Source organism: Plectropomus leopardus, chromosome 3 (genome assembly GCF_026936395.1).
Source record: "Plectropomus leopardus strain MGB_pleo_1.0 chromosome 3, ASM2693639v1, whole genome shotgun sequence".
NCBI lineage: Eukaryota > Metazoa > Chordata > Actinopteri > Perciformes > Serranidae > Plectropomus > Plectropomus leopardus.
The window spans coordinates 34,708,783-34,969,525 of record NC_142178.1 but is presented as its reverse complement, the minus strand read 5'-3'; the positions used below and the strand labels follow the sequence as shown (position 1 = coordinate 34,969,525).

At 39.0% G+C, this 260,743-nt stretch overlaps 10 protein-coding genes and 2 long non-coding RNA genes across 20 annotated transcripts in view; 7 read left to right on the top strand and 5 right to left on the bottom strand.

The window, feature by feature from the left end:
• Positions 1–27,055: 27,055 nt before the first annotated feature.
• LOC121942192 (dnaJ homolog subfamily A member 3, mitochondrial-like) lies at positions 27,056–33,603 on the top strand. The gene is made up of 12 exons (XM_088074337.1): positions 27,056–27,307; positions 28,691–28,827; positions 29,053–29,136; positions 29,258–29,467; positions 29,670–29,822; positions 30,811–30,958; positions 31,115–31,179; positions 31,276–31,411; positions 31,911–32,019; positions 32,504–32,598; positions 32,706–32,829; positions 33,410–33,603. Exons 1-11 carry the CDS (start codon positions 27,103–27,105, stop codon positions 32,813–32,815), a joined length of 1,452 nt encoding a protein of 483 aa, XP_087930463.1. The 5' UTR covers positions 27,056–27,102; the 3' UTR covers positions 32,816–32,829; positions 33,410–33,603.
• A 4,913-nt stretch (positions 33,604–38,516) lies between these two features.
• LOC148190044 (uncharacterized) lies at positions 38,517–170,094 on the top strand. Its single transcript, XR_015775850.1, has 6 exons — positions 38,517–38,578; positions 40,809–40,948; positions 72,160–72,279; positions 135,691–135,804; positions 166,748–166,925; positions 169,961–170,094. It is a non-coding gene; the product is annotated as an uncharacterized LOC148190044 (long non-coding RNA).
• Positions 82,671–90,927, bottom strand: LOC148190045 (uncharacterized). The gene is made up of 3 exons (XR_015775847.1): positions 90,084–90,927; positions 87,066–87,139; positions 82,671–86,646 (listed from the first exon to the last, which is right to left on the bottom strand). It is a non-coding gene; the product is annotated as an uncharacterized LOC148190045 (long non-coding RNA).
• On the bottom strand, positions 108,445–146,578 carry LOC121942649 (vasorin-like). The gene is made up of 2 exons (XM_042485913.2): positions 146,345–146,578; positions 108,445–113,244 (listed from the first exon to the last, which is right to left on the bottom strand). Exon 2 carries the CDS (start codon positions 113,221–113,223, stop codon positions 111,094–111,096), a length of 2,130 nt encoding a protein of 709 aa, XP_042341847.2. The 5' UTR covers positions 113,224–113,244; positions 146,345–146,578; the 3' UTR covers positions 108,445–111,093.
• LOC121942652 (beta-1,3-galactosyltransferase 5-like) lies at positions 160,584–166,810 on the bottom strand. Its single transcript, XM_042485916.2, has 2 exons — positions 166,673–166,810; positions 160,584–163,093 (listed from the first exon to the last, which is right to left on the bottom strand). The coding sequence occupies exon 2, from the start codon at positions 163,081–163,083 to the stop codon at positions 162,091–162,093; it is 993 nt and encodes a 330-aa protein (XP_042341850.1). The 5' UTR covers positions 163,084–163,093; positions 166,673–166,810; the 3' UTR covers positions 160,584–162,090.
• LOC121942651 (beta-1,3-galactosyltransferase 2-like) lies at positions 169,073–176,457 on the bottom strand. Its single transcript, XM_042485915.2, has 2 exons — positions 176,294–176,457; positions 169,073–172,345 (listed from the first exon to the last, which is right to left on the bottom strand). Exons 1-2 carry the CDS (start codon positions 176,326–176,328, stop codon positions 171,214–171,216), a joined length of 1,167 nt encoding a protein of 388 aa, XP_042341849.2. The 5' UTR covers positions 176,329–176,457; the 3' UTR covers positions 169,073–171,213.
• Positions 176,458–180,452: 3,995 nt separating this feature from the next.
• Positions 180,453–217,039, bottom strand: LOC121942650 (zinc finger protein GLIS2-like). Of its 2 annotated transcripts, XM_088074288.1 has the most exons (8): positions 216,555–217,039; positions 206,559–206,712; positions 193,722–193,910; positions 191,954–192,147; positions 190,559–190,744; positions 189,053–189,186; positions 187,489–187,607; positions 180,453–184,169 (listed from the first exon to the last, which is right to left on the bottom strand). In XM_088074288.1, exons 3-8 carry the CDS (start codon positions 193,885–193,887, stop codon positions 183,496–183,498), a joined length of 1,473 nt encoding a protein of 490 aa, XP_087930414.1. In that variant the 5' UTR covers positions 193,888–193,910; positions 206,559–206,712; positions 216,555–217,039; the 3' UTR covers positions 180,453–183,495. The 2 variants fall into 2 exon arrangements, with proteins under 2 accessions (XP_087930414.1, XP_042341848.1); XM_042485914.2 differs by lacking the exon at positions 206,559–206,712.
• A 1,966-nt stretch (positions 217,040–219,005) lies between these two features.
• Positions 219,006–226,298, top strand: LOC121941595 (uncharacterized). Of its 2 annotated transcripts, XM_088074270.1 has the most exons (10): positions 219,006–219,677; positions 219,838–219,906; positions 220,774–221,085; positions 221,165–221,398; positions 222,243–222,347; positions 222,647–222,886; positions 223,632–223,973; positions 224,665–224,922; positions 225,015–225,108; positions 225,260–226,298. In XM_088074270.1, the coding sequence occupies exons 2-10, from the start codon at positions 219,852–219,854 to the stop codon at positions 225,294–225,296; spliced, it is 1,677 nt and encodes a 558-aa protein (XP_087930396.1). In that variant the 5' UTR covers positions 219,006–219,677; positions 219,838–219,851; the 3' UTR covers positions 225,297–226,298. The 2 variants fall into 2 exon arrangements, with proteins under 2 accessions (XP_087930396.1, XP_087930390.1); XM_088074264.1 differs by lacking the exon at positions 219,006–219,677 and having other exon boundaries at positions 219,789–219,906.
• Positions 226,299–226,776: 478 nt separating this feature from the next.
• Positions 226,777–231,803, top strand: LOC121941596 (uncharacterized). The gene is made up of 10 exons (XM_088074250.1): positions 226,777–226,876; positions 226,974–227,047; positions 227,154–227,450; positions 227,529–227,762; positions 228,339–228,443; positions 228,646–228,816; positions 229,489–229,830; positions 229,910–230,167; positions 230,254–230,344; positions 230,658–231,803. Exons 1-10 carry the CDS (start codon positions 226,800–226,802, stop codon positions 230,668–230,670), a joined length of 1,662 nt encoding a protein of 553 aa, XP_087930376.1. The 5' UTR covers positions 226,777–226,799; the 3' UTR covers positions 230,671–231,803.
• LOC121941469 (sialoadhesin-like) lies at positions 230,683–241,660 on the top strand. Of its 4 annotated transcripts, XM_042484261.2 has the most exons (11): positions 230,691–232,596; positions 232,938–233,005; positions 233,913–234,206; positions 234,286–234,519; positions 236,160–236,264; positions 236,355–236,570; positions 238,160–238,501; positions 239,244–239,498; positions 240,327–240,411; positions 240,545–240,602; positions 240,678–241,660. In XM_042484261.2, the coding sequence occupies exons 2-11, from the start codon at positions 232,954–232,956 to the stop codon at positions 240,777–240,779; spliced, it is 1,743 nt and encodes a 580-aa protein (XP_042340195.2). In that variant the 5' UTR covers positions 230,691–232,596; positions 232,938–232,953; the 3' UTR covers positions 240,780–241,660. The 4 variants fall into 4 exon arrangements, with proteins under 4 accessions (XP_087930363.1, XP_042340195.2, XP_042340197.2 ...); XM_042484263.2 differs by having other exon boundaries at positions 230,691–233,005; XM_088074229.1 differs by lacking the exons at positions 236,160–236,264; positions 236,355–236,570 and having other exon boundaries at positions 230,691–233,005.
• Positions 241,661–243,188: 1,528 nt separating this feature from the next.
• Positions 243,189–254,500, top strand: akap8l (A-kinase anchoring protein 8 like). 2 transcript variants are annotated; one of them, XM_042485347.2, is made up of 13 exons: positions 243,189–243,309; positions 245,315–245,353; positions 245,488–245,713; positions 247,927–248,530; positions 249,072–249,186; positions 249,744–249,793; positions 250,258–250,288; positions 250,406–250,511; positions 250,753–250,894; positions 251,697–251,802; positions 251,928–252,058; positions 252,338–252,433; positions 253,405–254,500. In XM_042485347.2, exons 1-13 carry the CDS (start codon positions 243,285–243,287, stop codon positions 253,840–253,842), a joined length of 2,109 nt encoding a protein of 702 aa, XP_042341281.2. In that variant the 5' UTR covers positions 243,189–243,284; the 3' UTR covers positions 253,843–254,500. The 2 variants fall into 2 exon arrangements, with proteins under 2 accessions (XP_042341281.2, XP_087930339.1); XM_088074213.1 differs by having other exon boundaries at positions 243,190–243,309; positions 245,620–245,713.
• A 1,922-nt stretch (positions 254,501–256,422) lies between these two features.
• LOC121942698 (bromodomain-containing protein 4-like) overlaps positions 256,423–260,743 on the top strand; it is a 24,181-nt gene continuing 19,860 nt past the window's right edge. For 2 of the 3 annotated variants that reach the window (XM_042485980.2, XM_042485979.2), the window contains exons 1-2: positions 256,423–256,559; positions 260,287–260,440. The gene's annotated coding sequence lies outside the window, so the exon portion shown is untranslated. Of the gene's footprint in view, positions 256,560–257,078; positions 257,153–260,286; positions 260,441–260,743 lie in introns of those variants that run through there. The other variant, XM_088074200.1, reaches the window with a different exon arrangement.

Sequence of the window (260,743 nt, the reverse complement as noted above, 5' to 3'; positions counted from 1 at the left end):
AGACTCCCGAATAGACATAGGGCTGCCTCTAGTCTCCTAAAGCGGCGGGGCAGTGGCGAAACCCACGTGACATTCATACGGGTAATGAATCCAAAGTGGGCTGTCTGGGTTAATGAGCGGTCTTTGGCTGTAAGTATGGCAGTGTCAGTCTGATGGTTGATTCACCCCTTTGGTCCTGACGGAAATATCTAAACAACTGGATAGATTGCCATGAAACTTGTCCATTCATGGTCCCCAGAAGATGAATCCTATTGACTTTAGTGATCCCTTATTTTTCTGTCAGCACTGCTCTGAGGTTGGCATTTGTGGTTTTTAGTGGCTTTTCCCCAACTATTGGAGGGATTGCCATATTGCTGAGTATGAATAGTGGTCACTGGCTTTCTGTGCTTGTGTGCTTTCAAAAAAGGTCAGCAGCATTTAGTTCTGCTGCTGTGGGCAGATCATCTGCAGCCCATGCTGAAAATGCCAGTTTGAGCAGCAATATTCATAATTGTGAACACATCTATGATAAAATAATATAAACTGAATGCTTTCAACCATAACCTCGAGTCATTTTCAGAAATTACCATTCAGGTGCCAGTAAATTCTGCAACATAAGCTACGGTTGTAACATGTTTAAACCAGATCCATCACTGCTTTGTTTCATTTTGCAACAGTGAAATAGTCTTTATGTAACAACTGCTCTTGTTTGAGGAAAGCAGCCAATTAGTAAACAGCACAAAAAAGAGAAAATTGTAGGGTTTGTTTTTCTGGTGGTGAAGATGTGATGTTTTTTTCTTCCCTCTTCCAAACCTGAAGCCACGGAGCCGAGCATTGTGCCCATGATGCCATTCCAACCCCTGCTGGCATCCCACAAACCTGCTGTTTGGACTGGTACACTGCGGTTCCACGCAGCTTGCAGCCGTCTCAATCAGCTCTTTATGCTTCAGACGCTAAACACTTACTAGGACATGCTTCAACAGCTGACTGCATTTACAACAAGCAGAGAACAAAACAAATGTTTGTTGGCTGTGTTGGTGAAAAAAGCCGACGAGGCAGACAGTCGGGTGACTTCATGCGAGGCTGAGGTTGCTTTGCGTAACTCACTATGCTGGCATTTTGCTCCCAGAGGAGCTGGTGTAAACCATGTGTAGGTATTGGCCAACACTGTAACCAGAGTGGGGAGTTGGTGTAAATACATAACATTTATAATTGAGTGGTTCTATTTGAGCTGCACAAAGAAGACACTGTGCATGAAGACTTAATAAAAAAAAGCTTTGGATGTTGGTTCCAGTCTGTGGAAACAGCAGCATTGAGACACACACTGCAGTTTTAACTTTTGTGCTCTAAGGATGCAGCTAAATATCAACGTGTAAACATATAAAAGAGAAAGTGTTGTGGATGTACGACATTTGTTTGTGTTCGAGGAAACAACGAAAAGAAGACACAGATGGGGATAAGACTGTAACGGGGTCTGAAAGGTGAGAGGGAGGAAATGAAAACAGACAGGATGGAGTATGGTGAGACTGCGTGTCTGTGTGTGTGTGTTTGTGACACCAATGACAGTGAAAGTGCATCTTTGTGTGTGATGCATTTGTGTGTGTGTGTGTGTGTGGAGAGAGAGAAACTCCAACCCTCTCTAAAGCTCACTTAAGCAGATTAACAACATGCTAGCTAAAATGCTGAACGCTCCGCAGGTCATGAACAACCTGATGGAAGCTGATGGAAGTCCGACTCGCCCCCTTCAGCTACAGATCTCAGATCAGATTACCAAACCTCAGTGTCCCTACAACCAACCACTGAGAAGCTAAATGTATATCTGATTCTGGTGAAGGTGTTATTTTTAAGTCCTGGTGATAAAGGTCGGTAACAGTCTGGTGGAAATTATAATAAAATTATAATTAGAAAACTAAAATATAATTTTCAGCTGTTGCCTTTTACATGTTTCCTACTATTTAATTCCTTCTTTTATTTAATAAGAACTGAAAAGGGACTTTTTTTTAAAATTTGGGTTTAGGTGAGGGACATGCAACTTGAAAAGGTAGTATTTATATTTATTTTGAAGAAATTTTCCTTACACAGTAGCAGATGGAGGCAGCGGTAAACCAGCAACTCCGCCATTCAATGGAGTAAAATGATTTTTTTCTCATTGAAGTTTGGTGTGTTTGATATAACGGCTTCAAATACCTGTCAGTAAGGCCTATGTTACGGCAAGGTAAAGCGGTGAAAATGTTCCAAATATGGCCAGCGACACTTTTTTAGGTGGTTTGCTCAGTGCTGTTTGATCATATGTACGTGATGCTGTGGTTTTCTACCCAGAAGTTATTATAATAAACATTTGCAGTGTGTTTCATTCTATATCACAGACCGTACAAGTCGATTCCCCAAGTGCTTTTACACTGGGACAAGGACAGCAGTCTAATTAAATGACCTAATCAAGCTTTAACTGTAGCTTGACTAAACTGCACGTGTGCACGTACTTACTCATGGCGCTGTTTTTAGGAGGCAACTCAAAATGCAGGGCGACCCTTTAACGTTGAGCAGTTTGGTAGCAGAACTTTGTTCTGGGAGGACTCGTCCTCATATTGGCAGTGGACAACACCAATGGCCAGCACCCAGTGAATCCAGAATGTTAAGGCCAGTGTTGGCTCTGTGTAACATCATTATCAACTCAACGTCTGTCTTCACTTCAGTGATGTCCAACTCAGTCTTGATTAAAAGTAAACAGTTTTTTAATTTATTTTTTTATCTCCTCTCCTCCCTGATCTCCTCATCTCCTTCCATGTGTCACACAGAGCTGCTTTATGAACGCTCATCTTACCAGATAAACATGTCCACCTCCCACCTTCAGGCCTGTTCCCACCACTGGATACAGCAGGGACGGAGAGCGCTGAGGTTTGGCATCACTGGATGAAGATTTTCTGCTGCGCGGTTGAGTCTGATGTTTTGGTGCTCGATCCTGTGTCAAGGTTAGATTCATTTCCAGTGAAAAGTGATAGTTAGGAATTAATGTCCAAAACTGAAAAGTTATTTTCAAATATTCATGTCTTGCTGGCCAGTGGTGAAAGAAGCTATCAGATTTTTTTTTTTACACAAAGTCCACATAAAGCAAAATCACATTATATGTGTTTGAAAACAGTAACTGAAGTCATGTGAAATAGCGATTACTCTTCTAATGATTTAAACTGTTAAGAAGAGCATATCACTTTGCAGCAGTTTGTTCTTTGTTCACAATTTTAAAACCTGATTTTACTCTGCAATTATTTTTAATGATTAAGGTGTGGCTGAGTGGTTAATAATGCATTTTTCTGTGGTGTGGCAAACTCATTACACATTAAATTACTGTTCTTTACTTGTACCTTGAGCTATAATAATACATTTTGATCTGTTATTTGATTAGATTTCATAATAATGATCCTAATGTGCAAAGTAACCTGATATCTATGTTTTGCAGTAAAAAGTAGATTTACCTCTGAAATGTAGTAGAAGTATAAATATTAAAATAAGTACAAGTACCTCAAAATTATACTCAAAGATTAAGTATGCAGGATTTTCCTAAAAACAATGTATAGAATCAATTAGAAGTAATATCTCACAATCATCACATATGACCCACTAAAACTGTGTGGCGGTGTTTTTTTCTGCAGAGACTCTTAAATTGCATTTTCTGATTTTCGTATTATTTTCTGTGTTTGGGACATTTATGGGCGTGCAGCTCCACATTCAGGTGAGAATGAGGCAGAGAAAAAGGCAGCGACTATAAGCAGCACATTTCCTGGAGGCACAGCACCAAAGAGGTGCAAAAATAGTGCGGCGAACGGAGAACGAAAGTGAATCTGGGATTCTTCTTTAATTTCACTTTAGCTGTCAAGCATGTTTACAAACAATAACCAGTAATTTTACATAGTATACCTTGAAGTACAGTTGAGTAAAGGTACTTACTTAATTACTACTTACTTTTCACTGCTGCAGCTGGTGCCCACATGTTCATAATGAAGCGCAGCTCTTTGTGAGTCACTTCAGTTATTCTGTTTTCTCGTCACCCTCCAGGTTTAATCTCTGCATGCGGCAGGTCTGACCGGTTGTTCTTTTTGTAATGGAGCATAACAAATTCATATTTACATGTTTGCTAAAGTCATTTCCTCTGCTTGTGTATCTCAAATCTTCCTGTTTTCCTCCTTTAGGGCCTTCAGGTAAACCAGCTGGCTCCTCTCACAGAACACACACAAAGGTCAGATGTGCACAAAGGTCCACATAAGCACACAGGATAAGGTCATATTTATAACACTTTATTAACACTTTATTTTAACACTTTATTTATATTTAGATTTGTATTTATAACATTAAAAATTAAGAGAGGAAACCACTTTTTTTTTACAGGCTGCAATAGGCGACAACACATCTTAAAGTTTAGAAGAGAGAGCAAAACCAAAAATGAGAAAAGGGAAAAAGAGAGTGATAAAGAGACAGTTATATCTTTCTGTTTACAAACTTTCTGATTTTTTGGCCTAAATTTGAAATTTTGATCTTAACCATGTGTTTAAATTTTATGAATTGGTTGCACCAACAGGACGTACGCCTGGTCTTGAGCTGAACTGACAGTAACCTGGCGCTTTAAGCCTTCGCCTCACTAAGATAAGGTGTAGTGGTTACTGGTGTCCAGTAACAGCTTGACACAATGGCGTGTCTCATATATAGACTCCGCAACCTGCAGGCATTTGGACATGAGAGAGTTATTAGGGACAGAAGCAATCTGTTGGACATTTATAACAATGAGGGGCTGATTGAGAGGTTTCGATTCTGTCAGAGAGATCTCTTTGAACTTATTGATGAGCTTGTTGTTCTGATAATGTTTTTCACTTATTTTAATTTTCAGAATAAGCCTAATTTTAACATTTGTTAACCTACCACAACCTGAATTTATGAAGCTATTTTCATGCAGGAATGTTGTTATTTTAACTGTAAAGGTAAATGAATTGTTTTTGAAGCCTCATGCTCACGTGTGATGCAGTATCATGTAGCCAGATGGGTTTAGTAAAAGTGTATTTATGCAGTGCAGAGGCAGACAGAGGCTGTCAGTTTAGAGCTCAACAATTACATAACAAGACCAGTTATCATGCGACAAATGCAACATTTAACAACCACTGCAGTAGATCCACTTTGTTAAAAAGTCGTACGAGCAAAAAGAAAAACGGACAATAGTGGAAGTGCTGAAGATCGCCTTTGGTTATCTGCTCTGTTGTTCTGGAGAGACTGGATTTCTCCATCTTTTACTTTTTTGTCTTCATCCTCCCTGTTATTGTGGCTCAAGTGGAAAGGCGGGCTGTCGGTCGCTGGTTTGTTTCCTGGCTCCATGTGTTGAACATGAACTGTGTAAAATAATGGATGTAGCTGCCGGGATGTCACTAATTTATTTGCAGACTTACGTCTAAGGCCGTGAGTTCATCAACACGGCTGTTTCCATCTTGTTTTTCTTTATTTTTGAAGCCAGAACTCACCATATTGAGGCTACATCGACATTATTCACATCAGTATAGCTGCGTTTCAGCCTGGCATCCTCACTAATCTGGCGTTTTAGCAGCCCTAAAACAGAGCAGTCTGGAAACGCTGCTTTCCTTGTTTTATTATGAAAACTCCACCGCTATAAGCGGTTATAAGCCATGAATTGTTCTTCTCTGATTGTTCACACCCAAGTCATGTGGCCATTTTCCAGAAGAAAACACGCTACATTAGCCTGTATGTATATATGAGCTTCGACTACCCGACGTTATTTAGACAAGGATAACAAATTACGGGCGCTGCTGACCTTGTTGTCTCTGCTCGCAGTTGTCTGTAAGGCAACCACCTGAGTTATGTCTCCTCTTTACATCGGCTCGCACATGCACAGTGTACCTGAATGGTCATGTGATATGCGTTTGAAGACATAGTAGCCCCAAAGCAGCCCCGCCCTTTTTTATGCACACCTTAAGCCTTACTCAACATGAACGGTTAAGTTGTATAAAAATTCACCTTGTACAGTTGTCATGAACCAGGCTGTAAACAAGTTTATTTCTGCTGTAAATTTGGACATTTTAACGTGGTGGTCTGTGGGGATTGACCAGCCTCAAGTAGAAAAACTGCAGTTTTGAAACTTAAGCGCTGGCTTTAGTTTTTAGGCCCCAGTTTGCTGCTTGGTTTGTGCATACATGAAGCTTTAACCAGCTACTGGCTGCTGCAGGTCTCCATCTGACTGCAGCCTCGGGGGAAACAGCTGCTTGATCGCTATCAAATGTTCCTTAAAACACCCTTCACCTTTTAACCACACGCCTCCTGCTCTGTTATTCACTGAGTGACTTCGGCACAGCTTTTTAAAGTCGTAAGCCTCATCCACACACAACCACATCAACAAAAAAGCCGCCCTGCTGTCAAGCACTCCAAATCACTTAACAAAATAAATCCCCTCCTCCTCCTGGCCCCCCTCATCGTCGTCTCCATCTCCTGCAGCTCCGCCATTGTCTTTGGTCGGGCCGAGCGAAAGGCCCGCTGCTGCTGCTGAGTGTTTGTGGACACACAAAGAGAAAAGCAGCAGCGTGGCTGAACAGGGAAATAAAAACAGAGGGAGAATGAGCTTGGGAGGGGTTAAGTGCTTTTTGATGAACTCACTGAGGGAGGGAGCTTGATTGTTAAAGGATAAAGGTGTGAGAGTGTGTACACTCACTATGCCTGTATCACACAGTCATATGAGACACTATGAAGTCATATAAAACATCTTCCACATACACAACAAGCCATCCAGAGCTGCAACTTCCCTTTAACCTATTTTGCAGGAGCTGTGCGCTGAGATTAAGCCTGATGTCACATGCAGCTGTAAGCAAAGTCTGTCTATTGTAGTTATTTTTATGTCCGTGTAGCATGTTCTCTCTTTAATCCCTCCGTCGTTGAGTTCTCATTTACCACAAAGCCATTAAGAGTCATTGTGATACCAGAGGAGAGCAACAGCATCTGCAGGAAAGATGATATTTATCTCCTTTAGGTTATTTATTTATTTCGTGGGTGGATGTTAGTGTTCATGTAAGACATGAACACTAATATCTCAATGTCTCTTGCATATGTAGTAAAGTTATGCATGTAGATTCCGCTGTTATATACAGTGGGAAGGCTATTTGAAGGCTCATAGTGCATAAAATGTCATAAAAATGACCTTTTATACACCTTTATATTACAGAAATTTTTTTTTTGTGGTAATCCCGCTTCCCTCTCAAATTACATAGATTAATACAATAAAAATGACTTAATGAGAAGTTTAAAAATAGAAAAAGACAACATTTTGCAAGTTTCTTGTTTGCCCGTCTATCATGACAGAAAAATGAACAGGAATTGAACCATTTTCTTCTTATTCAATAATTCAAAGAGAGGAATCATGAAACCAAACATGAAATTCATTTGCTGCTGTAACAAGAGGATTAGCCGCAGTGCGAATGCAGCAATGAGGTCAGTTTATGAACTCGGCGAGGCTCAGGAGATGATGATCTTGGGAATTATAGTGAGTGGGAGACATGAAGTTGACAGGAAGTTTAAAAAATGGAAGGCCAAAAAGATAAGTGGTATATAGCTGACACATTAGCTGGTGTTTAGTCGAAATTTCTAAACATGGAAAAAAGAGCAAACTTCTTGGGAGAAGGAACAATGTGATGGTGATGATAAAACTCCTGTGGTGGTTACGTGCTTTTCTTGTGAGGCCATTTAGGCAGAGTTATTTTATAATGACGGCAATTTTAAACACATGTTCATGGTTTCCAGAGGATGTCAACCATTTTGATGATGTTTGTGATCTGCAGTTTTTTTCTCCAGCTGCGGTAGGCCGCTTCACATTTGTGGTTCTTGAAATGTCTCAACAACTATTGGATTGATTCCCATGAAATTTGGTACAGACAAGGGATATCAGCAGTCAGCTGTCAAAAGGTTAACCACTGAGAACATTTCTGACCGGTTACACATGTTGGTCTATGGGTTAATTTTATAACTCTTTAGTTTACTGCACTGTGCACCACCAGGATCAGGTGGAAGCCAGTGTTAGCGAGCGGTGCTGCTTATTCTGCAATTACTGCTTGTAACGCCGCTCCACCCGACGACTGCAGCTGACGGCCAATTAACACGTACGTTCTGCGAGTGCCGGGGAGGATATCAGTCGCAGTAGCAAACGGCAGAAGGAGTCTGTATTTGTTACTCAAAGATGGAAACTTGAAGGCAGACATGATGAATTCAGTTAGCACATTAACAACGCAGCCCAGTGCTGAAAAAATAAAACATATTTACTGTGCACTAGCGAAAAATAACACCATCTATTGCAGTTTTTGCTAATGAGCTCTATGGCTAAAAAATAACAATCTTATCTTATGTAACAAGTTTGTTTCGATCTCGCTCCCTCTTGACTTTAAATGTTTGTTTACTTTCTTCACTTCCATTTGTCTTCTCGAGCTAAAGTGCCAATCAGAGTGATTTCAATTAATCATTCATTTCAACTATAGACTGCATATAAAAATGGACGACATAACAGCTCCCCAAAATGTAGCTTTTCGTTCTCGATCGCCCCCTGGTGTCTATCTGCAGTATAGCTCCTGAGTCCCGCCCCTCCATTAATTGAGTGGGCCAAACTAAAAGCTCAAACTAAATGCCAAATCAATTTTTTCCCAAAGATGTTTTCTGACACTGAAGGTAGTTCTCATCGCCCTGGTGTTTGTTCAAGTGTTTGTTTTTATGATAAGTTCGGTTTTAATGAGTTTTTCCACCCTGATTTCCAGCTGTGACAGTCATTCCATGCGCTCGCATTCAGTGGAGCTGCTCATGATTGGTCGTAGGGGTGTTTTGGCGGGAACTCCCCCACCACATATATCGCTACTGTGTGTTTTCAAATATTTTAGCATAGCAGGGGTTAGTGGGGTCCATATACAGTCCGTGATTTTGACGTACATCGCCAGCACCGATTCAACATGCTAAATGGTCTGAAAATAAAAGGGCCGACCACGCTCACTGACAACATTGACTGACGATCAACCATCGGCCTGGTGTAACTCTTTTTTTTTTCCTCTTCTGAATTGAGCTCCTTTGAATTATGGAGCTCTCTGAGTAGATACTAAACCCAGAGAGAGAAAGACATCAATAGGTTGAAAGAGGAAAAGGGGCTCATGGAGCGGTGGATACAGAGGCAGGGGTAGATGGGGGGCGCTGGGCTGATAGTAAATCTGGTTTCATCACTGAATGAACATGAAGAGCCCGGACACATGCTTCAGTGAATGAACCAGCAGCGAGAGCTTAAAACTATTCAGCAGTCTGACAGTTTGATGATTCACCAAACCACTAACAGGGGAGTTAATCATTTTATTTAACCGGGTCCGTCCCACTTAGATCAAGAATTTCATCTTCAAAGGAAGCCAAGACAAATTACAACGACACATCCGTATTTCAACACAGTGTAAGAAAAACAGTTTAAAGCGCCAGGAAAGGAAGTGCGAGATGTCCCGCAGCTACAGTAGCTTGCGTTTTTTTAACTGTGGAAAACATGCAACCAACATGAAGAAATAAATAACCATCACATGACTTAAGCTAGTAACTGTGCTTTATTCAAGTCTGCATAAAGGGGGTCCGACTTCAAAGAGGAAGCCACGCAGTGACCCGTCAGACTCTACAATGACTTCCCTCTTTATTACCCATAAACCATCCTTTTCATTTCTCTCAATGTAGAGCGCAGAGCACTTTTCTTACACTGAGAGACCCACGTGTTGCTCTCAGTGTCTGTGTGTTTGGAGCATTTCTGTTTCTATTCAACAGTTAGTGACAAAATGTGTCACTTTTATATCTTCGGAGATATTCACTCTGTTGACAAAACTTGTCTCAGAATAGAAAAATTGCTGTTTGGGAATGACTCTGGCTTTTTACAAGCAGGCTAACGTTGATCTCACGGGTGGTTATTTAGGGACTGACAGGCCCCAAAGGTCATTTCTTGTTTGTGCTTCTCCCAGTCTGCGTATTCAAAGCACAAGATATATTCTATATTATTGTGAGGAAATACCCCAAACAGTCCAAGACCAACAACAAACTGCAAGATTTGTTTGTATAGTAAAACCTGCACAAAGAGGTCCATTGTTGTCCAAAACATTTTTTTTTGCACGTATGGACGTGTTAGGACACCATAGTTTATTTTGAGTCAGTCCCACTTACAGTCCTGGAGATTTAAATCTTTCACAATGAGTCAAAAATATATACTTTCAGTGTTTTTTTAAGGCTCAGTACTTTCCTGAAACATCAGGATTTTTTGTAAAAAAAAAAATGCTTGTGTGGATTGAGATAGTTTTTGTTTTAAAGCGTATTCATGTGGATGTAGTCTACAAATTACCAACTGTTAGCATACCATCATGTTCAACTAAGATGGTGAACTTGGTAAATGCTATACCTGCTAAACATCAACATGTTAGAGTTATCTTTGTGAGCATGTTAGCATGCTGATGTTAGCAGTTCAGTCAAAGACCCTCAGCCCAGGGCCCAGTGATAGTTCACAGTATTGAAGCAAAAAAATCCCTTGCAGCCCAGTTGACCACCAAGACACATCGGTAAAAAAAAAGGAAAGAAGAAAAAAGGTTGACAAGACACCTAAAACTGCGAACAAGGTTGATTGTTAATCTTTCTATCACAAATTTTTGATCCATAGTAGTTTTTATTTTGTAAATCTCTCTTTGAGTAGAGAAAAAATGGTTTAAAAATATGTGACATTGTCTCAAAAATTGTCATAAAGTCTATGAGCCGAGCAGGAACTTGCGGATGGAGAGAAACACGACTGCGCATCTTCAGTGGGCCGCATGCCATCGAAGTAAACCAGGAAGCTAGAAACTTTTCTTTGGCGTTTGCACCAGGCGAGCAGTTCTCATTGCACTAAATAGGTACCATCTTCATGTCCGGTATCCAGATCTAATATTACATCCATGCTACAGCTTCACAGAGTCCTTAGTCCTGTTAAAAACTGAACACAGCTAGACGAGCAGAAAGAGAGAGGATGAGACAGAAAACGAGAGGCTCTAGCAAAGAGAGGAGACTGAATCCATCAATCAGCCGAACCAGAAAGAAAGACCCAGCTGCTCTCCTGCTCCCAAGGAGCTAGACAGTTAATAAGAGGGAGACAAAATGATATAAGGTGATTCACTTGTTTTTCCTTCTGCTTCCACATCAGGCCTCCGCTCCCGACCTTTGACTCACAACCTCTTGACCTCGGCTTTGTCCACCCGTCAGGTGCCAGCTTGCCTTCCAACAGGGATCGAGATTCCTTCAAGATGCTCTCACCCGAGGGGGTCAGTATTGTCTTTCCTGCACAAAGAGAGAAAAATCACCAATCACGCTCTCATGTCCGCACCTTGTGAGCAACACTGATATCACGCTGTTTTTTTTCTACTTGTGCATGGTTTTCATCATGACTCCATCCTTTCCTTTTCCTGTCAAATTTCACATTTCTCTCCTGGCATGATGAGGCGATGGACGGAGAATTTCAGACATGCCTCAGACAAAGACATCAAAACATTTGTCGGAAAATATGAAGTCTCTGTGCCTCCCTCTTTCCCTCCTCTTTGATTTGTAACATCTTGTGGGCATCTTGTCAGCCACTCCTCACCGAGATCAAAGTGCTACCTCGCTCATGCCGAGATATCATTCTTTCTGAATATTTTGCAGGTTCCACCACAAATCACATTTGCCCGCTGGCTTTGATATGGCTGTCCTCCCCAACAGGAATTCATATCATACATGCCTCCTCCTCCTCTCTCCTTCTGTTCTTCATCCCTCTCTCATCACGAGACATAATAACAGCATCAAAACCTCAATCCGGGGATTGAGTCGAATCATCCCTGACTTCAAAAACAAAAGATATCCATCTTGGCAACGGTGAATTTATTTCTTGTTTTCATATTGGCAAAGTCACAGTCTTCTTCTTTTTTGTCTTTTTTTTCTTTGTCCCCCTCCACCCCGCGTCTCTTTCTTTCTCCACCTTGCTCTCTCACCCAGCCCTGCCCTTTTCTTCCCTGCCGACCAGAGGAGCACAATATGTGGGATCAAACAGTGGGGAAGTGATGAGCAAAGTGTCTCCCTGTCTCTTAAGCCCAGGGAGGATTAAGGCCAGGAGACTTCTGAGGAACAGTCATAAAATGTGTTCATGCCTGCAGGGCGGAGAGACAGACAGATAGAGCGAGAGAGGGAGAGGAGGGCAGGAGACAGGGACGGTGGAGATAGTGGTCAAAAAAAAGAGAAAAAATAAGAAGATTTCATAAGTGTTAATAATTTATTTTTAGCAAATGTAAGAAATGATGTAGAGCAGCCACTCGATGGTTGAAGACTTTTAGAGTTTAGACCACAGTTACAAAATAGCAGAGCATCCAAAGCAAACATTTCTACCTGTGTTTTAGTCCAGCATCTACAGGAATTTGTCCAAATTGGACAATTGTGAACATCACAATTCACATCCAGCTCTAACGCAGGAAGTAGTGTTTCCTTTTTATGACATGGCAGAAAATTAGATGTTTTATAGGGTGTTAGTGGATGGATGTGTAGTTTTGCCCCATCACAGAACTGCACACACATTGTCAAAACATCACTCCCGTGCAGCCTGTGGTCACGTCTGGCTTTACGGAGCTTTTTCTACCTCCTGTCCCAGCTCAGAGGCGAGAGCACTCTGCCTCCCCCCTATCCGTGTTCGGACATTATATACAGAATGGCGAGACGGCAAAGCGGCGTGATATTCCTGCCTTAAACAGGCAGAGTAAATGTGGCTATTTCCCTCCAAACCCCTGCAAGTTATTAATTAAAGAGTCTTTTTAATTGAAAATACAATTGTTGTGATGAAGTTAGGCTAAGGCCCAAAAACGACTAAGGTTGGCGGGGAACAGCTCAGCCTGTTGTTCCCCCCTTCGTCTTCCTCTGTGCATGAAGGAGACACGTTGTCCTCACAGATGCAGAGGTAAAGAGGTAAACCATTAATTTTAATTCCAGCTGTGAGCAGAAGGGCAGCTGGTGTCACATCTATCATGATCAGCAAAGTAACAAACTGCAGCAGCCAGGTGATCTGACCAATCCCCGACTATGACCTCTGTGAGGAGAAGCACATGTGTAGAGCATACATTTACCTGATGTTACCATTTTGATGTTAGATACAAATGTTCAAATTTTAGCTCAGGAAATCAGCCTTTTTTTTTTTTTGCTTGTTGGTTAAAAAAAAAAGAGAGCTCATACAGCTTCACTTTATCTGAAATTTGACTTGTCTTAAGGTTTATATATTGAGGAATAAGAATTTGATGATTTGATGATTGTAATCTTCTACAGTCGTCCTCACCCCTCTGTGGTGTCGTCTTTCTCATGCTCGACGCTCATTCGGCTCATGATCCTTGTGTTTTATCCTTCTCTCAGAACGACTCTTTATCTTTTTATCTTCACAGTAATTCCTCTCTCATCTCCTCTCAGCCTTTTCCCCTTCAGACATCTGTTGCCATTTTAGGGGTGCCCTGACAATTTGAATTTATTAGGGCTATTCCTCTTCGTTCAGCACTTTACATTAGAGGAACATTTCTGCTTCATTCCTCCGGTAAGCTGATTTAGGCCACTGATAGTTCAACTGCATGTTTGCACGAAGCCATTGCACATGTTGGCTCCAACAGCCAAAAAACAACCATCATAAAAAAATGACTAATTTAGTGTACCCGAAAAATGGTATGACAATGAACGCAATCAATATTGAACAAATTCAAGATAATACTTATTAATGCTTCGTCTGTCTTGACGTAATTAAAAACAAACATGTAGACATTACAATCAATGCATCACATTTTGGTGTGCACCCGACAGAGCTCATGCGTCCTCTTTGCTTAAGTTGTGATGTTGAGAGCAGCGCCTGTATTGAGCCTTGGTGTATGACAGGTTGAGAACTGAGAGCGACAGCAGGTCAGCGACATATGATATATGTACACAGAAAGCTAGCTTGCTAAGTAATGTCAGCTAGTTTGTTAATAAAAACCTCCAATTAGAATATTGTTGGTACAGTTTCCTTTTTGTTACGTGCCTGTCGCCTAACTTTGTACCAGCCAGGCAGCAGCTCTTAGCAGTTTGAGCGATCTGTTTTCATCAATAATAATATACAATATCACCTCTTTTATTTTGGTCAAGGCTGCCACTTAAAACTCACGCAGTTTCAATGTTAAAAATTTGTTTTACCACTGGAAGTGAATGTTTCAGTTGCCCCTTTAACTGCACTGAACTTAAGTGAACAAGAGGCAAATATTTGCTAATGTTCATTTCAGTTGTGTTGCTGTACCCCTTATACTGTATATGATTAAAAGTAGGCTACTTTTCCTCTTCTGATAAAATAAAAGTATCTCGTTCCAGTATCAATCTGGATTAAATCACAGAAACTTCAGATAAGTATGAATAAGTATGAATAACAATTAAGTAAGACTTGTCAGTAAAAAGAAAGAAAGAAAGAAAAAGCAACACACTTAAAGGCATATAACCAGGTTAGTGAGCGGATTGATATAATGTATAATGCTGCATTGCCCCCCCCCCCCAAAAAAAAATCAATTATTGCATGTTTATTAACAACAAGAATTGTTCCCAAATTCTGCTCTGTTGCTCAGTTTTTAAAAACTGTAAATAGGGAGTCAGTAAGTCTTTCTCATTTTCACACTTGGTCAAACGGGAGGAATTATGGGTACGACTTCGTTTGAACCGTGTCATAAGAACAATTCAAACTGACAGGCGAAAGTGTTGTCACATCAACACACAATCAGCCGGCGTGTCAACCCCCTTTTCTCATGTCTTTAAATTTCCGCCGGGGAGCAGCGAGAAGACCTCAGTAAGAACAATACAAGTCAAGTGTGCAATTACATCTTCACCTGTTGACAAAACAGCTTAGAGAAAGTAACATCCTGCCAAGTCTTGTGTTCTCAGCCGTGTTCTCGCCCTCCCCTCGCCGCACATCTTTCATCCCTCTCTAACTCCCTCGCTAATGGAGCCTCGCTCGCTTCGGTATGAGACTTAAGTGAACTTGTCAAAGTCAGACACCTCTTCCCCAGAGATAAAAATGAGCTTTGGTGGTCCCTGCTGAGAGATGGAGAGACGAAAAGAAAGGAGAGAGCAGGCAAAGACAGAGACAACATGCATACCTTAACCCTGCATCTTGTTACAATCTGTCTCTTTGTTTTTCTGTGCTGTTTTTGCTCTGTACTTTGTCACGAGGCAAAACAAATCTGACACCCGAGTCACCTCTTCCTCTGTCGACTCTGAGGTGGTCACTGACCTGTAGCCAGAGGCTGCGCTCAGGTGGGCTGCTGCTGTGCACGGTTCAGCTGTCACCTGAGGGGAGGGGAGGTCAGACAGACGGGCTGGGCCCAGTCATGGTGATGAAGCACCGCAGAGCCCCGGGCTGCAGCGGGACCTTCGGTGTGAACATCCAGCAGGACTCTTTGTTAGAGAGCTGATGGGGCAGATAGAGACTTCCTGGAAATGGATGGTCAGAGGTATGCGAGTGGTCTCACATGCACAGGTTTACAAATTAGAGAGGGGGGGTAGCAGTTGACCCTCAGATAACAGGCCGCGGTGACTTGAGAGGAAGTGGGTCAAGAAAAACACTGGACCTACATCCAGCTTCCATGTCAGCAGCAGATTAAACTTCACAATACTTTCTGTAGTTTTTGTAAGACTGTGATTCTTATTCTCTGTGAGAATCATTCATATAGTCAGATAACCACAGAACAAGCATAAATAAGGACATGCAACCAATATCAAGTGAAAATTAGACATCAGAATAAAGATTTAGATTGTAAAGCTTTAAAATCTCCAACGGGGGTGAAAGCTCGGAGGCAGTTTGCAGTTAATTTATATAAAATGTGCATCGATTGGAGAAACAGCTCTGCCAAGATTAGTGCACACATATTTAAGGATATCAACATTTTTGGGTTGTGTGCTATAGTTTTAAGATTTAAATGAAGGTGAGAGATGGTTTGAAAGCTAAAAGTAGCACTTTACAGATAACACTATCAGGTTGTTTTTTCTTCTTGTCAGTTAGGACGTTTGTCAACTTTTTGATACAAAGCAGAGCAGTGACGAGTGCGAAATTTGATTCTCTCCAAAGAGATCGGTCAACCCATTTGTTAGAAAATATTTAGGTTTCTGCAAACCGTGTTAGTTAACATTGTGTTGTGCTGCATTGCATTACGTTACATTATGTTTTGCTATTATCTAGTTAATATGTCGGTAGGTTTAGACACAAAATACATTTGGTTATGGTTAGGAAAAGATTGTCTTTTTGCTTAAATATCTGATTTTGGGAGGACAACCCCTCCTGGAGGAGCAGTGATCGCAGCAGAAAACACAGCAATCACACAGTAAAAAACAGACATGATAAATTTGATAAAACGCTTTATAGCCCAAAATGATATTCAAATAGTAGCAGCGATATCAGCTGAGGCTAATATAAGGTTGATATTGTGTTGTCTGATGTGAGAAGGATGTTGGTATTATTTGCAATTTCTTGATTGTCCTTCTCTCTTCATGTAAATGCATCTGTCCAAATTGCACAGGAAAATCCAGTTTAGAATGTGTATTAATTTTAAACTGAGTACGACATTTCTGTTCTTCAAAAGTTTATCCTGATTTTCTGGATGCTATTTATAACATAGTTATAATTTCTGGTGACCACTTGTATTCTAAAGAAGGTATGGTGTTGCCAAAATATCAGCTAATGACATACAGTCTATGCAGTACAAGTGTCACTGCTACTCCTGCTTTGCTTGTTTTAATTAGTATTTCTATACAGCACATTCATATTAAAGTTACAGGGGAATGCATAGTGTGGGGGTTAAATTTACACATAGAAGTTTGAGTTGAGGAGGAGAAAGAGGAGCACCAGCCCTCTTTCTCCTCTCCTGAAAAAAAAAAGCGGTGCCAACATGATTTTTCTGACCATAGTGTTTTAAGAGTATTTGATGAAGTCCACAACCACCATTGGGAGTCCTTAAGAAAACAGCTTGAGAAAGCACATTAGTGTTCATTAGTGCAGGTACAGCATGTTCCCAGGATCAGGACGGAGCCGTCCAAATTGGCCGGGTTAAGTTTGGCCTGGGTAAGAGTCCTGGGAATGGCCCAGTCCACAGTCTCTGAGTGGGTGGCCTCTTCCAGATCTAAACATGGTTTCATGCGCCATGTATCCCCCCCTTTTTACGCATGAACATCCACTGACACACACGTACACAAAACATACGCTGTGCTCTGCTTATTGAGAGCTTTTATCAGTTAATATGAAAATGTTTCCCCTGTGGAAACCACCAATTGGCTAACCACAGAAATTCTCCTCAAACTGGAAGCTCAACTGGCAAACGCTTTGAACAATCTACCGCAAGACGTCACAGCACCGTTTAAAGGGCCTCAGGGCTCAGATTGAGCGAGGGATAAGGTTTGGTGGAGTGATAGAGGGATAAAAATGGAAACAAGGAAAGAGGAAGCTGGCTGGATTTTAGTAGAAAGATAGTAGAAGTAGAAAGGGGATTTCCCATAAAACCATCACAAAGGTTCTCATTCATTGTATTTTGCTTTTAATTAAAGATTTAGTGTGAAGGATTTAGGGGAATATATTAGCAAAATTAACCTAATATTCTAAATTTGTTTACTTTAGTGTATAATCACATGAAAACTATGTGTTAAGATATGTTTTCGTTACCTAAGAATGAGGCTTTTTTATCTCCACAGAGCGGTTCCTCGTCCACATATACTGCCATGCTGTACCCTAATCTTTCTGCAGTAGCCCAGAACGGATTAACCAAACACAGTTTGCATTTTTGCATCAGCCATCATAGTTAGCTGTCCCTCCACGACAAGCAGCATGTACAGACTCTGATTTTTCAGCATGAATCTGCTTTTTTCCAGGGCTTTAACCAGTTTAAATCACTGGATCCATTTGTTTTGGAGGGAAGGAGAACCCTGCCGAGAACGTTTAAGAACGTCTGGATCACAGGTTTTCTGAGAAAAAGGGTGAGTACACATTAACATGTTGCCAACAAACCACTGGTATATGACATGCAAATCAGATTTGGAGACACTGATTTGTAACGTTAAATTGCTTTATTCAGTGTTTTTACCGGTTTAAATCACCAGGTCTGTTTGTTTTGGGGAGGAAGTGATTTATCTATGAGTAATCCAGCTGCTAAAAACCTCCTGAATGATGAACACTGAAGGAATTCTAACCGGGAAAAGTTTCAGCTGGTTGAAATCTACATTCTTCACCATTAGATGCCCCCTGAATCTTATACACTGGACTTTTAAGTGAAAATAATCAAATAAGTTAAAAAAACTTCCTCTTCCAAAACTTCTTTACAAGAACACGTTCTAAGACGATGTTTTTATAAAAGTAAAAAGCCAACATTTCAAAGGACTTGCTTTCCAAGTTATGGCAACTAAAGTATGTTAAAGTGGCTTAAATAATTTGTTTAAATTAAAGATGTAGTGTATAGGATACAGTTGCACTGAAACTTCTGCCATGTGCCAGGTATATAAGACTATATACCTAAGGTGGCTGATGCAGAAATGCAAATGGCCCAATCAAGAGGCAGTGTTTAGTTTGTCCATTCTGGGCTACTGTAGATACAACATAATGGACTCTCTGGAAGACGACCTGCCCTTTACCTTACCTACCTTTAGATATAAATGGTTCATTCCAAGGTATCGAAAACACAACGATTCTTAGTTTCAGGTGAAATATTGCCTTATGAAAACATGAGAATTATGTTACATTTTTACAAATATATCCCCCTAAATCCTACACACTGGGACTTATATCAACAACTAGTCAACTACATCAGGTTCTGAGTTTTTTAGTGTCTTTCAGCTCATTGTTTGCAGCTTCTCTGTTTTACTGGCTCTGCCGCTCTCATCGGTGCCATTTATTCAGCTGCAGCTGTTTTCAGTGAAAAAGCAATACTGCCTCACTATATTGGTGGCAATAATTTGCTGTGGGCCAAAACCCCAAAGTCCTACCACTGGAGAGAGTCTTTCATTGAGGCGGCAGATAGCCATCAGTTACACACATACACACACACACACACACACACACACACACAGACTTGGGCTTGGGAAGAAGATAATTAGAGGTAACCACAAAGACATTTACGAGCAGCCCCATGGCAGCCGTCACCCAAACAGGACGGCTGCCACAGAACCACAGGGGCAGAGAAACCCTCTGTCTGTTGACTCTGCAGATTAGTGACTTAATATAACCACACAAAGACGGCCTTTCTCTGCGCTGCGCTCGGGGAATATGCTGAAGAAGGAGCAGACGAGAAGACGCAGTGGTTATATAATCTATTTTCTTTTAGTACTATTCTCAATGGACGAAGGAGCTCCACTGCAGTTTGTTAAACAATGGACGTACATGCTGTAGACAGGACAAGTTCAAAGCATGTGTGTATGAAAGTAACACTGATTTTTTCTGATAAAGAAAAAGATGCAGCACACAGTGAATTGGTGGTGCTTTTATCCCCGAGTTCATCACAAACAGCGTCCAGATAGTTAGGTGTTAAAACGGCTCGAGGTGGAGTGGAAAACTGCCAACCCAAAATAGGGCGGGACCTTTACACACTTTGCAGCCTCGAGACGAAAGTTTCATTTTGTGGTTGAAAGAACGGGTAGCAAAGTTTGATTTGTTTACTGAAAATAACAACAATTGCTCTGAGAATGCACACACAGAGACATGCAGACCGGTGCGAGCTCAAGTCCGTCAGCTTGTCACTCCACTCTTCTGTGGTACATCGTGCTTTAGTCACCAAACAGTTGGACACGCTTGCATATACTTAAACAGAATTTACAAGCATAATGGGAGCAGTTTTATGAAATACGTATTACCCTTCAGCAAAGTCAGTCACCAGAAGAAAATGTTGGCATTGTACGTGTCTGCAAACCACAAATATGTAACATTTTTACTTTAAATACATATCATATCAAAGTTTCTATACTGATGTATTAAAATGAGCTGACTTTGTGCTCGTGAGCTGGAGGGGATGCTGGATGGTGTGACATTTTAGCCGCATGGCTAAAAAGCTGCAGACCACTGTTCGAGACCAACAAACAACAAAACAGTTGTGTTTTAGTGAGTCATATCTGAGTTTTCAGCAGCTTTTTAGGCACCAAACATGGGTGTTTTTTCACTGTTTTTTCCTTCTGATAGTGTCATTAAAGCTGCTGTTTTTGACAGTAGCATTGCTGCTTTTCTTGTGAGTTTTTTAGCGAGACATTGCAGCATTTCCAGCAGGAATTGTGCCGCCAAAACCAGGATCTTTTCTTAACCATTTACCAAGTGGTTTTTTTTGTGCTTAAACTGTGTCCTGTACTGTAACATATTTGAGGTTTGCAGAAACATTAAATGCCAGCATTTTTTTGGGTGATTTGGTTGTACCCTTACAGTGGCATTTATTGACCAAGCAATACTTCAGCCCAGAGGAAAGGAAAATTCAAAATAAGATCCCTTTTTTGTCTCATAAATGAGCTCAATATAAAATCAGAGACTGGGACCATTTTTTTAATCTTCTTATATTCAGCTCCTGAGACACAGAACTATGTTGTCTCAGCCTGATCACAATTAAGGATCTTGAAATGCTCTTTTTTTCTCTCTCACTACACTGAACTTAATTTGTAAATAATGCACTCTTGAGATCCCAAAGAAAACTTGACTGGCTTATAAATTAGCTTGCACAATTGCAGAATTTTGTCTCTATGATCATATTGAAGTCTCAAAACTGTATGTTTGATGGGGGTCAGAATGTGCAGCAAAATATTCCTCAGGGATTATTTATTTTCAGATTTCCCCTTTTGTTACCCCTTATTAACTTTAACACTGTTAAAGGTTTGTCATTCCACACAGTCTGACACTATCATATATCATCTGTTCAACCTCTTATGAAGCGTCCTCATGTTGACACTGAGTAAAAGATTTTTTTTTTAATAAAAGCTAATTCATTCAAACAATTGTAAATATTTTTATTTATTTTATTTCCCTTAGCTATTTTAAAAATTAAAAAAAACAATTTATTTATGTATAGTCAGTTATAAAGCATTAGGTTAAATATTTTAATCCTGCATTTGTACCTATTAATTCTGTTTTAGGAGTACAGTGTACAGACTGGACACTCACTATCGCAAGGCTTTGGTAATGAAATCCCAAACTGACCCAACAGTCAATGTCCTGCAACCTCAAGGCTTGCGGTCTTGAGTGGAAAACATACTTTCACAAACCTTTGGCCAGGACACGGCCAACGGAGCCATCGTTTGCTGTTGTTCCAAAATTGGAGCAACTCCATCATTCATAGCAACCATACTGACGCAGGACAAAACATAAACCCAGAGCCATGCATTTAAGCTCCAATTTTTCACAGTGTGTTTGCTTTCTCATGCTTGGGTTCCTCACGTCCTGCAATCTGATGTTATGATTCAACACATTAGGTCATCATCACTGGTTGATTGGCATTTTTTGCTTGGCTTAGACAGCCAGATGAAAATGATGTGATTAAGGGAAAGACAACGAGCCGGAACAGGAGAGTGTAATCCAAGTTGTCCCGGAGGGACACTGGACTCATATTAGTGGACAAGTTATCTAATGAGGTAGGGGACCACCTACATGAGGTTAGGAGGATACAATATCTCATCCAACCATTAGATTTCAGATGTTTTTCTCGGAAGCTGGTGTAGGCAAAAACAGAGCTAAAGGTCCACTGTGCTGGATTTAGGGGATGTGTCAGCGCAAATTTAATAAAAGTTTAATAAAGTTTATTTTCTTTAGTGTATGATCACATGGAAATAAAAATTGTTTTGTTTTCATTACTTTAGACTGAGCAGCTTATATCTTCACTGGAAGCGGGTCCTCGTCTATCCAGATCGCCAGATTTCATTGGCATGTTTCTACAGTAGCTCTGAATGGACAAACCAAATACTGGTTTCAGAAAGTCCTTTCCCCTTTTTGCATTTTCTCATTGACCTTGTTTGCAACTCCTCTGCAACAAGAGCATTGGTAAACACTCTTTTTTTTAAACATGTTACTGCTTTATTCAGTGTTTTCACTGGTTTTAATCACCAGGTCCATTTATTTTGGAGAAGAAAGGATCTCTTCGGATAATTTGGCTCCTGCTAAAAACCTCCTGACAATAAACCTCCTGGACGTCCGGATCTTAAGAGAAAAAAGGTGAGCAGTTGCTGCACTTGCCACTGTCTGTGACATGCCAAACAGCATAAAGCAATTTAAAAAAACATTGATTTGTCAAATGAAACTGCTTTATTCAGTGTTTTTTCCAGTTTTAATCACCTGGTCCATTTATTTTGGAGAGGAAAAGACCTTGGCAGATAATTCAGCTCAGCTATGGAGGAAATACATGCTATTTTCACAAGGTGCACTGTCACAATCAATATCGCTGCAAATCACTGATGTATCCCAGGCTGTGTTTTTAATAACTTAAAAAAAAACCTACTCTCCCTGTAGTGTAGTGAAAATAATTAATTTTTCATTCATTCTTTTTTTTCATAAAGGGTTAAAATTCTGAAAATTAGGGAATATTTGATATTTATTATCAGGACTGATGGTGCTTAAAAAAAATAATTCAATGAAATTAGAAAATAATATTAACGTATAATATTTTTTAAAGCTTGATTTTGAAACACACACTTTGTGTTCAGAACGATACGAGCGTGTGTGATATCAAAGGGTTAAAACAATTCAAGACTGCTAACGTTCCCCTGCACCCCTCCTGTCTCCTGCTGGTTGTTTTGACTAAACAGGTGGGAATCATGAGATTGCCCTCCCCCCGTGGTCTCTCATCCTCTCCCTCATAGTCACTGACATTTTCACATCATGAATAACCATCACAGAGATGCAGACAGAGAGAACACATATTAACCTTTTCAGCATCATCAGTTCGCGCTCTCTGCTGATGTGGCTTGCGTGCGTCCAGATCATTACGACAAAAACGTTCTCACAGCCAGAGGAGACTGAACGTCTCACATTCATCTTTGACAAACACACAGCTGCTGATACGGCTGGAGGGCACAGAGTGCATCAACAACAAGAGAGGGCGAGCAGAAGTCAAACTGTGTCCGGCATGACGCTCCGCACTCCCCTCTGTTATGGAGATGATGGGGCTGTTATGGTTACAGATTGTGCCACTGAATCGCTGAATGGTCTCATAGTATCTCTCTGCGCTCCTGTGTGTGCATCTGCTCGAGCACTCTGGGTACTGAGAATGACCTCTGTTGAAAGCAGTGGTGCAGAAGGGGGCTGCAAACCATTTAAAGAATTTGTGCATGATATTTTACTGATTTTGAGATGTAATCAGAGCTTTCGTCCTTTAAAATAGTGATTATTATTTGTCACTTTCCAAATTTCAATGTCTACCTTTGTTATTTCGTTCAAGCTCAAGTCTCCATTTTATCCCCTCTTGATTTTGCTTCTGTGCACATCACCTTTTTGAAAAAATTCAGTGTAACATTCAGTCTTTTAGACCAAGCTCTGTTGCTCTTTCTCCACTGCATTTTCTATTTTCTCTAAACAGCTATAGGACTATTATTGCACATGCTGCATTATTTAAACCTACATTAGATGATTTTCTGGCCACATGGCGGCAGTGCAACAAGTTGTAGACACAGCATTGGCATATTATCACTTAATAAAGTTGATATGGCGAACATGTTAGCAAACAGTTACCTATTTACACATCCAGCAGACAGAGAACATGAGCAGATTTGGACTTGTTTTTCTGTTCTGCTGGCAAATATAAGACCAAAGTTCACTTTTGCTTTATCCCATTAAAACCTGAGCAAACTGGCTCGATTTCTTTCAGAAACAAGAACACAAAGAAAAAATAAGTAACAGGTGACAATAAAATAACCTGAAAATAAGTAAAGAATTATTTGAAAAATAAATAAATAAATGATAATAATAATAATAATAATAATAATAATAAAATAAAAACACAAGAAAAAGGCCCTTAAATTGCAAAAAAAAAAAAAAAAAAGAGAGAGAAAAAAAGTCTAATATTTTTTCTGGTAATTTTTCCACTATTTTTGATAATACTTTTAAGGTCTTTTTTTTGGTCACCCTGTATTTTTTTGCCTTTATTGGGACATTTTTTGCCAAGTTGTTCATTCAGTTTTCACCATGTTTTTAAAAGAAATAAAACAAATTTTCTCAGGTTTCCGAAATTGAAATGCTCGTAAAAGGTGTCTTTAAGATTTAGGGAGATTAATTGTCATCTCGTCGTAAGGACTGCAGATTGCTACCAGCTGAAACTTCTCCTGCTTCCAAAAAATTGCTCAGAATATTTTTACCAGGAGCCGAATTATTCCTCTCCAAAATAAAGAAAAAAGGACCAGGTGATTGAAAGCTCTTTATTTTAACTGCTGTCTTTAGAGTTTCATCCAGGATGATAAACAAACATCTTTGTCATAGATGTGTGGTTATACTGTGTGTTTACTTAAAGTTAATCCACGGCTGCCAGCCAATCAGAATCGATAATTCTCGGAGGACACTGTATAAATATAAATGTAATGCACTTTGCAGTTGGGATTAGCAATGTTGACATCAGATTTTGCAGATTTTGGCACGTGTGGCTTTTGCTGCAAAACATTTTCCTCACAAGTTTGTTTGAGTGTCACAGGAGCAATCTGGGTCAGTCGTGTTGTGTAGCTCCATGTGTGTGTTTTGGCCTGAGGTATGAGGCGGTCGTGCCGGTGTCTGACAGTGAGGCTGATATATGGAGCTCTATTACCATCACTCATAACCCCAACACACTAATTACAACCACAGGCAGCCAGCACTCCCAACCTCCCAACCAGCACTGCTGCTTTGAACCAGGCACTTGATGACAAAATGATAGCATTTTGTGTGTGTGTGTGTGTGTGTGTGTGTGTGTGTGTGTGTGTGTGTGTGTGTGTGTGTGTGTGTGTGTGTGTGTGTGTGTGTGTGTGTGTGTAGAGGTGGAGTGGTATAAGCAGTTGAGTGAAGATTGACACCGCTGCCCCACCTCCCACTGATCTGATGACTTGACCTTAAACCCTCCGACTTCATAGCCAGAGAGATTAAAAAGCAAAGAATGACCAGAGGATAAAAAGCTCAAAACATTTCACTCACATATGATCAAATACCCAAAGTGTGTGAACATAAACCCATCACTCAGCATATCTGGCCTTTCAACGTTCACACGCACACACGTCATCACATATCTGAGCATTAACCAGCCTGTGTTCATGTTAAGACGTCAGGATAATTTTTTGTGAGATAAGAATCGTTGGTCACAGTGATATTTACATCACTGAGTGGCAAATATCAGCGTCCTCTGGTAATACATTCCACACAGACACACACAGTTAGGATGCTGTTTTGCAGGATCGCCTTGGAGATGGCGGGGAATGAGAGAGAGATGGCGGGGAAGAAGGAGGGGAAGCTGCAAGGGAGCGCAAGCTTTTCTTTCATCAGGTCACACACACTGACATCCATTCAACATGTTCACCACTGAAAAAAACACTTGCATAACTCGAGACAAAGTCTTGATCTTCTTGTATTTCTTGTATTATATGTCTTTATACCGTCAAGAAATCAAACCTCATAACTCTGACACTCTGTAAGATCATACTCTATACTTACACATTTGAGCATGAACTTAAAGCCAGTGTGACTGAGGAAATTATTAATTTGTGGAAAGAAAAAGGCACATTCTGTCATTTTAAAAAGAAATGTTCAATAATGAGGCTCTGCAAAACATGACTGATGCAGGGGAACATTGTTCCTTCCCCACCACCCTCTCAGTGACCTTTGAACCTTAACCCTATAGGACACAAAGGTCAATGTCCCACCATAGTTGTCAGATGGTTAGATCAGAGACTGACGTCTGCTGTGTCTGAAAACCGTGGGATCTATAAGCATTCATCCAACAAGTGAGTTTCAGAACTTGATTTAGTGTAATAAACTGCACCTCATGTCATTTAGAGCTCTGTGGCGCCATCTAGTGTTTCTACAGTGCATCAGTAAGGAAGGTGATACCAAAAACACATACTGCATGTACAGAAGTCTGTTTTATAAGATATGGTTAAATTTCAATGTAATTCTTCTCAAAGCATATTTAATAAGGATGATGGTAATCTATGGTTACTTTACTGAGCAGAGCCACAGGTCCAGGGGTCAAAAGTATTAGGGGGCCACCCAGACCTCCGCCTGCAAAATGTCACTAAAATTAAGAAGTAACTTATCACCCAGAAACAGAATTTAAATGATGACACAGAAATGCAAGGAAACCGCAAGGGGACACAAAATGACAACAAAGAGACAAAATAGACAAAGAATGACATAATATGACCCCAGACAAATGAACTATAAACAGACACAAAATGACCCCAAAGAGACACAAAATAACTATAAATATCTAATATTTTAAACAATATTATATTAATAATTATTCATTTTTGTGTTTTTTTTCTAGCTTAAAACATAGTGGCATCATGACAAAAACCTGGCATTTAAAGGATTAAAATTCTTAAAATTAATGAATATTTGATGATTATAAATAGGACTGATGGCTGGTTACAAAAATCAACTCAGTGAAAGTAGAAAATAATATTAATGCATAATAATTTTTTTAAAGCTTGATTTTGATTAGCACATTTTGTGCACAGAGCAATACAAGTGTGTGTAATATTAAAGCGGGCCCCAAGGGGTTAGATGGATGTTTTGGGTTTTTACCCCCTGAACCCCATCCTGCTGATGAGTTAGAAAGGCATTTTTTCTTCAAAAAAAATCAGCAAAATTACACCACTTATCATTTTCAGAACTGTAAATTATGTTTGGAAGGTATGTTTTCTTTAAAACTCTGATAAAACACAAATAATACACTCATTTAAAGTTGAATATTCCTCTCCTAAACCAAAATAATAATAATAATAATAATAATAATAATAATAAAAAACATGACAATGACATGCCTCCCTTTTTGGATTACCCCCCTCATAAATAACGAACAGTCCCTAAGTACTCTAGTAACGTCTATCCGCACATGCGCAGACTGCCGCCGACCCTCTGACACCGGTAGTGACGCGAAAATGGCGTCCTCCGCTGCCCGGCTCACCACACGCTGGTTATCAGCATCCGTTACTTCTGCCCACCGCAGCGGCCGGTTTCTGACTCTCTCCGCCGGACATGCAGCCGTCTGTTCGGCCGCGGTGCCGCAGACACACCGGGGAGGGACGGCGGTCAGCTCGAGCGCCTGGACTCACGGAAATGTCGTGACATTGAGAGGACTGACAGGTGAGACAGCTAACTGTTAGCATAACATCACGACAGTGTCTCACTTCAGCAGCTGTCTGTCTCTGTCCATCATCATCATCATCATCATCATCATCATCATCAACAGTGTGTGTAAATGTGCAGAACCTCCTCGTACAAACGCTGTGATGTGCAGTATGAGAGAGTTCAGCCAGCTAAAGGCTAACATAGTCCTCTAAAGCTAGTTAGCATCGCTACAAGTATGATGTAACATAGAGACAGTGCGCACCATACTGCACCCGCATAATAATGGTACCAATACTACAGTGTAAAAATAATCATTTACAAATTAAAGATCTGCATTCAAAATCTTACTAAAGAAGAAAAAATATTGACAAAATGTTCTTAAAGTACCAACAGTAAAAGTAGTCATTTTGCATAATGGCCCGTTTGTTGATGCATTTGTGTACATGACTTGTACATAACTAGTGTTGCAGCTGGTAAAGCGGGGCTGATTTTAATTACTTCATATAGTACTGTACTGCTACCTGAATCCACAATAATACACGTGACTATATTATCTAACTCTGCAAATTAACAAGTAGCTAGAACTAATAACTTTATACTTCCTATATATATAAATAGATAGATAGGCTATGAAATGCTGTCAAATAAATAGCGATTTTATTGAGTACTTGATCATTAATTTTACTGATTAATTGATTAAAGAAAGTGCTCACATTCTGCAACCCTAATATAGATATATATGTATATACATATACACATGTTTACATCTACAAAGTAACAAGTAACTTCAAATAACAAAGAAATGATACTTGCCACATTCACGTTAATTTTAAGGCATTTTTCATGTAGGGCTGTTGTGTTAAGTGAAGTAGAACTCAGTTGTAATAAATTATTTGAAAAGCATTGTACTCATGCACAGCCAAAAAAAACATGTACGGCACGTGCTGGACTATAGGAAGTTCTGCACACTGCAGCTCCACAAGTGACTTGTGGATGTGTCAAGAAATTGCACATTTTTGTACATTTTTCATGATGTTGACATGTAAATTATTTGAGCAATTGATTAATTTTAGTGTGCTGTGATTCTTCACTGGGTATATAGCAATGTGCAACATTTCAGTGTAAAAGCATTGTTTGTGAGACATTTTAATTAACATGTAGTCCGCTGATAGGTGTACAGGCAGGAACTTTGAAGCAATTTTCTGTTTTTTTGCTGACATGTTATGATCGTTTCATTAATGATGTGTGCACCATGTTGATGTTTAACAGCTAGCTTTTAATGATTCTTTTACTTTGACTATGCATGAAAAACTCCTTGTTTTGAAGTACTGCATCAGCATCTAAACCTACAGTAGTAGTAGATTAAATTCTCCTTTTTCTGGATCCTTTTCTCTGCAGGCTTGAGATGTCCTCATGGCATCACCTGCCGCTCTTTTCACACCAGCAGCAGGTCGGCAAACAAGCAGGACTTCTATGAAGTCTTGGGTGTCTCTCGCACCGCGACACAGAAAGACATCAAGAAGGCGTACTACCAGGTCAGAGAAACACTTCGCTTTTGCAAACTGTTGTTGTACACTTTACTTCAGTTTCTTTATAGGGTCTTATTACAAACAGTAAAGAGAGTTGGTACAACATGGGATGTGAAAATATCTGCAGAGCTGCGATGCTTGATTGTCAGGAAATCTTTAGGAAGAGGTTTGAATCTGATGCTTTTTCATTCTCAGACCTAATTTTTCATATTTCTTTGTGTTTCTCGCCAGTTGGCAAAGAAATACCATCCAGACACCAACCCAGATGACCCAGAGGCCAAAGAGAAGTTTGCCAAGCTGGCTGAAGCCTATGAGGTACAAAAACCAAGCACATAAAAGTGTCAGATAATTTAATTCCATTTCCAGTGATGTAAAAATTCAGGAGAATTAGTCATTAATGACGAGCGGTATCAAATTCAGTTGTTTTTGTGCGAAGGTGCTGAGTGACGAGGTGAAGAGGAAGCAGTATGACACATACGGAGCGGCGGGCTTTGACCCGAGCCGTGCTGGGGCAGCAGGCCAGCAGTACTACAGGGCCGGGGGGAGCAATATAAACCCCGAGGAGCTCTTCAGGAAGATCTTTGGAGAGTTTACAGGAGGAATGGGCTTCGGAGACATTCACAACATGTTTGAACAAAGACCCGAGGTCAGGACTCCCATCATGTAGCATGAACATGTTTTGATACCTGACATTGTTCTACTTTTTTAAATTGCTATTTAAACCTTTTTGTCATTATTTAAGTTGAGAAATAGTTAAATATACATGCTTTAAATGTAACAGATAATCTATGTGTGAAAATCCTCGGTTTCATTGTAATGAAGTACATCAATTCTTTTTGTCTTTCCAGTTTGTGATGGAGCTTACGTTTTCAGAGGCAGCGAAGGGTGCGAATAAGGAGCTGACTGTGAACATTGACGACACCTGCCCGAGGTGTGACGGCAAAGGCAACGAGCCGGGCACCAAAGTGTCTCACTGTCAATATTGCAACGGCACCGGCATGGTGAGTTTCACGCTGAAAGCTGGTAGCAGGGTAGTTAACCAGACCCTTTCACTTCAGGTTCTAACATTTCTATCATTTGGTTTTAAGGATTTCACCACACAGCTTCACTGTGCTGTAATTCAGCCACTGACTCAGTACTTCTAACCACACACTCTAGTTTTAATATACGCAGCAGTCTGAGACGGCTTCATGCAGGCTCGCACCTCAGCTGTGTGTCACGATGGTAACCACGACCTCAAGTGTTTACGCTTTAAGTCTACTGTTTTTTTTTTTTTAACAATACAAGCGTAAAACACAAAATTGATGCTCAATAAAACGCTACTACTTTACTACATCAGTGCAGTTTACAGTGCTTCCTCTGAGACGCACGCGATGCCCTGGAGACTGACTGAAAGGCTGCAGGTTGTAGGGACGAGATTTGAAGAGGAGAGGGGAAAAGGAAGGTGTTTTATTTTGTGTGGTGTGTAAAATGTTTTGAATAATTAACAAAATATTCTAAATGAATAACAGTTTTGACATCGAGAGGTTTGGACTTTATTTTTACTCTGAAATTATATTTTATATTTATATTGAAATTTTATTTTTTTATTTATATTTTTTTATTTTAGTATTTAAAGAGAGAGAAGTTGAGAGAAGTTGTGCCAAACCAAATATCCAGTGAGCTCATTTAAAAAAGAATTAAAAAGGGAGCACATCTCAAGTCTTCAAGTCAAGGAGAAGAAAATACTCACATTTCAATTATTTTTTTTTGTTCACATCACTTTTTCCAAAAGCTTATGTGTTTTGGCACAAATTTATTAGAGCATTCGCAAATGCTTCGGACTTGAGATGTGCTACCTTTTCATTTTTTTTTGGAATGATATTTTTATTTTTACAGAGTGAACTACTGGAAAAAAGCTACCGTTAGCTGCCAGAACAGGTTCAGCTGTGAATAGCGGCCAACCCTCGCCACCATATATCATATCAGTGTGTGTGTCGCCCCCTGCAGGAGTCAGTGAACACAGGTCCTTTCATGATGCGTACCACCTGTCGACGCTGCGGCGGAAGGGGATCAATTATTAATACGATCTGCGCAGTGTGCCAAGGTTCAGGACAGACCAAGAAGAGGCAGACGGTCACTGTACCAGTACCTGCTGGTGGGTTTAGCACCACAAATGAACATATCAGTTATTTGTGTTAAATAGTGAATTTATGCAAACCTGGTTTCACTGCTGTTAACTTGCATTTGCAGAATGTTAAATGATTACAAACACATGTTGGCAAAACTTAAATCTTTTGTGATTTTCTCTAAGGAGTGGAAAACGGTCAGACTGTCCGTATGTCAGTAGGGACAAGAGAAATCCTCATTACATTCAGGGTGAGTATTATTTGTTTTTAAAGTGTTTATTAATTATTGATGTATGAAGCAATATATTGTAGTTTGATGTGTTACATGTGAATTGTCTGCGTGCAGGTGCAGAGAAGCCCGGTCTTCAGGCGCAACGGAGTGGACATCCACTCAGACGTGTTTATATCTGTAGCTCAGGCCATCCTGGGGGGCACAGCCACCGCACAGGGCCTCCATCAAACCATCAGCATATTGGTGAGGGAGAACGAAGGCTGCCTTTTGTCAGAGTTAAAATACTTTGAGACTGTTCTTCCTAACTTAGAATACATCTCAAACTAATATTTCTTTATTTTGAAGAGTCACAGTTTTATATATATAGCACATATATATAAAACTGTATATATATATAAATATATGTATATATATATATATATATATATATATATATATATATATATATATACACACACACACATATATATATATATATATATATATATATATATATATATATATATATATATATATATATATATATATATATATAAACATATATAAACATATATAAACATATATATATATGCTGAATTGGGACCAGATTCCTTTAAATTTACTTTCTGAGGTGTAAAGCAACAGAGCGAATTTAATCAATTACTGTACTTACCTGCAGTTTTGAAGTACTGGCACTTCTATTTATCATTTTACCAGATATTTCTGTTGTCCGTTCTCTGTCTCAAACTCATCTGTGTTTTCAGATTCCTCCAGCTGTCAGGCTGATCAGGTGATCCGGCTGCAGGGGAAAGGCATTCGGAGGATGAACAGCTACAGCTATGGAGATCACTACGTTCACATCAAGATCAGAGTGCCAAAGTAAGAGCTGCAGAGATGCATGTTTGCCAGACTGCTCAGTGAGCCTAGTCTAGTCTAGTTCCAATTTCAGTTATTGCAGTAACTAAATTACTATTTGTAATTTAAATCAAAACTTTTTTATTGTAAATTTAAAAAAAACATTTAATATTAATAAATTTAATATTTAAGGTTAAATTATTACAAAATGTATGACTTTATTGGTCATGTTATGGTGCATTTCTAAATTGTCTAGTGTTTTTTTCAAATATGTTTTCATCTTTTCCATCATTTTAATATATATATAATATATAAATATACATATTATATATATATATTTTTTTTTACAACTTTTGTATTTTTAGTGTTTTTCCCCCGTCCCTGTATGTAAAAACCAACGTGGTAATAAATCTGTTTGTTTCCTGTTGTCCTATGAGTGCCAAGTGGTAACAGTCACACATGATTCAGTCTGCATCATTAAATTGTGTTTTTGGTCTCTTTCCTGCAGAAAGTTGACTCGCAGGCAGCGCTCTCTGTTGCTGAGTTATGCCGAAGAGGAGACGGATGTTCAGGGGACAGTCAACGGTGTCGAGCCTTCTGCAGGTCAGAGTTCAGCTTCAATATTGAGTGAAAACATCACAATAGTCTAGTGATGAGACAGACAGGAGCAGATAGCTTTGTCAGCTGATTCAGTGTGTGTTTGTGTCCAGGAGGGGGCAGCAGCACCAAGTCCACCAGCAGCTCAGAGGAGGGACAGGACAAACAGCAGCAGAAGGAAGAGGGAGGCTTCTTCTCTAAGCTTAAGAAAATGTTTAGCTGACACTCAGGCTGCAGGTGGGAGCTTCAAACAGTCACACAACCTCCGACTTTGTCCTCTAACATTCAGCAGCATTGTACAAACGGTAGATCCAGTGTACCATCTCTGCAGGTACATCTCAAGTTCAATCAGTTTACTTATTAGCAAATTTTGCAAGTCATCGAGGGCTCTGAGGCTGCCTCTGATGACACCAAGGTTAGGCACTTGTAATCTTTGCAGTTTTATTGTGTATGAAGGGATTTATATTCTTCAATATTATTTAAATGTTTTCATTTTATTCTGTTGGAGAAAAAGACATTAAATTAGACTTTTTTCAGGCCAGAAACACACCTTGAAATAAAAGGACTTGGTGTATCTTCAACATCATTATATTCCTGACAATGAGGAAATGCTCTGAAACTGCCAAAAATGTCGGAAAAAAACAATATAACAGACTTGTTTATGGGATATATACATGTCTTAGAGTAGGTGGGGTTCACTTAGGGGAACTGGACTCTTGGTCTAAGTATTTTTGAAATGCCGTCTCTGGCCCTGACTCCCTTTGAGAATCAGCTCCACTTTTATGTCAAACTGAAACTTCCTGTCTTTCCTCTCCAGGTAGAAAACCACAGTAAACACGGTAAAGGAAGAGAGGAAACCCACCGACAGGCCTCCGTGCTGTCTCCTCCTGCTTTGGGGATTGAGCAGGGAGGAGGAAGAGAGAGGCGGAGTGGTATTTGTGTTGACACAGTCACACATTGTTTAAGCTGCGGTTGGCAAACAGGCCACGCAGACGCCAGGTCCACCCACACACCCACCGGCCCGTCACCGCAGACAGGTGCGGAGCCGAGAAACTCAAGAGCTCACTGGAAGAGAAACACGATGGCGACTACAGAGGACTATTGTGGCTCAAGTCTCATCCCTGCGTACTTTGAAGCTGTGCTGCTCAGTGAGTCACAAAGTGCTCTGCAGACAGAAATTCTCTGTCCAATAAAACCAACTAAGATGAAGAATTAAAGGTCAACCTAAATCATAACAACTTGCGTGTATCACCGACATTTTGACGACACTTTTCCGAGGTGCGGTTGAAATGTTTGCGAGTTTCCTTTGCAGTCGCCCTCTTGTCTAAATAGGACACTGCTATGACAGGCACCTAATTTTGAAGGGAAACTTCATCCCTAAAATGACCATTTGTGTATCAGTTACTCAGCTCATGCTGTATTGAATTTATGAAGAAAACTTTGTTTTTCCTGCATGCCTCCACAGTAAAAAAAGAAACAGAGAGAATTTGTGATGAAATGAAGTCATAAGCAAAGTCAAAGCTGAAGTCAAAACTTTATCAAAACATCTCTTAACAAGCTCTCAAAAAACTTGTGCATTATTATCCAAGTCTCATATATCCATATTTATGCTCAGTATTCCCCAAACTGAAAGCTCCTTCTGATCTGGAACTAATCAAAATGTTTAACTTTCATGCTCTCTTCACAGCCAGACTCCATTTATAAAAACAGTCATTTTTACTTCACTTAACACAGGAGCTGCTGATCTACTACTGCCTCAATCAGTTAGCGTGCTTGTGTTTTTGAGTGACTTTGGTGTTTGAAGGGTTAGTTCAGATTCACCAAAGTCTCACAACAGCACAAAGACACTAACTGATTGAGGTAGCGGCAGACCAGCAGCTCCTGAGTTCAATGTGGTTAAATGACTGATTTTGTCAGTGGAGTCTGGCTTTAAAGGGAACATAAATACATTTCACTTTGTGTTCAGTTCCTCTTCAGAAAGGGCTGTATGTTTGGGAAGTACTGAGCTTGAGACTGGATTAATGAGACTTAGATTATACTGCACAAGTTGTATGAGAGTCTGTAAATAGATTTTTTTCAAGAATCAAGAATTTCTCCATTTTTGGATTTTTTTTCGCTCTCTGGAGGAATGCACGAAAACAAATTTGTCTTCACAAATTCAGCGTAATGTGGGGTGAAAAGTTGATATACAAACGGTCATTTTTGGGGTGAAGTATTTCTTTAAAAGAATAAAGCAAAATATTTATTGCTTAAGTAACAAAGTTGCAAAGACAGTTTTATTTTGTCGTCAAACATGAGACTCATTGGATGTTAAAACCTCAAAAGTACACAAAACATCCAGTTCTGTGAAATGCATCGGGAGAATATCATAATACTGTGTGAAGTAACAAGAGGAAGTTGTAACTGGATGTACTCGTTATTATATGTGGTAACAAAATTGCACACTTTAATAAAATGCTAAAGCCATTTTTTTAAACTTTCCTTTTTCATTTATGAGTTTTTGAGGCTCTGTATTTACATTGATTCAAGATTCCCATGGTCATGGAAAACCTGGAAAAGTCATGGAATGTGACAGTCACATTTCTCAGACCTGGAAAAGTCATGGAATTATTAGAAATCATTGAACATTTTTGACAACTTTGACAACCTTCCGTGTAACGTAACATAACGGCAAATTTATTTTCTGAAGCATTGATGTAACCTCGTTCTAATACGCTTCGATGTGCGTCAACATTTTGTTTGTACTTTTCTCCCAGCTTTTCTGAACTCCTCATGTTTGCCAGCATGCCCCAATGTTGGAATCAACTTTTAACCCTTTGAAACCTGCGCAAATTGGCTCGTAAAACATGGAAAAAAAGGCAATTAGCACCTGAACAAGACACGACCTGAAAATTAGCAAGAAATTACAAAAAAAAAGAAAAATGTACAAGAAAATTACCTGAAATTAGCAAAAAAAAGTAAAGTAAAGTAAAAGAACAAAAACAGCAAATTACCTGAAAACAGTGATCAAATAAAAAATAAAATATGTTTTTCTGTAACCCTAATTTTAAATATATTAATTTAAAATATTGTTTCTTGATATTATTCCCTAGTTGTGTGATAATTCTCTAATTATTTGCTCTCTCTCTTTTTTAAAGCTGGTTTTCAGGTCATTTTCTCATCACCTTTCTCAATTTTTTTAAGCAATTTTCGGGACATTTAATGTCGGCTTCCTCATTGCCTTTTTTCCATGTTTTTTGACAGAAATTAAACCAATGTGCTCATGTTGCCAAGGTTTAAGTGCTTTTGAAAGATGTCTGATCCAGGTTCAAAAGGGTTAATCTGTCATGTGTAAAAAACTCCTGGAAAGTCTCTAGAATTTTTTTTCTCAATTATGGGTCCTTGAAAAGTCATGGAAAGGTTTTGAGATGTTCATGAAATTGTTTGTTGGGCCTGTTTTATGTTGTAACACTGAAAGTTGACAGTAGATGGTGATGTGAGGAACGTCATGATTTGGTTCAGCTCTGCTTTAAATCTTTACTCAGCTCTCACACACTCACCCTCCGGCCGTTTGGTGTGTTCAGCCACCCACTTCTTCACAGTGTGCAGCGCCTGAACAGAAGCTTTGTGAGGGTCATCGAGAAGCGTCGCTTCAGAGCGGGATTTTCCAACTGTGCTTGGACTCAACGTGGTCGTTCCCCTCAAACAGGACTTGCGGGGCCTCCCAGGGGGGAGTTATGAAGTCACAGTTATATGGAGAACAGGCCGGTGGCTGTTTTACAAACATCTCCACAGTATATTTCCTGTTCTCCTTCACATGTGGTTTCTAAGTGAAATGTAGATCACTGTGTTTCTAAATCGAGATCTGAAAACATGCAGTTGAATCATGGCTGTTTGATTATCTGCGAGAGCGTCTTAAAGCTTAAATACATAGTTTGGCTGGAAAATGTTTGCAGTTAACCCCTCTGAGACCTGGATCCGCATCACTTTTCTTGTGCTGCACCTTTTGCCTCCCGCAAGTATTTAAACCTTTGAACGCTGAACAAATTGGTTTGATTTCTTATAGAAACATTATTTAAAAAGGCAACGAGCAACTTGGCAAGAAACATCCCGTGCAAATTGCAAGAATTAAAGAGATTTAGGATTTTTAATTTTTTTAAAGCTAGGGGAAATTTTAAAGAGAGCTATATCATAACTGTGTGTGTAACATTATTTTACAAAATTACTTAATTTTGAAACACTTTTTTCTATTTTTCTATTTTTTTTGTTTTTTTTGTTGTTGGTTTGTATGTTTTTTTTTACTTAACTTTTTTAATCTTTGTTTTCTTTTCTTTTTTTCTTTTATTTTCTTTTATTTATTTATTTATTTTTACTAATTTCTTGTTAATTTAAGGATAATTTCTTCTTAAGTTACCCATTTTCTTTCTTCCCATGTTTCTGAAAGAAATCACTAAAAAAGGGTCAATAAATGTGTCAAAAACAATATCTTAATTCTCAAGTCAGGATTACATCACTCACTTCAGTAGCAAAATCTCAAATATGAAATACATAAGAAGTTCATTTAAGGCAGCCTGAGCTTCCTCCTGTCCTCTCTAGGATTTTGGGATGCTACAAATCACCACCGTTCCCTGTCATTACGATGTCATCGTAAGTGTAAATCACTCCTGCTCGCTCATTACAGAGTCCAATGAATGGGTTGCCATGTTCCATCTTACTCATCCTTAGAAATCCTCTGAGGGTGGAAAACCGCGTCGTCTTCGAAGGTTTCCCTTCAAAGTTAAATCCTCTCTGATTTGGAAGGAAATAAATAAGATTGGAGGATTTTATTTTTAGTGAGAAAAGAAAATTTGCCTATATAGTTTCCGTGCATTACGTGCTGTATTTCTACATAAAGCTTCTTTTCTTACCCTTAAAAGAAAGTTTGCATCATACAGAAGAAAGTCAAAAACCTTTTATTGAGCATATATAAACATAAAGTTCAACAAAATGTAATAAAGTGAAACACTTTGAAGTCTGCCTCGTGCAGAACAGATTGTGACAGAAAAAGCTTCACCTCAAAAACAAGATAAAGTGGACAGTGAGCCATGAAATGCGATTTATTTTTAACCCCAACAAAATCAAAGACATTTAATGGCCTAAATGGAGGCGTCAAGTTTTCATAACCAGAATTTTGTCAGGTTATGGATGACAGAATGACGTAAAAGACCTCACTCTCAGTTTTTAGGTTTATCTACGAGTTTTTCTGTGTCGGACCATTCCTCTTGGTGAATATCCCATGGCCAGCAACGGTTATTTAAACAGTAAACGATAATAAAAAATCATGTCATACTGCTACTATATTTCACATTGTGAATTCTCCATGTGCGATTGGCGTGAATATATATATATTTGCATCTTATTCATACTATTTACATTTTTCTTTTTGCATTATTTATCTTGTACATACCTTGATTTTATATCCCTCTGCTAGTGTAATAATGCAAAATTGTTGGACTAATAAAATCATATATCTTATTTGATCTTATCTTAGATTTTTTCAGGGCTAAAATCATCACCTGATGTATGTTTTTCTTGTAGTCTACACCAGGCAAAAATAAAATAAAGTAAAAATAAAATGAACTAAAATAAAACATAACAGTGGAGGCTGGTTTGGGTGAGGTTATGGGTAAAAAATATGTAAAAAAAAACCCCTCACAATAAACTGACCTGAGGAGCCTCTATCTCTCTGTTTTACATAGGAAGCCACACCAAATTTAATTCACACTTTTTAAAGACTACAAAAAATCTATGCAAAAACAATCTAATCATTATTCCAAATGTTCTAAGATAAAAAAAAAAATAAAAATAAATATTATCAGTTGTTTAGGGTACTTTAAAAAGATTATTCCCCTAAAAATGAAAAACCTCCCTCTGTACAACATGGTACAGTCCACAGTCCCTCCTACCATAAAGCCCATTGGATGCTCTCACTTCCTGCTTTGCAGTTTGAACCCACAATGACCAGCAGGTAATGCAAACAAACATTTCTAACTAAATGCAAACATTAGATTAATTTGGATTTAATGTGTTGTATATAATTGTATTATGATTGTGTGTGTGGTTTTTCCAACACGGTAAACGTTGACAGCACTGAAATATGAAGAAGTTCTGGTTATTAGCAGGTTTACATGCTGAACTCCATGAATTTACCCAGCTAGCTTAGCCTCAGGCTTTATAAAGGCCTCTAAAGTCTGATTTCATTGTGTATGCACATTGTAACACAGTTTTCTTTTTTTATAGTTTAACTGAATGCATGTTACATGAGGGTACAAATAACATTTGACCCAAAACCAAGATTGGCACCAAGATAAAACCAAATCCCTGAGAAGCTAACAGTTAGTTATTCAAGGCTTTTAACCGCTTGCTATTCAGATACAGAGCTTTACATTATGTTATAGGTTGTATGGGAACAGACAGAGGACAAAACTCTTTACACGATTATGAAGTGACAGATTTTGTCCCAGAAAGCCAGTCTTTACCAAAGTTGATAAAAGGTAATTAAATGTTGGACACAGCTACCAACTTAAAGACTTTATTTGAAGCTGTCTGGCCATAAAGGCAAAGAGCCCATATAGACTCTCAGCTATACAAACGGATAAAAAGCTTTTGTCTGCCAATCATGTGTGACTGACGGCTGGTTGCCGGGAGTAACTGGGAAAATTAAGTAAGGCATCATGGGGAGTTATAATAGACTTTAGCGTTATAGTCCAAACAGCCTCACAGGTTCTCACAGGGCGACACAAAAAGGTCAAAAGCTGAGTGTCGGGGCTAATTGGAGTTACAGGGTGCTCTTGTGTTAATGTTGCAGGCAGATGGATAATTATACTCTGAGGCCAACAGTGTCGTCTGTGTGGTCAAAAGGCAGTGATTGAAACTCTAAGAGCACATTGAAGGTGCCTGTTTGTGACAGGAAGCGCTGTTTGCATTGGACTGAATGAATATAAGTCTTGCAGCTGGTGACAGTGTGAGATTTAGTGCCCTTGAAGCCTGGAAGCAGCCCATCCTAAGCCTGGTTTACCAGGATTATTCACTGGTGCTGTTGGTCTGTCCACTGGGAACAGGGTTTTGTTTTATGTGGAGAGCGCAAAGCCTGGGATTTGTCCACGTTCCCACTGGCTTCGCTGGGTCTTGAGGAGGACACTTGAGGTTACAGATGGGGCCTTAAACTTCTCGTCCCTCATATGAAGAGAGGCGCAGGGGCTGAGACCAGGAGGGTGAATAATCCTTTGAATTGGCCAGAAACCAGAAACTCTACACACAGGAATCTTTATCTGGATGCACAGAACACATACACAAATCATCAGGGTTTTATCTTTCAGCGAGGCAAGTGCGGACTCGTTTCTCAGTGGTTTGGTTTAATCTGCAGTCTGCTATCTAATTGCACAGTTCATGTTCGAAGTTTGGGGTTTGACTTCTGCTGGAGCCACTTCATATTTACAAATCTGTGAACACATGGAACTGGATGTTGTGTTGGATCCTCTTTGCACATTGTATTAAAACGAGTTTTGGGTGATCAGATAGCAGCTGGATTGTGCTTGACCACCTTCACGCTTTATCTAATCTAATCTAATCTATGGATTGAACACCTGTTCAGTGCAAACTTTTCCGTTCAAATAAGGTTTCCAATAAGCTTTTATATTGTGGCTGAGCTGACAAATTTGTTTTCAATCACCAGTGAGGGGAACTCCTGATTCGGCCAGTGACCATGATGATTCAGTTTAGTTTGAGTCTGATGGGGGCGGCTGCAGAGGTGGTAACACAACTGCCAGAACAAATGTTGGCGTTTTAAGTTTCTGAAAACCACAGATATGGAACATTTGTGTGTAATTATGGGCTGTGTAGAGCGGGTCGTCCATTAATGGCTGGGTTTGTGTTTAACCCGAGGCTTCACTAAATCACTAAATTCAATATATAAATACAGTCCATTGATATTTAAAGCTTTGTTCAGTCATGTGCTGAGCATCTCCAGCTCCAGACATTTAATGCTTCATTGTCTTTTAAAAGTTATCCCCAAGTCTGTGTTTGTTGTTTTGTCTTAATTATCATAACACTTATTTTAGTCTTTTATAGCACCTTCATTTTTGTATGTTTTACATTTGTTTATCAATACAGTATGCTATATAATCTGGTTGTTATTTATGCGTCGGTGTGCTACGGTCTGTTCTATTCTCTGTTCTTATGATATTGTATCTTTACAGGCTGCAGAGCGGCATACTTGCTGCTGGCAGGCATCAGAATAATGCTTAAAGACTCTTTGGCAGGATGGATACTCGCTTCAGATCCTAATCTACCAAACCACTGTGGCCCACGTGTCCTCGCAGAGAACCTCATATTTAAGGTATGACCTCTCCTTTTTTATTTGTTGTACATGTCATTTCTCCTGATAAAAGCATCAGCTCCCAGGTTCTATAAAAGTCTGAGGATCTGGTTTATGAAACTAGTCATCTGAGCGCTTTGAGACTGCACAGCACAGAAAAAAAGGCAAGAGTGAGTAATCCAAATCAGATTAGCCGGTGATTCATGCTGCAATCACAGCTTCCAAACTCGCATTTTTTTTTGGACCAACGGTTATTGGCATCCGGGGACTGAAGGCCATAATCACAGGGGATAGATGTGCACCAAGCAGCAGGCCAATGGAGAGATATTTCACTCCTGATCCAGTAACCATCATTCAGCCGGAGTGTGTGTGTGTGTGTGTGTGTGTGTGTGTGTGTGTGTGTGTGTGTGTGTGTGTGTGTGTGTGTATATGTGTGTGTGTGTGTGTGTGTGTGTATGTTTAAGGCTAAAGGGTAACATTGGTTCCAGCCTGTTTCCCATTTCCTCTCAATCAGAAGAACCTCTGGTCCAATTTCACCCTCCCCTTCCTTCCACCCCCCCAATCCTCAACTAATTAGGGTTCCAGATCACTGCCACATGCATGTGGCCGACTGCAGTGTGTGTGTGTGTGTGTGTGTGTGTGTGTGTGTGTGCGTATTTATGTCCATCTCAAGGGGTCAAGGAGATGTTCCTCTCCTCACCAACTATTAAAAGGTTGACCCCAGATTTGGAGTCAGATTACTAGATTGCCAAATGTTTTCCATCTGGTCTTTCCCGATCAGTCTCGAGCTGACTGGCTGATGTTCTGGTTTGGCCCCAGCCCTCCAGCTCTCGCCCAAAACACAATGACATATAGCACACATACAGATGACCTCATGCCTGGTAATGTTTTTCAGACGTTTCCCTCAGATTTGTAACGCTGACTGAGAAGCCTGTTCGCTTTCAACCCAGCTACCAAATCTGCCCGCCTGCAAAAACATATATTTGAGGTTTTTGGTTTATAGTCCTGCTGTGAGAGGAGAAATATCTGGGTGGAATCACGGGTTTCCGTGGTTGGATAATTATTACATAAAACCTGCGGCCCTTTAAGCAGTTAGCCTCTGGGAGACCATCAGTTTAGCCAAAAACAAAATGTGCTGAAATGATTTGGAACTGGACAGAGGCAGCTGTGTATGCGTGTAAATTCATAAAATATATTTATTACATGGAGATTTATACCTGTCATTTATTCTAAATACAGAAAACTTCCATAGCTCTTTTCTGTTGTTTAAATTATTATACCAGTGTCAGGGCAACTTTTAGCTCTTTCACCACATATTCTGATTTCTGCACTTTACTTTTTTTGCTGACCATTTTCATTTTGAGGCTTTACAGTTTCTGACTTTTGGATTTATTCTTCATACTACTTTGGTTGTCCATTGGTTTTCATGTATTTTTATACAGTTTGAAATTATGTAGCAGTTTTGTGCGACTTGAAAGGTACAAGGCAGATTTATTAGTCATTTTTTAAACAAAGATGAAATAATTAAAGTAAAATGTGTCCTTAATCCTGCTACATCTTTGGAGTTTGAGGATGAGTTGATTAAAATCACCAGCTGCTATAAAAATTCCATCCGGTTGCTCAGGCATGTTGCTGCTGATGGCATCATAAAATTCCTGCAGTGCAATTTGCATTTGAATTTGCATTTGAGTCTTGTGTCCTGTCGGCTCCGTACAAGGTCCATCCATCAAGTGCAAAAGCTTGATCCAGGATGTTAGGTGTCAACCATGTCTCTGTGAAGATTGCACAGATCAGTCTCTGATCTCCCGTTGCTGAGTAAGCCTCAGTGGCATCTCATCCACTTTATTCTCCTGTGACCGGGCATTAGTCAGAAGAAGGCTTGGTAGAGGAACACTTCTCAGACCAAGTTGAGTCAGCCTTGCCCTGATGCCGGCTCTCCTCCCTCTCTTCGTTTGGGGCTTTCGGTTTTGTTTCTCCCCCCTGGTCTGACTGGCCGCTCAGTGTATGCTGTTGATGGGGATCCAACTTTTACCTGATGTTGATAAGTGCTTCTCTATCGTAGCAAAGTTGTGCTTTAGTAGAAAAATGTAGCAAAAAAGTAGCAAGGATTTGAGGAGCTACTGGCTGCTGCATCTACATGTGCTGCCATTGTGCTTAGTTGGGTAACACAGTTTAAAGGTTGTCTGTCACTGTTTGTAAACACACTTACCAGCAAAAGTAAAAGCAGAATCCCAGATTAAGCCTCCTTCGACGTTACGCCTTCCTTTATTAGTTTTTTTTTCTTTTTTTTGGCGCAGTGTTTCTTGGATGCTTGCTGTTTACAGTCTGCCAGCTGGCTGCTTCCTTTTCATGAAGCTCCGACCTTACCTGAGCACTGTGAGGGTACATCCCTATAATTATGCCAAACACCAAAAATAAGTAATTTTTCAATTTCTTACTTGTAACTTTTTTTTATTTTTTTATTTATTTTTTTTTTTACAAAAGAAGTAATAGAAAGTGATTTTAATATAACATAACTCAGGTCTTCTCTTGCATTTTGTTATTCATTACAGTTTTTTTTTTTTACACTGAATCATTCATACATTGCATGATTATTTATATATGCGTAGTGGATTAAATCAGTGGTGTACTCTGTTGTACAAATGGTGTTCTGAAGTTCGTGTAGCCATCTGTGTATTGTACTGCAGATGCATGCATGCTGTCATGTGAAGCATATGTGACTTTGTTAGTTACACACTTTTTCAAAGGCACACATGTACATTTCTACACCTCTGCGTGTGTCAGGATCTAAACATCGTCCGGTTTGCTGACGAGAGAGAAGCTGACCAGACTGCACTGCACACACACTAATCATTCAGTGAAGGAAAATCCCCCCTGCCGTCTCTCCCACCCTCTCGCTACCCCGGCCGGTCTCCTCTGGTGGGTTTTCTCGGCCTCACGGCAAACAAACCCCGCTATAAATCATACAGTGGTTAGCAGCATGGTCAGCAACGAGCACAGCATGGAGTATTATTATAAACTGCAGCCACTTATGGTAAATGTGGCAGCTGTTTCAAAATGGGACGGAAACAGAGTGTGTGCACGAGTGTGTGTGTTTGAAGAAGAAAGCCAGAGTGAAGCAGTACAGACATTAGTATTGTTCCATGTAGAGCAGCTACCAGATGAACCTCAAAGAAAATAGTTCAACGCTTTGACTCATTCCCTTTCTTCCTAAAAGTTACATGAGTAGATTGATACCTCCAAAGCTGACCAATAGGCATGTTATATCTTGTTTTTTTGGGGGGTTGTACAAAAAATAGAGCGTAAAAGTGACAAGTTGTGTTTTTACAGTGGTTAAGGTATAGAACTATTTTTTGTCTGGGAGGAATGACTTTCTGCTCTTCTTTACCCCTCTGTTTTTATAATTTAATTTTATAGATTACACAAACAAGATTTGATAATTAGTGATCTTTACAGGTGTTGCTTGGTAGATCTTTTTTCCCTTACCAAAGAGCCATGCTATCTTTTCCCCCTGTTTCCAGTGTTTATGCTAAGCTAAGCTAACCGTTTCCTGGCTGCATATAACTCTCAGCAAGAAAGCAAATAATAGTACTTTAAAATGTCCAATTTAAGGTGAGGTTTTCTTGTCAATTATTTGATGATGCATGCAACTCTGGTAAAAGATTGTTGAGTCTCATTTCCATGTCATCAAATATCGACACTTTGGGTGCACGGTTATGTCTGACTACAAACCCGTAGCATCAATATTTGACTTTCTCCAGAGTTGCATACAGCTTCTTAACTATATTTTTCATTTTTGGGGATATATCCTTTTTAAAATGAATGATTTCTGTAGCCTTCCGACTGTGTGTAATAACTTAAAACACTTATGATGAAGTGTTCAACTTCATGCTTATTCACAAAAATTCCAGCCAGTTAAAACTGAGGATTCCCCATGGTTTTAGTGTCATGTCTTTCAACTCTTATTTATGCTTTTTGAAACGCCATAAACTGTCATTATGACTCAGCAAGAAGATAATTTGTTTATTGCTTTGGCTTCATAAAAAATATCTTGATTCTAGCAGATAGATGCTGTAATCAGAGATTTCCCTAACTGAGCAGCGTAGACGTCCTTTGGCAGCTCTCTCTGCCAGAGAAAAGTAAAGACAGAGTGCAAACAAATGTAGCTGAGCGGGCGGGTGGGGTCTGTTTGATTTATCGTCGCTGCAAAGAGCCAGAACTGTTCTGTTGGGTCAGGAACGCAACCCAACCCCATCTGATTGTTCCCATGCTGCAGGTGTGGTTCTGGTCCAATCTTTTTTATTTTTTTAAACATTTATTTAACCTTTATTTAACCAGGACAGTGAATTAAGAACTAATTATTTGTAATCACAGTTTGGCCAGAGGCAATTGCGGAGTATGAGGGGAAAGAAAATAGACAAAAGGATAACAGTTGGCTGAAGCTGGAAGGATTTTGAGACTGCAAATATAATTTGCACAAAAGTAACGGCATCGACAAAGATAGAGCCAAAAGCAATAAAGCACATGCAGAGAGAAGTTAATGATCATTTAGCTGAAAGACAGATGCTCCTTTAAATGTTTTTGAAAGAATCTTTGATTGATAAGAGAGAATTTAAATCATCCGCTCTGAGTTTTTCTTTACGACTTATTTGAAAATAGTTGCATTTAGTGACATCAGTGAGCTGAAACAAAGAGTGACAGAGGGAGTTTTTAACTCTGTGGAACTTTGGCAGGATGCGACAATAAAACTTTTCACCATTTATTCTGGATTTTAGTGCTCTATTATGCAGATATTAATGATAAAAAAAAGCTTTGTCTCCAGCAGTTCTCATTAGGGGTGAGTTGAAAAAAATCAAACTGCATAAGAATTGTGTTTCTGAATCCATTCAGATATCAGATTTTGAACTGCCCTGTGATTCGTGGACAAACCATTGTTACTACTAAGGCTACAGCCACCCCAAGTTTAAGTCTTTACCTTTTGTTGTAATTCAGAAGTCTAAAGGCTGATTTGCAGTTGTGATTGGCACTTGCTGAGACTATGAAGTAACCTAGACAAGTGGCTTATACTGTGGTGAGCATTTAATACTTGCAATTACAAATCCAAAACACTAGTGGTGGTGGGTTTCCTCTGTTGCTGTGTTGTGTTTCAGTGAGATGAACTAAAGTTTGAATGATTGAACTTAACAGATAAAACACATATAAACTATAAACTCTGTTTATGCTGCTATACTTGTATATAATATATTAACTGGTGCAATGCAAACCTCCTGGATTTTGCACCCACCACATTGCACCATATTGCACAAATGTAAATATATATATATATCGTATATATGTATAAACATGATGCCTTTTAAAAAAAAATATTTCTATTAATTTAATTAATTCTATGTATATATATTTTTATTCTGTATTTTGTCTTTGTTCTTCTTATTTGCACTGTGGGCATGGAGAGAAACTTATTTTTGGTTCCTGTATGTCTAACAGATGAAGCAGAATTGGCAATAAAGCTGACTTAGACTTGACTTTGACATATAAAACATGTCTTAATAGTAAAAAAATAAAAGACATTAAATAAAAGTACAAAGTTTGGCTCCATTATAACTCACAAAGTTATGAGGCCCGAAACAAATGGAACATTCAGCAAAGGTAACATTACAAAGTTCATTATAATTCACAAAGTTCACCAACAAAACAGTTGTCTTACACTAAACATGTTCTCCCCACATGTGAAACAAAAGTGACCTTTTGCATTGCATGAATTATCCTAGTGGCTCGCGGAATTTCCCTTCTTAAATGATGCCAGAATCAGTCACACACGTGACTTAAAATCATATTTTGCGGGGGCTTTATTGTCTTCACAATTTATTGTTTGTTTTCTGTGAAATTAAAGTAGGCTAAATAAAAGCTTTGTTTCTACTGAAGGAAATGGTTTTTGCAGTTTACTAAAATAAATAGAAGGTCTGCGTCGCCAAGAAGTACAGTAAAATTTTAGTTGGGAGGTGCTCATCAGGTGTACAGCCTCATGAGGAAATATAAATGCAGCTTAAAACACAAGTGAATGGTTTGGCACAAAAGCTGCCGTAGTAAGACCCAGAAACTACAGCCTCTTTTCTATTGGCTGAGTTGAGAATTGCGGCAGGCCAGTTGCGTGTGACACGTTTGTTTGTCCTGTCAGTGGTTAAACTTGTATCTGTGTGTCATTTTAGAGTCTATTTTTGATGAAAAAGTTGGAGAAAAGTGGGATTTGATGTAGAGATTGCTGGTTGATTGATTAAACAGAGACTGCAGAAATGTTCTTGTCCAAGTCTTGATTTGGATTTATATATTAAATCTTAATGTGTTCTCAAAAACATCACTGCAGCGCTTGAAAGAAACAGGCTAAATAAAAGCTAAAATAGTCTCATGTTTTCAAGAAAAGCAGAGTTGTTTCTATCTATTTTGGTGACTCCATCATTCTGCTTTGGGCTTCCCTCCATTTTCTTGTGATAATTACTGGACTCAGAAAGAAGCGATGTGCCAGTCTAACCAACGCTTTGCGGCCTGGCATCCAGAACGGATGGGAATCTTCCTCACTTTGCCTTCGAATTGTCTTTAATTACAGGAACACGCGAGTGCAAAGAGTTCAGGCTCTATAATTACTTGGAATGGAAATAGAGTCACTTTGTGTTATTCTGAATAGATTATTTAAGACAAAGGTGTCAGAATGCCTGGTAAAAATACAGTCCTCTTACTTTCTCATTTTGGTAGCTGAACTCTGTCATTTGGCTGTTGGCTGTGTATAAATGTTGAAGTTGCTGAAAGGTCACGAGTTTAAATTGTCAACACAGTTTAGGGAAGTGTCCAGCTCGTGTACAGTGACCACGTTTGGACTGAGCTGTCCTCGAGGTCTCAGCCTCGGAAGTTTCTAAATGTGCTCTAAAAATATTTTTGCGCTGAACACTTGTTTTTCATTTTTCTGTTTCTTAAACAAAGAAGCTTACGCATAGATATATGTCTTGTTCAGGTTCAGGATCAGGTTCAGGTTGCTTTATTTGTACCTGTGGGTAAATTTGGTTTGCAGCATAAAGTGCAAAGCATCCATTTAACACAGTTTTCAGACACCACAGACAACATACAGGATAAAACATGACAAGATGATAAAAGATGAAATATAAAAAAGATAGAATAATTAAAGTACCCCAGTACTAATGTTAAATAAATGGCAATAAAAACACTAAACTACAAAACCAAACCTTTAATAAAAACTATCTAAAAACTGAATAAATAAATCATAAATACAGGCTCCAAAATGATCTTGTGCATTGTACAGTTTTATGCAGTCTTCCTTCAGCTTGTTCAGCAGTGTCATATACTGTATCTTACATATATCTTTTAATCTTGTAGCTGTATTTTCTCTTTATGTTGCCAAATCGTAGGTCAGGGGTCAAGATCACATGCAGAAAAACTGTGTCAGGAGTGCAGACTAAAACAGAGGCTTGTATCGGCTGAAGAATAGTTATCATTGATAACTGTACCATGCAGCTCTTTCCTGAATTTAAGTTATTTTTCTTCACCAGATTCACATTTTGGGTCATTTTGAATAAACACAGCCTCTCTGAGCGTGGGAACTATACTCACTCTGTGGGTCAGTGTGGCCTTTAACAACCTTGTAACCCTCAAAATGACCATCTTACCTCTGACTCATGTCCTGAGGAGTCGTACATCATTTTTTTATGTTGGGAAAAAAAACGAAGCTTAAGCACACATCAGTCACTTCAGGGGCGCCAGCAGTTTTATTATGAAATAAATATGTACGTGAACTTTTAAATAATATATCAACCAACTGCTGTATCAACAAACCTACGGTGGATGGTTGGGGTGCAGGATACAACATGGACATGACCTCACAACTATAGTGATAATTTATTATTTATCAAAGAAAATGATTTAAATTGTATGTTAACTTATTTTTAATGTGACTCTATTCACCTTTTTAATGGCATGTGAGTGGTGCTGTACAACATAACGGGTATTAAACCATCATTACAATCTTAAAGTTATAGCTTAAAGTGAAGACTTCCTAAAAAAATGAATATCAGACTAAACGGACTCCATATTGAGAATAGGGCCCTTGCCTTTGGCGCTACATTTTTTTCAGTCATCTAACTTCCGCATTTCTCTGCAAAAATGCCTCACTGTGCTGTGCACTGAATTACAGGTCAGCTGTAGCGTTAGTCAGAGTATGCATAAATGCATATAAACAGGAATAAAAAAAACATTTTTTTTTTAAAATGAAAATGGACTGACATACCTCTCTTTGCTGAGAAACAGAAACCTGATGCACTGCAAAATGCCAGAAAACTCTAAAACAAAGTGAATTTCTTGGTATGTTGGAGGCATAATGACTGAGTCTGCATCCTCCTCTGCCGTTCATGACCATAATGTTTAGACTGTGGTGCGACTACCACTCCGCTATGGCCTCCCCAGTCACTATGGCACAGAAAATACAAACACTCTGAGCACTTGTGGTTTCAGTGTTTACCATTCAGTGAGTATATGTGTGTATCTCTTCCTTAAGACCACTCTAAATGTCACTGGTGTAAATGGAGGGTGTGAGTGTTTCAAGCTTGCGGGCTTCTCTCTGACTCGATCAAAGTGTGTGTGCGTGTGTGTGTCTCTATAGGAGCGGTACAAGTTGAGGTTAAGAGGGTCCTGCTCCCTCTCTCCCGCCCTGTCAGTTTTACAGCAGACGCCTGCCTTAATCTCGGCCCTGCATAGCGCTCAGTTTTTGTTTGGGTGAAATATACACAGATGTTGACACCGCAGTGTAAACTGGACTGAAAGTCCACAGGGGGTCATGTCAAGGAGGTGAGACGTGCGAGACTGCAGCTGCTACACTTCAAGCTGACTGTCTTTCCTGGAGATATCGGACTTTACAGTTACACACATTCACACCTTGGAGCTACTGTGCGACAGTCGGTCACTGAGTTGAGTCCCTTGCTCAAGGACAATTTGATAGAGGCAGAAGTATTCAAACTGTCCTCTAAAACTGTTGCATTATTTCTTACAAAAGACGTTTATAGCATGGTACACAAATTCACAAGAGAGCAACATTCTTATGCTCACTCTGATGGCTTTTACAGCTGTGGAAAGTCAAGTTTAAGTACTAAAAACCCAAAGAGTAATGAGTGTGGTACTGATGATGTGGAAATAGGCAACCGAGTGCCTGCAGTCTGTTCCAAGTGGATAAAATAAGCAGTTGGTTAGAGAACACCTTTTTTAGGGGGGCTGCTGTTATAGAGCTGGCTTTAAACCGTGTTTCTGCACGACTGGAACAAAATGGTTTCGTCTGTCGTCTGCCCGAAACATTCATAAAATCTGATTGTTTATTGCATCATCATACACAATGTGGATTTGTTGGAGTCGCTGGCTTTATTGTTTACAGTGAAATGCCTTTAGGTGGTATAAATGTCAAGCAACAAGTTGCATTCTTTTTTCTTTTTTAACGTCTATTGTTTCGGTATAATTATCATGAGACCAGAGATGGAGAGAAGTAATATATCTAATGCCAATGCTCTCTTAAGTTTTCCTCCAAATTCAAAACATGTTTTTCATAAGTCATATTGCTTCCTGTCACATAAACAAAGTTTCTCCTTTGATGATGTTACCTCAAAAGTGTATAAAGATGTTGGAAGTGTTTTTTTTCTGCTTTATTATTCTCTGCCATGGGTGAGCCAGAAGGGGATCATGCATTTGGCTGCATATGTGCATGTTTGAGTGTGTGTATCTGTTTGTGCGCTGCTAATTTCACAAATAACACCGTGAGCGGCTCTGTCTGGTCACGTTCCTACCTGACGCCATATCATGCAGACGTGAACGGTGGCTATTGGCATTGGGATCTTATGTCAAAAGCACTTTAAGAGTGGCGGTATTTTTCCGATTTTGCAACAGGATGGCATTTCAGAATTGGGGCGTTTTGCTTGCCTAATTTTGAAGAATTGCAGATTTTGTTAGTTTTCCTTTATATTTGTGCTCCTACTCTGAGCACATAAGCAGACCATGTAGTTAAATGGTCTTTTTCGGTCAGTTTTTATTAGGGTTTTTTAATCACATTTTTATTTTGTTGTGCTGTAGCCTACAGACAAAGTTGATACACACCCAGAAATCTCAGATCTTTCATGATATTAAATTAGCTGCAGAGTGTTGGTCAAAAGCTGTCTGTTCTTTTAGGCCTTAACATAAGGACCATTTGTGTGTCTTTCTCTGTCTCTCTGGTCCTCCACTGGACGCCCACGGTCTGCTCTCTCCATCCCCTGGCTTTGGTCAGTCCTGTTGGGCCGTGAGGTTCCAGACGTGCAGCCGGTCTTGACCGGAAAAGGTGAACTCAGAGCAGCACTATTTCAGCAGGGGGAGGAAGAAGGCTCGCGTCTGTCGTGTGTGTGCTTGATATGAGCCTGTGTGTGCTTTTGTGTGTTTTGTCAACACATCAAATGGCCAGAAATGACCCTTTACATGCCCCCCGCATCACTGAAAACCTAATTAACTGCAGTATTGGTCCACATGTGTTTAAATTACACAACATCTAGCTGGAAGCACTGCTCAAAGCTGTGATGCAGTTTTGGCAGGAGTAACGGGGCCTGCGGTGGAGGACAGGGAGGTGGGAGGTGGGGGCCGGGGAATAAGCTCTGAAACCTGGCCCAACATTTCGACATTTCTTCACTGCCTCTGCTTTGGGGCTTGTTAAGTGAAACAGAGGAAGGTGGAGCGGGGGATACGAAACGAGAGGCAGGAGTGAGTGGGAGTGCATGAGTGAGTGGTTGAGTAACTGAGTGAGATGAGATGAGTGAGTGAGAGAGAGTGAGAGCAGGAAAGTGTTGCAGTGTTCGGAGAGAGCGGTGCTGATTACAACATCAGTCTCCATTTCCTTCACAGAGAAAACACTCAACCATCAGAACAAGAGTTCATGTCGCAGGCATGTGTGTTCGTATGCATACCTGCACACACAGCAACAGAATACTTTCATTTATTTATATTATATTATTTATACAAATAATCTGTTCCAAATGTGGTCAAATATTTTATTTCTGATCTATTACACACTTTTTTCTAAATATTTTATTCTTGCTGATTGAGAAGATAAAAATGCAGCTACGCACCATTACTTGTACACTTTTTTTTTTTTTTTAAATGTTATTGTATATTCAAAAACATACAAAGTAAAGACATACAATGTTTCGTAAAGGATGTAAACTCAATTCAACTACAAATACAAAATAATGGTCAACCTAGAGGAAGAAGGTTAATAAAATTAAACTTATAAATCAAACAGCAGGCACAAAATTAGAAAATGGAACAACTACATCGTGATCCAAATGTAAGGACCATCATTCTAGTATCATTTTTGACATGAAATGAAATGACATGTTGGTTTAAAAAGTCAAAAATGTAGTAGTCGATACCAATACCAGTGAAATTCCACAATATTTGATTGTCAATTTAATACGTTATAGAAGAGTAACAACAAAACAAACAAAAGAACAATACAAAAATGCATGCTACTTTAATAAAACATTTAAATTTAATTAAAATTTTTTCAGTGAATCTGATGATGATCTCCCGCAACACTAAGCACTAATCTCTGTGTGAGATTTTGTTGGTTAGAAAAAATATATTCATATATATCCTGCAATGAATCAACATATTTCTCCTCCATTGTTGTTGTTGTTCAGCACTTGTACTTCTAAGATGTGACAGTCGGTCTTCGTGTTAGGCTTTTTGAGCCGCCCCTCCTCTGCTGTGATTGAACGGCTGTGTAAAAAGTGACAGTGGCACACAGTTATCATGTTTTTTCAACTCTTAGTGACAAGGAGTAAACACCACCTGAGCAGCTCTCACGGTGGAATAGAAGCTGAGCGCCTCGTCACGCTGCTGGCGTTTAAGCATGTGCAAACACACTGCACTTGCATTGCAAAGACTCAACAAAATATGCTAAAAAAAACGCATTTCTTTTTGACGAGTCAGGGCGGAGCTGTTTCTGCAGCTGCACTTGTCACCATCTTCCATGTGTTGTTGATGTTCTTCCGTGCCGGTATGCATTTTTCTTCTTCCTTTGGCGTTTACTTATGGGCGTATATGCTTCGCCGATCAGTTTGTAAGAATTGTACAAGTTTTAGAGAAAAACGGTTATCATCATGTTTTAAGAATTTTGTCAAAAAAGTATCAGTTCTTATGACAACTCTACTTGACAAACCATCTGAGAAATGATGTATCTTACAGTAATGTCAGCTGTCACTCAAATGAGGCTCACAAATGCGCCAAGAATGAACAGAATAATGTCAGATGGACAACATCGTTTTGGATTCGACTTTTCTGTACATCTCTATAGACTCGGTCCTGTTACTCACCTTTTGAAACCCATATTTAAACTATGATCACCACATTGTTTGCACCTTTTTACACTTAAATAACTTGTCGAGATGCAAGAAAGAAAGCAAGAAAGAGAGAAACAGGGTGAGAGAGGAGAAAAATGTGTTGCATACTGGACACAGAGGGGGTTATTTTTCTCCTGTGTTGTAACAGCTGTGGTGCTGCAGAGACAAAGTCATCACCACATATTAATGCATCGCTGCACTGGGCCTTCATATGATTGAGGTGTTGATTATTCTGATTGCACATGAGGAGAGACACACACACACAGGAACACACACTTTAAGAGTTAATGTTTATTCGGTGCACATTCCACCAACTCCCAGCAGCGGATGATTTTGGCTCCGTAAATGGAGCGTGCAAAGGCTACATGTTAATTACTCGCCAAGATCCAAAGAGGGAACGTCAGAAAGACGCAAATTCAACTCCCTGAACTTCAGCTCAAACTCTGACCCTGATAAAGGCTGATGAGACTCTCTGTCCTCAGGGCTGAACAACATTTACACTCGGTTCGGTCCCAGCTGGCACTGTTGCCAAGTTCTGCCTTGAATCAACATGGAGAAAGATTTGCTGCTGCAATCAAGAGACCCGATTGTGAGATCTGGTTGGACTCTCGTCTCCCCGAAGTCATAAGATATTTGGATATGAAGTACCTTTCCACTTTTGGAAAGCAACAGAAGATTTGGCCCATTCTGTCCATTTTTCTCTCCATTTTTTTCAACTGTACTTAACGCTGAATGGTGTATTTAGCAGCTCCAAATCTCCTGCTGCTTCATGCATCATTGTGCTTCCAAAACCCGGTTCATCTTCTATAATGAGAAACATTTGTGTGTTATGGAGATTGTAAAAATAGCCTTGTTTTTACACTTTTACCTCTTAACTTTTGATAAATGCAAGGCTTCGAACACAAGCACCCATAATTCTGCTGTGACAGCACCAGGAGATGGATTGGTGTGAACTCAGGACTTTGTAAGATTGATGTTGAACAAGTCTCGACCAAACTGTTTCTCTTTTTAGTTCTTTTAAAAAATCATCTGTTTTCAATGTGGCCATACTGATATCTGCAGAAATGGCTTCCACAGAGATAACTCGGCAGTGCTTGTTGCCATAGTGACCAAGCTGAACCGATTTACAGCTCACCTTGTCCTCCTGTTTGACAAAAAAAGAGGAAGGACAGACGCTCATCTCACAGCTGTAAACACCAAGACACAACAGTTCTCACGGATTTTAACAAGAGCCCAGCTCACTGAAAAGTTTACGACACCTCCGTCTTCTGCTTACCAAGCCATCGTTTTGTTTGCTTAGTCCACATAATCCAGGTTTCATTTGATGCCAGACCACACGCAGGTGGGATTCCTAATGGTGCAGTAACAGTGTCTATCTCAGGTGTCTTTATTTGCTGATGATGTTTTATGATTTGCGTCAGGGGGGTTTGCAGGTGTTTGGTCTGTGGTGTGTGAAGTGTTAACATGGCTGGATAGGCACAGATGTTTGGATGATGGTCCTTTAACAGGTGGGATTGTCTGAAAGAGGAACTAGAAAAAAAACCTCCTGTCTTCACCTCAGTTTGAAGGGAAATGAGTCAAACATGTTCAGAGCTGTGAGCGATCTTTGTGTTTTCGCTCTGGCTGTTGTCGGGTTTAGAAATGCACTTTTAACTCGACCCTCTGCACATACAGCATGTCCCATTGTAACATTGTGGTTCAAATTATGATGATGAAACATAGGCTAACTGTTTATGAAATGCCAGTCTTTTTTCTCTCTTTGCTAAAATCATAAATACAATCGTAAAGAAAATATCAAGTTCTGAAAAATTCGATCATTTGGGCTTCTTCACTATCTAAATTCTGTTTATTAATGAAACATTCAGGGAACAGCCTGGTTGTGGAGAGCTTGAAAAATCCCTTTGTTTTTAACCGGGCATCTCTCATAAGTGGCAACTAATTCGAAGGCCGGTTTTAATGTTTCCTGGAATATACAAAGACTTGACCCTGATCTCGCTCTGAACTCCTGCTGAACCAAAAATCCTCGGGGAATCTCCTTGAGCATACTGGACCAGAAGCTGAATGTATTACAGTTATGGCATGCTTTGTTTATTGTGATGGTGTTTGGGTTTAATGATGAATATTACGTAGATTTTTTCAGGATTTAGAGAACGTGATGTGGCTTAAAATGTGAGTGCATCGGAACATTTTGGAGAAGAGAGGACATTTATGCAAGAGCTGTAACGAAAACAAGTGTGTGTGTGTGTGTGTGTGTGTGTGTGTGTGTGTGTGTGTAAGACCTCCTGTCGGCCCATCCATTTCACTTTAAAACACTAACTCTGACCAGATGTGACCGTTGCCCTTCACTGCTGTTCGTCTCATTCTTTCTCTCTCTTTGCCCATCTTTCTTCCCTTCTTTGGTAAACCGTCTTTGACTTTCACTCTTTCATCACCTTTTCTTGCATGTTAACCTTACCTGCCATGTTCAATCACTCTCACATGGCTCATGACAGTCTTACTCAGAAGCACGGAGAATATAACGTACAGAAGAACAGTCACGCACACAAAAATGTTGTATTTCATGGTTCAGTAATGGGTAATGAGAGGAGTGTGTCAGTGACCCAGCTGAAAATTCCTGGCATCAGATTTTGATTACAGTCCGGTGTGTGTGTGTGTGTGTGTGTGTGTGTGTGTATGTGGTGTCGGTGTGTTTACACTGGGCGTTCACGTGGTAACAGACCCGTTACTACGACTAATCCAGCTCATTTCCTCTCCACAAAGACTCATCATCTGTCATCTGACGGGCGTGGGCATATTGTGTGTGTCTACTTTCAACATGTGGTCTGTGTGAGTGTGTGAGTGTTTATAGGGTACGTCCATATCCATAAGCATACAGTCTGTATGTGTCCATGTTGTGACAATTGCGTGCTGGCAGATTGGCAAAAGCAAAGGTTTTAGTAATTGAGAAAGGAAATTTGTCTTTTGGTTTTATTTTGAAATGGATTATGAATATATGACCTGGTTCTTGGTTAATAAGCAAATTAAGCCTTTTTAAACAAAGTTTTTGACAAGCTCTGATAAAAGCAGAGTCTTATGTTGAAGTTTCAAACTGGAAAAAGCTAGTGACTTCTCTGGAAATGTTTATGGTCAAATTTTTATGCCTCCACACTGCCAACAGTCGTGGCCAGATGCAGTATGTTTTCGGTTTGCCCGTCCTTCCATTTCTTGTTAACACGATAACTCAAGAATGCTTTGATTAAAGTTCTTCAAATTTGGCAAAACATCTACTGAGACTCTACAATGAACTTATTAGATTTGGTGGTCATTGGCCAAAGGTCAAGGTCACTGTGACCTTGTCTGTCTTATTCTTTTAAATGTGACATCTCTAAAACCCTGTGAGGGAGTTTCTTCTAATTTGGCACAAATGTCCACTTATTGGACTCAGCAATGAACATATTAGATTTTGGTGGTCAAAGGTTTAAGGTCATTGCAACCTTGTGTCCATCTTATTCTACTTGAGAGAGTTTCCTCAAATTTGGCACAAAAATCCACTTGGACTCCAGAAGGAATTGATAGGATTTGGTGGTCAAAAAGTAACTCCTCGAAAAAACATGTTTTTTGGCCATAACTCAAGCATTCAAATGCTAATTATGGCAAAATTTAACACTTATGTCCAAAAGGATAAAATGATGACAATTTTTATCCAAAAGATCAAAGGTCAAATTCACTGTGACATCGTAATGTTCTGCAAAAAAACACTTCTTTGGCCTTTACTTAACGTCATAACTCAGAAACAGAAGGGGAGAAATTTGATCAGATACTAAATTGGTGACTTATCTTGGCATCTACCTTGAAACTGTGCTGATTGTAGAGATCTTCTGTGCTGCCGGGGGGAAGACGCTGTGAAGTATCAGTGTTTTCACAGACATGCATATAAAACTAATTGTAACTTGACGGGTGCGCAGAGGCATTCAACAGAGAGGCAGTAATTCTATCTCCTTGACTGTCCACCAAAATAAGTTTATGAATAAACCATGACGTAATTTACATCTCTTAAATCGAGCTGTAGTAGTTGTTCCAACTCAGAAGTTACAAGAAGAGTTTAACTACATGTCAACATGTGGAGAAGTTTGGTAATTGGTCGGCCTCCAGCTGTTGACCTCAATAGATTCTCTGTGTTTTCCAGATTAAAACAAATGACGGCCAGTCTTACTCAGTCTGCTGGTGTGTGTGTGTGTGTGTGCACTACCTGCTGTATCTGTATTCTCTGGTAGGTCCTTGATTGGAGGGGGTTGGCCAACTGAACGCCCAGTGCTTTTTGGGATATACAGTATATACGATAAGCCTCTGTGATCAGTGTGGATTTTCCCCTTACCTGCACTGGGAACTCCCTTTATGGTTTGCTTTTGGTTTCTGTTTCCACAGACTTGGATCTCATTTATTTCTACCATATGTGCACATTACGATTCGAGATTCAAAGGTTTTATTTGTTACATGCTCAAATTATGTATGGTACATGACTGCCCTAAAAAGGTTTGTGTGCAATAAAATGTTTTAATATCAAATGGTATGAAAATAATGATAAGAAAGATGCTTGTTGCTAGGCAGTGCATTTATTTTTAAGTATTAACATCAACGCTTGTTGTTATAGTTAAAACACATGATGTGGCTTGCTAAAAACAACCGTCCTTATTTTCAGTTGCAGGCCCCATTTTGGCCTTCAGTATTGCTTAAAATCTAATATATGTAGAAAGTTATTGTCTTATTCAACACATTCTCATCAAAACTTGTTGCATGTTACTGTATTGTCAGTGGACTTCTGCATCCACATATGCTATATATGCGATAATGCTTACCATGATGTCAAAAAATGCATATGGTGGGATGACGCCGATGTGTTTTTGTTTAGACAACACGTGGCAACCAATGCAGGGACGTCAACAAATGCATATGCTGGCATGGATGATTAGGATAAGTGGAGAGTTTTGCTTGTCTGACTTTGTAGACTTGCATATTTTGTCGATTTAGTCATTTACTTGATATTTGTGCTTTTAAAAGTAAGTTAGTGAGGAGGCTGAACAATTAATGGTTTCTTTAATGCAACATTGACTTTTGGTTTCACATGGGACACAAACCTCAGTCTCGTGGGTCAAAGTCCTATGTTTGTTTGTCTCGGCAAGAAGCCTCTTGACTGTCGACACTTTATCAGAAGTTTCCCATGTTGCTCACTACAGGAAATTAATGGAGCTCCAGTGACTTCTCGATCATCTTGTTTTAAGTGTTACTCTGGGAGATGTCTATTTTAGGGATAACAGGAGTAGGAATTTTAAGATAAATAAGTTGTTCTGTTGCCCAGTGGTCAGCAGTCTCTGCACTTCGCAGCTCCCAGCAGTCAAATTTAACACATGAACTGCACACAGAGCGACAGTGCTGGGAAAGTTTGTGCTTTCTCAGCAAAAAAAAAACTTCTCCATGATGAATTAAGGTTAAATGCATCAAGCCCATATGGCTCAGCTAGTGGTTTTACCGAAACAATGTCAGCAGATTGCTGAGTCACGAAATGCACATTATGCGAGCAGTGCTGTTTACATCCCCTGTGGAGGTCAGTGGTCCCATTTACAAAGATTTGAAAGACCTCTAATGACTTTAATGCACTTTAATTCCCATTTGGATCTTGTTGAGGTCATGTTTGGTGGTTTCAAACATCAGACCACCCTTTTTCTAACTTCAGTTTTTAATTAGTTTCATTCTTTTTGGGGGCTGTTTTCCTTTTTGTATTTCTGTCACTCTCCCTTCTTTTCTTTGTTTTTGTACAATTTTCTCTCTTGTTTTTCTCATGCTTGTTGGGAAATATGAGATTTGGCAAAAATATCTTTGATTATGAAAGAGCTTTAAATGAAAAAAAAACATTTTTGTGTGTCTATTGATCTCCCTTCTTTTGTGGGTATGTTTCCTCCCATTTTTTTCTCTTGTTTTTCTCATGCTTGTTGGGAACTATAAGATTTGGCAAAAAAATATCTTATGAAAGAGCTTTAAATGAACAAATTGTAGCACATAATGAATGGTGACATTCAGGGTAGAGAATGAGCCTCTGTGGCAATGACACTACAGATTTACACAGCAGCACATTAACACTTACATTAACACAGCTGTGTTACAATCAGGGATGGAAAGACCACTGGAATATTTAAAAGTACAGTTAGTCTAAATAAATGTGATTGAGTCACTAAATATTCATATGTGCTTGTTGTGTCTTTCAAATTATCCTGGTGGCATGTGTTTTTTCATCTGTAGTACTTTCATGTTTGCCACTGTGTGTTTTTTGGTACTATCACACGGATTCTTCAAGCCATAAATGTGAAAATCTGCATACAGGGACTTAAATTTCCTGTATTTTTCTGCCTTCATGTTTTATAAAGATATGTCAGGTTTTCTCACTCTGTAACATTTTGAGCTTGTTTCCTTGGAGACGATAATGCCAGGTCATTACTTACAATACTCTTCAGTCCTCATTATCAGTTATAATCATGGATGGATTATTTGCCTTTATTTGCAAAATGCCAACGCTGTATCCAGTTGTCTTTAGACATTTCTAATACACGTAGGCCTACATAATTACATTATTAGCGAGTAGTTGTTTTTACCTGTAAACACCTGTGTCACACTGCAGAAGCAGTGATGAGCCCTTTTTTATGAAGATGCTTCACATTAACCTGAACATCCGCCTCACACAGTCACTGATGTCAGTGACAGCACTGCTGTGATTCAGCAGTATGAGCACCGGTGGTCTACTTGGGGGCTCAGTGCCAACTGTTGAAAGACAACACCGGTGAGAAAGCAACTCTCGTAGGGCCGCTGTATCAGCATGGACCACCCGCCTCCCCAGACCGCCTGCTCTCATACGAACAGGTATTTTTAGCAGCTTAGGAAGAAATACAGCGTGGATTTTACCTCAGCTCACTTGATTGCTCAATCTTGTTCCCTGGCCTGATCCCTCTCTCCTTACACACACACACACACACACACACACACACACACACACACACACACACATACACACACATACACAGACGTACACACACTTTTATCCTCTCTTGAAACATCTGTAGGAACATTTGTTACAGATATGTACCACATATTTAAGGAACAACAAGCTTAAGTGTGTTGATTGAAGCCAAATTTGTCCTTGTGTCATAGGAGATATACCGTTAATTTTCTTATAGGTTTACAAATCACTGCTGTTTAATCTTAATCTGAGAAACAGATTACAGTTCGTGATGGCCCTTTACATCTACACACCAGTCAAACTGTGACTGATTAAGACGTAATTCTTTTTTTCCGTTTGCAATAAAGATGACCATGTTTTTCTTGCTTCCATGGATCTACAGGCCAGTGATGATATGAGCCTTTCCTTTACTGTCTTTGTCCTACACTTCTGAAAAGATTTATTCAAAACAAGGTGGCCACATATTGACAACAAAAGGAGAGCAGCATTACCTTTTAGCAATTTTACTGTGGATGGGAAGAGAGGAACAATATGATCTGTCTCTTTTTATTTATGTCGCAGCAGTCTCAGTCCAGACTACCGTTAGCCATAACATGTAAAATACTGCTCTAATAATATAAAACAAGCTCACTACATTTTGTAACTTATCTTCCGACAGCAGCCATGTGGGACATTGGATTGCCAAACCAATAAACTGCAAAATGTCAGACCTGCCAGAGATCCATTTGATCATCCAACATCTGGATTGTTAACAAAAACAATGGTTGCTCAGTTTTCGCAGGGATAAAACAAACAAGCTATTATTAGATTTAAAGGTCCAGTGTGTAGGATTTTAGGAGATATAATAGCAGAAACAGATAACGATACAATAAGTATATTTTCTGAGGTGTATAATCACCTGAAAAAAATAATCATTGTGTTTTTGTTGTCGGAGAAGGAGTTGTTTATATCTACGTAGAAAGCGGGTGCTTGTTTATGGAGATGGTGGAAGAAGTATTTGGATCTTTACTTAAGTAAAAGTAGCAATACAGTGCAGAGATACTCTGTTACAAGTCAAGTCCTGCATTTAAATATTAGGTAAAAGTACAAAAGTATTGCATCAAAATATGGGCGTACATAAATTACCAAACGAAGGGTACTTCTCATGCAGAATTTGTCCTATTTCAGAATAATATATGTTGTATCAGTGGATTATAGTTTTTGATGCATCAATCTGTTCATCACTTCAGTGTTGCAGCTGGTAAAGGTGTAACTTGTTTTAAGTACTTTATATGTTTCAAGGTAACTTAATCTATAATAATCAATCATCATTATCTATTTGTGGAATATATTTTGTCTTAATTATAAGAATCTGTAAAGCAACTTGTAACTAAAGTTATTGAATACATGTAGTGGAGTAAAAAGTACAATATTTGTTTGTTTGTTTCCTCTCTAGCTTTTGTTTTAAACAGTAGCTTCTCTTCCAGGGGATTTTCATTTACAGTATTTTATTTACAAGATTACATAGATACACATAACATAACATTCATACTCACAGTTTGACTGAATTATATTTGCCTCCAAGATGGAGTGAGGTAGGAGTACATAGTAATAGAAAAGGGAAGTACTCAATTGAAGTATAGGTACCTCAAAATTGTACTTAAGTACAGTTCTTATGGTAAATATACTTAGTTAATTTCCACCGCTAGTGCTAAGGACAACAGTTTTTTGCTTAACTAGGCACTAGTGGTGGAAAGTAACTGAGTACATTTACTGTAAGAACTGTACTTAAGTTAAATTTTGAAGTACTTATATTTCAATTGAGTACTTCCCTTTTCTATTACTATGTATTCCTACCTCACTCCATCTTGGAGGCAAATATAATTCAGTCAAATTGTGAGTAATTTTCATTTTTCCCAAAACGGAAAACTGTTCTATTCTAAACTATTTAAAAATAATAACGACGTTTTCTCTGTTTTGAGTCAAACTACGGTCTGAATGCTTATAGCCTACGACCGGATGTCTGGGATTTACAACAGAAAGCAAATGTAGATAGTATCAGGTAAGGACTCAGTCAGAGACACAAGCATTTAGATATTTATCTGACACACACACACACACACACACACACACACACACACACACACACACACACACACACACACACACACACACACACACACACAGAGTCTGAAACAGAGTCTGAAACACACTTTGCTCCCAATCTCTCCCCTTCTCCTTTTCCAACAATAATAAGGCCAGGCCTTGACTCACTCCTTCCTGCCGTCTCCTCTCTCTTCATCTCCACCTTTCGGGACTTTCCTTCCTCCTCCTCCTTCGTTCCAAACTCCGTCCTGGTTTATGATAAATCTCCCCCTGGATTTGGACGCGTCTTTCCACCCACAACCCTCTCCACCCAATCTTTCCCCTGTTTTTTCATTAGTTTCCCCTCATAGATCATTCATTATCTGTGGGTCAGGGCCATAAACAATACTGATGCATGTATCAGTCAGACTTCACCAAAGGCGTGATAGATGTTTATATTGAAATTGATTTGAGTGCTACCAAGTGTCATGGTTGCAGGACATTAGTCATGCTGTTCACTGTTTTTCCAAGTGCAAACAGTCATGTTTTTAATATCAGAGTTCTATAATACAGTCAGTGGAACATAATAAAATATCTTTCCATGTGTCGCTGCCCAACATATGTGTAAAATGTTTTAATTCCAAGTTTAAAAAAAGAAAATGTCAGCTCAGGACTTGGCAGGATTAAGTCAGATCGCACTGGCTACTTATGAGTTCAACAGGTTCGATCTGAACCTTAACTAAATTACTAACTTAACTACAAAGAAGCAAATCAGCTTCTTTCCAGCTCTTTGGCCCACATGTTTTCTTCTTCCAACAGCAACAAGTTGTGGGGAAAGTTAGTCAGTTTCCAGCGGTTTGTGTCTCAGTGCTCGTAGTCAGTCTCGTTTTAGCTACTGGACAGCAAGAGGCACTTAACCTGTCTGCCTCAGTAAATATCCAAGTGTTTCCTCTATGGGCTTTAGCATAACAATAGGAGACTGAAAGTCACCCTGAGGTCTGCTGGAAGGCAAACAACGTCTGGCTTGACTCGATTTGATTGCGGCGAGACTGTTTGGCATCCAATGGACAGCTGACATGGTACTGTATCTTGATTTAGAACAGAGACGACCCAGCAGTTTGACACATTTGAATGAAACCAAACAGCGGGTTTTTGAGAAGTTTTGACCTTTGACTTTCATTGCCAGGATCATGTTGGCGTTGTGTCTGAATAAGTACCAAAGTCACTTTAATGTAAAAGTCAGGAGGGTAATCTTACATGTTCACATTTAATACACTGTAATACTGCTTGTGGTCTGTTTGAATTTGCCATCTAATTGTTAAATCTACAAGAGATGAGAATTTGTTAGATTCACTATAGGAGAAGTGCAACAAGCCTTTTTTGTGCTAACAGTTGTCAAATATTAAGGCTTTAATGACACAATAAGTCTTATAATCTATCAGTGAAAACCATGGATTCATTACATTTATATGTTGAAACTTAACATATTCAACAACAGCCTGTTGTTGCTCCAAACTCGTCAAATAGCACTGCCCTGTCAGTGCTTTTGGTGTACAAGCATCATACAGAACCAGTGGCATTGTCATAATACGCTGGTGTTTGGCCTGACAGCATCCGGCGCATCCAATGCAGATGGGCGGCATCACTTCAGAATGCGGCTGGATGTAACCGGTTGTGTGCGCATGAAACACTGAAGGACAGTGTTGGGAAATAACGCTGCCGGTAACCAGATAATATAAGCAGTGCAAATTGCTTACTGGGTGGGTGGGTGTGGAGGTGGAGGAATCCCACAAACAACTGACTTTTGTGCAGAAGTGCAAAGTTTGCTTCCTGTGTGGATGTGTGTGTAGGTTTTTTTTTTTCCTACACCGTATCATGAGTCTCTTTTGCCTAAACCTTACCGTCTGTGACTTGGTTGTCTAATCCCAACCATTATGACAGTCCCGGCAGTTTTGTAAACATAAGGATCATGCTGCTTCATCCCACCATGTGCGTTTGTTGACATCACTGTAACGGCATCCTGGAGCGTAAACAGTTGATGCAGAAGGATAACTAACACGTCATAGGTAGACGTGTAAGGTCAATGACAGAGCGGCACCATGTGACGAAAAGGGATGAGAACATGTTGTCAGCAACGCTGTGGTTAATGTGGTTAGGTTTAGACATATAAATCACTTAGTTATAGTTAGGAACACTGTCTATTTCATATTTGATCAGCGCCGCCCAGACACTTTGACCGCAGTTCATGAGCAGTGAGTGATATGATTGACCGTTTCTTCAGAAAACCCTAATCTCTGATTGGTTGTTTTCAGTGAGCTGCAGTAGATTCTAGCAAACGTCAAAGAGTGGAAGGAGGAACTTTTTTTCACAGTTCATCTGTTTCATTTACTACTTTGTGGATATAGTGACAGTTTCAGTAAATATGACTAAAAGGTTGTTGATTGGAGGTATGCTTAAAGGGATTGTATGACAGAAAATTCTGATAAATTAAGGTATTTTCAAGGAACCATTGTTGTGGGGTTGTATGTATCCATTCATAAATGACTGAAGCATAAGAATTGATGAAAGAGATATTTGTTATGCAGGTAAAAGTGGCACAGTCTGATTCTCTGAAATGTCAAAAATGATAAAGCATAAAATGAAAAATATTGAAATGGCCGCTAATAGATACATACACACATACAAAAGCACACTGGGTGCTATTGTACAGTATGTACTGTCAAGTTAAAGAGGATGTTTTATTCAGAGTTTTTGCATATCATATAGTGTAATATCATCACTCTGCTTGTCACGGAGTAGCTCCACTGGAGCAATTATGTCACACATTATGAAGTTTATTATGTCATGGTTTTTTTTTGGCATATATATAGGATTATCACACATTTTTTCAATCCCAGTTGAAATGTTATCAGTCATAATGTGGACGGGGTGAAGAGGTGATGAGCTGGAGCCTGTTAGGACTTGGCTCAGAGACGAGTGTGTGAAGCCACTGGCTTACTGTCAGTGTCAGGGGGATTTGCAAGTGTTTGTGTGCGCTTCTTTGTGTAATGCACAGTTAGTGTGTGCATGTGTTTGTATGTGGGATTAGGGGTGAAGGGCGACACTCGTCCTCCCTCCTTTTCCTCCTTTCTGTCAGGCGCCGATCTCTGTTCTCCTGGCTCTTTCCCAGATAGATCGTGGGAAGATACCCCTGCCTAAAAACTAAAATAAACAGATAAATAAAATGAGATAAAATAAATAGAGTCAAAACACAACAGGGAAACTGCTCCCGTCACCACCGACTCTATATTTAGATACAGATAAGGAAGCGTGTGTGTTTTAGTGTGCGTAAGGATTTTTATCTCTTGGTAAATATGTGAGAAAACGGGATATCAAAGGCTGTTTGTCCTTTTGTCTTATTTTCACTGCAGTTTTTCTTACTGTGAATACAAAATGCAAACATACTTATAAACAAATGATCAGCACCAGTTTTGGTAGCAGTAAGTTGATGTGAGTTAATGTGAGTTAATACTGTAAGTTGGTTACTGTGTGTGTGTGTGTTTTATTCAGCACAGCTGTTAGAGTTCTGTAATTTTGTGGTGCCCTTTTAAAAGCAGGTCTGTGGAGGTAGAGTTTGAAAATGAAAATGAATAGGTGACACTAATCTTGGTGCCCACCTTGAAACTGTGCTCATTGAAGAGATCTTTTGTGCTGATGTGTGTGAAGAATCAATATTTTTCAGACAGCAAACTGTAAATGCAACATGACTGGTGTGTGAGGCATACAACCATGTGGTAGAAATTCTAGTTTTAGTAGAAAGTATTCTTACAAGCCTTTGACAGACTTTAAGTTATTGTATATTTCTTTCAAAAGGTAAAGGAAAATGAAAGAAATATAAAGTTGAATAAATATTATGATCCAAATCATATAAAAAGTTATTAATTAAAATGTACTTATGACCTTTAAACCAAATTAAATGTGCATTCCCAGTGCTGTAACAAGTCCCCCCCCCCCCCAACACACACACACACACACACACACACACGCACACTGCAGGGAACAGCAAATTCAGCAGGGGTTCAAGAGGAAAGGCAGGAAGAAGGCTCTCCATAACTGCTCAGCCGTGATGCTGCTGAACTCCATCAGTCAGTTTCCACTTACATATTGTAACTCTCCAGTGTGTTTCACTGTATGAGCCAGTTCAGCACTGTGGAGGGTAAACTGTATCGCATTTTGGGGGTCAAGTACTGGCTCCACAGTGGCTTGTTCAGTAAGAAAATCACCCCGCACATGAACAAAGATATCCAGCTGCTATGACACAAACACTCAGCCACAGTGTCCTTGAGTAAGACTGAATCCTCCTTTGCTTTATTTCACCTGTTGACCTTGTGGTGTGAGGTCCAATGTGACGTGTGTGAGCAAAAATACAAATTTCCTCTGCAGGGGAAAATGCAAAAAAGTAACCGGTGATGCTTGACTGCAGGGATTTGAGCAGGAAGCTTTGCTGAGAGGTGCAGAGGTGAGAACTGAGACTGAAATGATGAAAGAAAAGGAGGGATTAATGAGATTGAGCTGGGGCAGCTGCTTTCAATTAAGCGAGATAGACAGGAAATGAATGAGCAAAGTGCACAGTTGGTATATTGATTCCTTTCTATGTGTAGTTTGCCACTTAAAGAACTGAATCCAAATTGAGCTTTTTCTTCCCGTGGGTGAAAAATGCAGTGCGCTTATCGTGAATGATAATAAATCAGACATTACAGTGTGCACTTAAGTCCCAAGCACCCAGTTTCAAGAGTCACACTGCTTCTTCTGATTGCTTCAAATAAATATTTCAAACCAAACTTTTCAGAAAAGTGAACACTTGAACATACATTGGCATGACAAGAAGTACTAAAATTACAGAAACTATCTTTTATTTGATGGATACTTCAAGGTTTTGTTTGTCCCATGGCCCATTTACTAACATGGAGGTGGCGGGCTCTATGACCTATTCTACAGCCAGCCACCAGGGGGCCATTGCGATGTTTCGGCTTATTTTGGGGGAGCTGTCATGTTGTCCATCATTATAAACAATGTATGATCACCCTTCTTCAACGTGAGCTGCAAAAACCATGTTGGCTGCAGAAAACGTGCGGCTTATAGAAACGCAAACAGAGGAATGAAAGGTCCAGTTACCACCCACAGTGTTTGATTGACAAGTGGTCGACTAATGGGAAGTGCAGTGTGAAAACAATTTGGCACCGGAGATGGACATGGAATAACAATAAAAAAGGCCATTACGGACTGCCACTTTAAAAAAACAATTTGAATTTGAAAGAAAACATCCTGTAGAAACCCTCAGCTCTGTTCACAGAGAGAGGTGGCAGAGAATAGGACGAAAACAAAACACTAAGTAGAGACAAATGGTGTTTATCGTGTGTGTTTGTGTGTGTGTGTGTGTGTGTGTGTGTGTGTGTGTGTGTGTGTGTGTGTGTGTGTGTGTGTGTGTGTGTGTGTGGAGAGTTTCTGGATGAGCACGGTGGGGAAAACGTGGGCGTCAGAACTTGAGGGGAGTCGGACAACTTTCCAGGGGAGTGTACTGAAGTTTAGACAGAGAGGAGAAAATGAGGGCAGAAGTGAAGGAATAGGAGGAGAGAGAGAGAGAGAGAGAGAGAGAGAGAGAAGATTAGGAGGTGAGGGAGAAAGAGAGGGAGAACTGGCTCTGTGGGTCCAAGTGTAAACATCGAGCCAGAGTATGAACGTGTGCGGGGGCGCCAGGGTGAAAACGAGAACGATAAGCATGATGGAGGGAAGGAAGGAAGCAGAGAAAGAAAGTTAGGAGCTCTTATTGTACAAATAAGCCTTGTCCTTATTCTCTCTCTCTAACACACACACACACACACACACACACACACACACACACACATACACACACACACACACAGGGGAGGTAGAAAAAGATAACACAGCTATGAAAGTTAACAAACTGGCTTTGTACTCTCTTCGTCTCCTTTTCTTTCCATCTAACACACACATTTCATGCCACACGCCTCCTCACAGTAGGCCACACACAACCACATGCTGGGCCCACATGTGCTGAGAGAATTCAAACCGTCCACCTACACTCACAAACATGCCCACACACACACACATGCTCACACAAACACACAAAATAAAAACACTCACAAATACCTCGTCCACTAAAGCCAGCACCTAAATACACACCGTGGCAGCCAAGCTCAACAGGCACACAGATAGAGACACACACACACACACACACACCTCCCCACATACGGTACGCTCATGTTCATTATGTACACACTCGGAGGCCCAGCACTGAGGACGAGGGGATTTCCAGCCTGATGCTCCACAGCTGCGGGACGGCACCCAGCGCGCCGCCAACCTGACGCAGAGTGATGACCTCACTGAATGGGAGTAACAGAGAAAACAAACCGCACACGATCAGAAGCAGAACTTTGACTTTGTGAAAAGACAAGAAGAAGATGCAGATGGAGAGGGACAGATTACATTACCATATAGAAAAGCAGTGAGGAAGAAAAAGGGAGTCTCAAGAGCTTAGCCGTAACTCCTCCTAATTAGTTACTCATCCCTTTACAATTTCAATATCCCAAGTTTTAAAGCAACAGGCTTTTAAGGAATACATACAAACTTGTCAAAATTATAATACAAACACATGTAAATTGCATTGACATCTGTAGAATCTGCAGTTTTCTATCTCCCCATAAATGGGCCAGTAGATGATTTGAGTGGGGACAGTATCACCCTTTTTAGCAAAATAAGCAAAATGTCCCCCTTGTTATCGTGCTATCCCTCCTCATTCCTAAAGTCTGGACCCAGACCTATAACCATTAGTTACTGAGTATGATTACATTTTGATGGAGCATTTCTGCTTTAACTGTTGCAGCATTTGAAGAACTGGCTTTAGGTTTTGGATGTTTTGAGTCCACAGTTCCTCTGTGAAATCGTGACCATCACCTCCCAGAAATCTCTCATACATGGTTGTTCCCTTTTAAAAGGAGCTTGCCTCTCCATTATTGCTCCCATAACACACTTACGTCACCTTCGATTGGAAATAATGATGGCTCGTGCGATGGCTGAAATAGAAATAAACCTGCTGATGTTTTGAACAACCAGCGCCCATGCCTCTTGGATTGTTACTGCGAGAGGAGAAGTCGCATAACATCACTCAATGGAAACGCAGTCTTCTCACAATTGTGTTTCATGGACGTTTAAAGAATATCACTGAAGTATTGGGCTAATGTAGCACATTTGACTTTCATGCAGGAGACAAGAGATATGCCTACATTTAAATGCTCATGTTTCTTTGAACAGTAGCTGACAATCAGCCTCCTCGTTCTCGTGCCTCAGTTCCCTTTTTTCCCTTTAAATTGTTTGTCCTTGAACTTCTGGAAGATGCACAGGGAACCTTATTAGACATATCTATCAGACTTTGTCCCAGCTTCTGGATATCTTCCTCCCTTTTGAAAACTCAGTCTCTGAACATTTTCCCTGCAAAAATTCCCAGGTCAATAAAGATTAAATACTGTGTTGTGAAATAGGAATGGTCCAAATTATTAGCTGATGTGTGTGAGAATAACAAGTTGCCTCCCCTGTAAGCTTAAATTCTCGACTGCAGAGTTTTCTCTTGGCCACTGTGAGATTCCTACCTTTACTGTCAGCAGGGGAGCACTTAGATGCCAAATAAACAGCTAACTTTGCAGTATTTCACCCTGGCTGCATTCACAGTGTTTTCTGCATCCAATGAGGAATCAAGCTTCCTCTACAGTGTATAAAGCATCATGGAGTCATTATTAGTCATTTATCCTCTTGGGCCAATGAATGTGTGTAATAAATTTCATGTTATTCACTCTCTGGACCAAAGTGTTGAAATGACAGAAGTACTAACACCTTTGCCAAGATGCAAATGTCCCTGCTGACCGCTGGTACCCACCCTGTCAGTATGGAGAGCAGGCGTCCATCCATGACATACCTCCACACCCTCACAGCCCTGCATGTACGTCATACTACTTCCTGCCACTGAAAGCTAATGTTGAACAGTTGCGTAACAGCAGATCAGCAGTGACAGAAAGTGGACGACTGGCAGAACGAACTGTGATGAGTGGGTTTGGGTTTGAGTTGAGAATGTGCTGAGTGTTGAGAGTTTAGACAGACAAACTGAGCTTAGCCTTTTTTGAGCAGGATTCAGGAAAGATGAAGAGAAAGCCTCCGCATCACTCCTCTGCTTCGCTGATGTTATTAAAGCAAATAATCCCAGTTAAATTCCAAAAATCTCTCACTTCTCAGTTTGTTTTGGACGATTCAATCCCCTTTTCATTTCTCATCTTTTACAACCCAGTGCTCCTTCGACTTACTCAGCAGTCTTTTTTGATGAAGTCTCTCGCTCACTCTCTCTGCTGTTTTGTTTTCAGTCACTGCGCTCAAAGAGCTGCCAGAGGCAATTTAACTACTCACATATGTCCAGTTCTGGCTCAAGATGTCCACCTCTCACTGTGGGTTGCTCAACAATTTCACATTCCTTTTAATCTTTGGCTGATCATTGTCCATGTGTGCTGCTTTAGGCGTACTGATCCAAAAAATACACACGTCTGATTAACAGTTCTCAGGTCAGTTAAAAGGCAGACAGATAAAAAGGGTTGAGAGCTATTAGGCTGCACCACAACAGTTGATGACATGATAAGATGTAATGGAAATGGGTTTGCTTGTGGTTACAAATCCAAGGAGAATATCGGTTTCTCTCAGCTCTACAGTGTTTTAGCTTCTTTAAGCTCTTTTTTTTTTTTTTTATGGCCTCAACTGTACTGACTCAGTCTCACCACTCTCATCACCCTATTCTCATTACCAAATCATCAAATACAGCTGCTTGGTAAGTGATTTTGGCGTTAAACACTGACGCCAAAAGTCACCTTTCACGGCCAGATGGCACCTGTCACGGCGGTATGATATGCTGCTGGACTGCATCAGTTTGAAACTCTGCAGGTAATGACATAATATAAGGAGCTGGAAAGTCCCTAAATGGTGGGTGGATGGGTTATAATTGGGTCCAACAAACCCCGAACTTTCACCTGGGAACCATCTCATCGCTTCCTGTATAAATGTTGAGCTGAACCATTATGTTTTTCTTCTAAACTTAATGCATACAAACCTACACTGCATGCATCTAACAAGCAAAAACTGTACATTTCATTTGAAAACAGGAGTTTATTTTGAAAAGACAATGCCATTAACACGTTAATTGACATGCTGCCTTAGAATGTTAACAAAAGACGCAGGATACCTAGTGCGTAACAAGTTGATGTGAATGAATGGCACAGACCAACAGTATTTGACAAGTCGGGACGAGTGTTGATTTGCCCAACACCAAACGGCAGTCAAACAAAGTTAGCAACTATCTGGTGAACATAGCGGATCATAAAGAAACATATTTTTTTGAGAGACAAACAACGAAAAAAATATTTAATGTATATTATAAGATGGAGACAAGATGGATGGACACAAACATCTGTGGCTGTGTCTGTGGCTACAGGTGGACACTGCCTCATTAATGTCTCACCTGTCCAGCACGCTAGTGCCACAAATCAAACACACCTGATGTTACATCCTCAACAGGTGCATGCTGGATCCAGCCAACATGCTAAATGCTAAAATGCTGGGGGTGGATTCTCCTTCAACTGAAGAAGTGTGATGTTTGAGGGCTTTGCTGCTGTTTCTGATAATATTTTTTGATGTGACTGCAGAGCCTAATTCAGCTCAACCTGTTTTAAAACTTTTAGGTCACAGTGGGACAGTGAGGCTGAGTGGACTGGTTATTGTGTGCTTTGAGAAGACACAAGCAGAGAGGTTGAACCTGGAGCTGTGGGGGACTTTGCATGCACAAGACTCACAAAAGACAGGTGAGTACAACACATTCATGTTAACTCTACAGATGAGAAAGTCAGTGTTGCTGGACAAGGTAGCATTCTGTGAACTGCAGGTCATGCAAAAACTGTGCAGCTTTCTTTTTGTTTGAATAGCATGTCTGTGGCTGCCATGTTGGTGTTGTGTCTGGTTTGGTTTGGTTTGGGTTGGTGATGTTTTATTCTGCTGTTGATTCTGGAAGAATTGTCGGGATATTCCATTTATGTGACTTTTTTTGCTGCCACCATGGTGTCCATAGCTCTTGTTTATTGTTGTTGATCATTTTTGTTGAATTCTCATAGTTTTGTCTCTTTCTAGTTATGCAATTCATAATCACTTGTATACACAGGCTGCAATGTGAATCCGTAGGATAGGAATCTATCTGTGGTTTGGACATAAAAAGCTGTGGTGTGATTTGTACTGATATGTTAATGCACCTTATTTTAACACATTCTTCTTTATAGCTTTGTCATATAAAATCACACATTTCTTTCTGTACCCTCCCTCCACCATCTTTTCCTTTTTAAAAATTTAACACAGTAACTTTCGAGTCAGTTTTTACTGAACCACTTTTTATTTATTTATTTTTTTTTTATTTAAGTACAGTTTTACATCAGTAATTTTATTTGTACATGAGTAAACTGTCTTTAAAGTAACAGTACTAGCACTTGAGTAAAACATTGTAGTTCTTTTTCTATCTCTGCATGTTGGCCATTATTGGGCATGTACTGCGAATGAGCCGCACATAGTTCTTGGACTAAAATGGGCTTAATAGCAGAAAAGTCTGTAATCTAAACCCTCATCAGTCATCATTTCAGAACCAACAACCGAAAGCATCATTATAGACCCACCACTTTGACTTTTAACATTCATGCAGTAAAACATCTCACTGCACCTTAAATTTGCAGAAGTTATTCTCTATTTCTGTTTGAGACAAGACACTTTTTTTTCTCACTCCTAACTTTATAGCAGGTAAACTTTCATTCATCATGTGCCATAAGCCTACTGAATGTATTTCTACAATTTGTTTTGCATCAAAAGAAACTGAAGAATCGATGGAATTAATCTTTTCAGTTGTTTGTTGTTGTTTGAATCTTAACACCAATTTTCTGAAATGCCAGAAGACACTTAGCTTGAGCGCAGGGCTTCAACTGAAACAATGTGTTCTCAGCTTAGTCAACAGCTAGTTTCAGCAAGTTTACATCCCAAAGTGTTAGGGAGTTTCTGGAAGATGGAGGAAATCACAACCTTTAAGTGGAAACAGACGGAGCAGGTTGGAAAATGATTGTTCCAGAAAGGTAAATTACACAAAGTTTTACGAAGTAAAATTAGAGTTTCCAATAGTGGAATATTCCCTTTAACCTCCAGGTTCTCTAGAGAAAAGGTTCATAGAAGACTGTGGTGTTCTGGTCAGCTTCCAAGTGTGAATTCATCAAGCTGTATGAAGCAATGTGGTGCTAAAACCAGCATGTACACTGAGCAAAAACTGTGTTCCTGGAAGAAGTAAAGCCAAAAAACAGAGTTACAAAACCACAAGTGTTTCTCGATCCAACAGAGTTTGCTCCTCCGCTCCTGCAAGGATCAAACTGCCGGCCCGATGCCAAAAGTTTTCCACACTACAGCATTTAGTAGCCATTAAGAGCGGCCCTAGCAATGATCAAAGTGATTATTTGGGAAGCTTGTGGGGCCTGTTGTTGTCTTTGGCCAGTGGTTTCACAGCACATTGAGAATAATGCTCAGTCTGGAGAAGTCATTACCAGTCAGCATCAACAACCTCAGGACACAGAGTCTGACTGAAGTGAGCGGAGCAGAGACGGAGCTGAGTCAGAAAAATATACCAGGTTTGTTGATGGAGACCGCATGAGATGATGGAGGAGATAAAAGGGGCGACGGTGACAAAGAATACAGAAGAAAGAATAATATGTGAGAGGGCTGAAGAGAGGAAGAAAAAAATTTAAAAAAAAGCTATAACGAGTTAGCCTTCACTGTCCCATTGTCAGTTTTGTAATTTTTCTCTGTGCACTTTAATTAAGATGCAGTACTTGGGTTGGACCGGGGTCAAAAAGTTCAAACTGGTTTGATATTAAGCCAAACATCGGACTGGACTGGTATACCAAATTTTCAATTGAGTGTTGCATTTGATTCAGCAGATGCTCCCAAGTGCAACATAATGCATATGATGTTTTTTTTTCTACACCTTACCATGTGTCTCCTTACCCTAAACCTAATCATCCGTTGCATTTGTTGATCGCCCGGCTTCGTTTGCCATGCACTCTTGTTGCCTAAACACAACCGTGTGCAGGATAATCCCTCCATGCTTGTGTGGACATCACAGTAGTGGCATCCTGGTACGTTATTAGCAGATGCAGAAGGATACCTAGAGCGTAATATGTAGACGTGGAAGGCCACTGCAAAGTGACAATATGTGTCAACATGAGAACATGTTGAAATATCTGTTGTATGTTTGAGATCCGTCACTTGCTATCCTCCTACATTTATACCATTACTTTTAAAAAGAGAAAACACCTGTTTTACATTGTGATGGTTACTTAAAATTACATACAATACAGTCTGTTCTGCATCCCTAATGGCCAGTTAGGACATCTCTTTCATCGCTTTAAATCCAAAATGTTGCCACATTGGCAGTTTTACTTTTCTTGAGAGGTTAACTCCATTTCTGTAAAATCAAACATTTTTAAACTTGTACACCAGACCTCCAAAACCAGTAATCTAAACTATTCCACACAGGCTTCAGTCTCTATTCTAGCTTCCAATCTGTTAAGGTAACTCAATGCTCACTAAACTAGTCCACAAGCTCTCATTACATTTTTTTCATGTTTTATCAGAGAAGAAGAGAACAAAGATAGCATAGACGTAGCAGAGGACTTAATGTTAATACAATCATTTTGCAAGAATCCTCAAGATTTATAATTTATATGCTACAAACCTTGTTTGTCTCAATGAAGAACCTGTAACTCCGATCATGGCACATCACAACTTCTGACTTTGGTTCCTAGCCAGAACAAATTGTTTACTCATAACTACAGGTTTTGCAGTTATGACAGGCCTGCCCCCATGTGTATTGCTACACAATTATACTTAATAACATTTGTCATGTGTTTGTCTGCAGTTGAGTTTATGGTAGATTTTACTGTTCTGACCTTTTGGTGTCATCTAATTGAATCACCTGATGACTGAGGGCCTGCAGCTGTCAGATGGAAATAAATACATTATGCTAGAATTGGGTGTAGACTTTTGCTTTTATTTTTGTGACAATAATGTGGTTAAAAATAGCCAATTGGTGTGCATGCTCTGGTTCAGTAATTTTATCATTATTATTTTTTAACTTGCCTGTTCACGCTAGTGGCTTAGAATTCTGCATGCCCAAATTCCATTTGTTCTTGCAACTATACATTTTTTTAATCGCTGCTATCATATAACAATGACTGAAGTTAATTTTTAGGAAAAATTACCCCATTTTCACTAATGCCAACCAACTTAATTCCTGTTTCTAGGATAACTGAAATGCTTGCTTGCACTTCAGATCATATATATTGGTCTTTATCCACTGCCATTCTCAGCAATTGCCCAAACAATACTGTGCATGTGCAACTCTAAACAGAGATGAGAAAGAAGAAAGATGGCTCACTCCTCCGCTACTTTCATCATTAGCTCCTGGCAAAAAATAAAAAATAAAAAAGTCCTTGATTTACTAGCCTGATGTGACATTTTACTTGCAGTCAGGGAATTGTTGAGCCCTAAATAGCTTCTTCCATCCAAATTATTTAGGAAAATCACCTGGAAATTGAGCTTCATACTTCAAAAGAATGAACTGTTATTTGATTATGTACAAACTGACAAAAGAAAGTGAAGGAGGAAGGAAAGGATGGGTGGAAAATATGTGAGTTCTGTGAGAATGTGTGCTCAGTTGGTAATCATGAAGTTTTTGCCCACGTTTCCCCATTAAGTCCAAATATCCCCATTACGTGCTGTTTGAGGATTCATTATCTCGGTTTATAGAGATGCATGTGTACATTTTTATGTGCCGGAGAGCACAGAATGTATGCACGCTGTGTAAATCGTTTGGTGTTCACTCATAAAGGCTCTGATATTTTCACAATCAGTTTCTTACTTGGAGGTCAATGGGGTCATAGATTGATATCTGAACCAATATTTGATTATTTCTGTAGTTTGTTTTTTGTATGTGCTTTTCAGAGTGGTTTGAAGTGGGTGGGAAAAGGATTATGTCACCCACACCTGATGACCTGATGAAGCAGGTTAGTTGATTTTTGAAGGTTTATGATTTGAAAAATATACATAATATATGTCATTTTTGAATTATGGATATTGAACGTCATATAGAAATACTTGCGTTTCAAAACCAATGTGGTGGTTTTAACCTTTTTTCCTACACTGCGGTGAGTGAATTCACGTTTCAAACCTCACAGTTTTATGGAACTTTGATACTTTGATTCGATGCAGTTTTAAGTTTGTGGCTGTTTGCATAATTGTACACAATCTGGTACAATGTGAAACTATTCAGAACCATCTGTACTGCAACCAAAAACCACAGCGCTCCCTCCAAGGCACCAGAGAAAACATCTTCTCAACAAATGTGAATCTTTGCCTATTGTATCTATCATCCCCTGTCACTGTGTACTTGTAGGTATCCAGTTAGCAAACGCACATCTGAAAATCTTTTGCAGCTCGTGAAACAAAACCGCGCCAAAATCCAGTAGGTTTTTACAGCAGAAATGAGCATGAACGTGTTGGTGTTCATATCGTATTTTGTTAAAGGTTCTGACATGTTGAAAGGCAGCCAAGTTAAACAACATTGGTGGTCTTTCCATTTTGCACTCTATGCAGGAAAAACATACTTGTTTTGGTTCTGTGCGGAGATGAAAGAAAACCTGAAGCCACTGTGATGCCCCGAGGCTGCAATTTATTTACACATCTCTGTATAGAGGTAAAGAACACAGCAGGCGATGGTGACAGATTACATTCATCTACTCGCAGAGTGTGAAACATGTTTCATCTGTGCTGCACAAAGGACGCCACTGTTGTATCAGTGAAGATAATGTTTTTATTCTCATCTGAATCTCAGATACTCTGATATCAGCTATGATGTTCAAAGCATTCCAGTAGTTCTGTGAATAGTATTGTATTTTTTATAGACCTATCAACTTGCTTGTAGTTATTTTTTTTGTTGTCTAAATGGCTGAATTCACTGTATGTCCACTGTTGGTTGCCTAAAAATGAGTCAATGAGTCAAAAAGTCAATGTTGTGCAGATTCTTCTGTAGTGGTTTGGGTCCGTGTTTCTTTGTTGAGGTAGCAGATGTTTTTAACTTTTAGAATTTATTAACAATTTCCTTTTGATAATGATGAAAAGTGTAATCTCGGTAGCATTATATTTCTTTCTAAACATATTTGATGTATATTAATGCATTTTATCCAATAAATAATTTACAGTCTGCAATGAAAAACAGCTTTTGGTCAAAATGAGAATATACAATGAACTACTGTTGAGGGATTTATGTGTGGCCAGTTCTACAGACTGGTCCGAGGCCTGTCAAACTGCAACAGCTTTGGGACTATAAAGAGAGATGAGCATTGTGCAGCATATGTCTCCAAATAAGTTTTAATCCCACCGTTTTGAAGCTCATGTGTTGGTTGTGTCTCATTTGTAGGAGCAAATAGTGATTAAACAAAGACGTTTAAGTTTAGATGTGTATGTCCTGTGTATGTTTATGTCTTGAGGAAACATATTTTCACTTTTAGCGGTGGAAAACGTCTGAGCTGCAGTGCTCTGTTGGGTGCATACACTGGTGTTGTGTCCTTTGCACTTTAGGAAAATGTTTCCCTTGCTGAGTGGTGTATCAGACAGATGTGATGCATAAGCAATAAAACAGGCTGATGTTCTGATGTTGAAGTTCCTTTCAGATATTCAAAGCCAATGTCAACTTTTTATGAGCAAAAACAAAAAACAGTCATGTTTTCAGCCTTGTGACGATGCATTTAGCTAATCCATTGCTTTTTTTATTCCATTGAAGATGCTCTGAAGTTCAATTTCAAAGACAGTCTGATATTTTTCTCCTGTCAGCACAGTCCCGTCATGTGGTAACAATATGTCTGATTGCACTCTCTCATCCTCAGTCCCATTTTCTCGTCTCTCACTACATACTCATCTCAATTTTTGTGCTTCCTCTCATGTAATAACTTCTCCTTTATCTTTGCTTTCAGTCTTTTTCTGGAGACATTAAAACTGTCATTCGCATCGCAAAATCATGCTTCTCCCATCTCTTCTTTACCTTTGTTCTTCCTCTTTTCCATCCAACCGACCACAAGTCACTCATCCGTCTCACATCGTCCGTCTCTTATCCGTTTCATCCCTTCATGCAGTAAACTGACTGTTGCTGAATTGTTAAAGTGCTCTGACAGCTCAGATCCATAACTAAACAGATAAAGATAAAGTCGAAAGAGGAGATGAAACAAAAATCTGTCATCAGCTGCCCTGTTATTCCCATGCTCTTCTCTGTGAGTATTCCGTCTTCAAAAACACTAATAAGCCAAAGCTGCTGTGTGGGCGTCTGTTTTATCTGTGTTTCCTGAGGTATCATCCTCATGTTTTTACTTGCATTAAATAAAAACAGTTTTTTAATGTGATGAGAAACTTTAATGACCTAATACCTAGGCTAAACCTAACAATATAATTATTGTTGCTTATACATAACCACATTGTTTTGTTGCCTAAATGTTACCACCCCGTTTTGTTGCCTAAATCTTATCAAGTAATTTTGTTGCCAAACCTAGCCACGTAATTTAATAACCTAACCTAACCACATGGTTTTGAAGCAGAACTGCGACCGCCTAATGATGTAAGGACATGTTTGAAACTGCAACCACAATATGTTGTTTTGATGCCAGTCATATAAGTTGTTTTGGAAGTCTGTGGAAATTTACCTCTTCTGTCTTTTATATATAAGAGAGTATTGATTTTTGCTGCTTGGTAGATTTTGTTACCTTTGGACAGAGCCAGGCTAGCTGTCTCTCACTGTTTCAAGTCAATATGCTGAACTGCTGGCTCTTATGCTGGCTTCATACTTAATGTAAAAACATGAGCATGGTATCAATCTCACCAACTCTCAACAAGAAAGTGGAGGAGCTTTCCTGACATGTCAAACAGAGGAGGAACATTATCTGCTATTTCTTACTATTTCTTGTCGAAAGAAACGTACTTTGTTGCAGGTCTTTTATGATTTCTCTTCCATCCTGTGAAAGCTGAACCATCATTTCTTCTTTGCTTTCTTGTGTGGTGTAAAGCCCAATGAATCAAAACAAAACTGTTCAGACACAAATGGCAAATTCAGTGTTGTCGTTAAGTAATTTTAGCCCTGACTGTTTCTCCAAAATTGTCCACATTTTAGGGGCCATTGCAGTAATGCTGCCAATTTATCGTGTTAGGCCTAATTTTAGGGGCTCTGTTGTTTTTACAGCAGTGCAGCCGATGAGATCAGACGATGGTTTGGGAGTATGAAGGCTGACGGGATTGTCAGATTGATGTTTCTTAAAGCGTTTTTCCGAGAAAACAGTTCTGCCGTCCAGTTTGTTTTTCAAAGATAAAAATAGAGGAATGTTGTTTTTTCCTGATCATTCTCCACATGCAGACAGAGACTACCCTCCTCACCTCTGATCCTTTTTTTAGAATAACCCACAAATAGTTCAGTGGTGACCCTGCAGGTGGTATGGCCTCGACCTCTCAGCTGTTTGAAGCAGTAAGAAAGATGGAAAAGATTACAGATGGTTTGGTGCTTGGCCACTTTACAGCTCATGTTCTATAATAGTTGTTTGCTCTTAATACAGCACTATCTTACTTTTAGGTTTGCCGAAAGAGAGATATGTGTATAATTCAATAAATCTGATGTTCTGTGACCTTGTGTTTCTTTTCTGCAGTTTCCACTGTTTTAAGATAAAACCTGATCCTGATAAGATAAACAACTTTGACAGCATCAAACATTCATAAAAAAGTATCTATAACTGAAGACGTGAAATATTTGGGAATAAGGGAGCTCCAATTTCCTGCTCCAGAGGTGTTCAGGGGCCGACAACAGTACTGTGGCAAAAGCACAGCCTCCTGGCAGGAGGCATTATGTTTTTAGGCTGTCCGTCCCATTCTGGTAAATGCAATATCTTAGGAGCGCCTCGAGGGAATTTCTTCAGATTTGGCACAAATGTTCACTTGATCTCAAGAGATAATACATTTTGGTGGTCAAAGGTCAAGGTTGTAACCTTGCATCTGTCTCATTCTTGTCGAAGCTCTATCTCTATTTCTTCAGATGTTCAGATTTTAAACGTTCACTTGATGTTCTCATATCTCAGGAATGGCTTGAAGGAAGTTTTCTTACATCTGGCGCAGACATCAACCTTGACTCAAGGATGAACCGATTATAATTTCATTGACAAATATTAGTGTGACATCATAATCTTGTCAAAACACGTTTCTTGGCATTATTCAGTGGCATAACTGGTCAGATACTTAATTGGTGATTAATCCTGGGTATCCACCTTGGTACCACGCTGCTGAGTGTGTAGATCTGCGAGGTTGAAGATGTGTGTGAACCATTTACGTTGTAGAATTTGTAGCTTACTTGCAGAAACATTCATATTTAATCCCATCATGACTGGAAGTCTACAGTAATGCATGTTTACTGTAACCAGACGAGTTAGCAAAGACAAGTAACCACGAGGCGGTGATTCTAGTTAAATCTTCTGCCTGTGGCAACATACTTACATCACCACATTGTTTTTCTGTATTGCTGTTGTCAGTCTGAATTCTTTAGAAACAGAGGTGAGTCATTGATGACAAGGATGGTTTTTCTACTTGCACTTTGCTGTCTTTGCATTATTGTATCTGTTCTTGTGGTGCCCTCAAAGTATGCATTTTAATTGAGCGTTAGATATCGAGAAAATTACAGTAAATTCCACCTTCAGTATTTAGCCTTAAACCTTGTGTGCATGCATTTTGTGTGTTGTGTACAAGTAGTGGGCACATATACTCATCTAGCAGCTAGTAAGCTATATCTAGCTACAATTAATACTGTGTAATACAATGCACTTCCAACAAATCCTACCTTCATATACAGTTTTAGAAAGACGTAATTTGAATTTATGCTGACTTTGTGGGATGTTAACTATCTTTGTTAAAGATTAGGGTGCTATAGAATATAATTTTGTTCAGGTGACAGGTGTTTCAGATATTTTGTCCATCCCATATCAATTATGGTACACTACATATTAGAAAAACATTCTACCAACAGAGAATATTAGAATAATGTTTTGAGTAATTGGGGCGGACGAAAATTTAAACACCTATCAATATGAGCCAATCATATTCAACACCCAGAGTTCAGCAACCAATTACCATAAAGCTGAATCAACACCCCTCCAAAACAGTTTCAGCAAATACTGAGCACCATGAGGGGAAAATTGGTAGTATGGCTGCTGTATTAGACTGCATTATTCTGTCATTATGACGACCAATTGGAGTTTACACACTAAAAGTAGGACCATTTTGGAAAGTGAGGACATTTAAACCTACCCTCTTTTCTTCAAATTTGTTGTTTAATGGTTAAACCTTGGTTTAAGGATTGATCTTAGATAAAGGTTTTGGATAAATTAGTTTGGCATGTGGAGCTGGCATTTATTGGTAGTGTTTGAGGTTCTCACAAGAAGAGAAGTAAAGACGTGTGTGTGTGTGTGTGTGTGTGTGTGTGTGTGCAGTTTCTGTTACATCTCTTCTTAAATTAAAGCCATAAAAACCTTTAAATCAAAGAAATATGCTAAGAGTTTTTCAAACCACTGTCATCACATGAGTAATAAATTACACCAAGTGGTTTTGAAGGGTTTTAGATTCAATTCAAGCAAAAAGAGAAAATGACCATTCCCAAATATGAATGTTTTCTGCTAAGTCAGTTAAGTGTGGTATCTGAGGCAACTGTTTCCACCACAGTTCATTTCCTTAAAGCTTTTGAGAAGTGACACAAACGGGCGTTTGTTTATAGCGATGACTCTACGCGAAAGAAATCACTTGAAGGTGTACTTAATCAGGGCTGCATGCAGACTTGGCGAGAAATTAGTCTAAAATGATTACTTTGCAAAGTTTTATTGAGAGACAGTCTCACTTTTAGTTTGAAGAATGAGGTGTTGAAATGTTGGCATCATGCAAGCTCAACGCAGATTAAAAAAGAATGTAGAGAAACTATTTGTTTTTCCATTTCTGCACCACATAGTGCAGGAGGCTGCTGTGTTTAGTATTAATCTTGTTTTTGTTAAGATGAAGAGAAAGATGAAGAAGAGTATAAAAAGACACAGCCAAAAATGAAGTCTGAAGATAATTTATTAGTTGAAATGGAATATATGACTCACAAGAATTTCCTCTCATCTGTGATTCTCTTGCAATTTGTCTGCATAAATACAATCACAGTAGCTGCCGCTGGCTTCCTGGACCTTCACTCTCATAGCAGACCTGAGTCAAAACATTTGAAGACCTGTCAGTGACAGCCAGGTGGGGTTGCATGCAATCAAACATTTAGACAATCACAAAGACAGTTTTCTGCGTACTGTCTGTGATGTTAATTGTGTATGACTGATGCTGTTGTGGCAGCTCCCATCCGTCTGTGCTAGTGTTATGCTGTCGTACACTGCTATGCTGCCAAACAAGACTAGAAGCATGCAGCTTAGATGTAGGGATACAGCGTTAGAGGCAGGGACCTGTTCATTCCTTTGAAATTTGCTCACTGGTGGATGAAGCAAAGAAAGTTTGACTCATGGGTATATTATTACCTGGATCCTCCACATTGTGGGGTCATTACAGCAGGCGCACTTTGGGTTTAGCTCTCTGCTAACTTGAATGGTAATAGAATGATTTAATCGTGTGGCTCTTCTAGAGGTTCGAGAGTCATTTCGCAGGGGTTGTTAAGTTAAAAAAAAAAATGTATCCACTAATTTACCAACATCTCTTTCATAATGTAAGTTTATGGTAAAAAATGTTTTGGGGTCCTATGACATCACCTGACAGAAAGTTGTAAGTATAGGTTTGGACACTTTGCAAAACTGGTTTCAACTCTGGCCCACGGGAAGTACCCCAAATTTTGAAACCACTTTTCGTAGAGGCCAATCAATGGATTTACATGTCAGGTTATGGCATCAAGCCCCCCCAATTTTTTGTTTTTACGGTTGGGTCCATGTATTGTGCTATTTGAGTATTTTACCCAACAGTTTTTTAACGGGTTCATTAACTGAGTCGAGCCATTTCTGTGTCGGTGTGAGCAGCACCGGTATGCAAACACTTGAGCTCACCCCGAATGGAGCACTTTCCTGCAGCACAGAGCAATTGAATTTTAATATCTTCCATATATTAGGACATTTACCATTTGATGCACAAAAAAAATGAACAGACTGATTTAGAACACTGGGCACAGATTGCTGTACTGATAACTGGTGGAGTTTTTTTTTTTTTTTTTAAGTTTACAAACTGTAAAGTGTCACAAAGCTGTCAAGCAGTCGGAGGCACACCAGGCTCTCTCACATAACACTGAAGCTCCGTGGCACACGGTGTCTCTCTCTCACCTGACGCATAGTCTCTCCCCAGTCTTTATCAAAAAAATCAAATTACAGGACTATGTGTTGGCAGAATGGCCTTAGGCTGACACAAACAACACAGAGTGTATCCATTTCATCTAGGAATGATAACAGTTAATCGATGATCGATTACTCGATCGTTAAGAAATTAATTGAACATGTGAAATTAAATCGATTAATCGATAGGCTATGAAATACTGTCAAAATATATATACAATATGTTGCTGTGAGCTTTGACTGAAGATTAAATGAAGTTGGTATTGTTTGAAATATGCTGTCTGTATGTTTTAAAAAATAACAATTAATCGATTAATCAATCGTTAATTTGACAGATTAATCGATTATGGAAAATTGCTTACAATTTGCAACCCTAATTTCATCTAATACTAATGGTGAACCCATTTTGAAATTATGTGGCCCATCGATTTGAGTGATGTAAAACATGCGCTGGCTCTTGCATGAGAGAAAACCAGGTTGATAATTAAGGGAATTTTATTCAGCTCCTGAAAGTTGCACCAGTATGACTCGACTCCTGGTTCCAGTGTGATCACTGGTACATTTTCAAATGTGTTAAGCTTGGTTTGTGTGAAGCACTGTTCAGAAGGACAGGATTTTCTGGTCAGTTTACGCAGTGAACACTCAAACGATGTAATGATTTGGCTTCAGTTTCTGGCGGAGTCAGATGTTTAACAGAAAGGCGCGGCTTTAACGGACAACACTTTCTGTCACAATGAAAGGAGATGTTTTGGCAGGATGCTGATATTTGAACAGTGAGTGTAATTAACCGAGCAAGAAAAAAAAGTGATGAAACTATTGACGGAAGTGGTTCTGGTGCGTGTGTTTAAGAAAGGGAGAGACCTGTGACCTCCTGTGTGTGGGAAGGGGAGCATGTTACAGTCTCACTGCAGTAAAGTAACATTCTGAGTTGCAGATGAGGCGTGAAAGGACTGACAGCAGTGGGAGTCTCCATCATTAACAGCAACCAATAAAATGTCAAGTTTATTGTTTTTCTTTGCGTGCTCCTGTGGTCTTTACATTCACACCTTCATATTTACTCATATATATATTTTAGTTTTAATGACTTTTGTCCATCATTTAAAAACACGTTTCTGAATAAATCAGCAGGGAAACACAACACATGCTGATGGTTTCATTAGTATGAAAAAGATGTGACTCATATGCTCTGGCCTTCACAGTCACCGACAGACCCATATGGGGGATATTTTAGGACCAGACTCTTGGGCTGTTTATTCACTTTCTTGCAGACAGATGACTATTTTGGCACCACACTCATTAAGTACATAGCTTGCTACCAAGCCAACATGTTCTCACTCTTAACTCATCAAATATGGCAGCTTGGTTAGTGGCCATATGTTTCAGCCCCCTGTTACACTGTCTGTTCAAGGTAGAAACAGCGTGCTATTATTTCACCTCACTGCTCAGTATAAAAGGTACGATCATGGAATGGGGTGGGATGGAGTTGTCTCACCTTTAAGTTGGCAGTAGAGGTAATAACAGGACTGAATCAATGTCTGTATGGTAAGTGTGAGCCAGCTGGACAGACAAGTGTAATGTTTTGGGGACGTGTTATGTGTGCTAGCTAGCGGCAGTTATTTATGGCAGCCCACCATGGCTAAAACATTAACAGTCACAAAAAGATTTTCTATTTTTGGAGCTGGATCGTTTATTAGGAGTTACACTGTTTTGTGATTCATCACACTGTTGGAGCACAGAGTGTACTCTAGGCACAGATGGAGCAGTAGAAAATCAAGCGCAGAACCGCTCATTCTGCTGAGTGTGAAAGTTTGCATTCACTTGCAGCCGCTGCTTCTCTCATTTATTGATCTGATCGGCTCTGAAAGTGTCGACATGAATTATGAGTGACAAACTGCTGCTGAGGGAAAAAAGAACTAATGTAGAGCTCTGCTTGCACTGCATTCAAGGACCTGCTAAAACCCTGGACTTTGGAAATGAAATGAAAGTTTGCTGTCTTCGTCACTGTCACACACTCCGGCATTAAGCTGGCATTGTTTAATTCTGTATGAAAAAGCAAAGGCAACCTACTGAAGGGTCTTTGTTGTGGCCATGTTGCCGGATTTCTATGTAAAAAGGACTTATGATGATCTAGTCTTTGTGTCTCTTATAGACCTTGTAAGTCAAACTCAGATGCCAACAGCCACTGGCTGAGCTGCTGTATTTAACACTCTGACAATGAGTTGTTGACGTGTTTATCCAGCTTAGCATAAAGACTGGAAGCACGGAAACAGCCAGCCTTTGTAAGATTTAGAGACGCTAGTAAACATATTATTGAACTTTGGACTGAGTCCGGCTAGCTGTTTCCCCCTGCCTCCAGACTTTATACTAAAGTAAGCCAGTCTCTCCTAAATGCTAGCTCCAAACTTCATGCACAGATGTAAGAGTGGTTCATATTTCAATACTTTTCCTCAATTTACGAAACGCATGCCTGCACACATAAACACGTGCTTTTTATTCTGTACACACTGGCTCCTATGGGAAAGCTGGTGTTGATGGTGGTGATGGGGTTCAGTCATTTGAGGTGGGTGGGCCTGTGAGGGGGTCCTGTCACAGACGGGATGGAGGTGCCGTTGGCGGTGAGGGGCGGCTGTTCGTCACGCTGCCTGTCTGATTCAGGTTGTCAGGGTCATGTGACATCTTGACCTGGCTGTTTGCCTTCACAGGGTTGACTGGGACTTGACTCCGTCTCTAAGATTGAAATTGATCCATACCTCTGTAATCAGTGCCTGGCACACACACAAACTTCAGCACATTCGGCTCTAGATCTCCTGTCTTAACTTACCCCCTCAACTCACGGCTTTACAGCCTCGTTTTGCTGGTGACTTGCGAATGTGGTGTAGTTTATCTATAGCCTAACATTAGCGTTTTACTTCTGCCAATTGCATTTTGGCTTCAAAAATCCTAAAAGTGGCTTCCATTTGTAAAGATTATCTGGTTGAAAAACAAAAAAACATATTAGTATCGTAACTGTTTTTTGCCACAGAGCTTATTTTCTGCAATAATCCAAAACCCAACTGAAAAATCCCATAGACTTTTTGACAAGGACCCCCCAAAAAATCCTAATCCCTTGAGCACTCTATAAGTAGTAAGGTAATGGGACTACTTACAATAAATCATCAGTAACTGACTTCATTTTCCAAGCACTGGTTGTGGAAATCTCACTGTTGATCCATAAATAACCCTGGAAAAAGAAAAATTCTATATTTATTTACTTCGCCTCCTCGTCCTTTCTGTAGCTTTTCTCTCATTTGTGCTCGTGTGACTTCCCTCTCGTCTCCTCTTTAAATCACACACAGATGACGTTTCTGCCCTCCAGCTCGAACAGTGCTGAGCCCCGAAAAGAGCTGTTTATGTTCATGCATACAGTAAAACAGCACACATATTGTACACACATGAACTCATACTCAGTCCATGGCAGAAATCTTTTTCCTCCCTTTCTAAAGCCTCTTTACAAATACACTTTACATGAATTACAGGGAGCCCTCCAGACTTGAATAGTTGCCATGAAGGGAAAAATTGGGAAAGAAAAAAATTATTCAACAGGGAAAAAGGCCCAGCCCCGAGAAGCCGTAAAAAACTTATGAATATGAACTTGAAGGAAACAGAAATATGAGTTTTAGATTATGGGGTATAAATTTAACAGAAATAGGCTGCAGACCCAGGAATTGTTTCGTCATCTTTGAATAAAACCTTCAGTCAGATGAACAAATTACGGCAAGAGCCTTGGATCACTAGGCAGGGCAGCAGTAAATCTATCAGCCTCCACACCTTAGATTTACTACAGGAATACTCAGTGGAAAACTGTTTCGCTCCATCCATAACAGTGTTCAGTGCACTCCCTCTTTTTATTTCATTGATCCAAGGAATGTTTGCCTGAATGCTTTAACTGCTTCTACTGAATGTACGCTTTACGTTTTACAGAGTTTATACACACTTAAACTTTTTAGATGTCCTGTTTTGATCTCCAACACTTGTTCAAAACCCCTAACAGAACAACAACTGTATATTAATACACTATACTGGCAAACAGGAAGTTCCACATGTACCTTCATTAAAGGGATAGACTTACAAACCCAAAAACATGACACCAGTGACATTTTTCAGAACAACTCAGGGGCTTCAGGACAGTTAAATTACTTTGGACGAGTAGTGTGGAGACATTTAATGGTTTTATTGTGCTTTTTTTTTACCGTTTAAATCCTGGTCACCATTTGCTTCAATTGTTCAGGAGATGAGTGCAACCCCTTTTCCCTATGAACCTCCATCAGTGTTTTGTCGACTATAAAACTTCACCCAACTTTCCATCGACATGAGGATGAGTAGAAAATGACTTCATTTTCATTTTTGGGTTAACTATTTCTTTAAGCCTCATGGTGTCCAACTTGCATAAGAAAAACTTGCAAAGAGTAAAATTCAATTTGTGGGTGTCCTTGCAGTATTGGTTGTATGCAGCACAGACTTTGGAAAGCACTGTCCACATATTTGTGGTTTTTCTTGTTAGATGGCACAGTAGTCTAGTTTTCCTATTCTCCATTTTCTCTGATTGTCTTCAGACTGCAGCATGGGCAAGTTTAAAAGAAGTTCAACATTTTGGATAAAGTCTTATGAGAAGACTGTTCAAGAAGATGTTCAGTAAAGATGCAACATAAGCCAGGATCAGAGCCCGAGTAATCTTGGCACAAAGAATGGAAATGAGAAAGCAGCTACTTTAGCCTGTCTCTGTACTCTAAAACTCACAAATTAACACATAATATCTCACAGGACTATTTCTTGGCATCTAGCACTCGGCAATGAGCGGTTCTTTTCATGGAGTCCCTTTTGGTTGCCTGTGAATTTTAACTTTTTTTTGTTCAATGAGACATAAAAGTTGTTAATTAACTGAGCTTTAGAGGTGCTGGAAGGTAGGTTTTATTACCTGCAGACAGAGCTTGACCATCTGTTTCTGCGGTTTCTAGTATTTACAATGAGCTAAGCTCAAGCTGCATCCTCTAGGGCTGAAAAATCAAGCCAATACAGAAGTCCCAAAAACCTCAGTTCTTCAGATGTCCACTTGAGGCTGGCTCAGAGAGCGGGTCAGTCCCCACAGAAAATGTTCAACTTTACAGCAGAAATAAACATGTTTGCAGTCTGTTTAAAACAAAACAAACAAACAAACATTTTGGTCTCTATAGATAATTTCCCCATACATCACGACTGTGCCATCTGTGAATTTTTATATTACTCATCCGTTTAAATATTATTAAGGCTGAAAGTCACGCATAATATAGGCTGTGGCCATGTTAGGTGACAGGTGCCTGCCTTCCGTTGACAAGTCGTTTCCACAGCAATACTGACGGTTAGGTAATATTACTGTGGCGAAACCCCTGATTCATGGGGTGTAGGCCTATCTGTAACAATTTCAGCTTGTTTTCAGGTCATGAAAGATAACTGTAATGTTTTAGCTGCTAAAAAATTTTTCAGCATTGATTTGTACTGATTTTGCAAAATTGGTAAAAATTAGCAAAAATTCAATGGGTAAACCCATGCTAACAGCTTGCATTAAAATTTCTCCACCCTCTTATGAAAATATATAAGTTTGCTAATATTTTCTGATTTATGACTGTTTTTATTTGATCAATTTGAACTCTTTGTGAAGCATTTTGGTCATTCTTTGTGTTTTTTTCAAATGTGCTCAGTAAATAATAATGACTTAGGTGATGTTATGGTGGCTATGTCCGTATAGCTGAAGTTACCTTCAGTTCAGGTTTTAACCCGTTTGTCTGTGGTTGACAGGAAATCAGTGGTTGTAGTCTGATTCATAACAAGTCACACAAACAGAAACACGTCTCAAACACCAGAATAAGGACTGTCAGAGTCACTTCATTTGCCAAATATAGCACACTGTATGGAGACACGTGACTCAAGTACATAATGGAAGAAATGAAGTTTTCATTTAGTATTTACTTTATTCATTTTTTGTCATTGAAACTTACTTCAATGACCCTGACATTCAGCTGTATTTTCTGAGTTTCTTATCGCCGCTTTTGGCCATAAGGCTCGGAGAAGTCGGCTGCCAGAGAGTTTGGTTGTGCTTCATGCATCATCCCCTAAGAATGCACCATCCATCCTTCTAAACAGTATCTTACCTGTTCCAGCTTCCTGTATTTTCTCTGGCAAAACCTTCATCGCTGCAGCTTTCCTCCCATGAAACCCCCCTTGCATTAATTAAGACCTGCACCGTCGTCTGACGCCCACAGAATGATGGCTGATCCTCTCCTGGAGAGTGGGAAAGCTGGACTGATCTGACAAGCTCAGAGGAAACGGGGAGAGAGAGAGAAGAGAGAGCGGGAGACTTATAATGCAATTTTCAAAAGGGAGTTTGATTTCATCCTGCAGGTATTTGGAAAGGAGCGAGAGGCAGGCTCCAGGGATAAGGCTCGCCTTTGTGTAAACTTTCCACTGTATGAAAAAAGATCAACGAGGAAAAAAAGGACTGCTTTAATTTCTGTTGAAGAATACTGGAGGAGCGGCGGTGGAAAGTCGGGGGCAAGTGGCGGGCATGGTTTTGATTAAACGTTATGAGGTACTGCAGGGAGCGCTGCCAGAGCGTTTGCACGTTCTTAATTCCGGACGTCAGTCAACACTCAATCTGCTGGCGTACCTCAGAGAAGGAAAGACCGAGACACTGAATGAGAAAACCAGATAAGACTTTTAGCCGCAGAAACATTACTCAGACAGTGTATTAATCCCATTGGTTACTTTAAACCACGCAGGGCCGAACAAAAAGCTCATGTGGAGCACATGATAGCCAATTCATCGGCTTACTCTGGTAAAAATCTAAAATGAGAGTATTCATAATCACGACAGTGTCCTACAATACTGAAAAACCAACAAAGTAACTGAGATAACTATGTCACGATAGAGGTTTTTTTTGTTTTTTTTGTAAGGATAAATCTAAATCTTGTAGTTTGACCTGCTACGACAATTTTTGTACACAATCTGTTTAACTGTTGGGAGACTCCAGATTCTGAACTCCAGTGTTGGTCATGAGTAGGCCTAACCTCCTCTGAGTTACACAAAGGCATTGTTTTTATCAGCCTACGAGGAAACAATCTACAATCTGATTTTCTTCTGTCACAATGACGGAAGTTTAACATTTTTTATGTTTATTCAGAGTATGTCTCTGCTTTCCTGTTTCCATTTATAAATAAAAGCCTTTTGAGAATGTTTCTCTCAAGAAAATCCCATCAGTTGTTGACACAAGGCATTTTATTGTAAGGTATTTGCAGGACAGTGTTTTTGACAATGCAGTAGCTTGCACATCTTTGCAAATGAGTGGAGGATGTGCTTATAATTGTGGAAATACAGTACTCATAGCAGAAGGCAGTTCTCGCAAACACGCAAGATGCAGCAGTTCAGAGGAGAAGTTTCAGTTTTGCAGCCTCGCTGCAAGATGCAGCTAAACCTATAAACTGGACCTTTGATTAAAAGGTCCAGTTCATGTAAATGCAAAGGCCCCTGACTCAGATGGATAGATTATACAGTTGAATCATTGTTCCACTGAGTGTTGAGCCATGAACACATGAATTTCATATATATGTTTTTTTTTGGTTGATTGTTTCAGAACAATCTCTGAACTAATCAGTTCTCGGTCTGACAATTGAACAACTTTGGGGGGCGAGGGCCAATATCGCAGGAAATCCTGTAGCCAGCAGATATCTGGGCCAAACCTTCCTACAGATACATTAAAAAAGCACCTTTAAGGGCGCCTGATGGCTCAGTGGATAGAGCCGGCACCCAATGTATAGAGGATGTGTTGTCACTGCAACGTCCGCGGGTTCGATTCCAGCCTCAGCCCTTTGGTGCATGTCACTCCCCCTCTCTCTCCCCCCTTCACCCCCCTTTGGGCAAAAACGCCCAAAAAAAAACTAAAAAAAAAAAAGCGTATTTAAAGCTAAATTATTGTCAGATGATAGTTAATAGATTCTGAGATTGCATTTTGACTGATGCGTTCAGCCTCTTTTTTTTGTTTTTTACACATGCTGCAACACAAATAATACAATTTAATTTAATTGAACTAAATTGACTGTTTCCCTGACGCTCACATGTGATTGGTTTATACTTCTCAGACTATAAGTAGAGACAACAAATGTGTGCGATACCAAAATCTTGACCCTTTGCCTCCAGATTCTACATTACAAACATATGCAAATATCCATTTACAGAGATTAGTTTCAGACTAACACCATGCCAAAGCTTCTGTGGTCAGTTGCTCTCAATTTTAAACAAAGACCTTTTGTCATAAAAATCAGCAGCAGCTCTGGTACACAGAGAACATTGTGGATCAGACCTGCCGATATACAGATAGTGTGACACGGTTTATCAGAAGACAAGAACGAATCCGAAGCACAGGAGTCAGATTAGCTTTATAGTTTCTATTCACAGACAGTCAACAGTCCTCTTCACCTCATAAGACAGCATCATGGGAGTTTGTGTTGGAGCAGTGGTTTTGATTCGCTGGCTTTGTGCAGCATTGGCTCATGTTCCTTTGTTGTTGCTCTAATCCATCTATTGATAATGCAGTTTTCTAACATAATTAAAATGTTTCATAACACACCTTTTTACTATTATACAATAGCAGGTGATTAAGAGATCTTGGTCTACGGAGAACAATGAGGTAAATGGCAGTTTTCATACTGGCAGGACTTGTTTTTTTGTAAGTGGTTTCATGGTGAAATCTTACTGGCAAAGCCTGGAGAATACTGGCAGAATGTCAGTATCTGTTTGAGTAAAGGAAACATGCTGTCAGAAATCTAATTTTTCTGCTTAAATTACACTACATTTACACATGAAGTTAAGTTTACTCTCAGTGAGTTTTATTTAGCTTGTGGAAACAGTTGTATTATGTCTCATGTGGCTCTGGAGGAGATTTCTAAGAGGTAATGAAAAAAAGTAAAGAGAATGTTTAAAAGAAAATTACATTTAGAAAGCAGGGGAGGATTATTTGTATTATGGGAAGTGTAGGCTCCAGTATTTTTTCAGGTTAGCACATTCTTTACATTGGAAGGTGGGATATCTCAGCAGCTACTACATCAATCTTGGCTTTATTGTTATTGTCTCTTCTGATTCCACCAACTTTATGGAAGTACAATACTAAAATTGCTTGAGAGCACCTTTTCTTTTTACGGCTGTTTGATGATCAGTTTATCATTAAACTTGTTAATCTTGTTAATCTGGACTGTGCAAACACAGCCTCTCTTTCATCTTGCCTCCAACCACCTTCTTGAAAAGCTTGGGGTTGTTGTATTGACACATATCCAAAAACTTGTTTGTATCCAAGTCTTTCACAGTGTTTAAAAGTAGTCATGTTTCTTCTTCCAGCTAGAAAGGTGGATTTCTTTTGCGGCATGCATCTTTACCCCACAGCCTTGCAAACTGTTGGCTAGTTGGTTTGTGTGCAACTTATTCATGACAACAAACAGGCAAGAGGCTGTATGCCAAAAACTGCAACAAAATTCTGGATGCACATATGTCCAAAGAATGCTCCTAAAATATGAATAACATTGGCATATCCCACGTCTTCATCAGGAAATGCTTAATTCATAAAAAAAGGCCTGATTCAGAATATCATAGCAGAATTTGCTTCATGAACTGTATCAAATTAAGAATATTGTCATATTTTGAATAATAGTGAAATATATTAGTGTGCATCAAACCATCATTGTTACATACGTTAGGTGATCATAGCAATCACGGCACTGAGGGTTTCCACCACCATACACAAAAAAGGTGTCAAGTTCAACAGCGCAACTTTTGCGTAATTTATTTCATGATTTATCCTCTTTCGTGCTTCTTTAGATTATTAAAGTTTTAAATTCATCATTACAGTTCTTTCAGTTGCATAATTCCTTTTATTTCTGAAATATGCTGCCTTAAAGTGGCTTAAGTGGTTCACAAGTTTGAGTGGTTTAATGATTTGAGATTTGATATTTTATATTGAAAAACAAAAAAAGATGCATTGTCCATTTCTTGCAGTTTCAAAATGTATCCCATCTAATCCAATCCTCCTGGTTTACTGCATTTCCATCAGATATTTTGAATAATGTCAATGTTCTCAACTCATGCATCATATTTAAGAAATACACTGAGATACATTTGACAAAAAAATCAATTTTCAGATTATGAAACGCACATCTGTAGATTTCAAAACAAGATAATACAAACCAAATTTACAGAACTTGTAAACTGGAACAAAGCCTGGAGACTCTGTGGTACCAACACAAAGGAAGGAACTTTCTCACTGATACTGTCTTAAAGCATGACAGACGTGTGCTGCACATTTCATGCTTGCCAAGTTGCTTGTGTTGAAATCGTTGCCAAACAGTTCGACTCCCAAAAAAGAAGCAGGAGATATACACTGAGCTTTGCCATAGGCGTTAAGATTAGGTCGTTAATGGACTGTAGTTCTGGTTTCAGCGTCTGTTTGTTGGAACGCACTTGTGTTTTTCCTGCTTGACTGCTTCGGTTTCTTCCACCGTCTGTCAAGAGTAGGATTTTGCAGGTTTGACTGATTGAAAATGACAGGCTGACGATCAGTGGTGGTTTTTCTTTCAGACATTTAACATGTTTACATGAGGCTGGTGGCGCGTGGGCACGGCAAGGAAATTCATGCAGGCTCAAACACATAACAACACCCATGCGACTTAAGATGAAGGAACACCAGCGTTACTCAACTTATGGCCTGCAGGACAAATCTGGCCCCCAACAGGATGCCAGTTGGCCCCCTGACCATTTTCTAATTCACAATAAAAATGAAATGATTCACATTGAGAATTGTTTTTGTACTTTAAGCATACATTAGATGCCTGAATGCATAAAACAGCATTAAAATAGAGCTTGTTTGTCAGTGGAGGATCCCCCAGACAGAGGTCCTAGCTGAGCCCCTAATGTCCTAAAATCCTAGAAACGTTCTAAAATCCTAGAACTTTCCTGAAATCCTAGAGGCTTTTTAAAATCTGAAAAAGTCCTAAAATTCCTAGAAATGTCCTAAAATCCTAAAAACTGGAGAAAAGTCCTAAAATCTTAGGTATGTCCTGGAATCCTAGAATTGTCTTAAAATCCTAAAAATGCTCTAAAATCCCATATCACAAAATGTTATAATTTCCTAAAAAAAAATAAATAAATAAATCCTGAAACCTGAGAAAAGTCTTAAAATCCTAGAAATGTCCTAAAATCCTAAAAACATCCTCAAACCCAAGAAAAGTCCTGAAATCCTGGTAATGTCCTAAAATCCTAAAAAAAATGTCCCCAAATCCTAAACGTATGGGGCTGCTGCATCTGGCCCCTGACCTCCTGTCATTGTGCAAAAGTGGCCCCTAAGCGGAGCAAGTTGAGTATCATTGGTTACACTATAATGAATACAAAGGGGTTTTCATGCAATATTTTGTAGGAAAAATGTCTCTTTTACAGCAAAATGTACCACAATGCTTGTTTAAAGGGTTGAATGTTTTGAATATTTGAACACATCCACTCACAAACACACTCCTCATCTCTCAAACACACATCTGTTTGGTTGCTCTCCATCTTGTTCAAACATTTCCGCGCAGATTTCTCCCAGACAACCCGTCACCACACACAAATTTCAGCAACTCATCATGAGGTCTTTTTTTTTTCAGCACCACTCTCTCATATCTCCTCTCAGCGGGCTCCACACGGCCCGCTGCTGAGTTTTAATATTCAATCTCCCACCTGTGAGCCTTTCAGTGTTCACACAGCTCGCTGCTGATCCCAAACAATCCTAATCTCCCCATGTGTTTGAGGGAGTGATGCAATGTGATTGGTTTGACTGGGGAGGGTGTGTATGTGTTTGTGTTTTGTGTTCAGAGTTCAGATTCTGTAACGTGGACTGATTATGAATTATTGCATTAGAAAAGCTCATTGAAGTTAGGAAATGTAGTTTCCTTGACATTTCAAAAGATGATTATGCTTGACTCATTTCTTTGTTTGTGCTTTGACAAAAATATGGCACCGACATTCAGTTTCTGGATTTACAAATACGAGCCAACCTCAACACCGCAGGCCCATCACAGTGAAATGCGATTAAAATGAGATTACTCTTTATTGTTAGATTCCGATTTGTCTTAAATGTGAAACAAAAGTTTTCTTAAAAGAAATCTCATAGGCCAGATTATGTTTTTTTGTTTGTTTTTTTTTTATTATTAGATTCACAGAATAAGGGACTTTTTTCTCCTTCCAGACATGCTTTAAAATAAGTAATGCTTATGCTAAGAACTCATGGGTGAAGAATCTCACCAAATTTCTTACTCAGGAGCAAGACACAGACTTTTTGGTGTTGTCTCTTCATAGCCGTTATGCGTCTTTTGGTGGTTTTGTGTCTCCTTGTGGTTGTTTAGTGTCTTTTTGTAGTCGTTTGGCTCTTATTGAGGTCATTTTGTATCTTTGTTGGTTGTCCTTTGGGGTTATTTTGCCTGTTTTTGTAGTTATTTTGTGTCTTTTTGCAGTTTCTTTGACACCTTGACACTTTGGGGCCCCGGGCCTGTTCCCGGTAGGCCTGTTTCACTCATGCATCCATATTAATATTTTGTTGAACATGGTTTTCCCACCAAATAATAGTTTAAGACAACAACAACAACAACAAAAACTCTGAAAGGGGGCTGGAATCAGGTCTATCTCTCTCATTGAAAAGTTCTGGATCTGGCCTTCGCCCAGCTTGTGGTGGGTTCTGCTCTTACTTAAATATGTATGTGTGTGTGAGCGTTCTTGTATGTTGTGTGTGTTTTGCTCACAATGGGAGCATAGCTGACCTTGTCTGTCTGGTCTCCGAGGTGAAATCATTGTGCACTCTCCGGCCTGCACCTGCTCACCGAGTCTAACCACACAGAGTCTGACGAGATTAAATATTTCATCACACTCGGTCGTTTCAATAGAGACGGACACAATGTCTTTTGTTTGAAGAGGGAAAAACTCATAACTGAGAGTGGAGGTCACTCGCCTTTTCAGAGGCTCTTGGGGACTTATCTGTGTGAAAGGAAATGAGCTGCTGTTTGTCAGTCAACACACTCAAAAGTAGCCCAATATGACTGAAGAGAAGATGTAGAATCTTAAAAAAAAGCAAATCAAAAAGGATTTATAGTGTCACCTTGTTGCCGCTCACTAAATGTGCTCCGCACCTCTCTCATGGTACTTCAGACATCCTGAATTTGGCTGCTTTCCACACACTTTAACATGCATGGATTTAAAGCAGGAAGGAGTCCTTTTTCCTCCACGGGGAAATGAAAAACTATTTTAAATTTAATGAGGAAGAGTAAAAGAGCACAGTATGCTCATAAAAGTGCAAGGAACAATATGAGTTTTATGAAATATTGGAGACACGAGACATACTCCACCCAAAATGGAACCTTCCTGCTTTTGCTAAAGTCTGCAAAATAAACGGTATTTTGAGGTATGATTCATAAACTAAACTTTATTCCACTGCATTTTGTCATTCATTCATTTTCCGTTTTCCTCCTTACCTCCACTAACAACCACTCACCAGCAGTCCAAACCATCCCTGGTAGGAAACAGTGAATCTGGAAAAGATTGGCTCAAAATTTGGTTGCAGAAACCACACTGAAAAAACATAATCCCCACGGAGTTAAAAACAAATAAGGATTATGACGTGTGCCTCGTTTCACCAGCTACTGGAAAGTCCAAAGTGCATAAAACAACCTGACAGGAGTTTATGAGAATTAACTGCTCAGATTTAAGACTGACATGTAATCTTAGTATTTTGCTCTTTTCCAGTCTGCCAGTCAATGTTAAAGAAAATTTAAAGTAATAGTTTGACATTTTGGGAAATACACCCATTAGCTTTCTATCTGTAATGTAAATTAGTGAGATTATATCTATAAAACATCAAGCTACAGTCAGAAAATGGGTAGTTATCATGGCTGGAAACAGAACTACCATAGCTCTGTCACATGTTGGGTTTGTTTTTTATTTTCATTTTTTATTTAACCAGAAAAAAACCTCTTGAGATTAAAATCTCTTTTTTCAAGAGTGTCTTGGCCAAGACAGATTAAATTTAGAAAATTAAGCGATTACAGTTATGACATTTAATAAAACAAGGCTTAAGATGAGTAAACCTAAACAAAAGTTACAGTTAAAGATTTTATCATTATTAAGAGAGAGATAAAATGAGTCCCAGTCTTTTGCTCCATAGCTGGAAATTTGGCCAGTAATCCAACTCAAGATTTGCCAGCGGCTGTAATGAGAAAAGCTCTGCTTCATCTTCTTTTGTCAGTTAATGGAACTTTTTTGGTTAAATTTTGAATGACAGTTAAACAAATGCTAAGACAAGATAAAAGGGTCGTTATGTGGCTTCATCTGGAAGCAGATTTGTGTGGATCAGCAGGAATGAAGGAGAAGAAATGAGAATCCAAACTTAAAGCCAAGAGGGAAATATGAAAATGAAAACATTCTTTGAAAAATCTACTGGGTTGCATCTGTCTGTAATCTCCAATTTCTCCTCTGTCTTTCCCAAGCATTTAACCTCAAAATGCCTCATCTGAGTTTAAATCAAAGTTGGGGAACAATAAAACGCAAATGAGAGTTTAAATCAGAATTGATATCAGTCTTTAACAGCAAGCTTCATTTTAGGAAAACAGAATCAAAGACTCAGTGCGGTCTAAAGGTTCATTCTTGTTGGTGCATCCTGCTTTTAAGTCCTAAAAAAATCCCTTAAAAAGCTAGAATATTTTGTTTTAACAGTCTGGATTCTTTTAAATGTGTAACCAGCTTATTTAGACCTGCTGATTGAGTGAGCTATAATAAATTAGTGAAGCAAACATTACAAATACCATGTCAAACCAAAAGTCAACATGTCTGATGTTGTCCACAAAAGTTCTTTTCCTCCTCCTCTTTGACTTCATGCCAGGTCATGTCTAAATCTTCCCATCTGGCCTGACAAACACCAATAAAACAGGGTCCTTTGTTATTCAATAACTTAATTGGTATCAATTTGATGAGGGGAGGGAAAAGCCCAGAGGCTTAGCAGACGTTTCCTGAGAGGAAGAAGCAGAATGATGGAGGGGGGACGTAAGAGGGGGAGGGAGAGACGGGTAAAAATGGAATTTAAAGTTAAAACAATTGATAGATTTTAATGTTAACTTGTGTGTCACTCTGCCCCAAAATGAGCAAGATTTAAAGAATTTCCCATAAAATTAAGTAAAAACATGCTGAGTGGAATGATGAGTGGGAGAGATAATTAAAAGCAGCATGGAGGGAGACACAAGAAGGGGGATGATAGAAAGCAAGTAGTTAAAGCTGACAAGGGGATGGGATGAGTTACTGAAAATAGCCAAACCCTCCAAACACACCCTCTCTTGTTGCTATAAGTGGGCATAAAGAGGCTGACCATGGCCTGTTCCTACCAGAGGTCAAAGGTCACCTATTGAGAGGTAAAAGGTTAAGGGGAAATAGCCCTTCAGCAGTGAAGTGTTTTAGAGAGGAGGCTTATACAATAAAGCTAAAATGGGTGGACTGGAAGGACTCCATCAGAAGTTTTAAGTGCAGAAGTTTGATTCAATATCATAAACAATAAATGGTTAAAGAAATCACATAAATTCATCAACTGAGTATCAAAAACTCTCCACCTGCAGGGTTGAAAGGTTGCTCTGTGAAGATTGAAGGAAGGAAGCAGCTGTTAGCTTTGATCTGGAGCAAGACAATGTATTCACGACATACATTGGAGATTTGGAGCTCCGAGGCAGCCCGTTATTCTGCTAATTATGTCCACATTAGACGACTCTGCACCTGGCCATTTACGTCCGAAGCCAGTGTTTATTGCTAGCACAGGAAGTACAGTGGCCTGAATGTAGTGAGGTGCAAAATAAGGGGTTGTAGATTAGCACATAGAGAGTCTCTCATGCAGAAGACGGCAGCATTGTAGTCAAGACCAAACAAAATTGAGACCAAGTTGTGGCCAAGACCAAAATGTATCGTGACCACGTCAGGACCAAGATCAAAATAAGACCAAGAATTTTAGAGGTTGGGATTGCGTCAAAACCAAGGGAGGGTGAGACCAAGTCAAGACCAAGACAGGGCTAGACCAAAACAAGACCAAATCTTTTAGAGACTGAGACCAAGTTAAGACCAAGACTTTTAGAGATTAAAACCACGCCGAGTCAGGCTGAGACAAAGTCAAGACCAAGACAAGACCAGTTTGAGTCCCATACTGCATTGCACACTTAAAAAAATATAGAAGCAACAAGCAAACCACACTCCTCAAACTGATCTGACATATCCATGTTCCCATGAAAACACTCGCCTAAAACATATTAAGATTCTTCTTTGCTCATCTCCTTTGTTGCCATACTGCATGCACGTGTGTATGAATGAATGTACATGAGAAATGTCTTCAAAAAAATAAAAAGGGCAGAATCATCCACATTGATGTTTTTGTGTGGCCAAATGGTTCTATGAAGACAGGTTAGTGTGGCATTGCAGAAAGTTAGTCAGTTGTGCATGTCTCTCATGTGAGGTGCAAACCTTGAAATTAAAAAAATGTCAGCTTTGTTGAACCCTGAGAAAATCCAAAGTGATTGCATATGAAGTAGTAAGCATTTTGAAAGGCTATTTAAAGTGTTCAGGGTTTCATTTGACCACATTCTCTAAATCCACTGCAGTCAATGTAATTCTGTTAAATTAAAAACACCAACATTGAGTGTGAGTGAGGGTTTTTAAAGTGGCAACATTGATATGTTCATGGGGAAGAAATCATAGATTTATCAAACCCTTTCTTTCCCAGCATTATCAGTGCTGTAATTGCTCCCTGCATCTGTTCTTCGAACATGTCTGCATGCATGAACAGTCCTTCCCATGCTCATGCATGATTTATGCTTCATGCACATTGTATGCATGTTTGCAGCATAACATTTACAGGCACGTATGCCCCACTGTGGTGTAGTATTAGTCTTGTCTGTTATGCTTTGCAGTGAAGGCCTAAAAAAGGTGCAAGTCCCTGGTAATCCCTGCTCTGTGCACTCCTGTCATCTCCTATCACAACATGACCCGGCCTGGCCCTCAGGGTCTATTGTTGTGCCGCAAAAATTACTAGAACCCAATAAACCCTGAGCTGCTGCTCCAAGGCCCGAGTTCACTGCAAAACTCCGCTCTGTTCTCCATCTACATGCATGTTACCTCTGCTCACTACACTTACCTTCCAGCTCTCCTTGTTCCTGCCGTCACCTCAATTTATGGATCTTGTTTTTGCTCTTGAACTACTTTGCTTCTCCCTTTTTTTTTATACTGCAACATATTTTTAGAAAGAGCTGATACTTTAACTTGACAAGAAGATGACTACTTAACCACAGAAACATTTAAATTCCTTTCTCTTCTATCTTATTTCTGCTTTCTTCTTCATCACATGTAATTTCGTCTATTAGTGACAGTAGATCACAAGATGACAAGAACTCCACATACTTTTGTTTAATGTTTTTAGCGAATAGTTACAGCAATCTGCGAGATCTCGGGTGGTCTTGGGTTGCGCAGTGTCGAAGACTTTTTCATTTAACTTAAAATTCTGCCCCGGAGAACATGGAAGTCATTAAGGGCCCTGGGTAAGAGGAGACCTTTGGTCCACAGGCAAATGAATAGCAATTAAGGCTAATTTAATTAAACATTGTATTGCATTTCACAGAGGAAAAGAGCCATCCACAGCTTTATCCACTGTGTTTTTCTCATGAGAATAAGGAACATGAGCTCTGAACCCACATAATGTGGAAAGCCATTTTGGAGATCACTATAAAGTAAGCCTGCATTGTGTTGATTCAGTTCAGCCCCTTGAGTCATTAATTTTGTCCAGAAGTGGTGACGTAGCAATTAGTTAAGCATGCAAGCTGCTATGCAAGGCCCATCTGTCTATGTCTTATCCATTTGTTATATTTTCCAGAACAGGTAACAGGTATTTGTCTGAATGTCAACAAATTAAACAAAAAGACAAAAACCATAAATACTGGTTCGCTTTTCAGTTCTTTTGGACTCCCCCTTTAGCTCTCAGCCCCTAGCCCATGTTTCCTACTCAAAAGGAACTTTGTGCATTTATTGGGGACTATCTTGCTGTGGATTAATATGCTTCTTTTTGTGCTAGTGACGCAGGAGAACATATGTAAGATCACACAGTTTAAACCACAGTGGCAGTGTTAATAAAGGAACATGAGGCTCACTGATTTTTTTTTCTTCAAATAGTTTTTTGACAACAATGGAGCTTGAAAGTACAGAGCAATAATAATTGTTAGGCTTTGACTGCACAGACAATGCTTGTTAGGTTTGGTCTTTTCATGGGATTTGCTGACAATAAGGAAAATATTAAATATCACCTGCCTTATCCTTCAAGACATTAGTCTTAGTTTTGACTTGAGTGCTTTTGCTTTTAGGTCTCAATTAAGGGTGTTTTCATATCGGTAAGATGGATTCCTGCTGTACCAGAGTACGATTACGTTCACATTAACAATGTTGTGTGCACCCAAGTGCTCCTGACTCATCATCTACATCACATTTGTTTATGTTGTTGTGAGGCAAAGTAAAGAGTGGCCCTCTTGCCTGTCTTGCTACTTTATTGCACATTGTGGTGCAGGTCAAATGATGAGATTGGCTTGTGCTGCATGCTATGCAGATTTTGTTGGAGACAGGTACCATTCAGGAATGCCTTTGCAACACTCAGTGACTTCTTCTCCCGAATTTGGTACAACTGTTTTTCACACCTGATGCAAACCGTACCCGAGTACACGTGAAATGTACTCTAGAACACCTTTTTCAAGTGGAACCAAGCATGGATGGATGAACTGGGCTTGAGTATAGTACACAGTGGTCACACTGATCAAAGAACTGGACTTTGGGGTCCTTTGACTCAAATCTGAGCATAAGTCCCTGACAAGAATGCTTCCTAAGTTTTTAGCAGTCGAGTCTGGAATAAGTTTCAGAGCAGTCCAAGTAAAGTCTCAATTGCTAAAATTTGGCTCAGGAGGTAGAGGGAGTTGTTCAATAACCACAAGGTTGGCAGCTCAATATCTGGCTCCTCACCCATCTGTCAAAATGTCCTTTCAGACTCCATGGTGCCAGACACCCCTAGGCCTTTTGGATTTTCATGTCTTGTCCATGTATCTGCAAAACAAAAAAGCATTGCTCCCAAAAGCACTATATAAGTGCAGTTCATTTACCATTGACCACAGAGTATCAGACATTAACACAGGAAACAGCTGTTCATTTCCTGTTTCCAACCAACAGTCTATGTTGTTGTTGTTATTGTTGTTTTTCTCCAAGACATGGGTTGCTCCTGAACTTAACCAAGTGTTTATTACATTATTGTAACAATTACAACAAAAGTACCCCCACTTTACCAATGTAACTTAATCAACTGGTTTTAGATGGCACACAGAAACATTTCTTGCTAGGGGGTGATGGGGTGTCGGATCAGAAAATACTTCTTTAGGTTATTCTTACAGGTATTGTCAAATTTACGTCATGTGTTGTTTAATTCAGAGGATTTTTTAGAGGATTCACTGGGACTAGGACCAAGATGAAACACCAGGACATAAAACTTCACGTCAGAATCCCCTTTAAAGATTAGAAATGCATTCTGGAAAAAACGATCATAGATCTCTGTTATGAATTAGTGCCAAATGGTTTAGTGCATTCGTAAATGATTTTAAACACTATGAAGTATGTGATTCCCTTTTAACCGAGACATCCAAACTTTCTGAGCCAGAATTCGCTCTTCAAAATGCATCAGTGTCCAAAAGACATAAACCATGCTTTTAGTGTGCTAGCAGCTGTAGTAAACATTCTCTCGCTATCTCTCATTGGCCCTTATATATTACACAGGTATGTCAGCATCGATACGGAGATATATTGCGGCACAAATGGGTTGCATGTGGAATTCTCTGTTGTAATATGGTAGGTTAGGCACAGTGTATACACAGAAGTATGTATGCACGCACACACTCAGCCGGAGAGTTAAGATGCTTGTAGGGTCCGTTTAAACCATTATCAAGTCCAACAATCTGTCTGCAGTTGGATTTCACCCCATTCACTCTTTCCTCCCTACTCTTTTCTCTGCACACTCCATCTATCCACCCCCAGCAAGCCCTGACTGCTTTCATTACAACCAGATTGTTCAAATAAATCAAGCTTCCCCCCATCCAACTCCCCTGCTTTCTTTTTTCTCTCTCTTTCTGTCTTTTCTCTCAGCACCCTGCGGCAGTCTACGGAGGAAGGTCTTTAAACAAGAAGCACATTTTGGGGCTAATGCGGGTGATGGGCTGTGAAGTTGGGGTTTGTTTTAATTTGGGTACCCTTTGTGGCTCCAGTATATGTTGTGTATGCATCAAATGTCTATATTGACTAGGTGTGTTGGTTCAAACCAGTCAAAACTGTAGATTTAAGAAAGTGAAAGCCACGTTTGGCCGTGCAGGCACGCTTTTAAATGGTTGTTTTGGAGCTTGAATGTGTTGCTTGGTCTGGTGAAGGATTCTTATAGTTGAAACTATATGGACTACTCCAAAAACTACACAGTTAAAAGAGTTCAGAGAAGAAACAACAGTTGTCAAACTTGTAGTTTCAAACATACGTTGGACTAAAAATCATGATGCTTTTGTCAGATTTAGTGGTGGGATGGGAAAACATCTTTGCGGAACAATTTGTCTGAATCCAAAGGTAGAAATTGCTCATCAAATGGATTTAAATCATTGTTGGGTTGGTGTAAAGTTAAAAAAAAAAAAGGCTGTCTGAAATCTTACTAAATTTCAGTCATGTTTTCCTCACTGTATAGCTACCTATAATCGACTCATGAGCCATTAAAAAGATTGCCATCCCTGCGACGAGGGGCTAACATCTATCAAATCTGACTGCTCACTTTGACTTTGAATTTTGAATTCTCCTGCTAAAAATAGATGATTTTATCTTTTGTGCCAGACTTTTATTTCACGTTTATGTGTTTGCAGTTCGGTGCTGCAAAATAGCTTAAGCATAAACTCACTACAGTAGCTGCTACTTAGCTACCAAATGATCTCATCTGTTGTGTCTGTTTCTGAAATTTAAACAGAGAAAATGTCCTTGCCAAGCTCATCGCAATATATTGTGCGTAACCATGTCTTTGACAAGTTCAGACAGCATGGCATCGAATGGCATCCAAGCGTTGCGCTGATGTCTGTTATGTTTCTGGGGTAACATATTGTCCTAGGAACTGATTTGTCAGAGGTAAAATATGCTATTGCAAGTGTTTCTCCCTCCAAAGTTAAAATCAGATATTTTATAGACAGTGTCTGTAGTATTGAGTAATTTCAGAAGAGACAGGGTATTTTATTCAAATTCTGTCTTATGCTGTGTATACTCTGTCACATTTAGGGATGGTACTATGTCATTCTTTTGCACAGGATACATAAGTCTCGCATCTTTGAAATAAAGTTCCAAGTCAAGACAGTCAAGAGTTCAGTTCCAAGTCCTAAACTTGAGTTTTGAGTCCTAAATAAGTCATGATGTACTCTTTACCAAATGTAATGCCATTTTAACTGCAGATTATAAATATAGTTCATTTGCAGACATGCTTTTAAATATTTGTATATATCTGTTAAAAACAAGTTTGTTGGAAGTTGAACTCCATCTCTGATTTTTTTGCCCCACATTTGCAGACTGTATATTTGTTTTTTGTTGAGCGCTGCATTGGATTTGTGTGCGAATTATCTTTTTTTAAAAAGCTCAGTATTGTAACATTAGTTCCTCATAGTTCCTGCCTGAAACTTGATTAGATGCTGTCAGATTGGTTTTCAAAAAGTTGATCATCTATGTCGACTTGCTGAGTATGAATAGCGTCAGTGTTATAGCTGATTCAGGACATGGAGTGAAGTGAACAGATTTGTGGCAAAATATATTAAATAACATTAATTATTACTTTTTCATCTTGGGGGAAAGGTCAAAAGGCTAAAGTCCGAGTGTTTAGTCATCGTTTTAAATTGATTGGCAAGTCTTTGATTTTGTCAAGTCGATTCTAAAGTCATCAAATTTGTGACTCGAGTCTGACTTTAGTCCAAGTCATGTGACTCGAGTCTTCAGTGAGCAAGTACCATTATCATCAACCCCAAGAGGCAGGCGGTAATTCAGTGTTTTCTTCAAGGTTTATTTGGCAGTTATCATGGGAAAGACATTTACGCTCATTTCTGTCATAAAGAAGCTGATCCAAGGAGTCAACCAAAAATATTCCAGGCAGTCGCAAATATGCTTCAAGTTGCTCAAATTTAGCTCCCTTTTATATCACTCTGTACTATTCTGACATTTTTATTAGGTTTGACTTTTGAGTGCATTAAAAACTACTTTGCTGAATCCTAAAAACAAAAAAAAAAGAAATCTCTTTCCTTACTGCTCCAGTTTTAGTATGCCACCCCAGGCCACACCCTTCAAAAGTGGTTCTTGTTTTAGCAAACACACAAAACAACCAAACAAGCGTGTTTTCTCCCCTAGTAATTTTCTGCGGAATTCACAACGATAATCTAAAAAACCCGCCTACTGAGCCACAGTGACTTCTGTCAGTCCTGCAGCTTTTTAAAAGAATCCCCTTAATTTTAATCTCCTTTTCATTAGAAACTGAAAGACTGCAATCTGTTCCCCGAATATATAATTAGATATTTGTTTTTCTGTATCGACTGTCTTTTGGTTTTCTAGGCATGATGAACAGGCATACTGCAATGGATTCAGAACTTTGTGCTCTGAATGCATTTATTCTGTCTGTCTGATTGAAAACAGCTAAGCATCTTACTATTTAAATTGAGTTATTTGAGAAGGCTTCATAGAATAAGATCGGCTCTTTTTAACTGTGTCCAAATACCATACAGCCTAAAAATATTACACCAATGTTGACAGTCAGTATTCTGGCAGTTGGTGTACAAAATGTTCGGTTAATATTTGAAACACATGCGTTCAAACAGTAATTGTTCAAGTTGTTTTGGGTTTTTTTAAGCTATTGTCGGTGCTGTCATACCATCATCCTTTCATTTCCATCATGCTTCGCATTATGAGACAATAGTCTCAATTAATACCACATTCAAAAATCAAGTGTATTGACATTGCATGAGTACAGCTGTATAAACTTTATCCAATGTAAACATACCACATTTCTCAAAATTTGCAAATTAGGACACAGGAATTGAACATATTGAATAGGAAAGGTTCCACCCACTGAGTTTCGAACTTAAAAAGCAGGGGTATAATTAATAACATAATATCTGCATGCCATTTAGGTGTGTCATTCCAGGGCTTCGGCATTTTAGCTCAATGTTGTGCATCACTGGGACACTTAAATGGCATGTGGCCATAATTAATGTAATTAGTTACGCCTGTGCTTTTCTGCTTTGACGAATTAAAAGGCCCATTAAATAAATTATTCATCCTGGTCACTTATGTCTTTCTAACTTTTAAAAGCTCCATTACTTGCTCAGTGTGGACTGCAGCTCCATTATTTGACATCAGAGCAGACATACCTGAACAGTGAAGTCACAATTGTTTTTATTTATTGGCCATGGATACTGATCAGTGACACTGTGCTGGACCAGAATGATGGTTACACTATTGTAACCCTAGTTCTATTAGCATGTAACCAAACTGAGGGGAGCCAGGGGTCAAAAGACAGTGGCTAGTTGCTGTCGCTTAGGAGAAAAATGATTGTAGATGGTGTCATATGGCTGTTCCATATACTGTAGGCTCTGCATGTATTCAGGTAGGCAAGTCTTGATTGGCCAGCTATGCGGGTGCAAATTTCACTGGTGAAGAAAGTATTGCTTATTGAGTCCAGAATAAGGAAGAGACTGTGTGAGATCAAACTGCCCATTTTTCGATATCTGAAATGATAATCTCTAATTTACTTGGTAGTTAAAACTGACCAGATTCAAAGATCCTCTCTTCTTATTCGTTTTATTTTGCATTCATTATGGTAAGTTTGGATGTATCCTATTGCGCTGTTTAAAGTGCTTGGTAAGATGTGAAAATGCTAAATCAACAAGAATACAGCCAGTAGCTAAAAGCAGCAGAGCTATGCAATGTCTTTTATTTGGAAACTGCGTGTTGTCTTGTAATATTTTCCTCTGGCATCTGTTTTTGGCCATTAGTGGAAAATACAGAAAATGACCTCCATCCACAAACCTACATCACGTCACAAAGTAATCATGTTGTGGTTGAGGTTAGAGCGAATGTGTGTGTGAAAGAGTGTAATGAGGTTATTGAGAGATACAGGCCGTGTGCAATCAGATTCTGTTGTTACTGGAAATCCTTGCTCTGTTTTTATGTTTAACTTTGCTCTATGACAACATTCAAACCCGACTTACAGCCTCAAATGGGCACGAATTCCTCAAATCCACAAGGAGGAATAAAACACATAAGCATGTACATTACTGCTCTATCATAAGGTCATATAAAATAATCTGAATCATTAAGGCAACACCATTCACCAAAATCACAGGCAGATTTAACATTAAACCTTTTTAATACTGTTCTTTTTTCTCAGCATTGCTTTTCTCACAAACATAAAAACATCATTGACGTAATAGACAAACATAAAACAAGAAAAAAAGACATATTCCCTAAATAAACAGGGAAGGTTCTGTAACAAGCATGTTGAAAATATTTCAAACATTTCCTGCTCCTCTCACTGTCCAAAGCCATGCAAAGAGTCTTCCACTTGATATATTGTTGGAGAGCAGATATATGAGCATCTGTGTCTGTGTTTATACTGGAATATTGACAGAATAAGGAAAGTGGAGAAGCCAGAGAATGGTAAGTTGATTTTGGACAGTGCTGGAGTGTAGTGCATGGACTCAATTATAAAGCAGACAATGTACTGTAGTAGTGGAAGCAAAAACACACACACCTGAAAAAACTGATAAAACCCAGTCATCCAAGCTTTCTGCTGTTACTGTAGATCACCAAGAACCAAGGTCTTCTTAACAACTGATTACATTACATTTCATGTTTCTTCATTTGTAGTTTGTAATGTAATATATTTCAGTATCTTGTGAGATAAAACAAAGGCCCTTTTGTTCTTGAAAGCATGTAACATGACACTACAAGATGTCAGTAAGGCTCTGCACGAATGTTGCTTAGGCATGTCTCTGTAAACCTATTATACTTGGCAAATTAAGATTCTTTCTCATGGAAGGAAAAGATATATATATATATAAAAAGGAGAAGTAACACTAAACGCTTGTGACATTCCCAGCCCCAGATAGGAAAAAGGGAACAAATACATCAGAACGGTGCACTTAGCCTGTGCATTTCACAGTCTGGTTGGCCGTAAACAAGCAAAACCGTCTCCAAACACACATGACAATAATTCTACGGCAACAAAACACACTGGATGGTTAGAGTGGAACAGAGCTAGAGAGAGGAAGTGAGAACAAACAGCTACAGGGGAACCTTGTCTAGATTGTATCTCAAAAAACGGTTCGGTCAGCAGTGCCAAGAAGAAACTTATGCATTAAAGTCACTGACAGTCACAGCAAGTTTCCTTCAGGCTCTTTGAACTTACTCTCTTTTCTCAGCACGCGTGTGCTGCTTTATAGGAGTGGGTTTTGCGGCAAAAGGCCTTTGAACACAATTTTGGGAACTTTGGCTGTCAAAAACAGTCTGTGGCTTGTCCTTTTGTAGCGCTGGCAGACCTAGCAGAGTATATAAAGTGTCTGACACATGATAGTTACATTGACTTTGCAAGCTCCTCAAACATATTTTTGGCAAACCACATACAAAAGTATTCTGTGCATGATGTAAAGATGATAATTTAGTCCTTAAATTAAAACTTTTTAGTAGATTTTTGATTATTGTTGGTAGTTTTTAGTGCTTTAGTGCTTTCAAGAATCTAAGCTAGTGTTTACTTAGCACTCACTGCAAGTAGCCCTGGAAAGTTTTAGTGACATGTGACCTAAAATGCAAGTAAAAAAGATTTAGAATCCATGATGACTTATGCAAGCTTTTTCAAAGAACAATTTAAAAACTTTCAACTCGCAACGATGGCAATACTGAATAGACATCAACAGCAAAAAAGCTTAATAACATAACAATACAAAAAAAAAACATGGCAAAAACAGAATATCATGATATAAGATAGACAAAACAGCCTTCCCGTCACAGAACAATGCAGGCAAAGTCCATTCTCAATGGCTCTTCATTCAGTCCATTTATCTTTCACAGCAAATTCATCTCCCACAGAGCCAAAAGCCTCAGGATGTGTGGAGAGAATTATGGTAGATCTGTTGACACGGAAGAATCCAATTCCACATGTGGAGAAACTTGAAGTTTTCTTTCAGATTAGATAATGTCAACAGCAAAATATGACGTTTAGACAGCTTTTTACGGTCATCAACCTTTTACTAGCTTTGCAAAATATTTTTCAAAGGTTTTGTTTTATTGCATTTCTTTATGTGACCATCAGTCTTGTGGCAGTTCGTGACTGGGACACTGGAGAGGAAAAGAAATTCTTTTCAGTGCAAGTTCTTTTTATAATCCCCACAGAGCAGTTGGGGTCAGTCAAAAACCCATTTCGTACCAGTCCAGGAGTTCATCTGCATTACCGTTTTTATTTCCACCACTGTCACTTCCTCCAGTTTTGTAGCTCAAACCCCGGGGCACTTTCCCCCATATCTCCCAAATCCAGCAACAGGATTATAGCTCATCCTCATAGTTTCTTTTATATAAACAAAGAAGTTTTCTTAAATGAGCGACTGGTTACAGTTATGTCAATGCAAAAAGGCACTTCCGTTTTCAGTCTGCTACTAAGACCCTTCTAGTCAATTGCACTTTAATCACTTAGTTAGGTTTCACCACCATTAGACTCTGCTAGATGACTGTAAACCACATCCTGATCATAGTCCCACAGTGGTTTAGCACATTGCCAATATGCTGTAATGTTAATTTCATCATTCAGTATCTAAAATAGATGATCTAGTTGTAGTGTTGCCATTTGGACAACAAAGATAGTAAGTGCCACTTTTAAAATTGTGGATTTCTGATATTGGAATGATAATTTTATTTTTAACCACTAAGTGAGCCATGACAGGATTCTCTAATGGGCAAGCCCATTCTTTCCAAAAATCTTTCCAAGTGTTTGTATTTTATAGCATCTTAGAAATAAGATGGCTTTAAGGATGCTAGATTGTTATTTGATGGGCAGTGTCCTTGCATCAAGGGTACTTCATAGTCCAAACCCCCATTTTGTTGCAATGATGAAGGCGGCTGCGGAGTGTGACAGCGGTCAATCTCAGGCTGTTTTTGGGGTAGCGTACCATTTCCCCCATTCTCCAGACATGCCTTCATGCCCTCCAGTTCCATGGGATCAGGATCTGCTGGGCCAAGCTCCAGCTCCATTTCTGCCTTGGCCTGCCTCCTCTTTCGGACACAGATGATTGTTCCAGCCACCACAGCCAATCCCAGCACCAGTGCCAGTGCAGCCACTGCTGGGATGAGCGTGTATGTCAGCGGACTTTGTGTCTCCACCCTGGACTCTGAGGATGTCTGCGAAACCCCTTCAGTGCGAGCCTCTGTACACGACCCTGTTTCTATTGAGATGTTTGCCCTAGAGTTGATTCTTTCACCCAGGGGACTGGCACAGACTGAGTAGGTACAGTTTGGTCTCAAACCTCGCAAAGTGTACTCAGGGTAAGATGCCGGTACACTTAGGATAATGGGGCGGCGGTCAGGCCCTGAGAGGTTACGGTAGGTCAACCTGATGCCACGGATGTGTGGCCGTGTCTCAATGAAACGGTGCAGGTCAAGAAGGATAGATGTCGAAGTGACCTGCCGTGAGCTGATGGCATCAAGTTCAACAGGCACAGCAGGGACAACTGGCAAAACTTGTGTTGCTGAAGGTTTTGGCGGCTCAGGAACTTCGTCCATATTTTCGCAGTAGAGGCCAGAAGTTCCAGAGGGACACAGACAGCTGAGTTGACCCAGTGGATCAAAATTACAAGTGCCGCCATTAAGGCAGATGTTTGTTGGGCAGATGTGTTCCCCTAGCTCCCCACTGGTGGAGCTTGGGGATACTGGAGGTTCTGGTGAAAGGGGGCTGTCTGTTTTTGAGGAAACGGTTGTCTCACTGGGTGGAGGAGGAGGAGGAGGAGGAATAGCATTGGTGTGGATGGTCTCTGGAGATGTGGTGGGCATCTGGGGAACAGGAGTACTTCCAATGGGGGAGCCGATCAGCACCGTTGTGGTAGGTGGACAACCAAAATCGTTGTGCTCCAGCGCAGAAAGCATCTTTCCGGCATTGACTAGAGGGAAGTGACATCTGGTTTCCTCAGGCCTCCCAAGATTTACACTCTTTTCTTTTAGCCAAACAGGGAACCAGGCTAATGGACACAAGCAGTTAAATGGGTTCTCAGCTGCTGTCAGGTGCATCAATCTAGGGAAGGTCTGGAAGAAACTCTGGGAAAATCCCTGGAGATTAAGTCCACTGAGATCCAGTTCTTGAAGTCCAATCAGTTTCTGGAAGTCCTCCACTCTGAGCTCACCCAGTGGGTTGGCAGCCAGGCTGAGCTTGATTAGCCCCTTGAGGGAATCCTGCTTTAGGGCCAGGGGCACCTCAGTTAACTGGTTTGTGGAGATGTCAAGCTCATGGAGGTTCCCCAGGGAGGCTATAAGATCCTCATCCACAGAGGTAAGCCCCAGAGAGGCCACCTTAAGGGCTTCAAGGTGGGGAGTCTTGAGATCTGATGGTCCCAGAGTTGGGATGTTGTTGTGGCTGAGGTCTAGAAGCAGAAGCTTAGGGAAATGAAGGGCTGGCAGAGAGGTGAGCTGGTTCCCTTGGAGCTTGAGTTCCAGTAGCATCTCTAAACTTTCAAAAGCTTCCAAATGGATGCTCTGAATGCGGTTTGCATGAAGATACAGCCTCTCCAGCTGGACCAACCCAGAAAAACTGCCTTTGGAGATGTGTGTAATGTGGTTAGAGGAAAGGTCTAAGTTTTTCAGCTTAGTCAACATCTCAAACACACCATCAGGAATCTCTGCCAGCTCATTCTGGCTCAGATCTAGCAACTCCAATTCCACCAGGCCTTCGAAGTCGTCTTGGGACAAAGTGTCAATGCCATTCTGGAAGATGTATAGATTTTGGGTGGTGGTGGAGACACGAGGCACAACGTTGGAGTGTCTATGAATGCAGAATACCGAGTCTGGCATCTGGCAGGAACACTCAGCTGGGCAGTCGGAGGATAACACCAGACCAAATGAGAAGAAGAGGAGCAGGAAGTAAGGCAGCATGGTGATGTCAGGCCTTAAACCCTGTAAGACATGAGAGAGAGAGACAATGGTTGGCGTTAATCACCATTCGCTTACTAATCTGGTCATAATAAAAGTAAGGCTTTACAGTAAGTGACAAATTGAGACATAAAATAGTGTAAATAGACATTATAACTTAGAAATTAAAAAACATTAAGATATATTTTCTTAATGTTATGCCTAAACCCCAAATCTCACAAACAAATGCATAAGGAGTTTTGTCCTTATCCCTTCCACAAATGCGTCTATACACTCTCATTTATACCATAAATTACAATACAATGGATGTATTACGAGCTCACTTTAGCCAATCAACAAACTTTAGCCCCCACATGCATAGAAACAAACAGTTACACTGCTCCATCATAGAGAATTTGCCATTTTCTATCCTTGATGAACAGACACCCCAGGGATCAGGACCCACAGGCAGAGGCAATGGGTTAACACAGCCCACCCAGAGTGACCCTTCCAGGGGTAACTGAGAAACCCATTCAGCCTCTTCCCTGTGTTTATGACACGGTCCTTAGCCTGTGAAACCGAGTCTGCAGTAATGCAGCTCGACACACGCAGCACCACACAGCTACTACATACAAACATATCCCTGGAGTGTGTTGCACACGTACACTAAATCACATCTTTTGACATATTTGCATAATCATGTCACCAAAAAAAAAGACATACAGGAATGCAGGAAATTCAGGGCCCACCATATGACTTTGACTCGAGGTAAAGATTATGGCATAAGGTTTTATTAACCAAACACAGACATATCAAACCTCCAAACTTTCCCTGTCTTCCGTCCTTCTTTCCCAATTTTATCTTCTTTTTAATTCTGTCTATGCAGATTCTCTAAAGAAAAAGTATGGTCCATACAAACAGTGACTGAGTGCCCTGGGCTTCTGCAAGAGCAAGAAGATATTTTCTTTATTTTCCTTTCCTTGTCTTGTATTGAGAATTGGATATTTTCTCACACCATAGGTAAACTGTCCATGTGTTTCTACCTACGTAAGAAGAAACCTAATATTGTCCAAATACTTTACATTTGATTGATATTTGTTTTATGTTTCATTGGAGTCTGATCAACAAGCCAGCTCAGGGTTTCTACCGTGAAAATATCTGTTTGAACTGGATGAACTAAAGCTTGTTTTTCTTTCCAATGTAGCCTCAGGTAGACTGAGATATACTCTAAGTTCACACATTATATAGAGATGACTGCAAATGCTTCTGTGTGGTCGAAATAAATGATTCAGTCATATGTCAGGATCAAGTCTGCAGACTGTGACCTTCAACTCCAGACCAGCTGGAGCCCCTACAGACTTTTTTTTTTCCAACTTGCTTGATTTCATCAGGCTTATTCTGGACGGGTTATTGTGGTGTGAAACGGTCCAAGAGTCACAAAGACTGAAACTTGAGAGTGACCCTGGCAACAGTCAAAGGGAGTTTATCTTGAGGGGAAAGAGATAAAAAAAAAACTAATAAAAATCAAGAGACTTTGAAATTTCATTTTGAGAAATAATATCAAATAATGGCAGCATTTCAACACTTGGACAGTGCACCATCTCTATCAAGGAGTAAGAGATGATAAATGGTTTAGCGAGGACCATTTGTCTGTGCCTAAGGGTTTGGCTTTTTGCTTGTTGTCAATATTTCCCTGACCATGTGTTATAAAATGCAGTACAAATCTGTGCATCACCCCTTTTTCATCTCACTTCCCCTCCTCTGCACTGACCTGGCCTGTGTTAGTAAACTCTTGCACTCCTGCCCTTTCGAGGACTCCTGAGGTGGAAGTTGAAAAGAAACCTAAGATGTTTTATTAAAGTCAGGAGCGTACCTCCGGCCCTGCAGCTTTGCTCTTCTGCCCTCTGTGTCCTTCATTTATCCCCCACCTCCTCATAACTTATGAGGTCAGAGTCTGTCAGCCTGACAGGCAATATTCTCTCAAAGTCTTTATTAAGCACAAAAGGAAATGTAGAAAGGGGGGTAAGTGGGGGAAAAAAAAGGTATTCTGCGAGATTAAATAAGCGACTATTGACAGAAAGAGCAAAAACAAGTTTTTGGGTGTTTAAAGAACCAAAACAGGGACTTTAAGAGTTAAAGATACAAGTTAAAAAGCCGCATACGTCCAGTATTATCAGTTTGCCATTGATATAAGCTGTATTCGCGTAAACTGTACATTTTAAATTTTGTTGCCTCAAATTGCCACCAGACTTTGTTGATTAGCTACATTATTTGAGTGGTAGGAAACTGTGGGAATGAAAAGTTGGAAAGTTAAGATTTCTCACTAAATAAGAGCTATTTGGTGGATCAGATAAATGCGAAGTTAAACACAGACTCTTGCTCACTCCACAACTTAACTAGTTTGTCCTTTTCCACATCATAAGAGAAGCATATTTTGTTCATTTTTTGTACTACACTGGAGTTCCCCCATGATTACAGTCTACTTGGTTTGCTGCTTCCTGTTTGTTGCTGGAGAGAAAATGCAGCTATTGGTTGTTAAACTTTGGTAGATGCATGAGCCTTAAACTGAGCCTTCTAGTGAACCTGGCTACATACATCATTCTGCACAGAGAAGCTCAGACATCCAAGTAAAATAACATGATGTAAAACACATTTCTGTCTGGGTGACTTTAATATTAAATGTGTGGAATCAAGTACATTGTCTTTAACCGAGTTTTACAATTTCGATAAAACTGAATTTGATGGGACCAAGCAAGTGAAGATAACAAAAGAGCAAAAGTCATCAAACCACGCTGTCGCAAGAGCCTGAAGAAAAAAATATCAGTTATTGTCACCATTATTCTAACTAAGACTCATGCAAACAACAGCGCACACCTTGGTGTACATGGATGCTGATGACAAAGCATTACTGCGATGACACGGCACATGACTGCTTTTGTTCGAGGTGCATGTCTAAATTTAAAGACTCTGCTGCAGAATCTGGATCTTTCTTTGTGTGCAGTGACTTACTGTTTATAGAACAGTAACAGGGTTATAATAGGAGCTGCTTGTCATTCCTTTAAGGGTGCTGCTGCTGCCGCACTGGCTAAGTGAATAATTTGATGACAGAGGAGGAGAGGAATGAATGGAATATGTATGAAGAAAAGTTGTGCTGCGGCTTTGTTGTTCCACAAGGCCTGTGTCAGGACATGCACTGTAGTAAAACCCTCCTGACAGCATGTGTCAGTTGCAGCTTCACTGCAAGTCTAATTCAGGGAAACACACCGCCGGGTGCTACATGCACCTGGGTGGTAGGGTAGAAACACCTTCACCACAGAGGAGTCAAACCTCCATGACAGCAAGCATCCGCCCTGCTGAAGCATCCTGAAACTGAATCCCTTCATGCTTCAGGGCCGCTGCTCTGTGGCTGAACCTGACCTCTGACCTCCCTTTGGATCGGGGGGAGACAAAAAGCGTTCCTTGTTCCAAGTTCAGTATGAACTTTTCTATTTGAGTGAGTTTTAGTTTTTTGTTGACAGAGATAAAAGTATCTTCATGTGTTGATGTCATCAAAAGATCAGCTGATGGCCTCTTTTTGTTGTGGCTATTGTCAATGTAGCTTTATTGTTTTATAATGTTATCACATTTCGTGTTGTGTTGATTGTTCATGGTCTGTAGTGAAGCCAAAGACAGGTTTTCCACACTGTGAACATTTCACTTACTTAGGTTTATGTTTAGTTTATTTAAATCATAAACTGCGGTATATAAACATGTTTATTATGCAGTGTACATTTGCTTGTCTATGGTACTGAATAACAGCGGAGAATCACACTTGTCCACACACGTCTCCTGACTGCCTGTCAGACTATATACACATATTTCATGTAAAAAAAACATTAAAAAATAGAAGTCAGGGGTGGTTATTGTACTTGGGAAATCTCATACCACTGAAAAACAAGTCATAGTGCACTTTGGTAATGTGGGTGTAAATCATAAGTTTCATAACAGTACAGTATAATATCGATTCTTTGGACAACAATATGATATATACTGATATCACTAAGTCAGCTCAGTAGGATTTTAACGTGTAATTCAGGGATCTGTGATCGATACAAGACGCTCAGCTGTTTGAATGTTTAGGAAGGAGGTATGCTGGGATGGAAATGGCCAAACAGAAGTGCCATGGGAATTTAAAAACAACAAGCTTATCTTAAAGTTGACAATAGTTTTCGATGTTTTAACTTGGATATTACTGGACAGTTGATCCTTGATTGGCTTTATCAATACAGATTGATATTTCATTCACTTTAAGATTTTATTTGCATTATTTCTGCTTTGATGCTACTTATGACTTGTTGATTTTAAGAGTTTGGTTTCAGTTGCTTGTCTTGACTTTATAGAAGCTTGTGCAGAATTTTAACCTTTACAATTACAATACCTGATTGATATTACAGTACTAATGATTAGTGGAGGTGTATGTTGCAGATTTTTGAATGAACGTATGTGCTGTGCTAAGAAAATCCTTGTTTTTGTTTTGACTACCATGTTCAGTTTGGCCATGTAAAAGACAAAAGAGAAAGGTTGAAAATCAGAATCTAAGCCAAGCATCAAACAAAACAGTTCAGAAAGGTCCTAAACAATATATTTTAAGAGAACGTGTCTTCAATCACATTTTAATTGGCTCAGTGTTTCAAAGAATGATGAGATAAGTTTGAGGGAAACAAGGATGCAGGAAGAGATGAAGTAGAGAATGAGCTGACAGCTCAGTCTGTGAATCAGTACTTCTCTTTTTTTGTATCGTCTTCACCCTCTTGTTTGATGTCGAGCGGTTACCCACATCACAAAGCCAATAATCTGCCATGCAGCATATTAACCATTGCAGTCACTGCACAGGAAACATTTAACTCCTGCATTCACACAACGTGGAGTTGCTTAACCAGTTCTCTTTGCTCCTTCAGGACTTCATGATTAAATGTGACAGAGTCTTCTGCTGTTAAGACTTCACGGCACACACTGTATCCTCAGCTATTTGTAGGAGTGTAGATAAGGCCACATGATGAAAGCGAAACATCGCCGTCAAAATGACACGAAACAGGTCAACACGCACACAAGACCTGTAGAGCAGCATAGCACACACATACACACACACACACACACACTCACATTCCTGCATATGTTCACACCAGCACACATACACACACACACACACACACACACACACACACACAATCTACAACACAGCTGGATTCTGTTACCCATAATACACCGCAGCCATCTCTCACTGTGAGACAGACTGAAAGGCCCACATAAACCTTTGTCCTCCCTATGATAAGAGAAAGGTAGAGAGAGAGAAGACTAATAGGCGATGAGTGTCAGAGGTAAACGGAGAGGGAAAGGATACCAGAGAGAGAGAGAAAAAGATAGCTGGTAGCTGCCTCCATTCATCCAAAATCTGCTGTAAACAAAAACGGACTCGTCTAAACTTAAAGTGCATGACAAAAGCCAGATATGACAGTGTTGAATATTCTCTCAAACTGACACAGAGGGGGTCCTGCAAAATCCCGTTCAATCACCACCACTGCTTCTTGACTGACTTTTACTCAAGAAAAAAAAACAAAGAGATAAGTCCGCTCAGTTACAATTTTGAAGTTATTTTTGTAGGAGTGGTCATGATTCCTGGCTTAAACTTTTGTTCTCAGTAAACTATTTAATGCAAAGGCAGAGGCTACTGGCAACATTAATGAAGTCTATCATCTATTTTTATTTCCACATTTAACCCTTCAAATCCTGAATTGTCAGTTTTCTTGTGCTGGATTCAGTTGTGTAGAAATTCAGTGTTACTTACTGGAATGCATAGTGTGTATCCTCCAGGTCTGTCATGTTGAATGCATTTGCTTCCTAGTACTCTATTTTTCAAGCTGATTTTTTTTCTTTTTTTTTAAAGAATTTAAAATCCTGCATTCCTAAACATCCATGTCAACTTGCCAGCGGTTTTCTTCTTCTTTACTGTCGTTGTTGGCACTTTGCTGCATTTCTTTGCACATAACTGTCAGCTATGGATAACTGGAATAGTATAAAACCATTGGTAGGAATGTCTATTGTTCACGTGCATATGAAATGCATGCACAAGAACTAACAAAAGGAGTATGCCCTTGTATAAACACTATAGAGCAGTTAGAGGGCAAAAACTCCACAGGATACATTTGGATAATACGTTCAACTGTGCATTTTACCACAAGCTTTATGCAAAGAAAAACACATTGTTCACAGTTACATTTGTTCTTTGTGAACAATGGATGAATATTTATTCTGGCCTCCTATTGCACTTATTCAGCTTTAAATATGTAGAATTCAGTTTGCAGAAATTCCTACTCACTGTCTAACTTTCAAAAGAAATAAATGTATTGTGACATTTTGGCAACAAGACCTTCATCAGGCAAAATATGTAGAATTAACATAAACTTGTGATTAAAAACACTCGAGTAGAATTACAAAAATTGCTCCTTTGAAGTCTAACTGACCTTCACAAGCTTCCACTCTTGCCTGGAGCGTACCGTTCATTATCAAACATATCAAATGAGTGGTACTGAAGCAGCAGCTCAACATGACATGTTGTCTTTTGTCTTTTCATTGTATTGTTTTTCCCTGTGATATCAAAGGAAAAAAGCACAACTCATGTGGTGAAATCTTGCCAGCTGGGGAGGTTTAGTATTCTTCATTTATTTACAGTCTGTGATTGTGGGGAGCACTATGAAGATTAAAGAATTCACAAAAGCAAACTGAAAACACTGATGACAAAAACAAACTGTGGTTTTTCGATAAAAGAGCAACAAAGGGAGCAGACAATTGTGAGCTATTAGATTAGCTGTAAAGGTACAGGTGTCACTTATCGATTTAGTTAGATTATACTTTTTTTTTCCATGTTTGACGTCTGGTGTGCTAAAAATGCTTTGGTGCACAGAAAATAATATGTTTTCCTTTTTCAGTTCTTAGAAAAAAAAATAGAATAATAAAAATACTTCAATTACTATTACTACTAAGTAGCAATATCCAAAACAACAAACACCTTTTAAAGAAAGTTTAACTATCAATAAAGAAATAAATAAAAAGGATGTACCATGCTGAAAGAAGCCTTCATGTAAATTACCTTACATCATTAGAAATTAAGCCAAAAAAGATTTCAGGATTACCACTTTAAGAAAAGGGTGAGAAAGGGTTTGGAGGGGCTGTGGGAGGAGGGACAGGAGCGTCAGGAATGAAGGTACAAAGAAGGAAAGTGGGGGATCATAAATTGTGCTAGAAAGTTGGTCTACAGGGGGATTACTTCATTTTAAAGAAGGAAAAAAAGGGGACGTGAGTTAGTGGTACAAAACTTATCTCAACTCCCACACCCCCGAAACTCCCCACAGTGGAATATCCTGTTACCTCACGCCTGAATAGCTTACCAGTAAAATCAGTTTAACAGCTCCAATTTTTCTGAAACTTTCAGCCCCAAAAGGTATTGTGTCAGCAAATAAAAAATCCGTATGTGCTGTGAGGGAGTTGCACAGTGATGTGTATGCACATGCACAAACGGCGATAACACATCATACACAGACTCTGTGCAGGCCCTATTTTTAATAACAGTAATACAAATACACACTGTAATAAAACCTGAAAAGGACTAATATAAAATCAACAACAGTTTAATGCAGAGGAATACAGTTCAGCCCAACGAGACAAAGAATCGATTGCCATGGTAGCAGAAAAGGTTCCCTGGGGATCATGAATATCTGCACCAAGTATCATGGCAATCCATCTGATAGTCTTTGAGATATTTCAACTAAAACCAAAAACCTCATTGTGAGAGTAAAAGTCAGGGCATCGTCAGAGTCATTAGGAATCATCCACTAGATGTTGAAATATTTCACTGAGTAAGTAAAAAGCTTGATTTTTGATGGTGCCACTGGGTGAAAATTTGGAGGATAGCAAAAGTCATCAAATGTATCCTCTAGGGACTATGCATGTGTGTAAAAATGTCTTTCCAAAAGTTGTCAGTGCAGTGGTTTGATGGAAATGAATGAATAGATTGTACTTTTTATGCAGTGCTGTGACGTCTTGATGATCAGGCCCTGTTGCTCATTTTAAGTTATCCTGTACATATTGCATACCTAACATACCATATACGAATGATGTAACATAATGTGCACCCTGACAGCAACTGAAACATCTGAAAGTTCTGGATGTGCACTTGTTGCTTAATACTTAGTAGCCATCAAGCAGGTTAGTGGGTATAAACTAGAGTAAATATGTGAAACAAAAGTTTAATCAGTGCCACAGGTGGAAAAGCCCTTCAAAGCTGCTGGTCTTTGCTTCCATATTTCAATCCAGTTAATCAAAGAGATGTTTACTGTAAAACAGCATTATCGTTTTATAATGTGAACTAACCAGAGACTGTGAGACATCACCAGCAACTTAGTCATCTTCTGTAAAGCAGTTAACACCTGAGTGGTGGCAACTGCTGTCTAGACTGGGCAGTGACAGCTGTCCTTTAGTCTATATTAGGATGAAGAGAGACTCATGAATTCTCTCACTTTAAAATGATTAAAATTAGGCAGAGAAGATGTGTTCAGGGCTCGTGAACAGTAAATCACATGAGCCAAACCACTTTTCACTCACAATAGCTGACCATAAATATTTCACACTAAACACAATGTAAAAGAAATAATAATCAAACAAATACAGTACTATGAATTAGTGTAAAAGCTCAATTACACACTCTTACTGTTTTTACTTTCTTTCGCCTTGACCTCTTTCTTACTTTTATCCATTTCAATAAAATATCAAACACCCAACACACATGTGAGCACCCAGGGAGCATAAAGTGTCTCCTCTTGAACAATTTAATAACACTGTATGTGACAGCACATCACCTTTCAAGGCTTTCACCATCTTCTGGATTGTGATCTGATTTAAATGACGTCTGCTGGATTTTTCTTTAACTTCGCCAGTCCTCCGTACTCTGTGCCTTCTTTTAACTTTGTCTGATGGCTTTGACTCTGGTCACTCTGTCTCTGCTCGCTCATGTGTTTCTTGAGTTAACAGGAATAACTTGCAGCTTGCTGTTAGATTTATCAACAGACTGTCTCTGTCATAGCCAGAAGTAGCTCCACAAACAGTACAAAGTTTCTTTAGGCGAATGTAGAAGTCAGAGGTCAGTGTCAGGGTTGGGATTCAGTGTCTGCTTCAAGAATGCATGTGAATGCTTGAAGATTCAACAACCTCGCTTCAGAGCTGAGACATAATATACTGTAAAATGAATACTTAAAGCATAATCATGCAGTTACAAACTATTTCATTTAGTTTTTCTTGAAGAAAGTCAGGGTTTCTTGAATTTTGAATTCATTTCCATTCTGGTTGGAGCAAAAGTGCATTCAGCAGGCATGGATTTAGAAACCGCAGTATTGCTGGAGAGATAATTATATGATTGCACCAAACACACTTGATTGTTGACTAATAATCCATCATCATTACTGACAATGACCTGGATGGTTTTGGCTCGTGTTGCTGCCTCAGCGATGCCTGGCGCTGTGCTGTCTGACTCCACAATGGCAGAGATGCCAGCTATGCTGCCGCTGCTATGATGAAAATGCAAAGTGACATTAAGGTGTGCTGCTGCTGCTTGTCAGACCTTAACTCTCCTCTGTGGGTTTGGAAAAGGTTGCTGTAAGAAGATCAGCTCCTTTTCCAGTGAGATACCAGATCCTGCCTGTTTCCACAACAACATCTGTGTTTAGCTTGAGGAGCTCGTGGGCAAAAGCCAGCAGACAGATTTTGTTTTAGCTCCTGAAGGTTTTCCAGACAGAACTGCAGTGACAAGTACTTGACATTATATGAGTCTGTGTGAGTGTGTGTGTGTGTGTGTGTGTGTGTGTGTGTGTGTGGGCATTTGCTCTTCTACCTTTTTGAGGAACAATTTGTATTTGAAACCTTAAAAGGAGGGATGTGTCGCATTTAAAGTGAGCCTTTACACAGCCTGTTTAGACATATAGACTGAAAGTAAATGCAAATCTGTTCCAAAGATGCATGTGAGACAACTGAATAATGCAGTTGTAATATGTCCTGTTATGACACAGTGGGGTTAGGGTTAAATGTACTTAGTCATTCTGTGTCCTCACAAGTATAGAAGTACAAGCTTGTGTGTGGTGTAGATGCATGCATCCAATTATGCCAGTAAGTCATCTGGATACTGTGCAATATTATCAAACTTTATTGACTGAAATAAAACAGTTAAAGTGTGCATGTTTTCAATAGAAGAAAGGCCAATAGATTTTGTTCGTATTAATCTCTACTAGATATGCTTAATTATTTTAATTTGACTCTGATCAACAGATTTTTCTCACAGCACACACTTTGGCTCATAAGCCTCAGGAGTTACTAATATCACTGATAATTGCTGCATTCCATTTCAGTGCCAGAGATTTGGCCCCTAAATGTAACAGAGCCGTCATTAAGGTTATTAGTTTCGCGTGTCATTAAGATGTCAAAATGTCCATGTTTAGGAAGCTCTGTTTAGCATGTCTTCGCATTTGTGTTGTTATACTTAGCACAGTCACATCAGAGCAACCACAGGTTAAGTTGCAAAAGCAGATGGAAACTACTGTTTAGCTGCAGTAGCAGTAGTTGTAGTAAAAACGTGTCTGTTCATGACACCATGTGGAGTATTGACTACAAGCTGAATAACAACATTTAATCATATTTGTACGATGGTCTGTCAATGAAAACTTCTCACTGTTATCAAATCAAGTTCATTGTCATTTTACCAAACCTTTCTATTCAAGTACGTTCTGCACTCCGAGAGTTTGGCACAACAAATAACCAAACGGTATATATATTTCAACAGTGCTCCTTATGAATGGTCCAGCTCCTAAAATACAAAATCTGTTTGTGGTGGTAGATCTTTTAATCATGGTGGGCCGCCACATATCAATGAATGTGTGGAAAATCTTGTTTTTAATAGTTTAAAACATCCCTTGTCAGCTTCTTATTCTCCTGTTTGTAGTTGGCATATCATTTCCTTTTCCTGATAATCACAGCTGCTTTTAACTGTTCGCAGAATCTGCAGTTGATCATAAAATGCATCCTGTTGTTTAAAGCTCAGAGCATCCACGTGTATCCTCTTTTTTCAGTGGTTTAAACAAAAATACAAATCATACAAGGACACGCTCATTTAAACAAAGCTCTATTGCCCGACTGCTAGAGAACATGTCACTGAAGTTTCCTCATTCTCTTAACAAAGCAGTGATTGAACTTTAAGCCACTGACCTTTTGGTCAAAGTGACATCTGTGTGTACAGGGATAATATGTCATAAGTTATTTTTAAGAGATGATAAATCTCACTGTAAATTCCCCAAAGTATTATTTTTATCAGTACACATTCAGATAACAGCCCAGCTAGTATTTTTGGTTCTAAAAACTTTCTGAGAATGCTACAGTGCAACCAATGAAATGTTTTAGTCAAGTTTTCTGTGGCAAGTTTTCAAAAAGTTAGGGTAACATTGTCTATGAGCATCAAAAAATGTTAAGAAATGTTTGTTAACATATCACATTACATTAGATTTTCATCAAAAAATGGTCTGTAATCTCAGTCCTCAATTACATGTTCTGAATGTTGTTTTGAAAATGTTTTTCCTTTGTTCTCATGTAACATTTTGGGAACATTTTATTAAAACAACATTCTATGGTCTGTCGCCTGCCAACATCACCAAAACATCCTCAGAATATTGCAGTTAAAACATTACGTCTTAGTCAGCATTTAACCTTAAAGTAACATTATTTAAAATGATAACATCCTTAAAATGCTCTTTGCACATTAGATTAAAATGTTTTTCTCAAAAGCATTGTTGCAACTTTACGATAACGTTAGTGGCTAGTCGCTAATTTCGTTATATATGAAAGCTGCTTGCTTATGTACATACCAAATTGTCAGCTGCGTACCTTTAACTGTGTGCACATAAGTGTAAACACACCTTTCACTGAGCCAGCAGAGAGTATTGAGAGAGGAGACACTGGAAGAGGAATTAACCGACCTGGTGTGGTATTTACTCGGGCACGGCTGGGCACACACCCTGATTCAGGATGACTTTTGGTGTCACCGGTTTTTCCACTGTGGTGATAAAATGCCAGCGATGAGGCGCCATAAGCTCAGTTAGACTTTCTGCAGGAACAACTACAGTATGAATGCAAAGGCTGTGTGTGTGTTTGCAGTGTGCGTCTTCACACTTGACTGGCTCAAAGTCCGTCTGTCAGCAGTTGGAAATAAGCATGTCACCTGCACTCAGCTTCACACAGGTGTGCCAGCGGCTGACTGGAAAAAAGATGCAACACCCTCAAACAAGTCTGCTCTTTTCTTGTTCTTCCCTCCTTACTACTCGTACAAATGTGCTTAATCCCTCCAGAAGGGAAGTCATAAATCCTCCAGCTACTGCGCCGTCTTTCCTGAATGCATTTCAAAGTCTCTAAAGTACAAACAGTACAGTAAGTAAGTACACAAAGTCTGATATTCATAGACAAAAGACAGCTTTACTTAGTAAATTACACTCATGTTTGTAAAAGCTAAAGACACATAATGCTGCATTCAAGTGATGTCAGAATGTCAGAGTTTCTGAATTGGGAAGTTGTTTTTACTTTGTTGTGTTCATCTGCTTTGAGGTTGTAAAGTTGGAACAACATGGAAGCTATTTTATATATTATATTTTAATCTAGGTTACTGTGCATGGACAGCAATTAACATTTATACCATATTACACTTAACATGTGATCAAAAACAAATATTTAATACGTGAATTAATAAAAGAAGCATCTTACCATTGACCAGATATTGACTTTTCTCCATGATGTTTACGCATTAATGATGTAAAGCAACTTGTGTTATAAAATAACATTGTTATCAATGTTAGTATACTCACCTGGCATGCTTTAGTGCTTGCTACAGCTAACAGATGCAGACACCAAAATGTGTAACTACCAAAAGTAAATGATAGCTACTAGGAGCAAAATAACAAAATCTATAATTTTTTACAGTCGATTGACACTGTTTCTATGTTTTCCACCAGTTCTGCTTCCCTAAAAAGTCATGCAAACATCAAAATTTGGCAACTAGAGCATCACTGAAATTTTCCACCCGTAAATAAAACTTTGGAGGGCCGTTCATGTGATTGCAACTCATAAATATTGTAAATATAATATTTCCGAGGAGCATGTGAAGGCAGCATAATTCCCAAAGCTGAAGTTGATAAAGACTTACTTTAAGTACACAGTAAAGGCTTATTTTCATGAATAAAAGTTGTAAAGCTACAATAAGCTAATGTTTCACCTTAAAGCAGTGAAGTGTATTATTGGTACGCCCTCCTCCCTCTCCGATCTGTTGATTCCTGTTCTGTCATCACTTGTCGCTCATCTTAATGAGATGTTTACACCTGGAAACTGCATCTTGCCTGAAGCTGCGATGCTGGCAGAAGCCAGAGAAGCATCAAATGTTTTACAGGTTTTAGTTTGCCTTGTTTTCCATGACACAAACTGTTATTTTCCTGATGCATCCAATCATCATTGTTGCACTGTTTCACATTGCAGCTTTAAATCCAAACACATTTCACTTGCTCTTCGTTTACGTATCTCCTGCCTCTCTCCATACATCTCTCCTGATCACTGAGTGACGATCACCTGCGGGACTCTTTCCCAACAGGGGCCCCTTCATGCTTGTTAAGCCCTGCTGTCAGTTACCAAAGTGTGGCCTCTGGCGGGGTACAGGCTGGGCTGGACTGTGGGGGATGAGTGGGGGTGGTAGATGCCTCCAGTTTGTGCAAGTCTAGACAGATACTGTCCCATTACAGCTTATCTGAACTGTTACAAACATGAGACCCAATTGTGGCTCTGAATGATACATCGCTCTCTTATAAAATCATGCCATACATGTCTTTTCTAGTTGAAACCAAAGATGGCAATTACATAAAAAACAGAGCAAAAGAAATGTGACAGTGAAGTTACCACCCTGCCAAAGATGTTATCTAATCGTTTTTAACTAAAGACCCATGTGAACCAAATGTGACCGTCTGTACAACCCTACAGGAATGTTGATAGAACAATTCTAAAAAGCCCTAGATTATTTTCCAGAACATTTTTGTTTTTCTGTCCAATGCCAACATTTTCCATTTTCTTACTTTCCACAATATCTACACATGTTAACGGTTCCTGTGTCATCTTTTAGACTAAGGTTGGGAGGCACAGACCTTGTTTTTTGCTAACTTCGGGGCTCAGGATTAACAGCTTTCACTTTACTCAGCAGTTGGCAGGCACATCAAATTTAGCTTGGGACTTCATGGTTGTAGCCTTTTTTTCATTGAGAAATTGTAACCTAAATTATATATCTGTGTAAGCCCATTTTTATGGCCGTTAAGACTGTACTCATAGCCAGTGCGCTTACTGTGCATGCTCCAATCTCTTGTCCCAAACTCTAGTCCAGTTCAAAACACTAACACTAGGTGTATGTGACCACATGCCTTCCTACCAAGACATCTTAAAAAATTCTAAGCACGCTTGATGCAGGAAAGACTCATTCAAAGTGATCAGTCAAATGTGTATTCTGACAGTTTCATTTCTTTCTCACCAAAGCCTGATTTCGGTCTGTCCTGTACTCCTTTTTATTACTGATTGAGTTTAGGGCAGCGTTATTAAAAATCTATGCACCCAGGGTGACTTTTCTTGAGCTTCGACTTTGATTCATTAAGTTCATTCTTTTATCCATTGTGACTTACTATAAATGCAGAGCCACTGTATGCATTTAGGTCATTTAGTGTGTTGCATTGGGTTATGTGTGTATTTGGAAGCTTTGCCTGTTGATAAACAATACATAAACATTTCCAAAGCTGTGCAGCAATTTTTTTTTGCAAAACACAATCTAACAACTTATTTCAGACTTCACTGCGGCCTCAACACTAAGCGCCATAAACTCATCATGGGACTTCTGTCTTCGCTAAAACCTACTCAGTAATTTGTGATGGAGATTTACATGCATGGCAGACTTGCACTGGAAAATCAGCAACAATCGGTCCAGTTATTTACACATCCCCACATTGAATTTGTCTCATGCGAACACACGTTTACACCGTGAACGCTGCCTCTACTGCACACTCTGAAACCAGATGCATGAAAACACACACACTGAAACAAAGACCTCTGCCAACTGTCCCCTGCTGCTGGATCACCTCATTAACCCAGTGTTAGGTCGTGGAGTGTGGACAGATTTACTGCTGAGAGACTTCTATAGGAAGTGGCAGTAAGGACAAACACACACACACACACACACACACACACACACAAAATTATAATTGGATTAGAATTGGCAAATAGGTTCACCTTCAGAAATTCATGAACATGGAACAATGTACTAATTCAATGCACAAACCCTGAATATGTGTAGATATACAGTATATTGCTGAAGTAGGATGTTATTTTGGCATGTGTGTGTGTGTGTGAAGGGGGGTGGGGGGTGGGGGGGGGTGGGGATTGGTGTTTACTTTGTCACTTATCTATTTACTTAAACTCCTCACAGATCCTTTAAAGTAAACACACACACACTCATTCTTGTCTCTGCTGGAAGAGGAATCAATTAGTGCAAACTGAACTGTGTTTGTTTGGCTTGGTTAAAGCCAGTGACCTCGGCTGGTTCATGACCCAGAAACAAAGGCTGCATTTTACACAAGAACAGAAAATCTGATTTTTTTTTAACTCTTTGTGGTGCTGTTCGGAGCCACGCCAGGCAGTCGAGTTTACAAGACCAGACCTGAACCTTGCCATTACTTTTCACAGTGTGAAAGCAGCTACACACACGTAGAGCGTGTCCTGGGAGGGCGACTCTGCTGAGAACCCTTTGTGTCTGCAAGAGACGGAAAATATGGAACTAATTTTAGTTTAGGACAAAGTTCATCCTGTGCTATGTGAGCAACACGTCACTGCCAGAAAATCGGGTTTCATGCAGCAATTGTGCAGTTTAAATGGAACTTTCTACTTTTGTCAAGAAAAGTCGAAATCCTTTGCTATCAAAAAATGATAATAATCAACAAGGGGAAATTTTACACAGGAGGCCATAGTTGATGTTTACTTAAACACACAAAACCGCCTGGGTTGAAACCACTGATGACATCACACCCAAACACACACACATCAGAGTGCTTATCTCGTCAGCAGACCGTTAATCAGGACAGAAACCAGGCGCTTTCTATCTCGCACTCTTTGCACTCGCCTCATTATCAGCAATTACATACACCAAACTTGTGAACATTCACCTCAAATAAGAGTCATCGTATTCAAAGTGCTGAGTAAACCGTAAGTCTAACGTACTGTGTTTGGTTGCGACTGTATTGCTGCAGAAAAGCAGCTCAAATTACCCCACAAGTGATTTAGTTGACTAAGGTCAAAGGTGGCATTGGCACTCTGTCTTACTCCGTGCGTTTGTTTTCTTTTTAGGTGGAACAGTTTTTTTGTACCCAGATCTTGAGATTTATTTCCTCTCTCTTGTTTTGATATTTTTTTGTTTTTTATCAGAGAAGAGATTAACTTAGACTCAATTTTAGGTTTGTGGAAGCCCGGTGGGACAGAATTCACCTTTGTTGGATCTGACTGCATCCTGTAATATGCACGTGGGTGCACAGCTGTGCAGTGTAAACACACTTTCAGGAAAGGTTGCAGGTAATGCATTGGATAAAATAAATTTGGCAGAAGCATTTGATAAATTCATGAAAACAGCATAGCACAACAAATTAAATGACAGTGATAACAAATCTGAAAACACGTAGTTCCATAAACAATAGTTAGACCAACAGCACTGAAAAATGATACTAAAGAAACAAGAAAACTGGATTCCCTAAATCAAGATGTAGTCAGCACTGGGCTTTGATGCCAATTCGACATAGTGCTGAATGTATCACTATGATTTTGAGGTGCATCATATGATGCTACTGGTCCCTAAAGGACTTTTGCCAAAGGGCTAACAACGTACACAAGACATTTGTAAATCACCTGATACATTTTTTGTTTTTTAGAGTCATGCTTTATGATTATCCCAATCATGCAAATTCAACACTATCAACTTATTGTGAATGGTTTTTTTTATTGTAATCTGCAAAAACATTGCAAATTGTTCCATCCTTAGCTCCAACAAGCACACTGAGGGAGTAGATTAAGGATGTTTGTCAGTATTAGTTTGAGCGGACTGAATGAAACCAGCTGAAACCATCTGCTGATGGCTGAACATCGGCAGTCTGTTGGTTTTTGGTGCCCACACAAGTCAAAGATCCACAAAAGAAGTCAGTACATTAAAAAAAAAAATCTACAACTCTTTCAATGACAAAGTAGTTTATAGCTTTTGGGTGACCATCGAAAGGTTGTGCAAACAGCATGTGTCAAAGCCCCAATGCAAAGCTTCTTTTTGATTTTAAATACGTCATTCTGCTTGTGAGCAAGTATTCTGCAGGCCTGGCTGCACCCTGTGTAACGTAACTGGACTCTGAAGGAATGGCAAAGACACGCTCCACTGCAGAACGGGTGCTGACACACGACTCTGGGGAAAAAAAGCCCCGAGGTTTGTAGGGATGTTTGGGGAGGGAATGGGGAGAAAAATGATGTTGTGTTTGTGTGCATGAAGTGTGTACACACACACACACACACACACACACACAAACATGCACAGACTCCCACAGAAGCCACAAGCGACCTCACTTGATTTTGCACTGATAAGATGAATACTGCCTGCCTTTATAAACACATTGCTGTTCAGGGTATAAGATGACTTGGCTCTTGGTCACAGTTGCACTTAAATTGAATGTTACAAGCATTTTCTAAATTTAGTGAGTTTCACAGGAACTGAAACGAGTCAGGGACAGTGGTGTCATGTTCCCCTCAGGTCCCTTTAAAGATAATCTCTGGTGTGTTGATTTTCATGTGAAGATATGTCAGTTTTAACCAGTGGGCGAAGATACTGAGACTGAGCTCAACAACATATAGAGCAACCAAACACGAGGCAAGTTTCTGAGCATTGCAGTTCGACCTTGTTAGTCACAAATGTAGATCTGATAGATCTGATCTGATTTCCTCAGATTAGCTTTGACCACAACAGCTGTGAGTATACGCAGGTATGCATGCACAGAAAAGTGCACTTTCCTTTAGTCTTATACATGCAATGGCCATGACAATGCACCACGCTGTAAAAAGTCTCAACCTGGCCTCCAAATTCCCCAGACAGCCACTTGCTGTAGGAGTTACATTTTAGTGAGTTTCTATGGTTCAGGTGAAGATCCCATTCTCTGTTTTCTGTTTTGCAGATTTTTCTGTTGAATCTAATTCAGCAAAGTTTTTCTGCTTCCATTAATGCACAATGGTGTCACCAATATGCAAATGACCATATGATGTAATCTTGTGATTTTTAGAGACTTTTGGAGCTAGCACTAGCTACTTTCATTAGAGAAGAGTTGGTAACACTGTCCTCAGATCCCAATCAAACACATGGGATGTGCAAATACCCCACTTTACAACCCACAGAACTCAAAAGACTGGCCGCCAACACTCTGATACCAGACACCACAAGACACACCTGAGAGGTCCTGTGTTCATGTCTCAACAGGTCAGAGCTTAGTCTGATCCAAGGGGGCTGGACCATGGATCAGAGGTACCTCTGGGGTACCAGTACATCCTACTGTTACTGGGTTGGGATCTTGGGAATCTGGAGGCCAGGCTCATGCCTTAAGCAGTCTTTGGGGTGTGGAATGGTGCGTTGTCCCACTAGACTGGTACTGGGGAGTGCTGCTGGCCTGAGGGTCTTAACAGGGTCTGAAACAGTGTTTGGGAAGGTGGAGCATGTCAACTGGCATCCATATGATCCAAGGTTTCCCTGCAGATCTTTGCATTATAACAAGATCATCAAAGTGTTTCACTTCACTTGTAAATGGTTTTACTGTTTTGGTTGATTGGTGTATAGCTGATGGATCCTCTTTGAAACAAGCAAAGGACCAAACTGACTTGATTTCAACTTAACACGGGAAAAAAAAAGTAAAAGTAAAAGTAATTACCCGAAAAACTCCTAAAATTAAATAATAAATATAAATAATATTTTTTTCCTGTAAGCTTATTATAATTACTACATAGTTTTCTTAATATTTCTCCCTTGTTATTTGATATTTTTCTAATGATTCTCTCTTTTTTTTTTTTTTAGCTAATTTTCTGGTCGTTTTCTTGTGGCCATTTACTATATCTTTGCAATTTTTGGAGCATTTCTCGCCAAGGTAAATTGAGTACATCCTGTCATTTCAGTTGAATTTTACCATACACAAATTGTGCTAACATTAAAACCACAGCGCTCTTTCATTTCAGATCAGCAATAAGTTCAATTTTAGCAGATAAAAGCAGATTTCATAGTGGGCCCGCTTGAGTTCCTGTGGTTTACACTTCATTTAAAACTCTGCATATGAGTTGCCTCTTTGAGGGTTTGGTTAGAGCTTGCATTTACTAAAAAAATCCATTGTGCAAAAGCATAGTGAGTAGCAGAGCTGTTAAAACAAAGAGCCAGTTAACATCTCTATGCTCAGCTGTTCCTCAAGCTGCCATTTATGAAAATACTGTTTGTTTGTTTCAACTGTAGGAACATTACCGAGTGAACTTAAAGTTTTTACTTCACGTCTGCTGTTATTTGCTTACTCAGCTGTCCTGTGCACCGACCCTGATGTGTTGTTACCCTCAGCTGAAGACTACAATGTTCTTGCACATTTCTGGCTAACTGCGATGAGGGAAACTTATATAAAGCATGTAAATTTAATGATGGTAATCTATCACTTTTATCAATTTGTTCACAGTTGCAGCAGACTTTGAGGCACACCTACACACACACAAACCTTTCCATCCCTTTTGAATAATGGCAGCAGTCAAACTCTAATGAGAGGGGAGTTTAAAGAAAGCAAGAAGTGACCAACAACCCAATCAAACCCAACACAGATAAATTAAGTTCATTTTCTGCTATGAGGCTGTGAAATTGTGCCATCAATCTTTGCTACCGCCATTTGTTTAATATGTCCCATCTGTTCCAATGAGGGGAACAGTCTGGTGTGTTTTGGCCTTGTCGTTTCTGCAGCTGACTGACCTGCTGACTGCTTGTCTTGGACTTGCATCGGTGTGTCTGTGTTTATGGAGTGTCTTGGTTTAGCTAGCAGCTAATGCACTGGTTCATTACGTATAACAGACACAGAGAAATAAACACTGTCTTCTCTATGAAACTTCAATAAAGAGTCCAGCTGGTAGCAGAGTCCAACTTTTAGGCCGTGGGCCCTAAAATTAATAATTTATCTTACCCTCTAAATATTTAAATTCTCTTAAATTGATAATTGGCACACACAAACACAGCAGGAACAATTATACTGTAAAACGTGTTTAAGAAACTATCTCAAAGGCCGTCATTATCTGAGTCACATAGGCTACATGTTAGTCCAAAATCACAACAAATCAGTAAACCTTATTAATTCCAAAAAAAAACATTTATACTGTCCATAAGTTTTACTGTGTAGTATATCGGAAGCCTAGAGGAAATCAAATGTTTGTGTGTGTGTGTGTGTGTGTGTGTGTACATGAGTGTGCAGATGACAGTCTTGTTTCATTGCTGCATGCAATGTTAAAGCAACAAGATGAGTTGTTTTGTTTGTTGTGTTTAACCCTGGTTTTATGCAAGTGTGTTTGTATGTATATGTGTAGATCCTGGAAGAATAGCCAGTGCTCATGGGTACTGGTGAAAGAGAGACAGAAAGATCTATAGCAACAAATGTAGCCTCAAATAGTATGAGAGTTTGAATGAGTTGGTGAATGAGTGTGATAACTTATGTATATAACCAATTTCTTAAGCAGAATTTATTCAGTAATTTTAGAGTTTCTGAGTCATGCAAAAAACAGCTGCTTGCTTGATGCTAACTCCATGCTAACCAACCAAACTAGTAACAACTGTGTAAACTTTCACTTCAAGGGCACACAATTATCTATATTGCCACTTTTTATATCTGCTTGGCTATTTATTATTTGGTTTTGTGCATACTGTCTGTATTTGCTGTATTTTTTTTAATACACATAAGTTATACCTATAGCCTACACACACTCAACACACTCTCTCTGCCAGTGTGCAGTAAAAGCTGCTGCAGCATAACTTTTGATCCGCTTGCCACCTCTTTGAAGTGGCTTTCGGTTCTCATCTGTGAACAAGATGTCCAAATTAAAAAATACCACAGGCTCGCCCACAGCCACAGTGAGCTACTCTGGTTCAGTGGGCAGGGGATGTGTAAAGTGCCAAAATCAGTCAAGTGCAAAACAGTTTAGACTGATGCTTCATCTGAGACGAATCAAACAGAGGGCTGTCAATAAACTTTAATGATTTTTTTTCACCAGATAAACCTGACTAGCTTTTCTGTTGTTTGCACTTTTTACCCAAATGTTTAAAACGAGACCTCACTGACAGTTGTGTGTTTTGCTCTTAAAATGCTCAGATTTTTCTGTAGTAAACCCCATGAACATGTCATGTGTGAATGATGAGTAAATAATCTGCGCCTTGGCGACTCAACTTTAAAGTCTTCATAGTGAACATTCGCAGCCGTTTGAAGTTTTTTGTAGACATCGTTTTCCTGGTATAATTACACTCAGCTTTCTGCATATTTTAATATGCGAATGGCTGTTTTACAGCAAACCAACATTGCGATGTCACCCGCAAAAAAATAAAATACATAGCTTCGCCCTGCCCCCAGACAGAGCTGTTTAACTTGCAGAAAGCCTCTCACTTCCACAGTAGTTTTATTTAGACACTTTGTATTATATGGTTCATTTAGCCTCTCCCTTTGATCTCTTTTTTAAATGTTTTATTTCAGCCTCAAGATTGATTGAGTTTGTTTTTTTTAATCAGTGGCCTCGTTGTTGCAGTGGGGACAGTGTAATCAGGCTCAGTATAGTGTGCAGGTTAACTCTGTTTTTTTCATAATGACATGTAAACACATACATACAATATGATGCAACTTAAAAAGTAGCTGTTATAAAAGAGCTGCAACAATTAATCCGTTAATTGATTAGTTGGCAACTATTGAGTTTCTCGCCAACTAATTTGATGCAATTTAGCGGTTTGAATAATTTTTTGAAAGAAAAAATGTCCTAATTCTTTGATCCCAGCTCATTCAATGTGAATATTTTCTGATTTCTTTACTCTTATGAAAGCAAAGTTAATATCTTTGGCTTATGGACAGTAGTGGATATTTGAGGGCATCATCTTGGACTTTGGGAAACGGTGACTGACATTTTTTTCACCATTTTCTGACATTTTACAGACCAAAAACTAATTGATTATCAAGAAAATGGTCAAAAAATGAATCAGCAATGAAAATATGAGTTAGTTGAAACCGAAGATTAGACTTTTGTACTGTATTGTACCTACATTAATGTTGGCGATCCTTTTCTTTTTTGCAGCTGACCTTAAAACACCACTACTTTCAAGCCACAAGCCACAAGTCTGACAAGATCTCTGACACTAAGAGCCAAGCCGAAATTGTGACCTCAACCTGATCTCATCATGATAAACAAGTAAGTCATGCATAACAATCTTGCACAAGCCCGAGCATGTTGGTTTGTCTTTCTGTGGTGGTCCAAGAATCATCTGATGGTCGGCCTCAGGTCAAACTGCAACACGGTTGAACCACAGAATATGCTTGTGTGGTTCTCGCTCAGTGGGTCCGATTTCTTCTGATTCAGATAATCTGGGTTTTAAGTTTGACTCTGATTCAACACTCTCTCTGTGTTTCTTCTGCTTCGTCGGTTTCTTGTGGCGGTTTGTGAGTTGACTGGTCCCGTACTTTGACTCTTGACCTCTTAATCCCCTGCCAGCTGCAGTGAGGCCTCCAAGGAGGACACAGTGATTGTGTGTGCATTGATGTGTGAATGTGTGTGTGTGACGGGGAGACGATAAGATGCAGCAAACTGTGCAAGCGAGTCTATTGCATGCATCTGTATTCTTTGTCAAAATCAGAGTTAGTAAGTAGCTTTTTGACATATCTCTTCATTAGTGTGTGTAGCTTTATATGTACATTTGCCTCTGATCTACAGTGTAGCTACAAAATGCTACACAAGTGAAATAAGCGCTATTAAGTAATATAATAGAGTATGACAAGACAGGGCTTACAGGCATCCAAACCACAGCTATAGTTGCTGTGAATTCCCCTGAGGTAGTTTCTGAAAAACACAGGAGTGTCATTCCAGTTAACACTGCATGTCTGATATCAGGCCAAAGTAAACTCAGTCACAATTTTCAATGTTAAATTTGTTGCAAAAGAAGCATAGTGCCATGTCTGCAGTCAAGGTTGTAATTCAGTGTCACCTCTTTTTGTTTTACACACCTCTCACCTGGGCCAGTAAGACAAAGAATGGCTACACATTCAAGGATATCTACAGCAAAGTACAGAACAGTTCAAATTCTGCAGTTTTTTTGTGAAAACAAATGAAGCCATTGAACCAGGAGGGCCAGCTCACTCTGACACTCTTCACACGCACCTCATATTTCTCCTCAAGGTTAGTTCATTCCTCATTCTTGCCATAGTTACACTCAGTCTGATATGTTTCGCTTGTTTTCACTCCCACAACTGTTATCCAGTCTCTCTTTTTTATAGTCCCACCAAATCATTTTTATCTGTTCTTTACTCTCTTTTCTCAAGACCAATGCCAAACCAATCATGCCACTCTCTGAAATACATTTAAACTATATATTCCCATCACACTATAGTTAATATTTTAAGTAAGCGCTGATAGATTTGCAAGTTACGAGATGTCTAGACGATAAAGCCCCCACAGGAATTTTATTGAAAAGTGAAGCTGCCGGAGCTGGCGGTGGCTTCTATGGCTAGACTATACCCTAAAGATGTCTAATATGATTGCATAAATGTTCTTCTGTTGGCTCATATTCAGATTATTAAGAACCAAATTTACTTGGCATTGTTGGGGATCCTTGATTTTCCATAAAAGCGACCCAGGTTATTATGGCATGGATTCAAATGTAGCTGATTTGTCAGCTAAACATTCATTGTGTGAGCTCTACTTGCAGATAGTATGATACAAAAAAAGGTTTCAAGATTAGTAATGTTATTTTTGCCAAACTCCTTTGTTATGTAACTAAGAAACAGTAACATCAGACCATTTTTGCCTGTTTTTGATGGCAGGAGTGAAAATTTGTCATTCGCAACATTTGATGTGTTGTGGTTTCATCATGAGGGAGACAGTTGGATTATAATTACAGTGCAGACACACTAAAACAGACATTATCACAAAAACTAGTGCCACTGCCAAACAATAACACAAACTATAACAACTTTTTCTGCTATGGAGCTAAATGGTTAAAACCATAATTTTCCATCATATTACAAGATTGTTTGGGTCTCACTCCCTGGACTTCAGCTGTTGGTTTGCTTTCTACACTTTGATTTTGTGCGCTGAGCTGAATTGCCAATCAGAGTAATTTCATTCACTGATGGGCTCCACTGGCTGCAGTGCCTTTTCAACATGCTGAATTTTCCAAAAAAACAAAGGCAGACAAGGGCTGATGAGGGCCAGTTGTGTAGGATATACCGCAAAAACTAGGGCAACAAACGCTCACCGATGGCCCAACAATGACCAATGGACTGTTGGCTTTTTGTCAGGACCCTTAGACACAAAATAGGATGTAGGCTCTACAGGACATTTTTTTCATGGGCAATTATTGCGTTTTAAATGATGTACAGATTTCTGGGTATTCTATGATCTCAAATGTCTTGAAAAATAACACATATAACTATTTCAAAATTTTTTTTTAACAATCAGATATAAACAAGGGGTCTAAAGAATAACTTCTTAATCAAATTCTTGCTCAGTTTTCTACTTGATCTATTTGTTTTATTGACATCTTAATCAGTTATCTTGTTCAGCACTTTATTGGAGTGAACATCACTCCAAAAATACAGATTTAAGAGTTAGAGTAACAATCAGGCACATGCAGACACAAAAGCAGAGTTTGCTGTATAATAAGAGCAGTAAAAGGGAACATGATACTACGTGTGCACCTGAGCGCAGACACATATGCACAAAACACATTTCCTTAAACTCACACCTGAGGCAACTGTGGCTCAATCATTTTTCACACGTTCTGACACATACGACGCGCTACACACGAGCGTGGACTTCAGCACACGCGTCCACGGTAACCAACACTGCAGGTTACCTTCTGTCTGTCAAACGGCTTCTCTCTTCACCTGTTGTGGCTTCGAGTTATTCAGAACATCAGAGTTTCAGACCTCGGCCCTTTGAAGTGCTTTGTGACGCCCTGCAGCCCGCAGGCCACGGTCTGCTTCCAGCCTCTGTGTGTGTGTGTGTGTGTGTGTGTGTGTGTGTGTGTGTGTGTGTGTGTGTGTGTGTGTGTGTGTGTGTGTGTGTGTGTGTGTGTGTGTGTGTGTGTGTGTGTGTGTGGTGTGTGTGCATAGGGAACTGAGGGCTGTTGAATGGGGATGAAAGAGTGTGTGTGTGTGTGTGTGTGTGTGTGTGTGTGTGTGTGTCAGTACAGCTAGACTATGTGCCTTCAGGAAGAAAAGAGAGAGAGGGGCTCAGAAAAAAAGGGAGCTGAAAGGTGGGCTTCCCCTAATCACACCACCCCAAACACCTCCCCTCGCCCTCAGGTAGTGGTGTGGCTGCTGTCAGTGGATAGAGAGAGCGGGATGTGAGACTTCAGACAGATATTAGGTGTCAAGTTAGAATACAAAAGCTTTCTGTATATACATGCCCTGCTTCAAATGAAATAAAAATGGGTTTAACACTTGGTTTACAAGTTTGTTAAACTCATTTATTTTCAAATAGTTTATTTTCAAAGTTTTCAAAAGTTATATGTGTTGGATTTTGAGATCTTAGACACTAAAAGGCAAATATTGTTCCCAAACTAATAGAATAAAAAATGAAGTCTGGTGAGGTAGATTCAACATGTCAGACTTAAATGAGTATTTCGCTTCTGCAAAGATGGTCTTTTTACAAAACTAGGCTGTTCATGGAGTACAAAAATGCAATAAGTTTTGAAAGGGTGAAAAACACAGCATTCACTTTTGTGCAAGAGGTCGAAAACTTAAAACTACAAGAATGTATTGTGCTGCACTGGACCAATAAACGCTGCCACTGGTGGGTGATATAATGCAAGTTCCACCTTCCACAAACATTATGGCAGCTGGTCAGTAGCAAATTTTCTTGTATTACAGTTAAACAGTGCACTAAAATGTGTTTTGTGAACAGTCAACAGTGACATGTAGTGTTTTTCTGTGGTGTGTCATTACAAAAGTACACCACCAGCTACTGGCCTGGCATGCAAACTACGACATTTTCAGTTGTGTTTGCCGATCCATATACACGATGATCGTTTTCACGATGTTATTCTACAAAGGCAGATGTTTTTATTTTAACTGCAAAAGAACGACTTTTCTGTTTTTAGCAGGGCCATTCTCGTCTAAGCGTGGCCTTAGTTGAAGCATTTGGCACTGACGGTCTATTGCTGTATGGCAAACTTGTATTTTTTTAATATGCAGGTCGTGCAGGTCTTCATTAATCATGCTCAATTGTCTAGCACATTAAATCATTAAAACTATAAAATCTAAAACATGTTTTAGTCTTCTCAGGGAAAATAAAATATTACAATTTTACAGTTTGAAACAAACCATTGTGGCCTCATCTTTCAGCCTGTGTCAAATAGTTGGCTTTTATTCTAAATTAAATGTGATTTTTGCATCAAGACAACAAGTTTCTTCCTGCTCTGTAATCAGCACCTGCTCATACCAGGTGTTAACTCCATTGCCACGTGTTCGGCATCAATCCAACATACCATATCTGGTCCAAATATGCATTCTGCACGCAATGCATACATCTTTTAACATGTCATAAAGGAATATGATCTGCTGACATCAGGTTAGCAAAAGGTCCGTCATTCAGTCTCAGCCTGGTATTCCTGCATTAGATGATCTGATCTGCCGTTGGAGGCATCTTTCTGTCCTGTTGCCTCCTGGTACCACACAGGAATGTTACGAGAAGTCTGTATGGGTCACGCTCTTTACCTTTCTACTGAACCGCCGTGTTTATACAACACACTGTGAGGATGAGGGGGAGGGCACTTAGAGACACGCTTCAGGAGTTAGTAAAGGAGTAGCAACCCCTAAACCCTCCCTGGGGGTTGAGTTCTAGGAAAGTAGAGGTTCCCCTCTGTTGAGCATGTTAAGTCTCAGCCTGTCGCAGGTTTGAGTCTTGAATTCCTCTGGTGTCAAGAAACCTTGTAAAGATGTAATGTGAGTCTTTTTATGTCTCTGAAAACAGAAACCAAGTTTAGCAGTATCTCAACTGCCATCATTTGAATAATAGTGTATTCAAGAAGTTCACGCTGTGCAAAAGAAAGGGGCGTCTGTTCCATATTGAGGCAGAATTCAGTAATAATACATTAGTCACTGATGTGATTTGTTAAGCCTCTCAAACATGAGTATTTTTAGCTTTTCTATGTTTCATATCACTGCAAATTGACTCTTTGTGTTTCGGACTGTTGGTCGGACAAAACAAGCAAATCAAGGATGTCACTTTATAATTAAGATAGTCCACGGTCAGTTGGTTTTGATTTATTGTTCTGAAAACTTTGAGAAAACACATTTGTCAAATGCAAATGTTGCAACCAGTGTTACAAACCGTCGTCAGCATGCATTATCCAAACAGCTTGTTACTGTAAATGGTTTCAGTATGGCTGCAGCTAGTTCATGAGGAGGGAAATTAGCCCTGAGCAGCGTAATGACTGAACTGAGCAGAATGATTTATCAGCAGTCGGAGGGTTGATGCTGGACGTCCGCTCCATCTGCATGGTCCTCGCTTCCTTAAATGTTCCCAAATGAGCTGACAAGCCGCTCGGCCCACCCCACCTACACATCTGCACTACAGCAAGAGGGAGAGATTGAGATTTTTTTCTACTAGTGTTTTATGTGCAGTTTGATTTTATGCTTAAAAAGCTAAAACCATGGAAACACCAGAAATAGCAACCCAATGCTTTCAAGCCTAAGATGAAAAATTACATTAATGGGGAGATAAAATGCAAAGTGATGGGGAAATCTATTTTTTTTTCAAGTTATGCATTTGGAGCATTTTCAATTCGAGCATTAAAAAAGCCCTGAGTGAAATATTGCAAAAACCTGTTTGCGCTTGAGGGAGGTGCAAAAGTTGGTGATAAAAGTTAAATGTGACTAAGTCCACTGCAAACAGTTTCAGAGAATTATGATATACTGTCATTGCATTTAGGCCACTGTATGATCTTTTCTTTGTCTTTTAACAGACTTTTGTGTTCACACAGGGCTGTTACCAGAATCCTTACACAGAGCACATAGCTGTAATATTAGTTCTTCAAAACTCTTTATTTCAATTGTCCAGCTGCGGTTCAGAAGGTAGAGCAGTTTGTCCACTAAGCTGAAGTGTCAGTTCAGTCCCTGGCTCCTCTAATCTGCATAACAAAGTATCCTTGGGCCAGATATTGAACCCCAGAAATGCTTTTGATTGTAAACTGTAACAGAGCTGGTGGTACCTTGGATAGTCGCCTCAGCCAACAGTGTGAATGGGTGAATGTGGCAACAGTGTCAATCACTCTGAGTGGTCAGAAGATTAGAAAGACACTATACAGGTGCAGCTCCATGTACCATTTTCTCCATTATTGTACATCTGCTGTTTTCCTTTGACTGGCTCTTCTTTATTTATATTATCTTGCTTTGCTTGTTAGCATCTAACTGGAGAATTAGGGCCACCTTTTTTCTGTCTCATTCACTCAATATTCGCATTGTGGTAGTGGCCACTACATTTAGATTAAAACTCAACTAATATGTTTTTGCCAGTGGATAAATGACAGAAATCTCAGTAAAATTTGGGGGTCCACTGGCGCAATTCACTGTCTTTTACAGTGTTGTTATGGTTTCTACCACTTGGGGGAGGCTGTGGCTCAGAGGTAAAGCGGGTCATCCTCTAATCGTAAGGTTGGTGGTTTGATCCCCGGCTCTTCCAGTCAACATGTCGAAATATACTTGGACACGATACTGAACCCCAAATTGCTCCTGATGTGAGTGCGTATGAAAGGTTACTGAGTAGCAGGTGGCACCTTGTACGGTAGCCTCTGCTGTCTGTGTGTGAATGTGTCGGTGAATGGGTGACTGCGACATGTAGTGTAAAAGCGCTTTGGGTGGTCGGAAGACTAGAAAAGCTCTATAAAAGTGCAGCAAATTTGCCATTTACAATTCACTGGGTAGCACCAAAATAAGACTTTTTAAAAAAAAAAAAAAAAAATCCAGACACACAGACACATTATTCGCCCTGCTTCTGCGTGTTATTTTGGTCTTATTTGTGACAATGTAGATAATACTGTTAATGCTGTATATCATATATAGTTAGAGTGAATTTAAAGAAGACTTAGCAGTGCTCCCTTTGGCTATGTAATGTTACTGCACCCTCTTCATAGATCACAAAGCAGCAGTTTTGTTTTGTTTTGGGCGACTTGCTAAAAATTATCTCAAACTCTTGGAAGGAAACACGCTTCGGAGGTGGAGATAAAAGGAAAGGTTTATGAAAGAGAAAAAAGCATCTGGTATCCTTACGTTCACATTGGCAGATTTGGCAGCACACATTTAAAGTCCAGTGCCAATGCACAAAGGATTCAGCCCTTTAGCTAAGCAGAAGGTGTGAGGTAGCTGTGTGGAGGATGGAGAGATGGATTGGTGTATAGTGTATCTGACTTTCATCCTTTTTTAACCCAAAGTGAAATCTTTCCCTAACTCCGACCAAGCCATAGTTGCCATGCACAGATACTGTAGAAGACAATAATTAAAAAATGTTGGCACTGGACATAAAAATCACCATTATTAAATTTAATCCAGCATTTTGCAGAGTCGTCCAATATCAATGATTTGAGTAAGTGTGGCACTCTGCTCCACATAAAAGACAAACCCCGAGAAAATTTAACGCAAACAGCAGAAAACCAAGATGGAAAACAGATCGAGAAACAAGAGAGCAGAAGGGTGAGGCTGGAAACGAGCCTCTCTGCAGTGGTAAAAATGTCACATCTGAACATGTCAAACACAGTCGATGCCGGGAACAGCAGAAAATAGCAAAAACGGCCAAGACCACAATAGCAGGGAGATTTCTTTTTTGTCCCTGAAAGCCAAGAAAAACTTAAGAAAATGTAAAACAACGACATGGAAGCGGGAAGCAGGACTTCAGTTACAAGAGTCAGAGAATAACAACAGCCAGTCGTGTCACTGATTTTATTTCCCTATTAAAAAAAATCTACCCAGCCAGTGGTACAGTGACCGAAATCTGACCTGAGGGGAGGGGGTGTGTGTGTGTTTGTGTGTGTGTAACATCAGAGCACCACAGGGTACACTTAAACCCCACTAACAGGAGGGGCTTTAAGCTGGTGTGGCTGATAACAACTGAAATCTCATCTCTACACACACACACACACACACACACACACACACACACACACACACACACACACACACACACACACTCACTCACTGACGAATCTGCAGTTCCATCCTCTTCACCTTGTACCTCTTAACTTCCTTCATGGGGTTATTAACTCCCTGATTGGGGAGCTTTCCTTTGGGTTCGCCCCTATTTAGTTGTCATGGTGGCATGACCCGAACACTTATTAGCTGACCCTTGGGATTAGTCCAAGCTGGAAACGGAGCAGGGTTAAGCCTTCACCTCGAGGTGCTCGCTGCAGCATCTCACAAAAACCTTAATTAAATTGCTGAGACACCAAGTCAGGAATGTTTGCTTTGCTCTCCCTCTCTCCTGACGTGCTTCGGTCCATCCTGCTGTCTGCACCTTTCTTTGCTTTTCCCATACTCATACTCAGCACTGACTGCTCATCAATCAGTACTGATTTGGAGAGCCCTAACTAACTTGGCAAAGGCAGAAAGTTGCAATGTAAGAAAAAGACAGCAGCCTATAGTCTGCATTTGATAGATTCTTCATTAATAACAAACTCTCCCTCACATATGGCTCATACGTAACCAATGCACACACCAGCGTGCAGGTTTATATGCAGCCTGGACATGAACAAAGATCACATCTGCATGTAATGTGATTGGGAAGATGATTCTATTTTCTTATTATATTGTAAATGCACAATTCACCACTGTTCTTAACAAAAAGATTGCGTTACTTAACAAGGACTGCGCATGCAAGTATCACAGTTAGAGCTGCATCTTAGCCCTGTCAAAACAAATTTTGTAATCAATAATTAATCTGTCACTCATTTTTTTAGATTAATTAATAACATTTTCTCTGTCTTATATGAGATTTGCAAGAAATATCCATCTTAAAGGTCCCATATTGTAAAAATTAATATTTCCATCATATAAAGCAGGTATAGGTGCTATGTAAATACAGTGAAAATATCAAAATGCTCAATCCACAGCAAAAGCACAGTCCATACTGAAAAAACTGTACCTTTAAACGACTTGTCATTATTTCTGTGACTTTGTCATGTCACAACTATAAGCTACTATAAGCTACTATACAAAAAGTAGTTAACAACTTACACATGAACACTTTAAATGGGTTCTTTTCCTGTTGGAATCTTGCACACTGTGAAAAACAGCACATTTAAGACAGAGGCTGTGCACAGGTATATTCAGGCAGACAGTATGAGGAAAAATGTGTTTCTTTAAAAGCATGTTAACATATTCTGCTAGAAACCCCAAATACAAGTATTAACTTGAAAATGAGCATCATATGGGACCTTTAACTTCCCAGAGTTTGAGACGAAGGCTTTAATTTCCTAGTTTTGTCTGACCAACAGTCCATTTTTTTCTCATAAAATGTTAGAAAACAGTTATAAATGTACATTTTGTACTAAAATATTCAACTTACAAACATAAAACAGAGAAAAGCAAAAAATCATTAGATTTAATAAGATGGTACTAGGGCTGGACAATTATATCAATATTATATCGATATCGTCTTAGATTTTGGATATCATAAGTGATGCCCTTTTTTGCTTTTAAAGAGCGCATTACATTAAAATTGTGTAACTTACCAGACTGTTCTATTATTTGCCTTTGCCTACTTTGTCATTATATCCACATTACTGATGATTATTCATCAAAAATCTCATTGTGTGATAGCACCAACAGCCAATCCTACAATATTGTTGCAATGGCGTTATTGAGGTATTTCGGTCAAAAATATTGTGATATTTCTCCTTAAAAAAAACATCCTTTAGCAAAATAGATGACAATTAACTGTTTGAGCTCTATTATAAAAAGTTCTTGTTCACCCACAAGAAATAATACCTAGTGTATAAATAAAAACACCTCAGCACATGCTGCATAGGTGCAAACCTGAAAGCACGCAGAATTGTACTTGCAGAGGAAACACTGCATGCAAACAACTTAAAGTAACTGCTTTAAACCCTCAAACAGCCTTTATGTCCCAATGGGAATGCCTTGATTTATCTCCGGGGATCAGCAGCCAATCACACAGATTAAAGTCTCCCATCTGAGGTGAAAACAAACAGCCAGAAGTGAGAGGAACCATGCAGCGGCAGATAACGACCTCTAATCCGCTACATTCGACACAAACACGGTCTGAAAAGCCCGACAACGATCACAGCTAATCCTGTTTCCACATTTCTCTGCGGGAAACACTCCTCTCAGTGTCTCTCCTGTCCCTGCCTCCCTCTGAGCGCGTCTGGCCGGCAGATCGTGACCCGAGATAGTGACCCGTGCGCCGGGGTGAGGAATGCGAGGATACGCTGACTAAAGTCACCGGGAAGCTTTCAGGCAGAGTGAAGAAGATGAGGCTAGATCGATTATCAGAGCCTCTCACGGTGTCAAAGTTTACAGGATAACTGATTTACTCTGTGCTTTTAATCGATAACACAGCATCTTAAAATACTTTATTCACAAGAAGGGTTTCTCTTATATAAAACTTTGGAAAAAAGCATCAATCTCAAATGAGGTGTTATTATTTTATGCAGTCATAAGGCACAACAAACGCACACACCGCGAGTTTAAAAATCACAGAGAGAAGCGCAGAGTAAGTTTACCTTGGTAAAAGTAATCCAAAATCCGCGAGAATGCGCTCGAGCAACTTCTACCCAAACTTTTTTATCCACTTTGCCGGCTCCGTGCAAAACCCCAAAAGGTGTTCAAAAAACTCTTCTGGTAACGCGGCAGTCCACACAAAAACCAAAAGGTGTATCAGTGCGGCGCGCTCGCTTCACTCCGTCTGTCAGAGTTTGGAGACCAAGGTCCGCCAGCGTTCAGGGGCGCACAGACTTTTCAACAATAGCGCTCATTGAAGTGAAGGAGGCGAGCACTTAAACAAGCTAGGGAAGTGGGAGGTACCTTGTGAAAGCCGGAGCGCGCGGTCCTGCGCGTCCCCGAAGCTGGCTGCACCTGCAAAAACTATCCACAGTAAGAGAGATGGTTTATTGTGAAAGTTGCGTGTCTGCAGATTAAACAGACTTAAACACAAATGCAATTTATTGCATCATGCCACTTTATTTAATTAAGACTAGCTATTCGTTTCGCAATATTTCCAACTCCTGTATTTAGTTATATATTTTATTTGTCTGTTAATAACTTTTGGCAGTCTGTATTATAGTTTTGTATGACCCAAAAGCTTTGATTGACTTGATTCATGGGCTCAGTGATGTGGTCAGGGTCACTTGAGGAGCAGTGGTGTTGTGGTAGTTGATGAGGTGGGTGTGCACTATTTTAAAAAAAAAATCTGTTATTGCAGAGAAAAACAACAACAAAAAATAAAAACTGGCAACTGTGATAAAATACTCAACACTCCTCTCCTCAACTTGCAGTTGCCTTTTCATCATTTTCTTCCAGCAACAAGTCACCTCTCGTGAATTTTCAGAACAAGAATTCTTCATAAAACTTGGACATAAAATAGAACGGAACAAGCATAATGTGAGGAGAAACATTTCACATCTTTGTAGGGCCGTTTCTGTCATGCTGTAAGATACTCACAATAACAATATGAGCCTGTTGGTGGCAAAAGAATAACTTTTAATAAATGTTGATTGACGGGGAGCACCTGCCCTGAGTGGTTACATTGTAGCCTATTTCACTGCTGCAGGCTGCAGCACTCTTCCTCAATACTGTACCGACCTCAAAATTGCTGTTTCCATGACTCACTCAGACACAAAAACATGGAAAAACAAGTTCAGGTTGAAAAACATCGGAGCTTCCCTTTAGAGCGCACAAGCTAATCTTCTTAAATCTGCATTATCTGATTTTCTTCAGCCACATCGGGTGCAGCAAAATAAACTTCAATCAGAACATTATCATTCTATCACCTTATAAACATTCCTATATACACATCCATCAGACACAGAAGTGAGTCATTTTGTTTCTGGCTCCCTTGCGAATAGAATTTTTACAATTTCCTATTTCTCATTTGGTATCCACTAACTCCTGAGGGAAATATGTGACTCTTTAGCTGCTAAATGCTTCATCATGTTCTCCAGTCACTAAGTTTGTGTGTCTGTTGTTAAATGCTGCGCAGGTAGGTTTATCAGAGCTTTTTATACAGAAAACAACTGCCTGCTGTGTCTGAAAACAATGCTGATGAGAGGGTTGAACCAAAACAGTTGCAGGCCAATAAAAAGAAAAAAAAAACTATGTGGTGAAAGAAATTTAAAAAACTGCATAGAGCTGAGGAAAAAGTTGAGAAGTAATTCTCTGTGGGTTTGCTGCCACAAGGAGCAAAATCTGTCACAATAAGTGTAGTCATCTGCTCTATTGTGAATATAAGAACGCAGACTGGAGCAGCTTTCCACTGGGTTTGTTTTGGTGAGAATGCTGCGATTCAAACTCAAGTATTCCCAGAAAAAATAACGTCTGAAAATGCAATTTTCTGCTTCCTTCCAAGCTCAATGTGAGGAGATCTGTAGAAGTGACAATCCCCCAATGAACCACAGGAAATGACCTTATAATACAAGGGTTTATGGGTATTAGGAGATGGATGGTGGGGCCTAAAAGCCAGCAGTTTCTTTACACTTCAAAACTTGAGTGCACAAAATTGAAGCCTAACTCTTCATTATTTAAAATGAAAAATGAAGAAAGCCAAGTACAAGAAATATCAGAGACATGTCAAGTTTAGAAAAATGACTCTTTGTTTCCAGAACTGAAGCTATGGCCACAATTTCAAAATGGTTGACGAACAAATTCCCAAATTAATTTAATCTAAAGATCCAACAATGCAAACTTTTTTCATTAATCAAATGCAAGAAAATTAAATTGTTCCTACAGCAGTTTTCCATTACAGATTTGTGCAAAACTTGAGCGAAATTTTCATGATGTCGATAAAACACAGTTTACAGATGACTGCATTTCTGTTGACTGATGTTCTGCGACTTGTGATAACATTCCAAGAAATATGGCGATGGATGTTCAAAACATTAGCAGGTTTATTTCTATTGCAGCCACACGAGCTGTCATTATTTCCAATTTAAGGTGACATAGGTGTGTTATGCAAGTGATAATGACAAGGCAAGCCCCTTATCCATGGGAGTGGTTACGTACGAGGGATTTCTGGGAGGTGATAGTCCATGTTATCACAGAGCAATTGTGGATTCAATATTTCTGGATGATCCGTTCAACTTTTGAAGAATTATGCAATGCAGTAACACCTCTTGTAGCATCTGCTGCATCATGCCAGAGTGAGCCAGTTTCTACCGACAAGCGCATAGCCATAGCATCATGTGACCTATGAAAGTGAAAATAGTGTTGCCATTGCAGTTTTGCAAAATATGGCCATTTTGAATCGCCTGAAATACCACCTCATGTGAGCGTAAAAACTTTTTTTGAGATAAATGGGAGACTTTTGAAAGCGACGTGTTTCCATTAGGCATATTTTATATTTGGAATTTCAATTTGCGCAGAATAGAAACCCGCCTATGCTTTTAGCAACTGTTAGCAATTAAGACAGCGAACAATAATTATTTCGTTTTATGTTGCATGTGTGCACTGTAAATGCTACACGCAATCAACAACATTCACAGTCAACCTTCCCAGCTTTGCTCTTTTGAAAAATCTTCATGCCAACTGTGTCACGAAAGTCCACCCACCCATCACATTTCTATTTATTTACAGTTCAGTCGCCAAGTTTGCATTTCCATTTTAAGCCTGTGTATTTATACACAGTCTTGGGAAAGTTACCGTAGGTGCACCGCTAACCAAATACTTCCGCCCATCACCTAAGCTGTAAATGAGCTGCAGACGGAGACACTAAATCCCACTGCTGCATGTTCAGGACCACACTGCAACCTGAAACTCTGATAGTTTTCGCCAGCTCTCAGCCCGCTAAAATGGATTTAACAGCATCACTGTGGATAGACAGTGAAGACTGGTCCACGTGTGTCACTCGGACACAGACACAGTTAGTTAGATATATATTAATAATCTACTATAGAAGAATTTCAAGACACAAGCATGACTATTTTTCCATCTAATTATGTGCAATGACGTCACTAAACACAGATGCCTTCACACACACATTAACACTGAGAGACATCTGAGAGTCTAAAATGAGACGGTCAGTCAGACAAGTCAGAGCGTGCATGAGCACTGTGCACATGAAGTCCTGCCTCCATTTACGTGACTCAAACACAATAAAAACACAATGCAATGGGCTCAGTTAGCCAAAGGTGGTGTGTCCAGTTTTGGCAGAAAAAAGTTTTTAAATACTTTTTCTATTAGAAGAATCCAGAAGTGTCAAGAACAAAACCAATTATTTTTTGTTTACATTTTTTTCTGGATTGAACCTTGGGGAATCAAATCAAGTCTACCACATCAGTACATTTGGGATTTTGAGAATTTGATTTATCTTTGTAATTTTAACAGGAAGTTCCTCTGAATTGAATATGTGGCTAATTGTTTATTTAAAGAAAAAAGATAGAAAGAACAGACAGCAGCAATCTGATTGTTACAACATAAATGTCATACTTTTATTTAAAATCCCTTAAAGTTGACCTTTGCTTATGGTACAAAGTGCTTAAAAAGTATCATATCTTCACTATAACCATAAGTATATAAACATGTTTTTGAATAGAAATTGAACAGTACGATCTACTTGAAGTTAGGGTTTATTGCAGGAATGTTCCATTAGATTGTATTTGTGTTCTATAGGTGTACTGAATAAACTAGAAATGAGTGTGTTTCTCATGACCCATGGGACCGTAACAATAATATCATAAGGGTCTGGTTATGGGTCGCCAAAGTTTAATTAATGCAAAGGGTTATCAGAGGTCCCTGCTGTAGATACCTTTGAGAAGGTCCTTCATATTACCAAGATGGGATAAACTCGTGCAGTTGGCACACTTACATTGATTCATTTATTGTGATACTGAGCAGTGATCACACTGGGCACCAGGTCTGACTGGAGATGTCTTGATGTATGTAGGTTGCTGGAAAGGAAAAGATAACTGCTGGAGATTTTTTGGGAACACTAGACGTAGTTACAAAATTAGGGATTGTAACTTTAGGAAAATCAAACACATTAATATTTAATTATTTATCCTCCATTTTTCAGCTACTGTATGCGGTTACTATCAGTGGCCTCAACTCTCAGAACAAGGCCAGCTGGTCTGTGGCATCAGTCACATTAAAAGCTGCTTTGTGTTAAGTGTGTTTGTGTGCCTGCATGTGTGTGTTTGTGTGGATGTACTTGCAAGGCCGAGAAAGAGGAACAGATTTTTACAGGAGGGCGAGAAAACAAACACAACAACCCTGATCCAACACACTCATGTTTAATCTAGCTTTACGACAAAACACTAAAATAGGGTTTTCTCATGGGAAGAAAAAATACATCAAGCTAATGGGTTGACCACTGATTTGAGATCAATCAAAAGGGGAGAGTTAAGTTTCATTGTGTGGATTTAATCAGTATTTTCTGGGTGCCAAACCCCATGCAAAAATTGTGATAAATTTAAAGAAAACAAAAGGGTTGCTCTGTGATTTTATTTTTCTCTAGCAGCAGTTTTTTTTATGTGTGGATGTAAAGATGTCAGTGTCTTTCCATCACTGTGATTCAGGCTGAGATATCTCATCAACATTTGGGTCGTGACTCTTAGCTTCTGTTACCAATGTACAAGCCACCTTACAGCACCTGTGTGACATGCAGCAGACTCCAGTGTAAACCTGTCTGCAGCAAAAAATGAAAGTTGAAGAAATTCCAAGTAGGGCGTGAGCAAGGGGTGATGAAATGGGTAAACAAAATCCACAGGACTTTCACCTGGGAGAACGGTGTTTGTGTCCCGTGTGAAATCGAACATCAACTTGAATTTTTGTCAACCACGTAGTATAGTTACTGGCCTACATTACAACATAGGGGCTGTTTACATGGCAACAGTTCTTGCATGAAAAATTAGACTTTTATTGCAGTTTGGCCTTTTTGTTCATAAGACAACTGTGTTTGTTCATAAGACAACAGACTTTTCTGGTTTTAGAAGGGCCGTTCTTGTCTAATTGTAGCCATTGTCAACAAGTGATATACTTGTCAAGTGACATACTTGTTCAGTTACTCTAACAAATATTTATTTATTTATTTTAAACCAAACATTGGTCATTTTTCAAAACCTTACCAAGTCGAGTTGGTGGCAAAACACACTTTTCTTGCGAAGACAGAAGTTTACTTTGAGAGACACTTAAGCATGTAACAAGCAGAAACTGACAGAGAACCTGAAACGTCAAAAAATGATTGTTGAGAGGTAGAGCATTGTAGTCTGAAGCGCAGGGCCACTGACCAAGCTGCTGTATTTGACAAGCTGGGAGTGAGAACTTGTTAGTATTTTATGTGGCATTAAATTTCTACACCCAGGGCAGGAGCTCCCATAGAGGACACAGAAGTCAGGTTGTAGGGTAATTGATCTAGGACTTTGGGGGGTTTAATAGTTTGAAGAAGGTTTAAAATTGTGTGTAGTATTATGGGGTTTTTTTTCAGGTTGGTTCTATTGTTTCTTAAACTAAATATCTTAAAATGTCCCCTATTTTAGGTAAAATATAAGAAAAGTAAAAGGATATAGTGTTCCAAAATGGAATGAACTATAATATAAGGAAATTATATTTAAACAAATGTAACTGGAAAGTTCAAAAGAGCACTTTACTCATCACAGGGAGTGCTACTCAGCCTGTGAAATCACCTGTGTAATGTCTTCTTAGATTCTTGACCAAAAATAAAATAATAGGAGAAAGACTGGAAAACATGACAAAGTCTCCTTCATCCCCTTTTGTATCCATAAAGGGTCCAGCAGTCTGATACTGAATGTCAATCGACATTACAAGACACACGACAAGGTTTCCATACCAAAACGCTAATAGTATAGTATAAAGTGGTGTTGAAAACACTGAGCATGACTCATGCGACGTCAGCACCAGAGGAGGGCTGTAGTCCACTACGAAGCAGGAGTGTTTCAGTCCGAGTGTTTATGTGATTCACACAGCCGGCTGGGGAAGGCTTGACCCTTCACAGACCTCCCCGACACAACGGAAATGACTTCTGTCTCTGTCAGACCTTCACTTTTCTCTGCCAGAATCTCCCAAACTCCTCCATTTGTTGCTTTAAGGGAATATATATAAGACTTGAAAATGAAGAGGGAGAAAGCAGTGGGAGTGTTAATCTTTGCGTATGCTTGTGTACTTTAGGGTGCATGCTTGCATGTGTTTATGTGTTTGCATGCGAGCCTGTCTGCATGCACTCAAGTGTTGCACGTAGCTGCCTATACGGTGTGTTTTACAGACATTGGCAGGGTTCCTTTAATGAGGGCTGTTACGCAGACTGTGTTTCAGGGAGAAATTGTAGCGGCAGAGAGGAAAACATGAAATAACACAAAGGAATTCAGGCCTGGAGTTACTCTCCCCAGGGGAGGCAGTCAGACTCACAGTTTGGTCCTGAGCCAGGAACACTACAGAACCAAGAGAACGTCTATGTCTTTTTCATAATTCTTGTTTCTCAGTTTCTTAACTGCTCTTTGTGTTTGCTTCTTTCTGCAGTTACTGAAACTCTGGACTATGTATTTTATTTTCTTTCTTCATACATATCTCTGCATCTGTCCCGTGTGTGTGTGTGTATGTGTATGTGTGTGTGTGTGTGTGTGTGTGTGTGTGTGAGACAGGGTACAGGTGGCAACGTCATCATCAGTGAAGAAAATTTCTATTAATATACCAGAGTCTGAGAGAGGCACACACATGCACACAAAGGCATGCACACACACACACACACACACACACACACACACACACACACACACACACATCAGAGCCATAGAGGGGACAGACAGGGTGGTAATGTGTGTGTTTGTGTGTGTGTGTGTGTGTGTGTGCAGCTTGGGAGTGGCAGTTCTCCATTAATTTTGCCTGTGTGGTATTTCAGGTCATTATACAGCAGTCACTTTTGCGTAGTTTACTTCCACATGGCTATTTTATCTCCTCACAAAACATATTTGATTCCCTCCTGACTATTTTTGGGAGTGAAAACTGAAATGGACTGCATTAATATAGAGCTTTTATCCAAAGTGCTTTACACTCTGCCTGCAGTCTGCCTTCATTTTCAGCAGTAAAACCCCGAGGCTTCTTACTCATGTTTACATGAAGACATATGAATCACAAAACATTAAAATGTCTCCATCTCTGAATGCATAGTGCTTTGTATTGCTACAGCTCATCGAAAAAAAATGAAGCAAAGACTTCTTACTTGCCATCCAAGAGCTCTGTATCCCTCCCTTTATCTCTGAGTGAGAGGGAGGAGTGCTTTGAGAGAATAAAGGGCAAGGACATGCAGAGAGGAAAAGAGGCAGAGCGAGTGAAGAAAGGAGGGAGAAGCAAGGTGATAGAAGCAAGGAAAACGAGAGTGGGATCAGTGTTGAGGCTGGAGGAAGTAGAGGTAGAGCAACATACAAAGAAAAGACCAAAAGAAAGTGAAAGGCAAACAGGTAAAGAGGACAGAATTTAATGATGGACACTGTTTGGAAATGAGGAAAAAATAAAAGCAACAGGGGGGTGACAGAGGGAGGTGGGAGGGAGACGACAGCCATGGGAATGCATGTTTGGTCCACGCTCCAGACTCTGCAGTTGTTGGCCTCGTCAGTGTTGCTATTTTGTTTTCACATGGCCTTCAACCTCGCCATGTGGACCGCAAACAGATGTTAATGACGTTTCTCACCAGAGTTTTTACTCAGACTCATCAGCACTGCTAATGAGCTGCGGTGAGACGTTTGGTGAGGATGGACGCCATTGCAGGAGTAACAAAAAACTGTAACAAAACTGAAGCAGCAGACACACTGAAGATGCAAAAAATAGGCAGAAATAATATAGTGGACAGTAGAGGGAGTGTTGTTTAACTTACAGTCAACTTATTAATTTAATAACTGACCGGCAAATGTATTAACAATTGTGATGCTCCAAACCACAAATTTTAATGAGTGATAATAATACTTGTGATCTTTGTCAGGTCAAATACTTCTAAAGTTACCATACCCATATATAAGTAACAGCTGTGGTAACAGGTGAGGTTAGATTCCATCAAACACTACAGTATAATTGTAGATGGCTGACAAATGTAGCAGGTTTTCTTCTGGAAAATGCTCACATGACTTGAGCCAAAAACTAAATCCATATTCTACAGGATCTTTTCCATAGGAGCCGTATTTTTTTTTAACTTCCCAATGAATGTAAAAAATAGGTGTCACTTTAGCTTCAGCTAAAGAGCCTATAGACTTATCCAGTCCATTTGTTGCTGAGACCAGTACAGGATCTACAATGTTGAATGCTGATTTATTTTTTTCTATCATTGTTGACTATTTTCAAAGAAAACGACAAATTTCCATTATTTGGTGGTTTATGCCTTTAATGTGAGTCAGGCACAGGACTAAATGCTGTATATACAACAGACATCGACTTGTGACTTGCTTGTGTGTGTTTTTGTTTGCGTCTGTGTGCGTGTGTCGAGGGAGCACACCACAGCAGCGTGAGGCCTCCGGCAGCCGGGGCCGCTGGTGGTTCTCACAGCCCACAGAGTGACTCTCTGACAGGGATCGTGAGAACCTGAGTGGCAGGGGTCCTTGTGGTTAAGACGAGGAATTCTGATGAAATGTTAACCCTTTGAAACCTGGAGCGACATCACTTTTCTTGTGCTCTCAGACATGTTTCACAAATATTTTAGGGTGAGTAAATTCTTTTTAAAAAATCAAACAAAATTGGGAAAAAGGCATTGAGCAACTTGATGAAGAGATGTTCTACAAATTGCAAGAAATTTGTTGATTATGAAATTTTTTTTTTTTAACTCTAGGGAAAGCTACGTAGTGGGAAAAAAAGAAGAAAGGCTAGAGAAAGACTCGATTTAAAATGATCATTACGTATTTAATATTATGATATGGAATTATTATAATTTTTAAGCACTTTTTCAAGGTCTTTTACTTGTTTTGGTTTGTTTATAAATTATGTATTATTTTATTTTATTTTATTTTATTTATCTATTTATTTATTTTTTACTAATTTTCAGGTAATTTGTCCTTGTACTTTTTCCTTATTTCTTGCAAATCTTTGGATCATTTCTTCTTTCATTGCTCATTTTCTTCTTCCTGTGTTTTTGAAAGAAATCAAGTCAATTTGCTCAGGTTTCAAAGGGTTAAAAAGAAAAAACAGCAGTGTTCATAGATGTTAAAAGCCTAACGCAGTGAGTGGAAGGCATTTGATGAGACCATTTTAGGATCAAGGCAAAAAAATTCCATATTGCAGCAAACCTGTTGCAGATTTTTTTTAAAAGCTTCCTCTTAGACCATTTGCTAGTGGAGCGTCATACGTTTCCCCCTGTGGTATAAATAAGTTGATATAATCAATCTTTAAAAAGTTTTCATCTGTCAAGGCTTGAAAGTAAAAGTAAATACTGACCCAGAACTGGAGCCGGCAGGACGTCCGTATTTTTCTCTTTTCCCACACCTGTCTTCTTTCTCTCATCTCTCCGCTCTCTTTCTCTCCGTTCATCAAACGACACTGTCTCCTCTGCCTCTCTCTCGCTCCGTCCTTCATCTCAAAATGCAGCTTCCCTCGTGTCACTGTGAGGCTGTGTGATTATTTATGGGCTGGTGAACGGAGAGAGATAGTATGAGACCCAGAGCTTGGCCTCTACCCTTCCACTGTCTGCTACCTCTAAATCACCACCACGTCTGGCTTGCTTTTCACATTAACGGTTTGTTTGTGTGTGTGTGCGTGCGTGCGCATGTGTGCGTGCGTGTGCATGTGTGTGTGCGTGTGCATGTGTGTGTGCGTGCTTGTGTGTGTGTGTGTGCGTTTGTGTGTGACAGAGACAGAGACAGGACAGAATTGTGGACATTTGTTAGTTGAGTCTGATGTTATAATTTAAGAAGTCTTCTACTAGTGTTTGCTTCCAAAGTAACATAATCGGAAAACAGATTATAACCCAGTTTATAAACTAACCTTGTGAATAATAACAGCAACTGGTTTCATAATGCAACAATGATTCATTTCTAAGTTAACAAAGACTTTCTCTTTGTTACTGTCTCTTTTCTTGAAGTTGGTTTGGCACACCAATTTCAACATTGTGACATTTAGATAATCTTTGTTTGCAATTGTCTTTCTTGGAGTATTTTTGCATTGAAATGTTGTAGTTAGACCACTTTCTTTTCTTTTGTGTTCTATAGTTAACCGTTGGTGTACTCGCCATGGTTCTGTAAATTATGCACATCAGCAAAATGAGATGTTCTGGTGTAGAAACCTGCATTGTTTTGGGCATTGGTGTAGCTGAGGACCAATGCTGTCTTTAGGGCATGTAAAGGAAGAGATGTTTTGTGTGTGTGTGTGTGTGTGTGTGTGTGTGTGTGTGTGTGTGTGTGTGTGTGTGTGTGTGTGTGTGTGTGTGTGTGTGTTTTGTCTGTCTGTGTCCAAAACAGGACCAGCTGAAGTTTATGACCCTGCAGTGCTCTCTGTTTTCCCAGGGTGACAGGGGGGACAGCCGGTCTGCAGGGGGCAGAGGGGTGGAGGTTACATTACAACACCTGGTCTGAGAGTATAACTGGAGAATATTTTGGGTGTATGATTTGTAGATTTTTAATGTGAATTAGGAGTTAAGTTTCAAAGAAAATCTAGCTTTAGGCCAGGGTTACTGTAAAAGTAAATAATCCATTCAAACCTTTATTAAAGACGTGAGGGAGACCCTCATTTTCATTGGCGCCAAGCATAAATAAAGACATTAAAAACAATCAACAAGCAAACAAATAATAATTAAAATAGAAATAAAATCATGCAAAGTAACAGAAAATAATGTAAATAGCCAACAGCTAAAAAATCGTGATAACAAACATGTTATGGTGTAGAAGTATAATTAAAAATCTGAAATAAGGTATTTAAGCAGCCGTAATGGTGGAGGTTTAGGTTTCCTTAGATTATTCCATGTATAAGGTGCACTGTAAGAGACAATTTTCTTAGTTAAGCACTGATTTGAGGATATGTGGAGCAACAAACTAATCTAAGTACTAAGTACTAACTAAGTACTAAGATTATGTGAGTTTAGAGTTAAAGGGATGAAACATAGAGAGGAAGCATCTGTCTCAAAGCTTTTAGAGATGAATAAAAATCAATGTTTGTCCCGCCTCACAGCCAAATGTGGCCAGCCAACCTTTGATAAACAAAGCAGTGGTGGGGGCTGTAAGGATCACCGGTTATGAACATTAATGAATACTTGGTAATGATACAAGAAATCATGGCTACAAGGGTTTAGATTCTGTTTCAGCACTGACTCGTGAAATGGGGGGGTGTTTCAGAAAAATGAATAAAGAAATTTGGATTTTCTTGCTGGCCACTGTAGTTTTCCTCGGCACTTTCAGTTTTGCAACCTCGCCTGTGGATGCCACTGAATCCTCCAGCCATCTGACTTTTTGTGACAACACTACAAGCAATTGTTTATTTCCTTTGTCTGGCGTCACGTTTGCTTTTGTTTTCCTGTCTGTCTCTCTTCAAAAGTCTGTCTTTCTGTCCTTTTGTATGTTGAACTTAAAATCTTCACTACAACATTTCCATTTACCTGCACTAATGCAGTTAGAAAAGCTTTTGTGATAAGGAAAGGGACATAAATAAAAGCCCAACCACAACCTGCTACACACATACATGCACACATACACACAGATATTGCATACAGTAAATCACAGGAATCCATCAACTCAATCCCGTCTGAGAGCATCAAAGGAAGAGAAGAAGATGAGCAATTTCCTCTGTAGGCCTAGTTTTGTGTGTGTGTGTGTGTGTGTGTGTGTATGTGCGTGTACAAATTGGAGCGTCTGTGTAATCTCTGTGAGGATTTTGTGTTTATACCTGAATTAGCGAGACAAAGAATGGGTCTAGCATGGCAGAGGCAGCAGACACACAGCCAAACAAACTGTCTGCTGAGCACAGGCAGGAAGTGGAGGAGGGAACATACATATGTCTGAAAAAGGGGGATGAACTATCACATGTGCCTAGAAACAACCCAACCGTGCTTAAACAAGGCAAAAAACTCCAAACTATATGCATGAATACACACTTCACTATATGCTAGGTGTAAAACTGAACTCTTTGCACAGTTGATACTGCCAACAGTAATTTACGCTGCAGTGCCAACAACTGAGGAGGATCTTTGACGTTAGATGGCAGTAAAACAGTGAATAATGTGTGAATCCAGGGTTTTGGGACGTCAGCATCTGTGTGATTTATGCAGGCTGCACTCAGCAGGAAAGGGGAGAGCAGGGCCTTTGACTTTGGGGATCCTCCCTTATCTGACAGAGGGAGAACAAATCATAGACAGCTGGAGATGAATGAGAACACATGGGAGAGGACGAGACTGTTGATGTCAGAGAGGAGGGGACAGTGGTAAGGTCACTGTCCTCGTTTTTGCTTTTTTACAATGTTAAGATTCAAAGGTGAGGAGAGAATGACCCTTATGCATTGTTGTTTATTTATTTCCCATTTGAAATGATACAGTAGTTTATAGTGATTAAATCTATTGGTGGAAATCTGCTCAAATCATCATGTTAAAGGGACAGTCCACTCCAAAATCAAAAATACATATTTTTTCCTCTTAACTGTCGTGCTATTGATCAATCTAGATTGTTTTGGTGTGAGGTGCAGAGTGTTGAAGATATCGGTCATAGAGATGTCCGCTCTCTCACCAGTATAATAGAACTAGATGGGACTCAGCTTGTAATGCTCAACATACTAAAACATTTTTTTAAAAACTCAAAAGCTATGCCTCTTTCCAGAAATCATGACTTGTTTACTCAGGATATGAGCAGTTTAAAATGAATTATGAATCTACTGGTAGCTCAACTAACACCCCTGAAATAGCTAATGTTGATATCAGCCGAGGAAGACGCCTTAAATGTTTACATCTCGCTCTGTCACGAGCGCGAGCCTCAGAGCAAATACAAAACTGAGTAGCAGGTGGCATCTTGTATGGTAGCCTCAGCCACCAGTGTGTGAATGTGTGTGTGTGTAAATGTGACTCGTAGTGTGAAAGTACCCAACCTCATCACTGCACAGACGTATGCACGCACCGCTGCTAGATCACTAGATGTGCACTATCAAGGAGTATTCATGAGAAGTTTTTTGAACACTGATTAAATTTGGAAGAGAAAAAACTGACAAATTATCATTTTTAAAGCAGATGAAGTACAGTAAAGTCATTATTATACGTGTGCCAGTGCCTGAGAATTCCTGAGGATTTCATGCTGTGCAGCTCACAGCTGTGTTGGATGATTGTAGATTATATCTGATGTTAGCCCGCCCTCTTCTGGAATAACTATCCATCACAACTGTACAGAGGGCTGACTCAGCAGCTGAGTAATGAGAACACAGGAGACACTTACTGTAGCTCCTGTTGTGAGTCATCTGGAGTACAACACTAGTTTAATTTTAATGATTAAAAGTATTGGCCTATTCTTTTTTGCCATCACATTAACTTCCCAATAGGTGACACCTAATTTAGCATATTACAACTTTAATAAGCAACAGCAACTCTATATAATTTCGAGTAATCTGTCCCAAAACATGCTGTTCACTTTTCCAAAGAGAAACATGGAATTTGGCATATAAAACTGGGTTGAACCTAACATGTTAACTGAACAAATTAGTGCTTGCAGCCTTGCACAAAAATTATTTTCCAAAATTAACGTCATTATAGGAGCATTATGTCACAGGATTAGCATCTACCTGAGAGTTTTCACTGCCAGTTAGATAACCTACAACACTCTGCAGTCAGAACTCTGGAAAGTATTGTTCTTTAATATTCATATTAAGATGAGCTTTATTTAACCAAGAAGTCATATTAAGATTAAGGTCACCGTTACAGGAGAAATGTGTGAACAAAATACATATACTCTATGCAACATCGAAACTATTCAGTCACACAAAGTCATTATCACCTACACACACATACACTAAAACAGCCACAGATATCATTAACAATTACAGCTTAATTAGTGCATTTTGCAATGTATCCTAGTGAGGTGCCTTCTGGAAATCAGTCCTCCCCAGTTCAGTGTTGGTATGTGCAACTTTTTTTTAAGTTAACCCATTATGTTATGTCTATAGTGTCACTCCATTAAGAATTAAAGCTAAATGTCTGGATCTGATTATAAACTGTAGCGATGCCTCACAGACAGCCTGTCACACAAGCTGGCCCATTCTTGAAATTTTTTTACTTTCAACCTTAATAATATGTAAATGAGTGAGTTAAATATCAAAATCCCCCCACTGCTAAAATGCCCAACTTTACAGCAGAAATAAGTGGAACACAAATTAGTTTTGGTCTCTATGGTTAATTTTATCATGACAACTGTACGGCAGTGTATTGTTTTTCTTTTACTCATCGAGAATTGCAGTTATAGATAATTAAGGGTGTGTCCACTTTGATTGACAGGTGGGGGTCATTCATAGCTAAATGTTAGTTAGGTGACATTACCATGGCAGAACCCCAGATTAACGGAGAAAGCTAAAGGCCTAGGTGTAGCTGTAGCTATTTCAGTGTGTTGTAAGTTTATGAAAGTTAACTTTAAATTCAGGTCGCACAAAAGTCTCGGTTGTACTAGAGGACCCTTTAAGGAATTGGATAATCAGTTTTTCTGCAAAATACATTTGTTTTAAGCCTGATTTTTAAGCAGTAGTTAGCATTAGCATTATCACAGTTAATCATGGCTGTAAATATACTATGCTAACCATGTTAGCAGCTCAGGTTATCTCCATCCTCTCATATAAATATAATCACTTTTGGCTCCAAAAATACAAGATGGTGATGGCCAAAATGCTTAACTCAGCACTTTGCAATGGTAGTCCACAAACCGGTGGGCATGTCTATTATTTTACACAGTCTACGAGGTAAAAATTCCAAAAGAAATCAACATTAATGATTGTGAGTTCAACACATGTTTCAGACCAACCTGCAAAATAACTTAAAAAATGTAAAACTTAAAAAGTGACAATGTGGTGATGTAGAGAATCAGTCTTTATGTTTACTACTACAGTTAAGGATCTGTGTACGAGAGCTGATGCAACTCAGGAAGTCCTTATAGCCCATCTGGCGCAGGTGTATACTTGGTAACAAAAAAGTTCTCGGTTCAAAAACCCTTAAATCAGTTTTGTCTTTTATACAAAGAGACATTTTACTGTCCAACCAAGAAGCAAGGTGCTTCCATGTTCTCTGCAGACAAATATGTTTCATTTAATTCATGTAAAAAAAAAAATCAGATTCAGTCACAAAAAAAGGTTAATTCAGTCTTACAAAACCTGATGAAGTTTAACATTTAGCCTCTGGCTGTCTGCTCCTCTCCCAGTAACTTGTCATCTGTGGAATGCTTGTCGTCGTCACGGCGATGACTTTTGAAAGGCTGCAGCCGCTCAGAGGATGTTTGGGGTTCACTATGAACATCGTCTGTTCAGGAGGGTCTGTGGGCGTAATGTTCAGGTTTTTTAGGCACATTCCCAGGTAGGCATCTTCAATGTAGATAGGTTTAATCTGAGGAGAGACTGACAGAATCTTAGCAGGAAGGTCCAGGGACATAACGTAGGCCATCCCCAGAGGATATGGGGGATACTCTGACTCTGCGATTACACTTCTCGGCATGTAGAACTTTATGAATGGATTCCTTAAAACCGGGCTGTGCCACCACACCAAACCTGTCATGTAGTTTTTTTTGGCTGCGCTGGGACTCAGCAACAGTTTCACCAAATTCTGGACATGCAGTAAAATATCGGAGTCAACCTTCATGACATAGGAGGCCTTGACGCAGTGCACAGCCAGCCACTCCAGCATCATCATCGTCTTGATGGTCAGATTGTGGTAGCTGTCCTGGAAGTTAGCCTGGATCAGGTCATGATGCTGCAGGTTCTCCTGTTTGAGCTTCTCCTGCTGTTGCTCAGCATCAGCTCCCCCCGGCAGGCCCACTATGAAGAGAATTTCGATCTGCTGACCCAAAACCAGTGTCTCGTTCCCCCATGTCTTCCGGATGGTGTCTCTAGCTGCCACGTCATTGGCCGCAACTGGCACCATCAGGACCAGGAATGGAGTCGTGGTCTTGCACGTCGCTGTGTCATCCATGATGAATTTGTAGTTTCGCGGGTAGGCCACATGATACGGCCCAGGATCCTCCCATCGTGATTCTCCTGGTGCTGCTGCTGCTGGAATATCGATGACCTCCAACTTCCAGTTACAGTTGAGATAGATGAAGAAGACTGTCACTGCTCCCAGGATGGAGATAAAGATGTGTTTTAAGCACTTCCTGCTCTCCATTAAATCTAAGCTGAGAAAAAAAAACGATTTAATGCTCTGAAAAAATGCAATTACAAAAGCTTCAAGAAAATGGTGTCCCTCAATGTCAATATAATGCTAATCAGTATGAATGACCAGTTCGTATACAATATCTTAGTTTGCATACTGATACCAATAAATGGAGATGGGGGGGGGGGGCATGTAAACACATGAGAAACAGCCACAGACTGAAAGTAATATACTATCTCAGGATCGTTGCTTTCTTTGTACAACAGTTTCTTCAGTTACCACCATAGCACTGTCTCCAACAGATCTGATCCACGTTGCTGCTTTTCGGTGGCCTTGATGATTTGTTTGTTGTTATATGTTTCTTGAACCCAAACTTTTTGAGTATTGTAGGATTTTACCGAAGCAGAAATGATCAAATTCAATACAGTTCTCATTGCCTTCATTTCTTTCCATTATACAAAGGCATAAGATTACCTCCGCCTGGATGGTTGTATTTTCAGTTTGGTTGTCTGCAGCATTATGAAAAAACTGCTGCCCCTATTTTCATGAGACTCAGTGGGAGGGGGTGGCATGGGACAAGGAAGGACCTATTCAATTTTTAAGTGGACCAAATCATGGGGCAGATACATGAATAGTTTTTTACCGTCTTTAGCACTGCAAGATAAGGCAATTGGCCTTGTCTGCACTCTGCAAATTCTCTTCCAGTCACATGTACAGTGCTGTTGGGTTTGCTCATAAAATTAAAATTTTTGGCAAAAAAAAAACCCAACTTTGTAGCATTGAAACAATATCTTTACTTTTGGAATATAGAACAGAGCCTAATTATCTCAAAATTGTGCAATCAGAGTGCGAACAGGTAAAAAACATTAATGGTCAGAAATTCTTTCTCCTTGCCCAAATAACCACACAGTGTATTATTGAATATGTTTACTGTAGACATTTTCTTGTGGGCTACCACTGACTTAGTAATGGAACTTGGAAAAATATTTATTTAGATTTTCAATGCAGTTACTTTAATATAAAACATGATTCATGATTCCTTTTACCAAACAGTAATATTTTGTTTATCTTGCCACTTTGTTGTTGTAAGATTTGAATCTTTGTGAGATAAATCAGTGTAAGGCCAAGCAATGGGGCAAAATGTACTGACAAAAACTTGGAGTCAGTACTTCCAAACTCCACTTAAAGTTTAACACCACTGATTCAGCTCAGTAAATAACATTGTTAGCATTGAATTATTAGCTTGAATACTTAATGACTTTTCTTCATTTAATGATAAAAACTTTTGTTTGGGGTCACAGAGACCTCAGCTGTAGAAAAGTAAAATACAATGGCATTTTACATGCAGCTTTCCATAGCATGAGGCTACCCCTCCTAGATTTCACAAAGGCAAGGGCGTCGGTTTGCATATGCATGTATGTTTTGAATATGCAGAGAAATCCTGCTCAAACACATATAAGCCAAAGTCCTGGGGAGTTATAAACAAATTCAAATGAATTAATTTATTACTGATGTGAAAAGATGCTACATGCACAAGAGGTTACTTCACCAAATAAAAGACAAAAAGGACAATGGAGGACTAGATCATACCTACATGTGTGATGACTCAGCGGGGATAACATCAAATGAGAAACGTTGATTTACAGGAGAATAAAAACTTGAAAGTGAATTATCACCTCCCGCCAGAATTTTGTATTTTCCTTAACATAAATACATTTCCACAATAAATTGGTGCATAACACTTCACCAGAATGCAGTAAACTAAGTTTCTGGTCTTACGAATTTCCTGGGAGTGGACCCCCAGACACCAAACTTCCAAAAAAGTCCATCTGTATTTCTGTTATGCATGAGTTTAACCTTTCGCTGGGCTAGGTACATTTCTAATGGATAGTCAAACCAACTTTTAAAATCTGAACCTTTCCCTTGCATGCTCTTACAATGGCTTCAGTATTTGTTACCTCCATCACATGAAAGTGCAGTTTGTGGCAAACCGAAGGATTACCACTTTTACCTGACTTTTCTACAAACTGAAGCTACTGGCTAAGAAAAAAAATGGTATATATTAACTGAAGAACAATGAGGTGGCAACACCAATGTCAAGAAAACACAAGGTGGCTATTAGTCATATCTTTGATAAGCACTGCGCGTAATTATTAACTCAGCAGCCTGCTGTATATGACAGCAGTGGTAGAAAAGGTACACAGATCTTTTACTATGTAAACATAGAAATGCCACAGTCTAAAATACTCAATTACAACTAAAAGTCCTGAATTTAATATGTTATTGAGGTAAAAGAACAATCGTAATCAGCAAGATCTACTTCAAGTAGGTAATAGTAAGTTAAAGTACCATTATGTGGAATGGCTCTGTTAAAAACCATAAATAAAGACATCTAAGAGCATTTCAGTGTTGTTTGTCAATGGTAGTTTTTTTTTCACGTGTATGTGGTTGTGTACTTGTATCTTATTCATTATTTTTTATTGTATTTTTTCTGTCTTAAAAAATATATTATGTAAAGCACTTTGAGTTGCACTTGCTGTATGAACTGTATAAATAAAGTTATTATTATTACTATTATTACTACTAATGTGGAACCATAGTAGATACCAGACTACTATTTTGTTTGCTTTTTGTGTGTGTTAAACAGTAAATGTAAAGAATAACTAGTAAGTGTCAACAACATGTGTTTCAATCAAACACTGCTTGTAAAAACAACAAAAACAAGACAGACAACCTACAAGTCACTGACATTAAAATTTCATCCAAATAACTCTAGAGGTTTTTGAGTAATGAAATATGTTATAATTGCCTTTAGTAGGCTACAACATTTCCTGAACTGAAATTGTAGCGGAGTAGAAGTTGCCAGTGCCTGCTACAGCAGCCTTGTTGGTAGATAAATAGACTACTTAGTTTGGTTATCAGTTTATTATCGTTTAAAAGGCATTACTGTCTTTTATTTCCTCTTTTTTTCTGAAACTTTTATTTATTTGTTATTATTTTATACTTTTGTATTTACTATTGTCATTATTAATATTATTTTATTTATTTATTTATCATTATTATTATTTATATTTATTTTTTTCACCATTTTTCAGGTATTTTTCTTGTACTTTTTATTATTTTCTTGCTGATTATGGGTCATGTCTTCTTTCATTGCCCATGTTTTTGAAAGAAATCGCACCAATTTGCTCAGGTTTCAAAGAGTTAAACAGCACTGTTACTGAATATATAAACTTTGGATAACTTATTTGTTTTTTAACCTGTTGTTATCCATCAGCGGGTAACACCTTTTACATCAACCCACTAATGTTTACTGTGTGAGGAAAGACACAATACCCTTTTTGTTCAGGGCGGGACCACCAATATAGGTCAGACAAAGCTCTGTGGACAAACTGCTGCTCGCTACTGTCCAGGAAAAAAAGTGAAGCAGAGCAAAGAATGAAAAAATAGAAATAAATTATGAAAATTAAATCATCAGTTGGACTAAATCAAGTGTTTACTTTCCCTTAATCGCTATTTGACCGAACGATGGAGCAATTTAAAGTGCTGAGGTTAACATATAACGTGGTGCACACGTTTTTTTCCTTTTTTGGTTACTTACCTTTTACTTTTGCGCGACCCTATTTGAAAGCACTTCCTGTATTCACCGGCTTTTCTCTTCTCTCCTCCTCTTTAGTAAAAATCCCGGGAGACCAGTGAGACCAGTACGCACCATATTAACGCCGGTACGATCTTGTACGGATCCAGAGTGGGAACAAACAGTGCACCTTCACCTGAACCTGCACCCGCCCACATGGATCACGCGCCCCTCACTTCCTTGTTCTCCTACCTACCTGTTTAACCCCTTCAGCCAGGTAAGATACAAATCTGCCTAAATTAGGTGTCTTTTATAATTAATCCACAGTCAATGATAAAATACTCTGACAGTGAACTAAAGGCCAAAAGTAGCTTACTGAATCAATTAATTTATCTGTAGCCTACAAATTAATCTCTCAACTATTTTGACAATTAATTGATCCATAAGTAAACCCTTTTTTTCAGCAAAACTGCCAAAAAATAATTGGTTCCAAGCCTTGACATAACAGGCATTCCCAAGGCATCAGTTTAGGATTTAAAAAACCATGCCAGGCATTTATTAATTTATTTTTTTTACTATTTTCTTACATCTACAGACTAAAATTGTCTATCAATGCGAAAAATTATTAAAAAGCAAGCAAATAATGGTGTCATGGCATAAAAAACACCATTAAATTAACCCAAAACTATCAAAAGACTCGTAGATTTAATGAAACTCAAAGTAATTTTTTTGGAACATGCTTTTACTGTAGTATGCCTTTTTCACCACTAGATGTCATACTGACTTCAATATAAACTAATTTCTCATCATAGCCCCAAGATATCATATTTTATAACTAACAGTCAAATGAATTATTGTTCATCTTTTTTGTTCTTCTTTCCTCCTTTTTTTCATTTTTTTTACCCACTGTAAAATAGAAATATGTTTTGACTTTAAATTGAGTCCAGTGCAATTAAATTCACTTCATTCTTGCTAGTCATACAGTAAATGCTTGAAATTAGACTTTTCTTTAAAACATAGTTATCTTAAACTAATATTTTTACTGGTCATAAATGAATTGTTTGCCATATTCATCTTATTCCTAAACCCATTAGTTGGAACATCTTTTTAAGTGTACAGTTGAAAAAAGTCTGATGAAAACAAACAAAGCAATTTCTCGGGATGTAGTGTAGCGTACGCCAAAAAAACCCCTAAAATCTAAGTTTGCCTGCAGCTGCCAGCAAACTATAATATAAACACGATGGTCTATAAAGATACAAGGACAACACTATCTCAAAAGAACGGTCAGTGAGGCTGTCGAGTGTCAATAAACAAAACACCTCAGACCTTGAATGCAACTTGATATCCTGTCTGTGTACGTTGAAAACAACAGATGTGAAACAACACACCCTGATGAATAAACCTGATGAAAAAGTAATAGTGTATAACATGTTGGCTGTGCTTAACAATGATTTTGCCAAAAATCTCCTTGATTGCTTTGCTCTTCTATGCCAAAATAGATCAGATAAGAAAAGTCCAATTTTAGCACTGCAGTGGTGACAAATGGAGGTAAAAGCAAACTTTCTTGTCACTCTGTGCCACGTGTACTTTACCTGAATGAGTCATCACAAGGTGCAACTTTTCTCAGGAATTCCCTGTTGGCTGGAAAATACCACTACTGCCCAGTCCAATTCAAGATAACGGATAAAATAAACATCTTATTACACCACACTCATTAATGGCAATCATATGAGGGTCTAAACTTTAAAGATGATATCAAACACAAACAATTAAGGGTAAAATAGAACAGGACAGTTTGTACATCTCTGAGTATTTAATCTTAACAGTGTTAGCCTTGATATTTTCCTTTCTGTTTGGTAGGGCATGTAATCTCTTCCAAGTGTTTTTATGCATTTACTAACAATAAATACTATCTCTACAAAGACTGTAAACCTCTCCTCTCACAGCTTATCTGAAATCTTGCTCCACACTGATCAACCTGCTCTTATTTTGCACCGTCCCTCCAGTGCGCATTTATCCCACAACATTAATTTTTTTTTTTTTTCAAAACAGATTGGACTACAGGAGAGACATGTGCAGTAATAATATAGGCTACAATATGTTTTCAGTCCGGGATGATTTTTAATGTAATCCCATCCAAGTAATACAGTAAAAATAGCTTAAAAAAGTGCATTCAGTAGAGCCCAGAACTCTGCCCATGCTGATCACAGTCACTGTGCACAATGCTGCTACAACAGATGCGTTGCATTTCAGAAGCATCGTAGATGTAAATAGAGATTATACGCCTTGTCTATTTTTGACTAACCTGTAGCAGGTTGCACAGAGTAGATTGGGGTTTTTTTGCTGACAGGCGCTGTATGTGAGAGACACAATGTAATAATGAGGGCGGATGTATTTTTAACAACAGATTTTTTAACCACATAATCCATTTTATCATTTAATCAATCCATAACTGGACTTGTAATGGTATTAACTTTGTATGTAGGCTACAGCACAACAAAGTTATTAATAACAACAATAAACAATTAAAATAGACAGCAAAAAAGAAAGTATTTAACTACATAGCCTGCCTACTTACTTTGAGTAGATGCATAAATTTTGAGGAAAAATGATTAAATCAACAAAATTTGGTCACTAAATTTCTCTGCTTCCGAAAGGTGTAGTATGAAACCATGAGGCTGTCGGGACAAAATCGGGTAACTGCTGGACAGCTAGATCACAGCGCAGCAGCGCCTGGTGAAATCATGGCTCACTTACACCTAAGATAGTGGAGAAGATAATAAAACATTTTTGTCTCATATTGTGCCTAACTTAAATGGATAATACCATATCAGGGTATGAAATTAATCTGCAGATGCTCCCACTGAAAATGAGACCAAACTTTTCTATAGAGGTGATTTTTTTTAACCACTACAAAGGCTAAAATGTGTCCTGCAACAGACAGTAATGCCCAGGCCTCACTGCCTTCATGAGCAGCACGTGGACGGTGCAAAAACTGTCATTTTTTAATTTCTTTATTGTTTTTAGACTAGCTGATTTTTGAAAAACTTGGCCACTACTGGTTAGTTAAGCTGAGTAAGGAATCGGTAGTCAGTGACATATAGAACAGTACATAAAACATGTTTTTCAACAATTGTGAATCACCGAAACCACAAGACATCTTAGAGCACACAATCATGTATGTGCACACAAAATCTGATGTTGATTTGTCCATTAGTTCGTGAGATCAGCTGCAGACAGATGGATACACACAGTCACACATTCACATGTTTTGGTTTGGTATTTTGAGAGGCCTTTAATGTCTGCATGCAGGCAAATGAAGAGGCTCCAGCGTGTCTGAAGGTTAAGATTCTTCAAGATGAGGACCTTGTAGATCTTCAGACTCCAGTGTTCAGCAGACTAAACCAAGGGTTACACAACAATTGTTTTGACTCCTTCAGGATAGCTTGAGTACACATGAATCTGTTTGATGTGTATGATTTACTATATATGGCTGAATCATTTTCTGTTACTTTAAATATTATGGTATTGCTGTTTCCATGCATTCATGCTGTCCAACGATCTTCTCTGGCATTAGATTTGGGTTATATTAAACATACTGTATATTCATGTAAAATCCACTGAGGCTCAAGTTTATTCTGTTATTCATTAAATAGAATATTAACAATGAGTACAAATTCAACCTTATGGATAAAAGTCTTGGATGTTCAGGACCGCACTGTGCTGCATGATATTACCATTCAAGTTAATGAAACCCCGGGCAACCCCCTGCTACCAGAATACATTGGAGGATTTCATTCTGAATAAAAAATAATGTAGAAAAATTCCAGCATTGTTAAATATTTAGTCATATTATTTGTCATTTTATGACATGCTGTCAAATAAGCTTCAGGTGCGTTCAGTAGTTTGACCTCTTTGTTTCCTTTCATTTTAAAAAATACATTAATTTACAACATAAAAAATAAATACCATTTTCAACTTTCGGCTAGTGATCAATAGTTTGTTTCTTTCATTACTTAGAAAGGTACCTTGAGCGTTCACAATTAAGTTGAGCATTTTTTCTTGATTTCTCCTGAATGTATAGAAAACACCTTGAAAGCTTTTCGTACCTCGTATAAGTTGCATAGACTTTTTTTTGAAAACCTGCATTTGTTGCAGTAGATTCAAGTGGTCTTACTGCTCCCTGCTGTTAGGAGAAGTGCTTAAGGCACGCATTTCAGCCTTTGTAAACTTACAGGTACTACAGAGTTACAGACTCAACATGACTTGCTTATCAAAGCATTTCTCTACAACATAATTAGCCATCAAAAGGATAATGGTGTTATAGAAATAACATTCCCTTCATAGTTTTTTTTTGTTGGCAACCCCACAAAATAGTTTTAAATACACAAAAGTCAAATTGTTCAAGTGCAGTCGTTCATAAACCTTTGTAACTTTTCGACAATGGTGATCCCATTGCTCACACCAGTACAATAGAAATGTAGAAATAAGTTAACACTCCAACACCCTGTCACCCAATCTCCTCCATTTGTGATTTTCTCACTGGATCTGGAGTATTCATTGTCCTAACAGGGTGGCTCAGGCTTCTTCAAGTCTGTCCAGTATTTCACCAACTCTTGTGAGGACCCAAGAATGTAGGTGATGACTTTGGAGAATTCACAGCGATTGTACTTTGTGTTATAGGCCTTGAACTGTGAGGGATTTGGCGGCGATGTTGGTGAAAGACCCAGCTTTTCCATGCACACTCCAATGTAAGCGTCCTCTATGTTAAAGGGTTTGATTGATTTTGAGACCTCCACGAATTTCTCTGGAAGATCGTTTGAGAAGATATAACCCATACCTAGAGTGTAGGTCGGGTATAGGGGATCTGGGTACATCTCCTCAGGGACGTACCACTTGGAGTTCTTTGAACGGACGACTGGCCTGTTCCACATAAGCATACCCGTCAGATAGTTCTGCTTGGGGATGCCTGGCTTCTGTAGCATAATCACTAAATTGTCAACGTTCAGGAACATGTCAGAGTCAACCTTCATTGCATATGCTGCTGTAGGGCAGCGTGTGGCCAGCCAGTCCATGATTACCATGGTTTTGGTGGTCAGATTGAGGTAAGTGTCCATGAAGTCGCTCTGGATCAAGTCATGGTGCTGTAGATTCTCCTGCTTGAGCGTCTGCTGCAGCTGCTCAACATTAGCTCCTCCAGAGAGGCCTAGCATGAACAGAGTAAGCACCACCTCACCCTGAACCAGGCTTTCTTTGCCCCATGTCTTCCGAATGGCGTCCCGAGCTGCTGTGTTTTTTGGTGCTACTGGAACCATCAAGACCAGGAAAGGGGTCTTGGTCTTGCACACCTCTGGGTTATCAATATTGAAGTGGTAGTTGCGTGGGTAGGCATGATGAAACTGAGTACCTGTTGGAGGCACAGTAGGTAGTACAGATGTGCTTTTTGTGGTTTCATCTATCCCAGTTGGTTTGATTCTGTGTTTTGGATGCACACGATAAGCAGGAGGTAGATGGACTTGATTAGTTTGGTTTAAAAGCCTCTGATAGTGGACATGGAGTGGAAAGTTTTCCCACCATGGCCGAGAGCTGCTGGACTGAATGTAACACAGGACGGAGATCAGACAAAGCAGGAGTATGAACCGGAACCAGGAGTGGAACAGAAGCTTCTTCTGACGAAATAGGCTCTCAGCCGTAAGTCTATAAAGACAAGAAAGGAAAGGTTCAAACTGATGGGATCTTGAGGCTCAGAAATACTTTCCGTGTTGGTTTGGAGTGAATATCTGTTGGATATCTGACTTAAAAATAACTTCACTGTGAATGAGTGGCTGTGGTTGGCCTGACTGTAGTGTTTTGGTCTGGGCTGGATTTTGGAACAAATGATTGGAAAACGTGGTCGGTGTGCTTGGTATGTGTGCAGCATCTGAAAAGGGTAACCCTCGTGGACATGGTTGGATGAAAACATTTATGTCACGCTGACTTAGACATAACCTTGCATACACAGAAACTATGAACTGGTTCTTACTGGGGAAACAGGCTGTGCATACCCGTACTACCAGTATGCCTGAAAATAGATTAGTATAGATTTCAATTAGGGCTGCACTCTGAAAGTTGGAGATTCGAGTCATCAGTCAGACACACCTAAGTTGACTTAGATTGCTTCAAGTCGAGCAGTCCGATTCTGTCTAACCAGTGTGCAGTGTAATTTGGTAATGTTTTGGACCCCAGATTTGCTGCAGAGTAAGCCCTCTTGACTTACACACTGCTCTTTGGCACAGAGAGCTGCAGACACACAGGCAGCAGCACAGAGGAGAGACCTTCTGTGTGGATGGGAAAAATTTACAGCTCACAACAATTTCATATAACACAGTCTTGGGCTTTTGTTTGATATCTAGTGTCAGTAGAAAAAGTTGCAAATTTCTGACCTGTTAGCGTAGTTATCTTGTTTATTACATTATATGGATGCCGCTGTCATCACAACTGAATGTCTCGCTGAGCCCATTCAAACTTTGAAACATGTTATGGAAAAAAACGAATTGTCAAATATTTGTATTAACCTGCCATAACTGATTTGAGTGTCATAACTCTGAATCGGGTACAGCCCAAGTTCTAATACACAGTATGTCAAATGCAGTATGCAGAAAATACAAGGATCTTCGACTGCAACCACTCACATTTTGGAGAATGCAAGCCTGCATGCTTTTCTGGCTATTCTGACCAACAATCCTCTGCGAATCAGAAGATATGTCACATTGACTGAACTGTAAATGGATCTCAGCCTGACAGCTCATTGACAGCTCATTGACAGCCATCAGAAGCTGCAACGGCAGATGACAGCGCATTCAAGTGACCGATGATAGTATCGAATCTATTTTCCTTCTACTGACATACACACACCAACCACATCACCGTGCAGAAGAAAGCGAAACTCTTTTTCAGCTGAACTGTAATGTTAGCTACATTACAGTTCAGTTCAGTAATGTTAGCTACATTACAGTTATAAGAAAATAGTTCCTACATTGAACTGCTCACAACAAGGTCTTTGGATTATCTTGAGTAACTGCGTCAGAGACATTGCATCAGATTTCTTAAGTTATTATCCCTGATGGAGAACATGTCCCACCCCACGCAGGACACTCAGACAACACAAGTGACAGGCTGCTTCACCTGCTTTGTGTGAGGGAGAAATACTGCACATCATGTACTTCCTTCCTGCTGCTGTCAGACTTTACAACCAAAGCTGCTCCCAGTAGACCACACATACCAAAACTGACAATCATCGCTCAGGTGCAATATTTGTATGTACTTAACTGTGCAGTATCTATACTTCCTACATGCAATAACATGAATTCAGCCGGTCAGCCTCTCTCTTGTATTGTGCTTGTTTACTACTATTATATTACTTTGTGATTTATTACTGGTACTTCTTGTTTTGCACTATACCCTTTGCAGATCTTCTACTGAGGGACTAATAATTGCATTTTGTCTCATCTTGACTTGTCTTATTAACTAAATGCTCATTGTATTATTTATTTTTAAATCGTAGGGCTTTTTTTCTGTATTTATTTATATATTTGGGTGTCTTTTGGGGGCCCTGACAGAGTCATGGAGAGTCAAAACAGAATACTATACATGAGGTACAAGCTCAGTACCTGGTAACTTGTTTGGCCAAAATATCCAAATAATCTGAACTGACCTGTTCTCAAAGGCTGGATAACTAACTAGACAAAGATTGCAACTTGCCCCAGGCGGACAAATGCCAAGTTCACTGCACGTTATTGGATGTCAGTAATTTGATTAATTGCATATTGCCAGGGATTTTGTATCAGTAATTGTGAGCGCAATGTCAATTAGGGGAAGCCCTGCATTTTTAGCTAACCTATGGCCCTGTTTTGCAGGAGGCCCATGTAAAAAAACCTTAGTTTTGACTGTATTCTACACTGTGCTCATGTGCATATCCGTGAAGTTGTCTGGTATGAAATTACTAAAAGCTAAACTGACATGCGGAAAATACTGTTGACAGTTATTCCAGCGAAACAGAGGTACTGGTTTATTTCTGGACAGCATATAACAAAAATGCAACATTATGGTGCATTCACTATGATGATCATAATAATGAGGACGATACACTGATGCACACGTTCAACTGATTCTTTTGTCATAATCATGGCCGAATGGTCAACCTGCCTTAAAATAATGTGTCTTAGTTTATCTGGATAATGAACGAGATGGGTGAAGACGTTGAAAAGTTTTTCCCAGTTGGTAATCCATCCTTGGTCATAATATTAATAAGTAATAATAATTAGAATTGCTATCATTTTGTCTTTTCCAATATATTTATAGTAAACTGCTGGCACATTAAGTTGCCAGCATCCTACCATTATTTAACGGTGTCACTACTTCACCTGCATTTTACTGTTATAATTTATTACATCATTCTACAGTAGAATGTGAGGTTATAGTGGCTCCAGAAAGCATCAAGACTTACAGTATTTTACTGTAATTTGGGGAAAAAAAGTGTACATTACTTTAAGAATTTGGATGTATTTTTACAGTAACTTTTTACTGTAGTAATATCTTTAAGTATCAACAGCATCAAATATGTCATAATTTACAGCTCCTCTATTTTTTTTTTCAAAAATTTAAATATGTCCGAAAATACAAGTTTACATGAATCCAGCATTTTATTAGCAAATGTAAATCAACCTTTTTGTACGGTGAAAAAAATAAAATAAACATTTAATTTATTGTACATAATATTGATGATAGAATTGTTACCCATGAATCCTTGTCAGATGAATCCATGCTGTATATGAATATGTCAATAATAATTGTTTTATGAGCTTACTATTGTATGGACCATATAAAGTTCTGTTTATACTGGCACCCTGGACATTACTGTAGGAAAAAATTAATATGCAGCCCATTTTTATGTATGTATAAGGGGCCCCCTGGTCCATCTCTCTTTCATCCAAGGGGTCCTTAGCCTGAAAAACGTTGAAGACCCACGATTTAGGCAATTTTTTTAAAAAAAGAATTTAAATTTTTTTTTATACAGTGTGGACTGTTAATGAGACACATTCAAACTGGAGGAAAGTAGAAGAGCTTCCTGCAGGGAGGACTCTGGGAGATCAAGGAATCCCAGAGAGGTTGCGTTTAGCTTGAAGACATTAATTAGCTATACAGGGTGATTTGTTATGTTTCTATCCTCCGCTCTGTAAAGGTGGACAGGTACAGGTCTGCGCCTCTGTGCGTAAATACGCACGGAACGTGTTTTGAAGATAATTGCCATGGTAATCATGAGTGGAAAATCTTGTTTTTTAAATTGCTTGTTGGTGCTTAACAGTAGCGGGTGTATCTAGTTTATCTGTTCTTTAACTTTACGTGGAAATTAAAATATCTGTAGCCTCTCTCAGTCACTTTAATAGATCAGCTATCAGTTAATAGTGAGCCTTTGAGTTCATCCGGTGAAGTTTGTTATTCTGCAGATAAATGTGTGCCTATGCTGATAATAATTTGTGACGTCTCTCCTCTATATATCGAAGTCAATCTACAATAAAACAATTAATCATAAAGCTCCAAACTTGGATTCATACAAACGCTGATGGTCAGACTATGGTCCGATTGAATCTAAATTGAAGTTCTTACCTTTTCAGCCAGTTCCCACCTGAGCCAGACTCCATGACTGCCGTTCCTTCCTTCTTTCCTCAGCTCTTTCTGTTATCTGTGCTTCACTTCAGCCATGAATTTGATAATTCAGGTGTGACGAGCTTATTGTTGATTAACCATAACTTCCACGCACTGTTAGCTCCGCTGTTACCTACGGGAATAAATACTGACACGGCGACTTTTTTGTCCTTATGAGTCAGAGGGGAGGGGAGAGAGGGGGGAGCAGGGAGGAGGGGGATGGTGTCACCGCTTCGCACCTTCTGTCGACCCTATGCACTTTGTCTAGTGGAGGGAGACTTCTCAAGTGTTCACCTGGTTTTACACGCACACACACACACACACACACAGCGAGAGATAGAGAGAGGGAGACTGTGATAGTGACAGAGGGTCAGAAAAAAATATAAAATCCTGGTTTGTAATTCCCCCCCAAATGAGAACCAGCTCATCTTGTCACCACATCTAAACTGTAATCTGAAAATGTATTGCATGGTCTTGCTGGTATTTTCTACGCATACGTGTTTGGGTTGTGGGGGGTGTTTAGAGAAGGAAAAGAGAGTTAAACCACAGTTATTAAGTAGAAGGGAGGAGATTCAAATTCCTGTTGATGCTAAAGCTGGAAACACCACACTGCAGTCCATTTCTTTAATAGTACATTTTATTAGCAATAACAACAAAACAGGGCTGTATGAGAGGATGGTAGGGTTGGGTACAGGTTAATAATGTATGGAAAATTAAAAAAGATTAACTGTGGATGTGCATGTGCATATTTGATGGATCAATGGTATTTGTGTTAATAGTCATACAAACAAATATGAGAATGATCCATGCAAGGAGAAAGGAAGAATAAAGAAACCAATGATTAAGTTTCATTTAGATTAGTTATGAGTGTACATACATATGTTAGAAAATACAAAAAAAGGGGGGAAAAAAATCATCAATTCATTCATTAAAAAATAATTAAAAATAAAGATTGCATAATTGATCCAAATTGCAAGACTAAAGTTTTTCACAAATCCACGTCCATATTCTTTTATCTGTTGTAAAGATCACACAGCAGACCTGCACTGTACAAAATTGTAAAAAGTTGTTTAATTTTGTAGTCAAAAGAAAATTACCTCTCCTACATCTTCCTCACTTACTTGAACGACTGATTTAGGATGTCTCATGTTGCAAAATCTTTATGGAAAGCCATTTATTTATTTATTTATTGTAAATAGAATTTGACCATATGGCACACCTGTGTCTTAATTGGGTTGATACAATATTAGTAACTTCCCTGTGTATGCTTAGCTGTTGCACTGTGTTGAGTTACACACTGTGCTGTCACCTGTTAGCTCAACATTATCTGAGGCCTTTTGTCTCACAACTATTGCAACATACAGTATTTAGGTGATTGAAATAACGGTCTCACATCCTGGTACAAACTCTCCCTAGAACAAACAGTTGCCCAGAGGCTACACTGAACTAGTTATTGTGATTATTGCACCCCTAACGCAGAGATTGTATTATTAATCATTAACAAATACCAGGGAATCAACTAGTACTAAAGGATCCATGTTGAATGTTAGTAAAGGTCAGCATGATAGCATCAGCAAACGCTCACTTGTTTATTTCCCCTACAAAAATCATGTTATTTTAACTTTGTTTCGCTCCATGTTTTTTTCATGTCATCCACGTCCCACCTGCAGTGGCTCTTTGAAAAGATTTCTGACAGATGTCTTTATATTCCTCTCTGTTTTGTTTAAGATGTTAAGTCTGATTATATATGTGTGAGTCTGTGTGCTATCTATTACTACATCATACAGCTGGCCCACTAATTATATTGATCTGTGAGCACGGTCTTTTTATTCACCCTTTTTGTCAGAGACCTGCAATACATTGGAAAACTACTGCCATTAATCTGAAGTGCTGTTTACTTTTTAAAAGAGTAATTGTAGCCTACAGGCTTCTGCAGAGCTGCGGACCTTGGTCTCACCTATCTGTGTCGTTTTCTCCAACAATGTTAATTAAATATGCATAAAATATTTTTAAAAGTTAAAAGTTTTTTTTTTTTAAAGTGTTAAAGTGTAGGGCAAATATATATGGGGTTAAATTACAAATAAATAAAATCTAAAATAAACTTGAGGTACATGGTATTGCAAATGAATTAAGTTCTTCTAACTTTGTACATAAACTAGTTGGTTACTGTATGCAAACAGTATAACCAGTGAAAGCCAACCCTAGATTCAGCTTTGTTTTGGAATGAGCTTTTGTCTGCTTAGTGTTTTGCCTCGCTATATTTGTTTTTCCGGAGCTGTGCCTTGGACTTTTGTGGCATCCTCCTGGATGTGCGCTGCTTATGTACTGACACCTGATCGCTAACTTTTTAGAATGTCCCTTCCTCACCTGTGTGCTTTTATTGGCTTGGAGCATAGACTGTATATAAAGATGGATGACGCGTTCCCACTTACCTCCACTATACTGAAGTCAAGCTAAAACATACCGGATTCGGCCATTGCCATCTTGCACTGGTTATGTCATTCAGAGCCAGAGTCTGCACAGTAGTGATGTCTGCGGTGGGGGGAGTCCCCGCCAAAACACCCTTCCAACCAATTGTGAGCAGCTCCATTGATTGCGAGCACATGGAATGACTGTTATAGCTGTCACTCTTGGTGGATAATCCCCTTTTTGTAGAATTTATTAATTCATTTAAACCAAACTTATCATTAAAACGGTCACTTGAACAAACATCAGGATGATCAGAACTACCTTTAGTGACAGAAACCATCTTTGGGAAGAATTTATTTGGAATGTATTTTGAGTTTTTAGTTTGGCCCATTGTCCCATTCACTAACATGGAGGGATGGGCTTTATGACCTATACTGCAGACAGACACCAGGGGGCGATCAAGATTGAAAAGTTACACTTTGGAGGAATTATCATGTTGTCCATTTTTATCAACAACTTGGGGCTACACATCACTGCCCAAAGGTTGCAGCTCAAAGACGTCCTGGTCACAGATATATACGAAGAAAATTAGGCAGAGGGCAGAGATTCTGCAGAAAAATACACCACGTCACACTTCTAGTGGGTCATAAGTGCTTACTTCTGTATGAGTCCAAGGAATATTTTTCAAGAAAATTCTGCATAGTATACCTTGTAACTCTTCAGCTCCATCCTGTACAACTGCAGCTTCAGTTCCCATCATACCCCCCTATACCACCCCCAGTCAGGCAGGATTTAATTTAATTTATTTAATTTATTTTTGGGGGGCTTTTATGGTCTTTACAGGACAGCTATAGCGTGAAAGCTGGAGAGAGAGAGAGAAGGGATTGCCTTGCATTAAAGGGCCAAGGGTGGATTCAATTGGTGGTGGCTGCTGCAGGGAGGACATAGCCTTTGTAAAGAAATTATGCATTATGTAACCGACTCTGGTAAACCTTTGACTGTAATATCATCACAATGATACGTTTACTCCCCTGTCAGTACTTTGACACACACATTGTATACAACTCATCAGATAACTAAAGTTAGAGTACCTGAACCTTTTTTACTGTCTCTCTCCCTGGAGCTATAATGAAAAACTCCACTGTTTTATTTTCCTTTTTAAAGAAATACAATGACATTTTGGTAAAAATATGTTTATTGAGTCTATTCTCTGATCCCATAATAACGTGATATAACTAAACTTAAATTAGTTCAAAGTAGTATGAATTCAGGTATTACAACACTCAAAATGTGTCTTCAGTTTTGAAAAAAGTGAAACCAGCTGAGTTAGGTTAACAGAGTTTGAGGTAACAAGTTCAATATGCTTAGGATAAGTTGATTCAACCGTTCACTCAGTCAAAAGTTCCAGTTTTCTTCAAAGTAAAAAATAAAATCCTTGGACAACTTGAACTTTCATAAAATGCATGCTGAAATAATAGTGAGAGCGAAACTCTAAATACTTTTTTCTAAGTTATTGTGAATCTTTCTATTTTCTCTGTTTTATTTTTAATTTTGCTTGTTTTTATAAGTTTATCTTTCCACTTAAATCAGTTATTCAGTTTTTTCACGCAATTAAAATAAAATAAATAAATTTTAAAAAACAACAAACATGTAAAGCAGTTTTAGACAGACAAACCATGGGACTGACATCAGAACACAACCAATGAGAGACTTTTTTTTCTTTTTTTTTAAGTTTGTGTTTATTGACATTGAGTCATTGTCATAGTCATCAACACTGGTGATGTCCTTGAAGTGTTGCAGTGGCCCTGATGTACAAATCACATCTGTTGTCACATTGTTAAATTTCAGTTTTCTAAAATGAAATGAAAAGTACATTTATACACTTTACATTTGTGTAAATATTTTTCATATATTGTGTGATACATTTCGGATGAAACACAAGGCACTTGGACACCATTGAAATACTGATTAGGATCAATCAATGTGCAAACAAGGATACGAGATAAATCAACACAGATACTGGCCACGTGGCCATTGTCAAACACTTTCCCCTCAAACATACTCGAGGCAGCTTTTTAAACCACTGGTTTCTTCTTGTGTACCTTTTAGTAAAGCAAATGTGTATTCATTATTGCATAATACACACCTTTGTCTATCTTGTTCCCGCTTGAATGTTTTCCTCAGTTGGTCTTGTCTAAAAGGCAGGGCAGATCCGGTCTAGATCGTTGTCTTGGAATGATTAATAGAGCAAAGAATGAGCTAAAATAAACTGCAAGAAAAGGAGTTAACCTCAAACCTACATTCAGTTGCGTCAACACAGTTTATTTCTTTCTTCTTGCGACTTGAAAAAATCACATGGTCAGGCAGATAGTTTTGTGTGGATTATAATCTTTTGTCACACATCGTAGTGTCGGAAACATCAGGGTCTCTGAAACAAACCATAAAGCAGCTGACGGCCACACTGAGATCACTTTACGACTCGTCAATCAGTGAGATTACTGCGTCATTGATAAAAATATGTGGTACAGTTTTCGTCAAGGGAGCTAATTATCATTTTCTTTGCTCTGGGCTTGAAAATGAAGCAGGTGCATGTGTTGCACACGCCAACTAATTACCAGTACATGATTAAATCCACAGGAACCTTCTTTAAATTACACGACTGATTCAGACAACATATCGCCTTAAAGGTCCAGTGTGTAGGATTTGGAGGGATATATTGGCAAAATTGTTATATAATATAATAAAATAAGTATGTTTTCTTTGGTGTATAATCACACGTAAATATGAATTGTTGTGTTTTGTTACCTTAGAATGAGACATTTCAATCTACATTGGGAGCAGGTCCTCGTCTATGGAGTCTGCCATGTTGCACTGCCATATTTCTACAGGGGCCCAGAACGGACAAACCAAACACTGGCTCTAGATACGGCCATTTCTGTACTTGGGTTATCATGTCAGCCACTGTAGTTAGCAGCCCCTCCATGACAGTCATCATGGGAAAAACATTTTTTTTTTTTTTTTACATGAGACTTAATTTGGTGTATTTACCACTTTAAATCATAGATCAGATCTTTAAATCATAATCATTCAGATCCTGCTAAAAACATCCCGGATCTTAAGTTATCAGAGAAAAAAGTTGAGCACATATCAGTTAGCATTAGCTAGGCTCACAGTCTGTCTACAACATGTCAAACTGCACTGGAGAAACAGTAATTTGTAAAAAGAAACTGCTGTCTTTAGTGTTTTTGCTGGCTCTCTTTACTTGCTCCATTTATTTTGGAGAGGAAGAGACCTCTGTGACTAATTCAGCTCCCGTTTAAAACTTCCCGTTTAATGAAAACTGAAATAATTCCAACCGGGAAAAGTTTCAGCTGGTTGCTATCTCCAGTTCTCACCACTAGATGCCACTAAATCCCCCTAAATCTTACAAACTGCTCCTTTAAGCCAGTTTTGTATCACGACCACCATGTAAATTCTTCTTAAACACATACTTACTTTGTAAATAGTTGTGTTAAAATAACCACAAAAATATGCTTTTAATATCTGCCATCATTTTACGAGAATTTGAGACTTTTTTTTTGATGGATACCTTGTCTGGAAATTTAACCCCTTAATTGCACGGATTCTTAACCTTGCCTGAAAAAAGACATATAAATGGATGTAACATTGCTGAAGTCTACAAGCCGTATTTCTTGATGTTACATTCAATTATTGTGTATGGACTGTATTTCTCGTTGCTCCCCACAATTCTGCTTTTCCCCAAATTTACTTGGGAGTAACATGTTGTCCGTGGCAGCAGTCAGTGGGAATTGTCAAACATAAAAACTACAAAATGGTTAGTGCATTTTTTTTCATTACCTGGATCAGTGAATCTAATACAGGTGATTGTCCATTGTAAAATGTTTTTGTTTTTTGACCCTGAGGTCAAGATTAACAGGAAGCGATGGATGAATCAGAGAATATTAAAGGGCCAGTTCACTTAAATTGTACTTATTTTCTTTTTTATGTCAAATCAAGCCATGCAAACAGAAATATCCACCTCTAAAACATCTGATATGTTCAGTATAGATTTTGATTTTGGGACACTCAAAACACTGCAACTGGACACATATATGATGTTCATCATGTCTGTACAAAATGACTGACTTCCATTGCTACCGCTGCAGAGCCCTGATTGAAATTTCAATTTAATTAACGTGATCAAGTGATGTGTGTGATTTATCCAAAATAATAGGGACAAGCAATAGGGACTTTGTTTGAGGAAAGAAAAGTTACTGTTGAATCTTGAAACATTCTTTTTAATGCTGTTTTTGCCAGAATCTAAGAAAAATATCTCAAAATATCAGCAGATGAAAACTGATTTGCATGGCCATATATCACAAGGAGCACGTTTTAAATTTTTCTTAATCACTCGGGTGAACTGACCCTTTAAATTTAAGACTTTTGCAACCCAACACGCAACCAAGCAAGGTCTTGTGTAGGTTTTGTACACTCAACACAAAGATTTGTGTCCTTTTCAGTCTGTCTTCAGTTGTTTTCACGGCTGGAATGACTGAAGTGCTTTTTATGGCTCTGCAGGTGATAGTGACCTTTGATCCCTCACACACACACACACACACACACACATATACACCGACACACTCATTCATCACACACGTGCATGCATGCCTGTGAACAGACACACACCCATGCAACCATGGACACAGAAAAACAAACACATGCTCCCTGTCTCTGTGTGTTGCCGAGTGCACTTCCTAGCTGACAACAGCTGGTTTGAGGAGGAGGGCCCTCGGGGGGACCACCACCCAGGACAAAGGGTCACTCCGTCTGTGCCCCACACCTGCGGACAGGTTCAGCACCTCCCCCTCCTCTACGTCCTCCTCTTCCTCATCGCCTTCTGTCGCCTTCCCCGCCATCCGTCCCAGACCTCCGAGAGCTCCCAGCCCCAACATTGATGCAGCTGAGAGACCAAAGTGTAGCAGAGGAGAATCTGAGAGCCCGAGAGGCCCCAAGCTGCTCCCGCCACCCATGGAAAAGAGTGGCGCCCTGTGGTGGCCCAGAGCTCTGGCGTGGCAGAAAGCAGAGAGAGGCAAAGAGGTCCCCAGGCCCCCGAGAAGAGCTGCAGCGGCTCCAGGGATGAGAATGTGGGCCCCGCCTACAGGTGGCTGTTCAGCGGCACTATGTTGCCCGGGGATACCAGGCCCCGCCCCCAGCCTGCTTGGAGCGCCTTGCTCCTGGGCAACAAAGTGCCCATGAGCCTTGATGTGTTTGCGTAGCGAGCTGGGATCTGTGTAGCGCTTCAGGCAGCCTGCCATCTTGCAGTAGTAGGGCTTGTCGACGTAGTGGGTGCGGGTGTGTTTGAAGCGGTCGCTGGAGTTGGAGTAACGTTTGCTGCAGCCTTCATAAGGGCAGATGTAGGGTTTTTCTCCTAGAGTGGAAAGAAAGAGGAGATAAGGACATAAGAAAAGACAGAGAGAGGGACACTGGATAAAGAACTTGCAGTATGACTACAAACAAAGTCAGAGAAGACTGGTGTGAAAAGGTGTCACTGCCAGAGCCATAGAAAGCAATGTTCAGCTTTAAAATGCTGCCACACTATGTGAACTCATTTTGTCTTTGAATTCATGATGCCCTGTTTAGGCTCACACAGTTAGCTGAAAAAATATTGGAATCACTTTATGGCCAAGTGCAATATCCAAAATACAAGAGCTGCAACTTTTTGATAAATGGAAAATGTGTTACAATATACCGCAATAAATAAAGCAGAGAAGCCCCAGCCTGCAAATCATACCCCAGACATAAGGGAACATGTTTGTTTGGCACGGACCCAAAAATCCCATCAGCCTTTTTTATATTATTTTCAGTGAAATGAAATGCAAAAATTACAATTCTCACTAAAATCACAACTAATATTGCAGCATAATTGCACAATTATTTTTTATTTGTTTATTTGCATGTCATGCAACCCTAACTCTACTCCAACTGAATTGTACTGACATGGTGACCAACACATGAATCTCTCATTTGTAAACTGTCTATGCAGCAGGAATTTATTTCACCAGGATAAAATGGGTCTTACTAACTTTTTTTTTTTTTTTTTTTTTGGTGTAAACCTTTAAAAACCTTTTTAAAAAGTTAGTTACTGATTCTGGAAGATTTCTCCTGTGTCACCATGTACTTTAATGTGGTGTATCAGCAATTTTGTAACACACTTCAATAAAGTTAACGATTAAAGAAAAAAGGATTTTAGAAAAAGGCAGGGTATGATTATTTTAATGGTAAAAATCAGTCCAGCCGATGCTGAGTTAACTTTTCATGCCACATCAGACTCTGGCATCCTACACATCCCATAATGCAACCTGAAAGGATATTTTTGTTGAAACTTCCTAAAATCTGTTTGTAACATAGGCTTTATGTTACAAAATGTGATGTCCTCACACCTAATATATCTGTGTGACTTTATTAAAGGTTATCTTCTCAGATGTGGAAACACTTCAGAGCCACAGATGACACTTCTCTCACAGCAAAGTAGCAAACTGATCTTAATGTGTAAAATCTTAATGAGGGACCCCAACAAATTGTCATCACAAGTCGTCACTTATCACTGCTTAAGTCGCGGATCTCTGCATAATGGTTGCAGTGATCCTATCGCAACTTTTTTTCACTATAAAAATAAAAGAGAATGCCAGTGTAACAAGAACATACCAAGCTACATTTTTGACAGAAAAAATGGGAATTTTCCATTACATATGGGCTTTCATAACGTTATTATCCTCTCTGTGTGTGTCGTGACAGTTCTTGTTACAAGCAGGCAGGAATAACAGGTAACAGGAGATGGCTTTAAAACCTTACGCATTGTTACCGACAAGGGACTAACAAAGATGCAACAGAGCCAAAGACACTGTGATATATGAGATCGGTCAGCATGGTAGCATTTCACAAGCCCTTCCTACTATTATGAAGTTAGCCCACTGAGTAAAAAGCCTATTTGCACAAGCTGTGTGTAAAGATACGTCAAGCACGGGTGTGGAAAGATTTGCTTATCATCAGGAGCTTTGGATTGATTCAAGACTCGTACATCCTGTTCATGTTACGATGAATGCCACATGAAGACCATTCTTGTTGAAGGACAGGCAAATGCTGGAAAAAAAGTTGGCTGAGTCAGGTTTTCAAGGATTCTGTTAATATGCGTTTTTGTTGTCATCAGATGTCTGCTGGTAAGCAGAGTGTAACGTTGACAATGTTGAAACGACAACAAGTGAAGGATTAGCATTTGCTAAGACGTCAATGATTACTCAGTTTCGAGGAAGCTGCTTTTTGACAAAGCAAGCTGCTGTTTGTGGGAATCCCCCTGCTCAGGAACCGCAGGTTGCACACTTCTGTCCTCTGTGTTTGATTTTACAGCACATGATATATGACTGATGGCAAATGCTGATATTGTGCACCACAAATTAATGCATGTGTGGGAAACCCTGCAAGCTGGTGTGTTTTGCAAAAGTTCCAAAAACAACTTCAACTGGCCATCTTCACTGTCTTAAGAACATTATTTCAGAGACTTGGTGGCAATTTGTTGTTTTAAGAAGTATATTACTTTGGAAGATTTTGATTTGTGACACAGGATGTTGTGTTTATTTAAAGGTCAACTAAAGTTTTCATTTTCTTGTTTCACAGAGCACTCCTATTTAAGTTTCTTACATTTTAATTTTTAGTTTAGTTTTATTTGCACATACTGGTGAATCCATTAGCTAATCATTCTGCCAGTTTTGAGTTTGAGCCCAGTCATCTGTCTAACCTTGTCTTCTTTTAAGATGCTGAAACAAGACTGTGAACAAAGTGGACTGTCTCCCATCCCAGCAGCAGAAAACTTACAATATCTTAGGTGCATCATTAAAGCTGAATATGAGAATAAAAGATGTGTAAACACATGTGATTATAAAAGTTCTTTTCAGTCTCAGTATTCAGTTTGTTTCATGCCCTTCTCATTTCAACATATTTGACTTCCCTCTGCAGTTTGAAGGAGAAACAGACTTTATTAAGTTGTGCAGAAAGTAGATAGGTCTCTGGCTCGAGCTTGTTTTGGAATAAGAACATGATAACGAAGTCGGGCAAAAGTCTCTGGTTTTGTCATGAAGTGTCCCACAGTAAAAACACAGCTTCAACTCTGTGGTCCACGTGGCCCTTCAAGGACTTTGATAATTGATTTGCATCGCTATGTTTTATGATGAGCCATAGTGCTTTAAATGAGACGGAAAGACATAAAGAAAAGATATAAAAGAAGAGTGGTAGTAGTGTAGTGTTTTCTTTCTCTTTTTTTTTGCTCTAAAGGAAATCTATCTTTGTGAAATCTAAAAAAATAACCCTGATTATGTCAAAGTGATGTCAACAGGTTTAGCAGACTTGTTCTATTATAAACTAATTTAACCTCAGGAATATTATTTGTTACTATGATAATCCAGAAAACAGTGTTCTTGAATATCTAATTTATTTTGTTATTCTAAATGCTAAATTCTTTATTCACAAACTAAACACGAAATTCTTTAAGTCACCTCCTAGGTTTGTATTATTATCCAACTTTCTTTACCTGTATACCTAATATAGGTTTTTACTTATATCAATCTCAGTAAGATTAATTCATTGTCGGTTTTGGTCTTTTCATCGGATTTGTTGGAAATAATAAGAATATTGAATATCCCCTCACTTGCTCTTGAAAGCTGCCTGGTGGCATTTTTGTGTCATTGTGAACTCACCTGTGTGTGAGCGGGTGTGTATCTTCAGGTTCTCCAGCCGTGAGAAGCTCTTGTTACAGGTGGGACAATGGTGCGGCTTCTCGTTGGTGTGTGTGCGGATATGAATCAGCATTTTATACCTATAAAACATAAACAATCTGTTTGATGAATATGCAGACATACAGTATATCACTTTAATCTTAAAATGGTCAGTATCTTTCCGTTGACTTCTGATGTCAGTTGTGTTATGATCATCATTCAGTTTAACAACCTGCTGACCTGGAAGCAGCAGTGTTACTGTGGCTCATAGACCATGCAAATCAGGAATCTTGTGTACTTTTATGTTGCTTGTCAATTATTTGCAAGCAGCCTGGTATAATTTGCATGGGGCTCATGAAATAACACACACAAATGCCTTACAAGGTAATACAGCAGAAGTGCAGTTAAAACAAAGCTGGTGAAGCGCAGCATGTGCCCTCCAATAGCTTCTCACAGACACAGTGTGCAGTACTGTTAAGCAAACATCATTTCTTTCAGTTAATCTCCCTTTTTGCCAATAAAACTTAGCCTGCCTTTGGCAAATAAGATTTGACTTTCCCACCTGACACATGCCTCTGCAATTCAGAGAGCTGTCTGACCGCTTTATGCATCTTTTATTAGGTTATGTTGCTTTTAACACTCCTCAATAAATACAAATGAACCATAAAGTTTGTTTACAATAACTGCCAAATCGTGAATTTTTGAAATTGTTGCTGAGCATTGTAGTGGGCCTAAAAAAGACCCACTAAAATATATATTAAGGCTTTACTGACAGCGCCAAAATTAATTAACTTATAAGTTATTTGACAAAACATAATAAGTGATAACTTTGATTTAAAATAAATTTAATATGAAGATGTGCTTATTGCTTTATATTTCATATCAGCATTACTCAAATACCTTTGTATTTTTTTTAAACATTTGTTGAACAGTAGCACTTCACAGATCCCAGACTGTATCACTGAAATACCACTTCCTTATCAACCTGCACAGAGTCTGAGAGGATCAGGAAACCGTAAACTGTTGGCAATCATTTTTTTAAAAATCGCTCTTAGGGGACCTCAACTCTGGAATGGCAAACAGTGATTTACAGAATCAGCATCATCTTATAAATCCTTCTGACAACACTATTTTGTCACTTTTTTCTTACCTTGTTAAATTTGTGGCATTGTGTGTATGTGTTTTCCTTTCTGACAACATTATATAAACTCAAATGTAAATCTGTTTAAGAAAAAAATGAATCCACAATAATTAACTGACAGTAATAGTTAGCTGCTTTTGTAACTTTGATTTACAGTGGCTTTTTTTCTGAACATTTTCCAACAATACTGCAAAATACAGCTGAAAAAATAACTTTAAACTAAACACAACACATAAAAACTATATTTTTTGACCATATATTGTGGCACAGCCATTTAATAGTAACATTTACTTTGTTCAGAGGCAGCACAAACAGTCAGTACATGTGAGCCTTTAGCACACAGTAAGATGGTGCTTCTACCAGGATATTTGCATTACAGCAGTTTGTCTAACAGGCTGAACATACCTGGCATTGAAGCCCCTGCCGTTTCGAGCACAGCCCTCCCACTGGCAGCAGTACCCAGAATCCTTGTCAGGCTTCACATGGAAGTCGTTGATGTGATCAACCAAGTCCTGCAGTGAGTCGAACAGCAGGTGGCACTGCAGGATAGAGAAGCAGGCAGAGATGTACTGTATATATACTGATACACTACTCCAACTTCAATATGTTTTGGGGAACTTTATGGGTTTAGTTCGGGGGTTTTCTTTTGGTTTAAATGCTTCTGATCCATCATGGCTGAAATGTCTCTGTTTTTTTGGAAAGTTTTGCTTCAATCAAATCTTAAAGAACGTCAAGCTGATATTTTTATTTTGACGACATTTGGTTTTAATCAAATTGCAAGTCTTTTGACCAGATAGGATTATTTGTTTTCTTGACTTTTTTGAAACATTAGAGCCATTTTATCTTAAAACACTTCTGAGCTGAACTTTCTCCTGTGGCCCTGTTTCTGTCGCTGGCTTTGAAAGAGCTGCAATGAGTAAAGAATGGTCACACATAAAGTAAATTGTCCACACAAAACCTCCTAAATTCACATTTAACATGCAACAGCATGTGAATGTTTGGAATTTCCTGTTTAAATAAACATAACGTCAAAATTTCTGCACAAATTTCTCTGAGTCATACTTTGTGTCTCTCTATGCGTGACTGCTAGTCGTGATCATATTTTGCTCTTAGCACCACCTTGTGGCAAGAGTAATAGTTGCAGTCTTTTTTTTTTTTTTTTGCCCAGTCCTTTATGAGACTCTCATGTCCCTTTCCCACCAGATTAGCTCTAGGACTTGAATCGGTTCCATTTGGGAATCTTGGAAACTTTCTCATGAACCAGTTGGCATTTCCACCATTTTTGCTCTGAACTATTGTATCCAAAGATGTGTCATTAATGGAAGGTGTGGCACAACGCACAGTGGACGTAAACAGTGGTAGAAAAAAATGTGGATTGCATTGTTTACCTGCAACCTCTTGTTCTGTTAGTAGATAGATATCCAATAATTTTGCCTGAAACACAAGCATGAACCAACTATTAATGAGATCTATGTATGTTCTTTTTTTCTCAACGATTTCTTACTTTATCTCTCCATTGTTGCTGTTCGCACCTCAGGTCAAGGAAAACCAGCTATTTTTGGTTTCAGCGGGGAACCAACTATTGCGGTTCTGAACCAATTTATTTTTGATCGAAATTCTCTGGACTGTTCAAAATTAACTGCGGGAACTGGAACCAAACCTGTTCCATACAGGTGGAAAGGGTCATTACTGTAGTTATTATCTCATTACCGAAATTCAGTGCATCTTATTGACCAGGGCTGCATGTGCAGACCTGAGACCTTTAATTATATTTTGTGTGAAATCAATATAAAGCAAACCTGATGAAAGCTGTGGCTAAACACATTGTTTACACAACTTATAATTGCATCAGCTGTAGAGAATAGTGGCAAAAGCCTCTGAGTGTGTATTAATTTGTTTTTGTCTATTCACCTTCATCCAACGGCAGGCCAGCTGACCATCCAATGAGGGCTCTGGTGAAACTTGCTTCTCTCTGTTGGGACCGATGAACATGGAGGAGGGAAAGCTGTATGCTCTCGGTGGGCTCCCAATCGGCAGATAAAATGGATAACCCTGCGGTGAAGCGCCGCCCTCCAGACCTGGATGACGAGCTGCTTCCTGAAAGAGAGGAGGATGGAGAAAAAGGTAACATCAGCCGGGGAGGACAAGCTTGTTTTAGACCACCATCTTTGGTTCCGTGTTTATTAATGCATTGCGGGGTTTTGTAAAGATGGTCAGAAGTTCTGCGTGTTTAAAATTGGAAGGGAAATTCACACTGGTCTGCTAAATGAATTATTACAGACAAAAAGCCGCCGCCATCAGTTTCAAAGACATCTTTGAAGTGTGTCCGGGGGAAACACTGAGTGCTTCTCACACTCCACTTTTAATGTTTTAGACTATTTAAACTCGGTACTTTCTGAGCTAAAAGATGAAACTGGGCCATGAGGGGAGATTTGATGGTCTAACAAAGAAGCTGTGTGTTTCATGTTTTACCACTCAAGCATGGCTAGAATTTGATTTAGACAGAGTCACTGGCTGGCTGTGTGCTGCCGCGCAGACACTGCAGCAGCAAATTAGATTCGCTCCCTGGATCCCAATTCAATTCACTCCTGTTGAAGAAGAGTGGAGCACATTCAGCTACAATCTCTGCTTGGATTGTTCTGAGAAGGCCATAGGCGTGCCTTTAGATGAGATTAAATGCTGACGTGAAGATACACAACACAGAACAGTCTTCCCTTGAGCTTATGAAACTGTTTCGATTCTTATCATCGAGTTTAAAGCAGCTATGATCTTATCTTTTAGTACAGTCTAATCTTGGAACACATCAGCTGTTGGTCTGTTGGACGATGATAAACTGAGAGATTCCTTACTATGTACCAATGTGGAGGGGTTCACTCATCATTCGAGTGGCTGTCCAGGCTACAACTTTACTGTGTCAATTCACTGTCACCACTCTCATTGTGTCATTTTTGGCCACAGCAACAGCTGTTTTCATTAAAAAGATTCCAAAATCACATTGTGCACTACCTTTTAGGAACCAACCAGTGAACATAATGTAGCTTTTAGCAGCTATTTGAGAATTATTGCCGTCAGAATTTGGTAGAGACCAAAAACAGAGCTAAGACGGCAGCTATTATTCTGGCACTTTTGTTCAATGAAACACTTTTTTTAATACAAAAAAGAAAAAACATAAATCTCTAATTATCTGTGGCCCGACTGATATGATTTATAAAATCACGACACTGGATGATATTGAAAGTTGTAATGCACTGGAACCAAAGCAGACACTGTTAAATGTAGTGTCACCATGTGAATGCCTGCACTCACCCGTGAGAAGAGATGCGGCTGAGGGCTGCTGCTGCTGTGAGGAGACTCCAGGGGTGAAGAGGGGAAAGGGGAGGATGGGGAGGAAGGTGACGGGGAAAGGGAGGAGGCATGGCGGGAGGAGGGTGACATGCTGAGGTCCATGGCTGGAGGACTGAAGCAGGACCCGGGTCGTTCTTGAGGGGAGGACTGGGACTCTAGATTGTAGATTACATGTAAAATCGGCCGATGTTACATTGGTCAAACTGAAGTAAAACCTTTCCATATAATGGCTCATAAGCAGTATTAAACTCTATTTACTGTAGGTGGCCTATTTAGTTGGGTTAGCTGATAACTGAGGTTTAAATATCCAAATGTGCTGTTTGTGCACATTTGGATATTTTAAACTAATATTGTGAGGGTACATTTTGCAACCCTGACATGGTGAAGGTCTTTGAGCCCTTATTGCACTTTGTGTAAACCTCTAACCTCAGACAGGTTGGGTAAAAGCTTGTTTGATCGATATGAGGAACACTTAAAAAATTCAACATAATTGTTTAATTTCATCATATTGATTAAAATACCAAGTAATATTGCTTTTAGTGCCTTTTTCTACTCCAATCCTGCTGTTGGAAATCTTGGTGTCCATTTCACCATTTGAGAATATCATAAGGCAGGTTTACATTACTGATTCATGCAAAACTTAAGCATTATTTTCAAAATGTCAATAAAACACAATTGCAAGATGAGTGATGTTATGCAACTTCTCTCACAGTATCATTCAGAGATAGATGGCGTTGGATGTTCAAAACATTAGCAGGTTTATTCCTATTGCATCCAATGCACTGGCCGCCATTATTTCCAATCAAATGCAACGTTGGCATGTTATGGCGATAATAGAAAGGCAAGCCCCCAAGGGATTTCTGGGAGATGACAGTCCACGTTTTCAGAGGAATTGTGGCTCAAAACTTCCGGATGATCCACTCAACTTTTGAGGAGTTATGTGATGCAGTAATAGCTCTCGTAGCACCTGTGCATCATGCCTAAGAGAGCTAGCTCCTAACGACAAGCGCGTAGCCATAGCATCATGTGACCTATAAAAGCAGAAAAAGTGATTCCATTGCATTTTTATGAAATCTGGCTTTTTCGAATCGCCTGAAATACCCGCTCATGCGGGCGTAAAAACTTATTTGCAACAAATGGGAATTTTTTTTTAATTGACTTACTTCTATTAGATGTTTTTTAGATTTGCAATTTCAATTTGTACAATTTGAGGGTTAATGAGAACCTGCCTATAGACCAAAAGGGGACCACAGGAAGTACACAAATGAGAGAACAAAATAGCATTTCTAAACAACAAGACAATACACACCCAGTCGCCAATAACACCCCTTACCAAATTAAAGACTAGTTACATAATTGAGCACCTGAGCTACAAGGTATGAAGTTATACAGTCCATTCAGACCACCACAGAGGCCATGTTGTGGTTATCTTTGAGGTCATTTTGTGTCAGAGTCACGCTCTTCCTGTTATGAGCCACACTGACAAATCTGGGGACAATGTATGTCTATTTGAGGACAGCTGCCACTCATTGGATTTACTATATTAAGTTAGAGGGAAAGTGAGAACACAGAATCCAGTTATTGTTCTATTGCATTATCACAGTATAGTCTAAATCACTGCATCAGCAAAGGAATGTCGTGTGTGTCTTCGAGAGAAGGAAGAAATCATGGAGACATTTGTCGATATGTCAGCTGATACTGTGCTTCAGTTTACCTGGTTAACTCTTACCTGGGGAAGATGGTGGAGACGGAAAGGTTGTGCATAGCAGGCGTGGTCGTGTGGCGCTAAGAGGGGCGCAGATAGAGGAAGAACAAGTCCTCTTTCCTAATCTGACTGGACTGTTTGTCCGTCCTGAGGGAAGCTTCAAGTCAAGCGGCTCGTCCAATGACAGCATGGCTGCTGGTTTCTCCTGCCAACCTGTGGAGAGAGAAGCATAAATGACTATCAATATCTATTTTCAATCAAATGTTCAGTGTGTCACAAAATAAATTGTTCTTGTTATGGGTACCTATGTTATTTTCAGAGCTTTGCTACAGTTTTGCATTAAATTCCTTAAGGTAGTATGTTGATACGCTTCTGCTTTGCAAAACATTTTAATCTAGCTTCTGGTGTGTTTTTAAAAGTGTCAGTGATTTGTCTTTTTATATATATTTTTTGAAGTTGTGTTGTAACCATAGACTGTATATCAAGATGGGCAACATGACAGTTCCACCAAAGTGTAGCTTTTCAATCACTCGCCCCCTGGTGTCTGGCTGCAGTATAGGTCATAGAGCCTGCTCCCTCTATGTTAGAGAATGGGACATAGGCCAAACTAAAAACTCAAAGTACACACCCTGTTGTCTGTTCAAGTGATCGTTTTTAAGATAAATTCAGCATTAATGAGTTATTCACTTCTACACAAGGGGATTTTTATTGTCAGCTGTGTCAGACAATCAATGCGCTTGCATTCAATGGATCTGCTTGCGACTGGTCAGACAGGTGTTTTGACGGAAACTCCCCCACCGCAGATATCACTACTGTGTAGACTCCGGCTCCGAATTATGTCACCATTGCAAGATGGTAGTGGCCATATCTGGGATGTTTTAGCTTCACTTAGGCATAGCAGGGGTAAATGGGGACACGTTGTCCATCTTTAAATACAGTCTATGACTGTAACGAATGTGCTTTTTGGCCAGTTGGCAGCTGCACAACAAGCTGCAAACACAACATTGACATGTATTCACCCTAACCCTAACCCCAACTTTAAAATGAGCTTTGTGTTATAAATTATCCTGTCATATGTTTTCCTATAATCCTAACAAATCTTAATACCCGTTTTATTAGTTTTTAAAGCATGCATTGAACTGGTATGTGTGAAAAACCGATGCTAAACTAATGCTAACCAGAAAAAAAAACAAAGTTGCTTTGCTTTGTTTGTTTTGATTAGTGCACTAATTAATGACACATTTACAATTACAATTACAATGTTTACATTACAGTTACATAAATTCACATGCCCCTTGTCTCTCTAACAGGGATCCACAGGTCTCTTATCAGTGTTAACTGCCACAGGAAGTCCCTCCCTGCCTTCACAGTGAAATGATACAAGTCTGATGCATCGGTCAAAGTACGTCATCTACCTACAGAGCACTGACCAATCAGGTAAGTACATTTATATTTGCACCAATCTGCCATTGACATTAGTGCAAAGCAGAGATCTGAAGTGATGACAAAACTGTGTGACTGTGAGGAAAACACTTGTTAACATACAACTGCATTCAAATCATCTCCGTAAAAATAAATGTCTTTTGTTTTAGAGACAGCTGAATCATTTCAGTTGTGTGCTGTATTAAAAATAAGTTTGGCCTTTCAATTATTGTGAAATAGTTCAAGCAACTACAGTCACAGCTACAGACACATCTTATTAAATCATAATTTAAATTATGTGGCTTGTAGACAAAATAAGCCACATGCAGCTGCTGTAGAGTGTGTGGCAAATACAGCATAAATAACTAAAAATGACATCAGCTGACAGTACACACATTTCATTGGACCAGGAATAACAGCATATTAAAAAGACCATGGCAGTTAGGACCTAAAGGCAAGGTGACACAAATATGCAATTTATTCATATGACTAAAGGAGGTAATCATAATTGAACTTAAGTCTGCAGTAGTCCCAAACAAAATAGTGAAATTGTTCAAGCTAAAACACACTTACATAAATAAGTATAATAAACTTAAAGAATGAAAGCAAAATTCAATCTGTACAGTTAATAAGGATACATTGTTTAGTAAGCTCTATAAACAAATATCTGCATATGTTTTACACATGTATAGGCAACAGTACAAAATTTTGGTATCAGAAGTGGCTTGGTTTCCATTGTAGTCCTGTGTATGGGGTTTCCCATGAGCATGCATACATCAACACGGCTCCCACACTGGGAGCTAAAGGCTACAGGCTAGAACAAGGCTAAAAGCATGGTGCCAGTGATGTTTTCAAAACAACTTGGCATGTCTGGGCTTCAGGACAATAGGATTTCTTTGAATGAGCAACATTTTGTAGTTTTATTATGTTTTTTTTTTAAACGTTTGAATCCTGGTCACCATGTGCTTCAATTGTTTGTGAGATGAGTGCAACGCCTGTTCCACGTGACCCTCTGGCAGTGTTCTGTGGATTATGAAACTTCACCCCACTTTTCATCTGCATGAGGGTGAATAGATGATGACTGAACTGAAGAAATCCTACTTCAGTAAGTTACAGTAGACAGATATGACTACTAGTTGTTTCAAGGCCAAAAACCATCGTCTCTGCAGGCTCTACAAGACATTCCACAAGATGCTTCACAATAGGAAATGCACAGTTGTCAATAATAAAAATAATAATTGCTTGATTCCATTTGTCTGCCTCACTTACAGAGTCCTGCTATTGTGCATGCTGGCTCATTGTCACACCGTCATGGTTTACTGGGACACTTAAATAGAACAGAGCTATCATTAATCTTATTAGTAACATCTGTGCTTTCCCCAAAATAACCAATATTAAAAATTCAATCATGGTTTATCAAATGTGCATGTTTTACATTTACATTGAAGCAAAAAGTTTTAAAAGTTTGTTTAAATAGGAAAGAAGCTTAAAATCATTTTTCCGTGCATGATATTTTTTTCGAAAATGACCATATTTGAAGTCAAAGTACTCTTAAACTCCTGACATTTGAAACAATGGCCTTGAGGTGCTGTTCTGTCCTAGTTTATGCATTCTGAGACCATTCAGTGAATTTGAGAGTGATAGCAGGGTCCTGTCCTGTGTTGTGAGTTTTAGTTGTTGCTCAGATCCTGGGGGAAAAACCTCTGCGAAGCATTATGATGTGGGTTTGTTACTGCTATCCTCTACATTTCTGTGGTCGGCCTTCACTGAGGGACTTAACCAGATTTTTCAGAGGTTTTCCACCCATCGTGGTATGATACTCTGGGTGAAGCATGAGACAAAAAGCCACCCTGGTCCATGACTCAACTCGTAAGTTCTTGTTAGACCAGATGACTCAGGATCCAGATATCTGCTTCAAAGGAAAAAATCTCACAGGAGGAAACCAAGAGGGGAAACTGTGCAGTGAAGTGGACCAAACCTGTGAACAAATGCTTGACAGCTGCAGTGAAAGTTGACACAACACTCTGCTTTTCACTCACACTGTTGCACAACAATCACACCTGAGAGCTGCTGGGAACATCCTCAGGCATCTGTTTGTTTAAAGATAATCTCTGCAAGTCTGATATCTGCTCTGTCTACCATCGCCTACAAACACTAATCTGGTATTACCGTTCAATTCTTGTTTATGAAGGCAGTAACAATAAATTAGGAGTACAGAAACATTAAAAGATAATAGTATTTTTTACTGTAGGTACAGTATGATGACGAGCCAAAACTCATTCTATACACTGCTTTGGAGGAGAAACTGTAAAACGAAGAAATCAAAGGAATACTTTGACGTTTTGGCAAATAGATATTTGATTTCTTGGCAAGGGTTACATGAGAAAAAAAATGTGAGGTTGTCATAGGCCAGCCTGGTCTTACGCTCTGTCGTCAAAATGTGACACTTGGGCTGTGTCGCTAGGAACAACCTTTAGCATCTGTATGAGACACACCGCGCTTCCAACCAAACTCTGTGTAAACCTCTTTGTGTCGTGATTAGACATTCAGAGCAACTGAGGTAGTATAAAGAGTGCCAAAGTCCACTGAGAGTGGGTCGGAGGGGAAGTGGATGGGTCCAAAAAACACAGAACTTTGACCCAGGAGACTGTTGTTCATGTCCTGTGTGAAGCTGATGAGTTATTCTGTTGTTAGTCACCTGTTACTCATTAGTCACATGAGTGTACGTAATGTGAGTAGTTTGAACAATCTTTTCCAAACCCTAACCAAATAGTCTGTCTACCTGTCTATATGCTCAGCACAGTAAATACTTTTGTTCTTTGAATATGGAATGAGCGTATTGATAATGTGGTAACTGCTAACTAGCAGCACGAATTTGTCCTATTGATCCCACCGCCTGCTGGTAGGGCAAGTTATTTCCTCTCACACAGGCACAGGAAGTATGTGCTAGTTGAGCAATGGCTGTAGTCTCTGCAGAGTGTTCAAGCACAACTTTTTGGCTGAGATACAGGTGATGTGAGGTAAAGCAACAGTCTGCCTTCTTTCCCTTATTCTTTGATGTTGTTTTGGTGTGTCTAGGCCTTAACACACAAACATGAGAGGTGTTTTTCTTTTTTTTTTCCATCAAACTCTCTGCAAGAAACACATAAAGTCAAATTATTTCTTTCTCCTAAGTTTGGAAAAAGAATTGCCATATAGATCTTTCACTTTCCCTTGAAATTTAACACCCACGGCACAAAAAAAAGTTTTTAGATATCTGTTTTTCTAGCCAGTTGTTACATATTTAGCCAGTATTTGCCTCCGGTGGAACTCAATGGCGCCAGACGTGGGTTGCAAGTAGATTTGTGACACAACTGCAAAACCTCTGTTGGGTGTCTCACTATATGGCTCTTTAATGATAGCTGGCAGCAAAAAGATTCTTAATTTACTTTCACTGGCTGGCTTTCCAAACACACAATCTGGGATTAAAACCGGCAACTTTCCAGCTACATGTACACCTCTTTAACTTCTAAACTTGCTGTCACCACAAATTCTTCCACAATCACCGTCAGGATCCCCCGACATAATATGAGGCAGAGGCTAAACCACAATGAAGTCAGTGTTTAGGTCCTTGTGCCGTCCTGCCAGCTACCTCAGCACACTGGTTTCACATTCCACAGCAACCTCGCTGACTTCTCTCTCTCTCTCTCTCTCTCTCTCTCTCTCTCTCTCTCACTCTCACTCACACACACACACACACACACACACACACTGCTATTCAGGGGTATTGTGACGGCACGCACATACAGGACCATATGTATCCAGGCACGCATGCAGACTCAAGTCACACCAGCAGGCATGCGCAAAACTCATAACCACACGTGAGCTCCCCAAACCTCCAGCAGCTCCTCCCCCTCTTTTCCCTCAATGACCTGCGTTTGGGCAGCATGCCCGGACCCTCTTATGGATCCCCTACTGCCTAGCAAAACACATACTTTGGCGATTCACACACTTGTGCACAAACGTGTACTTTTGCACACATGCACACACTCACAGTCACATATAGTGAATATTCTAAACACATGTAAGGAGGGTTAGCACTTTTTAAGTAACACACACACACAAGTTTGTTATTTAAACTTGTGAGGACCATTACTTACATACTGCATTTCTTAGTCCCGAATGTCAACTACATCCAAAACCTTAAACCTCCTCTTTTTTTGAACCTAACCTAAACCTTAACTTAAAAACCAAGTCTTCGAGAAATAGTGATTTAATGGCGTCAAGCTGTTGGGATCTCAGATTGCAACCAGCTGAAACGTCTCCCTCAGTGAGGTTTTTACCAGGAGCTGAATTATCCACAGAGGTCTCTTCATTTTAAAAACAGATGTGATTTAAGCCAGTAAAAACACTGAATAAAATAGTTTCACGTCAAGAATCTGTGTTTTTCTGACACTGTTTGGCAAGTCAGCACCCACTAATGTGTACTCACCTTATCCCTGATTCAGACGTTTAGGAGGTTTTTTAACTGGGAGCTGAATTATCCACAGAGGTCTCCTTTCTAAAACAAAAGGACCCGGTGATTTAGGTCATGTTAAGACAAGGACGGCCCTACTAAAAATAGAAAAGTATTTCCTCTGTATCTTAAAAGATATCTGTGTTCATAGACAACATTGTTAAAATGATCCTTGTGTACACGTATCCACAAAAACAACTGAAAGTGCTTTAGTATGCATGCCAGGCCAGTAGTTTTTTGTGTAACTTTATATAATAGAAGAACACCACGCGCCTGCGCATAAAGGCATTCTTCTGCAGAACTGTGAGTATAAACAAACAAGAAGATGATGGCGATTGCATGCACGAAAACCAACAGCGTTAATAACTCAGTAGAGTCAGCAGCACAAACACAGCTCAGTAATCTGACATTGCTGTTATTGTTGTCCTCCTACTTATGCGTGGCTATTTGTCTGAAATATAATGCACATGTTAAGTCCAGCTGTTTTTAAGGCCCTAAAAAAGCTGTTGTCATGTGAATGAAAGGCCAAATCGCGACAAAAGGTTAACATTTCATGCAAGAACAGTTGACATGTACACGGTACAAATCAGTGGCCTTTTTGAAATGCTCTTGCTGCAGAGGTGCTGCTAACCACCATGGCCAAAGCAAAAATGTGAAAATGCAAATGACCCTATTTAAAGCCAGTGCCTAGTTTGTCTGTTCTGATCTATGGATAGTGATCCATAGACAAGGACCCACTCCCTCAGTAGATATAGCCTCTTTATTCTAAGTTAACAATAACAAACACTTCTTATTTGCAGGTGATTATACACTAAAAAAAACATGCTTGTTGTATTATATTTCATTTCTGCCAATATATTCCCCTAAACATTACACACTGGACCTTTAACTTTTGTTTTCACTAAACAGATGTTAAAGGGAACAACAGTGGGCCCATAATTGAACCACATGAGCACAGGGAGAGGTGAATGTGTGAGAATGCAACATGGTGATCTCAGTAGACGAGGACCCTCTCCATATGTAGATATACAACATACATACATATACAACAGCTTAGTTTGTAAGATAGTTAACAGTTTTTGTTTTTAGATGAATAAAGAAAGCATACTTATTTCATTATATTTCATTTCTGCAAATGTATCCCCCTAAATCCTACACACTAGACTTATAACCATCAAACAGTCCTTTGAAGTAGTGAGGACAGGCCAAAATATCCTCACAATGGCGATCTGTCCTCACAACAACCATTTAAACCTCGGTCCTCAGAAAGACAGCAAAACAAGTAACGACACACGCAGTACATGTGCATTTATACATTCGGTCACACCCATATCATATGAGGACTGTAGCTTTTCAGTGGACTCACAACAGTATGCTCGTGCACACACACAGCAAATACACACAAATTTACAGTTCAATGTCAAAAATTAACACACACTTTGCACATCTAAAAAATAGTTCACATGTGCAACCGGTGTTGCTGATGCCTCCATGTCCTCAAGAAAGCAGCAACGCATGTGCCTATATACATTCAGTCACATCCATTAACACGTGCAACATACAAAATATACACAAGACCTCATTTAGGAATGGAAGTTTCTCATAGAAAAATACTAAAAACTGAATGTTTTTTCACACAATTATATGTTAAACTGCACAGACACATACAGTACAGAGTTAATGCCCCCCTCGGGTGTATAAACTAACACACACACATGAGAGTCTCTCCCCCTCTCACAGGAAACTTTTGCTTCCACGGCGCCCTGATCTGGCCTCACCCTCCCCATATTTTTTTACTCCTCTCTCTCTCTCTCTCTCTTTACTTCCCTCCCTCTCACTCCTTCCTGTGGTTTTCCTCTCCCAGTCCTCCAGCAGAGCATACCTCTCCTGTTCTCCTCCCCTCTCCTCTGCCCTCTGCACCTCCCACTCCTTTTTCTTCTCTCCCATTTTTTATCCTCCAGAGCATTTTTTGAACTCCCCTTTTTCAATTTTCTTAAATTTCCTTGTCATTCTGTCAACGCAGAAACACACATCAAGTCACATTCTTCACTTCAGGGTATATTTTAATAATTTTACTTGTCATTCTCTCCTTCTAAACAAAGAATAAATCTAATAAATTTTTAAAAATACAAAGGGTAAAACTGAGATATAACTAGTCATCCAGATCTAATTCTCAAATCTTGAGCCGGATTGGAGATGTAAATTTTAAAAAAATAAGTACTTTAGGGTTTTTTTTAAATAAGAGGAATGGATTTCAGTGGGAGGGAAGAGTGACAGAAGACGGGCGATCACTCCAGGAACTGTGTCAGTGCTTGTTTTTTAGGGGTTACATCCTTTGATCTTTCCATCCCACGTCCTTATAAGGTATTACGCAATGTCGCTGCAACAGCGAGGATGACAGGAGGTTTTGTTTTTGTAACTTGGAGGTGCACAGAGGCAGGAGGAGAGGCTGTAAAGGCTGGGGTAAACTAATGGGGAACGGCTAAAAGTGGACACCTGTTTGAACAGCAAATATCAGGGAACATTTCAATGGACAAAACCAAAAAGATAAAGTGGTTTGCAGGAAAAGGCCACAGTGAGGGGTTGAGAAAACAGCAGGAGTCTTCTCATACCACACAAACTGTAGCAAGATGGAGACAACAAGTAAAATATGCTGCAGTTCTTAGAGTCAAAAGTTTCTTTTAAGGATGGAAGGCAAGCAAGAGTTCTTCCTTTAAGTATTTCTCAAATTACACAATATGTTTTCAAGTTCCGAAGCCTGCGCAGATGATCCAAAGCAGTAATGACCATATCACGTTTCTTACTTCACAAAAACAAAACCATCGCCACTGCAGTCCAGCGGTTTAAGCCGCCACGGCAGCAAAAGGAAATTTACTGTCAGTGTTCACAGCTTTTGAATGTGTTGAACCACTGTTTTATATTGTGTCAGCTCTGATTCACAGCAAGTTCTCAGTGCCAGCATTCTGGAGAGTGGATTTCTCTCAGGACAAGAAAAATGGTAACTTATAGGGGCGGGTGGGGGGGCAGGCGGTGAAAATGGAAAATAGAAAAACTGAGAGAGAAGGAAGGAGGGAGGGGAAGAAACTGTGGGAGTCAGACGTGGGCTCCCACCCTTTCCTTTCCTCACACTTTTCCCATTATTTGTCTCAGTGTTATTCTCCTTCTCTTTCTCTCTCTCTCTCTCTCTCTCTCTCTCTCTTGTGTCTCGGCAGTGCTAAGTGATGCAACTCTGCAGAGCAAGTCTGCAATAGCCACCAGTAGAGCCTGCAGTGTCTCTCACACTGACACTGGCGTCTTTACCATTTAGGAGGGGAGTGGTGGCGGCTTTCAGGGGAGGAGGAGCAGGGGAGTAATCTCTCAAGACAGAGATATTACTTAGTTCTTCACTAGAAAAAGGCTCTTTGCAAACTTTCTGTACATCTCACCATAAGACTTAACTTTTTAAAAGGGGTTGCAGAAGAAAGATTTGACTTTTATAAAATAAATACACAACTGGCTGCTCGTGACTCACATGGGTTTTTGCAGAGTGTTGTTTGTTGCAGCCATTTAGGACTGAATATGCTCTTAAATGTTAAAAAGGACACCTAACTTTCTTATTCTATTTGTACCAAAGAAAGGGGAGTTCTCTCAGCCTATCTTCAGTCAGGCATTATGAACAGTAAAGAAGAAGAAAGTCAAGTTCATGGTCTTAGTTTTGCACACATGGCACTGTCTGAAATGTCCTATAGTGCTGCGTGTTAAATATAGTATGCTTTAGTAAAAGGTAAAAACATAAAATTATCTGTCTTTTATCAAATCCCTCCAAATGTGAACCCAATGATATCTCTTGCCACTGTTGTTGTCTTTAGTTGTGGTGTGGATTCATTGGCATTCATTTTGAGCAATTTTTTAAAAACTATTCGTTCACCAGTGTTTCATTTACCAGTTACATTTACCATTGTTTCCCACAAAATCAAAAATCTACATCTGGTGGTACCTGACAATTGCAGGGTCAGGTCAACAAAACTTCTCTTTTTTGTTGTTTGTTTTCATTTTTTAATTTCTTGTCTTGTCTTTTTATTTCTTCTTAATGCAGTGCAGGCAGAACTCTTGAGAGCTTTTTGTTGACAGCAGCAGTCTGAGTTTTCACTCATTGGGTGGATAACTAATCAGTCTGTCCTATCAGAACTGATCAGATCAATAGATGAGAGGAGCAGCTGCTGCAGAGGCAAGTGATAGCAAACTTTTGGATTCAGCAAAATCAATAGTTAAGTTTCACCTTCACTGCATCTGCCATTCTGCTGATCCATCTGAGCACAGAGTATGCTCTGCTCTCCGAGAGTGTGGTGCAGTTAATAACCCAACAGTGTATATTCTAATAGCAGATGTGTGGGAAACTGTGGTCGCTGTTATAGTTGTAGTTCTTGTTGTGGGCGTCCCTTTATTTTGGATATTTTGTTTTTTAATGACAGAAACCCTAAATAGACAGATTCAAATGACACCATGACACATTCTCAATAACAGGCAGGCCTCCATTTTTCTTGACTTAAGAACTACATCACACTACATAACGCAGGTTGACAGAAATTGGGGAGTAACATGTTTTTACTGCAAAACTTTGTAATGACTCCTGTAATGAAGTGAGTAAATGGAGCTATAGCAATTAGCTTTAAAATATTGGAAGCAAACATGTCTGATCCCAGAAAGAAACTGTTACAGAGTTCATTCGTAGACAAACAGGAGACAGAAGTCAAATATTTTTAGCTGTACAAATATAGAGAAGCTCAGTTGGGGTTGGTGAAGTGGTGCAGCAGGGCTGCAATAGAGGATAAACCCACCTCATTCCACTTTATCCTTATCTAGCTCAAAGATGAACTTAACCATGTATAGTCATGATATACAAACTTCAAGCTGATACTATTTTGGAGCAAGTTTGTACGGAACATCTTCCTCCCTGCAAGTGGTGCCTCCAAAGTTTACATTTCCCATAGAGGTTTTTTAGAAACACTCTACTTTATCTTCACTTATAAATGGCAGCAAATTATACTTCACGTTAGACTATCAATGGCTCAAATTACTGTTTGTTTTGTAAAAGACATCACTTGTAGTGACACTATCTTTCAGCTCATTGTTTTGATTTTACTTTTTTGGTCCTCTCCCACACTCAAGTTTCTCCCCATTGTAATTTCCAGCTACACCAATCAGCCTTTTTCAGCAAGAAAGTTCTGTACAGCTCCACTGTAGGCTTTACCACGAGCACCTGTCCAGCACCAAACAGCAGGCACAGTTAGTGATTACCTGGTAAACATAGTGGAGCAATAAGCTTCTAAAGAGACTGTTTTTCCTAAAGATATGTAGAGAGTGAATATTGGACTTAGATTCGTCAGACACTTGATCTTAAAAAAGCTCTGTACAATATTCAGAGCAGTGCTTTGAGGTTGAAGTGGGAATAACATGGAAGCTACAAAGAAGATGGGTTGCATTTTAATGCTAAGAGTGTTTAAACAAGAGGTTGATGGCTCTTTCCAGTTTATTTTTATTTTCATAAATTATTTTATTTTTTATACATTTAATTCATATATATTTTTAGATTTAACCTAGTTCACTCTACATGGACAGCAGTTAACATTAATACCATATTACATTTTACATGTGATGAAAAATTATTTTCTAATATGTGAATTGTTAGATAAGTTTCTTACCATTGACCACACATTGATTTTTGCCCTCCATGTTTATACCTTTATGATGTCAAGTTGGCAATTTGTGTTATAAAATAACATTGATATCAATGTTAGTATACTCGACTGGCATGCTTTATAGTTAAATGCTTGCTTGCTACAGCTAATAGTTGCATATACTAAAATGTGCATCTAATTAACACACCATCCAACATCACCTCTAACTTCCAATGACAAAGTCAGCTCATATGCTATGTCACTTTATAAATGTTGATATAATACATATTAAAAACATACAAAAGTAACATATTAATGGATTGCAGAAATGTACATTGCCAAAATTCTTCTCTGGCGACTGGGCTGAAAACTAATCACTATTTGTTTGATGTGTCCTGTCAGATGATTTCAACTGACAATAATAAACTAGTATCACCTGTGTTAAAGGTATAAAAGTCCTGTGTATATAGAGATCTTTATGGTCTTTCAAAAAGATAAATCAGTACAGGTCTTAGTTAGTACATTTATAGCTTAACCCTTTGAAACTGAAGCAACTTGATTTTCAAAAACATGGGAAGAAGACGAAAGAAAATGGGCAAGAAATTAAGAAATTATTTTTTTTAAATACAAGAAAATGACCTGAAAATTAGTTTAAAAAAATAATAAGAATAGTAACAATAACAAATGTAATAATAAATCACATATATATATATGTTTGGGTTTTTTAAAGAAATCGCACCAGTTTGTTTAGAGTTCAAAGATTTAAATATTTGTGAAAGGCGTCTTGTTGTTTATAGTCTTGTTCTACCCAAGTGCCTCGTTCTCCCAGAACAACTTTCTTGCTCTTTCCTTCCATAGAAATAGATCTTTCCCTTCATTTATTTCTCACTCTATCCCTTCTGCTCACTCATAACCCCCACCCATAATCCCTTGCACCACCACCACTACCACCATCCCACCGTTTGGCAGTGGTACAAGGTCAACACAGAAACCTCTCCACTTCTCCTCTCTGCTCTCCCTCATTCCTCGCCATCAGCGGAGCAACAGATCCCTCCCCCCTCCCCAATCATTTCATCCACCGCCGCCCCTCTGAGGAGGGAGAGAAAGACTAAAGATGGAGAGGAGGGCGAAGGCGAGGACCAGGGAATGAGTGCAGATATTCTAGTTTAGTGTTGAAAATACGAAGACAGGGATGACGAAAGAGGGAAGGGACATTAGCAAATGAAAGGCAGCGAAAGGAAGGAGGGGAAAGAGACAGAAAGACTGAAGGAGAAAAGTGTTTTTAACCTTTGTTGTCAGGCGAGACGGACGAAAGCAGTCCAAGAAATCAATCTCCGTTTTTCTGTCACTTTTCTGTCCTTCTTTGTCAGTCTGTTTTGTCTCTCCCTTTAATTTCTCTCTCTCCATCTCACTTTCATTCCCTCGGCTCTGTCATCCAGACCTAAAACACACAAACACATGCGCCTCACATTCCTACGTGCAGAGCAGATTCACCCAATTTGTTTCCACTGCGTGTGTGTGTGTGTGTGTGCATGTGTGTCTGTGTGTGCCAAGCCAGTAAATAATAACCAATCCCAGCTGTACTGTAGGCCGTTCCTCTCGTCCTCGGTGGGGAAACAAAGACGGAGAGAGAGAGGAAAAAGGCTCCATCAAATAACAGAGTAATGAGCTGGAAAAAAAGTCAGCAGAGAGTTGAGCAGGAAGAATTAATAATGTTTTAATACTAACGGACATTACAAGCCTGGTAGTCAGCGACCTGCATGTAGAAGAGTTTCAGGTCATTTGAAAAAATACAATTTGTACTCATTTCAATGGGAGAGCCAAACCTCCTTAGTGCTTTTCCACTCTGCCAGCAGACACGTTTTAGATGTGGAAAGCTGCTTCATAGATAAATAAATGCCATAGTTTACTTTTAAATTCCTTTAAACAATTATGCATTAAGTTGGCTTCTTTACAGTGGGGAAATAACCTACCAATTTTAACCTGATTTACTGGATTTGCGTCTGAAGAACACTGTAAAATCTGAGAAGTTGATCTTATCTTACCTAAAATAATCTAGAAAACCAACTGCCTTGAAAAAGGAAAGTAAATATAAATGTAAATCTTAATTTGTTTACTTTATATCTATTTAGGTTGACTAAAAATTTAGCTTTATTTACTTACTTTCAACTGTCATTTTGAAGTTGCAACAGCTTCACAAAATTACCTTGTTATTTTTAAGTGTTGGCTTCAGTAAACAAAGTTAGTCTGATGTAACGTGATCATCATACAGAGGACTTTGCTAATGATGAATATGCAAATTTTGTTTTGTTAACATCTTTATGAAAATACACAAATAGGACTAGTTTTCAACTAGCAGAATACAGATATATAACACAGTACATTTGGCTTAATGAAGTTGCTAAAACTTCGAAAGATTGATTTGATTAAACTTGTTTTTTTTAAGTTGCAATAACTTTAGAAAATCAAGTAAATATAACTACATTTATGTACATTTAACAATTAGATATGAAGTAAATATAAGTATAGACTAGTATTTATATTTAATTACAATTCTCAAGGCAAATCAATCTTTCTAAGTTTTAGCAACTTCAGTAAACCAAGTTTACTGTGCCATGTGTCTGTATTCTGCTGGTTGAAAAGTATTTTGTATTGTATTGTATTTTCTTAAACTTATTAAGAAAATAGAACTCACAGATCTCCAAAAACTTCATCATTGGCAAAATCCTCTTTGTGATGATCAAGTTAAATCAGACTAACTTGGTTTACTGAAGTTGCTAAAACTTTGAAAGATTGATTTAATTAAACTAGTCATTTTAAGTTGCAACAACTTTACAAAATCAAGTAAATCTAACTAAATTTTATTTAAATTTAACAATCAGATATAAAGTAAACATGAATTAAGATTAATAGTTATATTTACTTTTATTTTCTTATTATACTATTATTTTTATTTTTATCTTATATTTCAAGGCAATTGGTTTCCCAGTTGTTGTTTTTTTAAATAAAATAAACTTGTCACATTTCACAGTGAAGTCTAAACCCGCGTCCCTGCTGCCAGAGATGGAAACAGGACTGTCAAACAGGGAGATGTATGGGTGGGTAGTTTTCTTCCCTGGTTATTATGGTTGCCATGAAGGCCTGTTAAGAAATAGCAGGGAAGCGGTCTGATGAAGCTGGGTGGGCAAAAATCCGCTCATAGGCTAACAACGATTACAGAAACAGCTACAAAGAATCTACGACATCAGGGCTTAAGGTCACAAGGTGCACCTTAAGTCTCTGGATTTGGGAATAGTGGCTGAACCTAATTGGGGCTTTACCAAAACAGAGTGGTGTTTTTAAGGGAGAGGAAGGAGTTTATGAAAACAAGAGATTATAGGAGAACAACAGAGTCCAAGAAGAGTAAACAATAAAGATAAATGAAGCAAAAGAGACTGACAGATATAAAAGGGATCAGCAGTGAAATAAGCTACAAAAATGTTGAAGTTAAAAAAATTAAGTTGAATGTACTTAGTATACTGACATACAAATATTTTACCCTTAAACCCAAAGCCAGTCCTGTATTAAATTTGTAGTTTTTTAACTGAAATCAGAGCTTTTTCATGAGATTGCAACGATTAGACTGTCTCTGCTAAAAAGCAAGACAATGTCAATCTTAGCATTTTAACAGCATCCAGATCTCCCTGCTCATCTCGCATCTTAAATGGAAAAGGCATCATCCAGCAGATTTTTGCTTGCTTTAGGGCTGTTGCCCGAACTACAGATTGTGCACCCGCATTTCCGTGTGCCTGTCGCCACCAACACATATAGTAGTTGCTCAAGATAGAGAGCAGGAGAGAAATCTCAGAAAATTCTAATCAAACTATAAAATGAAACAGTGCTGATTAAATAGGAACCAAAATTATCTCAGCCTTACCAATTTCTAACCTAAAATGTTTTCACAAACATATTTTAACTTACTTTTTAAGTTTAATTGAAGTTTCATTGTTACCCGGCCACCATATTGTTTCCTGCATCAAAACGGCCACACTGGCGTTATGTCACCCACCAGCCGGAGCCACATAGCATGTTTTCACTTAACTCAGCTCGCAATTATGTCCATGTTTAACAATTACACACCTCAGGTCCATCAAATTCTTCCAGTCGCTGCCAGTGAAGAAAGTAGGATGTCCTCTATGTAGCTATGATAAAAGTACAGGTATGGAAGGTATGGATGATAGTTGAGCATGTAACAAGTCTGACTTTTGTGCAGGAGACAGGGGTTTGTTTACCCATGTATTACACGCTTACAGTAAGTGTTTGTCTTTTTATGAACCGTGTCCAAAAGTTCCTTGTCCTTAACTGTATTTTCATTGCCTAACCTAATAATAGTTTGCTTGACATAACAACAGTCATTCCAGGACCATGCGGCAGATATTGTAGAAAGCAAGACATTTAAAAACTTAGATGTTAAGCTTTAAAAGAAAAAACAGTGGTAGGAATTGTTCAACATCTATTCTTGTCTGGCAGTACAGTTGAAACGAACTCAACAAGCGGTCGAGCCAATGAACCCCCTGCTGTGAGGATACTGTTAGTGTCACTATCTTGTCCTGTAATTCAAAAGTAACGCATCATTTATGCCAAACATGGTGAGTTAATCCAGTGAATCACCAAGTGGAGGAAATTAATTGTTAAACTGAGTGACACATGGGCGGATTATGAGACATTTGGCCCATGGTTCACTCAGTTGCAAAGGGCCCCACCACATCTCCTACATAGGAGCTAGAAACACAGACTTTGTGGTGGTTTTGTGTCTCTTTGTGGTTATTTTGTTTCTCTTTCGGGTAATTGTGTGTTGTTTTGTGCCTCTTCATAGTCATTTTGTGTCTATTTGTGGTGTTTTCCCTATTTTTGTAGTTGTTTTGCAGTTGCTTTGCATCTCTTTGATTTTGAGTCTCTGCCTGGTCGCAACGTGTTATTTACGAGTCAAGGTCCAGGGAAATAAGTAATTTACCTTCAGCTCGTTCCATCCTCTTAAATGTGATGATTACTTGTTTTATTTGAGCATATCAAGAATTAAATATATTTGGATTTTGCACACATGGTTGGATAAAACATCAACTTAACCCTTTGAAATCTGAGCAAATTGATGTTATTTTGTTTCAAAAACATGGGAAGAAGGCAATTAGCAACGAAAAAAAGAAATGACCCAAAAATACGCAAGAAATTAGTAAAAAGTGCAAGAAAATGACTTGAAAATTAGTTTAAAAAATTTGTAACATCATTTACAAAAGACAGCTTTAAAAGACAAAAAATCCACAAATTTATTGCAATTTGTGGAACATTTCTTACCAAGTTTTGACACCAAGTTGTAGAATTCAAAGGTTTAAATATTTGTGAAAAGGTGTTAGAAAGCAACACAAGACAAAGTGATGTCGCTCTAGGTTTCAAAGGGTTAAAGACCTATGGATCAGGGAAACTTTGATGGACATTTTAATTACTTTACATTACATTTCATACCAGATGATTAATTGATGATTTAAAAAAAAAAAAGAAAGATTAAAAATGATCCACTTGCAGCCCTGGTGGAGCTAAAAACGTAATGAGGCTGAAACCAAAGCAATACATCATATAAGTCACCACGAGGAAAAGAGGGTGATGAAAAGAGAAGAGAAATAAGCTGACAGTCTATTGATTGTCATCCCCGTCTATGAGCCATTTCTGATTCGTATGCCCATCTGCCGTGGCACTTGATCCCTCTTTACAATCATAACTCCCCTTGTGCCAAGACATCTTTTTTTCTATATTCATTTTTCCTCTCCGTCTCTTTGTCAGACGCTTTTTCATGGAGGCCAGCATTTGCCTCCTTCCTCAAACACAGAGCAAAAAGAAAGAGAAGCAGTGAGTGGGAGGGAGGGGAGAGGAGAATGAGAAGGGGGAGACAGGGAGTAGGGGAGTGATGGAGGGGTGGGGGGTGTCAGGGGTGGGGTTTGCGGAATTTGGTCTATGTTTGGTTTGGAAGTAAAGGCCCCGGCGCTGGGCTCTCAGGAGGATAATGGAAAAGAGAGGGAGAAGAAAGGGAGGTTTATGGATGTGTGTGTACCCTCACAGGTGGTCGGCACACACTGACGGGGGGGCCCTTTTGTGTGTGTGTGTGTGTGTGTGTGTGTGTGTGTGTGTGTGTGTGTTTGAAAATGTGTGTGTGTCTGTGTGTTTACTGCCGGCGAAGTTATGAAAGCATGTGTGTACATTCGTGCGTTGATTTGCAGATGTTGGCATGTGAGCTTTTAGCATGTAAGAATCTGAAAAGGGAGACAGAGAGAGGAGGTGAATAAGACATTCCTAAGATGGAGGAGGAGGGGGGGAGGAGATGCAGGGAGCCAGTGGTTAGTTAGTGGTTAGAAACTAAGAGGAGAAAAATGAACGTCTGGTCCAGGGCTGGGCCCAGAAACGATACCACAGCCAGCCGACGGGCCAAGCGAGAGGAGAGGAGAAAATACAGTCCGAGAGAGATATATAACAGAGGAGAACCAGGGGAGGCCTCCGTCTCCACCACCACCTCCTGCCCTCCTCCCATATGAGGCCTGCTAACTCCTGCCTCTGCCGCAGGGGAGAAAAACGGGGGAGTGCTGCTTTTATAACTGAGCTGAACCCGCTGAACCCATCATGTGCAAACAGCAGGCGAAGTATGGAGACAACAGAGCGCCGGGGCCAGCTGCCACACAGGGGGCTTCAGCGGGGGGTCTCAGGTTGAGGGCTGGAGGTACGAGGAGGAGCAAAGTGATGGAGGAGGAGGTGGAGAGCCATTGCAGATCTCCGTCTACACCATATTCAGATATGTCAAGCATCAGTTTGGGTTGGGGTCTTTCTTTCCTTCACTTATCTCTTTGAAACCTGGATTAACATCAGTTTTCAGACACTTTCACAAGCTATTTGACCTTCTGAGGCATGAGCTTATTGGTTTGATTTCTTTCCTGTCTTACGTTTTCCTTCCTTTTCGTCCTTCTTTCTCTGTAATTCCTTTTTTTCTCTGCCTAATTTTCTTTACTTTTTCCTCCTTACTGCCCTCCCCATTACAATTCAAGACGAATATTCGGCCGTACATGTTTGCACTGGCCTTTGGTTCCAGTTTTTTTCTGTTTTAGATTTGCACACACATAATATTTCTTTATAATTTCCTCTGCCATTTTTTGTTGTTATCGTGCCAACTTCACTTTTAACTATTGTTTGTGTGCCCTTCACTTCAATTTGTTCAGCACTTTGGTCTACTCCGGTTGTTTTTAAACATGCTTTTTAAATATACTTGATTTGATTTGACTTAATTTGATTTCTTCTTTCTTCCTGGCTTTGGTTGCTTCCTATTTTTCTGTGCTTATTCAACTTTGTTCTCATCACTCATCACTATTTTTTGTTTTTAACAACTGCTTGTTTAATATCTTTTTTTTTTAACTGCTCTTCACATCCTAGATTACTTTTTACAATTGACAGTTTTTCTTCCACTTTTATTTCACTTTTTTCTTTCCTTCTTTGGCTTCCTTCCTTTGCTCTCAGCTTCAATCTTCCTTTTACTTTTTTGGCTACCTTTCTTTCACTCTTTTTTTTGCCTTCTGTTATGCCTTTTTTTAACTTATTTTTCTTTCATCTATTCCATCTTGCTGTCTTTCTAATTTTGTTTGTCATTTAGTTTTGTTTGATCCCCATTTTTTCGTTGCTTTCTCCACTTAGTCTCCACTTCTTTTTCATTCCATTTCATTACTTCTTTAACATTTTTTAATCATTCTTTTCACCATTTACTGTTTATCCTTTGTTCCTTTTGTCATTTTTCTAACCCTTCCTTCACTTATTCTTTCTTTTCTTTACAATTTTCCTAGTTTTTCTCTCTCAATTGTTTTCTCACACTTTCTGTCACGTTTTCTGACATTCCTTCTTTCAACCATAGTTTGAATTCTTAACTTTTTTCTTCACTTCGTACACTTGTGAACTTTTTTTTCTTATATTACTTCATTGAACTTTGATTCCTTGTTCTTCCATCTTTTCATTCCTTGAGTCCTACTCCTGCTATTTTTTGTTTAACCCATTCTTTAAGCATTTTCAAAGATAGAGACATAGCAGAAAGCAAGGTGTCTCTGGCTGGTCTTAAACTGGAGACATTACATTTGATTGGCGCCATAAACCTCCAGGACACCAGGGCATCGTCTTTCATTTCTTTATTTTGCCCCTTTTCTTTGCTTACTTCACTTCTTGTTGTTCCTCCTTCACTTTCTTTTGCCTCCGTCGCTTTCTTTGGCCATGCTTCCCCTTGCCTCCTTCAGCCACTTCTTTTTCTCCTAAACATCTTTCTTTCTTTCTTTCTCCTTTTTTAATTCACCGACTTTCATCTTACCTTCACTTTCTTCTCACTCTTTTAATTCCATCAGAATTTCCCCGCAGTTTCCATCACTCTTAACTTAGTTTCTCTCTCCTTTGCTTCCTTTTACACACTATTTTAACACTCATGGATACATACACACACACATACACACTCATATATGCCATATATATGAGCAACACTCCCACCCTGTAGCAGACAGTGTGGGTGGAAGTGGGGCTGTAAGGCAGACGCACCCAACAACAACAGGAAAGGAGTTTGCTTGGCTCTGGGCCTTTTTTCAAAAAAATCCATCCACACGCGTCTGTCCAACCTTTAGAGCACAGCATGATGCAACAAGGCTGCAACCTGCATATCGCTGCCGTCACGCAAAAACCCCACATTCTTTAGAAAAGTCTTCACCCTGACCAATAAGATGCACCTCAGAAAACTAAGGAAGGGGTTCGTGTGGAGTCGACACACCCGTGGATCACTCCCTAAGTCTGTCCTGCCTCTTGGGGACCCCAAGAGTGTCAGTCTAATTGAATGCATGAAACTCAGTGCAGCTGGAGTTAAGATGTTTTTCTAATGTGGAGGCGTATCATTCTTTAGGGAGGATGAGGAGCCGTGATCACTGATGGGCAGTCATGTCATGGGGGTGGAGGACTTGTAGGATTAGACGACCCAAATTGCTGGAAGGAAAACAGGGGAAGTAAAGGTCTTGTTTCCACCATGTTTTATGTGGGAGTTTATAAATCAGCTTAAGGATTTTAAACTCACACAGTGAGTTTACCGAACTTTTATACCAGTTCCTGTGGGGCCTTGTGGTCAGAAAGACTATCTCATTCTCTAAAGTCACACTTAAGATCACTGCATAATTGCTATATTGTCCATTAATGCCACAGACAGATCCTAATACCTGACCAACAAAATACATTGCTTGCTTGTCAGTGCAAAATGTCCCAATAAGGGCATTTTGTTGATGTGGTACCCAAACACACAGGACAGACTAGCAGGACTTTTTTCAAGTTGAGATAACTAAAAGCACTTAGGTGAGGTTTTGGAAAGATTTTACTTAAGGTTTAAACAACACAATTGGGTGCTGGGCTGCATCCAGCTGCACAATATGAAAAAAAATTTAAAAATCAGATTGCAGTTATTTGGACAGATATTGCAACTGCAATATGAGTCACAATTTTAGCAGTAATGGTTATTTTTGCATTTTATTTTCAGGGAAAACAATTAGAAAAAAGTGATTATAATAATAAAGTAAATAATTCAGTAAAGAACTTTTTGATTGTGATAATTTGTTTTTTTTTTCCAAAGTAACAGGACAGTAACTTTCCGAAACCAACAATCTGACAAGTATGATCGCATCACACAAAAAATGGTCAGACATAAGTGTGAAAGTATAGGCAAGATTTACACATTTCTCACAGGCTGACTTTTTTAGTTCTTCAAACAACTTTTCTCAAATATCACTGAGTTAGAAGAAGAGGAGAATGCAATGAGAGGCTACAACTAGCAGTTATTTTCCATTATTGATTAATTAATGAGTCAACAAAATGTCAGAAAATAAATTTCCTTAAATGCAAGGTGATATTTCCAAATGTCTTGTATTGTCTGTTAGTAGTCCAAAAGTCAATGACACCAGTTTGCAATCAAATTCACCAAGAAAAAGCAGCTAATCTTTAAGTTTTAGAGGCTGTAACCATCAAATACTACATTTTGTCAGAAAAAAATACTGAAACAATCATCAGTTATCAAACGTAAAGTTTTTTTTCAAGACAAATCATTTAATGATATACATGCAGTTCATGGAATATATGCCATCATATTATTCACATACTGGCCCAGTACCAATCAAAATAAAATGTATTTATATACAGTATAGAAGCAGAAAAACTGAGAACCCAGGATAGAACCCTGAGGAACTCCATATTGCCAAAGATGAGGTAGCAAATATATCTTAGTTCTGAAATAACATTTGAGGCAAATCACAACTAAGACAGGGAAAAGAACTCCCCAGATGACTTGTACCAACTTCAGATAACTATCATGGACACTAACAGATGTTCAGACAATTCGTACAGTTTTTACATTCAATAACTTTTAGTGAATGTGGACTCGAAAACTTGCACGGGTAGGTTTTGCACTCAGCTTTGTGAGTACAGCTTTCTGTACATTACACAGATACACATACTAACTTTACAAACCTTTTTTGATTCACATTTTCAAGGTTTTTCAGATAGAAAAAAAAATTTCTATTAATGTTAAAATTAAGAAGTCCCCATAAAAGCAGGCTATGCAATGACATTTGTCTGGTGATGTCAGTTAAAAGTTGCACTAATTGTAACAACACATTCATAGCACTGATATTTTACACCAATAGCTAACAGAAGCTTAAAAAGGGATTTTTAGATTGATATTTCTGTTAACCCTTTGAAACCTAAATTTGCCACAATGAGCAACAAAAGAAGAAACGGTCCAAAAATTTGCAATAAATTAGCTTAAAAAGTAAAAGAAAATTACCTTAAAATAAGTATTTTTTAGTTAGTTTTGTTTTTTTAAAGAACGAGAGACTTACCTGAAAGTTAGTTTCAAAATAATAATAATAATAATAATAATAATAATAATAATTCTGCGACATAATTTTAAATATGCAAATATGATAATTATAAATAGTTATCCCCTAGCTTTTTGCTTTTTCCCCCTAAACAGCTTTACCTAGCATTTTAAAAATAACTTTCTAAATCTACAAATATGCAGTTCGTTGACTATACCTTTCCAAATAGCTCATTGTCTTTTTCCCCATTTTTTCCCCGTTTTTCAGTTTGCTCAGAGTTTAAAGGTTTAAATACTTGTAAAAGGTGTCTGAAAGCAGTAGAAGAAAGCTGATGTTTCAAAGGGTTAAGGTAAGGAAGACAAGCCAGAGTCAGAGTGTCGTCAGGACTTACCTTACAACAGCCTGTAGACGGTGAAACAGCCTCCTCTGCTCCTGTAGTCTGAAGATGCTTTCGAGCTTCCAATAGACAAAAACTGAGGACACGGATGACCAAAATCAAACGAGTTTGTCCAGCGTTTTCCGCACCATCTTCGATTAAGTTATCAGTTGTCTCTGTCCGGTTTCAAAATCAAATATTTTGAAAGCAAATCCTCCCACAGGGGTGTCGTTCACGAGAAAACAAAATGCCTATTGCGAGTGGTCAGTTTTCAGATACGCAACCGAAAACCTTGTCCTGTGAATAGTTTTCTCGCAAAATTAGACTGACGCAAGCTGAGGAAATCACTGGCGAGAGCAAAAAACTGAATGTCATTCAGTTGTGAGGATGCAGGCTGCGATGTGAGAGTCAAATCCGCCGCTAAAAGGTAGAGGATCTGCTTGAAGGCGCATCGCCCAGTTGCGACGCTGGTCAACTGAGCTCCTTCCAGCGGCGGAGAGAAGGGAAGAGGCTGTCAGGGAGGGAGAGGAGGGACGAGGCTGTCAGGGAGGGAGAGGAGGGAGGGAGAGAGAGAGAGAGATGCCAGAATCGGGATCCAGCTTCCTCTGCCAGCTGTTGACTCTCACGATAGTCTGAATTGAGTTGTGTTATGAGCAGCGGTGCAGAAAGTATTCACATCCTTATTTGAGTTAGAGTATAAATACCACACTGTTCACTCTAAAATTTAATTCAGGGGATTTACCACATAATTAAATGTCTGGTAGCAACAGTCTAATCTGTTGATTTAAATAAAAGTTTTAGGTAGCAAACATAATTTTGATGAGCTGTGTTGACATAAAAATGTTGATAATTACATAAACCTAATACTGTGTGTGATTTTCTGCCTTAATTGATTTAAAAAAAGAAAATAAGTTGTACTAACCTAATGAAATTGGCTTGACAATTTAACATTTCAGGTACCCTACTTTGACAGCTTAACATGCCAGGACAAATTCAGACAGTTAAGACAATGTGTTAGGGACCTGCAGGCCAAACAGCTACAGCACAAAGAACATTTTTTTACTTAAAAACTTTAACTTTAAACTAAGTAGAGTAGAGTTAGGGCCTAACTCAATGTGGTGCATTCATTGCATGTGATTTCATTAGATTGTCACAGGCTAACTCAAAAATATCGATTATATTTTTTATGAGAATATTTTTTGTAATGGACCAAATTACAGCAACCAATAACTCTTTAAAAGGTCATTTGCTTAAAACGTGGTCAAATAACACAAGTACAAATTAATTAATTTGAAGTATATTTCATTCTTCTTCTCAGCTTGTCTTTACATCCTGCTTCGTCACAGATTATAAATTGTCATTATTTTCCTGATGAGGACTACACACTGTACATTGTGCATAATCAGAATCAACCTATGGATGTATCATGTTAGTAAAAAAAATAGCCTTTTTTTTTTAACCTAGAGGAAGTTTAAGAGAACAGGGGGCCCAGGATTGAACCTTGAGGAGTGCCCAATCTGATATGTGCTACAAAGGGAAAGAGGAATCTACATAGGCTGCAACTATAATCTTCATTATCAGTTAATAAGTTTAAGTTTTTATTTGACAACATTTACATTGCAGCACTCTTTCAATTATTGCTTTCTTAGATGAGAAGCATAGACCAAGGTGATTTTTTAAAACTCTACAGTTAGACAAAATTAACTTCATACATGTGGCCCTGCTGCAGTCCAACATGTACATCGTCTCCCTCTAGTGGGGTTCAATGTGAACTTGAAGTCCACTCAGTATTGAACTACACAGTAAAAAACAACAAACCAAATACAGGTTACCAGGCTGACCTCAAATCTTTGAGTTAATGGTAAGTTTGATGAAAATGCTGTTAATCAAGACTCAGTGCGTGGTGTAATATCAACATTAATTTCTATCAGAAATAGTTAAAAGGTATTTTACCTTTAAAAAGCATATATATACTCTCTTATTCCGCATCTGGATGGGTGGACAATAAGACAGTAAAATAGTCACATTCTGATGATGTGTTAAAATAAAAATAAATTATCAGAAACCCATGACTACCAAAATAAAGAACATTAGAGCACAAATATTAAACAGCACTGCACACATATACAGTATGAACAGATAGAGGTCCGAGTGCAAAAATATAATTTCATATATAAATTAGTAAATATGGATAAAAGAATTACACTCATATAAGAAAGTAAAATAAAGAGTAGTGATCTTAAGTCTGTACAAACTTCAGATGCTTTTTGCTGATACAGTAAATGCATGTCAGTCAGAAGCAAACAGTGACAAGGAAGTGATACCTAATATGTCCACATCTGAAAATACTGGCGAAAGTCTTGAGATAAACTAGGGGATTAATTGATATCATATTTTCTAGGAAATGTTTGCGTTAGAGCATAATTACCACATACACAATCAGATATTACAGTTCGTAGTTCTTAAATCTGATAAGTCTTGGCTGATACATGTGTTCATATGAAGCAGTTGTGACGACTGCCAGGGCATAAATTTGGCAATTATGAGAAGTGTCTGGAAAGTACTGAACTAGCAAATCAAGTAAAGAGGTGTTTTCTGAAAAAATCGGGTGTTAGAATATGTAAGTGTGTAATCATGTACAATGGTTTGGAAAACTCATTATGATGATTCACATTAAGTAAGTAATATTTTCTACTCTTTGTTAGCAGTTTGTTGTTTGCACCATATTCTGAGTTCATGTCTTTGAGTGTCAATAACTCTTGTAACACACTGTTAAAAAGAAAAAAGAAAAAGAAAAAGGCAATGATGAGTTTTGCGAAGAATTACCAAAATTTTAGTGAGATTTTTTTTTACATGTGTTTTTAAAAAGGACTAGAAAATTACCTGTAAATTTGTTTTTAAAGACTTTTTAAATTAATGACCTGGAACAAAGTGAGCAAGTGAAGCAGTGAACAGGTAAATGTATGAGATGTCTGTAGACTGAATCAGCAGGTCCAGTCTAAAAATAAATGAATGTCACTGTTCCGATTCCATCAGTCAATACTTAAAAGAGGAAGGATGTGAAGTTTGTCCGAGCTGCATGTTTGTTCTTCAACAGTCCATTCTGTCCTCTGTAACAGTTGCATTGTAAAACGACTGGTGAGTAATATATATTATTATTATTATTATTTATTTATTTATTTATTTATTTATTTATTTATTTATTTATTTATTTATTTATTTATTTCCATGAATGCAGTCACTGTTAATACATCAATACAAATGCTGTTATTCTGTATTTTTTCTGATTTAAATTTAGAGACTACAACAGCCATGCTGGTTGCAGAAGTTGGGTGTTTGTTCACGTGTTTCATCCTGCACATCTCAGGTATGAATGCTTGTTTTATACCATGCTTTAAAAAAATATATATTCAATCTACAATAGGTGGGACACAGGATTTCCAACTTGAGGTCAACTCATTAAGAGGAGTACTACTGGAATAATATATATATTATTAGAATATATAATGGACTGGAAAGTTTTACGGTGTGAAGGCACTAGGTGAAAAGTTAAGTGATGGTGAAAGTGATTACCATGCAGATGGAATATGTGCCAGCAGAATTTCAATGATTTTTCTGTACATTCTTTTCATTTTATAAAAGTTTATATATATATATATATATATATGTATATATAATGAATAATGTTGTCCACCACACTGAAAGCAATAATACATTTGTATCAAAACCTAACACATAATATTGTAAAATAAATACATTTAAAAAAAAACAGGTGATAATTGCTGTAATACCCCTTTAGCTTAAAAAATATAATAATAATAATAATGATATTATTATTATTATTATTATTGTTATTATATAAACCCATACTGTAAAAAACATAACATATTGAATGTGCATACACCCACATTCCCAAAATCAAATATCAGCAATTTTTTTATTATAATTTTTTTTTAGAAAAAGAGGAAGATAAACTAGGAAAAAATAAATATAAACACAACATTGAACACAAGCAAGACGAAACTAGGGTAGAAGCTTTGAAATGTAGGAGTTCAGTTGTGGAGGAATAAAAATGTAAATATAGTGAGCAGTATAGAAAAGATTGAATGTCATCTCTCAAGGTTGTCATTTAGATCGTTTGCAACATATTAGTACAAAAAGTGGTTTGTGTTAAAATCTATGATTTAAGAATTTTTCATCCAGATATGTTTACTAATGAAGCCTTCCATTAAAGGGGTTCAGGGACAAGCAAACAGGATCTGTGCTTTAAAAGGTTCATCAGTGGATCTGCCCTGTTCAGCTCAGCGTCCCACTTCAAGCATGACGTGGTACACTGTTCACTCGGCGCACTCTTCACCTATGCATCCATTTGTTCAGGATTTACTCTTAAATGGAAATCATACAAGGTACAACATGTCTGAAGAGAATAACTTCACTCTAACAATCAATGATCTAAGAGTGAGCGATGCAAAATTTTACTGCTGCGGAAACATAAGTGACAACCCAGGGCGCTGCTGGGTCTACAGAACCGAGCTCCGTGTTGTAGGTACAGTGGCTGCCAGTAATTTATCTTTTTAAGACCGCCATCAGTGTATGAATTCTTATTTTATTCACCATCATCTCAGACCTGCAGGTGCAAGTGATTCCCACCACAGAGGGACAGACAGTATCACTGATATGCAGCACCAGCTGTGCTCTGACTGAAAACCCTGTAGTCTACATCTGGTACAAGAACAGAGAGTTCCTCTATGAGGACTGGTCTCCCTGGTACCAACAGCTGGTCAGCAGTGACGACGCAGTCACATACTCCTGTGCTGTCAAAGGACACGAGCACCTAAGAGCTCCAGAAGTCTCAGTGGGTGAGTGACAACTATTAGCTTTTTATTATACAGTGACACATCTGGATCAATATGTTCTATGCTTTCAAATAAATCTTAAAGGATTTTTTAAATCAATCTCAACTCTCCCATGCCATATGTAACAAGTACATAAGCACAAGTTAATGGTTTCTGTGTTTATTCTTACTGTCCATACTGTGCTAAGAAGAGAAATTGCTTTAACCTAAAATCATTAGTGTTCAGGCTGCCTTAAATTTTTTAAGTTGACTGAATTTGAGAGAACAACTTGAAGAGGAGCTTTGGTTATTCTTCAGAACAAAAGTTACTAATGTTTCTTGTCAAAAAAACTTGAAAGTATTTAAAAACAAATGAATTAAATTCACTTCATTAATATGTTTTTTGACTATTAAACTTTATTTGTTTTGAATAATTGCAAAATTACTTCAACTTTTCCTCTTAAGTTCATTTAACAAAATCAACAAATCTGAGAAATCAGTCTTATTTCTTTCAATAAAAAAATATGTGGAGAAGGTAAGAAGAAACTTGGCCCAAAAAGTAGCAAAAAAAAAAAGGCTACAAGAAATTAGCAAACAAGAAAATGGAAAATGTGCTGATAAAATGTATTTATTTCATACATGAATTATATATTTTTTGTAACATAATTCTAGAAATAAAATAATTATTTTTAGAAATATAGTTTTTGGCTAATTCTCTGATAATCCTCCCTTCAAAACAAACAGTTTAGTTTTACATTGTGGTCATAAAGCACCCCAAACTACATCCAGCAGTGGTGTCACAGTGTCCAGGAGTACATCACAACAGGGTTTTCAGGGAATGTTTTAACTCTTTGTTTCTTTTACTCCAGATTCTGTCACACCGGACTGCTTCACAGTGACCTATGCTAAAGGCCGGATGTGTTCTCACAATCAGATGTCGGTGAATGAGTTCTGCTCCATCACATATCCAACAGGTCAGGTTTACCACACGCAAACACATCTCTGACCTGCACACCCTTCAAACGAATAACTACACCCTCAAATTCTGCTGGAAATCTCAAAATTCAACAGAGCAGTGAGAGAAGCATCATATTTAGTCACATTTTTACAATACGATGGATCAACTACATAATTCCATGTTGTCATTTGTTTTTTTATGAAAAAGAACAGAAAGAAGTTGCACAAATCAAATATTTCTTGTGTTTGAATGAATATTTTTTTTACTTAAGTAACATGGCGCAGCAGCTGAAGTGAGTTTGTCATCTCCTCACAGAGCTGCATATTCAAAGGACTCTTTTAGATGCGGACTTTGTCAGACTGACCTGTACCCCCAGCTGTCCTCTGACTGACCCTCAGACTGCCTACAGATGGTACTGGACAAGAATGTCTTACTTTTCTCGTTGGAATAAACGTCTTTACAAAGACAGTGAGCGTCAAAACTTAACAGTACCCAGATCTGACAGCTTCTTCTGTGCTGTGAAAGGCCACGAGGACCTGCACTCTGCTGAAGTTTGTGAGTGTGAACCAGCTATTATAGCATTTGTGTCATTAGAGTACTTAAAAGGAAATTTCAATCATAACCATTAGGGCTGGACAAGATAGCGATAATATACTGCTATAGAAAAAAAGCATACAATTGAAAAAAGAAAAATTTCAGCAGATTTTTTTCTACTTCTTTATGCTTATTTTCAGGTACATTTTGTGTAACTTTTTAAATTATTTCTTGCAATTTTTGGTGTCATGTCTTGTGAAGTTGCTAATTGCATTCTTCCAACATTTTTACAAATAAATCAAACCAACATGGCCAGGATTTAAAGAGTTAACTAACCCAATTAGATGTGAAAATATGCTGACTCCATATGTGCTAAACTTTCAGTTTATTTAAATGGAGTCTGGAGGGTTTGGTGATTTGAAGGTTGTTTCTGGTCTATCTCTACAGGGATCTTTTCAATAATGTCAGATAATTATAAAATAACTTGAGTCTGTCAGTCGCAAAAACAAGCACTTTTAGTCGACATACAATGATAGTGCGCAATTGCCCCAAGTGATTAAACTGCAGCCCCCTCGCTCAGTATAGGACCAGTTTCAAAAACTTTCATTGTCATTAGTCACTCAGACACAAACACAGTGGAAAATAGGCTCCAGGTTAAAAAATACCAAAGTTACCCTTTAATACTGTTTATAATGAAAGAATTTAATAATTGCAGGTTTTAAAACTTATTTTATATTAAACATTTTGTATTTCATCTCTCTCCCAGGTGCTAAAGGAAAACACTGCTGGACTGTGAATTACGGCAGCAGGAGAATCTGCGCTCTTGAGGGTTCTTCTGTGAACATTTCAAGTGAAAACTTCTATCGAAACTATTGGGAGCCAGAGTCCAAATTTGGGTATGAAGTAAGGACAGGTGGTGGGGAGCATGCTGAAAATCTCACAGCCAAAGCAGGTCGTCTGGAGTATCATGACCACATGAACGGCAGCCGCACCTTGACAGTTAAAAATCTGAGGAGGAGTGACTCAGCAGAATACATACTCACATTCAAGGGAAAACATATAAAATGGAAACTGTCTGATTTCTCTGGAGTCACTTTGGTTGTCACAGGTAATTTAAGATGACAGGAGAACAAAAGAAGGTTTGGGCTTATTGTAGAAACTGGGGATGCCAGATATCGGATTTTTCACCATCTTCCAATATGACAAAATATAACAACTCACTTGGCATATAACGAATACCAATATCGATATACATGTAACCACAGCAAAAGTCAGGGGTATAAACAGGAAAAAACTGGGAAAACTGTTCTGTATTGTATTAGGGGTGCACAATATTGGATTTTGTGTTGATATGCCACTATATATTTTTTTTACCTATAAAGTTTATTTGATAGGGGCAATGCAAATTAACATAGTACAACCTCAGCCTGTTACAACAAACCATAATAACTGATGTTTCACATAAAGATAATGGCTATTGCTACGGCTATTAAAAAAACACACACACACACACACAGTATGTTTGTCATTTTGGCATAAATAAGCATGTTGGTCGATGATCATATTATTTTTACCGATGATGTGCCGATTCTATCATGCATCCCTTGTAGCAATGATTGCAGCCCATTGTGAAACTCTAAGCAATCCGACTATTTTTACACTACAAGAGACATTTTTTAGGCTGTTTCGTTAATTAGAGTGTGTAGTAGACTGCATGTCAGTTTATGCAATACATACAGTCAAATTTCAAAGATAAAATGCTTCCTTTTCATTTTCTGACCACTCTGACCGTCTTTCAGGCCTCAGAGTGAAGTTCACTCCCTCTGCAGTGGTGACAGAGGACCAGAGAGTCACACTGACCTGCAGTACCAGCTGTCCTCTGACTGACGACACAAACTACATTTGGTTCTTCAACAGTCGACCTTTGACCCTGACAGAGAGCCGAAACAAACACCTGATTCTAGACCCAGTCAACAGTCTGCATGCAGGAAACTACTCCTGTGCTGTCAAAACCCAGAGAGACTTCACATCCCCTGAAGAGACTCTGACTGTCCAAGGTGCCTTTTAGTTTCAACTAAAATGTTTGGAGACATTAGAAGCTTTGTTTTTACTCCAACCTGTGACAAATGTCACATCTGTCTCTCTTCAGCTTCAGGGAAGTCAATGGCGATAATTAATGCAGTGAGACTGACTGTTGTATTGCTGATCCCGATTCCTCTTCTTCTCTTCCACCTGTGGTTGAGGTAAAAGACTTGTTTGCAGATTTCTAGTTTTACTTTCTGTTATCAGCATATTCCTACTGTTTTTAACAATTGCAGTTTTAACTGTCTTACCAATATAATTCAGTTAAAAATGTTTGTTTCCCTGTCATTTTCTGTTTTAATTGCCCTGCAGACGCACTTACAGAGTGAGAACATCTCAGTCATGGTAATGAAATCCTGCAGCACAAAGAGAACCTGCAGATGACGAGGGGACACGGTCTACTATGTGATTAAGCATGTAAACAGGATGCTTCACAACATGTGCAACAACTGCCTGTCTTTATCTTTTGTATGATAATCTAAACGGTGCAAAGACACATTTTAAGTCAGGCAACTCAATATGCAGCATGTATGTTTTGTTGTAGTTTTGAGGTATTGAATTTTGATTTTGGTAGTAAATAATGGGTTTAATTTGTTAAGTGACCAGAAACATGAGTCCAAAAGAACTGTAATAACAATATGTGTCAGATGGATTTGACATTAAGTCAGGACTTCGACTTATTCAGCCATTTGTGCAATACAAATTAATGCAGCTTGATTTTTTCATTGTAAGGTTTGTTGTTTAGTTCTCATTTGTTTTACAGCTTTTTTAAATATTAGCTGGGCAGTTTATGTAATTAAGATGCGTTTTGCTAATAAGTTAATATGATGCAGCTTAAACTGATGTCCATATACAGCAATGGGGGAGGGGGGTGCAAAGAAAATCTAGTGTTTGAGAGTATATAACTCACTTTGATGATTTACAGTACATCACAAACTTTGTTGTTGTTTTGCTGTTATAAGTTAAAGGTTGACTTTGTAGGGTTTAGAGGGAAACTGAATACAATACTTGTATAATAAGTATGTATTCTTTTGTGTAGAATCTGCTGAAAATAATGATCACTATGTTTCCTTTTCGCTTAGAATGAGCTGTTTATCTCTACATGGAGAGCAGGTCCTCATTTACGGAGATCGGTATGTTACACCGCCATGTTTCTATGGTAGCCCAAAACAGACAAACCAAATACTGGCACCATTGTCCATAGTCAGTGTTTTCACCGGTTTAGCTCACCTAGTCTGTTTGTTTTCAAGAGAAAGAGAACTCTGATTATAATTTCAGCTCCTGGTTAAAACCTCCTGAACATCTTGATCTGAAATGCTGGAGAAACACTGATTTGAATAAAACTGTTTTATTCAGAGTTTTTAATGTTTGTGTTTGTTTTGGGGAGGAAGAGACCTCTGTGGCTAATTAAGTACCTGGTAAAAACAACTCAATGAAAACTGAATGAATTCTAACCGGGAGAAGTTTCAGCTGGTTGTAATCTGTAATCCTGACCTCCAAATCATACGTATTTCCCTTTAAATATAAAATGCATTCTATAGATTTCCTAATCCCATAAATTGTAGAATTTCTCACATTTTTCCTAATTTACACCAGATTTTTAATTAATGTTTTTGAATATCAGTTTAATATTTGCTTATTGTACTCATGACGTTGAAAATTCACCTTTTTCATAACTGCATGTTGCATAGAAGCAGAAACATCAATGTAAACATCAGAAAGTGTTGTTAATGATAAAGCGCGAAGAGATAAACGAATGAGCTGCCCGTAGATATAATCAACAGGTTTCATTTGAAATGTTCAGATTCAATCTGTTAGGAGGAAGGAAGTGAAGTTTGGATGTCGGAGCTGCATGCTGTTTATTCACCTCCTGCACATTGACCCACAGTTCACTTTGTCCTCTTCAGCCTACACATTGTTAAAATACTGGTGAGTAACATGTTAAAAACGTATTTGCATAAATGCAGTTATTGTGAATACGTCAATACAAATGCTGTCATTTCATGTTTTTTCTTTTGATTTTAAGTTTAGGGACTACAGCCGCCATGTTGTTGGCAGAGGCCGGGTGCTTGTTTATATGTTTCATCCTGCACATCTCAGGTATGAATCATTGTTTATTCCTCTTTATGTTAAACTATTATATGATGCTCTTTATAAAATAAACTTTACCTTCAGAGTCTAAATCAGATGTTTACATCTGTTAAAGGGGTTCGAGCAAACAGGATCTGTGCTTTGAAAGGTTCATCGGTGGATCTGTCCTGCTCAGCTGGAAATCCCACTTCAAGCATGACATGGTACACTGTACACTGGGATGACTCCAAGTATGTTCCGAATGAGCTTTCTGCAGATGGAAGTCATGTCACGTACAACATGTCTGCAGACAGTAAATTCACTCTAACAATCAAAAATCTGACAGAAAGTGATGTAAATGTTTACTGCTGCAAAGAAAATAATGAAGAAGCAGAAAACTGCAGGCAAAGTCAAATTCAGCTCCATGTTGCAGGTACAGTGGTTCTCCCCAAAGTACTGATTTATTACTTAAACAATAATCAGAGTATTATATTAGAAATCATCATCTCAGACCTGCAGGTAAAGGTGATTCCCACCACAGAGGGACAGACAGTATCACTGATATGCAGCACCAGCTGTGCTCTGACTGAAAACCCTGTAGTCTACATCTGGTACAAGAACAGAGAGTTCCTCTATGAGGACTGGTCTCCCTGGTACCAACAGCTGGTCAGCAGTGAGGAAGCAGTCACATACTCCTGTGCTGTCAAAGGACACGAGCATCTCAGAGCACCAGAAGTCTCAGTGGGTGAGTACCTTTTCAAGCCTCGTAATAATTATTTCTCTCTGTATTGTCTCTACTGGTCATGAAGTGAGATATTTACACAAATGGTGGTGGTTTTGAGTCTCCTTGTGGTTGTTTTGTGTCTTTCTATAGTTGTTTTGTGTCTCTTTGTAGGTTTTTTGTGTGTTTGGTAGTCATTTTGTGACTCCTTGTGGTTGCTTTGTGTCTCTTTGTAGACATTTTGTGTCTCTTTGTAGACATTTTGTGACTCCTTGTGTTTTTGTCGTTTTTTTATTTTGAATCCTCTTGCACCCATTTGTAGTTATTTTGTTATCTTTGTTATTTTCAGTTCCTCTGCATGTCTTTGTGGTCTTCTTGTGTCTCAGTTTGGTAATTTTGAGTATTTTCCTGATTGCATTGTATTAATTTGAGTGGCATTTTGCAAGTGATGACTGTGGGGGTTGAACCACTGGGGGTCAGCAAACACAAGATTTTCAAGGGGTTTTAATTTACTGCAACCTTAAAGAATGACAAAGCTTATGAAATACTGTGACCAAGTTCACGTTTTAAAACACTGCATGTTATTTTTTTTTTGTCCAGATTCTGTCACATCGACCTGCTTTAATGTGACCTACGCTAAAGGGAGGATGTGTTCTTATAAGCAGACATCAGTGGATGAGCCCTGCTCCATCACATATCCCAGAGGTGAAGTTTACTGACACTACACACACAAACACACCTTTTTTTGGGGGGGGCGGGTGTATATTTTTTGTCCATATTATAACGTCATGTGTTCATGAAGTCATGGTACCATTCTATCAAAAGACAATGAACAAAAATGTGGAATCATCAACCAGTTCTACACACTGTGTCTAACTGTGATGAAATGTGTATTATGTTGTGACAGAAGTGTATGTCCAGAGGACACCTGCAGGGAGCCACGTCATACTGACCTGTCACACAAGCTGTCTTCTGACTGCCCATCAAACTGCATATAAAGGCTACAAGAACAGACATGCAGTTGAAAGTTTCTCCTGTGCTGTAAAAGGCCTTGAGGATCTGCGTTCTGCTGAAGTCTGTGAGCACTTACCAGCATACGGTCTGAAATTGGGCCAGCGCTCCTGAGTAAAAAGTGCTGACAGTTGGTCACAACTGTTATCAAATGTTAAGCTGTCTTTGTGATTTAACAGTTATCACAGCCAGTGTGTGTCAGTCCAAAACACTATATAAAAAGACAGCAAGTATTTAAGCATTGGTATTTAAAGATATCTCACTGTGTCAGTTAAATGGATAGCCATCCATGACCGTGTTTCTCCATTCTTTATTTTGTTACACAATAATTATATTTAAGCCCAGAAACTACAGATGAAAACTTTTTTTTTTCATGCACTAGTCAAGTTTGAGATTTTGGCTCATTTTACTTCCGTTACGTGTCTTTTCTCAGACTAGTGGAAATAAAATATCCATAAATACACATTTTAGATATCTATTTCAGATCTATATCAATCAATCTTAATTAGATAATGCATCATCTGCATATTTAAACACAACATGATTTTAAACTTAAATGTATCCAATGTTTAGATTAATGTTCTGGAAATGTATAAAAAGTAACAAATAATGCCTCATTTACATATTTAAACAAGCAACTTTTAAGAAAGCTTGTAACGCAAAAAAAAAGTCTTAATCAACTTGGGGGAGAAATACTAAATCTAAATAATATACTGACTAAAAATCTGCCTTTTTTCAGGTATTAAGGGAAACAACTGCTGGAGTGTAAATTATGTCAGCAGAAGAATTTGTGCATCAGAGGGCTCTTCAGCGAACATTTCAAGTGAATACTCGTATCCTGAAAACCAGCATCTGAAGTCTAAATTTTGGTATAAAATTAAGAGAGTGGGCACCAAAGCTGTTGAAAAACTGACTGAGGACGCAGGTCGCGTGGAGTATCATGAAAACAGAGAGAACCAGCACACCCTGAAAATTAGAAATCTGAATAAGAATGACTCAGCAGAATACATATTCAGAGTCATAACAAATGAAGGAGGATGGAAACAGTCGGGTTTTTCAGTTGTTAAGCTGACAGTCACAGGTAACTTAATGCACACAGTATTGCATTCATATTAAAAGTTTGTCTTTTTCATTTCCTGACCACTCTGACCGTCTTTCAGGTCTGAAAGTGAAGTTCACTCCCTCTGCAGTGGTGACAGAGGACCAGAGAGTCACACTGACCTGCAGTACCAGCTGTCCTCTGACTGACGACACAAACTACATTTGGTTCTTCAACAGTCGACCTTTGACCCTGACAGGGAGCCAAAACAAACACCTGATTCTAGACCCAGTCAACAGTCTGCATGCAGGAAACTACTCCTGTGCTGTCAAAACCCAGAGAGACTTCACATCCCCTGAAGAGGCTCTGACTGTTCAAGGTGCCTTTTAATTTTACCTGAAAATTTTGCAGACATATTAGTTTTTACTCCAACCTGTAAAAAATGTCACATCTGTCTCTCTCCAGCTTCTGGGAAGTCAATGGCGATAATTAATGCAGTGAGACTGACTGTTGCATTACTGATCGTGATTCCTCTTCTCTTCCACCTGTGGTTGAGGTAAACACAGATTTTTTATTATTTTTTTACCTCCTGTAATCAAACTCTTTTTACTGACTTTATTTTTTAAATTAATAATTTGAACAGCGTAACCAATAAATGGTGACAGGTGAGTAAAAATGTGAAAGCTGAGAAAGTGTGTTTAACTTTTTCTGTTGACTTCAGTTACACTTTAAGGACATGAATTATATGGGAGTCACAGCATGTCACCCTGAGTCTTCTTTTTTACAGACAAATCTAACCCCCCCCCTCTCTCTCTCTCTCTCTCTCTCTCTCTCTGTGTGTGCGTGTGTGTATGTGTGTGTGTGCGCAGTATATGGACATAAATCTCATGGGTTTGAGGTATTTGTGCAAGTTTGGTGACAAAGAATGATTCACGTGCTGCAGAAGCACCTTTTGAGTTCAGATGCAGTGTGCATGCATAACTGCAAAATACTGAGATCACAAAAAGCTGAATTATCTGATCTCAGCCAAGTTTTCTTTAAAATGTTAGACAGCTTTCAAACAGTCTGCAAGTGAATGAGTCACTGAAGTATTATTTTGTATTTTTCCATTTAATAGTTGGTAAGAAATGTTCCTATCGTGGCGCTGGATGAAAAGTCACTCACTAGATGAGAACTGTGAACGTTTGCACCAAATTTTATGCTAATCCAACCGTAGGTTTCTGAGATATCAGATAACATGTCATCCTTTGAAAAATGCTGCAAGTGTGGCCAAAAAGTATTTTCCTAAAGCCACAACATGAAGGCTTTCAATTACTAATAGTTGCATTTTGAATCATATTTCCCAGTTCTCCTAGTTTCATGTACAGTACATCATCAAGCTGAAAATTATCCAGAGACCTAATGAATGTTATCTTGCAATTATCTGTGTAAAAGTCACAAAATAATTGCATAAGAGCTAAAACTAGATTTAAATTGTTTCACTGTATTGCAATGTATCGTATTCAACTCGTATGTTAGTGTATAACTTGCAGCTGTGTAGTCTTGGTGATGACCTGTTTGGTCTGTGTTCACTGACTCCCTCTAGTGGTTCTCAGTTACACAGAACAGGCTCAATCTGATTTGACTGATCAAAATTCTTCATTTATTAAATCACTTATTATATTCTATGACTGTAAAAAAGTATGACGCAATATAAAATATATTATTTGACTATTGAAAAGAAAGACACAAACTTTTATTGTTCACTTCAAGTTCAAGCTTTGAGTGTGATAACAACAAAGGGAGTGACATCTTGTAAATGTGTTCAGATGGTTGGTCTCAATAGATTTTTTTTAAGCAATGTTGTCAACTAACTGCTCTGAGGCAAATAAAATCAATCGATTTGGCTAATACAAAAATGAAAAAATAGAATACCAAATGACAATGTAAGATAAAAACAACAATAGTAATATTAATAATAATAAAACATACATGAAATAAACAGTGTGCTAAAATTAATAAAAAGGTTTTTTAAACACTGTCTCACATGTCTTTGCTGCTCTGCAAAGCATCATGGGTTCTGGCCACAGAGATGGAGATAAAACTTATTTTAGCAGATGTTGCTGATATGAAAGTAAATATGAGGCAGCAGCAAACAGTTGCAAGGAAGTGAATTTTGTTAATATTTGGCAGTTGTGCCTGTGGAAATTCCCCAGAGATTACTAAAAAGGGTATTTTCTTAGAAAGTGGACAGAGAATATACGTAGTCCAGTAAATTTAAGTTGTTCATAATGCTTAGAAACATTTTTAGCTACACCGATTGCTGAAGAGTTAAATGATCATCTTTTCTTGTTTGATTTTTATATTTTGAACATTTGTTGTCATCGTGTTTCACATCATTTCTATTGTTTTTCCAAGCTGATATTGGGGTTTTTTTTCATATTATTGTGAGTGCTACTACTACTACTCTCGATTAAAAATTATTTGAGATTTCTCCAAATACTCTTGATCCCTCCCTCTCTCCTTACAACAAAACCAGAAGTGACCGCTGCCCCCCAACCCCCACCAGAAACCCCTCCGATAACACTTTATTAAGCTTCCTGTCAGTGAAAAAATTCTGGTTACAGTGATGTGTAAGGCGATAAAATGTCAACATTAGCAGCAATCTGATGCAAAAACGTTGACATTTCATAACTGTTGGTTTGCCGAATCCGCCCATCACTGAGAGAGGACGGTAGAGACATTTTAATATCAGATCTGCCTGCTGTTTGCCTGCCGCACTTCGTCCTTTTCATCCTTCACTTTGTTAAAAGACTGCCTTCAGCTTTGGTAAGTTACCTTGATTGATTGATTGATTGATTGTTTCAAATCTTTAATTTGGACATGTAAACATGTAAAAGAGTAAGTAAACAAACAGAAGAAAACAAAACAAGGAGAGCAAAATAGCATTTACAAACAAGAACTGTTACTGGTGAACCATATTTTTGATTTCATTATTTCCGTTGTGATCTCCTCCAATAGTTCCACTAAATTATAACCAGAACAGAGAATATTTGTGTCATCAGCAAACAAGACAAGTTTCATTGCATTGTTAATGTTATATAATTTGCCCATTGCAGAAAAAACAGGTTCAAATACTTTTGTTCAATATTTTTTCTGATTTTAAACAGAAGAATCACAGGAGCCATGATTTGGGTAGCTGAATGTGTGTTTATGGGTTTCATCCTCTGCACCTCAGGTATGAATGATTTTCTAAACTATATATATGATATTTACCATTATATGCACGATTATTAACTGTAATCTGTAAAAAAAAAAAAAAAAAAAACCTAAAATTTGACTTGACTAATTTGTTGACTAAAACTGCACTTCGCCACCTTTGAATTATGAGGTTTTATCTGCGTTCTGAGCAGTTCAGAGACTGAGCTTTATAGTTTTGCATTCCAAATGCAATAAATGATATGAACCTTTTTATTTTCCAAATAGAAAGTCCAAAATGCATATAACATAAAGAAACACACCACATAATGTTAATAGGTTTGATTGAGTCGAGTCAGATGGCTAAGTGCATTTTTATGTTTTCTTTTACATAAATAAAGACATTTCCGCTGTAATTTGGTGCATAAAAACTCATCAGAATGCAGAGTTTGAAATGTTTGATGCGTAAGATTTCCTGGGGTCGATGCCCAGAGCCCCTGCTTAAAATGTGATTTAATGATGATCAAAAGTCACTTTTCTGGATTGGAAAACTCAATTAAAGGGTATTTGGCTCCAACAGTATTCATGGGCTTTGTGTCATGAAGCACTGTGGGGACAATGATTAAATTTGATTCTTCTTCTTTTGGGGCCAGAACCTTTTCAAATGTGAATAGTACTTTTGACGTCTGAATTGCTGTTTGGTTTATTTGAATTAAAGTAGCCATTATTCAAGGAAAATAGAAATACGTCAGCATACAAACTGATTGCAAACCTTGGAACGATTGCGCAAGAGAAATAAAGAGTTTGAAGAAAATTGCATATCAGTCCTCAAGATCATCACATAAACTACTGAAATCTTCTAATTCCTTCAAAATCCGGTATATCATGTCAAACTGCTAATGTTTAAAAGGTATAAATCTGTCCACGTGTTTAATCTTCTTTTACAGGGTTTGGGGGACAAACAGTTAGGATCTGTGCCTTAAAGGATTCTACAGTGGATCTGCCCTGCTCAGCTAGACGTCCACCCTCCAGCCTGAAATGGTACACTGCACGCTTAGATGGCAAAAATCCTGTTCTGAGTGAGCTCTCTGCAGATGGAAACCATGTAACATATAACACATCAGCAGAGAGCACCTTCACTCTGACAATCAAAGACCTGAGTGAGAGTGATGAAAATATTTACTGCTGCAGAGATGACACAAAAAGCTGCTGGGAGAACAACATTGAGCTCCATGTTTCAGGTACAGTGGCTCCAGCTTAGCTGTCATTCAAAAATTGTCATCAGTGGCTAAAGTCTCATTTAATTCAACATCATCTCAGACCTGCAGGTACTCGTGTTTCCCACCAAAGAGGGACACACAGTATCACTGATGTGCAACACCAGCTGTGCTCTGACTGAAAATCCTGTAGTCTACATCTGGTACAAGAACGGAGAGTTCCTCTATGAGGACTGGTCTCCCTGGTACCAACAGCTGGTCAGCAGTGAGGACGCAGTCACATACTCCTGTGCTGTCAAAGGACACGAGCATCTGAGAGCACCTGAAGTCTCAGTGGGTGAGTGATGTTAAAACCTCTAGCTTAAAGTTCCAGTGTGTAAGATTTACGGGGGATTTAGTGGCATCTAGTGGCGAGGATTGCTGATTGCAACCAGCTGAATTCCTTCACTGTTGCTTGTTCGGGGGGGTTTTACTTAAGCCCATGCATTTTGAACAGCCGAATTAAGTGTCTCTTGCTAAGAATTACCCCATGCCTTGCCGCAAGTGACTTAAGTATGTCATTGTAATTCATTCCTATATTAAAATAAAATGAAATTAAATCAAACTTGTCCAACGATAAAAGCAACAGTCTGCATGGGATGACTACAATAACTATCTGGTGGCTGTGCATTATTATCTCGTGGCCACACATTAACTATCTCGTGGCCGCGCGTTATTATCTCGTGGCCACGCATTAACTATCTCGTGGCCGCGCGTTATTATCTCGTGGCCATGCATTAACTATCTCGTGGCCGCGCGTTATTATCTCGTGGCCACACATTTTTTTTTTTCATCTAATGTCACCAGAGGGGCTCCGTTCTTTACAAATCAGTTTCTGAAACGCTGTTCGGCCTGTATGCCAATGTTTGCACTTGCTAATGTGTGCTCGCCTCATTTTTGATGCAGACGTTAAGGAGGTTTTTACCGCAAGCTGAATTTTCCGACCCAGAATTGTAAATCTGTAAAACACTGAATAACACAGTTTCCCATAACATATCAGTGTTTCTCCAACACAGAGAGATGGGCTGCTAGCTTAGCACTTTCCTTTTTTTTAGGAGATTTTTACTGGAAGCTGAATTATCCACAGAGGTCTTATAATGACAAATCAGTAAAAAAAAACAGTTTCACATAAAACAAAAAAATCTTTTTTTCGATGCTGTCAGCTGCAGTGGTCGACGTGGAAACAGGGATGGCCCTATCTAGAGCTACTGTTAGTTTTGTCCAACGTGGTAATCTCTGTGAACACGGAACAGATATACCAGTAAACAGGTCATTCTGATGCCAGGTTCACTCTAGACACAGAAGCGCCCAATGTGCGAATTGTTGTGCAGCCACCTGTCAGTAGTCGCTTGGCCGTACTTACCAGTAGAGCATTTTCTCCACACCAGTTAGCAGCAATTCTCCTTTGCTTCTTCTGTGATTCAACTCTGTCCCTGCTTGCTTGGGTGTCTCTGGCTGTGTGTGTGTGTGTGTGTGCATCTCTAATTGTCTGCTCATCTCTCTCCCTCTCGGTTTAGACACAACTGACAAGCATTATGAAAGCACTCGATGCAAATTTTTTTATCATTTATCATTATCAGATCATTTATATCATGTCTAATCTATCCTTTGTGTTGTTCATGATAGAATATTTAGTTTGTTTTCCTGCCAAATTTGCTAACGGCTTGCTTGTGGCTTGTGCATTTCGCGGCTGTCCTGCGTCCAGTGATAACCCAATGTGAGGTAATCGAAATCAGACGATTCTTGTTTTGTGATTATACACAAAAGAAAACACTCAGTATATTATATTCGATTTCAGCCAGTATATCTCCCTAAACCCTACACACTAGAACATTAACATGTCAACAAATACTCAAGCATTCATGCAAGTGGATATATTTGATGACATTCTCTTATTAGGTTCAATAATCAGAAATTTGAAAGCCATTTTTTTTCCAGATTCTGTCACATCGACCTGCTTTAGCGTGACCTATGCTAAAGGGAGGATGTGTTCTTATAAGCAGAAATCAGTGGATGAACCTTGCTCCATCACTTTCCCCAGAGGTTAAGTTTCCACAAACATTTCGAAACATACCTCTCACCCTCAATAGATCACAGTGACTGATGTAACGTGTCTTTATCGTCTCCCAACAGAATTACGTATACAAAATACTACATCGAAGTTGTTCCTAACACTGACCTGTACCACCAGCTGTCCGATGGCTGACCCTCAAACAGCCTTTAGGTGGTACTGGAACAAAAAGCTATACAGTCACTGTGAAGATCAAGACATTACATTTCACAGCCTTTTTTCTGGAACCTTCATCTGTGCTGTAAAAGGCCATGAAGGTCTGCGCTCCAAAGAAGTCTGTGAGTATGAACCAACTTACTGTCTCGTTTGGAACTGGAAATATGTATCATAAGACAACGGAAAACAACAGAAAACACCTTACAAGAAAATGCAATAGCTCTGATGGCTCTAAGAATTCATAAAGTTGAATTTTTGGTCATTTCAAACATTCTTATCCCAACTCGTTTCATGTTGCCCTTTTGCAGTGGACTTCCACGTCTATTTATTATGTTTTAGGTATCCTTCTGCATCTGCTATTTACGTTCTGGGATGGTGCTACTGTGATGTCAGCAAAATCACATGATAGGATGACGTGGCACGTGATTATGTTTAGACAACACAAGTACATGGCAACCAACACCAGAACATAAACAAACATACATGCTGGCACGGATGGTTAGTATTAGGGAAAGAAGGCACATGGTAGGGTGTAGGAAAAAAGAAATACATTTAGATGGGAAGGTAACACTTTAGCATCAAAATCCTGGGTTTGTTGGACCCATCCACCACCCTTCCTAAAGGTGCCCTCATGCTTCCTGTATTACATCGTCACAGGGAGCGTTGCAACCTGATGCTGTCCTGCCATGTTTCAAACCAAGGGGTAATGTCATGAGGGCTGCATCCATTTTTAAAAAGTCTTTGATTACTCCCAATTTGTGTTGCGGGCAACATTGTCCTCTTATCAGAAGACAGGCAGTTTGATTCCTGGCTCCTCCAGTCCAAACATGTTCTCTCTCTGAACTCGTCACATGGTGCCACTCCGTCAAGACTTTCCATCTGAAGTTATAATCTTTAAGACATCCTTCTGCATCAGCTGATTACGCTCTGGGATGTCCTTAAGCTGATGTCAACAAATGCACATGTGGTGAGATCAAGTGGCATGGTCCCTATGTTCACACAACAGTGCGGACTGTCAGGATGGTTAGAATTTGGCACTAAACTCGCGGGTGGTTAGGTTTCGGCAAAAGAGGCACGTGTTAAGGTGCAGAAAAGAAGCAAACATACATCCGCACGGGAAGAGAACTCCGAATTCCGGCACGAAAGGTCAATTGTTTGTGGGACCCACCCACCTCCCCACGAGTGCACTCATGCTCCTTATATTATGTGGTTTCCGACTACGTCATTGCGACTGCTTTCATCCGGCCGTGTTGTCAAATGATGCCACCCATGCGCGTTGCATGTGGACAAGCCTGCTGCCATCCAACTGTCTGCCAGCATTTGATAACAACGGCACTTGTTCTATCTTACTGAGTTATCATCTGACCCGTCCATGCGCACTGCATGTGGAAGAGCGGTACCATGTGACGAGCTCCGAATGAGAAGGGGTTGCGAGTCTGCATGTATCAGAGATGCATGTAACAGAGCCGGCGGCACCTTGTATGGTAGCCTCAGCCACCTATGAGCAAATGTGGCTCTGTCATATAAAAACACTTTGAGTGATCAGAGGACTGAAGACACCACTGTGTGTCAGTTTATCCAATACACTAATGAAAGTTCAAAGTGTAAAAGTACAGGATTTGTGTAAAGAAAAGATGAGACCAGGTAAAAACATATGTTTTTTTTCTGAATAAATTTAGCTGTCCCTAAAAATCTTTCATCTCTATTTCAGGCAGTTCAAGTTACTGCCTGACTGTGAATTTTGCCAGCAGAAGACTCTGTGCTCTGGAGGGTTCCTCAGTAAACTTTGAAAGTGAATACACACGGCCCAGTTGGATAAGCGAAGCAGAAGCAGGCCTATGGAACAAAATAATGAGATGTGATAACCAGATTGCTGAAAATCCGACCCAGGATGCAGATCGTGTGGCTTTTCATGACGATATGAAACACCACAGCACCATGACAATCAACAACCTGAAGAAGAATGACTCAGCAGAATACACATTCGGTTTCCACGAATATGCTCGTCGATGGGATCATTGTGATTTACCTACAGTCACTTTAGTTGTCACAGGTAATAACTTTATCAACACATTATAAGAGTGTTTTGTTTTATTTTGCTCTTAATAAATTATTACCTTATTCTCATCATATTATAATAGTATTAAAAAATAAGAATAAGATAAATTATTTTAAATGTAACATTTTATTCCAAATAAGCATGATGATTTTTTTTTTTTTTTTTTTTTTTGCTGTTGACTGTAAAGACCTTTGAATGGTATTTCTAAAAAGTTAATTTTAAACCTGGTTTTATCCAATGTTACATATCAGTTCTGTAATTAATGCAAATTAGCATATATTTAATTAGTTAAAGTCATGTAGGTGTTGATTTTAGTTGAGATTTCAGTTCTGGAAATTGATGCAACGAGCACATAATTAATTAGACAATGCCTAATTTGCATAATAAAACATTAAAATTTCAGAAAACTTGCATAAGAAAAAAAATAATTTTCTTAATATCATCTTGGGAAGTTTGACCTCTATAGTTTTACACTATTCACCTGTAGTGTCTATAACATTATATAACACAAATACGGCTCAATTTTAGTTATTTAACAGCATATGGAATTTTCAAACATTTAGTGCTGGATAGGAGTCCGGCATTCATTTTTTGTTTTGTTTTGTTTTGTTTTTTTTAAAAAAACTCATGATCTCTGAAATGATTGCTATCGGGTATTTTCATGATTGCAAGCAAGTTTATCCAATATGTCCACAAAATGTCTTTTTGTTAATAGATCTATCTAACCATCTTTCAGTCCTGAAGGTGACAGTGACTCCTGCTGCAGAGGTGACAGCAGGCCAGAAAGTCACACTGACCTGCAGCACCAGCTGTCCTCTGACTGACACAAACTACATCTGGTTCTTCAACGGTCGACCTCTGACCCTGACGGAGAGCCAAAACAAACAGCTGGTTCTGTACCCAGTGCGCAGTCAACATGCAGGAAACTACTCCTGTGCCGCTGAAAACCTCCAAAACATCAGCTCACCTGTGGAGACTCTCACTGTTGAACGTAAGCATGGCTTTAAAACTTTGAAGCACTTTTACAGTTAAAGCAAAATGTCTTAATTTCTTAAGTACACTGTGGCAACATACATCAATTTGGATCAACATCACTTTTTTGTGCTGTTCTCTGGACCCTTTCACAGGTATTTTAGCCTTTGCACTCTGAGCAGATTGGCTTGAATTCTTTCATAAAACTTAAAACTGGCAAAAGGTAATGAGCAACTTGACAAGAAATGTCCTGCCTAGTACAAGAAATTAATAGATTTAGAAAATAAATGTTTTTAAAACACCAGGGGAAAAATATCCAGAGAGCTTTATTAATAAATATCATAGTTAGTTATTTAAAATTATTTTTAAAGAATTATTATAAATTTTAAGCAGTTTGTCAAGCCATTTATTTTATTGTGTTATTCTTTTACTTGCCCTGTTTTTTTTTTATTGTCTCTTGTTTTTTTCCCTTTCTTTTGTGTCAGTTTCCAAGTAATTTTCTTATAGTTTTTACTAAGTTTTTGTTTGTTGTTTTTTTTTAAGGGACATAGTATATTAATGTACATTAGTATAAAATACAAATGTAAATTTGCTGGATTTAGCATGACTGCTAATTTATGAATCTTGGGTTCATTTCTCCTTAAATTGCTCAGTGCCTCCTTCCCTTGTTTTTGAAAGAAATCAAGGCAGTTTGCCCAGATTTAAAAGGGTTAACCCACCCACTGTATTTCTATATAACTTAAGGAAAATGAAGAATCAGTAAAGACAGGAAAATTCAGATTAGGGATTTAAGTACACGGTCAAATGTTGCACCACTAACTCAAATCTCACATTAATCTTTCTCTAGCTCTGATATCAATAGCGATATTGAATGCAGTAAAGCTGACTGTTTTGTTACTGATGGCTGCATATCTCCTCTACATGCTTGTGAGGTAAAAGACTGGAAAATCTGATCTATCATTTCCATTTTTGTACTCTCATTTCATGTATTCAAAGTTTGCTTGTTGGTGGAAATATTCAGGTTTTAACCTTGGAAATTTGTTCATTATGTCCAATAAAATCCAGAAAGAGGACAAAACTGTGCCCTGCCGCTAAGAAAAGAGACAAAGTGCAAACTGAGCAGGTAAGTCCAAAACCTAGAAATTGCTGCTTGTGTGTCCGTGTGTTTCCTCTGTCAGCTGTTTTTTCTGCCCTTTAGGCAGGCTTGCTGTATGAGAGCATCAAGCTCAAGAACTGTACACCAGGCACACGTCCAGCAGAGAAGCAGGTAGACTCTGTGAATCGGCGTTGCAGATTTTAGATGTCTATGAATGGGGCTTTGCAGGAGGGCAGATAAACGACGGTCTCCAAATGCAGTGAGTTGGACAGCCTGACCTGGAGGTCACAAAAAGGCTTGTTGTGCAAGATGCCTAAACAGCCTGCCTTAGCAACCATACGTGGTCGGATACAAGACTCTTATCTGATTCAAACATCCGTTCATGAAGGGAAAAAAAAGTAGTACGTTTTCTATACTGATACCACCATCTGAGAAATTTAGCCTACTCAGTTTTTTTTTTATAACAAATTTCTTGCTCTGATTAAATCTTTTTCTTTTTATATTTGATGTTTTAATGGCATATATATCTCACTATCCCTGTTTATCTGATGATTTCTAATGTGTATTGAATTTCATATTTTGTTATATATAATTTTGCCTTTTTGCTCCTTCCTCCCTCGCATATTATTGTATGTATTTTACCGTAATTGTGCAGAAAGAGTAAAAACAGACTGATTTCTTAATTTTTTTTCTCAAAACATTGCCAATAAACCACCAAGTTGTCAAGGTGCCCCACTGACTGTGTGAGGGCAAATTTCATGGAAACTTTGATGAACTACAATACAGACAGTCACTGATTACAGCGTCAGATCTTCATTCAGTTCATTTGTTGTGATTTCAGTCACTTAATGTAGGCCAATCCTTTAAACTACTAATTAATCAATTGGATGTATCTGTTGTTTATAGACTTACTGACACTCTGCTAACTTTATCTGTAAGTCACACTTTGTCCCGTATAGTTTGGGACATGCACATATTAACACACACCCACATGTTAATAGGGAAGATGAGAAATGAAAGATGTTTCATTATGTTGTTTCAGAATGTGCTCTATTGTAAGTCATGTATTAAAGATATCAAGGTTTGTCTGTATCAAATAATTGACTATAAAAAGGGATTCAGTGTTTGGATAGCTTTGTTTTCCTCAATGAAATATACTGGATATATATTTGGAATACTTTGAATATACATGTGGATACTATTTCTGTTTTTACATACTGTGTTATACAGATGAATACAGAATACAGAATATTAGATATTGCAATAGCTCAAGTAGGCTACAATTCTGACATGCTTATGCCTACTTTATGAGAGTATCCAGACATATTTAAATTCTTGCAAAGAAAAATTTAACTTTGAAAAAATATTAATAATTTAATGATGCCCTGCAATAACACTGAGGACCCCCCAGGGATCATTAACCCCCTGTTGAAGACCCAGGTAATAATATTACTAAATCATGCTCTCTGATATAAGACTGACAAGAGAATCCCCACCCCCACCCCACCCCTCTTTTTTTTCTTTTTTTGTTTTTGCAAGGTTAAGCTTCTTGTTTTTATATTAATATCACCTAGCTGCAACATGAAATGTAACCTCAGTATTAATGCATATCTTTAATAATAATCTATATGATATTTAGATAATAGACAATAACCAAAAATACACTTTGATATAGGACTGACAATTGACATTATCTGCATTATTATTATTATTACTATTATTATGATTATTATTATTACATACCAGACTAAAACAGAATAGAAAGCATTTATTGTCGTTGTACAGCTACAGTGAGATCTGAAAGTGCCACTCCCTAAAAAAGTGCAAGCATTAAAATATAAACAATGACACAAACCAATAAAATATGAGGCACACATGCACCGAAAAACAGTTCGGATTATCTGAAGGAAGGTTTATTGGAGGAAATTTAAAATAAAGAACTTTTTCAGTTAAAAAAACATAGAGAAGATAGAAAAGATAGATAAATACATAAATAAATAAGAGACTAATAGCAACTTTAAAGTGGGTTATGACTTATTTATTTGTCATTGCACAGAGAAGAGAGCATGTTATTGTACAGAATGGATATTGTTAAGGTTATTGTATATAAGTGATATAGAGAATGAGAATGATGAGATGTTATATCATATACATTTATGAATATTGTTATTTATTTATCTATCTATTTTATTTGTTATCTATTAACTTTATTTATTTATTTACTTTTTTGCAAAAGTTACATTTTGAACTAAGGAGTTTTATTTGTAATGTAGAGTAATTTTAAATCGTAGTACACCTAGGCTTGCTTATTTATTTATTTATTTATTTATTTATTTATTTATTTATTTATTTATTTATTTATTTATTTATTTATTTATTTATTTATTTATTTATTTGCGTATGTCGGCGTTGGAGGCCTACGCATTTTTTTTTCCGTTTGGGCTAATGAAGGCTTGACCCGCCCAAGTCTCCCTCTGATTGGCTAGTACGCGTTACCTTCGTTCGTTGGATTGGTCAGATTTAGGCATGAGGAGTGTGATTGGTTTGAGTTTATCAGAGTAAGCGAATCACAGGCAGAGTAAGACGGAGTGGGGGCGGGTGCATGTCGTGTCTTTGCTCCGCACGACAAGCTGCCCTTAAGCGTAACTGCTGCCGGAGCTGGCGTTTTTTAAACGGAACGGATTGTCCTTAACAACGTAATAAATCACCATGGACGGCAGAGGCTACGGTTCAGGTAACGTTTACTATACATTGACATGGCAGTGATGTGAAATACCAAAAACTGACGCAGGTGCTCTCACCGTCGCTAAATGTAATCATTACGTTAGTTTTCCATTTAGCCATGCGCTTTGTTACCTTGAACATCCAGCCTGTTAGCTGCTTAGCTCGCTCCTAGCAACAACACAACCGGCTGTAGCCTGAAACAAAGAATCGTTAGCTCGCTGCGAAGTAGCTAATATTCATATTTCTGGTGTTGTTATACTCAGTTTAGTGTATCCATCCAGGAATAAACGAAAAAAAAAAATCGTCAACTGCATACCAGGCCCGCTAGCTAACATTAACGAAAAAAGCCACCAGGTCGTCATCAGGGTTTTATTTGCTAATATGCTAACATTAAGGGCTGTGTGGCCCATTGTAGGGCTGTTGAAGAGTGTGTTATATACTATGCCAATATAACATGGCTAATTCGGCTAAAATGGAGTCAGTGTGGAAATAACCGACTTTTAAAGGCAAGTTAATAAAATGGCCGCCTCACTAAAACTGCTTTCAAAAGTTAGATTGCCCTAACACGTCTCAAATGCGTTTAAATGAATTATTTGCGCTGAGTTACACCCATTAAACAGAAGGATAACATATTAATCGTGTGGTGAGGATCTAACAGAGTTAACTACCCCTGGGCCATCTTTCAGTCCCTTTATCAACTTACAAGTCTGGTTGAGTCTGTTTTACATTGCTTTTTGAAAGCCTACTATTTGTGTAACTGACCACAAAGCTGCAGTTGGAGCAAATAAGAATTCAACACGTCAACATTTTATTTTTAAACATAACTTGAATGCAGCTTTTTGCATTAAATTTAGACATTGATATTTGGTCGATAAAACTATGCACATTAAAAATTGTAACTTTCAATCCATGAGAAAGTTACATACAGTAAAGTAGAAGGATACGGGAAACATAGTTTTGAACGTGCTAGCTGAAATGCATTTAAAACCATGTGGAGACGCCTTTGTTTGCAGTGCCAGTTTCAAGATGCTTCATGTATGAAGAGTCTAATCTCTCACAGTGTTCAAATGAGATTTTGGTCCATCTTTTTACACAGGCCGTCCTAAATACTGTAATATTCTTTGGGGCCTGTTGGTGAGTCTTGATTTTCAGTTTCTACCACAAATGTTCAATTGTGTGGTGATTGGCTGAGTCATTCAAACACCTTTACTTCAGTTCCTCTGGGACGATTAGACATCCTTCTTTGCCACATGTTTTATATCGTTGTTCATGGTGCATATTGTCCAAAACCTCATTTGAAATGTGCTACTTGACATTTAGATAGGCCTATAGATTACTGGAAGAATGTAATATGGTAAGACGAGACAAAAATCAAACTTTTGGGCACCAACACAGGGCACCATGTTTGGAGGAGAAATGCCTTTTTACATGACCCTAAGAAAACCATACATCTTTGATGTTTGGAGGTGAAAGTATTATGATATTAAGCAGTTCCTCTTCTCATGGTACCAGTAGAATCCAAATTATCAAGTGAAGATCAATTTCTATGAAGTGGGAAATTTTGAGTAGAATCTGTTGAGAATCGCTTGAGACGCTGGTGGATTTCGAGTAGGACAACGTTTCAAAATATTTTGCAAAGGAGGATGGCTGTTGGTTCCAGAGGAACCAAAATAAAGGTGTTTCAATGACCCATTCAATCACTAGACTTAAACTTAAAAGATCAAGATTCACCAGCAGGCCCTGCTGAATCCTACAGATTTTACAATTTTTGTTACTTTTTAAAAAAAAAAATTGCACAGGTTTTATTGAGTTAATATCAATGTCTGGTATAACTTTCATGCGAATAGCTGCACTAAAAAATTTTGTTGAATGAAAAACATGTTGACCTGCTGAAAACTTATTTCCCCGTCTGTATATCATCCGAGGGGTAATTACATGCCTTGGCTGTTGAGGTTCAATATTCGATTCTATTTCTTTTCATTTTACTCTTATCACTGTTTTCTCTCCTTTTGTAGGTTACTCCAGTTGGGGCGGTGGCGGGTCAGGCAGCAGAGGTGAGGAAATGAGTGATGCTTTAGCACTGTTGATACAAAGACACCTAAACTTTATATAAGATTGCATGGCTGCTGTCAAGGTCTTTTTTTCACTGGTGGTCACATTAATACCTTACAATTCCTCACTCTGTTAGGTTCAGGTGGCTTTGACCTGTATGGTGGTGGTTACAAGGACTCAATGTCTGGGCTTGGGGGCTATGGGGGAGGAGGAGGAGGAGGCCACATGAAGAGAGGTCTCTCAGGAGCGTCCCTGCTCTCATCCACAGGCACACATGCAGATGCAGTCATTGCCAAGATTAACCAGCGCTTGGACATGCTCACTCAGTTGGAGGGGGGGTTGAAAGGGTCTCGAGGTGACAGGTAATATATAATTTTCCCTTTTTCTGATCCATACTATCGTCAACAGTCAGATACGACGAACACACATCCGCGGTAGTAAGAGTATTACATTTTCAAGTCGTGTCTTTTATGTTTAGTTAGATATCACAAAACAAGACAGTGGCTACGGTTACATGCACACCAGTATTCCTCTGTTATTCAGAATATGAATTCAGAAAATGACTGTATTCTTCCGTTGGTGCGGGTCATTTAAACAGCATGTTCTGTTTAAACCTTCTGAATTAGGCCTTTTTACAAATTAAGCGGTTTTGATTGAGAAATGTGGGAAATGCAGATATTATTCAGGTTTTATGAGCATTAGTTCGACATATATTCAGCCAATTTGGAATATGCATCTCAACCGAGGTTTTTACTGCAGTTTCGGACATGATGTCTTGTCTGTTAATGGAAAAAATCCCACTTTTCTGGTCGGAAAGAGAAACACACCTGTTTTTAAACATTGTTAAGGACTTGGATAGCAACAGATTATTGCGCAAATATCATTTATTCAATTTAATTAATAAAGACAACAAACAGCCAACATTTCTGTAAATGTGCTTGTGTTAGCCATCGGGCTAATTTTCAACTGTAGGCCTTTAGCAAGATGTTTTAAAACCTGCAAAATGATGAATTTCACATAACCTAACAATAATGTGGCCAACACCAACCTTTTCAAGAGGGAAGTTGAACTAAAGCTTGCTTGGTCCAACAAGTCCACCACCGGTATGAAACTATATATTTAAAAAAAAAAAACTTTTTTGCGAAGAAGTAAAAGGACAAGCAGCTCCAGCTGTTCTACTTAACCGTATTTTGCCGTGCTAAGCAATGTGTTGGGGCACTTTAGTCTTGAGTATGCATGGCTGCGATCAGATAAGTGGGATAGTGGGATGATCATTTTCAATAGCCGTGTGAACAGCTTCATAGAAATATTGCCTTTTTCAAAGTAAGGGCAAAAACTGGACTATTTTGTGCATGTAAACATACTCAGTGTCTCCGAAAGCTGCCGCATGCCTGAATCTGAAAAAGATTCAGTAGATGTCTTGATTCACATTTCGTTGTGATTATAAGAATATGCTCAGGCCTTCTGATGCTCTTGGTAATCTAAACATCAAACAAGTCAAATATATGTAAAAGAATTAAAACAATATCCATGTCACTGTGGTTGGAAACTTGGTTGTTATTATTTTGCATTGGTTTGGTTTCTAGAGTAAATTGGGCTGTTTAGGCCTGCTGCTAAGGCATTTACTTGCTCTTCACACTCAGCCTTGGTGACCATGTGTATGCTTAAGCTCCTGTTTGTGATGATAAGAGTGAGAGTTGCTCATAGGTTGCATTTGAATGCCTCAGCGTATGCGGCTTTGCTCCCCATTTGTTTCGTTGTGGTTTGTCTGACTGCCGGGAAGAAAATGTTGTGATTCCTGAAATACTTAGACGTCATGAAAATGCATGACCCCCTCATCAGAGGTGCAATTACAGACCAACTTTTACATTTGCACATGAAGCCAGTCCATCCTTACCTAGCACCTGGTGAACATTGCCTCTGTCTTGCCTTTGTTTTTATTTGTTCCCACACGTTTCTCTCATCCTCCATGTGACCTAACCCTGTGTTCTGGCTTTAGGTTACGCAAGAGAGATGAGTTTACAGACGTTAGCTTGATTTTCATGTTGTCAAGCTCAAGTGTTTATGGAAAGCTGCCTGCTCTATCTACAAAAACACTCTACCCACAGAAAATAAGCCCCAGTTTATGTTTCATCCCCTTGAGTATTCACCATAATCCAGTCACTTGTCCGGATATTTCACCTCTTGCACATGTCTCAAGACATTACTGGTTCTGATGGAACATGGTCATGTCTGTTCAAGGTTTCTCAGCCTAAGAAACTGCATTTTTCCTAATCTGCAGGATACTGTTTGATCTCCAACAAAGAATGTGGTTGGATGAGTTTCTATAAACTTAAATGATAAGAGAAAAATCATTACTATGTCATAAAAGACCACAAGCAGAGTGTTAACTTGATCATCCATTTCTGATCTAATGTGGTTTCTGAAATAAAGCTGGGAGTGACAAGAAAGCAAAAGGAGAAAGCGAGACCACGGAGGAGACGGAAAAGCAGGTGGAGAAATCCAAACCTGACAGCCCTCCCTGCCTCCCTTGCTCTCTGCTCTTCTCTATCAACCCTCTCCCTCCCTCCCACAGGTATGACCACTACGAGTCATTCGACTCGCGCACCTCTGCTCTCACCTCCTCCCGAGATCTCTACAGATCTGGCGGCAGTAGCTATGGTTATGGCAATGGCCGTGAGGACAACATGCTGATGAGTCAGCGAGGAGGCTCGGGCTTCGGAGGGGGAATGGGGCTAGGGGGAGGAGGAGGCTTTGACAGCCCCTCCTCTTCCTATGGAGTCGCTAAAATGCGACAGAATATGAGGGAGCCCTTCAACAGTGGCCAGGGAGGAGGTTCTGGAGGTGGAGGATGGGCCGGAGCAGGCCGACGTTCCCCCAGAAGGGGTGGAAGTACCGGGGGTCGAGGAGCTGGAGGAGGGTTTGGAAACCGCAGGTCTGACCCCACTCCATTAGGCGGAGGCGGACGGGGAAGTGGTAGCGGTGGCCAGTCCCACCGCGGCCACTCTCCAGGAGGTGGTAGAGGCAAGCTCCCATCCCTCCTGTCTAACCGCATGTACCCTGAGAGTGGGGGCTTCCATCAGGGTTCCACTCAAGGGCCTCACGACTTTCCTGGGAGGCATTTTGGAGGGGGCCCACGGGCTGGCCGCCAGCGAGGCCGCAAGAGACCCCTCAACAAAGTAAGTACCTCCAGCCAGATAAGACCTCCTCAGACACTGGGCAGAAGTTACGCCCTTTCTGATTCCCTCCTTTTTCTTTCCCCAACCAACTGGCAAGTCAGCCCTAAGCGCTAGGACCTGCTGTGAGCCATGCAAAGCAATTTGTCATAAATAATCCCGACACACGTTCTGTATATCACTTGCCCTTCTAACTCCGCCCAGCCCTTATTTAATGTGGTCAGAAATACCGCATGGAAGCGCCCCTTTTGTACAGTAAAGGCAAGTGACAACTCTGTCACTCATTGAATGATTTCATTTTGTGGATTTTATCTTGATTTCTTTTCTTTTGCCCCACTCCTGGGTAGTCTTAAAGATAAGGCTAACACTAATAATTGGGGGAATTCACAGAAAAGAAAGACATATCAAGTCTCCTAATTGGGTTTGACAAGCATTAAATCTAGAACTCTAAACGTGTTGATAAAATCAGGTTGTATTGGCCACATGTTATTTTAAATCATGAATTTATCTGTGAGTGCATACAGACTTTTTTTTTTTACTGCAGCAAGTGAAGCCACAGCGGGATGTCCAGAAAAAGAGAAAGCAGACTCCCAGTGAAGCTGATGAGCCTGAGTCAAAGATGAACAAGACGGAGACTGCTGGGTCAGAGGATACTCAGGGTACGTCAGCAAAGTCTTGATGTACTGATATCAATGTATCCACTTAATCATCAAGTCGTAGTGGACTTAACATCATATTATTCACACTCTTATAGGGATGGCCCACCAGCAGATGGAGACATGAAATACAATGGTTTTCAATGAATTTAACATTCATTCATTGTGCAAAATAAGAAAAATACTTGAACTTATGGTTGATGTTTTGTACATGGTCAGTATCAACTGAAAAAAAAAAATCGGGGCACCCACTAGCTCACTCGATAGAGCGGGCGCCCCATGTATAGAGGCTGTGTCGTAACCGCAGCAGCCTTTTTGCTGCATGCTTAAACTGTCATTGCTATGCAATCAAGGCATAAAAAGCCCCAAAAATAATCTTAAAGTAAATAAATAGAATAAAATATCAATTAGTGATTTTAGCAGAAATCAGCATGTCAGCTGATTTTGATATTTCGTTTTAAACCTAATATCTGTCAGTACAGATGATGTGCTGGTATTGATGTGCATCCATAATTTCTATATGCATTTTGGCCTGATGTTGATGTGCTCTGTTTCCATAGAGCAACCCGAGAAAAATGGTGACGGCAATGAACCAAAAACTGAAGCTGCAGTAAGTAGATTGAGTTTTTGTGACAGGAACTCTTTTTTTTTTTTTGTCTTGTTCTCTTGGTCTTACTGTGCTACATCAGCCCAGCGGGGATGTATAATTTACGCCCATGAATAAACCACAGAATCACTTTATTTAATTGAAAACCACTGTGTCTCGTCAAATGTAATTAATGCAAATGAGGAAGAGATTATGTTGTTCTGTAACAGCTCGGGTTTCATTGCATAAAAGACTAACTGAGCCAGCGGTGACAAAGAAGGCTAAAATAAGCACACTTCTGTCTGTTCTTCTGTTAAGGAGCCTTTTCCTCATCAGTTAATTTTTTTAGTTGAGAGGGACTTTTATTTGGCGTACAGGTGCTGTAGCTGATTCAAACTGTTTTGATTTTAGATGAAAGATGTAACTCGTTACAAATTGTCAATGCATTTTGCTAAAGGAAATGTGTAATAGGATACTCTTCTTCACAGGAGACAAAACCTGATACAGATGGAGATCAAGGTAAGCTTCAGTTGCTCCTCGCTAATTTTTTTTTTTTTTTTATCCTTTCATGACATCACATACTTTGTCAGTGGAAACCAGAGCATGCCTAACTTCTGATTTTGTTCTTGTGCTTAGCTTCACCCAAACAGGAGGAGAAGAAAAGTCCACAAGGCAAACAGACCTCAACCCCAAGTCAGGAGAGACACCCAAAAATGAGGAAGAGGAGGGGCTTCCTGGAAAGGTGAGAGGATATACACGAAAACTCCTGACTCCTGGGTGAAGCTTTCCTTCTTCACCCTCTTTCATCTGTCTTCTTTCTTTCTTATTGTTTGTGGGATTTGTTGATTGTTTTGTCTCTATAAATTATCACATCCATGGTTTTGTTGCAACCACTGTGTATGATTACGTAGTAATTTGTATTATTATCCGACTTGGTGTCATAATCTTTTCCTTTTTGTGATGGGCCTTTTTTTCCCCTTCAGGGTGATGTTTGCCTGCTCTGTGTGCAAGTTCCGTTCGTTCTACAAGGAGGAAATGGAAACTCATCTTGAGAGTCGCTTCCACAAAGACCACTTCAAGTTTCTTTCGGGCCAGCTGTCCAAGCCCACTACAGACTTCCTTCAGGTGACTGACATTTATCAATACTTATTTTATACACTTAAATACTAACAATGCTTTGGGGTACTGTGTTTTAGAATTATGGGTTAAATCTTAAGGGTCATGCTCATTAGCCGCTTATACAGAGAGTTCGCGCTACAGACCCACAATGACGTCCCCCCTTTATACTGCCCCTGCACTTTTATACAGAAACAACTGAAAGTGGCATCATTCCCCTCCAGTGTGTGACTATACACTGCATTACGCCATCCCGCAGTCAAAATAAAGAACAGAACAGCGAGGCAGCATAACTGCGTGATATTCCCGCCTTGAACAGACAGCGTAAATGCGGCTATTGTTAATACACTATAATAGGAGTATAGTTATTTAGGTGATACACGGGATAGGACTGTCCTCAGATCAGAATTTCCACATCGGATTTACTCATCTCAGCAGTTTCTCCCTCAATATCTGCAGTTTTGCCTGTGAGCCTGAACAGAAATAATCAAATTTTCCGCAGTTAGTTTAAATTGCCATGTTATTGTATTAAATCCATTATATTTTAAGCTAACAATGGTGTATTTTTTTCTTCCTTTTGATGAGAAGTTACAACTAACGAAGCCCCGCTAAAAGGAAATGACCAGCTATACAATTATAATTCAAAATTATAAGATCATAACTGTTTGCACAAGAATAAAGGACACAGGAGTAAAAAACTAGTTTGAAAAATGTATGCATGTATTATTTAGGGGTCATTGTGTTTGTCCATGCGATTGGGTCACCTGAGTCACTGTAAACTCATAAAACCAATATGGTTTTGTTGTTGTAGGAGTATTTGCAGAACAAGTTCAAAAAGACGGAGCAGAGGGTAAGCCAGTTGGAAAACCACAGCGCTGCCATCTGCCAGGTGTACAAAGAGCAGGACCTCACCAGAGGTAAGCAGCAGCAAGAGTTGTGCGTGCGTGCGTGCGTGCGTGTGTGCGTGCGTGTGCGTGCATTTGCAAGAAGAGAAGAATGTAAGTGACTGCTCATTGCTGATATTTCCCCGCTGTCTGTGTAGAGCTCGGTATGGAGCACTTCATGAGAAAAGTTGAAGCCGCCCACTGTGCAGCATGCGACCTTTTCATTCCCATGCAGCCCCACCTGATACAGAAACACATCAAGTCTCCAGACCACAACTACAACCGGAAGGTACGGCAGATTGCCCCTAAACTGATAATTATATCAATTGAAATATTTTAATAAGGTGTAATTACCCTTTCTTCTTCCGACTGATTTGTAAAAATGAAAAAAAAAAAAAAGAAGAGAAGACGGCAACAAAGAACTGTAACACTCCTTGTATGTGATGTGTGAGGATCTTTAACTGGGCTATGGTGTAACACACATATAGCCGGTGGTGGATGACGTATTGTAATGATGTTTGCACTCTGTCCTGTGTATGACTTGAGACTCTTCTCTCTGTGATTCAAGGGTATGATGGAGCAGTCAAAGAGGGCCAGTCTGTCAGTCGCTCGTAGCATCCTCAACCACAAACTCATTGGCAAGAAGCTGGAGAGCTACCTCAAGGTAAGTACAGTGTAAGGGTATGAGCTAGCAATGAAAACCTACGATATAAACAGTTGATACCAAATTTATCAGTGCTCTTGCTGTGTAAATGGATTTAAGAGTTTGTGGTCACAGCGTCATTGCATGTTTTCAAGCACAGTGCAGTTGAAACTAGCATGCACCGCACACTAGTGTAATGACAACACACTTTGACTCAAGTGCTCTTACCCAGTTATAGTGGCTTTGATTCTAAAAATCACTTGACATTGTGAAAGAAATAATGAGGTCATTCAGAATCATTTGAATACCGTATTATTACTATATTGTGAAAGGCACTATGTAGTAGTATTGTATTTAACAGGGAAACAGAACGTTCTGCAAGAACTGGAATTCAGTTTTCGAGTCAGGTCTATGTTGGGTTTTTCTGTACGCGTCCATGGATCATCAAGCCACAAGTGAAAGATGAGCTTTTGTGCAGAGTTTTCAGATATAGTCTCTAATGCTCTTTACACTGCCTGTTCAATTTGTGAATATAGCCTCGATATGCCACCTACCTGTTCTTTAGGTATGATCACAGTTTCTCCTACTGCCCATTGCTTCAGCACCTCTGTCTGAAACAGTCTGTCTGAGCTTATGTCCCGCCTCCCGAGAAGCCCAATCTGCTCTAATTGGTCAGCCAGTTCTCTCTATGCACATTGTGTTTGTTACATTGTGACATCACCAAGTTACAGAAGTAAACACTGAAACTCAGATGATCTGTTTCAGTCAGCGTAGGAGCAGAGTCCTCTGAGGGAGAGAGAGCTCCCTTTGGCTTGGACTATGGGCTTTATTACTTAGGAGACCTTTTACAAGCACAAAAATGCTATATAAAACGATAAAAATAAGGGGAAAACCCCAAAATCAGAACAGGTAGCAGATTTCAGTCTAACTAATCATAAAAACAAGAGCTCGTAGACAAACAAATGCACATATAAATGTTTTTTCCTTGTCAGGGTGAAAACCCCTTCACTGGTAACCAAGACGACCAGGATCATGAGGACTCCATGGTGATGGACGTGTCTGGTATGGACGTAACCGAGGAGACGGCAGACGGCCAGACAGAGGCAGCAGCAGTCAAGGACGAGTCTCTGGCTGAGGGGGAGATGAGCCACGAGGTGGTCGAGGGTGAAGAAGAAGAAGCAGCAGCAGCAAAGGAGGAAAAGATGGAGGAGGAGCTGGGAATGGATGGAGAGGAGGGACAGGAGGGAGAAGAGGAACAGGGGGATCTGGAAGAGGAGGAAGGTTTTGAAGTCGGAGAAGAGGGGGAGGAGGAAGAGGAGGGATATGTGGTGCACGATGAGATTGGCGAAGAGGGGTTACAGGCTGAGCTGGAAGACGAGGAGGGATTAGAGGCAGCAGAGGCAGAGGAGGAAGGAAAGAATGATGAATGACTTTTGCACCCTGTGTGTGTGACTCTTCGACCTTAACATCTGTCAGGACCACTCGATGCCCCCCCGAAATCCCATACAACCCACCTCATTACCAGGCATATAAAAAAAAAAAAAACATCACACATACCTGCCCCCCCCTGTTTCCACTGTCTAATTACTGAGTTTCATTTCATTTTTGTTAAAGTAATAGCTCCCCATTTTGGGAAATACTCTTATTCCTTTTGTTAAGTGAGAAGAATAAAAAAGGGTTACACTAACTGATGTATGATCACAACTCTCTTTGGAGGTGTAAATAGACAGTATTTCCCAAAACGTCAAACTATTCCTCTTAATGCTTTTTTGTGTGCCTTTCGTTTCTGGATTAAGTTGTTTAGAATTGTTTAAGAACTCTTGAGTATTGTAAAGTTAAGAGATATTGTCCTTTTTTTTCTTATCAGAGTTTACATGATGTCATAGCTTTCTGTCCTTTTCCAGTATTGATGGTGATTTTTTCCAACCTTTTGGTAAAATCAAGAACAGGTAGGCTTTTTATTCTACAGATTGGGTGATTGAGATCAGCAAGGGGACTGTCTGTAGAATAAGTGACATATTTCGAATGGATATCAATCACGTAACAAACTTGGTTCACTCTGAGTAAGAAATAAACATGTTGGATAAATCACTGCTTTATTGCTGTTTTTTAATGCCATTTGCTTGATTGAAGTCAGTGTAAGAGTTCAAACTGTAGTTAGACTGGCCACCAACCTGACACCATCAGTGTCAAAAGTTCAAAGCTTTGTTCAGTTAAATGATAAACACTACCTCAGTATAATAATAACTTTATTCATACAGCACTTTTAAAAAAAGTTTGCAAAGCAGAGATGAATAATCAGAAGGTGACAACAAAAGGTCAAACATAAGCGAGAAAAAATTATGGTAGAGTTAATAAAAAAGGTACAAGAGGTCAAAGAATGTTTAATTGAAGATGCCATTATACATAAAAACAAATCTAGACCAAAACAAATATAACAACAAAATAAAAAGGTAATAAAAAATTTTTAAAAAATAAAGATTACATTACATAAAAACAAGTCAATAAAAATGAGTTTTAAGAAGTGATTTGTGAGATGTTGCTGTGATAAAAAAATAACCTCAGGCACAATGTTTACCACATTTCTGCTTGCAGTTGGCAGTGACAGCATTTACATCCACAGAAGGTTTCTGGTGCGATGTTACTTTACATTAATACAGGTGTTTATTAAATATCTATTCATGACAGCTTTTTTGATTTTTGCACCATTCTTGACCACAAGATGGCATACCAAATCCATCTGGTCCAGTCATATCAACACCAACAAATATTGTTTTCTCAATAATGTTCCATGGCATTACTGACTGCTGCCTCATAAATATCTCACTTATCAGTATGGTAAAGAAAATTTCCATTAAACGTGTACGCTACACTAAATCTTTCATCATATATATATATTTAAGCACTGGTGAAGGACTTCTGTTTGTGTTTTTTTTGGCTTTGGAGAGGGACACGCAAATTTTAAATGGTTGTATTTTTTTTTAAATTGCCAAAATTAACACCGGTTATGACAGCAATAAACTGTCAAACTGAAACTATCATTGATTTTCATTATGTAAGTCAAACAGTTTCTCAAAAAATAGTGATATTTTATCAAAATCACTTCATTCCATGTCTCCTTAAAATGTTGCCAAAAATAAACTATTTGTTCTATTTAACCAGCATGCATGACAATAGGGGAATTACTGGAATTACTTTAAGGATTCAATACTTTAAATTTCTTGATGCACTTATGTTAATTTTCTCCCTATTTCATCTGTAATGTGATGCTCCTCAGATTGTACATCATTTTATTAAACAAAGAATTTGAATTTGAACTTTATTTATTTTGTATATGTTAAAAAATAGAATGAAATATAATAAGGATATAACATAGTTGTACACAAACATACACACATATCCCAAAAGGCGTGGGAGGAAGTAAAAACTTGTGAAATCCTACCCCTTCTCCATTAGTTACTGAAAATAAAATTATTTGCTTCCATCTCATACAAAAAAAAATTACACAATATTCTATATGCAACATATTTACATTGTTATTTAGAAAAAAAAATTGCAGAAGATAGAGAAAAAAAGAAAATAATAATAAGTAGTACTTCAAACCAGTGCAACACATACCATAATCCATGTTCATCCAACACCGAGTGACCACATATCTACAAAAAATCATATCTTTATACATTTTTAAAAATTGTTTCATGTTTGAGCATTGCTTTAACTCTGTTTTTAATCTATTCCATCATTTAACACCACAAATTTTAGTGAATTAGTGAAAAGAACAGAAAAAAATTCATGGCTGTGCAGCATATGCACTCAATGACCTTACCACACTTTTGTGACGAATCGGAATGAAAACATCCATATTGAGTGAATTTACGCGCTTTTTTTACTTTAGATTTCTTTATTTAAGCAAAATGGATCAAAGACATAATTAGTCTGAGGCGCACCAACCTGTTTATGACTGAAATCATTACGAAGTATTGCATGATGTTGCCCCGGGGAAAGGGGGCGGAGCTGCGGGTGACATTTCAGCTGACAAACTTTCGGCCTGCCCCCGTGCGTCTGACGTCATCTACGTCGAAAGGGACTGTTTGTTCTGGATTTGGGGCGAGGAAGGTCTGCGAGCGCTGACAACCGACTGAAGAAGGTAAAAATAGCATTTTATGCCTCTCTGTGGATGACATTGCTATACCAAACGAAAGCATACAACCCCGGTGATCCGGTGAAAGCTTTACAACGGGCATCGGGGGCGTTTTTCGCGCGCTGTCAGTGTGCGCTTCGGCAAGCGGAGCATGAGCTGTCTCCGCAGGCCTTGCACCGGTTCGGGCACACGAGATAGATCATTTTTTGTGTTTTAAATTAGCGCGATTTGGTGTTATTGTGCATGTTCAGTGTTGTGTCTTCCTTCTCGCAATACTCGCGTTAAGGTCGTTTCGGTGGCATTGGACACTCCGTGCTGTCAGTGTGCACGTTAGCTGCAGGTCGGTCTCATGCTAACCTGTTAGCTGCTAGGCTGTTTGTTTGTAGCCCCGTAGGCCGTATTCGTGACATAAGTTACGTCCTCTCGGCAGCGTAGTTTACGCGCGATGGCGCAGGAGCTCACGAGAAGTGCGACGTACGTCATTTCGAGAATATCAATCCCGTCCAAGTTGTATTCTTAAAGGCCGTTTACGTGCGGAGCTGTCAGCTGCTCACAGTGGACATGGCGATGTACTGTCACGGAAGGTTAGCAAGGCGAAGGTACAGAGCAAAGTTGTTTTTGGATTAAATTGTGTTTTTGGGCTCACTATTAGAAATAAACAGCATTATTCGTGACACTTAGCTTCGTTAGCTTATTTGCTTTCCTCAGCTAACGCTACCGGCAGTTTAAAAAAAGAACTGCTACGTGATACGAAATAGTAGCAAAATGGCTGATAAATTTTGTAGAATAATGAATTCACGTGTCAATGTACGTTTATTCTTTTTACTGACTAGGCGTTTGGTATTTTATTAAAATTAACTGCGACACGGCTACATTATTTGAACGCATTTGCATCGTGTCGGGACAGGGTAGACACTCAGGACACGGTTGGATTTCTTTTACAGCCTCAAGGCTAAACCATTAGCCACAATCTACCAGTCAGTTAGAAGAATTATATTTTTATGTTTTAATGATAAGTTAGACTGACACCTCAGTGTAATTTCCTTTCATTTCTTCATTTCAATTTTGGACGTAGTGTACCAAGAAATTTGTCCCCACAGTCCATTTAAAATGCACATTTTAGGTTGGTGTTGTCACAACACTGAAATTAGGGACGCACGACATTTGATTTTTGAGATATCTGATATGCTGATACATAAGGACTCATTTGGCCTATAATGGATATCCACTTTTTGCCACCTAATTGTAGTTACCAGGTCTCTTCTGCAGTGGAACTAACATAAATGTATCCATACTCTTATCATGATGGCCCAGCAGCTGATAGAGAAATACAATACAGTGCTTTTAAATGTAAGTAATATTCAATTATGGTGCAAAACTTAGGGTTGATGTTTTGCATATGTTCACTTTGTTACTTTTTAAAAAATCTGTCCAAAAATCTGTCCATACAGATGATGTGCCTTTATTATTGATTCCTAAATGAAATTTGTAACACTGATACTATACCTTGGACAGTATCTTTTTTATATCATCCTCAAAGGGATAATTTGACATTAAGGGCATACACCTTAAAAACGCATTAAAAGATGAACATAACAAGACTTTAACACAACAACCACAAAACTGATTTTGCTTTAAAAGATAAATATTACAAGGCTATAAGAGGAGAACAACGACTTTTTTTTCTTGGTTAGGAGCAGTAAACAGAGGATTGACTGTAGTAAAGACTAACAATACTATCAAACACTCTATTTTGTATTCTTGCAGTAGAAATTAATGTCTGGAAGCTTATGACAACAAGAAGTTAGTTATTTGGTTTGTCATTGTTTTGGTTTCATTTAAGAAAGAGACAAATCTCTAGTATGATGCAGCTGAAAAGCTTTTTAACAGCTTGTAATATAGACCTGTTGCAGGAGATGGGTATTAATCGTACAGTATTTACAACCATTGTATATACAAGGGTCTCAAAATTTTCTAACTTGTTAATGGCTTTTCAAGGACCTATAATAAAAAAGAAAAAAAATTGCCCCACTTCCCCAGCATTGGTCAAATGTATCAGATATGAACTCTTTTGAAACGTAATTACAACTTGTTGACATACTTGAAGGGAGAGATGGAAAGCGGGGCAAAAATAAAGAAACATACCTGATGGTGAACAAAACATCACACACTGACGCATATTGGAGCTACATTATGTGAACAGCTACAAAAAATAAATCTGCCGCTATTTTATTTTACAATCCAGGGAAGATGACTAACAATTAAATTTCACACAACAAAATTCCATGACATTTCCAAACTTTTAAATGATTTTTACTAATCCCAAGACTTTTCCAGGCCTTTTTCCAGCTTTTCCATGACCGTCGGAACCCTGTATATATGTATTTAACATACACACATATATGTTTTGTTAATTAGTCTTCTAGCATGAAGATGTAGGTCTTTGAGGGTAGAAATTTAGCAGTCATTAAGGGAGGAAAATGTCAGCTCATGACAAGACTGAAGGTGAGCTATTGTATTTGTTAGTGCATAGACAGATTGTCCCTCAGAGACATTCCAAAAAATGACCCTTGAGCCCAATGACAAACACTATCAGACGGCTTTCGGATCTGCAAAGGTTCAAGGTCAGAATTCAGTTTATTCATCTATAAACCTTGGAAATTGCAGAACTCGCGTCATTGTCGGCCAGCTTTTTCTTAAAGTCACTGAAATATAAATCCACACATGACATCAAACAGCAAAGAATCCCTGACATGAATATTTGGGAACAGAAGCTGTTAAAGAGCCGCTGGAATTCTAAGAATAATGTTCTTCTTACAAACCGCTCATTCCTCTGATTCCCGAGGGAATGAAGAAAAGAACATACCAATACATTCCATATGCACGGTCCATGCGCATGGTCCATGCTGTGCGCATGTTTTTCCCTAACTTGGGGTAACAAAGCAATGGAAGATTGTATGCAGAGTCAAAATGCACATTCATAAGAGTCTCTTGTTTGCAGAACAGATGGATAATTTTGCCGCAGGGGTGTAGAAAGATCAGACAGAAAGAAGGTGAAGGGTTATGGCCCCTCATTAACCCTTTGAAACCTGAACAGATTGGCTTGATTTATTTCAAAAACTTGAGAACAAGGCAATGAGCAGCGACAAAAGAAATTAGTAAAAAGTACAAAAAAAATTACACTAAAATTAAAAAAAAAAAAAAAGAAGTGCCAAAAAAATTCTAATGTTGTAATATAATTTTAAATACATATAAATATAGTTTTCCTTATGCTTTTTCTCCCTTTTCCATATATTTTTAAAAATGGTTTTCTATATCTAGTAATTTGTGGAACATGTCTTACAAAGTTGCTCAATGCCTTTTCCCCCCATGTCTTTTTTTTTTTTTAATTCCACCAATGTTCTCAGGGTTCAACGATTAAAATACTCATACAAGGCATTTGACAGCAGCACTAGAAAAATGATGTTTCTCCAGGTCTCAGAGGGTTAAGTGACAAATTTTATGTATGATTTGTATTATGTTTAATGCATAAGGACAACAGTACAGACAGGGCTGGTCCGAGATTAGTTTGTGTTATTCCTTTTGTATGGAAATTCCATTTGTTCTTTGTTTATATTATGGGCTCTGATCACAGCTGCTTTAAACACAGCTTGGCGAAATGTTTACCTGGTAGTGTATTACGAGTTTGCTTGAACTCAGGTGCCCCTCTTTCCTTTTTATATCTCCCTCTCAGGCGTGACACTCGGCCCTCTATCTGTGTGTTGTGGTTTCCTTGCCCCCACAGCATCGCTCACAAACCTCCAGTGTTACCCCAGGAAACTGTCGCCTCATCAGCTGAGATATGATCACACAGTTGGATTAGACAGCAGCTGCATAGCAACAAACATGTGAGTCTCCAGAAAATAATTTGTCTTTTTGATATTGAGATGTGTCAGAATTAACCGTTTGGTGTATTAAGGCGTTAATAATGGATATGTTTTGCTCACCAATGGCAAATTTTGGTCTTTTTACACTTTTAAGCTTCAGTTTCCGAATTAAGATCTTGTCATCATCATTGTTATTATCATCAGTATCCCCTTGTATTTGCTTACACCATATAAAGTAAATAGAATCTGCCAGTGTCTTGTTTGAAAAAAAAAAATCCTGTGAAAATTACTGGAAGGAAATACACATAGCAAGACAAACCATTT

What these genes read in the sequence shown, in the direction of transcription:
- akap8l (XM_042485347.2), top strand. Translation starts at nt 243,285, where the DNA reads ATGGACGGCAGAGGCTACGGTTCAG. An exon ending in GCAAGAGACCCCTCAACAAA is followed by an intron (nt 248,531 to 249,071) that starts GTAAGTACCTCC and finishes TTTTTACTGCAG; the next exon opens with CAAGTGAAGCCACAGCGGGA. An exon ending in AGGAGGGGCTTCCTGGAAAG is followed by an intron (nt 250,512 to 250,752) that starts GTGAGAGGATAT and finishes TTTCCCCTTCAG; the next exon opens with GGTGATGTTTGCCTGCTCTG.
- LOC121942649 (XM_042485913.2), bottom strand. Translation starts at nt 113,223, where the DNA reads ATGCTGCCTTACTTCCTGCTCCTCTTCTTCTCATTTGGTCTGGTGTTA.
- LOC121942651 (XM_042485915.2), bottom strand. Translation starts at nt 176,328, where the DNA reads ATGGAGTCTGGCTCAGGTGGGAACTGGCTGAAAAG. An exon ending in GGTGGGAACTGGCTGAAAAG is followed by an intron (nt 172,346 to 176,293) that starts GTAAGAACTTCA and finishes TTGTCTTTATAG; the next exon opens with ACTTACGGCTGAGAGCCTAT.
- LOC121942650 (XM_088074288.1), bottom strand. Translation starts at nt 193,887, where the DNA reads ATGCTGTCATTGGACGAGCCGCTTGACTTGAAGCTTCCCTCAGGACGG. An exon ending in AGCCGCATCTCTTCTCACGG is followed by an intron (nt 190,745 to 191,953) that starts GTGAGTGCAGGC and finishes CCTCTCTTTCAG; the next exon opens with GAAGCAGCTCGTCATCCAGG. An exon ending in TGGCCTGCCGTTGGATGAAG is followed by an intron (nt 189,187 to 190,558) that starts GTGAATAGACAA and finishes TCTATCCTGCAG; the next exon opens with TGCCACCTGCTGTTCGACTC.
- LOC121942192 (XM_088074337.1), top strand. Translation starts at nt 27,103, where the DNA reads ATGGCGTCCTCCGCTGCCCGGCTCACCACACGCTGGTTATCAGCATCC. An exon ending in AAATCCTCATTACATTCAGG is followed by an intron (nt 31,180 to 31,275) that starts GTGAGTATTATT and finishes GTCTGCGTGCAG; the next exon opens with GTGCAGAGAAGCCCGGTCTT. An exon ending in ATCAAGATCAGAGTGCCAAA is followed by an intron (nt 32,020 to 32,503) that starts GTAAGAGCTGCA and finishes TCTTTCCTGCAG; the next exon opens with AAAGTTGACTCGCAGGCAGC.
- LOC121941595 (XM_088074264.1), top strand. Translation starts at nt 219,801, where the DNA reads ATGCTGTTATTCTGTATTTTTTCTGATTTAAATTTAGAGACTACAACA. An exon ending in CTCCATCACATATCCAACAG is followed by an intron (nt 222,348 to 222,646) that starts GTCAGGTTTACC and finishes ATCTCCTCACAG; the next exon opens with AGCTGCATATTCAAAGGACT. An exon ending in AGTCACTTTGGTTGTCACAG is followed by an intron (nt 223,974 to 224,664) that starts GTAATTTAAGAT and finishes ACCGTCTTTCAG; the next exon opens with GCCTCAGAGTGAAGTTCACT.
- LOC121941469 (XM_042484261.2), top strand. Translation starts at nt 232,954, where the DNA reads ATGATTTGGGTAGCTGAATGTGTGTTTATGGGTTTCATCCTCTGCACC. An exon ending in AGCACCTGAAGTCTCAGTGG is followed by an intron (nt 234,520 to 236,159) that starts GTGAGTGATGTT and finishes TTTTTTTTCCAG; the next exon opens with ATTCTGTCACATCGACCTGC. An exon ending in GGAGACTCTCACTGTTGAAC is followed by an intron (nt 239,499 to 240,326) that starts GTAAGCATGGCT and finishes ATCTTTCTCTAG; the next exon opens with CTCTGATATCAATAGCGATA.
- LOC121942652 (XM_042485916.2), bottom strand. Translation starts at nt 163,083, where the DNA reads ATGGAGAGCAGGAAGTGCTTAAAACACATCTTTATCTCCATCCTGGGA.
- LOC121941596 (XM_088074250.1), top strand. Translation starts at nt 226,800, where the DNA reads ATGCTGTTTATTCACCTCCTGCACATTGACCCACAGTTCACTTTGTCC. An exon ending in TTTCATCCTGCACATCTCAG is followed by an intron (nt 227,048 to 227,153) that starts GTATGAATCATT and finishes CATCTGTTAAAG; the next exon opens with GGGTTCGAGCAAACAGGATC. An exon ending in CTCCATCACATATCCCAGAG is followed by an intron (nt 228,444 to 228,645) that starts GTGAAGTTTACT and finishes ATGTTGTGACAG; the next exon opens with AAGTGTATGTCCAGAGGACA.